This window comes from Xyrauchen texanus, chromosome 7 (assembly GCF_025860055.1).
Source record: "Xyrauchen texanus isolate HMW12.3.18 chromosome 7, RBS_HiC_50CHRs, whole genome shotgun sequence".
NCBI classification, from domain to species: domain Eukaryota; kingdom Metazoa; phylum Chordata; class Actinopteri; order Cypriniformes; family Catostomidae; genus Xyrauchen; species Xyrauchen texanus.
In genome coordinates this window covers 39455810-39744167 of record NC_068282.1, presented here as the reverse complement: position 1 = coordinate 39744167, position 288358 = coordinate 39455810, and the positions used below count along the sequence as shown (strand labels likewise).

The 288358-nt window shown below is 39.2% G+C and overlaps 5 protein-coding genes across 15 annotated transcripts; 3 read left to right on the top strand and 2 right to left on the bottom strand.

The window, feature by feature from the left end:
• Positions 1-23893: 23893 nt before the first annotated feature.
• Positions 23894-61843, top strand: LOC127646764 (calcitonin gene-related peptide type 1 receptor-like). Its single transcript, XM_052130628.1, has 13 exons — positions 23894-24191; positions 39673-39766; positions 39926-40091; positions 40446-40559; positions 41421-41533; positions 42886-42977; positions 43094-43220; positions 43743-43896; positions 44047-44107; positions 44332-44398; positions 57189-57407; positions 57527-57568; positions 57676-61843. The coding sequence occupies exons 2-13, from the start codon at positions 39719-39721 to the stop codon at positions 57892-57894; spliced, it is 1422 nt and encodes a 473-aa protein (XP_051986588.1). The 5' UTR covers positions 23894-24191; positions 39673-39718; the 3' UTR covers positions 57895-61843.
• A 32767-nt stretch (positions 61844-94610) lies between these two features.
• On the top strand, positions 94611-103973 carry zswim2 (zinc finger, SWIM-type containing 2). The gene is made up of 10 exons (XM_052130940.1): positions 94611-94873; positions 95479-95555; positions 95631-95671; positions 95851-96076; positions 96859-96997; positions 98107-98219; positions 98333-98417; positions 98618-98697; positions 98852-99023; positions 102587-103973. Exons 1-10 carry the CDS (start codon positions 94724-94726, stop codon positions 103241-103243), a joined length of 1740 nt encoding a protein of 579 aa, XP_051986900.1. The 5' UTR covers positions 94611-94723; the 3' UTR covers positions 103244-103973.
• A 170-nt stretch (positions 103974-104143) lies between these two features.
• LOC127646891 (protein FAM171B-like) lies at positions 104144-126099 on the bottom strand. The gene is made up of 8 exons (XM_052130837.1): positions 125773-126099; positions 119573-119806; positions 118482-118574; positions 118037-118189; positions 116137-116307; positions 107131-107244; positions 106817-106940; positions 104144-106587 (listed from the first exon to the last, which is right to left on the bottom strand). Exons 1-8 carry the CDS (start codon positions 125957-125959, stop codon positions 105363-105365), a joined length of 2301 nt encoding a protein of 766 aa, XP_051986797.1. The 5' UTR covers positions 125960-126099; the 3' UTR covers positions 104144-105362.
• A 5534-nt stretch (positions 126100-131633) lies between these two features.
• Positions 131634-169348, bottom strand: LOC127646163 (E3 ubiquitin-protein ligase MARCHF7-like). 3 transcript variants are annotated; one of them, XM_052129639.1, is made up of 12 exons: positions 169129-169348; positions 161830-161935; positions 151496-151692; positions 139972-140133; positions 138221-138386; positions 136371-136559; positions 135094-136192; positions 134012-134181; positions 133612-133715; positions 133278-133379; positions 133026-133074; positions 131634-132527 (listed from the first exon to the last, which is right to left on the bottom strand). In XM_052129639.1, the coding sequence occupies exons 3-12, from the start codon at positions 151676-151678 to the stop codon at positions 132433-132435; spliced, it is 2319 nt and encodes a 772-aa protein (XP_051985599.1). In that variant the 5' UTR covers positions 151679-151692; positions 161830-161935; positions 169129-169348; the 3' UTR covers positions 131634-132432. The 3 variants fall into 3 exon arrangements, with proteins under 3 accessions (XP_051985599.1, XP_051985596.1, XP_051985598.1); XM_052129636.1 differs by lacking the exons at positions 161830-161935; positions 169129-169348 and adding an exon at positions 154850-154966; XM_052129638.1 differs by lacking the exons at positions 161830-161935; positions 169129-169348 and adding an exon at positions 154806-154885.
• LOC127646161 (bromodomain adjacent to zinc finger domain protein 2B-like) lies at positions 168304-286883 on the top strand. Of its 9 annotated transcripts, none has more exons than XM_052129629.1 (38): positions 168304-168504; positions 185583-185626; positions 228916-229083; positions 243793-243993; positions 244474-244629; positions 245270-245469; positions 245630-245839; positions 248166-248753; positions 251648-252242; positions 253044-253331; positions 255442-255502; positions 256791-256899; positions 257144-257245; positions 257831-258047; positions 258836-258928; positions 259015-259076; positions 259299-259364; positions 260244-260309; positions 261063-261107; positions 261434-261460; positions 263114-263179; positions 263448-263588; positions 263981-264232; positions 267775-267998; positions 268451-268525; positions 268745-268973; positions 269129-269191; positions 269283-269427; positions 272492-273249; positions 273462-273729; positions 273945-274100; positions 279597-279757; positions 279856-280157; positions 280698-280833; positions 281335-281481; positions 282636-282925; positions 283008-283151; positions 285482-286883. In XM_052129629.1, the coding sequence occupies exons 3-38, from the start codon at positions 228918-228920 to the stop codon at positions 285636-285638; spliced, it is 6966 nt and encodes a 2321-aa protein (XP_051985589.1). In that variant the 5' UTR covers positions 168304-168504; positions 185583-185626; positions 228916-228917; the 3' UTR covers positions 285639-286883. The 9 variants fall into 9 exon arrangements, with proteins under 9 accessions (XP_051985589.1, XP_051985587.1, XP_051985594.1 ...); XM_052129627.1 differs by having other exon boundaries at positions 261434-261466; XM_052129628.1 differs by lacking the exon at positions 168304-168504 and adding an exon at positions 168581-168903 and having other exon boundaries at positions 261434-261466.
• Positions 286884-288358: the final 1475 nt, after the last annotated feature.

Sequence of the window (288358 nt, the reverse complement as noted above, 5' to 3'; positions counted from 1 at the left end):
ATTTTGGTCGGCCATTGGTCACAGGGTGCACCAAAACTCCCAAATGGATTAACCTGGTCTAAGAGAGGTTTTAAATATTTGGGTGTTTTTCTTGGAGATGACTCTGTTGTAAAAAGAAATTGGGATGATGTTCTTGAAAAAGTAAAAGGAAGACTGAAAAATGGAAGTGGTTGATTCCAAAGATGTCATACAGGGAACGCACTCTAATTATTAACAACCTTGTGGCATCCTCTTTGTGGCATCGTTTAGCATGTGTGGATCCTCCTCTGTGTTTACTCTCAGATATTCAGAAGGTTTTAATAGATTTCTTTTGGGAAAAGTTACACTGGGTATCCCAAAGTGTGTTATTTTTATCCAAAGATGAAGGAGGACAAGGTCTTATAGATGTGCAAAGTAGAGTTGCAGCTTTTCGCATGCGCTTTATACATGGACTGTTATACGGATCAAACAAGTCAAACTGGAATGTTGTTGCTTGTGAGATTTTGAAGAGCTTGGGAGGCTTAGGTCTTGATAAGTCTGTATTTTTGATGGACCCCCAAAACATAGATTCATTGAATGTACCTATTTTTTACAAGAACATTTTCAAAGTCTGGAATTTGTTTGAGGTTACTATCAGACAAAATTCAAGATCACTCTTTTGGTTACTTCAAGAACCACTGATTCATGGAACCCATTTTGAAAGGGTTGTAAACAGTGCTTATTTTCCTGCAAACATTGGTCAATTGATAAGAGCAGGATTTATAACACTGGGACACCTGGTAAATACTGCAGGACCGGACTTTAAGAACATTGAGGAGACGGCAGTAAAGTTTGGTTTAAATCTTTAAGAGTGGTTCGTCAACTTGTAATGTTGTGGAGGTCAGTTCTTGAAGATGAAGGGATGAAAACCATTGTAGACTTTTGTCAAGGTTTTTTTAAACCAGATGATGAGGACCCTTTCCATTTTTTAATCTTGTCACCTAAAATGGATGAGTGTCAAGGTCCATTTTTAGAAAAGAAAGATATATGTTTTAGTGCTGATTCTTTTAATGGGAAAGTTTTGTATATAAATTGTGTGAAAGTTTTTAATAGGAAAGTTTTACATAAAAGGAGTGATACACCATGGTGTAATGTCCTTGGGTTAAGTGATGATTTTAGACCACAATGGAAAGCACTATATAAGCCACCGTTACCAAAGAGAGGGGGTGACATACAGTGGAGAATTTTACATGGGGTTATAGCTGTCAATGCTTTTATTTCTGTATTAAACCCAGATATTAGCCCTGACTGTCCTTATTGTTCTCAGAGAGAAACAGTTTTTCATGCTTTTATGCATTGTGATAGATTGAGACCATTATTCATTGTTTTAGAGTCTTTTTTTTAAATGAAGAATTTTCTCTGCAAATGTTTATTTGCGGGTTTAAATATGTAAGAAAAAAAGCTTCTGAGTGTCAACTGTTAAATTTTGTTCTAAGTCAATCAAAAATGGCAATTTATGTGAGTAGGAAAAATAAGATTGAAAACATTTCTGGACAAGTGTCACAATTCCCTTGTTGTCTGCCCTGTGTTTCACTTGTCTTTGTCTAAAACTACACTTCCCATGATCCCCGCCCCTCATCACTGCCAGCCCTGTGTCATTGTGCTCACCTGATTGTCGTTTGTCATCATCATGTCTCCTGTGTATATAAACCCTGTTTGTTCTCCATTCCCTTGTTGATCGTTGATGTTTTGTGGATGCTTGTCTGTCATTATTATCTGTGCTCTACGTTATGTTATCCTGCCTGTTAACCCTTTGAATGTCTTCCGTGTTTTTGTTTGATTTTTCCCATTGTGGATCTTTCCTTTGTTCCTGTTTTGTCTGTTTTCACGTTTTCTCTTCAATAAACCGCTGCAAGTAGATCGATTTCGGTCGATCGTTCTGTTATGATGAGCAAGTGAAGGCAGACACGGGGCGAGGATCTACTTGCAGCGGGACAAAGACAAGTGAAACACAGGGCAGACAACAAGGGAATCTTGACAACAAGATGTACTAATGGTTTTTTCTAATGTAATTAAATCAAGAGTAATTACAGATTTAAATTTTTTCAAAGCTATGAATGATTTGTTATCATTTGAAATTATATGGTGTAGTCGTGAGTTATTATGTTCTGTTCATGAAGGGACAGTAATTTTTTTAATTGTTTGCAGTAAAGGAGTATTGTATGGTTTTGTTTATGAATAGCAGTATATAAAGTGTGTTTGTGTAATGAAAACGTGTGTTTTATGAAAAATGATGTAATGGAAAGTTTTTTCGTTTGACTGTATTAAAAGGTGATTTAAAATTCAATTCTCTCTCGCTCTCTCTCTCTCTCTCTCTCTCTCTATATATATATATATATACTTTGTAGTTATAAACACACTGTTACGCCCCCGTGGCTCAAAAGGGACGCAACAAAATTGGGACACATGAGAAAACCGAACTTTTAAAGAAAGTTATTTATTAACACAAGGAAAATTATACAGAAACTGTGTAATGTAGCAGTCAGGAGTCAGTAGTGTCATGCTAGGTGACTGTGTGGAAATGTAATGTGCTGTAGTGTCGTGATGCATGCAAAAGAAACATCACCAAACGAAAATCAAATCAAATAGGTCGCCCCTGTCTGCCATCCGTCTTGCTTCTCTTAAAAGGGGAAAAGGGAAGTTGGCAACAGGTGTCACCGATGCAATCAGGTAGAGGGTGGAAAAATCCATCCAATACTGGGGAAAACCCCCATTAAAGACACAGGTCGTCACACTCCTCCCCTTAAAACAGGGGTCTGTCAAGAATCCCTGCAAACAGACAAGACAATTGAGCCAAAAAGTAAGCCCCGTAACTTCCAAGAAGCTAAGGACCAAGAACAGCAGCCAGGGCAAGACAAAGAAAATAAATAAGTTACACTACACATTAAACATCAATCATAGGGCACGTGACAGGGCATCTGCCACAACATTTTCAGACCCTCTGATGTGCCGAATGTCAAGGCAATAGACCTGGAGAAACAAGGACCAACGTATGAGCCTTTGGTTCGGGCAGTGAAGAGAATTCAAAAACGTCAGTTGTTATGGTCGGTATAAATGACAACGGGTTGACTTGATCCAACATAGATGTCAAAATGCTGTAATGCCCAAATCAAAGCCAAAGCCTCTTTTTCCACCACAGAATAATTCAGTTGGTATGAATTAAACTTGCGCGAAAAGAAACTGACAGGCCGAACCACCCCCTGCTCATCAGCCTGTTGGAGGACAGCTCCAGCTCCAACCTGACTCGCATCAACCTGCAAAGAGAATGACCTTTCAAAGCAAGGAGCAGCAAGGACAGAAGATGAACACAACAGAGATTTAAAATTTTCAAAAGCTAGCACACAATTTGAAGACCATATGAACTTTGTCTTGGCTTTTAAAAGATCGGTAAGTGGTGCGACAACTGATGAAAAGTTACGACAAAAAGAACGGTAGTAACCCACTAAACCCAAAAAGCGCATAAGCTCTTTTTTGCTAATAGGCGCAGGATACTCTTGAACAGCTTGGATTTTTGCATTCAACGGTCGGACTTCACCATTTCCGACCACTTTACCAAGGTATGTCACAGTGGCCTGAGCAAAGTTACACTTTGCCAAATTCACAGTCAAGCTGGCTTCCGACAGACGACTCAAAACTGCATGCAAACGTTTTAACTGCAAGTCCCAACTGTCACTGAACACAACAAGATCGTCCAAATATACAGCACACCCGTCAAGGCCTGATACCACACGGTTCATCAGACGTGGAAAGGTGGCAGGCGCGTTTCGCAGTCCAAAACTCATGACTTTGTAAGAATAAAGGCCTGATGGAGTGACAAAGGAGGAAATTTCTTGAGCTCGCCGTGTCAAAGGCACTTGCCAGTAACCTCTTAGCAAGTCAAGTTTAGTCACATACTTAGCCGAACCTACCTGGTCAACACAGTCTTCCACCCGAGGGAGTGGAAAACAATCAGGTCTTGTCACAGTATTGACTTTTCGAAAATCTGTACAAAACCTTACTGACCCATCAGGTTTTCCGACTAACAAACAAGGAGATGCCCATTCTGAACATGAAGGAACAGCAATCTCATTTTCCTGCATATAGTTAATTTCTGCTTCCATCAACTTTCGTTTTTCTGGTGACACACGATAATAACGCTGCTTGATAGGGGAAGCATTACCCACATCAATATCGTGCTCAGTCCAGTCCGTTCGAGACGGCGTATCTCCAAATAACTCAGGGAAACTCTGCAAAAGGGTACTCAACTCTGCTATCTGCAAAGGATACAAATGGGCAAGAGTAACATTTAGTTTTTCCAGAGATTCAGAATTATTTAAACGTCCACGTAAAATACCATCATCTGGTTCTTTACCCTCACTCTCCCTTTGCCCGGAACAAAGGCCTTCTTTAACATCTGAACCCGCAAAGAGAGCAGAATGAACAGAGTTGATCTCTGCACTAGACTTCTCATAATATGGTTTCAGTAAGTTCACATGATATAACTGGGTTGACTTTCTCCGATGTGGAGTTGCAACCTCATAATTTTCGTCACTCAGTTTACGTTTTACGACATACAGGCCTTCAAATTTAGCTTCGAAAGGAGAAGAAAGCAAAAGATGCGACACAAGAACCTGGTCTCCTGGCTCAAAAATACGACGTTCCACTTTGCAGTCATACAACCGTTTCATGCCTTCCTGTTGTTTTTCAAGTTTATTTCTGGCCAGTGTTCTAGCCTGAATCAACCTCTGTCTAAATCCATAGACGTACGACAACAAATTTTTCAGCGAGTCAGAAACTTTGACCTCATTTTGTAGCACAGCCAAAAGCCCACAAACTTTGTGACCAAAAACTAAATCATTAGGACTAAATCCAGTGCTTTCTTGCACAACCTCACGTGCAGCCAGTAGTAACCAGGGCAAACCCTCCTCCCAATCTCTATCCAACTGTACACAATAAGCACGAAGGAGAGACTTCAAAGTTTGATGAAATCTCTCTAATGCTCCTTGGCTTTGTGGATGATACACACTAGCAAGATTATGCTTGATTTTTAGCTGTTTTAGAACTTGTTGGAAGAGATGAGAGGTAAGATTAGTACCCTGATCACTCTGAACGATTTTTGGAATGCCGAAAAGTGACATAAATTGTGACAAAGCTCTTACAATTGATCGTGACGTAATTGTACGCAACGGATAGGCCTAAGGGAAACGTGTAGCCAGACACATGACAGTAAGCAAGTATTTGCTTCCCGACTTTGAACATGGCAGAGGACCCACGCAATCCACAATAATGTGTTCAAAGCATTGACAAGCAACAGTACATTCTATTTGATCGCTTGTTTTCTATTTTCGGCATAGCTCGAGTAACTCCATCTGCTGTGAATTGGCACTGGTCCAAAATCTTAAAAAAAAATTAAAATAAGGCTGGACATAGAAATGCATAAATTATTCAACAACAAACTCTTCAGACATGTTTAGTAAGTTCTGTTCTCTGTTTTGTGTGCAGCTGTGTTGTATTCAGTTGTCGCTATCGCTGTGGAGGACCTGTTTTTAGATAAACAAAACAAGTTTTCGCTTGAACGTCACAATGTCATGAGGGTGCTGAATGAATTGTTGCTGTAGATCAACGGTCAGTGAACATTTTCAATAAATAATACATTCGGTTTCAGTTTGTTTCTCACCAAACCTCATCGTATGCTTTCATAACAATCATGAGTCTCATGGAATAATTGATTCAACTTCTGAATTATACTTTTGGGTTCTTTTGAAGCTTGAAGAGGTAGTCACCATAAACCTCCATTGTTTGAATCTGTAATGACTTGTGAGGAACAGGAGGAGGCAGACAAGTGGTTAGGATCCAAGAGCGGTTTTATTGAATAAGCACAAAAACAAACAAACTCAGGAACAAAGTAAAAGGTCCACGATGGGAAAACACCAACTAAGAATACCGGATTAAACACAGGAGGGGTGCAGGAGGGGCTGAGCAGCGCACATCCACGGAGGGTAGGTTAAACCTGAAACGACAGGAGGGTAACCTCGAAAGAACAGACAGACTGGCAGGGAACACGAACGGAGAGAGCGAGTCATAACAGACATGAGCAAAAACATGGAACGTCAACGCACGACAATAGGAAGGGAAAACAGCGGGGTTTAAATAAAGAGACACGGTGATGACAAAATGACAGACAGGTGCGGACAATAACACACTGACAGGGCCGGAAACGACGGGAAGAAGGGAAGTGTAGTTCACACACGGACAGTGAGACTCAGGCGGGCAACAAGGAAGACATGACAGGGAGCGTGAACGGTAAAACCGAAAACACGGGCGGACAAAAAGGGAGCGTGACATGGAAAGTGACTAGTGACGGGTGAAACAGAAAACACGGGGCAGACAACACGAAACACGGGGCAGACGACGCAAAACACAGTGCAGGTGACACGAAACATGGTGCGGGTGACACGAAACCGTGACAGAATCACAGAGAACTAACATTTTTCACAATTTCACCCTTTGTGTTAAGAAAAAGAACAAAAGTAAGTCATATAGGGTTATAACAACACCGTAAACAATGACTGAATTTAAATTTTTGGGTGAACATTAAACCCTTCCAAATCACAGTTCTTATCCTTCACATTATACAATTCAATAAAACAACTATTTGCTGCTTGATAGATGGGCAGTGTTGATTTAGTGTTTGTGGAGGCCTGACATGCTTTAATGATTCCGTTTGTGAGAGAGTGACAACTGCTGCATGTCCTGTGGTTAAGACAGCAATGGAGCATCAACAAGCAACTGGGACCATGTAATATGGTGAGAGGTGGCCCATGTTCTTCCCAGCCCAAACATGCACACAGTCTTGCACAACACAAAACAAACACACATACATAAGACCCAAGGAAGCAATAAACATGTTCCCTGTTCAAACAGTTCCTTATGATAAAATATAATTTTGTCTGTTGAGTCCCTATAATTTTAAAGAGACGTTTAGTCAGTTATTAGTCAGAGTAGACGTTAATTTTACTTGATTGAAAATGAGGGAGGGAGGGATAGACGTACAGTCCTATCAAAATATTCAAAGTCCAATTATCACAACTTGTGTGTTTTTTTCTTCTCAACTGGATTTCTATTGAAGTGACGTAATGTTTCATCAAATAAACCATCATCATGAAGATACTATTCAGTACAGGTCCATTAATATCTTGTTGGTTTTGGCTGCATATTTGTCTCAAGAGTGAGAATTTTTCTATTTGTTATTCAAAATATGTTATCTGTATAGACTTTGTGCTTCTAAATTACCTGCCAAGCACTATAAAGCAAGGTCATCTTCTATTCTATCTGCTGAAATGTGGATGGACTGGGAGAAAATGTTAAACGTAAAATGTTAACACCGCACTGAATTTAAAGTGTTAACTTCAGCTAAATCTTTACAATGATCACTCAGTGACAAATCTCTCCTCTGATCGACCAGGACCCTAAGAATAAACATCTTACATGTGGTTTTGGACCTATTTCCAGCTTTGAGGTTTTGTCAGCTCTAAGTGGAATAGAAATAATTTGAGTTCTGTTTCAGAGTTTCTGTTTCTAATCATTCTTGATTCATCACATGATTGAAACAACTAGCTTGAATCTTACCCCCTAAACACAAAACCAAATAAGGCTAAATCAATAGAAAGGATCTATCTCTTGTTCTGCTTTTCATGAGTGGTTTCTGAACAAATTTCAGAAATGAAATTATTTTATAGAGCATTTCATTTTTCTCAGAATCTTCTCTTGACAATCCCTGTTTCCTCATGTAAGTGCTGTATTAATAACAGCTTCAAAGGTTTTCACATACCATGTACAAAAGCCTTTGCACACCTTCAAAAAAAGGTAGGGCATTAATATAAGACTACAATAAGTTAGTGATTGATACAGAATGGAAAGACAAAAAGCAAACCACATTAGAGTAACCCAGTTGAATCTATTAAAATATACAAATGTGGTCTTTGTAAAAAATTAAAAAAAGAGTAAGGAAGACTTTAAAGCTTGAATTCACATAATAATATTAACATTAACAAAAAATAAATGCTGATTTGATTACAGTGGTGCTTTATCAATGGGTATCAACTGCTTTTGCTTCATGTCCCACATTTTGCATTGGACATCAAGTACAAATGGAGACCCAACACAGTAATACATAATTTTTTGTACAAATGTAAACAAAAAATAACCTTAGAATCAAACTTCCAAATTGACATGGCATTGGCTGAATGGGACTACTGACAATTTTTGAAGTGCATGAACAACAACAGAAGTGTAATTAACCAGCTTAACACATGAAATGAACACTGGATCAAGTATTTCATTACCAGCAGGGGATTGGGTCGGCAAGTTCCTCCGCTGAACTGCGGACCCATGAGGGCTAGGGAGGAATCGACCAGTGATTCGAGATGTGGAATCTCCTTGGTAAAAAAGACGCACAATTTTACCTCAACCGAGGGAAAGGGCGCTATATGCAAGCGATTCACCCGACCAGCCCATCAGCGTGTTACCGAGTTCTACTGGCTCGGACCTGAGAAAACAAGGGATGAAACTGACTCAACCCTGAGACTGTAATATCTCGGACCTGCAGGGGGGCACGACCTGGGTGTGATAGGCCAATGAAATGGTGTCTACTACCCAGTGGGAAAGCCTCTGTTTGGAGACAGCGTTTCCTTTCCGCTGTCCCCCAAAGCATACAAAGAGCTGCTCAGAACGTCTAAAGCTCATGCATGCGGTCCAGATAGGTACGCAAAGCACGTACCGGACACAGCAACGAAGGGGCTGGGTCTGCCTCCTCCCGGGGCAGCGCTTGCAGGTTCACTACCTGTTCTCTGAAGGGCATGGTAGGAACCTTGGGCACGTAACCCGGTCGCGGTCTTAGGATCACATGAGTGTCTGCCGGACCGAACTCCAGGCAAGTGTCGCTGACATAGAACGATTGCAGGTCCCCGACCCTCTTGATGGAAGCGAGCACTATCAGCAGGGAAGTCTTAAGAGAGAGGGCCCTGAGTCCAACTCACTCTAGCGGCTCGAAGGGAGGTCTCTGGAGGACCGCGAGGACTACCGAGAGATCCCAGGAGGGGAACAGGCTTGGCCGGGAGGGATTTAACCTCCGGGCGCCTCTTAGGAACCTGATGATTAAGTCGTGCTTGCCGTCTACTGCGTTGTGCTGAGCCGTGATAGCAACGGCATACACCTTTAGGGTGGAAGGGGACAGCCTCCCCTCCAGCCTCTCTTGCAGGCATAAGAGCACTGACATAACTGCGCACCTCTGTGGGTCTTCAGCTCGGGAAGAACACCAATCTGTGAACAAGCACCACTTCTGGGCGTAGAGCTGACTGGTAGAAGGGGCTATGGCTTGGTTGATTGTGTCTTTGACGGTAGGTGGTAGACCAGCTATATCTTCCGCATCCCATCCAGGGACCAGTCATGAAGTTTCCAGAGGTCTGGATGCGGATGCCAGAGTGTGCCCTGCCCCTGAGAAAGAAGGTCCTTCCTCAGGGGAATTTGCCATTGAGGGGCTGTCGCGAGGAGCACGAGGTCCGAGAACCAGGCCCGGTTAGGCTAATAGGGAGCCACTAGTGTGACTTGTTCCTCGTCCTCCCTGACCTTGCACAGCACCTGTGCAAGAAGGCTCACTGGGGGAAATGCATACTTGCATAGCCCTGCGGGCCAGCTGTGTGCCAGTGCGTCTGCCCCAAGAGGAGACTCTGTTTGGGTGTACCAGAGCAGGCAATGGGAGGTCTCTTGGTAGGCAAACAGGTCTACCTGGGCTCTGCCGAATCGTTCCCAAATCAGCTGGACCGACTGGGGGTGAAGCCTCCACTCTCTGCTAGGCAAGCGTTGTCGTGACAGTGTGTCCGCTATCACATTGAGTTTGCCGGGGATGTGAGTGGCACACAGCGACCTGGCTCCAAAGGAGGAGATGACGGGCGAGTCGTGACATGTGGCGGGAGCGTACGCCGCCGTGGCGATTTATGTACGCTACTGCAGTGGTGCTGTCTGACCTGATTAGGACATGTTTGTCTCGAATTAACTGGAGAAAATTCTGCAGGGCAAAGAAAACAGTCATTAACTCTCAGGTGCGCCCTCAATCCAACAGCATGCAGTAGCGTCAGAGGAATACAGGAACGGGTGTGTCTTTACGCGGACAGCATGCACAACCATCGGCTCCGAAGACATTTTCTGAATGAACTCTAGTATTTCCTCATTGGCCTTTTTTCATAGATCAGAGGTATATTCGGTGCTCAAGAGAGACCCCTAGTGTCACTTCTCCGACACAACGTCGAAGAGAGCGACAGACGGGGAAACCATAGTTTGATTGGAATGCACAACATTTTATCTCAACAAAATAAAAATACAATTCTCACCCCTTTTGGGCCAACATTTCTTTTTTTTCAAACCTCTTGTTGACCCAAACAGCTACTGGCCAATCAGCCTCCTCTGCATCAGCTTCAAGCTTATGGAAAGGCTAATATACAACAGAATAAGCTCTATCGTAGACCCACAGCTCTGAACAAGCATGTTTCAAAAAGATCAACAACTGGCGAGGTCTGTTGTATGGCTGATGATATCAAAGAATGCTTCCAAGAAAAAAATAAAGCGGGTGCTGATTTTGTGGACTTAACAGCAGCTTATGACATGGTCTGGCATAAAGGACTCATACTAATCTCTAACAGATCATTTACCTTAACAATGGGCAACGACACCTCCAGGAAATTCTACCATATGAATGGCGTACCGCAAGGCTCGGTTCTGGCGCCAACACTGTTTAACATCTACACAGCAGACCTACCATGTACAACTGCCAAACAGTACATATATGCAGATGACATCGCTATTATGCATTGCTCTACATACATCAAAGCAATAGAAACTACATTATCGATTGACCAGAACTGAACTGCTACTTCAAAGATGGGTGAGCAGCATTTTCCAATCGCCTTGCTAACATAACAATCAACATCAAGTGCAAAAACACAAAAATACAATTTGAGAAAAGCCAGAAATATCGAGGAGTTGTCCTTGACCGCTCACTGACCTTCAAACAACATCTTGAACAAACAGCAGCAAAAATCCAAGCAAGGAACAACCTCATGCGAAGAGTTGCTGGCATTAACTGTGGAGCAAAATTCACCGCATTACGCACCTCTGTACTTTCTCTAGCCTTCTCGGTAGCTGAGTACTGCTCTCCTGCCTGGCACAACAGCAGCCACACAAAGAAGGTAGACACAGGTCTGAACAACATCATGCACATTATCACTGGGTGCATTAGATCTACTTCCACTGAGCTGCTACCAATTCTCAGTGGCATCTCGCCACCAAATCTTTGCAGAGGAGCAAGTTGCATCAACCTTGCACTGTAAGCCTTGGATGACCCCAACCACCTGCTGCACGATGCCATCTGCAACCGGAACACCACGATCCTCCACCTAGAAAACCGGCACCCATCTTCTAACACAATGAGGCGCCTTATGAAAGAAGCAAATAATGACAGTGGCACCAATTGGTCAAGCAAAAAGTGGCAAGACACGTGGAATAATAACAACCACAGACTGAAACAGTTTATCGACAAAGTATCTAACAAACCCTCTAGTAATGACCCATTTAGACAAGCCTGGGTCAAGCTGAACCAACAAAGAACTGGACATGCCATTTCCGGGCCACCCTACACAAGTAGGGTCTCACTGGTGACCCAATCTGCGAATGCAGTGATGACAAGGATCAGACGGCCGACCACAATATATGTTCCTGCTCCTGCTTCAGGTGCCCCGGCAACTTCACAGATTTGGATGATGCCAGCCGCGACTGGATGAGGAACCTGACTGTGACAATATAACTATGTAATTTCTGCATATTAAGCTCAAATGACCCAATGTTTGAGAACCACTTATATTTGTGACAATGTTTTGAGGAAAAGTGCGAGGATAAGAGAACAGAGAAAGACAGTTTTAATTCTCTACATTTAGGTAATTTTGCTTGATAATCCTAAGTAGCTATTCACTTTAATGCAAAGTCCAGGCTGGCACTAGCTTTAGGCAGAATAGGCAATTGCCTATGGCCGCCGCATTGCCAAGGTGACTTCAAAAGAAAAGTTTTTTAGATATTTTGACCCATTCCTATGGCCCAGTTTGTTCTATTTCTAGTGCGATTGCAAAATCCACAATTGATGCCTAGTATCAGCATTGCAACAAAGAATATGTCAAATATGTCTGATGTCTACTTTGCTTTTGCAAAATCTTAAATGCTAAAATTCATGGACGTGTTTTTTATGTTGAGGTAATGTTCCCTCTGCACTGCTGTTTAGAGCCAGTATGCAACATGTGGAGTACTTGCTATTCTTTCTGACTGAACTGGTCAGCCCGTTCCCTTATATTATCAGTATAAGGCTGAGGCTGAGGTTATTGTGAAGATATGGGCCAAAATTAAAACAAGTAAACATCTACAGTTTTTACTCCAAATCCAAATAGCCTATCATGTTGGCAAAAGCTATTTTGACTAGCTCCAAAATAGTATGTTACATAATATTATAATTTCTTTAATAATAACATAATAATATAATAATTATAAAACTTGATTAAATTATAATTATTTACATTATAATATAAAGAATACATTACTCCAAAATAACATAGGTGTTACTCCTATTTACACTTTCTGTGAATAGCTTTTATCACTATTTGTATGTAAACAAAATACTGTTTTTTACTAATTACAGTTGCAAACAGTATAACTTTTTTTACTTACTATAAATAGTATCTACCTTCTAATACAATTAATGTAAATAGCTTAAAAAAAAAAAAATCATACTTGACTGTTAGCTCCCCCTAGTGATTTTCATGTTACAGTTTTAGAAAAAGAATCGAATGCTAAAAATGAATATAGAGAAAAATTAAAATGTAAATAGGGAGTCCATTTTTGTAAGTTTCTCTCACATACACTCTCCCTCCTTCTTTTACTGACACCCACATATCTTTTTGTTCCTCTTTATCAAGCAAACTATGATCTCAGTTGGATATAGGCATGAACTTACTCTGTATTTTATAACAACTCTTTAATCACCAAAAGTATAAGAAATCTGATGATGTCTTTCTCATTAACGTGTGACAACAGCCATGCTCACATTTTTCACCAGAAGGTTGATTTGCATATGCTGTCCTATTGGGAAATGAAAGCAGGTGTGGAAGTTCCCACCTGTCTGTCAAGATGACTGTGTAAAACAGTTAAAGGATGGGCAAGGAGGAGGCGAGAACCGGCTTGTCAACATAAATAATAATTTTAATGTAAACTTAAACCAAAAGCACAAACATAAACACACATGACGGACATGCCCGTAATTCTCTCTCTCTCGAACAATCGTCACCGGCCGCCTTTATCCCTCACACGCCTCATCAGGCCGATTGGGGAACGGGCGCGCGATATTCCGACCTGGCCCCGCCCCCCTCTGCTCCACATTCCTCCCGGCGTTATCTCAGGCCGGGGTGCCACCGGCATGACGTACACCCCCCCATCCCTGGGGTGGGGTGTATCTCGCGTCCCGCGTGGTCATCCCTGCCTTCCTCGCCCTGGGAGGAGACAGGAGGGGAAAAACAACAACAAAATAGGCGAGGGAAAAGGCCAACACGGTGCGAAAGGGAGAGAGAGGAGAGAGAGAGAAAAAGCTCACTCACCGGTTCTCTGATGTACCGTCGTGTGGTCCTCGAACACTCCTCCACACTCAGGCAGACGACAGCCGCTCCACCCCCGGGCGAACCGGAGTGAACCGTCGACCCCCAGCGGGCAGAACGCACCTCCGCTTTTCTGGTGGCAAATGGGGACACTCCTCCGCCCCTGGCAGCGGCTCTACCGCTCCGGGCGGTCGGAGAGTTTCTTCCCCCCTCCCCTCGCGGACGGCGGTCTTCCCTCGACCCCTCCGCGTCTCTGGGGATGGCAGGGCACTCCTCCGCCCCCGGCAGCGGCTCCCTCGGGTATCCAGTCCCCACTTGCCCCGCGAACGACGGCCGTACCCCGCATCCGGGCGGTCGGGCTACTCCGTCACCCGGCAGATGGCAGCGGCGCTCCCCTGGGTGGACGGCAGTGTCGAGGACTCTGCGACGGCCATCCCTCCTCCTTCCTGGGTTTCGGCACAAATGTAAAACAGTTAAAGGATGGGCAAGGAGGAGACGAGAACCGGCTTGTTAATAAATAATAATTTTAATGTAAACTTAAACCAAAAGCACAAACAAAACACACATGACGGACATGCCCGTAATTCTCTCTCTCTCGAACAATCGTCACCAGCCGCCTTTATCCCTCGCGCGCCTCATCAGGCCGATTGGGGACCAGGCGCGCGATATTCCGACCTGGCCCCGCCCCCCTCCGCTCCACAGACTGACATTTTCTCAACAAGCTTTTTATGATGCATGGATTGAATAATTCCACATCTCACCAGAGACTAAGCAGAAAGAACGAGGGTAGTCTCACCACCTCACCCAGCCACCTATGAACCAACCCCCTCTGCCCCACGCACCCAAGAATACAGTGTTATATTTTTTACTATACATGATGAAATGCATCAGAAAGGAGTGAAATAATTACTCTTACATTTACTTTTTATTTTGATTCCTCTGGATCACTGTCCCTAAAACTGTGGGTGTCTGATTCAGGGCTCCTAGTTTTGTGTGATTATGCCCATAATGGAGGCACGTGCCAATACATGTTAAAAGAAAGAAAAATTATTTGAATGCAGTCATACTCTATAGTCCTTTCTGACCCATATTTGAATATTTTCTGAATATTTAATTCAGTTAAATGAGAAGTACTTGTTATTTTCATACTTGACATCTCAACAGTTCCCACAACTTAATTCTAATTCCTCAATGTTCTACAGCCACTCATTAAAACACTGACATCCATTTCCTATTTAAGACTGAAAGAAAGAACAACAGTGACAGTAACATGTAGCAACACTGGGCTATATCTGTTCTCTCATTGGTCTGTTCTCATTAAACTTGCCACCTACTACATGCTCATGTCTCGGCTCCTTATTATCTTATTACTTAATTAAGCGGTCGGTTGACACTTAAGCCCATTAATACAACTTAGTTGTGTAATACCGATCCTCATGACAGCGCAAAGTTCCCTTGCAGCTTGCAGAATCGGACGGATATTGCAATGGCGGCTACTCATGGTGCACCGAAACAGTGGTGCCTCTCTAAAACGTAGAGTATCAATAGTTTAGAAAACTGGAAGAGAAACTTGCTGTATACATTGTTGTTAGATGAGAAATTCAACCCATAATCTTACTGAGGACATAACATGGCTGAAAAGCCCAGCCCATGAGAGGATTTAGTGATGAAGACGACACTGTGCCTGAGGCCAGACATCTCAGCGTTATGCAGAAAGTCAACTCTCTGGATCTTATGCTGGGACATATTGCAAACTATTGTCCAGCCATTTCGAGAAATATATAAGTAAAAAATTCAACATATTTGGAATATATGGCGGGACATTAGGCAACACTTCGGCTTACAGGTTACTCAGTTCATTGACTTTTCTGATATTCATATGTAGGGTGATGAGTGCCCAGAGCTTCGGCTTTACACTTTAGCCTCCATCAAGACTGAACTATCACAGGCTCTGAGCAACCTGTTATCTGCTCAACTGACAATGAAAAATCATTCATACAGCTTTGAGTACGGAGCCCCATCAGTCCTCTCGTTGTGGTAAGAATAGTTTCAGTGCCACTCATGGAAGACCCCGTCACATTGAGGTCTGTTCTCTTTGCAAACAGGCTGGCTGCTCAGATGTAAGCCATTTGAGTGAGTGTAGTTATCTCCCAGACAGTGATCGGCATTACATTTTAAATGCTAGACAAGTAGTGGATGTATTGGAAAGAGAGTCAGATGGAGATGATGGACAGGATGATCAACACCCATGCGAAAATACCACCAAAGCAGCTACCTAGCATGCTGGAGCATGCAGGGATCAGACAAGTCAGTCCCCATGTTTCTCGGATCTCCTTCACACAGGGCGATAAGGTGCTCAGCTTTAAAGGTCTCGTCATGGAGGACCTTGATGTTGATGTACTCGCTGGCACACCATTTATGGAAGCTTAAGATGTCGCTGTTTGCCCTGCCAGCCGTGATTTGATCCTCGGAGATGGCACAACATGCAAGTATGGGTGCTCAGCTGCTGCGCTGCCCTGCACAGCTGCACGACATACCTGTGTGTTTCATGCTCCAACTCCCTCAAAAGTAATCTGGCTTGGGGTGTTCCTTGAAGTACAACTCCCTGATAACATGCTGTCTGATGCAGATTATGCCATTGAGCCTCGCTCTGAATCATCAAGTATGCAGAAATTTAAGTCATCACAAGTATGGCCTCAGCCAAGTATCATCTCTAGTCTACCAGGCATATTACATATACCTAACTTGTCTACCAAACCTCTCAAGCTAAAGTGTCATGAGCACCTCTGTCAGGTTACTCTGGTTTTTGAGCCTCAGGTAGAGCACAGAGAGAAGTTTATATTGTGCCAGACTGTGGAGCAGTTAAGTAAGAATCTTCTCCCTTCGGATATAGTGACTCAGATTTGGTCTCTGCTGCCGAAGTATGATAGTGTCTTTGACCCTCGCTTTAAGGGTTACAATGATGCCACTGGTCCCTTCAAAGCCAAAGTCAATATGGGGCCTGTAGAACCTCCGCAGAGCAAAGGCCATCTCCCTTTTTATGCAAGAGGCAAACTTGTGGAACTCCAATCCAAGTTTGATCAGTTGAAGGAACTTGGTGTATTTAAATGCTCGGAAGTGGTGGATGTTGTATTAGAGTACCTTAACCCATCCTTCTTGGTTAAAAAGCCCAATGGAGGGTCACGCTTGGTCACTGCATTTGCCGATGTTGGTCATTATATCAAGCCCCAGCCCACATTACTGCTCGGCGTTGATGCTACATTATGTCTCATTGCACAGTGGAAACATAGTATTATCACTGACCTAACTATGCATTCTATCAGATGCCCCTTGCTTATGAGTCTATAAAGTATTGTGGAGTTGTGTCCACCTTCATAGGGGTGCAGGTTTACACAAGATCTGCCATGGGTATGCAGGGTTCAGAAATGGCTCTCGAGGTGCTCATGGGCCGTGTCTTAGGTCAGATTCTGCAGGAAGGCCTTGTGGCTAAGCTTGCTGATGATGTCTACTGTGGGGGCAATACACCACGCAAATTATTACACAACTGGAAGAAAGACCTCCAGGCTCTGTATAAGTGTGTCCTTCATCTGTCTGCTCAAAAAATTATCATCAACATCCATTCTTGGCTGAATTTGGTGTGCTGGAACTATCACAGTCAGTCCCCACCATATCAATACACTGGCCTCTTGTCATTCCCCAGACAGAGTCAGTCCCCTCCGATCTTTCATTAGGGCATACAAGGTTCTATCACGAGATATTCCACAATGTTCAAAACACATTGCTCCATTGAAGGACATCACTGCTTGGTGTCAATCTCTGGAGGTCGTTATGTGGACTGATGAATTGCTGGAATCATTTCCGAATGCACAATGTGCTCTCTCATCTGCACATGTCTTCACTCTTCCTAGGCCAAGTGATCAGCTGTGGATTGTGACAGATGGTGCAGTCAGGCAGCCAGGTATTGGTGCAACCCTTTATGTGACACGAAGTGGTAAATTGCAGCTGGCAGGTTTCTTTAGCACTACATTGCAAGGATCACAGACAATGCGGTTGCTGTGTGAGGCGGAGGCCCTTTCTATTGCTGCAGCCATTAAGCACTTTATTCCATACATCATCCAGTCAGATAAAAATGCTTGTGTGCTCACTGACAGCAAGCCATGTGTACTTTGCCAGTCAAAATACTCCTCCAGGACAATGGCTGCCAGGTTTGCTCCTTCATTTCATGTACTGCTGACTCTGTTGTTCGCTTTACCTCTGTGCAGTAGGTGTTGGGTGGATCTGTGTGTCTGCCCTTTACAAGCCATCCTGCTTGGTTGGCCATACAGTCGGTGTGCCCTGATCTTCGTCGCACACATGCCCACCTCAGTCAGAGCACTAGACCTTCAAATAAACTGACCAATGTAAAAGAGGTTAAAAGATACCTTAATGCAGCCTTTTGGCTGACAGCCTACTTGTTGTTAAACGTAGTGTACCATATTCTCCATTTTAGGAGTGCATAGTAGTGCTGCATCAGGTATTAGACAGCCTCTTAACTGCTCTTCACATCCAGCAAGGCCACCCCAGAAGCCACCAGCTTAAGATGGTGGTCAAACATTATCTCAATACCCTAAAATTTGAACACGGCCGTGGAGCGTGTTATGAATAGTTGCCACCCCTGTGCCATGCTGCATCATGCATCAAGTACAAGGATTGAGCAGACCCCCCAAACATGCCCATAAAGTCATACTTATTCTCCGACAGTGACATAATTCACCTCAACCCTACTTCTTATGAATGAGCGGCATGTTACCTTGCTTTGATACAGCTCTGCATTCAGATGCGCCCCATGAATGTCCTTCTGGCAGTCATCTGCACTTACTCTGCTCCTGAATTTAAGCCTCTTGTAAATGATGACTTCCAGCACCAGCACATACTCACAATGGAACTGGGACACGCAAAGAAGTGTTAGAAAAACACTGTTGCAGAAAGGGCTATTCAAGAGCTGGAGGGAGAGTTGTTACGTAAAGATCCTTTGGGTGGTGCTGTCTCTCCTCTCAGTCTGTTGGTCACTACAGCTGTATTGAACTCTCCTCTCTGCTCACGTGGTTTGTTAGCCGGGGAAATGTGGACTCAATGAGTTCAGTTTTCCAATGCCCAAATACTCTTCGGTGATGACACTCTTATTTCGGTTCAGCAACAGCAGCACCTTACAAATCACTTATACACTCTCCTAAAGGATTATTAGGAACACCTGTTCAATTTCTCATTAATGCAATTATCTAATCAACCAATCACATGGCAGTTGCTTCAATGCATTTAGGGGTGTGGTCCTGGTCAAGACAATCTCCTGAACTCCAAACTGAATGTCAGAATGGGAAAGAAAGGTGATTTAAGCAATTTTGAGCGTGGCATGGTTGTTGGTGCCAGACGGGCCGGTCTGAGTATTTCACAATCTGCTCAGTTACTGGGATTTTCATGCACAACCATTTCTAGGGTTTACAAAGAATGGTGTGAAAAGGGAAAAACATCCAGTATGCGGCAGTCCTGTGGGCGAAAATGCCTTGTTGATGCTAGAGGTCAGAGGAGAATGGGCCGACTGATTCAAGCTGATAGAAGAGCAACTTTGCCTGAAATAACCACTCGTTACAACCGAGGTATGCAGCAAAGCATTTGTGAAGCCACAACACGCACAACCTTGAGGCGGATGGGCTACAACAGCAGAAGACCCCACCGGGTACCACTCATCTCCACTACAAATAGGAAAAAGAGGCTACAATTTGCAAGAGCTCACCAAAATTGGACAGTTGAAGACTGGTGAGACATTCAGATGGTAGAGTCAGAATTTGGCGTAAACAGAATGAGAACATGGATCCATCATGCCTTGTTACCACTGTGCAGGCTGCTGGTGGTGGTGTAATGGTGTGGGGGATGTTTTCTTGGCACACTTTAGGCCCCTTAGTGCCAATTGGGCATCGTTTAAATGCCACGGCCTTCCTGAGCATTGTTTCTGACCTTGTCCATCCCTTTATGGCCACCATGTACCCATCCTCTGATGGCTACTTCCAGCAGGATAATGCACCATGTCACAAAGCTCGAATCATTTCAAATTGGTTTCTTGAACATGACAATGAGTTCACTGTACTAAAATGGCCCCCACAGTCACCAGATCTCAACCCAATAGAGCATCTTTGGGATGTGGTGGAACGGGAGCTTCGTGCCCTGGATGTGCATCCCACAAATCTCCATCAACTGCAAGATGCTATCCTATCAATATGGGCCAACATTTCTAAAGAATGCTTTCAGCACCTTGTTGAATCAATGCCATGTAGAATTAAGGCAGTTCTGAAGGCAAAAGGGGGTCAAACACAGTATTAGTATGGTGTTCCTAATAATCCTTTAGGTGAGTGTATAGTGATCATTCTAAAGTCCCCTTTGCACAGAGACATCTTAACTCTTTACTTAACGTGGGTGACATGGTCTATCTTCACTCTGTCGGAAACAGGTCACGGGCATGGCATCGGTAACTTGTCATCTATGTGGACCCCCAATTTTGTAACATCAGAAAGTGTGTTGGGTCCCAGTTACGTAGCTCATCGTGTGAGACAGTCTGATGCTTCAAGGTTCCTTGTCAGGCTCACCCCCACCTACCCGACTGATGGGGAGCTCTCCACTGGCCCATCCCCCATGCAGCATGGACCCCTTGTGCAACCTGAACTTGCTAAGTGGGATTTTGATAGCCCACGCCGGTCGTCACGTTCCAGATGCCCACCTGTTCACCTCATAAACTATGTTCTTGACCCTTAAGAGGCCTTACTGTGTTCATGTTTGTGTTATTTCTAAAGTTATGCTTAATTCAGTTCCTTGAAGAAAAAAAAGATAAAGGTTGCGCCTGTACCGAGTAGCAGCACTGGGTTATATCTGTTCTCTCATTGGTTATTGGGCACTCATTCTGTTATATGTGTGCCTGAGTGACGCACATGCTCTCTCTGTTCTCAGTAAACTTGCAACCTTCTATGTGCTTGTGTTTCGGCTCCTTATTATCTTTACTGGCACAGATCACAGCATCAGCAAAGCAGCATATATAGTAGAGGGAAAGTGAAGGTGTAGACTGAGTTATGACATCATAAAAGATGGATCATATTTTTTGAAAAGCAGCATCGCTTTGCAGGGGTTTTACCTTTTTGATGTAATATGAATTATTATTTATGAAGTTATACTTTATGACGTTTATCCCACTGGATTACAATTGTGTCACAGACAACCACTTCAGCATTTGATGAGGTCCTAAACAAACAATTTGTCCTCTTCATTTTCACTAGCAAAGTAATTATGTAAGAACTGGATTGGACTGAAATAATTTACCTAGGCAAATTACATAAAATGCATTTTATTGTAGGTAACCTGCTCCCTGAAATGTGTTTGCCAAAGCATGAAATTAATTTCATTGAGGGAACTTATGAGTATTTAAGAAATAGGTCATTTTAGTCTTTCGTATCTGAGCCACTATACAAGCTGTAGGCCTACAAATGGGTCACCAATTGAAGCACTGAAGAAAACACAATTGTTTTCTAAAAATCTGTTGCAAACTCATAATTAAATGTTGTTAAGGTCTGTATGATATGGCAAACACTAGCTTAGATGATCAATGTAAAGAAAGGACATTTCTGTCTCATTATTATTTATTTTCTTATGTTACTTGATATAATATTTATAGGACTATACACTGAAAACCTTGACACATTTTGACATCTTGCCAGTCCCTTGTTTTTCCAAGAAGAGAGGAAGTGTGTGGAAGTGATGCCCCCTTTTTGGAGTTGGCACAACCGCCTTTTGGACTAACAATGCCCCCATCTGGAGATCTCCGGCCTGCCTTTTTGTAGGTTGAAGGTTCCTTATATCTTTGCTGGCGGTTTGGAGCTCCCACCCCTTTTTAGAGCTATGACTGCAAAAAAGCTCTGAAGCTCTGCCTTCCATCTCTTCCCTTCTCAACTGCCCTTCAAGTCAAGTAGGTGTAGCTGCAGGCCGGAGACCTCCAAATGGGGGCTGAATCACCAAAAGAGGGAAGGGTTACTCCAGAATCTGCGTTACTCCAGAACTGGCGTGGTTACATGTACTCCAAAAGGGGGTTGCGCCAACTCCAAAAGGGGGCGCCACTTCCATTCACGGTTAAGGTAAAGGACAGGGTTAGGTAAGGGGCTCCCTATATCCCAAATGATGGTTTGTAGCTCCTGCCCCTTTTTAAAGATATAGGGAGACTTAACCTTACCCTTTCCCTAACCTTAACTATAACTGCATTCAAAACAGAATAAATCTGCCTCGGAAGGGCACTTCGAAGGGGGAACAATTGTGGCTGCCATGTTGAAGGATTGTTCCAAACTGAAGGGCTCATAAATAGCTGTTTCAAAGGGCCCTTTGAAATAGGCATTTCCGTAGGGTCCAACAGATCGATACTTCGCTGCCAAGCGGATCAGAACTGGAGCATACTTCACAAATATGGATGGTTTGCAAAGTTTAATTTAGTGTGCGTTCCATTCTGTTGGGCTCATCCCTATGCCCTAATCCCTTTGGAGGATCGGCCCTCCAGAGTGAGAGCTTCAGATGCTTGAAGGGTGTTGGGCTCAAAAATATCTGTAATTCAGACAGCAATTTAACATAATCTATTCAAGCCAAAGGAGCCGCCATTGCACATAGTCTGATGCTATTTAATATCACCTGCACCTTATCAGAAATATTAACACATTATTTTGCCTCACTAACTGCTTTCAAAATGCAAACAGAACAGGAATTATTTAAATCTTTATGATTTTATGAAGAAAAGTAAGCTTCATGTTGGAAAAAGTTGTGTTTATCTATTTTAATAAAAAAATAAACAAATGTACAGGGCATTTATTAAATAAATAAAATGCCACTAATAATATAATTATTTTATTTAAAATGCTCTAGAATAGCAGATCCAAATAATTTATATTTTTCTTATAATAACTAGCCAGTATCAAAGAAAATCATTTTAAAATTATTTTAAAAAGTTAATTTTGATCATTAAAAGCTATAATAGATGAAGAGATGAAGGGATGTCACATGTTTTTAGAACCAGATTGTAGTTGTATCTGTTTAATTTACACCAAATTACACTTGGCAAACCTTGGTTTTTGTGACATATTCGCTGGCTCAGGTCGCCTGGCATCAAAGTGTCTATCTGTTGAAAGAATAGGTCTCTGCAGTAATGGGTGTTTTCAAATCTGTGGGCGTTTTCAAACCGGGATGGGTGTTTCTAAACTAACCAATGAAAGTAGGCAATCTCAATGGTTTGTAAACACCCACTTATTGGGAAAAGCCCATTTTTCTTCTGCAGATATATATAGTCTATGGAAATGTCCATTTTGAAGGGCCCTTTGAAGCAGCTATTTATGAGCCCTTTGGTTTGGAACTTCAACATTGCGGCCACGATAGTTCCCACTTCTAAGTGCCCTTCGGAGGCAGATGTATCCCGTTTGGAACACTGTGTTAGCGTAAATTAAATCAGCAGCAATTGCAGTCTATTTCTATAAACAAAAATATGTGACATCCTTTCATCTCCATAGTCTATAAAAGCTTTTAATTATTACAATGGACTTTCAAAAATGATTTTAAACCCCTGGCTTTTTGTTTGAAACTGGTAATGCTTGTGCTATTTTGATGTAAATTCGCTGGTTCAGTCTTATTTTAAATGAGTTTAAATAAAATAATAATACAAAATGGCATTTTATTTATGTAATAAATGCAGTCTATATTTGTTTATTGATTTCTTTTTTATTAAAATAAATAAAACACAAATGTTTAAACATGAAGCTTAGATTTTTCATAAAGTCATAAAGATTTAAATAATTTATTTTCTGTTTTGTATTCTGAAAACAGTTAGTGATGCAAAATCATGTGTAAATATTTCTGTTCAGTGTCAGCCTTTGTACAAAGCGGCTCCTTTGGCTTGAATAGATGATGTTAAAGTGCTTTAAGAGATAATGATATTTTTTAGCCCTATACCCTTCAACACCCCGTAAGCGATTAGGGCATAGGGATGAGCTCGGAACGAAACGCACCCCGTAAGTCAAAGTTACACCCACATTTGGAGTAGGCGCAACCACCGTTTGGAGTAACCCCGCCCTTTAGGAAGTAATCCCGCCCTATTTTGGAGATCCGCCCCCATTTGGATATCTCCGGTCTGCAGCTATACCTATTTGCTGCCTGCCTATCCTTCTCCTTCAAGAGCTCAAAAATGCTGTTGGAATTTCGACCTTCGTCAGAAATATCACTAGGGGGCGAAATGCGACAGTCGTTTGAGACAGAAAAAACGCGGATTTTGCGGGACTTTATACTCTCCCTTGCAGCGTACACGGGTTGTGACGGGATGCTCAGATGAGCTGTGTGATGACACAGGGAGCCTGTTACACACACTCCTTTGCTGCTCCAGGAGCCCCCATCTCATCAAACAACACATCTCTCAGGACACACTACGCACTGCCACTGCGGAGAACGGAGGACCGAGCAAACAAGGTATGAAAGAGGATTTACTATTCACATGACAACACGATCGGATGAACAAGGTTTTCTTTTTTTGCTACGCGTATTTCTTGCTCACGATTTCTTTAAGGAATCAGATCATTGCTCTCTTAATTAAAAGGTTAGAGCAAACTTTACTTTGCTGCTGTGTCATTGCTCAGAATGGAAACAGAAAACATAAATTTCTGTTTAAACTTTTTATTACTTGCAGTAAGCTTGATAAGTATACTAAATCACATTATTGCCGTCATGGTGTTTGTTTAATTATTTCAATTTCACTTTCATGGATAAATAGGCTTGTTTGTTATACTCGTCTTTGTTCAGATTAGTCAAATACGATTTAAATATCACATGGAAATAAAATGGTAATGGTAGATAATCACTTGTACAATTTTTGTTGTTTCTTTAACTTCAGGCACTTTTATGTCCCAGGTTGATTTTTTATTAAAACTAACAGATTTCACCTTGTATATTATTGTTATGAAGGTATAGCAAATGTCTTAATCATGAATATTTGCTATGTTTTTATGTATAGTTTTTTATCGTTTTACCCTCATACAGACTTTCAAACTTACGAAAATCCACCACAAAAGCACAAATTATTTTTTTAAACCTATGATGATCTAAAGAAAGTGTGAAATAGGCTAAACATAATAAACCATAAATAAACAATTAATAAATTATTATACAAATCTGTCCCACATTTTTGGCATCATTAAAAGTTAGTATACTTTCTTCACCAAGGAGACAACAGTGTAACTAAAAAGAATGCTTGATATAATATACAACATTGATGTGTGATGTAAGAAGAAAACAAATGACAGTTTTAATTATTATGTCATTTCCAATCAAACTGTAATTTTGTCTCTAAACTTGAAAAACATAAGCTTATTTAATTGTTAGTAGCTATTTAAGATTCATAAATGCTAGCTATTAAATAGACCTTTTTTACAGTCTGTGATGTTGTGGTTCCGCCTTATTTAGCAGCGTAAATCTAGCAAACGTTTTTCTATTTTTTATAATTATTTTTTAAATATTGAGTGTAAGTTTATAACTTTATTCTGTGTGTTATATTACCCTGGAATAAGTTTTAAAAAATGAATTACGACAGCATCAAGTGCTTTCTATTATAGCTGCTGAGAGAGTGAAAGTAAATTTGGCATCTTCACCCATTTTACTGTCTTAATATTTATTCCTCTTCTGGAAAGTCATTCAAACATAAGAGCGATTTTTTTTCTTTTGGTCTTGGACCAAATGGGTAAGTGAAAATAATATTTGTTGTGATCTCCCATTCACCGCTGTCCAAGTTTACCCTGCAAACTTTTACTTCTGTGTTCCAAAACCTGGTGTGTGAAAAAGGTCTATTAGCTGTAGGAAGACAAAGGAGAAATGTTATTCCAAAAATGTCATTTCCACAACAGAATGCTATTAAACATAATGCATAAACAGAATGACAGCCTCAGTCACCATTCAGTTTCATTTGTAGAGAGAAAAAAAAGATGTGATAATTGTTAATGGTGACTGAGACTAATGTTCTGTCTAACATCTCCTTTTGTGTTCCACAGAGGAAAGAAAGTCATATGGGTGTGGAACAACATAAATGATGAGAAAATTAGGGCAGTATGTATTTAATTTTTTTGGGTGAACTATTCCTCTACAGGATAGTTTGTAAATGTTTTTTCTTTTACCAGAATGCCGGCAAGTGGTTTTAAATCTCATATATTAATATGCATTTCAAATTAATAATAATAATAAAAAAATATTTTAGGTGCATTACCAAAAAAATCTCTTTGGGTTCAGCTTTCTTCCTTTGTGCCATGTCTCTTTAAGATAAATCTTTATGAGTGAAGAGAGGAAAAATCTGGTGTGATATCCATGGGTGTTTCCTAAACGGACATAAGTTAAACTAACTGTCAGGAACTGATTTAAGGCTTCCTGATTTAAGGTCTGGAGTGTGGCTTTTTGCGACCAGGCCCAGAGGATAGATAGAAAGAGAGTGACAGGAGAGAAGGACAATGAGAGAGAGAGAGGGTGGGAGGATTTAGCTATGAGAGAAAGGGGTCCCTGGGAATGTCACATCTATAAACCACTCCTTTAGCTTTACAGGAAGGGCAAAAAGTTATCATGTTTTGGCCCTCTGTTTTTCAAGGAAAAACACTTTTAAATTCGCATTACTGTAAGAATCTTGTCTATCAAATGATTTATGCCAGCCATCAACATGTGGTTGGCACTGCATTTATCACTGTTTTTCCATCTCTTAAAGTATCATTATGTAGTTTTATGTTCTGCTTTTAAAATTCTTTCACCATGTTGTTCTAATTAAGATGAAGATCCTTTAATTGTACATATAATCATCAAGAGAATCTTAAAGGGGTTATTCTCCCAAACATGAAAATGTTATTTAATTTCTTACTCACCCTTGTGTTGCTATGCTGCTAGTTTGATATCTTGTTATATGGGTAGTTGACAAATAACATGGGCATTAAAACCGCATGTATAATGATTATAAAAGAATTACAACAGTTTATTAGATTATCTTCCCATGTTTCTCATTTTAGAATGAAGGACTAGGGCTGAGGACATAATGGATCTCTCAGCGTTTGGGTTGTGGTTGTGGCTTATGAGCACTTGTAGTAGTTAAAGACTAATGTATAGTAGACTCTTGTAGTAGTCAATTCATGTAATTTGCATTTACGGCTATGTGACTATCAAATATTCACATAACGATAATTGCTGAAGCTTTTATCACTGCAAACAGTATTATCACTGAATTTAATTACATTACAAAAATGGGTAGAAAGATACACAAACTTATTTGTTGTTGTTCTGTTAATAACAAGTTTAATTAGTTTTTTTCAATACCAAACTGGCCTTTTAAATTAAAAGATAACAAAGAACCAGAACATTTAAAAAACTAATTGATAACTAATTAGCTACAACAATAGTATGCATGTTTTTCTGGAAAGCAAGCCAGTTGCTAATATAAAGAAAGGCACTAGCTAAAAAAATGACTGAATGGCAATGTGCGATTGCATTGCATTCCAACTTGAACTTAATATTGAAATCATCATTGTGCCACATTGCCATTATTAATTACAGGATTAGCTGAGTATTAGTTGCTATTACAAGATGCAAAATTTACAGTGTAGAGGAGTTTTAGCGAACAACTCTTCAGCCACTTGAAAGCAAGTGACACATTATCTGCAAATGGCAACAACAGTTCACTTTCTTTGTCGTCTTAGTTGTCACTTAGCAAGTTGTCTCTTAGAGTGTGTTCTCTTACGAGAGGTTCTCTCGTACTGCGTAAGCTAGCTTACGCTACGGGAAAGATTCATCTTTTCTGAGATATTGAAGCCAAAAAATTATCCTTAATTTTTGTATCCATTGTCAACGCAGTGCGGCAGCTGCAGACCTTGAGCGGGCTAGCTAGCGAGCTCATAGGTTGCTCTGTGGCAACTGCTGCAGCCTATAGACGAGCTTGGGCTGAACTCGCGATCCAATGAGAGGCGCCCGCTCACTGCATCAAAGCCCGCCAAAATGGGCGTGACTAGAGTGCATATAAGCGTAGTTCGTAGGCTGGAACCCTGATTTTCATCTCTTCAGCGAAGCTCTCCGCGATCGCTGACCTGGAAGCCACGTCGCCGCTCGAGGGGCATCTAGCAAGCGTGGACAGCGCTAGAAGAAGCCGGCCGCCTCAGCCACCTTCAGCCATCCTGCGAAGCTACGCCATCCGACGACGTATCCTTTTATTCAGCAAGCTAGTTCTCACGTAACTATTCACAAAAGAGTACGAAGCGTCTTTTCAAGATGCCTCGCTCCACTTGCGCCTCATGTCGCGCTCTTCTCAGCACAGGAGACCGCCACATCATCTGGCGCCTCTGCCTGGGACTGGGGCACGCAGAGCTCGCCCTCACTGAGGGCGGATGCGATTTCTGCGAGGAGCTACCGATGTCGACCCTGCGGCTCGACTCAAGCCGTCAAAGCAGAAACCGCCACGCTTTACCCTCAGTCACGCAGGAAGAAGCGCCACAAAGGCTGCCGAAACTGTGGTTGAAGCGACTGCCTCGCCGAGCCTCTCCTCGAAAGCATCGCTTCACCCTCCCCGCCTCGGACGCCGCAGTTGCCGCCGAGCGCCGCGACTGCTGCCATCTCGGATGACGAGGCGGAGGATAAGGGCCGCTGTTCCATCATGGCTTCGACAGCGAGGAGTGGACAGGCTCCCAAGCCTCCTCCTCGCCCAGGAATCCAGCAGGACCCGCCCGAGTCGGCGGGAGTTAACACGCCTCTCGCACAGGCCGTCGACCGCCTTGGGCTCGAGTGGTCACCGCCCCTGAGCAGGCACCCAACAGACTCGACGGCTGCTTTCTTCAAAGCCATCGGCGCTTACACCAGCTGCCCGGCCGCTCCCTTCCTGCCGGAATTACATACGGAGCTTGCAAAGTCGTGGAACGCCCTTTTTCAGCCAGGACCCGTTCCCACGTCTCCACCTCTCGCGTCGGTGGACGGCGCCACTGAGAGAGGCTACTCCGCGGTAGCAGCACACCTTTGTCCGCCCTCGCGAGATGGCGTTCCAAGCCTGTGCTCCCGTCTAAGGCCTGCAGAGCGACTTCGCCTATGTTGGCCGCGCCTATTCCGCCGCCGCCAAGCCGCATCTGCTCTGCACTCAATGGCCGCTTTACAGATCCTACAAGCAGACCTTCTTCGGAGTGGGATGAGAAAGGCAGGCACCCAGAGGCTGTTACTGATCTACTGGCGCGACAGACCTCGCCCTTCAGGCTACCAAAGCTGCAGCCCAAGCTCTAGGGAAGTGCATGGCCTCGCTGACTGTGACCGAGAGACACTTATGGCTAACACTAGCCGACATGGGAGAAGCAGAGCGCTCCACGTTCCTCAACGCACCGCTCTCTCCGACCGGTCTCTTCGGCTCCGCGGTGAGTGGCATTGTTGACCGCTTCTCAGAAGTCCAGAAAGCCACCCAAGCCATGAACCTCTTCCTGCTGCGTCGCGCTAGCTCCTCTGCAGGCCGCTCACATGATCAGCCTCCTGCACGAGCCTCTTCACAGCCTCAGTTCAACAAACTCAGACTTCTCAGCGTCGACAGGGCTGCCGCCTCGATCAGGCTCAGACAGCCGCCGCGAGACCGCCGCCCCGCTGGCCTCGATTTAAGGTAACGCTGAAACCAGAGCAACCGAAGTCTTCCTAACTTTGTTGAACAAACGACGGCTCAGTCCCGCCGTGCCGGACCACCGTCAAAGCTTTGCCCCTGTCAGTCCCCTTCTCTCAGGCTACTACAGTGGTGAATTTAGCAACCAACAAGCCGGTGACACTGCCCGCTTGCTCTGCACTCAAACGCCGCTTTCACGGCGACCCAAATAAATCTTGTAAAGAGCAAACATGTCTTATGTGTAGAAAAAGTGCCCACAACCCAGTGTTCGCCCCTACACACAAGCATAACACATCCCGTGCCCCTATCAGAGCACGCTCTCATAAAGCGGTTACGAACCGCTCGAAGCGCCAGAGTCAATGAAGGCGCTCACAAATGCGCTGCGCGTGCCCATTCTCTGCCCGCTCTGTCACACGCACCAGCCCTATGTGTAGAAAATGTGCCCACAATCCAGTGTTCACTTCTGCACACAAGCACTACATGTCTCGTGTCCCCACCAGAGCACGCTCACATAAAGCGGTTACTGAACCGCTCGAGCGCTAGAGTCAATAAATGCGCCCACAAATGCGTAGGCGCCCATTCTCTGCCCGCTCTGTTACACGGCCAGCAACCATTCCTCTGTGTGTAAGTCCCGTGCCCATGACTATGCTTGCGCATCACGTAACAGATGTGACTCTTTCCCCATTCATTCCAATCGGAAGTCACTCACAAAACAGCCTGTTCATGCTGTCTGCGAGCAATCATGCATGAACACACTAAACGCTCACACATTTTGTTCAGCTCTGTGTGCGGCAATCAGAGCTGAATTGGCCATTCACCCTCTAGCGTTACGCTTCAAAGCGTGGGAAGCTATTCCAGGGATATCCAAGTGGGTGTTAAGCACAATACAACAGGGCTATTTGCTACAGTTCGATCGCCGCCCTCGCTTCAGAGCGCGCTCGAAACCACTGTGAACACGGAAGCAGCGTGCATGCTTCGCTCAGAAATAGCAAGCCTTCTGTGCAAAAGGGCCATAGAAAAGTGCCACCCTCTCTGAGCGAAGTCGGGCTTTACAGCCGTTATTTTCTTGTTCCCAAGAAAGACGGCGGCCTCAGACCCATATTAGATCTCAGGGTTTTGAACAAGGTGCTTGCAAAAAGACCGTTCAAAATGCTTACAATCAGGAAACTCCTCGCGCATGATGCGCCAGGGGACTGGTTTATTTCTCTAGATCTGAAAGATGCATACTTTCAGATTCAGATAAATCCCGTCACAGGCCATTCTTGAGATTCGCCGACGGCCAGGTTTATCAATACACCGTCCTTCCGCTCGGCCTGTCCTTAGCACCCGTACTTTCACGAAGTGCATGGATGCGGCGCTCGCACTCCCTGCGGAGTCAGGGTTTGCGAATTCTGAACTATTTGGACGACTGGCTGATTATGGCTCAGTCACATATGGAGCTTCTGTCTCACAGAGCAGTTCTCCTCAGCCATCTGAACAGTTTGGGTCTTGCAGTCAATTGGACCAAGAGCTCACTACAGCCCAGTCAGACCATTTCCTTCCTGGGAATAGAACTAGACTCCGTGGCAATGACGGCTCGCTTATCTACACAGCGCCAGACGCCGTGTTCAGCGACTAGCCGCATCTTTTCAGATGAACAGCCTCACGCCTCTGAAGAAATTCCAGAGAGTGCTAGGTTACATGGCCTCAGCCGCAGCAGTACTTCAGCTGGGTTTACTGCACATCGCCCGCTTCAGCATTGGCTAAACACCGCGCGTCTCGCCGGGCTTGGGTCACAGGCCGCCAGCCCATCAAGGTGACTCAGACCTGCATATCAGCTCTGCAGCCCTGGACAGTGGCCGAATGGTATCAGCGGGGAGTGACAATGGGAGCTGTATCTCGCCGAAAAGTCATCTCGACAGACGCGTCCAACACGGGTTGGGGCGCGGTCTCGCGAGGGCTCTCCGGTTTCGGCCTATGGTCAGTTCAGGAAAAGCTCCTTCACATAAATTGTCTGGAAATGATAGCGGTCGAGTACGCTGCAGGCGCTTTCTCCACGGTCATTCAGGGTCACCACGCCCTGGTCCGTTCGGACAACAGATCTGTGGTATCCTACCTAAACCGTCAGGGCGGTGTCAGATCCAGGAACCTCTTCCATCTGACAAAACGCATACTGAGTTGGTCCCAGTGCCACCTGCGCTCGCTGAGGGCGACGCGACGTGCCAGGCCACCTGAACGACGGCCCGGACAGACTGTCCAGAGACAATATTCCCCAGGGGAATGGTCCCTGCACGCTCAAACAGTCCAGACGTTATGGCACCTATTCGGCAGAGCAGAGATAGACCTCTTTGCGCCCAAAGAGAACTCTCACTGCCCAATATTTTTCTCGAAGCGAGGACGCCGCTGGCCCAGGACTGGCCCAGACGCCCGCTTTACGCCTTCCCTCCCGCCTCGCTATTGCCACAGGTAATGCAGAGGATCAGGAAACGGCGTCACTCGGTGCTCCTCATAGCCCCGCTGGGAGAATCAGACATGGTTCCCGGAGCTTATGCAGCTGTCACTGACAGCGCCGTGGCCCATCCCAGTGAGAGCAGATCTCCTCTCTCAAGCTCAGCGGCACAATCTGGCATCCCCACCCAGAGCTGGCGCTGCATGCGTGGTGATCAACGACTACCCGTCGCTCTGCCAGAAGGAGTAATAAACACCATCATACACGCTAGAGCCCCTTCCACGAGAAGACTCTATGCGTCAAAATGGTCTGTGTTCTCAAAATGGTGCACCGACAGAGACCTGGACCCACGGACATGTGGGGTGTCGTCGCTGCTCGTATTTCTACAAGAGCTGCTGGATAAGGGCAGATCCCCATCCACGCTCAAAGTGTATGTGGCGGCCGTTGCGGCGTTCAGCTGAACCCCTGCACGGCCAGTCATGGGGTAAAAACGAGCTGGTCATCCGCTTCCTCAGGGGAGCTAGAAGGATGAACCCCGCGCCTCCATCGGTTCCTATCTGGGATCTTTCTATAGTTCTCGAAACTATGAAAGCCCCCTTTCGAACCACTTCAATCCGTGGATTTGAAATACCTTTCACTCAAAACCGCTTTTCTGACTGCCCTGTCATCAGTCAAACGTGTGGGAGACCTTCACGCTGTCTGTCAGCTGCGTGTCTTGAGTTTGGACCAAGTGACTCCAAGGTCATTTTAAAGCCTAGACACGGCTATGTTCCCAAGGTGATCGGTACTCCTTTCAGAGCACAGGTCATTTCCCTATCGCCGCTGCCAGCACCGGATAGCGACGCGACGCCAATCTCCTTTGCCCGGTCAGAGCACTGAGATTGTATACTGCGCGCTCCGCTGCTTTCAGACGCTCGAGCAGCTTTTCGTTTCGATCGGGCGCACCAAAGGTCTCGCCGCCTCGAAACAGACACTATCTAGATGGGTAGTGGACGCTATTGCTGCTGCATATGCGTCAAAAGACCTGCCATGCCCGTTGGGCATTAGGGCTCACTCCACTAGAGGCATGGCATCCTCGTGGGCATGGTCCAGCGGGATTTCCATTCACGACATATGTGTGGCAGCGGGATGGACTTCCCCTCCACCTTTGTCAGATTTTACAATATGGAAGTGCCCGCTCTGCAGGCAAAACTACTAGCGGTTTAATACGCTACAGCTCCCCTGGTGAGCTGCACTGATGGGACACATTCCACACAGACCGGCACCGCCGCTCTGTCGCTCCCTTCCCACTATGTGCTTATGTATTACACAATCAATGACCCGCATTCTTGCCGGCCAAATATTATTTCCCCACTCATAAGGGCTCCCCGGGTCCCCCTTAATTCCCTGGGGCTCATACAGTGGATGCTAGCTTACGCAATACGAGAGAACCTCTCGTAAGAGAACGTATCGGTTACCTAACGTAACCTCGGTTCTCTCTAGATGAGGGAACGAGTATTGCGTAGCCGGCCGTGCTTCAGCGCCACGGCGACTTTTCGCTTCAGTCAATGAAAACCAGGGTTCCAGCCTACTGAACTACGCTTATATGCACTCTAGTCACACCCATTTTGGCGGGCTTTGATGCAGTGAGCGCACGGACGCCTCTCATTGGATGCGAGTTCGCCCAAGCTCGTCTATAGGCTGCAGCAGTTGCCACAGAGCAACCTATGAGCTCGCTAGCTAGCCCGCTCAAGGTCTGCAGCTGCCGCACTGCGTTGACAATGGATACAAAAATTAAGGATAATTTTTCAATATCTCAGAAAAGATGAATCTTTCCCGTAGCGTAAGCTAGCTTACGCAATACTCGTTCCCTCATCTAGAGAGAACCGAGGTTACGTTAGGTAACCGATACGGTCTCTCAGATTTCCAAAACAGTTTGGAAAAATGAGCAGAACTGTCACAGCTTACGTTTATCTCACTGAATTGCTCTGGATGATTATCCCGCAGATGAGCGAACATGTTGGATGTGTTCCCATGTTTCTCTGCCACTTTTCTGCTACATATTTTACACAAAGGGAAAACATCTTCGACCAACAATACCTCTGCATATTTATAGAACCCAAAATACTTCAACACTTTTGAGTTATCCCTATTAGAGGGTAGATAAAGGGTCTGCTGTGTTCCTTTTTTTGCCATGCTTCTCATCCACGTTTGTTTTGTATACATCACTGTGTGCATGTGTCATTTATGCCGCATTCACACAGTCTTGTGAATCTTGATTCACTGATGGATAAAAACTACTGAGCAATAAGACTTTTTTTGACTAAATGGTTATCTAAAACTATTTACGGTGTTTGAAAGTGCTCATGATAACAATATCGTGCATGTTAATTACGGTGATATACCGTATTATAGAATACACTTACATGCCTACTTATGGCTTTTAGGTCATTATTTATCAAGCCCTGCTTAAAACCTCTTAAAGGTGCACTCAGTAACATTTTTCTTTGTGTCATTTTGAACTTACACTGATACCTAGCTGCTTGGATGCAACATCATTAAAAATCAATAGTTTTCAGTTTCGGATGCCGTTATACAAATGTAGTATTCACAGTCAGCTTTGATTTAATCAATGAGTGAATGTGTCAAATAACATTAAACATCATGTTTATATGACTGGAGTCTTTATTTTAATGTGAGGTGGTTTTCTACATATATTGCAAAATTATAATTCATGTCTTTAGGAGTTGATCATTTTAAATAAGGAAAAAATTACTGAGTGCACCTTTAAGTTATTCTTTATATTAGAAAATGACCCCTGCAGATTCTTTCAGCTATGCATAATTTCATTTAAGATTTGGTTAATTAAGTACATGCATTTTATCCAAAATACATTTTAGGCAAAATCCACACTAATCCGTTTTCATGTCAAAATGTCATTTTAGTTCCCTAACATCAAAATTTTCCAAAGTATATGGCATTGGAGAGAGCGTTGAAAGTAAAACATCTCAGTGCAACACTGTTCTAGTATAGATGAGAGGTATACATGTGATGAACTCAATCAATACGTTTTCAAATGAAAGCTTTTCTGCTGGACAGAAATCTAGGTATACAGTAGCGCCCAAAAATATTTGGACACCTCTTGGCCACACTTAAAAAAAAAATGACGAATGTCATTGCAATTGATAACAAAAGATCTATTCAAGTGGCATTTATTTTAAATAAATAAAGCACATGCAAACAAAACATTTCACAAAGCACGTCTGTTAGGTTTTAAATGATTAAACAACAAATTGTTCAAAAGTTTGGACACTCTCTGGTTGTCAAACTTCAGTGGAACGTGTCCATAGTTCATGTGATGAACTACTCCTATGGTTATTCAAGGAATTGTGATTGCTTGCTCCTCTTTGATGATTCAGACAGGGCTGGAGAGTCTTTATATGTCATTAAAGGGGTAGTTCATCCAAAAATGAAATTTCTGAATGTTAGCCTTGGTCTCCTTTTGTGTTTTTCCACTAAAGAATAAAGTTATACAGGTTTGGAACACTATGATGGTGAGTAAATGATGACATCAAACTCTTTAAATCAGAAATGTAAGCAAGTTTAACCACTCTTTTTGTATTACTGTTACTTTACACAGAAATGTCTTTAAAGAATATGGCTATTTAAGAGAAAATTATTCAGATCCTAATGGAAGTCCTCCAAATGTACATTCATTCTCTTTGTCCAGACTTCTGGGAAGCATGTTCATTTTCAAGACTAAAGAAAAAACAAAAGGATAATTTTCCACATATGAGTCTTGTCATGTGGTTTCGGTCCCCATCCAAGCAGGAAATGTTTGGAAGCCAAACAAAAGAATCACATGACGTTTCAGCCCCTTGGCCATGGCCATACCATATTAATTTAAAAAGGAAATAACAACAGAATCAAGGCAGATGTTAAAGATGTTTCAGAACGCTCTGATGGTTCCACATGGAACACCATAACAAGAATAGTCTCGGCTTGTGTATAATCAGTCTGCACGTCATGAAACATGTAAAAATGGTGAATATTTGTTGCACAGTTTAAAACTGATTTGTAATGTTATTTGTATAGAAACATGGGCGTAGATTTGGCTTGAAAATCGGAGGAGTTGATGCATGAAGCATTAACAAGTGTCCATTGATCATGATATAATTATTGTGTGTGTGTGTGGGGGGGGCTGTCCCCTGTAATCTACGCCCCTGTATTGAATGAACCAAAACAGAAACAGAGAACTCTATAATGCATTTTTAATGATGGTATTTCAAGAAAGCTTTGATTCCCTCCTATTCTTTCCAACTTAACAACAGTTCTGTTACCACACTCCTGGTAACAACACTAGGTTCACAGTTTACCTGGCACTAGCTGTTTGTTTACTGTCAGTTGCTTGACAAAAATAACCACTAGAAGGTCATTAGGAAAAGCACACTTCCCCCAAAATGTGTTTATTAGTGGTGCTTGCAAAGCATCACTATTGTAATCTCACATACTTATTATTATATTTTTATTTTTATTTTTATTTATTTTATATCTCTTAACAAAACTTCGGCACCTAACTCGTCCCCAAGACCGCTTGGCGTAGACCCACCTAATGAGGTGTCAAATCGAACGGCCTATTGAGGACACATGTGCTATGACTTTTATAAGTTTATCGGGTACGGTATTTGCCCCAGGGGCAAAAAAGCGCCTAAAAATCCCATAGACTTAACATTGCGACAAACTTTGACGCTCACAGCTCCAAGCTGAGGATTTCAGAGAAACGCAGTGATTTGCCACATTTGAAGAGGCTGGCAGGCTCTGTAAGAGCATACCTCAATATGGGGTAAAAGTTGCACCCCTGGGGGCAGGAGCTGCCCAAAAATGCCCCAATTGACTTATAATGGTGTAGGACGGCCCATGAAATGAAAAGGCATAGGGATTTGTATTGAACATAGCTCTGGATCACAGTGTCATAGAGACGATGGGGTGGGCTCATTTTACTCAGACAACCAATCAGTCTCTCAGGATCATTGTGAAGCTATCAAGCCACGCCCTAGCAACCATTAAGAGCACCTTAGCAACAAGTCCCATAGACTTCTATTGAAAGAGATCAAAGGGATATCTCCGGATAGAAGTGTCATAGAAACACAAGGGTGGTCTCTGCTTGACTCGGACAGCAAACAGCCAATCATGCATCACTTCAACACTTCCTAGCCCCTCCCTAGCAACCATTGTCGAAAGCACCTTAACAACCAAAATCCATAGAGGGATATCTTCCATTCTGAATGTCACAGAGGCATGGGAGTTGGTTTATATCATTCATACTGACAAGCAGCCTTTGGAGATTCATGATTGGCAGCTGCCAAGCCACTCCCTAGCAACTACACAGAGTACCCTAGCAACCGCTTAGCAGTAACTATATCTCTGCACCAGAAAATCAGAGAGACTTCTGGGTTGATTTATTTCAATCAGGATGGCAAGGAGACTTCATAAGTATCACTATGTTAACTGCCTAGCAACCAGATGGGGTTACCCTAGCAACCGAGTAACAAATCACATATCTCTGCATCAGAAAAACGTAGAGACTTCCGGGTTGACTTATTTCAATCAGGATGGCAAGGAGACTTCATTAGTATCACTATGGTAACTGCCTAGCAACCAGATGGGCTTACCCTAGCAACCGAGTAACAAATCACATATCTCTGCATCACAAAAACATAGAGACTTCCGGGTTGACTTATTTCTATCAGGATGGCAAGGAGACTTCATTAGTATCACTATGGTAACTGCCTAGCAACCAGATGGGGTTACCCTAGCAACCGAGTAACAAATCACATATCTCTGCATCAGAAAACGTAGAGACTTCCGGGTTTGACTTATTTCAATCAGGATGGCAAGGAGACTTGATTAGTATCACTATGGTAACTGCCTAGCAACCAGATGGGGTTACCCTAGCAACCGAAGTAACAAATCACATATCTCGGCATCACAAAAACGTAAAGACTTCCGGGTTGACTTATTTCAATCAGGATGGCAAGGAGACTTCATTAGTATCACTATGGTAACTGCCTAGCAACCAGATGGGGTTACCCTAGCAACCCACTAACAAATCACATATCTCTGCATCACAAAAACGTAGAGACTTCCTGGTTGACTTATTTCAATCAGGATGGCAAGGACACTTCATTAGTATCACTATGGTAACTGCCTAGCAACCAGATGGGGTTACCCTAGCAACCCGACTAACAAATCACATATCTCTGCATCACAAAAACGTAAAGACTTCCGGATTGACTTATTTCAATCAGGATGGCAAGGACACTTCATTAGTATCACTATGGTAACTGCCTAGCAACCAGATGGGGTTACCCTAGCAACCCACTAACAAATCACATATCTCTGCATCACAAAAACGTAGAGACTTCCGGGTTGACTTATTTCAATCAGGATGGCAAGGAGACTTCATTAGTATCACTATGGTAACTGCCTAGCAACCACATGGGGTTACCCTAGCAACCGAGTAACAAATCACATATCTCTGCATCAGAAAAACGTAGCTGACTTCTGGGTTGGTTTATTTCAATCAGGATGGCAAGGACACTTCATTAGTATCACTATGGTAACTGCCTAGCAACCAGATGGGGTTACCCTAGCAACCCACTAACAAATCACATATCTCTGCATCACAAAAACGTAAAGACTTCCGGATTGACTTATTTCAATCAGGATGGCAAGGACACTTCATTAGTATCACTATGGTAACTGCCTAGCAACCAGATGGGGTTACCCTAGCAACCGACTAACAAATCACATATCTCTGCATCACAAAAACGTAGAGACTTCCGGGTTGACTTATTTCAATCAGGATGGCAAGGAGACTTCATTAGTATCACTATGGTAACTGCCTAGCAACCACATGGGGTTACCCTAGCAACCGAGTAACAAATCACATATCTCTGCATCAGAAAAACGTAGCTGACTTCTGGGTTGGTTTATTTCAATCAGGATGGCAAGGACACTTCATTAGTATCACTATGGTAACTGCCTAGCAACCAGATGGTGTTACCCTAGCAACCGAGTAACAAATCACATATCTCTAAATCACAAAAACGCATAGACTTCTGGGTTGACTTATTTCAATCAGGATGGCAAGGACACTTCATTAGTATCACTATGGTCACTGCCTAGCAACCACATGGGGTTACCCTAGCAACCGACTAACAAATCACATATCTCTGCATCACAAAAACGTAGAGACTTCCGGGTTGACTTATTTCAATCAGGATGGCAAAGAGACTTCATTAGTATCACTATGGTAACTGCCTAGCAACCACATGGGGTTACCCTAGCAACCGAGTAACAAATCACATATCTATGCACCAGAAAATCGAAGAGACTTCTGGGTTGATTTATTTCAATCAGGATGGCAAGAAGACTTCATAAGTATCACTATGGTAACTGCCTAGCAACCAGATGGGGTTACCCTAGCAACCGAGTAACATATCACATATCTCTGGATCAGAACATCGTAGAGACTTCCGGGTTGACTGATTTTACTCAGGATAGCAAGGAGACTTCATAAATATCACTATGGTAACTGCCTAGCAACCAGATGGGGGTACCCTAGCAACCGAAGTAAAAAACACATATCTCAGCAGTTATAAAATGCTATTTGACGAGTTTTGCCACGGCAAGCACCACTCACATTTTCTTCAGGAAATGTACCTATCTAGTTTAAATTTTTAGTTCCTTAAAGACTCTTTTGGGTTAATACACTTACCTAAACCAAAAACTGTAACCAAGCATCCTTATTTTGTCTATTGATCAGTCTGTCTGTTCATCTCTCATCCATCTCTTTATTTAAATATGTAATAATTCTTCATATTTTCTGTGCTTGTTTTCAGCTGAAACATTCAGATCATTTGGACACAGAAAAAAAAAAAAGCAACAATGTTTGGATGCTGGATTATCTTTCTTTTACTGTCTGCAACATCTGAGGTACTATATTTGTAATTTGGACTCTTATATAGGAATTATACATGTGCCACATCATGCATAACAATTATACAATTCAAAAATAAAAATAACTGAAAAACAATCATACATTTTTTCAAAGGTTTATGTATGTTCAATTTTAATTCTCATTCCTTTGAACAGTTTTTTGTGGTGATCCGCTCAGAGAACAACACTGGAGGTACGGCCCAAAAAAATGCTCATGAAATGGACTTTACTCGCCACAACATTTTGACCGCGCAGTTTGAATGTTACCAGAAGATTATGAAAGACAACAAGATTATGAAAGACACTAATCACAATAAAACAGGTGAACATTTCTTATTTCTACAGAAAATGTATTTCCATTCTAATTTTTGGTAAGCCAGGACTATAAACTTTTACCACACATGATTGATTTTATTGTTGATTCTAAGTTGAAAACTGAAAACGTTTAGTCGGCTGTGATCTGACTAGTCACTGAGAAAAACAATTACCTCTAATAATGAAATTTTGTACTGTATGAGAACAATTACATGACAGTCTGAGCATCAGGAGCAAATATACATGTTAGTTTATTGAAAACAGGTGTTGGGGTGGTCTAGCATAGTAATTATAAAAAAGCAGTTGTATTGTTCAACAAAGCCCTTGTTTTAAATAACACATTTAAATGACTGTATTACAGATGGTTCTATGTGTAAACGGACCTGGGATGGATGGCTGTGCTGGGACGATTTGGAAGCAGGTGTCACCTCGGCCCAGCACTGTCCGGACTACTACGATGACTTTGACACCTCAGGTGATTCCCACATAAGATTTGTTTGAATTACTTTGTATCCATAAGACATCAGGCCCTATTTTAAGAGCATTAGTGCTAAGTGCACCGCTGATGAGTGATTGTATCAGCACTCACTTCACTTCTACCAGTCGATTTAGAAACATTTTATTCATTTAAAAATAAAACCAAAATATTTATAAATTCAAATTACACTTCAAACTAAACAAAAATCTAATCAAAATAATGAAGTGGTAAAAAAGAATACCAAATCCAAACATTTTACCCTCTCCAACTTCTTCCTTCCACTTTTGCAGTGACTTAAAAATCACTCTACATCAACAAGTGGAAAATACCAATACAAATTAGATCATAAATATAATTGTAATTATAAGCATAATAAAATTTTTAAAATAAACCTTGATAGATAGTTTGACATAAATCTCATACATTTTTGTTTCAGAAAATAACAGTGATCATCATGGACATATTTTGATGTTCTACTATATTTTCAGAGTTTGGACATGAACATTATTACCACATTTTATTGGTGAAATCTCCAAATTGCAAGTGTAGAAATTAAATTTAAACAGACAGACATTACAGGTATTGAAACGTTTTAGCGCAATGACCTATTTCTCAGGAAAATAGCAAATTGTGTTTTTGCGACACTTCATTAACATGCAATACACCCACAGTTTGTGCGCATACACCCATAGAAAGCGCAAACACTCCCACCCGTGCTCAGAATTTGCGCACTCACGAAAATTGGATAAGAAGTAGCGCACAGTGCTGCACTTTACGCGCTTACGAAAATAGAGCCCTTCATAATAAAGCCTCAATTACTGTATATTAATAACTGATTATTGAATCATGTTTTATCAGAAATGGCGACGAAGATTTGCACTGATTCAGGCCAGTGGTTTGTCCACCCGGAGAGTAACAGAACATGGACAAATTACACAGGCTGTCAGCATATGTCTACTGATCACAAAAGGGTGAGCTCTAATTTAGGATTTCCCAAGGTCCTGGAAACCCCACACTGGAAAAATTGAAAGATTCCTGAGGCACCATTTGAGGTTCTTCAGATATCACACTGAAGGAGCCCTCTGAAGAATCAATTTAGATCTCTGAGAAAATAATTATTGGTTCCTGAAAAAACTCTAAAGACTGCTAATGGTTCCTCCAGTAACCTGGAAGAATATATATCTGGAATATATAAATAGGATATTTGAGACTCATTTAAAGGATCTTTTAAGTTTTATAGTAGCGGTCCATTTTATTCTAATAATTCATACGTTTCTTGTACACAAAACAATTTTTGTTAACTCTTTCTATGAAGCCCATATTTATAATACATTGTAAAGGCATTATAATGCATAAGTAATGTCTCATAAAACACCTTATAATATATTATAACTTCTCATAAATAAATGTAACCAAAATTATAATTCATTATAATACTTACCTTTTCATAGTTATACCAAAGACTGTAATGCATTATAACACAAGCAACATCCAATTTTATCTGCAGATGTTATAAAGTACTGTGTTATATATATTTGTAATGTACTGTATATAAAAGTTAAGTACAGTGACAAAGCAATGTCTTAAGATATTTTATCTGGCCATAAGACATTATAAGTCATGCTGGAAGTTATATACTGTACATTACAGATCCACAAATACAAAATAACACACATTCAATGTAGATATTGAAGAAAGGCACTTGAAAATCATATAACCAACCTTCTTGGGTGTAAACACAAAAATCAAACTGAACTACTGGACTCTATTCAATAAACTTTAATGTTTGTACATCAAAGAACACTTATAATATGATCACGTCTTAAAGCCTTTTGACTGTTTACACTATGCTGTTTTTGCATGAGAGCACAAATACAGTTAACTTTATTAACTTCTGCTGTGTTAAAATTGGATGTTTCTTGTGTTATAATGCATTATACACTTAAGTATAACTATGAATAGGGGAAGTCTTATAATGTATTATAACTGTAGGTACAATTATTTATTAGAAGTTATAACTTATTATAAGCTGTTTAATGAGACAATATGAATGCAGTATAATAGAATGTATAATGCCTTTACATTGCATTATAAATATGGGCTTTGTGGAAAATGTTACCCAATTTTCTTGTCATATGTTGTTACAGTTTACTTAAGCATTAAAAATGTAAATGCTAAAATGTATGAACAAAAAAATTATTAACAACTGACACAGCCCTTTAACAGCTCTACAAATCATTCATTTTCCTTGCAAATATATAGAATAGTAAACTATGGTTGTCATGTTAAATTAAGGGTTTAACCCTTAATTTTTTTTTTTCAGACAGCACTTAATCTCTACTACTTGACTTTGATTGGTCATGGATTGTCGCTTATATCTTTGTTGACTTCTCTAGGGATATTTTTCTATTTCAAGTAAGTCATGTGGAAAAATTGTGTATTGCACAAAAATACTGACTAAGATATCATAGAAACTTGCCTCCCTTGTCATTTAATCTAACATATCTTTCTGGGGGGGGTTTCTCACTCAGGAGCCTAAGTTGCCAAAGGATAACTCTACACAAGAATCTCTTCTTTTCCTTCGTACTAAACTCTGTTATAACCATCATCTTTTTCACTTGTGTTGCAAACAACCAAGAAGTAGCCCAAGCCAATCTAGTAAGTATGCAAAACTTACAAGGAATCTGTTACCTGTTGTTAAATTACAAAGGAGAAATTAAAGAATTCATGTATATTTTTACTTTAAAACAATAATGTGATCGTTCCATTTTTGCGAATTCCCATTGAAAGTGATCATGCATATGCTCTACTCCCTTCGAAGAACTCACTAATAGTCTTGTAAAATGACTCTTGTTTTGCGCCCTTTCTTTCGAAAAAGTAAGAAAATATGTTTTCACGTTATTTACATAGTCTTGTAAAAGGGCTCTTCGTGAAATTTTTTTTTCTCTTTTGTTTGGAACTAAATTTCGAGTGCTGTCCCCTTCCCACAGTGCCCTTCAAAGGCGCCAAACTGCCATTTGGAAAACACCCAGTAGTACTTGGTGCATCACCAGATTGAATTTATGTTTGTTTTATTATTTATTATTTGCTATGGTAGTTTGGATGTAACATCACAAAAATGGTTAAAAATGGCGTTTAAAGATCCACTGCATCAGAGGGTTAAAACGTGTTTTCTTCCAGGTGAGCTGTAAGGTGTCTGTGTTTATTCACCATTATCTCCTGGGCTGTAACTATTTCTGGATGTTGTGTGAGGGAATCTACCTGCACACACTTATTGTGGTGGCCGTCTTTGCTGAGAAACAGCACCTCATGTGGTATTACCTTCTAGGATGGGGTATGTTTTCACCTCATCAAAATGCCCAGGGTGACGCTGCTACGTTGTCCTTACTGTATGAACTTTGTTACCTTTGCTTCCAACTGTATGTTATCTCTTTACTACAACTACAAAAAATAAAAAATAAAAATATTTTCAAATGTTTTGCAGGCTTCCCATTAATACCTGCATTTATCCACGCAATAGCCAGGAGTTATTACTACAATGACAAGTAAGTTCATTGTTTGTTATTGTGTGTCAATAAAACTTTGTTAAAACTTATAATAGAATAAACAATCCAGCTTCTGTCAGGACACAGAAATACATTGACCAGGCAGAGGCTCTGTTGAACATCTTGTAAAATCATAGCAGTAATGTCACAGAACATATTATGTATTGTTTACCCATTCATTGTTTTGTTTTGTTTTTCCTAATTTTGTTTTTCTTTGTCCACAGCTGCTGGATAAGTTCAAACACTTCTCTTCTCTACATTATCCATGGACCCATCTGTGCAGCCCTGTTGGTAAGTCATTTAATTTCTATCTCTGTTTCTCAATCTCACACTTTATCTCTGTAGTCTATCTTTCACCCTTCCTTTGCAATGAGTGTGTAACTGCATACTCTGGTTCCAAACAATCACTTCAAGCTACAGCAATCAATGCTTTTTAATCAAAGTTCCGTTTTTGTGTTTTCCTTTGTTGTGGTATCAGAATATGATCAGGAGCTATTCTAGCTATGCTTCCCCGAAATTGAAGGAAGAGGAAACTGAAGGAAAACATCTCTTGAACTGTTTATGTAGAGCTGCAACTTCCAATTTAGAAGTTGAAAGGCTGCAATATATAAGTGACATACTCTTTAATCTTTTCAGTAAGCAGCTTTCTCCACAGCAACGTAATATCCTAGTGACTCTTGTGTAAAATCAAACATGGCTTCCGAGGAAGACTTTGCTATTTTATACTCTGTTGCTTAGCTTTATTTCCAGATATTCCAGAGTTGTTGCTGTGTTTGTTTCCTTAACCTTCTATGGTGACCTGCAGTGGAATTGCGCTGCAATAGTGGGGTTTCCCTCTTATGTAAAACTCAGGGATTCCCCCAATGTACAAGCGCATATACGTGAATGTGAGGGACAGTTTATATTTTACATTGGTGTGTATAAATGGGTATAGTTTATAGTGTATGTGTTTTTCCCACTGTACTCAAAGAAGTGTTGAATTTTTTCCACTGTGTTGACTTGATGTTGTGCTCCATTCTATAATGTTTGATATCAGGTCTGTTCACGCACATACGCACTCTTCAAACCCCCATCAAAACACTGCTTATGTGTTTACATGGCCAAATTAACGTGAAACTGAGGTGTATTATACCACTTTCTCTTAATCCCTTTAGCGGTGTATGGAAAATGCCGTTCTCATTTATATGACGCATCAGAATGCCGCGTTCTGCAAAAAACACTGGTCACTGTTGTTGTGTCTCATGAGACGGCTCGCTCAAAACGAACAGAGCAATTTTTTATAGAGACAGTGTTTTTATATATTTTTAAGAAAATTAACCTGTTACTTAGAGCTGTCTCTGCATATTAAGATGGGTTAGGAGAAAGTATTTTAACACTGAAAAATGTACACACTTTTGCTTTTAGTAAAGCCTGAATGTTGTTATCATCTTCTAGTGATGCCAGTAGTACCAGTTTTTCAGTAATTATTTGATTGTGTAAATATTAATATATTTTTATATTAGGTAAGTTATTGAGACCGGTCTTTCTACAGTATCAATAATGTCGAATACCAACTAAATTCTTTACCCACATTTTTCTCATTATGGTCTATTTTAGCCTATTAACTGCCTGCTATCTTCTAAACGAACTTAAAACACCCGACGAATCAACAAAAGGCCTTTCAACTCTCAACTGTACACAATGTGCACTGAATAATGTAAAGCCACAAGGGACAAAAATAGTTTTTTAACTTTTTTGAAGTACATAACGTTAAAAGCACGCAAATTCTTATCTTTCAGCGTTTCTGAGGCTGCGACAAAAGTTTTAGGTTTAGTAAAATCTTTAGATTTATTAGATAATGACACCCCCACAGATGTAACATTTAAACTTGTATTACAAAGTGTAGTATATTCCAATATGTCTAGGCTAAGCCCTGAAAATACGGTGGCCCTAGAACCACCTTTGCCTAAACCTAACCATATCGGTTAACCCTTTGCCACAAAACCCTAAACCTAAGCATGATTTTAATAGGAACTTAATTATTAACTTAACTGTATTCATTAAAAGTTAATAACTATTGTTTACCACAGAAGAAAGAAACACATTGGGGTTTGGAACGAGATGAGGAAAGCATAAAATTGACATTCAACAATCATTTGTATTGCATAGATATAAATATGTAATGAGTAACCAAATTTGTTCACTGAGGTTTCAGCAAAAATATAATGCCTGTATTTTATTGATTTGAAATTCATATTTTGTTGATTAGTTGGTCTCTATCGGAATAAAAGTCATACTTTTTATACAAGCCATGTTGTACGATATTGCACGAATTTGCTATCTCGTACAAATTTTTACATATGAGTTGTCATGAGACTACTGTATGTTGGTTTAAATAGGAATATACAATAATAGCCTTTGATAAAAATACTTAAACCTAATTGATTTAGCTGTTAACCAATATCACTTCATATACCCATAGCACTTCATATATTCATTCAAAGTATGAAGAATGCTGATGGATACAAAGCTGAACAGTAGGATTCTAGAAGTAAAAATACAATTTATTTTCTCCATAAAGACATTTTCAGCAATATTTATGTATCTTTAAAAGCCACAATTCAGTATGATTTCAAATAAAACTAGAAAAAGTTCGTCGAGACAAACTTTAAGTTGGCTTGTGAAAGTTTGGACCAGAAAGTTTGAAGTTTAAAGTAGTTTGAAGTTTAAATTAGTTTGAATTTTAAAGTAGTTTGAAGTTTAAATTAGTTTATAGTTTAAATTAGTTTAAAGTTTAAATTAGTCTAAAGTTTAAATTAGTTTGAATTTTAAAGTAGTTTATAGTTTAAAGTAGTTTGAAGTTTAAAGTAGTTTATAGTTTAAATGAGTTTAAAGTTTAAAGTAGTTTGTAGTTTAAAGTAGTTAAAAGTTTAACTTAGTTGCTAGATAGATAGATAGATAGATAGATAGATAGATAGATAGATAGATAGATAGATAGATAGATAGATAGATAGACACTCAGATAGATAGATAGAGAGATAGATAGATATTTACCCTCAGATAGATAGATAGATATAGATAGATAGGGGCAGTGGTGGCTCAGTTGTTGAGGCTCAGGTTTACTGACCAGAAGGACGGGGGTTCAAGCCCCAGCACCACAAAGATGACACTGTTGGGCCCTTGAGCAAGGCCCTTAACCCTATCTGCTCCAGGGGCGCCGTATCATGGCTGACCCTGCACTCTGACCCCAGCTTAGCTGGGATATGTGAAAACCAATACATTTCACTGTATATATGCAAAAAAACTGTGTATAATATGTGACCAAAATAAAGGATTCTTCTAAGGATTCTTCTAGATAGATATTTACCTTTAGATAGATAGATAGATATTTACCCTCAAATAGATAGATATATAGATAGATAGATATTGACCCTCAGATAGATAGATAGATAGACAGACAGATAGATGCTAGCACGTTTTTAGCATCTTTTAGCACTTCGCTAGGCGATGCTAGCATGTGTTAGCATGATGCTAGCACGTTTTTAGCATGTTTTAGCACTTCGCTAGGTGATGCTAGCATGTGTTAGCATGATGCTAGCACGTTTGTAGCATGTTTTAGCACTTCGCTAGGCGATGCTAGCATGTGTTAGCATGATGCTAGCATGTTTTAGCATGTTTTAGCACTTCGCTAGGCGATGCTAGCATGTGTTAAGCATGATGCTAAGACGTTTTAAGCATGTTTTAACGACTTCGCTAGGCGATGCTAACATGTGTTAGCATGATGCTAGCGACGCTTTTAGCATTTTTTAGCACTTCGCTAGGCGATACTAAGCATGTGTTAGCATGATGCTAGACGCTTTTAGCATGTTTTAAGCACTTCGCTAGGCGATGCTAGCATGTGTTAGCATGATGCTAGCACATTTTTAGCATGTTTTAGCACTTCGCTAGGCGATGCTAGCATGTGTTAGCATGATGCTAGCACATTTTTAGCATGTTTTAGCACTTCGCTAGGCGATGCTAGCATGTGTTACCAGTGTAGACTGATTCCCAAACAAATGACTCTAATGAGCCGGTTCTTTTGAATCTACAGTGTGAAACATACAGTTTGACCAGTGTAGTCTGATTCCCAAATTAATGGCTCTAATGAGCCGGTTCTTTTGAATCTAGTGTGAAACATACAGTGTGACCAGAGTAGTCTGATTCCCAAATTAATGACTCTAATGAGCCAGTTCTTTTGAATCTACAATGTGAAACATACAGTGTGACCAGTGTAGTCTGATTACAACATTAATGACTCTAATGAGCCAGTTCTTTTGAATCTACAATGTGAAACATACAGTGTGACCAGTGTAGTCTGATTCCCAAATTAATGACTCTAATGAGCCAGTTCTTTTGAATCTACAATGTGAAACTTACAGTGTGAGCAGTGTAATCTGATTACAATATTAATGACTCTAATGAGCCGGTTCTTTTGAATCTACAATGTGAAACATACAGCGTGACCAGTGTAGTCTGATTCCCAAATGAAAGTGTCACTGGCCTCACTGTTTTAATCAATCCAGCTATCCAGTCGCTAAACACTTCCACAGTAAACTCCACGAAGGTGCAATTTATGTAGTTTAATCATGAAAAGTGTGAAACTACAAAGAAGAGAAAATACACAAACATGCATTTCACAAATTAGATAAATCATCAAAATGAGCACACTCAAACACACAAGGCAAATAACCAACAACAATACAGTTGTAAACAGCAATACTTTGTAAACTTGAGTAGAAAAAAGTAACAAACATGCTGAATTAAATGCTACATTACATAGCACAACAATAAAAGTACACATAATGCTCACTAAACAAAATCAAACAGTCACTTACAGATATTGCATTGCAAAGGGCTTTGATAGGCAAGATGAAGCTGGATGTCTGCAACCACATGGAGCACCTTGCACAACTCAAGCACAGAAGAAATATGGCCTACTTCCTCTTTTAAACAGGAAGCCATAGGAAAACTAAGGAAACTCAAAAATAAGTATCAAAATAAAAGTCCTTGTTTAAACCGAAGTTTAAAGTCCAGCACACTCCCCGCCTGGGGTATGTAAATACCTCACTTTAGCTTTTTTACTCCTAATATCTTAGGGGAGTAAAGCAGAACCACTTCTGATATAGGGCTGAATAAAGTTTTTCTGCACACCTTCTCTGATGAATTTCAACTCCACTTTCCTCACAAGACCATCTTTACTAGGCAGTGTTTTTGCAATGATAGCCATAGGCCACTGATTTCTCTTGACTTGGCTATCCTTCATCAACACAATGTCTCCTTCCTTGAGACAAGGCTTCTTGTCTTGCCACTTCTGCCTACTCTGTAGAGTGGCAAGATACTCATGGCCCATCTTGTCCAAAATGTTTCTGCAAGATTTTGAACTCTTTTCCACTCAGCCTTGAAAAGATCTTTATCTGTAAACTTGCCAAGTGGCGGAGGGATCGAACAGGTTTTCTGGGTCAACAGAATAGCAGGGGTGAGTATTAAAGGAACTTCAGGATCTGAAGATACTGGCACGAGAGGGCGTGCATTAATGATAGCAGACACTTCAGCCATGAGGGTTACCAGAACGTCGTGTGTGAGATGCAGGGACTTTCCTTCAAGCAACATACAGTCAAGAATACGTCGGGCTATACCCACCATCCTTTCCCAAGCACCTCCCATATGTGACGCATGGGGAGCGTTGAATATCCATGTACAAGCATGTTCTTGTAGATACTTCTGAAGATCAGAGCCTGAAGTTTCTTTATTCATCTTAAGCTCCTGCACTGCTCCAATAAAGTTTGTGCCACAATCAGAGCGTGATCTGCTTAGCGGGTCCCCTTATTGCAAAAAAACGTCTCAGAGCATTAATGAATCCGCTTGAGCTCAATGTCTCTACAACTTCAATGTGCACTGCTCTTGTGCACATACATGAGAAAATGATTGCCCATCTTTTGGAATTGGAGCAGCCTCCTCTGGTGCGGCGAGAAACAACCTGCCATGGTCCAAATACATCGACTCCTACATATGTGAAAGGTGGAGCCACTTGAAGTCTTTCTGCTGGCAAATCTGCCATCAGTTGGAGCTCTGTAGGATGGCGAAGCTTTCTACATGTCACACACTTGTTAAGTAGACTTCCAATGCATCTTTTGGCACTCATCAGCCAATACCCTGCTGCTCGTATTGCTCCCTCAGTAAAATGCCTTCCTTGATGTTTGACTGCTTGATGGTAATGTCGAACAAGCAAGGTTGCTACGTGATGTTTACCAGGAATGATCACAGGATTGGATTCTTCCTTCTCAAGACCTGCCTGAGCAATACGGCCTCCAACGCGCAGAAGACCTTTGTCATCCAGAATAGGATGAAGTTTCCGTGATACTACTTTTAGGTGAGAGATTGCATCCTGCTTTTATATCACTTAGCTCTTCAGGAAAGGCTACATTTTGAACGCTCTTTAGGATAACAATCCTGGCTTTTTCCAACTCCTCATTTGTGGGACTGTTACTACAAAGATGCCATCCACTACATCTTGGCTCTTTCGTTAAATGGGAGAATGACTGGGAGATGTGGCTTAAATGAGCGATCGCTCTGATTAGCTTATTCAAGCTGGAGAAGCGTTCAAAACGCTCAGGAGTCAGGAACTGAGTAGGCACTGCAGTTAAACATGAAATCACTTGTGGTCGGATTTCTGGATCTACTTCAAGATCAACAAGGTCATAGTTCTCTTGAAGCAAGGCATTTAAGGATGGAGTGTTCTGAAAGAAATCTGGCCCTGTAAGCCAAGTTGTACTACTGAGATAATCAGCTGATACAGATCTAGACCCATGATCTGCAGGATTGGCATCTGATGGAACATAGCTCCATTGACTAGGAGTAGATGACTGAAGAATTCGTTGGATTCTGTTGTGCACATACACATAAAAGCGTTTTGTTCGATTATGAATATACCCAAGAACAACTTTACTATCTGTGTAGAACTGGATATTATTGAACTGCAAGCCTATTTCTTCTACAACCATGTCTGCGATCTCAACTGCCAGAACTGCTGCACAGAGTTCTAATCTTGGAACAGTCAGATCTGGCTGTGGTGCCAACTTTGTCTTTCCAAACACAAAACCAGTATCTGCTTGGCCATTTTGAGATGTGGATCGCAGATAAGCTACAGCTGCAACAGCTTTCACGGATGCATCTGCAAATATACACAATTCCCTTGTCTGAACCTCTGAAGTAGGGAAAGATGAGTAAGTTCGTTGTATCTTTAGATCTTGCAGGTTTTGTAAGGAATTCCTCCATCTGATCCATTCTGGCTTTATTTCATCAGGTAATGGAGAATCCCAGTCTTCAGTCTGCTTTGAGAGTTCCCGAAGCAACAGCCTGCCTTTGATGGTAACAGGAGCAATGAAACCATAAGGATCATATAAGCTGTTTACAGTTGACAGTACACCTCGCCGGGTGAATGGCTTCTTATCGTCAATAGCTTGGAAAGTAAATGTGTCTGATGCTAAATTCCATGACACTCCTAGGCTACGCTGGACTGGAGTATCTTCAAAGAAGAGGTCAACATCCTTGATATCCACAGCCCGATCTTCAGAGTGAAATGCCTCAATCACTGCAGGTCGATTGGAGATTATTTTATGTAGCCTAAGGTTTGCTACTGCAAGCATGTCTTGAGTTTGCTTCAGAGCACTAATTGCTGCGGTTTCATTTGGGAAGGATTTCAGAGCATCATCAACATAGAAATCATGTTCAACAAACTCTTTAACTTCACTGTCGAAGTTCTTTTCTCCCTCCTTGGCCACTCTATGCAAACCATATATGGCAACAGCAGGAGAAGGACGATTGCCAAACACATGTACACACATTCTGTATTCCACTATTTCTTTACCAGGATCATTGTCTTGATACCAGAGAAAGCGCAGGAAATCTCTGTGATCCTTTCTGACTAAAAAACAGTGGAACATATGCTGAATGTCAGCGGTGATCGCCACTGGCTCCCTACGAAATCTTAGCAACACTCCCAGGAGGGTATTGTTGAGATCTGGCCCCTTAAGTAGGATATCATTCAATGAGACTCCATCATAAGGTGCACTAGAATCGAAGACCACACGGATCTTGCTTGGCTTCTTCGGATGATAAACACCAAACAATGGCAGATACCAGCATTCTTGGTCTTTCTTGAGTGGGGAGCAATTTCTGCATGTCCTTTAGAGAACATGTTCTCCATAAACTCAAGAAAATGAGCTTTCATTTGAGGACGTTTGTCCAAAGTATGACGAAGTGAGGAAAGACGGCTGTAAGCATACTTTCTATTATTTGGAAGCCTTCTTCTGGGAACTTGAAATGGCAAAGGAGCCACCCAGCCATTGGATTCATCTTGGTAGAACTCTTTGTCCATTATGCGTAGAAACCTGTCATCATCCACTGACAGTGCAAGCTTGTGATCTCTGGATGTACTGAACAAAGATTGATTGGCCTAGCTTCTCGCTTGCACATGTTGCTAAAGCACTTACACTTTTTGATGCAAGATGATCTTGAAACTGAAATTTTGTGCCATACTGCTCTTTTACATGGAACTGACTTTCACAAGGCCAGAGTAAACTGGGGCGACCACTTTCAAGTATGGAGGTCTTAAAAACATCTACATGAGCAGGTCGATGAGCACCTCCAAGACATACGCCTCCTATAACTACCCATCCAAGATCTAACTTTTGAGCAAATGAAGCGTTGGGTGGACCATCAATCTGTTGACGGACCTTGTGGACCCTAATGAGGTCCCTACCAAGGAGGAGAAGGATGTTAGCATCTGGGTCTAGGGACGGTATTTCATGAGCAATATCCCTCAGGTGACTGAAATGACGTGCTGCATCTGGGGTAGGAATTTCAGAACGAATGTTAGGAATCTGATTGCACTCTAGCAGTGTAGGAAGATGAAGGCTTACACTCTTATCCAATGATTCCACAATGTAGCCACTTGCTCTCCTTCCAGTTGTCTCTTTTAATCCAGCACATGTCTTAAGTGAATACGGAAAAGAAGATCCTTTGATTTGAAACTCTTCAAAGAATTCTGTTCTTGCTAATGAGCGGTTGCTCTGTTCATCAAGAATTGCATACATTCTTCTGGATTCGGTTTTGTTACCGACAGGATAGACATTAACCAAACAAATCTTGGAACATGCTCTGGCACTCTTTCCAGCTCCACACACTTCAGTACACTTTGAGGTTACCTCTTGGTTGGTTAATTCATCTTCCTCCCCGCCATCTTCTAAGACAGGAGAGATGGTTTTCCTCCAAGGTGCTGGACCAGGATGTAGAGCTGACACATGACGATCACTATCACATTCAGTGCAATGGATTTCAGCTTTGCAGTTTTTTGCCATGTGATCTACAGAAGAGCAGCACCTGAAGCATACTGAATGTTCTTTAAGAAACTGTTTGCGATCCTCCAGACTTTTTGCTCTAAAGCCTCTGCATCTTATTAGTGGATGAGGCTTATCATGAATGAGACAATATCGTTGAGGATCAACAATCTGTATCCTGTCTGTAGCATCTCTTATTTCAGACATGTTAACTTGGGTTTTATGAACAGCTATAGAAGCTTGCCAGAATTTATCTGATCTTTCTCTTTTTTCTTGTAGCGGCACTGAAGAAAAAATGGCAAAGCTGGGATCTGTTCTTGTTTTAGCTTCTGAACGAATAAAGTCAGCAAACACAGAAAATGGTGGGAAGGCCACATAATGTTCTCTCTTGTACTTCGATCCATACGATATCCATTTTTCTTGGATACCATAAGGAAGTTTTCCTACAATCGGGCTCACACCATGAGCAGTGTCAAGGTAAGACAACCCAGGAAGATAGCCATCCAGCTTGGCTGCCTCTAGCTCTGCAAGCAGGTCTCCAAGATCACGCAGCCTATAGAGATCTTTACCTGATATTTTAGGGAAGCTTTCCAATTTGGAGAAGAGAGCCCTTTCAATTGTCTCTGCTGAACCATACATTTCCTCTAGCCTCTCCCAAGCCATTTGTAGACCTTCAAAAGGGTGCCTAATATTAACTGATTTTATTCTTCGTACATGTTCAGATGATTCTCTTCCGAGATATTTGATGAGCAAATCCATCTCTTCCTCTGGCTTAAGGTCAAGGTCTGCAATGGTACTTTTAAAAGATGATCGCTAAGCCCAATAATTTACAGGTTTATCATCAAAAGAATTCAGTCCAGAAGTTACCAACTGACTGCGTGCAATGTATTTGGCCAGGCTGTAAGTGTCTGACATACGCTCAGGACTATATTGTAAATTACGGCTAGAAGCTTGCTGTCTTGCATAGTCTGCAGTGCGTTGGAGACTGATCTCTTTGGAAAACTCTGATGCTGATACATGGTCTACTTCTGTGAAGGCTGCTGCTAGAATCTCTGCTTCTGCTATGGCTGCATCTCTCTCTTTCTCTTCCTGCAGTGCCTCTAGTATTGCTTGAAGTCGGGCTTGTTCCACTTTAATCTCAATTTCTTCCTTTGCATGAGCCGCTCTTGCTTTGGCTGCCTCTGCTCTTGCACGAGCTTTCGTGACGGCTAAACTGGCCGTAGAACTTCTTGATGAGGTAGAAAATTGAGAACTTGAGCAAGCATCATCACTTTCTTTGTGCATGCGATGGCGCAGTGATGATTTAGATTCTCTTGAAGACATAATCTTTGTGCAGGCTTACAAATAGAGATATTCTTTTATCTCTCTGATAGATGCAGTTGTTAGACAGGCAATCCATCCATCTTTCCAATTCGCTGCTTATCTTTTCACTGTCACTGGCCTCACTGTTTTAATCAATCCAGCTATCCAGTCGCTAAACACTTCCACAGTAAACTCCACGAAGGTGCAATTTATGTAGTTTAATCATGAAAAGTGTGAAACTACAAAGAAGAGAAAATACACAAACATGCATTTCACAAATTAGATAAATCATCAAAATGAGCACACTCAAACACACAAGGCAAATAACCAACAACAATACAGTTGTAAACAGCAATACTTTGTAAACTTGAGTAGAAAAAAGTAACAAACATGCTGAATTAAATGCTACATTACATAGCACAACAATAAAAGTACACATAATGCTCACTAAACAAAATCAAACAGTCACTTACAGATATTGCATTGCAAAGGGCTTTGATAGGCAAGATGAAGCTGGATGTCTGCAACCACATGGAGCACCTTGCACAACTCAAGCACAGAAGAAATATGGCCTACTTCCTCTTTTAAACAGGAAGCCATAGGAAAACTAAGGAAACTCAAAAATAAGTATCAAAATAAAAGTCCTTGTTTAAACCGAAGTTTAAAGTCCAGCACAGAAAGACTCTAATGAGCCAGTTCATTTGAATCTACAGTGTGAAACATACAGTGTGACCAGTGTAGTCTGATTCCCAAATGAATGACTCTAATGAGCCGGTTCTTTTGAATCTACAATGTGAAACATACAGTGTGACCAGTTTAGTCTGATTCCCAAATTAATGACTCTAATGAGCCAGTTCTTTTGAATCTAAAATGTGAAACATACAGTGTGACCAGTGTAATCTGATTCCCAAATTAATGACTCTAATGAGCCAGTTCTTTTGAATCTACAGTGTGAAACATACAGTGTGACCAGTGTAGTCTGATTCCCAAATTAATGACTCTAATGAGCCAGTTCTTTTGAATCTACAATGTGAAACACAGTGTGACCAGTTTAGTCTGATTCCCAAATTAATGACTCTAACGAGCCAGTTCTACAGTGTAGTGTTAAAAAAGTTTAACTTAGTTGCTAGATAGATAGATAGATAGATAGATAGATAGATAGATAGATAGATAGATAGATAGATAGATAGATATTTACCCTTAGATATATAGAGAGATAGATATAGATAGATAGAGAGAGATAGATATTTACCCTCAGATAGATAGATAGATAGATAGATAGATAGATAGATAGATAGATAGATAGATAGATAGATAGATAGATAGATAGATAGATAGATATTGACCCTCAGATAGATGCTAGCACGTTTTTAGCATGTTTTAGCGTGTGGCTATGAAGATTTTAGGTCATTACTTTTTGGCTGCTTGATAAAATAAATCCTCTGAGGGAGAGAGAGAGGGAGAGATGCAGGGCTGACAGGCCCTTTTTGTCTGTGTGTGTGAAAATGTCAGTTGGGATTTAAATTTCTGAACATTCCGCAATGTTAAGTCAATGGGAGTTTTTTCCGAGTTTGATCGTCATTTTTAGGAAAACCGTAAGTCCGATCAGTTAGAAAAGATATAGCACACTATTCGGGATTAGTCTGAAGGTCTGTGCCGAGTTTGGTGCCTGTAGCTTAAAAGCTCTAGGAGGAGTTAGATACCGAAATTTCACCGCTAAGAAGAATAAGAAGAAGAATCGGTATAATAATAAGTTTAAGTAGGATTTCAGTAAGTTGGCTCTCACAAGCCAACTTAAATATTTTTTAAATGTTGCCACCAGATCAGTGTACTATCGACTTGAGAGCTTTTGCTACCAGATCGTAGAGTCCAATTTGCGAACTAGTTGTTGAACTAGTAGGAGTGGCTCATTGCAAAGAAAAAGCAAAAGCAGACATCGCTAGCTCTGAGATAATCTCAGATAGCACACGTACACTTCAGAGATGTCTGTTTTAGATCTTTTCACCTGGAAAGAATCAAAATCGAATTAACATCTGCTGAACATCTTAAAATAAATGATTTACGAACATTCTAAATCATAAATGTCTCAAAGATATCTGATGAATGTCTTATTGAAATCCGAGACATACTAGACGTATTGCAGATGAGCACAGCACACAACATAAAAATCTGTCATAAAAGCACTCAACAAATAGACGTCTGGGTGATATACGTGTGCTATCAGGTCAGTTATCGGGTCATTGGGTCACATCCGAAAGACAGGTTCACTGATTAAGTAACTTGACTTGATCATTACTTTTTTTTTTTTAATTTCAAATCAATGTTGTGATTTACTGTATCTCAGAGCTGGTTGGTTTAGTTCATTGCTTAAATCAAAATTTTCTCTCTCTTCATGTTTCCTCTTTTCTGTTTGGTGTCCTTAGGTTAATCTCTTTTTCCTTTTAAACATTGTGAGAGTGCTGATCACCAAGCTGAAGGTGACCCACCAGGCAGAGTCCAGTCTTTACATGAGAACTGTTAGGGCCACCCTAATTCTGGTACCTCTGCTGGGCATTCAGTATTTACTGCTGCCTTACAAACCTGATGGACGGCTTGCCTCTGAGATATTTATACACACAATGAACATACTGCTGCATTACCAGGTAGTTATTGTTGAAGACAGTTTGGGCATGGTGCTGTATAAACAAATGTGTAATATGTAAATGGTGTAACAAACTTTTAATTTATTTGTGAAGTGAAAATTATAATTTTTATTCCATAGGGCCTCTTGGTTGCCACAATATTTTGCTTCTTCAACAGCGAGGTAAGCAACCATTTTAGTGCTAATATAAATGTGTTCTTTTTCCTTTCATATGACCTGAAATGTTAATCAATACAAGCTGAAATTTCTATTTTGAATTTGCTAATCAGGTGCAGGGTGTTTTGCGAAGGCACTGGAACCAGTATCGCATCCAGTTTGGCAGTACATTCGCTAACACAGAGGCTCTGCGTTCTGCATCCTACACAGCCTCCTCGATGACAGAGGTCCATCGATGTTACAGCATTGACAGCCACATGGAGACACTAAACGGCAAGAGTTTTCACAGTCTGGAGACCACCATTCTCCGATCAGACAATCTATACATGTGAGAGACTTGCAAGCAGCCTCACTGGGAATACCACTGACCAAATATGTATGAGTAGAGGCTTAATAGACATACATATGGACAAGAAACTTTGTACTACAGACACAAATAAGCCTTCTCTCAAAACCTGGCCATAATATTTGCCTCTTTATGGATGGGATTAGCCATTTTTGACTGGAGAAAATACTGTATTTTACATGGAATATTAAATTCAATGCAGTTGGAACACTATGGGAACATCATGTATTGTCAGTCTGTCTGATTTATTTCATTTAATGGACCTGAAGTAAGATTTTATGTGGGTATGAACTGAGGAGCTGTTCGCTGTTGCCTTTATGCATTGGTTGATGGCTTCTATGACACTGTTTAAACAAAAAGGCTTCTGGCTTGAACAAAGATGAAGAAGGCACCACAGAAACTGTGAATTCACATCTATGGATCTATGTATGCATTGTGCTGGCTCTAAAAACCTTTTATAAATCAAAGGAACATACAATGAATGACACAATGATGTGATTCCAGAAGAAATTGGTGATCATGTCTGTCCTGCATTTCACGTGGTTCTCGCTCTCGGTGGGGCACATGTGCAAGGTCTCCCCGGTAACGCGCTCAACAAGCCATGTGATAAGAAAGATTGAAGGTCTCAGATGCGGAGGCAACTGATATTCAACCTCCGCCACCCGGATTGAGGCGAGTCACTACACCACCACAAGGACTTAGAGCGCATTGGGGATTGGGCATTCCAAATTGGGGAGAAAAGGGAAGAAAATCAAAAAAAATATATAAAACAAAAATATGTATGTATACTTTGATTAAAGAAACCGAAACAGAATAGAGTGATTGTCACTAAAAACTATTCAAAATACATTTCCCTGCTGAAAAAACTAGCATATGTTGTGTTTTGGGGCATGTCTCCAGAATTGGAGGCTGGTGTTCCCACAAGACTGTTTAACTAGTTTCAGCAGCAACACTAACTTGGTCAATGAGCTTCACCAGCAGCAACTAGGATAACCAGTCTGGACATGTTATAATCTTCAAGGACAAGTTCGATTTTCTCCACGTGGGTTCAGAGTTTCTGGGGAACTGTCTCTCAACAGTGTCTCTATGGCTGGAACATACAGATGCTTTTGCCACTTTTTCACTATCGTGTTTCTCATCTGCACATGCTGGATAAATAAACAATCATATGTTGAAATGTAAATATAATTCTACATCTAAGTGTGTTATGGAAGTTGGTTTGGTGTATATAAATATATTTATAAAAGTATTCTTGTGTTTTTGAACATGAACATGATTAATTCGGTATAGGGCTTCAGATTTGAGATGATGGATAAATAAATATATATAAATATGTCTCTTTTTTTCTTTTTTAATCCCTTTTTTTATCCAAATTGTCATGTCCAATTCCCACTGCTTACTAGGTCCTCGTAGAGGCACGGTTACTCACCTCAATCTGGGTGGCGGAGGACAAGTCTCAGTTGCCTCCGCTTCTGAGATAATCAAACCGTGCATCTTATCACGTGGCTCGCTGTGCATGAAACCGCAGAGACTCACAGCATGTGGAGGCTCATGCCATTCTCTGTGATCCACGCACAACTTACCACGTGCCCCATTGAGAGCGAGAATCACTAATCGCAACCACAAGGTTACCCCATGTGACTCTACCCTCCATAGCAACCGGGCCAATTTGGTTGCTTATGAGACCTGGCTGGAGTCACTCAGCACACCCTGGATTTGAACTTGTGACTCCAGGGGTGGTAGTCAGCGTCAATACTCGCTGAGCTACCCAGGCCCCCCTTATATCTCCTTTTTTTTCCTTTTTTTTATCTATTTTAAAATCCAGTTAATTCCAGATCGGTTTATTGTCTCCTAATTTGAATTGTTGTTACATTTGTTAAAAACTACTATGATTATTATTATAAATATGAGTCACAACTGAAACAGCTCATCTCATTAGATGTAGCACCTTAAAATTATTTTAAAATGTTCAGAAGATCTTTGTTAATTGTATTGTAAAGTACTGTATTTTAAAAACATTGTTTCACTGTGGATGGTTGAAATATAAGAATTTAAAAGTAAAATATCATTTTTTAAATACTAACCATGTTGTGTTTGTTAACTGAAGTAATGAAGCAGAACAGTGCATTTATTTAATATAACAATTAGCCATAACATATTTTAGAGTATAAGTCCAGTATAATTGACGACTTGTTGCTGTTGTCACTGCATATATCTGCCGACATAGCTTCAGATTATTGTTATTCTCTTACATGTTTTTCTTTTTTTGTCAGCTCTGTTGATTCTGTAAGGCCCTGTTGATTCTCCAACTGCCAATATAAATAAATTTAGAAAATGTATATTTATATAATATTAAATTAAATACATTGTTATAAATATATAATATAAATTATATATTTTATATTATTATAAATATATGTTTATAATATGAATAACTTATATTTACATAAGTTTACATTGTGTTAAAAGCATTTAAATGCTTTAATTGAAATGTAGATTTTGGAGAACCGGGCTACCACACTTTTTACTGTAGTGAAAATTTCTTAGAGTTTATGTACGTTTTTTTACAGACACATACCTTAAATTCTTGGGTACAAAAAGCTATTCCCACAGTTATTGAAAAAAAGATTGGCCCTATAATGGGGCGTGTTGTCACATATTGGGACCCTGCCATTTAATACTCCATCATAAGCTTTTAAGCTAAATTAATGATGAATTTGAAGAAATACCCTTGTCCTAGGAACACAGTTCAACCTTTAAAATAAATTGTACCTTAATTATATACTTGACCCTTGCCTGATTGTATGCCAGTGTGATTTTATTTTGATTTTTTAACTCGAGAGCTATTACAAAACATGACGATATTGGAAATTTAATCTAAACAGTTTTAACCTAGGTGTTTTTAATTAACATACAAAACCACCTTGGACTGAAATTAACTACAATTATTTTCGTTGGTGTAACCTGATGTTTTCAGGTTAATTTAGTCATGTTAACCTCGTGCGACTCCACGGACACATGCGTGTATGTTGTATTTGGCTTTGCTATACGTAACACACAAAGTGCTTCTGGTAAGAAACCTCTTTATGTTTTTTCACTGAAACCTATTTGGGTGTAAAGAGTAGCGTTTCTAGTTTCATTTGATATGACGCTTTAAAACATGAATTAATTTTTCGCATGATAAACAATAATAAACATGATGTACACAGATGTGTATACTGTGGGGCATTATTCCCACAAAAGTAAAAAAAATAATACAAATGTTTGTTATTTTGAATAACTTTCCACATTAGCAAATCTGTGGGTCATTTTGCTTCATTTTAATAAAAATGTTGGTGTATTTTATTTTATCAATGTACAATACGGTTATATTCATTAACATCTGTACATGCATTCCTTTATTCAATGTGCATTTTCATGTTGCGAATCAGTGGGTTTATCCAAAAGCTTTCAAGGACTTTATATGGAGTTTAACTATTATGAGACCATTGCAGACAGGCAGCACACTGGAGATTAAGTCGTTCACTAAATAGCGAGAAAGGGGCCATCCAATAGCTCTCTATGTAGTGAAGTGCATTTACTCCAAAAATCCGACCAAAAGTTCAGTTTCACCCTGCTGATTATGTTTGACCACTCAACATGTTTCTCAGACATTGGAAAATAGAAATTAGTACATAGATTCATAATTTATAATGCTTAATTTTTTTCAACATGGTAGTGATTGGATGATGCTGATCATAATTTTGAATCTGAATTATTTATTCAGCTTTTCTGAAAATCAGCTGTGATATCTGTAACGTCTCAAAAACATTAATAACCCAAACTCCTGGAAACATAATAAAAATTTAATGAAAGGATTTGACTTTTTATAGCTTGGTTAACATTTCACATATGTGGACAACACATTTTAGGAAAAACTATTTGCTCTAACTTTTGTTTTATTTATTTATTGCTTTTTTTTTATTTGGTGCTACTAGTCACAAGTCAAAAAGGAAAAAGAAAATACAAACAACAGTCATGTTTGGTCTCTGGAGATTAAATTATCATTTGTACTTAAATAAAACCTGTTCATTTAGATGTTGCTGTACCATTCAATGTGGCTGATGATAGTGATAACAACAAAGATGGCTGTGTTCCCGTATTTTGTACTTTGGTCTGTGTTGCATTTCCCAGCTTGTGTTTTAAAAAATGTGTTCTGTTAAAGACACCACATTACTAAAGATACTGTTGGAGGTCACTTCACAAAGGGATATGTGACTGGTCCAACAGGATGTCTCACATCCTCACAAATAACACACATACAAGCATACACACACACACACACACACACACACACACACACACACACACAGTGGAAAAAATTGCAGCAGCAAACAGTATTCAGCTGACATGTGTTCATGTGAACATGTAAGAGCAGCACAGGAAAAAGCCTCAGATTTGGTGCTGCCACACATGTGGCAGACACTATGGTGTCTTTCTTTTCTCTCTCTTTCTTTGTGTGTGTAACACATGTTGTACTGTAAAACTGCAGTTCATATCAAAGTTTGCTGCAGTCTGGACATCTACATTCTGTGATTGCGTGCATTGGTTCCATATGCTGTAATGTAGAGGCCCCTGGGGAAGGACCCTCCCTTATCATCTGCTCTCATCTCAACAGATGAATAACATGCTGTCAGGATTTTGGGTGAGGTCTTCAGAAAGGATCAAGCCTCTCTTTGCCACATCATCCTTATGACTGCTCGGCAGATCTTCTGCCTGGAGCCCCTTTGCTCACCAGTCGTTTGTATAACCTCTCCCGACCTGAATGGGATGCCATGGAGAAGTATATACACGATTCCCTAGCTGCTGGCATTATCCACTCTTTCTCTTCACCCTTGGTGCAGGCTTCTTTTTGTCTAAGAAAGATGGCACCCTCCACCCTTGCATTGACTTATCAACATCATCACCATTAAGAACAAGTATCCTCTTCCTCTATTTAGCTCTGATTTCGAATCACTTCACTGGGCCACTATCTTCACTATATTGGATTTGCGTAATGCCACTTGGTGAGAATTCGAGAAGAGGATGAAAGGAAGACTGCTTTCAACACACCCCTAGGCACTTTATATATCTGGTGATGCCTTTTGGACTCACTAACGCCACTTGGATTGCTTGGATTGAGTATGCTCACAACTTCCTCCTAAGCTCAGCCATGGGCATGTCTCCTTTTGAGTGTTCCTTGGGATATCATTCTCTGTTGTTTCCAGCCCAGGAGAAAGACATTGCTGTTCCATATGTCCAAGCTCACCTCAATCGCTGCTGTAAGATCTGGATAGATGTTCGCTCTGCCCTCCTCCTTTCGGCTGACAACAACCATCGCCTTGCTGACCACCATCGAACTCCTGCACTCAATTACCAGCCAGGTCAGAAAGTATGGTTGTCATCTAGGAACATCCCATTAAGGAAGACATCTCCCGGTTACCTTGGCCCCTTCATCATTGAAAAAATCATCAACAACTCTGCCATTAAGCTCAAACTGCCCAGGTGTATATCCACCTCACATTCTATATCTCCCAGTTAAAACCTGTTTGTGACAGTCATTATCTAAAAACTAGAAAATGATCTATCTGGTGAGAAATAATGAGCTGTTTGTAATCTGTTCAGAGCAGTAAGACGTGATGATTAAAAAAAAAAATAGAAATGTTTTACTACGACAATGTTGACATGCATCGTAATGATTTTCTGCATATTTAATTTCCCTGATAGCACATGTACATCACCCAGACGCCTATTTTATGAGTGTGGAAGATGCATTTTTTAGGTTGTTTGCTCATCAGCAATACGTCTATTAGACATTTCCTTTCGGATGTCAATAAGACATTCAGAAGATGTCTTTGAGACGTTTATGATTTAGAATGTTTGTAAATCTGATCTTTTTAAGATGTTTAGCAGATGTTAATTAGACTGTGATGCTTTCCAGATGAAAAGATCTAAAACAGACATCTCGGAATGTATGTGTGCTATGTATGCTCATGCAGCAATGTAAGTCTTTGGCATTTAGAAGCTGCTAGTTTAGGACCTGTGAGGAGTCTGTTTCTCAAAATTGAGGCTGTGATTTATTTGTTTTTTGTTGCTATCCACTTCCCTCTCTATCCTGGTTAGAGATTTTTTTTTTTTCAAAACAGTAATGCATGGAATAGCCTTTATCTCTCTAAAACAATAGACTTTATGAGAAAATAGAATTTCAGGAGAAATGTGTTTCTTATTACCTATTTAAAAAAAAAAAATTTGACTTACAAGTGTAAAGCAACTTGGAAGAACTCAATACCTCAACAAATGGGGAAAAACCCCCACTGTATTTCTGCATGGTAGCGCAACCATTTTCAATTGTTCTAATAATAAGACAATTTTATTGAGTGCCAAATTAGCACTTTAGATAGCTTGCCCAATTAGATGCAGCAGAGTTAGACTCAAAATGTGGCTGACATTCCACTGGTGGCATTAATTTGCAAATACCCTCAGTCTCACACAAAATTGCAGTTAGCAAACTTTCCACTGTCAACTTAAAAAAGTTACTTAAAAAAAATTATTAAAAAAGAGCAACAAACATGTGGAAAGCTCTTGTGCCCCACAGACATGTGGTGTGCAAAGCTTGCAATCAGTACGTAGACTGAGCACTCAACTGAAAAGGAAACATTAAAGAGTGCGCTGCTTTTAAAGAAACAGTACCAAATTCGATGTGTTACAAACACAAAGAATAATTCAGCTGGGACCTAAAGATGAGCTGTGAGAACATCTTAAAACAGAATTTGGTCATATTTGTATAATTTCTGTGTCAAGTAAACAAGGAGGAGGCCTGAAATGAAATACTAAAAACCTTAAATTCTGTTTTGATAAAGAAAGAATCTCAGATACATCTTGGATGGCCCGACGGTGAGTAAATTATCAGCAAATTTTCAGTTTTGGGTGAACTATTCCTTTAACCTGATTTCTGTAATCCCATTATTTGGAATATGGTGAGTGTGTTCACATACATGTTCTTACATGATACATGAGTGCGCCTCTCCTCGGGGAGCTCCATCTGGGATTTCCATGTCTGCACACATCGGCATACTTGCAGGTCCAGGAGCAGAGCATGGAGGTTACCAGCAAAAATAATTGCATGGCTGACCCACTACCTCGAACCCCGTTGTGGGTTAGATGAGTCGCCGGAGGGCATGTGTATAGCAGCTACATACACTTTCAAGATGGAGGGAGACAGCCGTTCCTCAAACCTCTCCTGCAGGAAGGAAAGCACCGATCCGACTGCACATCTCTTGGGGTCTTCGTGTCGGGTAGAACACCACTTAGCGAACAGATGCCACTTCAAGTCTTACAGGCACCTCGTAGAGGGAGCCCTAGCCTGAGTGATCGTGTCTACCACGGCGGGTGGTAGGCCACTTAGGTCTTCTGCGTCCCATCCAGGGGCCAGAAATGGAGATTCCCGAGGTCTGGTCGCAGGTGCCAGATGGTGCCCCGTCCCTGAGAAAGAAGGTCCGCTGGAGTGCCGGACCTGCCAAAATGGAATGGTGGACGGTGGTCGTAGTGCACAGGTCGGTCACTGGGCGCAGTTCCTGCATCAATCCCGGGGCGGAACTACCCTGGTGCAGTTCTTTTAGCGCTTTTAGACTTGCAGGAGAGCTATGCATGCAGGGCAGAGGCAGCTTGACCAGTGGCACCATAGGCTTTGCACACCAGATATGTGAATCCTAGTCCACACTCCTTCCTCCAATACCAATTTCAAATCTTTCTCCCATAATCTCTTGATAGAAGTTAAAGCTCTGTCCCCGAAACTCTGAATAAGTAGGGAGTAATACACTGATGCCTCGGGGGTAGCTACTCCCAAAAAAAAAATACAGAGCAGGTGGCGCAGCTGTAAATACCTATAAAACTGAGATCTGGAAATCCCAAAATGATTAACCAAATTCTCAAAAGTTCTCAACAATCCACTCTCATATAGGTCACTGAGTGTAACTCCCCTTACAATCCACTCTGACCAACGGAAAGGGGACATATTCATATTTAATTTAGGGTTCAGCCATATGATTTAGGCATCATTTAAATAAATGTCTGAATTAAACACTCTGGACACTTTTGTCCAAAACACGTGCAAATGAGAAATAACAGGGTAGGATTAACTTATTTTATTAGTTTGATACAAAGGCTTTGCAATGGCAAAATAGGGGCAGTGATCAATGAGCCAGATATCTGATACAGAATGCATAATAATAAAACAAAATCTTGGGTAGGCCTAGCCCATCTATGTCAATTGGCCTATGTAACTTGTTGAAATGTAATCTGGGACGTTTACCATTCCAAATAAAGGACTTCACTATGCTAACAAATTGCTTGAAATGAGAGAGGGGGACATCAACATGGAGAGACTGAAGCAGGCAGTTTAATTTTGGAATACAATTAATTCTAATAACATTAACCTTCTCAATCATAAATGTAATGAAGCCCACCTACTCACATCACTCGAAAACCTTTTTATTAAAGGGTCGAAATTAACTCTAACTAAATCAAACAAATTTGCTGGGAATAAAATGGCCAAATACTTATTGACCTGTTTGGGCCACTGGAAGGTGCCTGGTTGAAAATCTGTTACTGGGCAGTACGCTGTAAGAGCCAAAGCTTCGGATTTAGACCAGTTGAACCAATAATCCTGTGGAGGCAAGGCATAGATCTAATGGGGTCTGAGACGAATAATAAAATATCATCCACGTAAAGCGAAAGCTTATGCTCCACACCTCCAGCCATCACCCCTGGAAAATCATCCTCCTTTCTTATCATGGCTGTTAATGGTTCCAAGGCAAGACAGAACAATAATGGGGAAAGAGGGCAACCCTGCCAGGTGCCCCTATCCAGAAATCTGAAATTAATCAATTTGTTTGTACCGCCACTACCGGGTGTCTATAAATTAACGTAATACATTCAATAAAAATATTTTTGAACCCATACCTTTCCAAAAGCTTAAAAAGATAATACCATTCTACCATATCCAATGTCTTATTGGTGTCAAGTGAGATGGCAGCGACCAGAGTCTGATAATTCACCACTGACCACATGATATTGATGAAACCCAGCCTAATGTTATCAGAAGAGCTACGGCCCTGAATAAACCCCATCTGATCCATAAGAGATGTCATAACTTTACATAATCGGTTAGCCAAAATTTATGATAACATTTTTATGTCTTGCTGAATCAGGGAAATTGGACGGTAACACTTACACTCACTTGGATCTTTGTTCTTCAGACTGATCCGGGCTTGTGTCATGGTTGGTGGAAGATTTCCATTCTTTAATGATTCCGTATAAACTTCAAACAAAAGTGGAGCCAGTTCTGTAGCATACGATCTAAAACATTCAGTGACAAAACCGTCTGGCTCCGAATCCTTGCCTTTAGGCAGGGCCTTAATTACCTTGTCAAGCTCCTCCAAGTTTATCTCAGAATCAAGAGAATTGTTTTGCTCAGTCGTCAGTTTATGGAGTTCTAATAAGTTTCTAAATCTTCATCAATAGATGAAGATGTGTAACTATAGAGATCAAGATAGAATACTTTAAAAGCATTATTAATATCAGTGGCCAAGGGAAAATATCACCACCAGCAGATTTCACTGAGGGAATGGTACAAAAAGATTCTCTCTGCTTTATATATCTAACCAAAAGCTCCCCTGCTTTGTCCCCTGTCTCAAAATATGAGTCTTGCCCTAAATAAGCAAAACTCCACCTTCGGTGACAAAATAGTATTATATCTTTATTTCAACCGGGTCACTTCTCTGAGGCCATCAGATGACATTCAGCACTTTAGTTCTTTCTTGGTACTTTTATATTCTCTTCCAATTCCACCAGTTCTCATGCTTTGGATTTTTTGATGAATGAGGCAAACTGTGTGATCCGGCCCAAAAAGACCAGTTGATTTCCATATAAACATTGATTTCAGCCAATAGAGAGGAATACCCCTGCTTGGACATCTATTTTCCAATGAGAAAGCTGACAGCATCTCTGATTGGGTGTAGCAACAGGTGATTGCACATGCTCCATCTCTCTCTCTCTCTCTCTCTCTCTCTCACACACACACACACACACACACACACACACACACACACACACACACACACACACACACACACACACACACACACACACATCCAGCCATCTCTCCTTGTTTATAATAACTTGTTAGAAACAGCCCAAGCCGTGATACTATTTTTGAAGTGACATTTTTGAATTGCTAATGGATGCTTGGATGCATCATTTGTTAAAAACAGCAGATTCTGATTCGTCGTGTAAGAAAGTAGTTCCATGCACAAATACGTTTTTATGACCGTACTCGGTTTTCCTAATTTTTTAAAATGTACTCATTCATTGAACTGTTGTATATAAGCAATATCACACTCGTAATCGTGCAATATGGCCCTAAATCAGCACTGCTGAAATTACCTACATCACTTGGCCTGCGGCCTCGTGTCTGTGGCCGAATCACAGCAGTGCTAATGTAGGGCCATATCACACTCTTGCTTGAATTATATTGCTTAAATATATATATATTCTACTGTAAAATAAATCTTATGGAATAATTACAAAAATGTGTAGTCCCTAACAGATGGTTCAAAAGTCTCCAAATATCTGTAAGACCAAGATTATTACACAACCTGTGAAGCTTCAATGTTGATCTAGGGGGCTTACACACTTCTGCTTCATTATGATCGGGACTGAGTCCATCAATAGATTAAAGTCTCCTCCCAATATTATATCATGAGGGGTGCCAGCGGCTTGCAAAATTCCTTCAAGATCTATAAAAAAGCCCTGATCATCAACATTAGGTGCGTAAATATTAGCCAAAATCAACCTTTGCCCTGAATTTCAGCTAAAACAAAACTGACACTTCCTAATTTATCTTTAATCTGTTTTAGACATTTGAAGTGTAGATGCTTACTTATCAATGTAATGACTCCCCTGCTCTTAATTGAGCCAGCACTAAAGAAAACATGTCCACCCAATATCGTCACAAATTTTTCTGCTTCCTTTTCTTGAAGAAACACAAAATCATATTTCTGACATTTAAGAAAATAAATAACCTTCCTTCTTTTTATGGGCTGCCCCAACCCATTCACATTCCACATGAAGAGAAACAATCCACTTATTTTAACATTTGACATTTTGACATATTAGAAAAAATGTGTCAAAAACAAAAGTATAAAGACCACATTCCCCATTAGTGCAACAATAAAACCCTGAACTTACCCCAGAACCAAATAAACAGAAAATAGAAAAAGATGCGCATTAACCCCAAGCACAACAGCGCCAATGCTACGTCCATCCCTCTAAACTCAAAAAGTCCATGTACACCTACGAGAGCCCCCACGACAACTTTGCCTGGGATTGCTCAAGTCCAGTGCTTCTATACCAATTTTGGGAGACAAAATTACATAACAGAATATACTCTGTAAAACACACCCCAGCCAATATCCAGAATAAACACAAAGAACGTGTAGATTAATTCACAGAACTGTCTCAAAAGTGTGTTCCACCACAAAACATACTCCAGCCACAAGCATAACCAGCACAAAAAAAAGCTGTTCAGTTGCCTCGGACAGTCAAACGAATTGTTCAGTGAGCCGGCTGTTTCATAAGTGCAGCAGATGACAGAATCCTTCCAATGTCCAAAAACAAACTCAAGCTAATAGGAGGCACAAGAACAAAGAATGAGCAGATTCATCCACAACTGTCCCAAAGGAGTGTTATTCCACAAAACAAACTCCAGCTGCTAGGCGGAACCAGCACAAAAAAAACAAATAAGGCACTCAGCTTCCTCGGACAACCAAGTGTATGTACGGCGAGACGAGCTCACTCGGGGGCCACATAAGAAACATCAAATGTTTACTCACCCATTGCCTCGATGAAAGACAGTGCTTGTTGTGGGCATGTAAATATACTGTGGCCATCTTTAGTATCTATTCTCAATTTGGCCAGTATCATCAGAGCAAAAGCGATCTTCCATTGATGTAAGAGTTTCATTCATTCCTTGAATCAATCACGTTTCTCTCGTCGAATTCACAAAGTCCGGGAACAAGAAAATGTTGTGATTCTTCCAAAAAAGCTTTCCTTTGCTCCTCGCCTCACGTTACACAAGATCTTTATCAGATGATCTCAGAAATTTGATGTTTGCTGGATTTCTCCTGCCGCAACATCCAAACCGAGTCCCTGGCCGTAGGCCCATCAGAGGTTTCAGCTTGAGCATGTAAGTGTCTTTTAATATCTCCAGAGCCTGAGGATTTTGACTTCTTTGCCATGTTGACTTCAAAGAACAGATATGTAGCAGGATGTGTGGAATCTCATTGGTTTATTAAAAATAATAAAAATCTAGCAATGTGCGCAGAGCTCACCGTTTACACATCTGCTCCTCGCATGTCGTCACATGACTCTGAGACAGGTTTTTAACAGTTGATGTTCTTTTTAACTTGACAAAAGAACTTAAAAAAAATGGTGGAGATCCTGCACGAGATGCCAAAAACAGTGATGACTCAGCGATGAATGTAATGTTCAAAGGCATCCATTTAGCATGTTTAAATAGCATGGATGGACACAACAACATGTTGTGAACAGCTCCTTATTAATGAGACAGCACCACTGGAAGTTCTCAAAGTTACCTCTAAAAAAAAGCAGTCTTTTGTTGACTGTAGGTAAACATCTACTTTATCTAACAATTTGTTTGTTTTCTATTTTCTAAAATATTCAGATGCTGTTTTAATGAGTGAGAAACTGCTGCAAAGTATTCAGTGAGATAGCAGTCTAAACTAATCAGACTGAATAGCCAATTGATTCAGACCTTTTTGCTAACATGCTTGGCCAATTTGCTGAAAAGAACCGACTTAATAGAATTATTTATTTGTGAATGGGGCATTACTAGTTCTGATTCTACACAGCAGACTGAAATGCGCAACAAACGTCAAGATCTCTGATATTGTCAGTCAAAAATTTTTGTCAGATAAGTCAAAGCTTTACACTCGACTGAACTCGGGGTTAAGACAGAGTACAATTGCTCACGAATGACAATGACAAGACCAAAAACATGAAAATATAGTCTTGGACTCACTGTTGTTGACAGTGGAGAGTTTGCTAATTGCAATTCCATGTGAGACCGAGGGTATCTGCAAATAAACGCCACATGTGGAATGCCAGCCACGTTGTGAGTCTCTGTCTAACTCTGCTGCAAATAATTGGGCAAGCTATCCCCATTTAAAAGCGCGTTACATGTTTATCACATGTTTAGTTTTTTCAGGTGTTATTTTGTATTTGTTTATGGAGTGCTTGCAAAAAAGATGTATTACTTTACTACAATGTTCTCATTCTGAGAACAATTCAGCACAGTCTCTGGGTAAGTTATCCAATACCATTACATTTGCTTGTTTCCTCTAAAATCTGAGATGTCCTTAGTTCCATTTCATAGGAATATTTCAAATATTTGTGGTGTCATTTGTTTTGGACCAACTCTGTGTGAGTTAACTGAGGTCTGAACCCATTCAGAACTTAAAAGGAAAATGTACAACTTTAGCAGTATCAAATGTGGGATGTCATTGATCAACACAATCACATGGGAAATCGACATGCTGCTTCCGAATGTGCATGTACTGAATTTGACCCCATTCTGCCGAAGTGCCATTCCCCATCTTCTGAATTACTGACAAGTGTCATCCTCATCAGTATTTTTTTCCATCAATTCCAACAAAACAAAATCTTTCTCTGTGGTGCTACTATTGTACATTGTACAAAAAAATAATCATTATATGAGTCCTGGCCCCATGTAAAACAGTTAAGTAACTGTGTTCATGTAAATGATGGTGAACATGCTTTCAGGGGTTGTATTTTCACCCTAAAATTACATTTTGACTGATGGTTAAGTTCAGGATTGTGGTTTGAGATAGGAGGTAGAGTTAATAAAATAAATATGCATTCCTGATGGCTATATGTTACATAATTTACAACTAAAAATACAACTCACTTTTTATGCGCCCTCTGGACATTTCACCTCAATAAAACTTCCAGCTTCGGCTACTGGGGGCAGTTGTTCGAATTTTGTAATCACAGAACAATTTCAGCCGCAGAACTTTCAACTTCCTGTTGCCAAATTCGGTGTAATCAGTCTGTGACGATTACTACAGAACATTTTGGTTTTTCCCCTAGCGAGTGAGCATCAGCAGGAAAAAGGTAAACATGTGTTTGTATTACTCAGTGCTCAAAATTACTGATTAAGTAATAGGATAAAGGTGATATCTGAGGCACAGCAAAAATATATCACATCACACAGGTAAGCTAAGCCAAAAAAGGTTAGAGAAGTGATCTTCCTCTGATTGTGTTTGCTTGCTGGCAGTCTCCTATGTTTTCAAAGAATACTGATTACTAAGCACCCAACTCATTGTTCAGTAAACTTTGTTTAAAAGTGGTCGAACTTCCTGCTGAATTCTGAGTATTGATTAATTAATTTGTGGTCTGTGCACTGAACATTTCCCATGACCCCTTATAGAAAGGCTCACTCACTGCAATCTCACTGCTTTTGATCTTTCATAGCCTTGCTGATGTAAAACAGCTGTACAACAAATGTTTACTATTTTACAGCCTCTTTCTGTCCTGAGTCCAAAAAAAACAACAAAAAAACAAAGAAAAGATTTCGATAAAAATTGGATTATATCCAATTATACAACACAAAGGAATATATGGATAGGTGTAAAAAGGGATTTAAATTTGATCTTCTATATTTCCAGGGTAAACATATCTTATGACTTGTAAATCATGTGTATAACAAAAACTTTGAACATTATGAAAAGTAATCATAGTCAACATACTGTGATGCCACTGGACTGTACCAACCGCACATCTGGAAAAGCCAGTGACAGAAATGGGATTCCAACACAAGAGAACAATGGATGGAATCAAATTCCACGGCCAGGGATGGGCAACATCTGACTCAAAGACAGCTCAAAACCCCAGTGAGTGAGGTGACTCAAGGAAGCTCTGGGCTGGTCAGTTCCTGATGGAGGTTTTTTAATCCTTGATGGGGTTTCTTTCCAGGAACATTCCTCCATTTACCCAAAATTAGTAGGAGAATCCCTGGAAAAATGTACAGCTTTTACATTTGGCTTGCAATGCTGCTTTAAAAAAAAAAAAAGAAGAAGAAGAATGACAGAAGGTTCACTGAGAGCAAAATCAGTTTATTTAAAAGAAAATGATAAAGCAAGAAATCCATGTTTACATGCGATTTGAAATAATCAAATTATTCACTGTTTTTGGCATCAAACTATGAGGAGGCATGCGCACAACACTTGTGTACATAGGTTAAGCCAGTAAGAATGCCATTAAAGGTGTTTACATGCAACATGAAATTGGGGTTGTGGGCAAAAATCTACCCATTTTGATTGTTTTATTCTTAAGCGATTTATGGCCTTACACCGATAAAAGAAAGCCATTAAATGCATTTACATGACCACACCCCTTGTCAGCTTATTAGGCATAATCGGTGTAAGAAGATGCATGTAAACATGCTCACTGATGATACTGATGTATCTAAATAAAAAAATACACTACATGGCCAAAAGTACAGTATGTTGAAACTAGCTTTCTAATAAACATGTTTGGCTGGTCTCCTTAATTCCAGTGAGGCCAAATCATAATGAATTTTGTGCTTCTAACTTGGTGGTAACAGTTTAGAGAAGGTCCTTTTTGTTCCAGTATGACACTGACCCTGCATCCATGAAGAAATGGTAATTAAATGGAGTTTGGTGTCAAAAACTTGACAGGCCCATCACAAAGCATTTGCACGCATGTTCACTTGAGATCTTGAGTTGTTTTAAGCACAGGTTTTGATGTGAACACACAAGATTCTCATACAGCGTCTATAAATTCACAAAGGACAACAAGATTTTTGCTGGAAAATTACTTGAAATGAAATGCTCAACAATCAAATATGTTGTCTGGTGTTTGGGTGTCCATATGCTTTTGGCCATACAGTGTATGTTAAGACAATGAAAATCTGTGAACTAATTAGGAGTGAATTAATGAACTAACTAATAACAATCTTTACAAACTGCTGAAATCCTGTACACATCTGAGAGCAGTGTACATGGGTTAGTTTGTTTATTGGAGATTCTGTCTTAAAAAAATATAACAATTGTAGTGCTCATAAAAGCATAGATTCATTGACTCAGTTGTCAGCCTCTGAGAAGAACTGTACACTTGTTCTGCTATCCAGCACCACAGGAAATGGAATCTTCAGTGCAGGAAGTCCTTATCCCAGCGTTTGAACAGGCCAGTTTAAGCACATGCTGTCATAGGCCCATAGTGCACCTCCCTTCAGCTCTGATGAGATCGTCTGTTTTCCTCTCTGTTTTGTTCTCATTTTATCCTCTCACTCCTTTTTTGTACTGGTCATTCTCTCCCTCTCTCTTTGCTCTTCTCTCTGTCCCTTCCTCTCATGCTCTCTCATAGGTACGCCTGCAATGTATTCTAGAGAGAGCACGTTTTCATCATTTGCAGTTTCCTGCAATTGTTCTTTACTGAGCAAGCAGAACCCCACCAGGGCCATGGCGTTATCTGGGAAAAAGGTGGAATGTCAAATCACAGCCTTTTCTGTCTGTCAGCTGGAACCCAGGCCAAACACTACAGCCAAAGACAGGGCCGCCCATGAACTTAGACCTTCATAATGAAGCTCTGAAGTCTCAGGTGAAGAGGTTGGTACATTACAGACAGCAAAAATCCATAGCTCTTAATAATTCTTACATTACAATGGCAGTTCAAAGAGACTCACTTTAATGCTTAATAAAGCACCCAACAGTGTCAAAAAAGTGTGATTTGTGTGTCATATTCCAAGTCTTCTGAAGACATACATGACTTTGCATGATTAGTAGACTGTAATATAGGAACATAACATTGTTATTCACTTTCAAATTAAATCAGACCATTATAAATTCCATAAACAGTGCTGAAATCCAATGTGTATGTTGATAACATTAAACCTTATCTCATGACCAATGACACAAGAAACAACAAGGTTTGATGCTGGATCGCCATATGGATTTGTGCACTGTTTACATAAGTTGATCAATAAATAAATTGTATTCAAAAGGGAATATCAGCTTAAAATGCAGTCTGTTCACCATGTAAATTGATTGTATGCCTTCAGAAGACTTGGAATATGATGTACGAGTCTCATGGACTACTTTTATGACGCTTTATTTAGCGATTAAGTGAGTCTCTGTGTACTGTCATTGTACTGAAATCAGCAAACAGGTCTCTCATTAAATTACTTCCTTTTGTGTTCTGCAGAAGCAAGAAAGTCACACGGGTTTGGAACGACATGAAGGTCTGTAAATTATGACAGAATCTGGTTATGTTTCTTAGCTCTTTTGGCAAACATTATGGTCATAAATAAAATTAATTCTGTCACTTTTCAAAATTGCATATACAAACGCCATCTGGTCAGTTGAGAAATTCTTCAGCGCTGTGTACAGCTGCAGAAATGGAGAGAGAGACAGTAACATGAGAGTGATTCTCTCTTTTTATCTCTTCTTGGTAAAAGGGTGATTTCTCATGAAATCAAGAAAATGTCAAGAAAAAGTCCTGGTCATTGTTAACGCCAAATCACTTTATCTACATATTTATGTAATCAATATATAATATAAAGAAGAATAAAAGCTCTTAGTTTACAAATCCATCTTGACATCAAGACATTACAAAATATATGAAAATATATTTTAATGTGAGGCCTACATTTAGGACCATTAAATTTTTTATTGCATTGTGACATAATTTTCAGGACAATTAAGCACATTTTACCCCAATCCTCATTAACATAACATGCCCGGACACTACTTTTACTATTCCCATTTTTTTCAATGATGATTCTAATTGTCGTATCAGTATTTCTTTGTTTCACTGTATTACTGTGTAACTGAAAATACATGAAAATAATGTTGCAATGTAAAAATATTAATTATATTTTAATTATATAGAGAAAAAAAAATCTTTTGATTTTGGATTAGAATAGGAACAGGCAATTTTCTTGAGAATCACCCAAAAGTTATACAATTTACATCTGAGGTCTGTTCATTTACTTTGCATCTGCTGTATGTAGCATTGTCACTTTCTAGCTCCTTCAATACAATGAGTGGTTATAAGTCACCAAATCGTTGCTTTTATGGGTTGAGAGAAGACAGATGTTTAAAACTGACTTGTTTTCAGAGTCTAATAACATATAATATATTGTACAACTCCACGGCATGGCTCAAAAGGGCAGAGAGACAGGACCACGTCAAAACACAGGGTGTGAGGTGAACTCCTTGAAAGGGTGGGAAATAATCCTTCTCAGAGTTCTTCGGGGCATTGAGAGACAGGAAGGATAAGGAGGGTAGCTGGGAAAGGTTGAGAAGCTACAGAAACACACACACTTGCACGCTGACACACACACACACACACACACACACACACACACACACAAACACACGCAGTGGCATGATGAAGGAGCCCCCTGCCAGCATGTTGCCATCACTATAGGCAAAGCTTGAGGAAGGTCACAGGCCTGGTTGCATTGCACAAGCGGCGGTGGATGGCCTGTAAAATCTGCCCTGGGAATTGGGCGGAGATTGAACAGATTTAGTCACTGCTATATTCACTTCCCCAGGAAACGAGAAATATTTACCTCCCTGAAGGGCAGTTGAGGGTGGAGAGGGGTATGGGTGGGGTTGAGCTGGACTTACTGACCCAGAACCTTACAACCTCATATAGCATGTCTGGAGGGGCCTTCTGCTCAAGTCTTAAGGCTCATTTATACTTAATGGGCAAACAGGCTTATTTTAGGTCGCACAAAAATTAATGAGAAATGCAAAGATTTGCAAAGACATTTTTGTTTTGCTAAGGTGTTTATTTGGTGATCTTTCTCGTGTTTTGTGAACACCCCTAAAATTCTTGACCTGTGATTGGAGAACCCTGCTATAATAGAATGAATGATCTGGATAAATGGTTAAAACTAGGGCTAATTACGTTAATTACAATGAATTACAATACATTATAAATATTAGAATTCAGATAAATTACATTTTATATATATATATATATATATATATATATATATAGTATATATATATATATATATATATATATATATATAGTGGCAGCAGACAAGTAAACCTATACAATACAAAAATGTTGCTTTAAAAGTCAAAATATTGTTTGTTTATTTCCATATCATTTAACATAACCCTTTTATTGTTTTCATTTCACCTGCACTATTTTTAATTGTTAGTCTATGTACTCATGCATCAGATGGTCACTTTTGGAGAGTTTCACTTTGGTTGCATTATGTCTCACTGGTTTTCAGTATCTCTAGTCATAAGCGCTGTGTTTTTAAAATATTGTGTCAAGTTAAATGTAGTTTGAAACTTTAAAAAAACACATCTCAAGAACTCTGCTGTCACAGTTATTCACCATTCTGTTCTGTGGACTCTAATTCTGATATGGTTTTTGTGCCATCCTTCCTTAGTTCCCCTGGACTACACTTTCCATAATGCACTACCCTCATCACTGCCATCTGTTCCCAATACTCCTCACCTGTTCTCCATTCCCTCATCAGCACCTTTGTGTATAAATACCCTCCAGTTTTCCCCCATCCCCAGTCTCTACCCATGCTCTCGAATGCAGAGGGTGATCCCCAGTCTCTCCCTGTACTTTCTATCATGGTTGTCACTTCCCAGTCATCCATGGCTCTAAGCCCCTAGCCTTCCATGGCTCTTAACCCCCTAGCCTTCCACAGACTCTTCCCTCAATCCTCCCAAGACTCTGCCTTCCACAGACTCATCCTTCAAACCTTCCACGGCCTTGTCCCTCGAACCTTCCACGGCCTCATCCCACAAGCCCTCCACAGCCTCATCCCTCGATCCTCCCATGACTCTGCCTTCCATGGCTTCACCCCTCGAGCCTTCCATGGCTCCACCCTCATGGCTCCGCCTCCATGGTTCCGCCCTCGAGCCTTCCTAGGCTTTGCCAACCTTGGCCCCGCCTCCCATGGCTCCACCCATGGCTCAGCATTTTCTGGCTCCACACCTCGAACTTTCCATGGCTCTGCCTCCCTTGGCTACTCCTCCCATGGCTCCGTCTTCCATATCCTCGCCCCTCAAGCCTCTCATGGCTCCTCCTTCCATGGCTTTGCCCCTCGATCCTTTCATGTTTCCGCCTTCCACGGCTTTGCCCCTTGAGCATCTCCCGGCTCTCAGGGACCCTGTCCCTGTCCTGCGGCCACCTCCCAGGCCCCTGGATTGGTTTGTGGCGGTAGACCTGAAGGACACATACTTTCACTTCTCGATTTTCCCTCGACACAGACCCTTCCTACAGTTCGACGGGCAGGTGTATCAGTACAAGGTCCTCCCCTTCGGCTTGTCTCTGTCCCCCACGTCTTCACAAAGGTCACAGAGGCTGCCATTTCCCAGCTAAAGGAAGTGGGCATATGCATACTGAACTTCCTCGATTACTGAATGATTCTAGCACACTCTTGAGAGTTACTGTGTGCACACAGGGACCTGGTGCTCATGCACCTCAGCCGTTTAGGGCTTCGGGTCAACTGCGAAAAGAGCAAGCTCTCCTAAGTTCAGAGCTTCTCTTTTCTTGAAATCGAGTTAGACTCTGTGTCAATGGTAGCGCGCCTCAAGAACAAGCGCTCGCAGTCAGTGCTGAACTGCCTGAACTTATCCAGGTGGCAAATGTCAGTCCCACTGAAGTACTTTCAGAGGCTCCTGGGTCAGTCAAGTCACTCAGGTTGATGCATATGAGACCTCTACAGCACTGGCTCCAGACCCAAGGCACGCATGGCGCCCAGCACACATCGCATGGCTTTAATGGACACTCATCTCATGTTCTTTCAGGTGTGAACAGGTGAAGTAAGTTTAATTACATGGACCCCTCCAAGAAGGTGAAGCCGCGTGCTCTGTTCACAACTGGTGAACCCTGGATGTTCTTCCTCCTAGCCCTCTGGCTCACGAATTCTGCGGAGGAATTCATGGTCAGACCCAGTACTTGTGCTACATGCCCTGTACTGGGGTAAGTGCTCCACAGGTTTTCGGTTTCCTTGTTAACCTCCTGTGATGTATCTTCCGCAGCACATTCTCCCCCATCCTTGTGGTAGACCCGCGCCTCCATTGGCAGAGCCCTCTCTGCCCCGGTCGCTGTGTTTGTAGAATCTCCCCCCTACAAAGGGCAGGACTTACCACCGCTCCTCTCCCATGTCCAGCCATTCGGCCCATATGGTGTATTTGCAACTTTTTACCCTCCCCTTTTCTCCAGGGCAGGGTGTGGCCTCCGCGGAGCCTTTTCCCCCTGAAAGAATAGGAATGGAGAAGGACACCTTCCCTGACGCGTTTTATGAGCATTTTTAGGCCCCAGCTGGATAATTTTTCTATGGAGAGAAAAACTTAGAGAGAAAAGGCAGTGGCTGGAGTGGCCTGATCCCAAATATGATACGCCCCCCCCCTCAGGGTTATGGGGAAGCACATGACATCTTGGGGCATCTGGGGAGGCTCCGTGCAGCCCGAGTGCATCTGTTCATAGTAACTTGCCTACACCTGCATCGGCAGTTCATTTGAACAGTTCAGTCATTGTGACGTTTCGTTTATGGGACCCCTAGAGTCCCATATACACAACGTCGAGTGAATGACAGAAGGGGAACGTCTCGGTTACTGTCGTAACCTCCATTCCCTGATGGAGGAAAGGAGATGTTGTGTCCCTCTTGCCACAGACAGAACTTTACAGTAACGGCCGAGACCTTGTCTCGGCTCCTCAGTGCAAAACCTGAATGAACTTGCCTGCTGGCCTCCCTTTATACCCATATGTCGGGGGGAGTGGCATGCAAATTCAACTCACCAATTCTCATTGTCCTTGTCTCAAAGATCTGAAGGTGAATCTGGCTCCCAAGAGCGACCCCTAGTGTCACTTCATCGACACAACATCTCGTTCCCTCCATCAGGGAATGGAGGTTACGATTCACCACTACCAGCAAAGAGCTGCAAACTTCTGGCAAACATTTGCGGCGAATCAAAAGCTCATTTGCATGTGAAAATAATGAGCAGCAAATCTGCGGCAAGTTTGCATCTAGTTTAGATTTTTTGTAAGGGTATTCTATCAATATGTCATACCCACATTAACATGCTAAATCTTTCCGAGAGTTGCCATGACTGAACTATTCATTAGCATTCCCATTCATTTCAAAGGCATCTGCTTGGATACCAAAGGGTTTTCCCTGAATTATGCAATCTTGAGGCTGACATCTTTGCTCATGGACACTCTGTTACATTTCATGCTTTTAAGAGCCCTTCAAAAACAATCTATCACTGGAAAAAGTATCTTTTAAAATCTCCACAATGGTTGGTCCAGATTATGATATTATAACATTTAAAATCAGCAGTAAAATTTTACAATCCATGCTGAAAAGACCAGCATTGCTTGTCACCAGCTTATGTTGTGGTTTGGGTGCTGGTCCCCCAGAATGTGATGCTTGTGTGCTGGTGTCCCCACCAGGCCTTTAAAGTAGCATAACTAGCTAGGTTTTGCTGGTAAAAGCATGGCTATGATAGTCCACCAGCTAGACCAGCACCAAACCAGCATTAGCTAGCACCAAAGCAGCCTAGACCAGCATGGGTCTTAACTGACAGGCAATGTCTCTATTAAAAGGAGATTGGCTCTTTTTCTGAACATTTTTCTGTAATCTGTTTGTGCAATTCCATTTGGTGACACTAGTGGCGCAGAAATTACACACTTTAGCTTTAAAACACTTTACATAGCAATGTTGTGTGATAAAAGCCACACACAGTCAATGAGTCAGTCTGGGAGCTGGCTCACTAGCTGTCTGTGTCACTGGGTGGTTGTGTGGGCGTGTGGCTGCTGGATTTACGTGACCTGAGCAGCGTCTGTGCTCTGCTCTGGGACCTGAGAGGATGGAAGGGGGCCAGATGACTTGGAGTGTCTGAGCCAGATGTCCAGATGTTCCTGCTTGTCTCTGGTCCTTGACTCTCACCTCCTCAGATAAGAAATGCCATCTGAATTCAAAGGCATTATAGGCACTTTTTCTCTGTGAATGGAGATTTCATTTCTGAGTAAAGTGGGTGATATGAATATGAAATAAAAATGAAATTGTTCAGTCAGTATATTTATTTATCTTTTTTTACATTTATTCTGTTATAGCTTTTGTACTGCTCTAGCTTGCCCTTGGCAGTGTGATACTTCAGATATTGTTGGCTCCTGTATGCCAAACTACTTGTCATGTTCCTCATTTGTTTGAATAAAATTGTCTGCTACAAAAAAATATAAACATGTTAAAAAATATATTGTATCAGAGAAGGACATCACTAAATATGTTATTATGAATAGCATAAACTGGGGAAGGAAGTCAATTTTAGCAGAAACTTTTGAGACCAGAAACAACAATTGGAACAGGCAAAAATATATAATAATTAGATGAGCTGATAGTCCACCCAGAGAAAGTTCAAGAAGAGTTTAGCTAGAGAGTGAGCAGTGGAAATTTCCATTAAAATTAATTAAAACTGCAAGTGACATATTGAGTTGCAGTCAAAATGCTCACTTCATAGTCACAGAACAATAATTTGGGGATGATAGGTATACTTAAGACTACAGAGAATAAGACATGAACTTACATTTCTTTATTCCTTTGCTTAAAGAAAACAAATTATTAGGAAATAATCATTTGTTCCCTGCCACATTCCCTGATATTAATACCCTGCCTCATGCTTCTAGAGTCTGTGGTGTTGAACTGTCCCTAAATCTTGTCCCTGTACTGGTACTTTGGATGCTCTGTTAGTTTTTGTATAGCATCCCAGTCCGTGTGATCAAAACAGTCTCAAAGCATAGAATCTAATTGGTCCGACCAGCACTGGATCGTTCTGAGGGCAGGTGCTTCCTGTTTCAGTAGAATACTAAATGTTTACATTTTCTAAAGAAGGTGTGAGTGGTGCTTGCTCATGCAGATCTTATTGCCATGATGATAGGCTGTTGTCATTGGTTGCCACTGCTAGGGCATTACTATACGGTTGCTAGGGTGTCTGGGTGATTGCTTGGGCATTGCTAGTGTACTCTCATTGGTGCCTACTTAAATGCCCCTGCATAGTTCCTACAAAATCAAAGAACGAACATGTGTGACATTATTTAAAAGAAAATCTGTCCAAACTCAGGTGTTTTTGCGATCGTTTCGTTTATTCGTAACAGCTCGTCAGGGCAAAATTCTTACCTGCTGTTAAACACCTTACTGCAATTTTTTCATGTCATCCACCTACCTTGATGTCAACAACATATTTTTGTTCAGTCAGTTAAAATCAGTCAACATGAACTATGGAGTTATTAGCGAGCTGGTGCAAATTGACCTACATCTGTACAATCGTTCGTATAGAGACATCTTCCAACACCATGGTCATATGATTTTTTTGGTTTAATTAGTCTACAAAAGGAATTACTACTCAAATACTCTTAAGTGCCTATTCACTCTATTGTTTTACAGTATATGCTGCTTTACTCATGTGCTGTCTGCCCAAAGTAAGATATGATCATAATTATTTTGTCTATATTCTGCCCATAAACACTCTATTATACACCAGTCTTTGCAGTAGTATCAGTGTCATCATAAATTACAATAACAGAGTATAAACGGTGCATATTTAGGGTTGGGAGTAACAGAATACATATTAATGGATAATGTATTCAGCATACTAAATATGAGTAACTGAATTCCACTACAATTTGAATTTAAATAGTTGGTGATCAGAATACAATTTCTTTCAAAAGTATTTTGGTAACTGAAGAGATTACTTTGCATTTTATTGTCATTTGTTTTATTCAATATTTTGTCTATTTAGTTGGAAAACATTTGCGTTCCAAGTAGCATTTAAACAGCTGTGAAACACTTTCTTAACATGTGTTACATTAATAGAAGCAGACAGATATTTACATTTAAAGTAAGTTTGGAGCAGCAGAAATACAAACATAATGTAAGTTGTCATGGAAACATTTAGCTTTATGTTAAGCTAAAATGCTATTTATAACCATTACATGTACCTGTAACCAGGTACGTTTTTTTTTTTTTTATAATGAAAATTCACCTTATCTATATATATATATATATATATGTGTGTGTGTGTGTGTGTGTGTGTGTGTGTGTGTGTGTGTGTGTGTGTGTGAGCGTGTATTTATCACTTTGTGGGGACCAAATGTCCCCATAAGGATAGTAAAACCCGAAATGTTTGACCTTGTGGGGACATTTTGTCGGTCCCCATGAGGAAAACAGCTTATAAATCATACTAAATTATGTTTTTTGAAAATGTAAAAATGCAGAAAGTTTTCTGTGAGGGTTAGGTTTAGGGGTAGGGTTAGGTTTAGGGGATAGAATATAAAGTTTGTACAGTATAAAAACCATTATGTCTATGGAAAGTCCCCATAAAACATGGAAACACAACATGTGTGTGTGTGTGTGTGTGTGTGTGTGTATTGTCTTACTGTACTGGCAGATTTTTTTCACTTGTTTTCACTATAAACAAGTGAAAAAATCTACCAGTGTTGAAATAATCTAAAGTATTTAGATTAGTTACTGACCTTGAGTAATTTAACAGAATATGTTACAAATTACATTTTACAGCATGTATTCCGTTAGCTGTAGTGGAATAAATTTTAAAAGTAACCCTCCTAACCCTGTGCATATTATGGCAATGTATAGAGTGTTAGTGCATTAGCACCATGAATTCAAATTATAAACAAGACACATTATGCATTTTGTACTTCATACATTTTACTTTAAATCATCATCAAGTAGTTAAAACAGCTTCTTTTATTGACCTTATGTTAATTCATAGAATGAGGCATGTTGGCACTGATAACACATTTCAGTGTCAAATTAATTAAGGTTTTACATGTAGTCTTGTGCACCTTCATATTTACATGATCCTCTAAAAGCCTCTCAAAATCAAATCAAATAACTCTATTGTCACTCAACCATATAAAGTCTTGGGAGCAGTTCCAAGCAACATAGCAGTATGACAATTACAATAAACATCTAATTTACACCCCTGCGATGGACTGGCGACCTGTCCAGGGTGTCCCCCGCCTTTCGCCCAATGTTAGCTGGGATAGGCTCCAGCCCCCCGCGACCCTGTACACAGGATAAGCGGTTGACGATGGATGGATGGATGGATGGATGGATCTAATTTACACATAACACAGTTTACACATCTGTTACACAACAGAATATACACCTAATAATATACAACAGGTAGTTCTGGTCCTCAAATCTAATTGGACGAGAGACGTTCCATGAGCACTGATGGTCTGACAGCATCAGCACTCTGACGCTTCACTGTATGTATTATTCCACTTCTGATCAATGCCGTTCTAAACTAATGTGTAAGAGCAGTGCAGATCTGTTAGGAGGTACTGTCTTTATTTTTGAAATGACATATATTAGCCAGCAGGTGGTGGCAAAAGATCATTTTTGTGTGTAATATGAGCCAGTATGTGACGTAAATTGAATCCGTTGTCATTGTTTACATAGAACAGCGCTCTGTGATCTCTCATATTACCACTACATTACTTAAACTAGGACATTGTTATAAAAGGCTTTAAATGAACAATTTCAGGATTAAGGTTTATCATAGCTGAGAGACACACCAGACTGTTTGATTACAGAACTCGAGGCGCTTACCGAGTTTCCACATTGACTCCTGGCTACCACGAAATAGGGAGAATTACCCCTGCTTGGACACTATTTTTCCATTGAGAATGCTTACCTTCAGAACGCTTACAGCATTTCTGCTTGGGAGTGGCAACAGGTGATCGCACACTCTCTCTCTCTCTCTCTCTCTCTCTCTCACTCACACACACACACACACACAAACACACGCACACACCCATCCTTGTTTATCCAATAACTTGTTAGAATCAGAACAAGCCGTAATACTATTTCTGAAGTGAACTTTTTAAATTACTTATGAAGGCTTGGACACATCATTTGTTTTGAACATGCAACAGCAGATTCTGATCCGTTGCGTAAGAAAGTAGTTCCATACACAAATGCGTTTTTAAGAATGTTCTCGGTTTTTCATTGAACTGTTGTATATAAGCAATATCACACGCAATCGTGCTACATGGCCCTATATCAGCACTGCTGTAATTACCTATGGCACTCCGCCTGCGGCCGAATCACAGCAGTGCTGATGTAGGGCCATATCGCACTCTTGCTCGTGTGATATTACTTAAATATACAGTATACATAAAATAAGAAGACTATATACAATAAAAATATACTCTGAGCTTTTTCTCACACAGCCTGATATAGATGTCCTGGAGGGAGGGAAGCTCACCTCCGATGATGGCAGTTTGCACCACCAATTGCCAAGCTTTGCGGTTGAGGGTGGTGCTGTTGCCATACCAGGCAGTGATGAAGCCAGTCAGGATGCTCTCTACAGTGCTGGTGTAGAACCGTGTGAGGATGTGGTGGTTCATTCCAAACGTCCTCACCTGTCTCAGGAAGAAGAGGCGCCGGTGAGACTTCTTCACAACGGCCTCAGTGTGGACGGACTATGTGAGTTCCCCTGTGATGTGGCAGTGGTGGTGGCGTAGTGGGCTAAAGCACTGAACTGGTAAGCAGAAGGTTGTAGGTTCAATCCCCACAGCCACCACCATTGTGTCCTTGAGCAAGGCACTTAACTCCAGGTTGCTCCAGGGGGATTGTCCCTGTAATTAGGGCACTGTAAGTCGCTTTGGATAAAAGCGTCTGCCAAATGCATAAATGTAAATGTAAATGTAAATGTGGACACCGAGGAACTTGAAGCTGCTGACTTGCTCCACCGGTGCAATATTGATGATGGGGCTGTGTTTTCTGTCTTTCTTCCTGAAGTCCACCACAAGCTCCTTGGTCTTACTGACGTTGAGGGAGAGGTTGTGCTCCTAACACCAGCGTGTCAGAGTGTGCACCTGCTCTCTGTAGGCAGTTTCATCATTGTCAGTTATCAGACTTGTCACCATCGTATTCATAAGTAAACTTAATGATGGCATTGGAGCTATGTGTTGCCACACAGTCATGTGTGCACAGGGAATACAGGAGTGGGCTGCGGGGCTCCAGTGTTGAGGGTCAGTGGTGAGGAGATGTTGCTGCCCATTCTAAACACCTGGCGTCTGCATGACAGGAAGTCCAGGATCCTGCTGCACAGCGAGCTGTTTAAGCCCAGAGCCCGGAGTTTCTCATCAAGCTTCGAGGGCACTATGGTGTTGAATGCTGAGCTGTAGTCTACAAACAGCATTCTCACATATGTGTTCCTTTTTCCAGGTGGGAGTGAGCAGTGTGTATTGTAGATGCAATAGCATCATTAGTGGAGCAGTTGTTGCGGTAAGCAAACTGCAGTGAGTCCAGTCAGGCAGGCAGCACAGAGCAGATGTAATCTCTGATTAGCCTCTCAAAGCATTTGCTGATGATGGGGGTCAGAGCAACAGGATACCAGTCATTTAAGCAAGTGGATTGCTTTGGTACAGGCACAATGGTGGACATTTTAAAGCATGTGGGGACCACAGACAAGGAGAGGGAAATGTTGAAAATGTTCGTAAAAACACCATTCAGTTGGTTCGCACACGCTCTGATGACGTGGCCCGGAATGCCACCTGGAACCAGCTTTATGGATATTGACCCTTTGGAAGGATCGGGTTACATCCTCTACAGAGACGGAGAGTGAACGAACCTCTGTAGCTTCGGCTGCGAAAGCTCTCTCCGCGAGGGCGGGGTTATTTCCCTCGAAACGAGCATAAAAAGTATTAAGCTCATCCGGGAGAGAGTTTTTATTCCCTTTGAAGTCCATGATGATATTAATTCCCTGACACATACTTCTAGAGTCTGTGGTGTTGAACTGTCCTTCAATCTTGTCCCTGTACTGACGTTTGGCTGCTCTCATAGTTTTGCGGAGGGCATAACTGGCTTGTTTATGCTCCTCTGCGTTCCCGGAATTAAAAGCATTAAGTACAGCATGACCATTACTATTAATCCATGGTTTCTGGTTAGAATAGATCTGTACTGTTTTGGTTGTCAAAACATCATCTGTGCACTTCCTGATGAAACACGTTACGCTATCAGCATAGACCTCGTTGTTGTCATCAGAGGCATCAAAACAGTGATCAAAACGTAGCATGCTACGTCTCATAGCATAGAATCTAATTGGTCCGACAAGCACTGGATCGTTCTGAGGGCAGGTGCTTCCTGTTTCAGTAGAATGCTCACATTTAGTATTGGCTCGGCTCGGTTGGAACCTCGACTGAGGTGGTACTAAAAAAGTGTCAGGTACCAGGTACTATCCACAGTGGAAACCCCCAAAAAACCAATTACAGCAGAGTCGAGTTGAGTCGAGTTGTACCGTATAGTGGAAAAGCCCCATTATACTCCCATACAGTTCCTTGAGTGACATGTCTCTGTCGGCTTGTGGCAGGATGTACACAGCTGTGATAATGACCACTGTGAATTCCCTCGGTAGCCAGAATGGCCGACACAGAAGCATGAGAAATTCCAGATCAGGCGAGCAGAAAGACGTACATTCCTCTAATCAGGATTTGTTGATGATAAAACATACACCACCACCTCTGCTTTTACCTGAAAGGTCTTTCACTCTATCTGCTCAGTGCACAGTAAACTCCACAGGTTTGAAGGCTGAGTCTGGAATCTCCACAGACATCCAAGTTTCTGTAATGTAGCAGTCCCCCAGTTTTCGGTGTGCTATTGCAGAACCAATGTCCAAAAGTGTTTGTCTATCGTAGACAATAAGGCAGACAACATCCAAGACAGAAAACATACGAATTGTAGACAAAACAAACAAAAAAACTGCAACATTGGATCGGAGCTTGCAACGCAGCAGCCTTAATCCGCTCCATCACAAGCATACAAGATGTTTTATTTTGGTGCCTAGATTTGACTTTTTTACCTGTTTAATCGTCCACTAGGCAAAGCACCCCCTCTTTAAGTTTAATACTTCATGGTTAGAGTTTTAATTGATTTTATTCCCAACCCTAAGTATGACCAATATAATGGTGATGCCTACATTTGCAAGCACTGCAAAGTACAAATCTGTAATTTCCAGAAAATCTGTCACCAGAAGGCCAACAGCACTCACTCACTGTATCTGCTTGGGGGTTTCTGTCTCCAATTGTTAATAATGTACTGTCCCTCTATGCAACTTTGCCAAAATTTTAAATAGACTAGGATTCTAAAAATTAGTGTGTGTGTGTGTGTGTGTGTGTGTGTGTGTGTGTGTGTGTGTGTGTATGTGAACACAGGAGAAAGCAAGCAGAAACTGTGGGTTTTTGTTTGTGTTGAATGAGGTGGTGACCTCGCAACATGTGCTGAATGAACCCTTAACCCTTTTTCTTCCTGTGATGGTCCTTCTTTTAAAATATCATGGATCATACAATATAAGAAACGAAAGGTGAGGAGAAGAAAATAAATAAACAAAGCCCTCAAAAGGTCACTTTTCTGGGTGTAACCACCAGCTAGTGTCAAAACAAAATTGTTTTGTGGGATAAACTGGAACCTCTTTTGTATGGGTGTTGCATTTTGTAACTATCAGAAGTATTAGTAATATACTTTATCACTTGAGTATATTAAAAGAATTAACAATAAAGAATTTATTTGTCCTAATTATTGAAGGCTGGCCAGCTTCTCTGTCTCACACTAAGCACTTTGCATTCCATGTACTGATTGAAAGAGTTTAGTATAAGGACCGAAATGCACTGCAGACTTGATGCTTATGTATGTGTGTTGGGAGGCGGTGAAATGGCTGTGTTGGGATGAAAGCTCCATTACATCTGTATGATTTAGAGTCATTGATTTAGTGTGTCCACTTACAGCACGGCTGACATAAACAGGAATCGGATCACAGCTCTCTTCCTGACCCACCTACCTTAACTCTTTCAGTACACTTCAGTGTCTGCTCTCTCTCTCTCTCTCTCTCTCTCTCTCTCTCTCTCTCTCTCTCTTTCTCAATGTACCACTCTCGTTTTTTTATCCTTATTTTTCCTGCTCATATCCTCCCTCTATTTATGTGGTGGGGTGATGCAGTAGATATTTTGCAAGGTTATTCTGGTCTATCATTGGATGCACTTAACAGTTCTGTGTTTCAAACTTTAGAAAGCTCTGCCACTTTGTAGGATTGAGATCCTTCAGGTGAAAACCTTACTGGATGCAGTAAGTCACAATTAAAGGCTTTAAACACTACACTTAACCCTACTGTGGGGTTTCCATTGAAAATGCAGTATTGCTGTTACTGGGTCAATATGACCCTCCAGTACGTGATAAATCACAGTATAACACAATTTGAGCAATTTGATATGTCATTATAACAAATGTATTTCTGTTTTCAGTGACTCTGTTTACTGTCAGCAGTATTTCTACAAGTTACATGGATCAGCACGCACATTCCAACTCATAATTAATAAATCATAAATAATAATAATCAATGCAAATAGAGACAGCATCAATAAGGACAGTGTCATGTCTGGAATGTCTGTTTGTCATCTAAATTTAGTTTTATGTGGAGAATCCATATGCAAACACTCAATGAGCACTGTTTAGTAAGACTCCAGTGGAAGCAAAAGTATATGGCCTGGTGCTGAAATTGTTTTTTTTGCTTATATATTAAAAACTCTATTTTGTACATTAGTGTTACTTCTGGATATTTTTTTTATATTTATGGTTAATGATAAATGATTTAATGTTTACAAATTTAACTTGATAAAATGATATTACTTGTTAGTCATGAATCTTAATGTTAAGAGAAACGTGAATTTATTCATTCTTATAACTTTTGCACTTTGGATTACTGTGCTGTGTGAATTTCTGTATTTATCACTGGAAAAAAAACTGTGTGATTGTAAATACTGATTAAGAGATTCAATTATATGAAATAATACTTGAATGTGTTATGCCTATTGTTATTCAAATGAAAATCCATCAAATGCTCTATATATAACCTTTTCACCTGGCTACAGAGAGCCCTATACAGTGAAAAATGTTAACCCCAAAAAGTTGACCTAGTTAGTTGACCTTCTTCATGAGGTACATCTAAATTAACTGTTTAAAGGAATAGTTCACCCAAAAATAAAAATTCTCTCATCATTTACTCACTCCCATAACAGATGTTTATGACTTACTTTCTTCTGCTGAACATAAACAACGATTTTAAGAAGAATATCTCAGCTCTTTAGGTTCATACAATGCAAGTGAATGATGACCAGTCTTTTCAAGTTCCAAACAATCATATAAAGGCTGCATAAAGGTAATCCATATGACCAGAACCACTGCTCTATATAAGCAGACTACGCAGTCTGCGTAGGGCACCAACTCCCTGGGGGGGCACCATCTTACCCTAGGAGGGCACCAGAAAGTCCACCGGCTGCTCTTACTCGCACGTTATATGTTATTCAAGGACCCGAAAGCAGTTGTGGAACACAGACTATGCTTCACGCCATATCCGTGAATATTTTTTGCAGGTGGCAATATGGAAACAAAACAAAGCCACGCGCCCTCACAGACACAAACACACTAATGTCATGAGCGCATATCGTGGCAAAGGCAACATGCGGCCCTGCCAAAGGACAGACAAGACGGGACATTTGTGCGGGGCAACCAAGACCATATAAACCATATAAACAGGCAACCAAGACCGAAGCAGCCGAACCCCAGCACAACATGACAACGGATCACAAGCACCACACGAAGCACGTCCGAGGTTGCGAGAGACAAACACATAACAATTGTTTCGAGCAAGAATGACATAAGAGCAATGCACTCGTTTCAATAACCAACAAGACAAGGGAATGCATGGCAGTGTAAAATGGACAAGCCATGCACTCTCACAAAGACTAGACAAGACACTAAACAAGAATGTCAGACCTCAGCCACAAAGACAACAAAATGATCAACATAAGTGGCTGGGTCCCCCTTGTGCCACCAAAACAGCGCCAACCTGCAACATAGCGTTCTGAGATGCAGAGAGGTTATCTGAGTTACCATAGACTTTGTCAGTTCAAACCAGTCTTGCATTCTCTGTTGACCTCTCTCATCAACAAGGAGTTTCCATCCGCAGAACTGCTGCTCACTGGATGTTTATTGTTTTTGGCAGCATTCTGAGTAAATTTTAGAGACTGTTGTGTGTGAAAATGACAGGAGATCAGCAGTTATAGAAATACTCAAACCAGCCCATCTGGCACCAACAAACATCCCTGCAATTATCTAATCAGCCAATCATGTGGCAGCAGTGCAGTGCAGAGTATTTCTGTAACTGCTGATCTCCTGGGATTTTCACGCACAACAGTCTCTAGAATTTATTCAGAATGGTGCCAAAAACAAAAAAAAAACATCCAGTGAGCAGCAGTTCTGCAGATGGAAACGCCTTGTTGATGAGAGAGGTCAATAGAGAATGCAAGACTGGTTAGTACTGACAAAGTCTACAGTAACTCAGATAACCACTCTGTACAATTGTGGTGAGAAGAATAGCATCTCAGAATGCTATTCTGAGATGCAGGTTGGCGCTGTTTTGGCAGCATGAGGGGGATCTACAAATGGGCAGGTGGTTTTAAAGCTGTGGCTGATTGGTGTATGTCGCCTGAAGCTATGTCATCGCTTTGTGTGAGAAAAAGATCAATAATTTAATCCTTTTTCACTATAAATCTCAACTTTCACTTTCAGAATGTGAATGTGAAAGTGGATCTTTATAGTAAAAAAGGACTTAAATATTGATCTTTTTCTCACACACGCCTATCAAATCACTTCTGAAGACATGGATTTAGCAACTGGAGTCATATGGATTACTTTTATCCTGCCTTTATATGATTTTTGGGGCTTGAAAGGTCTGATCACCATTCACTTGCATTGTATGGACCTACAGAGACTGCACGACAACTGCAATTATAAGCGTCATATCTTCTTTGTCAAAAGGCAACCTCCAACCCATTCTATCAGACTAATTATGTTTTAGTGATATAAAAGGGATTTAGTTTACAGCAATTTCTCTGTTCTTGTGAGAGAGTCGTGTCTTGCTAAAGGGCTGCCAATGTGTCCTTTAGAGCTATGTTTATATAGTTAGATTGATTGTATAAATGACCGACTCATTTTAGCAGATCTGGTTCCCATATGTAATGTATCAACTCTCAGTACAAATTAGTCCAATGAGTTTTCTCACAGACTCAGCTAGAACAGCCCATTTGCAGACCAGTTTGTCAGTGATTGAAAGATCAAAGCAGATACATCCACACATGCCAACAAAACAAAAACTCTGTCCTGTAGCCACTGGGGTTTTACAATAAATTACTAGCTTTTGACATCTCTATCTTTCTCTCACACACACAAATTCAGTCATCCCACATTGAATTGCATTTATAATAGCCATATACATAGTAAATGTCATGTTGTATGAAACATAAATGTAAACATATGAAAACAGTGGACAGCCATGCTGGGGGAAAAAAACACACATCTTACACCAGCATAAGCTGGTTGAATGCCCAGCCTGCTTAGGCTTATCAGTAGGCTTGTTTTAGATTTTAGGTTTTGGGCCCTTTCTTAGCTGGTCAGAATGGGGTTGGCCTTCCAGCTAAACCAGCTAAGCACCAGCTTGGTCAGGCTGGAAGATTAGCAAAGCAGCTTTAGCTGGTTTGAGTTTTTTTTTTTTTTTTTTTTTAGCAGTGAGATAAAAGACAAGGGTATATCGACTGAAACGGACAGGAATCCTTACACGGGTAATAAAAATAGGCGTGGTTACACAATAATTCCTGAAGTGATCTGTGAATTATGAAGCACGATTGGGTCAACAGATGTTTTGATGATGTAATCCATTACAAACTACTTCATGTAGGCGCGGGAATCAGCAGAGTGATCGGACAGCAGTTTGTCATTCTCCAACACAATGATGCATCAGCACTGTGGGGTTTGTTTTGCAGGATTTACTCTATGACTGTATACAGAGATTGCAAAACATAAGCATTTGTTGAATATGGTTTAAGCCCTGGAAGAACATGTTGTAAACAAAATCACATGCAACATCTGTTTGGGTAAACTGTGTGGTGCAGCTATTGAGTTGATTAACTCATTACTGTGGTTGGCCAGAATCTGTCGACACAACTTTTGTATAATATCATCACACATTTGCACATGTTGTCATGTCAATGCTGTCTGTGAAACAGTGCACATTAAAAGCTGAATGTTCTGGTCATGCATCACAACCTCCCACGTAAGAATCTAATATAAACCAGTAGTGATACACGGTGTTGGGCAAGAGAAGGCGATACAGCTCTTCAAAATCTGGAACTTATTCAGGCTTCATTCTCACTAGATAGAGGCCGAACCCAAAGCCACATGGTGTGTGTTATGGCTCTCAGAGGGCTGTTAGATTTAGATACGAGTGATATTTTAAAGCGCTAGAGACAGTAGAATTTATTTAATAATTGTTATCTAGTGTGTGCCACATAGTGTGTAATGACTCTCAGAGAACTGGTAGATGGCAGAGTTGTTTGCAGTCAAATTTAAATGATCTGTTCACTCTTGAAGAAGGCATAAACTGGAGCTCACCTTATGATACTAATAAAATTTATGTTAAATTATACACATCCAAAGCAAGACTAATAAACACCATTTTACCATATAATTTAACATTGTCCCCAGGCAATGAATATTAAATAAATATTTCATTTATTGGTTTATTTGGTAAGTAGCCATGTAATAAGCGGGACTATTTGCATTATTCCTTGCTTAACAGCAGAGGTGAGTTATTCTTTTAATGTTGTGCTTAACAATATACTCTTGAAGCAGTATTCCAGGTTCAGTACAAGACAAGTTAAGCTTAATAGACAGAATTTGTGCCATACTGTTGAATAAAATTATTTCAACTAGTCCCTCCTTTTCAATAAAAAAACAAAAGCAGAAATGTAAGTTATAGTGAGGCACTTACAATGGAAGTGAATGGGGTCCATTTTTGAAGTGTTTAAAGGCACAAATGTGAAGCTTATAATTTTTTTAAAGCATTACATTGATTCTTCAGTTAAAATTCATGTATTATTTGAGCTTCTACACTATTTAAATAGTAATTTCAGGGTTTATGGTTTGTTGGCATTACATCATCATGGCAACAAGGTTGTAAAATTGGCTATAACTTTACACAGAAATGGTTAGTAAGCGATGTTATCACACTAGAATCATGTTAAAATGCATAGTGTTAATATTTTGTGGTTATACTATACTAAAATATGGAGTATTATAATGTTTATGGATTGGCCTCATTCACTTCCATTGTTAGTGCCTCACTGAAACCTATAAATGGATGGTCCCCAGGTCACTAAAAACTGGAAGAATGCGTTAAACGGTTAAACAGCATATTAGTCTTTAAAAATGTATTTGTTACAGAGGAACTGGTTGGGAACACTAAATAAGCTCTATTGTTCCTATATGGAAAAAAGGTTTAAATAGTGTTTTTGGAGATGACCACAGAGACTAATATCGCCATCTTGCGGCGGTATGCAGACGTGACTATTTATTGGGCGTGGCTTGTTGCTATAGATACAGTGTAGCAACATCTGATTCAGGCTCACTCTGACAGAAAGTTTTCGAATGCTGATATTGTTTAAGAGCCATGAACGTTTAATGGATGTAATTGAGTAAATGTATTCATTTCTAGAGAGGTAAATTAACAATGGAACTAGCCTGACAACATTCGCCAAGAATCTGTATTGAATTCATAATGTTCCGGAAAACAGTTTGGAGGAAAACAGGGAGTGATGTTGTAAATTTACATCAAGATCGAGCGCTGAATACCACCATTTTCATTCTCAAAGAGTTTGGACCGATTGGATTTCTCCTAAAAGAGGATGGGGAGTCCAAAAATTACAAAGTAAGCTTACATGTTTTTTTAAAGGATCTCATTACTGTGTACAAGTTACATTTATGAAGTTTTATTTCAACCCATTGCAATGTTAGACTTGTTGAAAATGTTAAATAATTGAAATAATTTTTAATTATTGCACTAGTGTCATTTTCACATGTTATATGTCCTCTTTGAAATAACGTTTCTGTTGTATCTATGTTTTCCTTTATTTTGTGATGTATCATGTGGTCATTAAAATGTCACTATATTTATGTTCACAGAAATTAAATCCTCTCAAAGTTTACCATATTTTAGCTAGAATTCATTCATTTACAGGTCGTGTATTGGCTCATTTTATCCACTAAATGTCTGTCTACGCTGTCATTGTTCACCCTGACCAGACCTACCCAACAGGATGCTTATCTGATTATTTTTTTTAAACACTGAGCTTGACCTGTATGACTTATAAAATCTTTAACATGTCCCTTTAATGATGAAACATAAAGATATCTATAAAAGTACATTTCTTTTTTCAAAAGTTTTAAAACTGAAAGGCACTACATTGTAGGAATGACCCATTAATGTAACTAATGCAGTTGAAATAATGTTTAATTTAATATTTCATATTCAAGGTCTGTTTGGGAGATCCACATTCGTGCACCTGTCCTACCTTTCAGAAAGAGAAGGATCTCTGCGTACACATTTGCTGGTAAGTACACACTTTGGGTTGAACAGTTTGCAGTTTTGATGCTTGATATCTTATTGTCTTACTTTTTCATTTTAGGGTTTTAATACGTAAATTTCGACTTCCAAGAGATCATGAATGTAAGCGGTCTAATATAATTTTTCTCTCTCTTATATTTTACTAGAAATATACTTTTAACTACAATCCCTTTCTTTTAGATGATGCAACAGATGTATATAATGTCATACTTGATATGTGAACTGTTCTTAAATTGAGTACATTTAAGGAAGTGTCCTTCTGGTGATTTGTTCTGTTTTAGACTGTTTTCAGTATGGTCTTGTGGAGAGACAGATCTTAGAGCTGTTACAAGGGCTTCATGTCAACAAAACTGTGCCTCCTAATGACAGGGGCAGCTTGGGCTCATCATACCCTGAGGCAATTGAAGAAGACGGAAGTGTCAGACAGAAAGTCATTGAGAAAGATGATATATGTCCAATCTGTCAAGAAGAACTTTTGCTAAAAAAGTTGCCTGTGACCTTTTGCAAGTATGTGAATTTGCTTTTGCAGGAAATTAAATGGAAATCTAAATGGAAAGTTAATTTACAGAAACAGTTGAGCTATTTGTAATTAAAAAGTAAGCACAACCAAGGTTCGGTGAGTACATTCAAGATATGGATATCATATATCATGAGGAGCTAAAATTAGACCCTAAATATTGTTCCACTTAAAAGGTTTGTTCACCCAAAAATTTAAATTATCTCAATGTTTACTCACTCTTATGCCATCCCAGATGTGACTTTTTACTTCTGCAGAATGCAAACAAAGATTTATATAAAAATATCTCAGCTCTGTAGGTACATACAATGCAACTGAATGGTGACCAAAATGTTTGAAGCTCCAAAAGGACATAAAAGCTGCATAAAATTAATCCATATGACTCCAGTGGTTAAATCCATGTCTCCAGAAGCTATATGATAGGTATGGATGAGAAACAGATCAATATGTTTTTTACTATAAATTCTCCTCCCTGCCCAATAGGTAGCTGCACAAAGAATGTGAATCATCAAAAACAAAAGAAGAAGAAAGTGAAAGTGGAGATTGATAGTAAAAATTGGCTTATATTTCTTCTGAGATATTCTTCAGAAACTCTTAGTTTCATGTTCAGCAGAAGAAAGAAAGTCATACACATCTGGGATGGCATGAGGGTGAGTAATTATTGATGAGAGAGTTAAAATTTTTTGGTGAACTGTCCCTTTAAACCCAACGAGCTAATAGTAAAACTCACTGACATTGACCTTTACATAGTAATTACGTAACATTCTTTTAGGTTCAGCTGTGGAAACAGTATCCACATTTCCTGTATGAAGGTGTGGGCTGATCACCAGACAAAGAAAGACTTGCATACCATGCTGAAGTGTCCACTCTGTAGGGAGGACTTTAGCACTTTTAAGGAACTATTTGAACAGGTAAAGTCACTTGTCAAAATTTGTCTGATCTTTTACCTATAATTCAGAAGGTTTAACTGTTTCAAAGATGAATTTTCCATACCTCATATCCATTGTTAAAGGAATAGTTCACCCACAAATTTAAATTCTGTCATCCTCATGTTGTTCCAAACCCATATATTTTATAGAACAAAAAGGGAGATATTAGGCAGAATGTTAGTCTCAGTCACTATTCACTTTCACTGTTTGGAAAAAAGATGCAATTAAAGTGAATGGTGGCTGAGGCTATCAGTTCCTAACAATCTGCCTAACATCATCTTTTGGGGTGTAACAATCCATGCAACTCATTTGAATTTTACATGAGAATTTGCTATTTTAAAGTACCATGGAGAAGTTCAAACATGTGAAACATCTTGACAACAGCAACATTCTGAACAGCACTAACGAGGGAAAGAGAAACACCTGCTCAGCTCCAGCATCAGTTATAAGACTTCACACATCTACACATCAACATCTTTACTAACATTTATCCCAGTTAACTGTAACAGAATTTTTCATTACAACTGTGGAAGTTGTAGCCAAGAAAACCACAGATAGTTAGAAACAAGTCATGGGTATGTAAGTATTTTAAATTGGACTAAACTGAAAAATTAGCTGTCATCAAACGAGTGATGGTCACTTGTGTGTGACTTTATATTTTATATTAAATTATATTTGTGTATATATTATTTATCTGTAGTAACATATTTGTGTATACAGGGTGCTGAATAAAACCATCAAATTATTTTTGTTGGTTGCATTTAAGGGCAAAAAATAAATTTAATTGATTGTGTAAAATAGGCACATCATATCGGAATATCGATCACAGGCCCCTGAATCGAATCATATCACGACAGATTTTTAAGAATCTGCAAATATCAGATCGCAGGCCAAGAGAATCGATTCAAGATCGTATCGTGATGAAACGTCCAATTTACTCCCATAATCTCCTTTTGTTTTTCACAGAAAAAAAAGAAAGTCATGCAGGTTTGGAACAACATGACAGTAAATAAAAGTGAGACTTTTCAATTTTGCACAACTATCCCTTAAAAGCATTAAACAACTTGGTTTTCATGTATTATCTTTGGCAGGTGAAAAATGCCAGTGATGTGTGTACCAGCTGTGAAAAGGAGCGTTTCGACAAACACCTTGGAGTTGTGTGTAACAATTGCAGGTTCTGTCCTATTGTTGGGAAATGTTTCAAGTAGGCAACCATCAAATAACACAGACAAATCAATGATGACAATTCATTCTGATGCTGACTTAAAATGCTAGATTTTGTTTCAGTTACAAATGCCTTATGTCTGATGTTCACAGGTGCACAGAGTGCAGTTTTTTCCACCTGTGTGAGGAATGCTTTAAAAGGACCTTCCATCCACAGCATTGCTTCATTGTTCAAATGGTGAGTATGGGTGTTTACACTGAAGGAGATGTTAGGTATGTCACTTTCATTGTATGGGGAAAAAGATACAATTAAAATGAGTGGCTAAGGCTAACATTCTGATTTAAATTTTTGAGTGAACTATTATGTGAACTTTAATGTATTATGCGATTATTGATAATGTCCCAAAAGCTTCTTCTATTACATTCATATTTGCACAGAAAAGGGGTCAGCCATGGCAGACAGTTCCTCGCACAATGGAGGAAACACAGAAGATGACACAACACGTCATGGGTAGTAGGTTAGTCTGCCACTACCATGTACAGCACAGATTATTAGCAACTTGATTCTTGAAATTTTAATTCCTAATCCAATTTCTATTTATAAGCATATTGGAACAATTTGAGGAAGGCTTTTAGGCATTTATCCTGTCACTTTGCCCTGTTTATGTCCAGCAGCATGTCTGGTGGGATATGTGATATAGTCCCAAGCCATGTAATAAAGAGTTTGCCAGTGATGAAGGTTCGAAAAGAGTCCAGACTGCTTTATCCAGGTGTTCAGTGCAGAATCTGCCTTTCAAGCTTTAAATTGGACCAGAATGTCAGAACCCTACCCTGCAAACACAAGGTAACACATCCCATATGCAGAATGCTCAACATGCAGTCATATAAACTGTGGTATAATGGCCAGGATGCACACTACCTGAAACATCAAAGGATGGGATGGGTCACTCATTTATGGTAGCAATCGCATTGCTGAATTTTCATAAAAAAAATTAAATTCTCTCACCATTTACTCACCCTCATGTCATCCCAGATGTGTATAACTTTCTTTCTTCTGCTAAACACACTGATTCTTGAGATAAGGTACAAAACATGTTTAAAATCTAGAGTTTTTATTTTTTAATACTAAATTAATTTGAAATGGAGATATTTGTAGACAAAGGTCTCAGCTAATGAACGATGTAAGTGAACAGATCTTTATAAAAAACCTTTTTTTTCCTGAAAATTGACATTTATTCACTTCATAACTTGCATCTTACTGTCATTTGTATCAACTCCGTCAGACACACCAAAAAGCATGCTATTTTAATATGATTCATTCAACAAGTGTAAAGTCTTTAATAATCTAATAATATTGTTAAGTGATCAAATACATACATATTTTTTCTGTTTTCATATCATTCACAAAATTCTGACAGTTGACAAAATTGAATATTTTTCCATCTTAACCATGTGTTGTACACCTGAGCCATTTTTTCCCCCTCAGTTGAAGATGCCTCTTTAAACTAAACTAAAATTCCAAAATGTATCCCACAATTTTAACAGAAATTAAAATAATGAGAATGATTGAGTTGACAAGTTGAAGCTGTGACCGCAGAGACTTGTGCATTGTTTAAAATATGGAAAAATATCAAACATACAAGACTACGTGTCCTAATGTTGCATCCACCATGAGCAGGAAGTGGAAAAGGGGTACTCTGAGTTAAAGCTGATCAGGACATTTTCCAATTTATTCAGGATAAAAAAAAAATGACGGAATTGACACAAAGTGAGGACAGGACAGGCAGTTGTTTGATAGGCAAACTTATTTTCCAGACATGGAAAATAAGTTTTCTTAATAAATTGTTTGATATCTTACAGATCCCTACCTTTCATTTGATATTTATATTTATGAATGTGTTGCATTTTTAAACAATTTGTTTAGAAGTTTAACATTGTGACCTCTTGCTGAGGACAAGTTACATGTGCTTCCATGTATAGAGCATGCATTTAAAAAAAGTCTAATGAAATTATTTAAAAATATAAGTACAAAATGCCCTGAGTATACACATTTCCTTTAGATTTAACTTTTCCAGTATTTTTATTTTTATGAATTTCTTGATTTTTTAAATAAAGATGACTTTTGTATGTTGTTTTGTCCCTTATCTCAAGAATCAGTGTTTTAGAAGAATATCTCTGCTCTGTTGGTACATGCAATGTAATTGAATGGTAGCCAGAACTTTGGAGCTCCAAAAAGCACCAGTTGTTTAATCTATGTCTTAAGTGATGTGATAAGTGTAGGTGAGGAACAGCTCAATATTTAAGTCCTTTTTACTATAAATTCTCCTCCCTGCCCAGTAAGTTGCAATATGCACGAAGAATAAGAAATCAACAAAAACAAAAGAAGAATAGGAAAGTTAATATTAAAGTGGAGATTTATAGTAAAAAAAAAAAAAAAAGTACTAAATATTTATCTGTTTCTGAACCTCAATTATCATATCGCTTCTAATGACATGGATTTAACCACAGGAGTCGTATAGATTACTTTTATTCTGCCTTTACATGCTTTTTGGACCTTTAAAGTTCTGGCCACCATTCACTTGCATTGAATGAACCTACAGAGATGAGATATTCTTCTAAAAATCTTTGTTTGTGTTCAGCAGAAGAAAGAAAGTCATATACATCTGGGACGGCATGAGGGTGAGTAAATAAATCAACAATTTCCATTTTTGAGTGAACTTGAAAGCGCTAGTGCATTAACTTGACTAGACTGTGTTTTTTTTTCTGAAGAAGCAAAATTTATTACAGCATTGTTGTAATATTTTATTGCCGATTTGGTATGTTATGATTTTATATGTCGTTGATGGCTGACAGAGTTTACGCGACAATGCACCAGTGCATTAGCTTGACCAGCCTGAATTTTTTTTGTGTGATTTGATCTGAAGAAGCACAATTTGTGACAGCACTGTTGTATTAAAGTATTTTATTGTCGATTTGATGTTATTTTCCCCTTATCATGACCAACAGCTTTGGAGATTTTAATCTTTCACCATTTAAGTAGATAGAAGTTGGACCTGTATGACTATTAAATAGTAAAGTCTTTTTAGCAAGTGTGGCTATTATTGGAACACTCCAATAATATCTGAGCAGCAAATTTTCTATGTAAATAAGCAGCATACAAGTGCAGCTCCTACCTACTTGAATGGGGAAAGAGATAAATCTCCAAAATGGTTGGTCAAGATTATGATCAAAGTACATATTTCAAAACAGCAGTAAAATCTGACAACACTGGTATTATGTGTTAAATTGTGCTTCTTTTTTTAAGATTACACTAAAAAAGAAACATTTTCCTGGCTTATATAGCTAATGTGCATGTGTGTCCTTGAGTTGATTGACAGGCGATGTCCTTATTTAAAGGTGATTGGCTCTTTTACCTTTAAGGAGGGACTTCTTTCCTACATCTGTTGACCGTTGGGCATTCCAATTTCTCCCATTAATTTTTGTAGAAGTGGCCCATCTCTCCCAAATAGTCTCATGAAATAGCTACCTGAAGGTGTTTTGAATATGAGTGACCTGACTTGCTTTAAAGGGACCTTGACACTAACAATTAAATGGGAGAAATGAAGATAGGGGTTTACTTTTGTTTTTATAAATGTCTCTGCATAGACCTGTATGGTAAATTACATTATTACATGGCTTTCTGGTATACTTGATTCTGATTTGTAAATCGTGCCATCCAATATTGCCAGTCATCTTTCAGACTTCTTGTCACTATGCAATCTCTACAAGCAAGCTAAAAAAAAAACATATCTAAACTCTCCATTTATGAATTTATCTGGCAAATTGTCTTGGAGTAAGCTGTATAACGAGAAGTCAGATGGTAATTTTATATGCTACATAAACACCAAAAGAAACCAGAGGTGGATTTGTTTCTTGAGACTACACAATTTCTTTCTTCTCATATAATAACATAATTTCAATGAAAATAACTATTTCCTGTCTGTTTATTTATTTAGTAGGTAGCAGTGTAACAAGCGGGATAAGGTACAGTCAGTACTCTTATTACAAAATAAACCCCTTCAGGGTGATGCAAGACCCCTCTGCGTCAACTGTACATTATCCTTTACATATGGCTCTGTCCTAAATCTTAATGAATTGCCATGCTAGGCAGCTATTAACACATTAAGGGCATCTCAGGTCCCTCATTAACAAGGTTCTGTTTCTGTTGGAATGTTCTCTTATGTAGATCAGCTCATTAGGTTTTGAAACAAATCATTTGTATCTGAGATACTTTTAATGTCACTGACTTTTTTTGACAAGATGAAAAAAGAATCATTTGCATCATTTCATGGTTATAACTAATCTAACACAATGCAAAATATTGCATACATCTAATTCTCCTTCTTTCACTATCTCCTGACATTGTAGTTCCATACGGGGTGCATTGATCCATTACTCCACAAGTCTAACTGCTGCCCACTAGACTGGCATGTCATCTACAATCCTCTAACATGGAATGCCAGAGGTAGCTGGATGCAAAACGGTTTGGCTCCACCAAGTGTTGTTCAGAGCAAGCAGTTTTCAGAGTTCTTTCTCCCAGGTATTGGTTTACAGGTTCATAAGGATAGTGCTTCATCTCAGCTGAGAAAAGTGAGATCTATGCCATCAGTGGAAGATCCCAGTCCCTCCTGTGTGGGACCACTCTCACAGGGCTTTCGGGATCTCTGCATCAATAGTTCCCACATAGAACCACACTCAAGAATTATGAAACGGAGGTCTCTTCATAAGGGCTTGTCTCTGGGAAAGGCCATGCCTACAACAGCTAAGAGGAGAGGATTAATCTCAAGTGGGCCCTCAACATTTCAATTAACTTGTTTGAATGTCCAGTCAGCATTGGCCAGCACAAAGGCGGATAGAAACCAGCAGAGACTCATTAGGGTCATAAATGAGTCAAGCAGCAAAAGCCCAGCTTGTGGCAGGATCAGACCACTAAAGGATGATCCATTAGGACAGAGAGCAAGGCCAGAAGGGGTGGATGTAAAGGATCTTCATCTCTGGATGAGGAACAGCCCTATCAACTTGTGAGAAATCAAGAGTAAAGTGAAGGATATTCTGATCAGTTGTCAGCTTTTTGACATTACCAACATAGTCTCAAAGACTCACGTTACTATATCTACATTTTTTTGCTAAATTGTGTTCGTTGTTCGTATCGTGGCAGTTTCCTGGTGAAATTAACACTAGAGGCGATATAACGTATAACTTTTATTCCCTTTTACACTAATCAAATGGCAGATTATCAGTTAATAAAAGCGCGTTTTTCGCCTTGTTTCTTAGATAATGCTATCTGATGACATCAAAACCTTTTTACTATAGTGTAAGGTGATACATTTGAACATTTGCATGACATAATCATCTTAATAAAAATCAATGGGGACCAACACTTCCAAGCTCCAAAGTGGACATAAAGGTAATCCATAGGATTTAAATGGTTTAATCCATGTCTTCTGAAGCTATACGATCAGTTTAGGGTGAGAAATAGACCAAAATGTAACTCCGTTTTCACTATTAATCTTGACATCTTTACACTGAGCCTGATGCATGCGCAGAGCATTTTATGCACACTCTGCCCATGTACATGCGCTGTACAGTAACACAGGATTACAAGTACAGATGTGATTCTGTAAAGCCTGCCTGAATGACAGATTTTAAAAGTTTAATCCTTAATCCCCAAATAAAAACAAAAAATGTGTCCTTCACTAAATGCAAATAATTTTAAATTTCAGATCAATCCTGAATTCATTAACACATCCTTGAAAAATTGACCATAAGTTACTTTTATATTTGTATAATAGACAACAATATTTAAATAATTTAAGCATTTGTTTACATGTTTATTTATAATGTAAAAAAAAAAATTGATTTTTGTTTTATCAAGTTTATTATGTTCTGAACAGTTTTGGGTAAATAAAACTCAGTATTTTTGGGTTAGTACCTTTATTAAATGTGCACAAATATGCAGATTACAAGCTGTATTGTAAAGCATTCATGAAACGGCTCATGAGCCATTTAAACTATTGTGTTGAAGTCATTAAACATATTACAAATAATTAAATAATAATTGCTACAATATAACAAATTGTTTTAAAAACTTTGACACAAATAATCTCTATCAGTCATCCATAATTTTAAAATGTGAAACTCAGTTTCTCCTCCTAAATTCTATTTATTTTAATTTGCTGCCTGACAACAAACTAGCATCTCATTGTAGCTCTCAATTATACATAGTCAATTACAATAAATGGTCAAAAAATAACAAAGCTACAAAAGATCCAACACATTCAGTACATGAGTTTATAATGATTTGTTGTAAATTTGTGAAGAAATATTTCACACAAAACACATGTGCACATATGCTAGGTTCATGGCCTTGTAATACAAGGCATAACCTGAGACATATCTTCAATGTTTATAGGTACTGCATTCTGACACATGAAAACATTGAATGGTAAAAGTATCACAATGGAAGGCATGCAAACATGACTAATAATAATAATATATTAAATTAGCACAGTGCATCAAAAAAAGCATATGACCTGAAAGGCCCTCCAAAAACCCAGAAAACACTGTGTCTATGTAACACTGGTGCATTGGAGCATATAGAGTGCTTAGGTTTGTTTTATGATGACAGTGCTCAGTTTTTCACAATTTTATTCTATTATCATATTATATTCATGGCACTCTGTGGCAGTTCCTTGTGTATTACATTGAATACATGAAGATCTGAGCAGAAGAACAGAAACTGATTTCCAACAAGTCAAGCGATCCAAACTAATCACATTTAAACTGCTGTTTAAAATGCAGACTCATCACGAGCACTGGAGTAGTATAGTGGGTACAAGCATTGTGCTCATGGGGCAACAGATGTTTAAAAATATGTACTTGTATACATACTTTTACAATGTACTTCTGAAGGTAAACAAATATGTTCTTTCAAAGTAGTTTGTAAAAACACATTGTATAGTATGGTTGTGAAATTGTGTTCAATTGAACAGCAAAAATGCTGGATACAGCCAACTTAGAGTTAACTTGGAGCTACGGCAGGCATTTTTAATTTAACCATTCTTCCTGGTGTTTATATAATAAGGCAATTTGTTTAAAACCAATTTTCAGACACCAAAAGCTACAGTTACACCAGGTTATTCAGCTAGTGTTTCAGTTGTGGTCCCTCGTCCCTCATATGTCGAGATGTCTTCTTTTCTGGCTTCTTGTCTCGAACCTTCCGCAGCCTCCTTGGCGGAGGGGTAGATTTGGATTCACTAGAGGTGTCTCCTGCATCCCTGTCCTCTGGGATGTTGGGAATGGCTGCACTGCTGCCCTCCAGGGTATTCCTCCGGGACACATCCTCAGGACTCCCAATTTCACTGCTGCTCAAGTCCTGCTCCTGATGTCCACTTATTTTAGCCATGCTAGCACTCGAGGGCTGCTCACTTTTCCGTGGAGGCTGCTGCAGCTCGTTCATGTCCACTCCAGAATCCAAGCTTGTGTCATTGCTGCTGCCTGGACGATGTCTGCCCTGAAGCTCGATCACAGAGTGACGAACTTGGCCCACAGGTTTACCATCTAGAGATACAAACCAGGCCCGGGCTGGGTGAATAGAGGGCTTGCCTTTGGAAAGGTCCAACAATGTTTGCTCCGATATTCCCTGGAGTTCCCCTCGAAAAGGCCCCATTCCAGCTGCTTCATTCAAAGTTCCCGGGACAGACACGGATTCCAGGAGATGACTGTAGCGGCCCCATAGGCCTGGGTTAATGGCTGCTGCCTGCGCTCCTTCCAGAACCTGCTGCTCATCGCTGTCTTGCTGGGGGACTTTAGGAAGCGTCTGTGTGAAACTGTCTTTTAAGTTCTGCTCTGTCTGAGCTCCATGCTCCATGCCATTCCGTGGGAAAGTGGCAGATCTGCTTCCAGAAGCATCAGGCTGTCCCTGGGAATTAAAGAGCTCTGGGGCCTGTACAATAGCCACTGGCTGGTTATAGATATGGAACAGCTTATCTTTGAAAATTACATTCTCTGTAACGTCCTGACGTGAGGAATTCTGTTCCAGTTTCTCTCGAAGCTTTGCCACTTCATTACTATTAACATAGAGATTTGTCACTGGGGTTCTAAGGCTTTCTAATCCCACAGCTCCAATGTTCTCATACAGATTGCCTACTGGCCGACCAACATTTTCCACATAAATGTTGTAGCTTGCTTGGTGTCGTGGGGAGTCTGATGATTCATGGCCTCTTGCAGCCAGTGAGTAAGACCGGTCACCATTACGAAAGAAAATTTCTTGAGCCTCATCGGAGTTGGTTGAGGTGGTCTGGTCTTTCTTAAGTACTGTGAGCCTGGTGGAATTCCATCGCCTTCTTCCAGCCTCATGGTTTAAATATCTGTCAAATGACAATTTTAAGGATTGCTACATACTTTGATGATCACTGGGGATTTTTAACTGCCCCATGAAATTAAAGAGTGAGATGAATCAGAGAACAACTTTGATTCTCTGGCTACCATGAAACAAACATATTTGTTCAATTGAGATTAGTCATGCAATTGTGTAACTCAGTTAATATTTATAAGATACTGATACAATGATGTTTGCATGGTTAAATGAAGTCTTACCTGCAGTGTAATACAATCACAGATAAAAATCCAATGACTATCACAAAAGTTCCTCCCAAGATACCCACAAGAAGGTATGTGTGGTAGGAAATGAAATCCATTGAGCTTGCATGTCCCATATAACCTAGATTTACACAAACAGAAATCTGGTTACAGGGCTGCAAATTAATAGAAGAAAAAGACACCCATTTGGATTTCACCATAGACACCATAAATTAAAATGAAATGCATTCTGATGCTTAGTTTAAACAGTAATTGCAGAGTTTTTACTGTACTTATTTTAATTACAAACGCTACATTTCCCCGACTCTTACCTGAGGATGGTGATGGGGCAGCAATCCAGTTGCCAAGATGAGGTGCTATGTAAGTCCAGACCAGGCCATTTTTGTCCATCCGAACTGTGCCTACACCTTTATTCACCCAGGTGCCTGTAGTAAAATAACTTATTTATGGATTTTTTTTGGACACCGTGTTAAATTTAAAGACTCTTTACCCTGATAAACTTATATAAAAGCATAAATCTCGAAATTATGCATAAGAATTGCAGAAACGAATTAATCAACTAATTTGTCATTCAGCAAATAGTGTATTATCCAAAGTGACTTCAAACTAGAACATTTGGTATGGATTCAAAAATGACATGAGTTTGTTTAATTGGTGTGAAAGCTGTTTTCTAAATTTGGGTGGGCACCAGCACACCCCACAGGGGGTTCACTTGAAACGGTTGTTTGGTGTATGGTTCATATGGACTTTATTATGGTTTGTAATCTGGTTGGGCAGCAATCTGGAGCAACCTGCAGAAGTGAACCTCTACTGATGTGGTAAAATTTGACTATTTAAGAAATATCACACAAGCAAGAGCGCTGTTCCGTATATCAGCATCTATTTTTACTTTCATGAAACCCGCCCAGTAAAAGACAATGCAGATGCTCTGTAGTGGTATTTCGTGTGCGAAAGAATCAGTGTTTTTAAAAAAAACATTGTAAGTGAACAAAGTTTTTGTTCACTTCCATTGAGTCCAGTGATTCAAAAACTAATGTATAACACATTAGAGCTCTGCAATCCAACCCAGCCCAACAGGATCCGAGAAACCACAGAGTTTCGGGCCAGGTTCGGGTCCATTTTTCAAGTATGATTTCAGTTTCTGGTGGGGTTTGGGTTTGTAAATAATGAAAAAAAATAAACAGGCCTACCAACCTTGTTTCGCCCACATGCGAGTTAGTGGCCATTCACACCGAACATGTTTTTGTATGCATTTGCTCAGAGTTTTTTTTTTATTGTTTTTCTATGTTAAAACATGCTGGACAGATGTATTTGAATGTTGCACTGTGTCTCTCTGTTTCTTTAGTGTCTCACAGAGGTCCAGCACATTTGTAGACACCGTGTCAAGTTGAAATGAACTTAGTTTTAAAAATGCTAAAATTAATGTTGAGAAACCTGTGTTCTGTTTTATTAATTGTGCTGTGTCTAGCTTGTTTTTAGTGGAGGTGTCACAAAGATTCAATGTTCTGAACATGTTCAGGCTGCAAAGATGACTTTATGTAACTATATACATTGTTTCACATTATTCCAAATTGTGCAGCACCAAGCAAGGTTTAGCGCTTGTTAAACGGTAAGCCAATGTTTTTTTCCCCTTCTGCTCTAGTGTGATAAGGGGCTGCTGTGCCTTGTTAAAACTGTATATTTTTACTGGAAGAATACGGTTACGAATGTTGCCTATGATGCTTACATAAATTACAGCCTATTGCAACAATACTTGCTAGGAAAATAAATGATAAAGAGAGTAGGCGATTTCAGGTTGAGTTCAGGCTTAAATCTGACAGTACCGTTTGGGCTGGGTAGGGTTGGGCCACACAGTCTCTGGTACGGATAGGGTTCGGGTTTCATTTGCAGGCGCGTGCAGACTGCTATCACACGCAAAAGAGGCTTTTTTATCGCCACCTACTTGTGTAAGTATGTAATGTCACAGGTCTGAGTCAAAATCCCCATATCTAGCTCTCTGTACTTCTTTCTAGGTTTGGAAAGTCACGAACACAAGCGACTCAAAACAAACAATAAAGTGTCCCAGGGCTGTTGGACTGTATATTGACACTCTTGGACTGTCTCTCATCCAATCACATTCGAGGAGCAGAACTCACTGGCCAAAAAATAAAAAGTCACATACTCAAATATTTTGTTGAATCGCCTTTAGCTTTTATTACAGCATGCATTTGTCATGGCATTGTTTCAACAACATTATGCAACGTCACAACATTTATTTCCGTCCAGTGTTGCATTCATTTTTGGACGAGATCTTGTTATGATGATGTGAGAGACAAACCAGTCCATAAAGTCTTCTTCAGCACATCCCAAAGACTTTCAATGGGGTTAAGGTCAGGACTATGTGGTTGCCAATTAATGTGTGAAAATGATTCCTCATTCTCCTTATACCACTGTTTCACAATTTGAGCCCGATGAATCTTGGCATTGTCATCCTGGAATATGCCTGTGCCGTCAAAGAAGAAAAAATCCATTGATTGGATAACCGGGTCATTCAGTACATTCAGGTAGTCAGCTGACTTCATTTTATTGCTGCATAACATTGCTGAGCCTAGACCTGACCAGTTGAAGCAAGCCCAGATCATAGCACTGCCTCCAGAGGCTTGTACAGTGGGCACTATGCATGACGGGTGCATTGCTCCATGCACTTCCCTTCTTTCCCTGATGCACCCATCGCTTTGGAATAGGGTAAATCTGGACTCATCAGGCCACATTACCTTTTCCATTGTTCCACAGTCCAATGTTTATGCTCCCTAGTAAATCGAAGTTGTTTTTTCCGATTAGCCTCACTAACAAGTGGCAATATTTTGGCCACACAGCTGTTTAGTACCAATCCTGTAAGTTCTCGTTGCATTGTGTATGTGGAAATGCTCTCTTTCACTATTAAACATAGCCGTGAGTTCAACTGTCAATTTTGTATGATGTGACTTGAAGCATTTTAGTGATCTCCGATCGCGATCATTCAAGATCTTTTTTCCAACCACAATTCTTCTGCAAAGCTGACGGTTCACAACTATCCTTCCAGGTTTTAATAATGTATTGGAAACGTTCTTAACCCATTTCCAGTGATTTCAGCAATCTCCTTAGTAGTTTTCTTTCCTTGATGCAGGCCAGTAATTTGCCCCTTCTGAAACACAGTAACATCTTTTCCACGACCACGGGACATGTCTTCTAACATGTTTAAGAAATGAGAAGCCACACACTGCATCACTTAATGTTAAAAGAACTGTTGCCAGCTGAAACATATTAACCACTGCAATAATGATCCAATCATAGGCTGTTAAGGAACTGCTTATGTAAATCCAAACTGCAAATTATTTGGCCAGGCAGTGTAGTATAATGCATTTATCATTGTTACTGAAATCGCCTTCGGTGAGCAGCTCATATTTTTTACATTCCTCGCAAAGCCCACACAGCAGACAGATGCAAGTGTCGTTCAGTGTGCATTGCATTTTGGCAGTAAAAAGACAGGGACACAACCATAAATAAAACATAGATGGGGTTGTTAACATGCAGCGGTGCCTGTTTACAGTGGTAAACAGCTGCTGCTAGTAATCACAGTGGCACTAATTTTCCCAGGATTCATACAGACATCACTGAATGAAAATCATGGACTTACACAGCAAGTACATTTTCCAGCATCCATTTTTTATTTTCAAGGACTTCACAGAAATCTGAGCTTTCATATAATTCGAAGTTCCCTACTTGTATTTCAAGTGATGTGAACAACATTTACAAGTCATAAAATTGTTGTTACATTCATCCGACATGGCATGGTATAACGCATTATTCGTGCGATTATCTAATCAACCAATTGTGTGGGCCAGCAGTGCATAAAATCAAGCAGATATGGGTCAGGAGCTTCAATTAATGTTCACATCAACCATCAGAATGGGGGTAAAATTTTTATCTCATTAATTTATAATGTGGCATGATTGTTGGTGACAGACGGGCTGGTTTGAGTATTTTTGTAACTGCTGATCTCCTGGGATTAACACACACAACAGTCTCTAGAGTTTACTCAGACTGGTGCCAAGAACAAAAAACATCCAGTGAGTGGCAGTTCTGTGTACGGAAATGCTGTGTTAAGAAAGGTCAAGAGAGAATGGCCATATTGGTTCGAGCTGATAGAAAGGCTACGGTAAATCAGATAATCAATATGTACCATTATAGTGAGCAGAATAGCGTCTCAGAATGTACAACACAACCTTGAGCCAGACGGCCTACAACAGAAGACGAACATGCAGGGCACTTTATTAGGACTGTATGACATTGATGAGCCAAAACATTATGACCATTCACAGGTGAAGTGAATAAAGTTGTAAATCTCCTAACAAGGCCACATATCAAGGTCTGGGTAGATTAGATGGTAAGCGAACATTCAGTTCTCGTAGTCGAATGCAGGAGAAATGGGCAGGAGCAGAGGCGTTTCCAGCATTGAAGGACATCCGAGGCTTAGCCCAGACAATTTTATTTTCACACTAGCAACCACTTCTCTGTAGTTCAAAGCTGGTGAGAGGGTATTATTTGAGTTTTGCTCTTGCTGGGCCTGTTTCTACAGTTCCTAAATCTTCCACTCTAGTACTATCCTCAACATCCTCTCTCCTCCCTGAATCATCTGTGATGCAAAAGAACAGATACTGCACATAACTTATTGCAAATCAGCTTCAAACAACTAATTCATCAAGTGCTACATATGTCAAAGTGTGGACCAATACCATTGAAGGAAATGTATTGGGAAGAGCAGATCAGTGGGATTGCCCAAAGATCTATCATGATTCTTGAATTTTCATGTACATTACAATAAAGTCATCACAAAAGAGTTATATTATAGTGAGTAAAGTGAAGTAAAAAAATGTTTTATATAAATAATTTTTTTTTTTTTTACATAAATAGTCAAAATGATGTATAAGATCCTAAGTTAAAGCAATACATGAATGACTTTAGTCTAAGTTCATTGACACACCATGGTATCGAATTGTATATAATTCTCCATGTTCATCTGTCAAAATCCTTTCATTAGGATCATTGGGATAAGAAATGTTTCACTTTTAACTTTCTCTAAAGTAAAGTGACTGATTAATTGTTACCAGTTTCCATGCCTGATTCTGGCACATCTTTGCTACCCTTAAAGTGTATATTTACAACAAACTAATATCACAAAACAAGTCACACATACATTTTATGCTAATGCTCATTGGTTATCCTTAGAGAAAATAACACCTGATAAAAAAGAAAATTACGCTCCAAACTGGACTCAAAGCGCTGTCTCCAGCGTGAGAAGCAGATGCACTAACCGCGAGGCTAGAGGTTACAACATGTGACATCATTCAGTAGCAGACGTCTTGAGGTTTAGCCTACTGTGGGTAAAAGCCAGCCAGATGATGATCTTTAAACTTTAAGGACAAAAACAAATGCGAATTCTTACCCACTGACTTCTTTCGGAAATTTTAGAAGCCTCATTTGCTTCATTTTTGCTGTCTTTCCTGCTAACTGCTGTTAACTCGCCACTAAGTAAAGTAAGTTGATGTCAGCTCCTCCCTACCTGCTGCATATTCAACAGAGAGGAAGAAACGGAGTCGCCCATAGGCTACCGACAGCAAAGGAACTTATTCTATAGGCTAGATTATGCCTATGTCTATTTTTACAGGCTGTATGCAGTATGTGCAAAGCCAAAGCACAATGAAATAAGGCAGCTTATGATTTCGGAGGTTTACATAGGCTATTGTCCGGTTTCATATTTGTCAGTCAGCTTTTCAAAATACATTCGGGGCTACACTCAAAACATTCGGGGCTGAAGCCCCGGCAAAATCGGCTGCCGCCGCCTCTGCGCAGGAGTAAAGACCTGAGCGACTTTGAAATGGGCCAAATTGTAATGGCCAGACAACTGGGTCAGAGCAACTCTCTGAAAAGGCAAGGCTTGTAGGGTGCTCCCGGTCAGCAGTACCAACAAACAGAGGTCTAAGGAGGGACAAACCACAAACAGGTGACAGGGTGTTGGGTGCCCAAGACTCATCGATGCGCAAGGGCAATGAATGCTATCCCGTCTGGTCTGAACCGACAGAAGGTCTACTGTGGCACAGAAATTGAAAATGATGGTTATGGGAGGAATGTGTCACAACACACAGTGCTTCGCACTCTGCTGCATATGGGGCTGCGAAGCCACAGACTGATCAGAGTGCCAATTATGACCCCTTTCCACCATTGAAAGCGTCTACAATGGGCACGCGAGCATCAGAACCACACCTTGGAGCAGTGGAATGATGCCTGGTCCAATGAGTCCCGTTTTCTTTTACATTATGTGGATGGCTGTGAACGCCACACTGCACACATTGTTCAGGAATGGTTTAATGAAAATTATGAAGAGTTCAGGGTGTTACCCTGGCCTCCAAATTCCCCAGATCTCAATCTGAGCGGTGTCAGATGCCACACTACACCTTCAGGGATCTTGTAGAGTTCCATGCCTCGGCGGGTCTGCGCTATTTTGCCGGCAAATGGAGGATAACAGCATAATAGCCAGGGGGTCATAATGTTTTGGCTCATTGGTGTGTGTATATGTATATATACACACACACACACACACACACACACACACACACACACACACACACACACAAAACAGGTAGTTCTGGTGTCCTGAAAATATATGCTACCTATCAGGACCAACACTATATTTGCATACTTTTAGCGTTGGGGGTAGGTTTAGGGCTTAGTATATCCTCACGCCATATCACACTACATGATACTTATGCTGGTAGAACACCCTGATAGGTATTATCTGCCTGACAAGATGTGCAACCTAGGTTAACACATTTCATGATGTTGTAGTACATACTGACAGGTTCTCGCGTGTCTCCCGGCATGTGCTACCAATGTTTTAACTTTACATATCACTGCTTGTAGCACATCCTGAGCAGGTAGAACAGATTGTCAGAATATCGGTCCTCGAATCTGATTGGATGAGAGATGTTCCATGAGTACCGATGGCTTCACTGTGTGTATCACTCTGCCTGTGTTTGTGCCATTCTAAACTTGTGTAAGAGCATTGCTGATGTGTTAAGCGCTATCTGTTTCTTTACATTTAATTTTGTGACATTATTTATTCAAAAGACCATTTTTGTGTGTAATACGAACCAGTTGGTGATGTGAAGTGAGTCACTCCGTGATCGCTGGTATTACTACTACACTACTAAAGCTAGGAAATAACTTTAAACGGCTTATACTAACAAATTCAGCATTAAGTCTAATCACAGCAGAGACACAACAGACTGATTAATTACACAAACTCAAGGCGCTTACCTCTTACTGGAGTTTCCACATTCAACATGTGAAATTAAGAGGAATACCCCCACTTGGAGGACTATTTTCCACTGAGAAAATAGGATGAATGTCACCAAAATGACATTATCTTCAGAAAGCTGACTAACAGACTACAGCATCATCAACAGGTGATCGCACCCGCTCCATCTCTCTACCAATGGCCTGCGGCTGAATCACAGCAGTGCTGATGTAGGGCCATACATCACTCTTGCTCGTGTGATATTGCTTATATATATATATATATATATATATAAAGTTGAAGTCAGAAGTTTGCATAAACCTTAGCCAAATACATTTAAACTCCGTTTTTCACAATTCCTGTCATTTAATTGTAGAAAACATTCCCTATCTTAGGTCAGTTAGGATCACTATATTTTAAGAATGTGAAATGTCAGAATAATAGTAGAGAGAATTATTTATTTCAGCTTTTATTTCTTTCATCACATTCCCAGTGGGTCAGAAGCAGTGGCGGCTGCTGGTCTTTCAAAGAGGGGAAGCTCATTTTCGGCCTACATTATAAACTTATTTACCCTATTTTTTGCACTAAATCAATCTTAGGTGTTGATCTGCCCTGCTGTTTAATTCTAATTTTTTCCTCGTAAGGAAGACTTTCAAATGGCTTCGCCAAAATCAGGTCGACAATATTAGCACCGTCTGCCATCGTGCGCAGTTTCACCCGTACGACGCTAGCCTAGCCTACTGTATGAATGAATGAACGAACGAACGAACGAACGAACGCTCTAAAACAAAATATATTAAACTTGGTAAAACTGAAACAAGGAATGTGGTGTATAATTGTGTGAAATGTATTATGCAAATTGACTAGCAATTTCGCCAAACAAATATAAAGAAATAGGTTGCAGCAGTTTGTCATTCGACTACACTTGAGAAATCCGCGATGGGACTGAGCGCGAAATAGCTTCAGTGACTTCATATAGTACAGATTCGCTGTCAATCAAAAGGAGATGCAGTCTTTCGACAGATCCTCCAATCATCACGCGGAAGCCCGGAATCCGGGCCAGCCCACTCCTCATTCACCCCCAGAGACGCTGAGCGTCCGTGGGCGGGACATAATCGCAGCATTTATCCAATGACCGTCTATTTTCGGAGCACTGAAAAAAACTGTTCATAGCAGGGAAATGCTCGGCTTCAACAGGGAAATGCACTGACGCTACGGGAATGTATGAGAAGTAAATCGAGTCAGCCGACCTGCTATATGTAATGTAGCTGATTCTGAACGAACTCGTCTTCGAGATGAACGTGTTCTAACGCATTTTCAGTCAATAAATTGTTTACACAATAGTACATATTTGACCATTATTTTTTTGACATTATAGGGGAAGCTGAGCTTCCCTTGCAGACTTAAAGAAATCCCCACTGGTCAGAAGTTTACATACACTTTGTTATTATTTGATATCATTGCCTTTAAATTGTTTAACTTGGGTCAAACTTTTTGGGTAGCGTTCCACAAGCTTCTCACAATAAGTTGCTGGAATTTTGCCACATTCCTCCAGACAGCTGCTGTAGCGGAGTCGGGTTTGTAGGCCTATTCGCACATGCTTTTTCAGTTCTGTCCACAAATCAAATTGAGGTCAGGGCTTTGTGATGGCTACTCCAATACCTTGACTTTGTTGTCCTTAAGTAATCTTTCCACAACTATGAAGATATGTTTGGGTCATTGTCCATTTGGAAGACCCATTTGTGAATGAGCTTTAACTTCCTGGCTGATGTCTTGAGATGTTGCTTCAATATATCCACATAATTTTCCTTCCTCATGATGCCATCTATTTTTTTGCTTACGCTTGTCAGTAATATTGTAGAATTGGGATTGATTTCAGGGTACATGAACATTTGAAGGCTACTGTACATGTTGATTTCCTGTGTGATTATGTTGCAGTGAAAGAGTTGAAACACAGCTTTAGAATTTGCAAGCTTGCTGTCTTTCAATGCTAAGACTTTACCTGTGGTCATGTTGAAGGTCCACGCAGGAAGTGAGTTCGAGGGCCGTAGGTAGGTGTGGTAAGGAAGTGGTACTGTGAGCTGAATGGGTCCTCTGATGTCAACCTCATATCCATTAGACACTAGTTGGGCAGTGATCATAACCAAGGGGCTCAACTTGACATTCCTGTAACCTGTAGAGGGGATACAAAAAACAAAAACAACAGAGATTTAGTTTAGAATCTTCTAAATAAATGTATTGTAAAAAGATATTTTGTGGCCGTGTTGTTTAAAGAATCAATATTACGTCTGCAATGTGGCATCACATTAGACCTTATTTAAGTCTGGGTGACCAAGCGGCCTGATATTGCCAAATCAATAGCATGTTGTAAACCATAGCATTAGCTAAATCAATAACAATTCTTGTAGCCTTATTGACTAAAGATGCCCTTCTATACACTCTGTAGCAACTCAATGTAATAAAGTATAATGTAATAAATTCACATAATATAATTATAAGTTTTTCATTACTGATATAATAACATTTTCTCAAAATGTAATAAAATATTGAACTCATTGTGTAATAATGTTTTCGCATAATGTAATAGGTTATTGTATCAGAAATGTATTACATTATGAACACACTGTAGCAACTTATAATGTAATCAGTTCATAATGTAATAGCAATGTATAAGTGATTTTTCTTTACAATATAATCATTTTCTCTAAACGCAAAGTTATGAGCATAATTTTGTGATTATGACCTACTCCGTCATGTTGAGTCGCTTTGACCCAGAAATACATTTTAAGTTTTATAAACCAAATTTAAAAAAAAAGTAACATTTCCGCTTTCTAATTGTGTAATTATTACGTTTCTAATCATTGTAGATTGATAATCATTTACAGTATATATTTAGTGGGAGGTGTGAATGCTCGTGTTCTTTGGATGGTTTACCATAAAGGACATCCACTGGTTGAAATAAACTGCACACCATGCAACATTCTATAATATTTTAATTAATTAATTAATTGACTCTGACTACCACCCCTAGAGTCGCGAGTTTGAATCCAGGGTGTGCTGAGTGACTCCAGCCAGGTCTCCTAAGCAACCAAATTAGCCTGGTTGCTAGGGCGGGTAGAGTCACATGGGGTAATCTCCTGTTTGACTGGTTCAAACTGACAAAGTCTACAGTAACTGCTCTGTACAATTGTGGTGAGAAGAATAGTATTTTAAGTTGCTGCTGTTTTGGTGGCACGTGGGGGACCTACACATTTTTTGGCAGGTAATGTTGTGGTTAATCGGTGTATATTAGAAGTTATTTACAGTAATAATAATAACAAATATAATAAATGCATGAATATTTAAATTGGTGCATTTCATGGGTAGTTTAAGACTAGATTTAGATTTTTTAAAATGTACTGTAAAGGAATACCAATTTTATTTATGCTTTAAAAAGGATCCTATTGTTTTGTTTGGAAATTATTACAATATGATACAATTATTACATTTTAAAATTGGTGAGTTCATGATGTAATACATTTCTCATAATGTAAAAACTGTTATTACATTATGAGCTCAAGATTTTATTACGTTTTGAAAAAATCATTACATTATGAACATTTTATTACATCAATAATGTAATGCTTATTACAAGCCAAATTACTTCTCCAACAATTCTGATATAGAGGATATCCGGAAGCTTGGTAAAGTAATGCTTTAGAAAAAATCAATTAGACAGAAATACTTGCTACACACTCCATTCCCTTTTACAGATAATTAACATCTGAATGAAAGGTATAGTGTCAGCATTTACTCAAGAAATGTACTATGAAATGACAAGACTTACTGTTAGATTATCTTGCACCACAGGGTTAGGTACAACAAATGTAATGCAATTCATTCTTATGAATTTGTCAACTTACCTCCTTTACCGCTCAGGCTTAGAGTAAAGAAATTGGCTTTTTCTGTAGGCAGGGCTGGAGCTGTCAGATATGCTGACAGCATTGAGATGGTGGTGTTCTCAGACAGTTTGAGGAGGCTTTTGGAAAACTGGACACTTGGTTGAAACGCAATATCTGTAATACATGTGAAAATAAATACAGAAAATCACACAGCAGAAATACAACAGAATTGCATTATGTCACGTAGAACAGTTAAGCTATATGCACTAAATATCAAACAAAAGAAAAAGGTTTGATCTTCAATCCTGATCTGTGCTTAAGTGCTATATATTTAAATTACATTCATGTTTTGAAGGTAATTTTTATTTCACTTTGTTAAACTCTTTCAATTTCAAAATAGTAAAAACAGTTAGTAGGATAAAATAATAGCTAAGATTACAAATGTGTTCTATTTTAACTGACATACCAGATGTTTTTCGCGTTATCAGCACAGTATCCTCAAAGAGCCAGATGTTCCCTTGTGTTTGAGGATGCAGAGACATCGTAATGACGGAAAAAACTAGAAAACAACATGAAAACACTCAAAGCTCAAATTAGCAACAAATTGCCTCTCATTATAAAGGTTATAGTTTAATTTCTCCAAATATTTAGAGGTAATTTATGTTGGTTAGGGCTCAAGCTGGGTGTTAAAAGGAATAGTTCAACCAAAAATGGAAATTCTCTCATCATTTACTCACCCTCATGCCATTCCAGATGTGTATGACTTTCTTTCTTCTGCAGAACACAAACTAAGATTTTTGGAAGAATATTTAAGCTCTGTAGGTTCATACAATGCAAGTGAATGGTGACCAGACCTTTAAAGCTCTAAAAATCACATAAAGGCAGCATAAAAGTAATCAATTTGACTGCAGAGGTTTAATATATGTCATCTGAAGCAATATAATAGGTGTGGGTAAAAAACAGATTTAACTTTTCGTCCTATTTACAATAAATCTCCACATTCACTTTCACAATCTTCTGAAAGTGAAAGTGGGGATTTCTAATCATAAAGGATTTAAATATTAATCTTTTTCTTACCCAAAGTAATTGCATCACTTCAGAAGACATATTAAACCACTGGAGTCGCATGGATTACTTTTATGCTCAATTTATGTGATTTTTGGAGCTTCAAGAGTCCGGTCACCAAAATATTTTTTTGTGTTCGGTAGAAGAAAAGTCAGTCATACACATCTGGAGTGGTATGAAAGTGAGTAAATGATGAGAGAATTTGCTATATTGACATCACTGTGGTTCACAGATTGCTGCCTCGCTGTTTTTCTCTCCCTGTTTATTTTTGAATTGTTAAATCCATATTACTGAGGCATATATCAACTACAGAACATATCTTGCTACAACAGGGAAGAAGAGTATTTGAAGAGGATCAAACATACATTCTTATGGCAAAAGTTTCATTTGAATTTCAAAAAAAGTAACATGATATTGTCTGTGCATAGCAAAATTGCATAACCTGAATAACCTAATAAAATAATACACACTGCATTTGAAAGATTAACTCACTGGGCATCTTAGTGGTTTTCCAAGGCAACTGGGTGAGTACATAACCCTCCATGCTGGCCACCAAAGTGAGGGTCATGCCAAGGTGGTACGGGACAGTGACAGTGACATCTCCGTTTTCCAGAGTCTGGCTGGAGTGAATGTGAGATCCGTTTACAAATACACCCACCAGAGCTCCTTTCAGGAACCTCTGGGTGGATGCATCCTTCACCCAAACCTTCAGACTCAGGAGTGACTCTAGAGACCAAGATACGGTTCCATATTACTTTAGAAAAATATCATTGCATAAAAATGTATATGGTGCATACATTTTATTTGAAGCTCCAGTTATATGATTCAGATATTAGTATATCATTCAGATTCAACAAATTAAAAGAAGTTTAAGGCTAACCCACTTTGTGAAAGATCATAACTGAGGTCATTTAGATGAACAGTCTGAATGCATAAACAGATAATTTAAATCACTCATTTAATGATCTCATGCACCACTGATAATGGTTTGATGTGAATGCCTGGGAAAACAAGTTGTTGACAGTAAAATCTTGTGGCAATTGCCAAGCGTTGAAATAGAAATAACCATCTGCTCAATCAGAGTGAATTAAAAATAGATCAAAGTGCCAAATGTCTGATGAGCACTTCACTTTGGAATGCTGTTGAGACCATGAAAACACTTGAAATGCCCCTTTGAAATATCTTTGAATACTGAAAAAGGAATGAGTGAATTCCCTATTGTTTGTAAAATGTCTTTTTAGATGTTTACTATATGACAAGGATGCAGCAATGGCAGACATTGAGAACCAGACTATTCAGCTCATAACAGCAAGCACATTTGTAAGCACTGGTAAAAGGCGGCCATGTTACTTGCTTAATAACATTTAAATGCTTTGTGCCATATTAAAGGTCACATTATATTAGGGATTATAAACATTTGGGTAATTCGGGGCTAAAGGCACACATTAAAGGAAAATTAGTTTTTCTTTCTTGTCACAAAATATATCAAGAGAAAAACAATTTATTTGTATTGAAAATTGATGGAGCAACACAATTTGTGTGAAAAGAAATAAAATGGAAGGCTGTTTTGATTTTTAAAAATAACTTTCTTTTTTTTAAAGGTGGCGAGGCACATTTGGGGTATGCCCCCAGGGAGTTTAAACTGATCTAGTGTAAATATAGGGACAGTAGTTATAGGGCAAAATTTGGCAATTTAGGCAAATACTTATGAGACTGAAAAATGCTTTTTTTTGAGTAACACATTAAGATAAAAAATAACCACTTCAGAAAAGGGTTAATCATTTTCTGTTAATTTCCATTACATTTGGCATTTTATAACATCTCAAGTATTCTATAAACAAATTAATCTCCAGTGTGCTTGAATCAGTCAATTTCAGATTCACAAATCTATTCACCCCACTTAAGAAAAACAATGTTTTTAAGGGGCCATTTACCTCAAATACCTGTCAGAGCGAGAGTGAGACAGAGACCCAATAGCAGAAGAACAGTTCAAAGGATTTATAAGCAACAAATGTTAACATAAACTGTGCTTGCAAAGTATTAGAATCTCAGCAGCGGCTGCAGTAGCAGGAAATGAAGAACAAGTCTGTGTGTGCGCAGTGGCCGTGCAATGGGCAAAGGAGGAGTGTGTTCATAGACAGGTGTATGTGTTGTGGAAGTCAGGAGCAGATCCATATGAAGTGTCCACTGAAGCATGGTGCGGTGCCGAGAACAAAGCCTGGACAAAGAGGGCAGTCATATTCCCGACACGCGGGCAGAGACAAAGAATCCTCCACTGGTGATTTGTGGGCAGTGAGGACAGGCATACAGCAGACTAGAAGGTAACCACACTTCCCAAGACGTGGGCAGAGACAGGCAACCAACAGATACACAAGACAGCACTAACTAGACAAAGAGGGAAAGGTTAGCCGCTTGACAGAACAAACAATAATCTAGGATTAAGGATTAAGCAGGGAGTACAATCAGAGTGGAACAGGTGTGGAACAGTATGTTAGTTGGCCAATTGGAGATGGCTTTGACTTTAGCAGGGTCCATACACACTGCCTTGGACAAAACGATGAACCCCAGGAACGGACCAACAGCCGATTCTCTAGCAGTCGCTGAAGCACCTATCTGACACACTGTTCATGGTCCTTGAAATTCTGGGAGAAAATCAGAATATCGTCAAGATAAACAAACACAAAATGATCAGCCATGTCTCTTAGCATGTCATTAATGAGCCCCTGGAAGACAGCAGGGGCATTGACCAATCCGAACGGCATTCGTAACCAAATATTCTAAGTGCCCCCTATGAGTGTTAAAGTCCGTTTTACACTCTTTTGGACCAGGTGATATGCATTGTGTATATCCAACTTCATAAAGATGGATATCCCCTGCAAGAGTTTGAAGGCTGAGGACATCAATGGCAAAGGATACTGATATTTACAGTGATGTCATTCAGCCCCAGATGCATAATCTATGCAGGGTCTAAGCGAGCCATCCAGCTTCTCAACGAAGAAGAACCCCGCCCCTGCCGGTGATGAGGAAGGGTGGATGAGACTGGCTGCTAGAGAATCATTGATGTACCTATTCATGGCCTCCCTCTCGGAAGCCGAGAGCGAATACAGCCATCCCCGAGGAGGAGAGGTGCCAGGAAGCACATTAATGGCACAGTCGTATGGGCGATGGGGAGGGAGGGTCGCGGCACGGGACCGGCTGAACACCACCCTCAAGTCATGGTATGTCAACGGCACTCTGGACAAATCCATCAGTTCATCCTGCAACCAAACACAACACTGGACAGGGAAGACAGCAGAATTAAGACAGTGTGAAGAACAATAAGCGCTCCAAGCAAGAAGAGTGTTAGTCTTTCAATCAATGTGTGGGTTGTATGTTACCAACCATGGATGCCCCAACACTACCAGGGTTAATGGGGATCAGATAAGATAAAAGGACAGTTGTTCTGAATAATTACCAGAAACTAAGATAACTGGCTTGGTAGGCTGGGTGATGACTGACAGGGGCATGCCACTGAGGGTGTGGGTGGTGATGGGTTCGTTCAACTGGATCCTGGGAAGCCACCATTTGGAAGACAAGTTGATGACAATGAAGTTCCCTTGGGCTCCGGAATCCACCAGAGCCGAGACCTTGTGATTGTCAGAGCCATACTGCAGCTGGGCCAGGAGAAGTGTACAAAGTCCAGGAGCTTTGTTCAACAGTGTTGCGCTCGCCAGTAACCCCCTCCCAACTGACGAGCATTGTCTTAAAAGGGCAGGCAGAAGAGAAATAGCACTGCCAAGCACAAGAAAAGCATAGTCCCTTAACTAGGCATCACTGCTTCTCTGTAGCAAACGTAGAGGGCTGTAGGGAGAAGAACAGTGAACACTTAGACAGAAAGGTGCTAACGGAACTCGCCTCACCTGAGAACAGAGCTGGAGGGAGGATGTGAGCTTCTGGGTGCCAAGGGGCATGATGAACCGTCGAGGCCGATGGGTGTCTCTCTGGAGAGGGACTGGGATTGGGAGAAGGGTGGAGTTGTTGGACCACCACAGTGATTTCAGCAAGCAGCGATGTAATCATCTGCAATGCACGATTAGAAGCAGATATTTGGTCTTGTTGACGCCCTAGCAGAACTCCTTTCTGCGAGAGGGCAGAGTGAAGAGTAGATTCCTCTGCTGGGTCCATGTTTGGCTAGATTATTCTGTCAGAGCAAGAGTGAGACAGAGACCCAATAGCAGATAACAGTTCAAAGGATTTATTAGCAACATATGTCAGCATAAACTGAGCTGGTGAAGTATTAGAATCCCAGCAGTGGCTGCAGTGGCAGGAGATAAAGAAGGCATCTGTGGGCGCGTAGAGTCCGCGCAGTGGGCAAAGGAGGAGTCTGTTCGTAGACAGGTGTAAGCATTGTGGAAGTCAGGAGTAGATCTGTAGGAAGTGTCCATTGAAGCGTGGTGTGGTGCAGACAACAAAGACCATAAGAAGGAGGGCAGTCATATTCCCAATACATGGGCAGAGACGAGGAATCCTCCACTGGCGATTCGTGGGCAGTAAGGACAGGTGTACAGCAAACTGGAAGGTAACCACACTTCCCGACAAGCGGGCAGAGACAGGTAACCAACAGATACACGAGACAGTACCAACTAGACAAAGAGAGCAAGGTTAGCCTCATGACAGCACAAACAATAATCTATTGAAGACAGTGAAGGCACACAAGTATTAAGTAGGGAGTGTAATCTGAGTGGAACAGGTGTAGCTAGCACATTAATCAGCAGCATGATCAGCGCCTTCCTGGGAAATTACCTCAAAATTAAACTTTACACATTGCATGCAATGACCTCATGGATCAGGAATATTTTTAAGTGTATAGTTTACCCTATAACTTTTAAACTAACCCACTTTTTTATTTTTTTTAAATGGCTTTTACACTGGTACTTAAAATCGGCACTGTGTGACATGGTAAATTTACAGAGTGTCTATTTACACATGCAAATAGCCCATCTTGTTGGCAGAGGCTATTTACACTAACTCCGCCCACCAATGCTCAGACCAAACTCTAGAAAGACATGACAGATTTATATATGGTTAACTGCTGATCAAATGAAAGTGGACATATTTGAATTTTTGAATAGTGATTTGGTCACAGTGAAGGTCGGGGAGTTGAGGGAAGGATTTGATCCAGAAAAAAATCAACCATGGTTTTACTGTAGTAATATTGTAGTAACCATGTGTTTTGGTGGAAACTACATAGTTCTGATGTACTAACCATGGTGTTACTACAGTAACATGTTGTTGATAGTAGTTAATATTAACCATGAATAATTAAGTTGTTACTATGATTTTATTAGAAAAATACAATGGTGATACTATGGTTACTGTAGTAAAGCCATGGTTCATTTTGTAAGGTAGGGCTAGGGGTTGGTGTATGGTGTCCGTAGGACTCCAAATAAACAATAAAAATGCTGTAGTAATGGCACTATACTGTATGTTAATATTTAAACTGCAAATTGTGGCAGATACTCTTACACCCCTGTAAGGGTATCTGCCACAATTTGCACTAGAGTGCAAATAGCAAGTCTTTTTACACAGTGAAAATACAGTAGCATCTATCGATTAAGGTGTACTATTTGTGTGATACCTGATCCATAATATCTGTAAATAATACAATATTTAACACAGTGGTTTGATTCAGAATCTGGTGATGTTGAAATGATGGTTCTGAGTACAGGATAAAACAGAGCAAATTTTATTTTACCTTCTTAAACAGACTGGAATCACGTTTTTCTTTATTTTGTATAATGGCACGTAAATGTCTTGGATAATTCTGGGAGTAAAATAATCTTACTTTAAAGGAATATTCTGGGTTCAATACAAGTTAAACTCAATCGACAACATTTGAGGCATAATGTTGATTAACACAAAAAAATTATTTCAACTAAATCAAAATTATAAAAAAGCAAAAATCTGGGTCACAGTGAGAGACTTACAATGGAAGTGAATGGGGCCAATTCATAAACATTAAAATACGGTTTCAAAAATATAGCCATAAATGATGAGAATGCCATAAACCCTGTAAATTTCGATTTAAACAATTTTACAGTTAAATTAATACATGAGTCTTAACAGAAAAACGAATGCAAGTGCTTTTATATAAGCTTCACATTTCTGCTTTTAAACCCTCCAACAATTGTCCCCATTCACTTCCATTGTAAGTTCTTCAATTGTTGTTTTTTAAAAGAAAAATAGAGCTAGTGGAAATACATTTTTGTGGTAATCAAAATTATGCTACAAATGCTGTTAATTGTGCTTAACCTGTATTGATCCCGGAATATTTATGTAATTCTCTCTCAGTACAGCCAAGACAAGGATGTTGCTCAACCATATCACTATTCACCTTTAAGTAATGATGTAATGCACAGTGTGAACATGGCTAGTCTGAATAATCATAATCAAATATGGGAGAATTCAAATAGGAATGCATTGCATAAGAGCTCAAGATGGTTGCAAATAATGGATACATCAAATAAATGCTGTATACCTACGTTATAAAACAACAATCACAGAACAGTCCTTTGTTGTTATGTACCCATTCATGAAAACCTTTCTATTATTTATAAGCACGGCCCATTTAATTGCAGAGCTGGATGGTGGTGCTGATTACTTGGGATGCAGATGACGCTGAAAATGAAACGTAGTGATGCTGTGACCGATACCTGATGGAGGAACCGTCGCATCCTTCTGTCCCTTGAGCGGGGACGTCTGTGTGTCGTTGGCATTGTCCTCCGACGACAGCGAGGCGAGGCCGTGGGAGAGCATCCCACCCTCCGCTCTCCTCACGCACCCATCCTCGAAGAAAATCAGCACCGCGGCGAGAAGCAGGCACCCCGAAAGATCTGGCATGGCGAGAGGAGGCAGCGCGTCTCAGACATAACGGCACGAAATGACACGGTGAAGGATAATATTATTGTCTTTTCTGTCTTCAGGTAGCTGTGTGTGTTTGTGTGTCATGGGCACATAATGGTTCACGGGTGGATCGATGAATAAGGAGCTGGTGGAGTCAGACGTGTGAGCGCGTGTTGCGTCATAGCAGGCGAGCTATGCCATCTGCTGGCTCAGTGATTTTCTCTTTGTTAAAGCTTATGCAATTTTTTATTTTTATGGTTAATATTTGTATATAAAAGATACATATATTAAAATGTGTTTGTACACTAATTAAAACTATTTGTAAAATAACTAAATATGTAAAAATATATTTTTCCCTGTAGGTAAATATTTAAGCAATAGATAATAAAAGTTCATTGAAGTGGTCAGAGCTGTGCTTTATCATGAATAAAGCACTGCTGTTGACCAATCAGCATCCCGGACCGAAACTATCAATTTTCTAATGGTAAATAGGCCTATATTTAGAATGATAGGTATGTTAAAGTTTTACTTGTATTTGTGTAAATTATATATGGTATTGTATTTATACGTATAGGCATATATGTGTTTATATAGGTAAAACACAAAAAGTAAAATGGAGTTTGTATATAAAATTAAAAAGCATCTAGAATGTCCTCGAATTTGATTGGTGAAGAAGTATCCTGAGAGTAAACACAGGGTTGCATAATGCTTCACTCTGTTCGTGGCTTTCCTAAATTTGTGGTTGGGTTATTTTACCGATTCATTCAATGACCATTCTGAAGATTATATTTAGGCCAGCAGGTGTTGACAAATAAACGTCGTCCATGTTATACACGAGTGGTTTAATCATGGGATACGTTTAAATGTTGCCAGGAGACTGAATATTGAGGTAGGATTAAAATGTGCTTTTCGAACACCTTAAGAGGTCCATTCATTACAAAACTCTGTCAATTAAGCAGTTATCTGATTAGGCAGCATGGGCTGATCAATCCTAAAAGTATCGATACTTCCGATACTGAAGTTGTAGGCTACCGAAAATATTGATTCTTTCTCACACAAAAATGTCGATTCTAAATATTAGCCTATAATTTTTTTTTAACTAGGGGTAGCCTATTATTATTTGGTTACCACGAACAATAATCATAAGCTTCAAATTTAAATAAAATGTATTAGGCTATATTAGCAAATACTTGTGGAGGATGGGAACGGTTTCTTCTTCCGCTCATCTAAACAATCATAAATGCTGAAAGATACAAGCAGACAAGCGCGTGCGCCGTCACGTGACTCATTCAAACAAGAGGGATCAGTGCCGTGTAGAGATAATGAAAGAAAATCAGAGAAACAGCTTCTGGTGTGTAGTCTAGTGCATATATAAGTCGTATGTCCTCCTACAGAGATTCTCTCCAAACGCGCTCGTAGATACACCTGGGAGCACTGGCAAGACAGACAGTCGGACTGAGCTGATCCACCAATCAGAACGTTCATTTCAGACGCGATTAGATCATTGCAAACCAATCATATTTTCCGTTTCAAGAAGGGGCGGGACATTTCCAACGTCTAATACACAAGTATCCCTCCTGGAGAAACTATCATTTGCACTGCATAGGCCTATTTCTTTCGCTGCTAAACGTAAATATATGTAGCCTATATATTTATTTAAATGTAACTGATGCAATTAAACTTTGTGAAAATACTGCATGTTATTGCACCCCTTTTTCCGCCTTCACTGCTGTCCGTGGCAGGGGTGAAAATTTCATCAAAATGTTGGGAGGCGGACAATAAACATAACAATTCTCAAGAGCAATTTTTGAAGGGGACACCATGGGTTTTTTTGTATATTATTTCACATAATATTCCACAAATAAATACAAAAAAAAAAACATACATTTTTATGTAGGCTATATATGGTAATACAAGATAGGCTAAAGTGTTAACATGAACATTAGGCTACTACACTCATATTAATGCTTAACAGTTTATTACATATTATGAATTAGTTTAGTAGTTAGAATAATAATCAAGTATTAACAATTTTCATAGTAGCATAATAAACAGGAACAATGACACCTATTTATTTAAATACATTTTTAACATGAAGTTACTATACCATTGAACCTATTGATTTACTACAGTAATATTGTAGGCTAACCACGTTAATGTGGTAACTATGGTTTAACTAAATACCATGGTTAAACTATACTGTATTACTTTAGTGAAATTGTTAATTTTTGTAAGGGTAAACAAAACAGAAGTCTAATAATTTTCTGTTTAGGAATAATAATAATGACTTGAATAATGACTAAAAATATTATGCAAAATAAATAAATAAATACATTTAACAGAAGTATCGGTATCGACGATAATTGACTTGAAAATATTGGTGTCAATTTGAAAAGAAAATAAGTGGTATCGCCCATCCCTAGCAGCAAGTCAGCTGCCTATGCTTTCGGGGCAACCGTCAACTAACTCACACACTCACGTCCATCATCGAAACAATGAAAGTGAATGAGAACTCTTCGTTCTTAAATGTTTCGTTCAAAAACACAAATGAAACACCACTAGACTAGTTCTAACCCACTCGCAGAGCGTTCTGCTTGAATCTTCGTGATTTCTTTAAGAACTATGTACAAACGAAATGGCTATTTTTAGTCTGAACGCAAGTTTAGTATAATTTGTTTGTTGAACGGTTGAAAAACAATTTAACACTCGCAATTAATTATTTATTAAACATATTAGAATGGCCTCATGACCAAAACCGAATCACAGAACAACAACTGAGAACTAAGATGGCGTTTTGGTGTCACGTTAAAAAATACATTACAAATAATCTTAGATTTCGAGAATAAAGTGTTGAAAATCCTTGCAGATGTAAATTAGCTCAAGATAGATTTAAATGACACAATAAAATATAACATTGGGCTTCTTTGATAAGCATAAATGTAATGGCAATAGGGTTAAGGTATATGTTCTTATTGAACAGATTTGCTTAGAAGACAAATGTGAGTAATGTGACTGCAGTTAAAACTTAAATAGTCTAAAATAAATAATAATTCAAATATGGTTAACAACAGGAGAGTGAGTGTGTGCAATGAGCGATTCACTCGCACTCTCTTCCTCCTCCTCCTCTTCTTCCTCCCTCCCTCCAATGGATGATTTAAATAGCCCTAGTCAGATTACATGGCAGTCACAAATTGCATGCTGCATAATGGCAGCCATATGAAAGAAATATATTTATTAAAAAACGAATAGACATATCTGATTACATCATTTATTTGTGGCAACAGCACACTCTAAACTGCGTCACATGAGATTAATAAAAGTGACAACAAAAAAAAAATGCACGTAACATGAATGTACGTGATGTGCATCATAAGGGGCTCTCACATAGCGTTTTGTTTCTTTGGCTAGGACCTGAACAGACACACAAAGAACAGGATTAAAATGGGCATCAGTAGGCAAACTATAGAAAGAAAAGGACACACGCTTGATGAAACACACTATTATATTTTGAAGAACAGACGATGATAGAATGATGTAATCGGATATGGCAATATTTTTTCTGAAAAATAGCATTAATATAATTCTTTATATCACCCAGCCCTACTGCACCCTTGTAGCCTGACTGCCATTATAGCATGCAATTTGTGACCACCATGTTATCTGACTAGGTCTATTTGAATCACCCATTGGAGGGAGTAAGAAGAGGAGGGAGGAAGAATGAATCAATCATTGCAAACTCTCACCCTCCATTGTTAACCATATTTTTTATGATTTATTTTGGCCCATTTAAGTTTTAAACTGTAGAGTAACATTACTCACATAGGTCTTCTAAGCAAATCTGTTCAATAAGAACATATCTTTCTGTTTCCATTAAAATTATGCTTGTCAAAGAAGACCAATAAAACTGTAAAACAGAACACAAAAAAGCTGTAGGCTAATTGGTGCCAATGTTGCTTCAACAAAGTATTGAGCAAAGGCTGATGTTATGTGATGTCAACTTATGTACATGTGATTTTTCTTTTCGTTTTTTATTTTTAATAAATTTGCAAAGATTTCAAACAAACTTCTTTCACTTTGTCATTATGGGGCATTGTTTGTAGAATTTTGAGGACAATAATTACTTAAATCAAATTTGGAATAAGGCTGTGACATAACAAAATGTGGAAAAAGTGAAGCGCTGTGAATACTTTCTGGATGCACTGTATCTTTAGACCTAATTTACACCCATCACATGGCGTGCACAGACTGCCTATTGATTTCAATGCGATTTTTTCATCCCCTGAAACCATGTATAGCTAATGGCTTTCCAAATGATCAAAATGTTGGCTATTCATATAATTTATTAATTGTCCCTTTGTATCTGGTAAACTGTGAAAGATGCGGGAACAATGTGTAGTTGCACTTAAGGGGTTTAAGAGAGGTTCATAACTGTAGTTAATTTACAAGCGCTTTTATGTGCCATTTAGATAACTACGCTTTTAGGAAACTTGCTGTCTTAAGTACAAATTAAGTGCTACTAATGTTCATCTTAGAGCCTTGGGAAACCCAGCCCAAGCATCACCCACATCTGCGCAAACGTCTGTCTGGTTGTTACATTCAACCACTGCAGTGTCCGGATCCCAATAATAACTGTGTGCTGTGCCAAAAGATGAAAAATAATTTATTTGTTGCTAAATCCTACACTACAGTATGATTTAATAAATCATTGTAAATGATCTTAGTTTGTGGGCAATGGATTAGTCAGGAGACAACGAAGCTGGTTCAAGGTCAGTCCTTTTAATAATCAGTTTCAACGCAAAAACAGTGTACATAAATTACTATTTATAATTAAAAAAAAAAAGCACCTCTCAGGGGTTGGACTCGCTTGTCACTCCTCTCCCTGACGCCTTTTCAGGTCTCCTACTGCCATCAGTATAGTGAGAGATAATTACGGCCCAGGTGACCAGCCTTACCGCTCTCCCTCTCCCGCAGACTGCCACACGACCACGCCTCCCATGCCACAAACATCTACTACATCCATATCTTGCATTGATGCAACTGCTGGCTCAGCATTCTATCGTTATGATAATGACGTGCTGTTTCTGGACATTTTTACTTTATCAAATTATTACGACTTTATTCTCAATCTTTTTTTCCCGTGGCACTAAAACGCCATCACAGAGAACAGTGTTCTTTGTCATGCGATATAGTGTCATTTCAATAAATTGTGTACAAAGCGTTTAAATGGATAGTTCACCCCAAAATCTAAACCCATTTACTCACCCTCATGCATCCCAGATGTGCATGACTGACTAGCTTCAGCAGAATCCAAACGAAGATTTTTAGAAGAATATCTCAGCTCTGTAGGGCGACAGACATTCAAGCTCCAAAAATCACATAGGCTAAAGGCCACACAAAAGTTATACATAAAACTCAAGTGGTTAAATCAATATCTTCAGAAACAATATAAGTGTGGGTGAGAAACATATCAATATTTAAGTCACCCTTTTTTTTTTTTTACACCATAAATCTCCACATTTTGAAAGTGGAAATTCATGGTTAAAAAAAGGGACTAAAGACTATTATAGAATTAGGGGAATCAAGAAATTAAACAATTTAATGCCGTTGCCTGATTCATTTGTAATCATGAAATCCATCAAAGTATTTTATAATTGTAATTTAATCTTACAAGTGCTTTCAATTATGTAATACTGATTACATATAATCCATTCCTACCCGTATGTACATCAAGTAAAGTTGTGCAAAAACTAACAGAATCAGTCAACCAGCTATAAGTCTAAAGGAGCATATAGATTTTTTTTTTAGGTATCTCCATACCTCTGTTTTATTGTTATAATCCATTCAAGCAAATTACACTGATATCATAAAACAATGTACAACATATAAACTGACTGTTGAAAAGGTCCACTGTAAATAGAAAGTCTGGAAAGCAAAGTAATCACATTTTCTCACTCACCCATTCTCTGAAATCAAACAAAAACGCAAAAATTATTGATCACATAAAAAAAATTAAGGTTTATTTATTTTTCTTAAATCATTTAAATTACCAAACATCATCCCATTTTCAAGCAGCCCTATAAAAATAGGACAAGCTTTGCTACTGCACCAGTGCAAGTCTGATGCAAGAATGAATCTTTCCCAAACCCAGCTGTCTCAGCATTATCATTTAAAGCACTCATGGTGGTCGACAGTTCACCGGACATTTGTTTTTGTAAGTGAATAAAGCTGAAAGAGTGCTCACCGACCTCTTATGCAAAATTGAAAGAAAAAAAAAAGAAAGAAAATAAGAATGGGATCACACTGGCTCCTTTAGACAACATTTATCTGCATATTATGAAAGCCTTGTTATAGGCTAGGGACAGTTATGTGCCAATCAGACGTTGGCTAAAGTCACATCAAATAGGAAGACACAGGTGGAGAACAGGAAGTGGAAGACTGCTAAGCCACACCCCTTCCTCCCCATCACCCGATTAAACCTCCTCCCATTCATCGTCATCCTCCAAGTCACCAAAGTCGATGAACGGCCTGCTGTCCTCCACCTCATCATCAGATTCTGCATATGAACCTGTGAACAGGAGGACAAATTGAAAGGAGTAAAAACAACCTTAAAAACATTAGAAATAAAACAGACACAAGCATTTTAACAAACACAAGGGACTGGTAGCCTACTTCTGTGCTTTCAACAGAACTTTAAACTCACACAGAAAAAAAATCATTTTAATAGATTTTTTTATATTATATCTTTAACCTTCATTTTTTGTATATATGCAATTGAAAAACACATATGTATTAAATGCCATGCAAACAATCTTAAAGCAAGTTTAGTTGGACTTTAAACTGACATTTTCATAAATTTGGTTTACACATTCTATTTCGACATTTCACATCCACAGAATGTTTATTATAATTTAGACTTACCAAAGCATTTAGAGAAATAGATTTTTTTTACAGACATGTAAAGCTTCATAAAAAATTAAGAGGCATCCACATGATAAACTGACATGGCTTAGAGATTTTGCAATGCAGCACCAAAATAAATATAAAAGTAAATCAAAATTCATACTTTCGAGATTGTCCATGTGTTCGTGTAGAGTTCTCGCCAGGTTGAAAAACTGAGCGAGAGAGGAGAATGTTTTGGTTTTCAAACTCACAACATTAGCTTGTAACAATGCACACTTCCATAATATAATGTGCAACAGATCACAAAACAGAACCAATGTACTGTACTTGGACATGAATGAATGAATCAGATTAAGAGCAATAGCAAATAAGGAAGAATGTGGATGGACAAGGGATGTAAAACAGTGCTGCTTACCCCGGCATCATTGACTGCCCCAAGTACATCGGAGAACCTTTGCTCACACAGGTGCAGGAGCACCACCAGATACAGCCCACAACTGATGAACTCATACTCTGACTGAGGAATCACACACACACACACACGATTCAGTAGTGGTGCAGGATACATGTCAGAGTATATTAGTGTAAAGTTCAATCTGTACTGGCAAAAGAATCCAGAGGCTCAAGTGCCATTTAATTGTGTTTTAATTTTTTTAATTTAACTGGTTCGGTCAAGATTCCTTGATTACCAAACCTACTAATAAATGTCTGTTTGAGTTCAATGACTAAATTATTTTTGCTCCACTCACCCTCTCATGAGACCTGTAGAGCTCATTAATGTCAAAGTTCTCAATGTTCAGGTGCAGTTTTTCCTTACAAAGCTCACAGGTAGTGATGGCCTCCAAGTTAGAGCCTACATAACATAGCAGATACATTAACTGAATGAGAACATTATAGATTTACAGCAGGCAATAAAAACAACAGCGTTAACCAGATATTAGTACATTTGTTTAGCCCAAAATTAAATAGACCGCTTTCACAATCTGTGATGATTTCCCGATCCATGGTATGCTTGCAGTTCACAGGAACTGAATCCTAGATCCTCCTTGTCAGACTAATGAGTGCAGATGGCATAAAATCACTTAAAAAAATATCCAATATAGAAATGTCTAATTTATTGACACTCTCAGGAAAAGATGACAACCATACCAGAGCTGATTTTAGAGTGAAGCCATTTCTTAATGCAGTCCTGGTGCACATACTGCAGGCTGCCAGTGCACTTGCAAGGCTCAATAAGAGGGTTGGAACTAGTCTGCTCCCCCATCTGACAGATTCTGCAAAGATCACCTTCCTCCTCATCAGAATCCTCCAATAGCAAACTACAAATAGGGAAGGGGATGTGTTAAAATCAGCAAATTAAATTGTGAAAAATGGCTCCTATTTGTTCTCATTCATCAAATATTTTCATGAAATCCTGATTCTGCAGCAAGAACACACTTAAATGTGTTCTAAATTTAGGCTAACATTAGAACAAGCTGTAACGCGTACGCATTTTTTTTTTGTATGCACACTTGTAAATCTGGCAGAAACCAATTGTTATTGAACGAGACCCAATAAGCCCAAGGTATGCTTAGTTTTTCTGCCTGGTGTTACGTCTTGTGCAAGGTCGAGTGTTCTAGCATTTCTATTATCCACAAGCCCTTATGGTCGTGTTCGTTTAAACCCTTCGACTGCTTTGCGATGCTCATCCGAACAGGATTAGTGCAGTGAATTCCAGGCCTATGTGCGGACAGTGCACACCGGTTAAATGGAAAACCAAAGCATATTTTTGGCTTTAACATAGTCTGTAAATTTTGTTGTTGTAAAAAAAAATACTACATACAAAAAGCATGTATTTGCTGGTGATGGGAAGGTCCAAACTTTTGAGTAGTATAGGAGTAGTCCCATAGTACTAGGACATACTATCAGGTTATAATTTTACACCTTGATAACACAGACCCCCATCTTAAATTGTTGTGTTTGTATCAAGCTGAATTAATTACCTTAAAATGAATTATTACCCAAAGTCATACATTTAAAAACTGCTGTAGAAGCTTTCATCTCAAGTTCCTTGCCACTTTTCCCTCTTCCATTGTGCAAAGGTTTACAGGCAATACAAGAAAAGCATGCATGTATGCACACTTTGAAAATTCTATCTTGCATTCTATTTATGATGCAGGGTATATGTCCTCTTAAATTCATTTAATTATGTCTAGAGATCATCAATAGTGATTCGGTAGGTGTTGTCAGACCTCTCCTGAATCTTTCGTAGTCTCTCTGGATCTCTGGATGGGGCGGGCTTTTCTTTCACAGGTTCATCAATTGGACTCCTTCCTTCTGCTCCAACTCCCACACCAATTATTACATTCTCAGGCATACGTAAGAGGGTGCTGGATACCACCCTGCCAATCCCATGGCTCCGTTCTGCATGGCGGGCTTCATCCTGCAGAAGAGATGATGAGAGACCCAAGGCTCCAACAGAGGGTGCTGCTGTGGCACCCTCTGATGACTCTTCTGCATGATAGTCATCATCTTCACAATGAGAGCCACGGTTGGGTGTTTTGCCCCCATCTCGGTCACCAAGAGGGAACTGGGGTGAACAGCGAGGTTCCATGCGGGCACTCTCATCCCGCCCTTCTCTTCGCTGACGAGAAAACAGAGGAGTACAGCGGTTCCAATTTAGCCAAGCTAAGCCTCCTGAAGCCCTGAGCGATTCCTGTTCGGGTTCCACATCAGCACTCTCCTGGACAGGAGCGAGAGAGGGCCCACGCCTGCGCAGAAACGAAAATGCCTGAACTGGGTCTGAGCTCCTCAGCTCTGCTTCCAAATTCTCTCTACTGACTGGAGTAGGAGCTTCACAAGGTGGGGCTTCATCTGGGCTAGAGTCATATGACCTTGAATCAGACACTGAGCTGGAAGTGGAGCTTGACTCCTGACTGGAACGTCGGGAGAAAAGTCGGGATAGCAGACGCCTGGTTGTTCGCCTACCATCTGATTCACCACTATTTTGAGTAGGGAGTGGAGTAGGTGCGGGGCTAGAGGGAGGTGGGCTGGAGCTTCGTACAGTAAGTGGCGTGTAAGGGGTGGAGCTCCAGGATGAGAGGTGTGAGGGGTCTGAGACAGAGGAGGTGGTTCTGGTGGTGCTAGGGGTGGAAGTGAAGCGTGGTGTTTCACGAGAGAAAGGGGCAGAAGTGTACTCTGAGGTCATCCTGTGGGAGCTGCGTTCCAGAGGGGGGAAGTACTCAGTCGGGATCCGGTGACTGGATGAACCGCTTTCTCTGTGGGATGAGTACCGAATCTCTTTGGGTCGAGCACCCTGTGCATATGTGGAGGTAACATGCTCGGAGCGATCTGAAGCATAAAAAGAAACAGTTACCATGATGAGCTACATTATTTATTTAATTTAGCTAAAGTGTAGTATGCCAGCATGGCACATTTTCTTATCTCGCACACCCACTTCAGTCAATTTATCACCCTACTAATGAGCTGAATCAGGTCCCAGGAAGAGTTCATCAAAACATTTACATACACATTGAAGATGTAAGCCCTCTGGGTTGGTAACTTGACTCTCCCAGTGAGGTCATTCCCAAATCTGGCCTCTTCTCCAAATCTCTGCGGCACCACAGGCTCTCTGATTGAGTGGATGCAGAAGAGGAGGATGATGACGATGAAGACGACGATCTAGACAAAGGACTAATGGTAGACTTCCATGATGAATCTAGACACAAGATCAATTTGTTAATCTACCATATATCATGGAGACACACCAAATGGGCTTTTCCACTGCACGGAACAGCTCGACTCATCTCTGCTCACTTTTGGGGGTTTTCCACTGTTGATAGTACCTGGTAATTTTTTTTTGTACCACCTCAGTTGAGGTTCCAAGCGAGCAGAGCCGATACTATATGCGACGTCAAAACACTGCAGATCACGGATTGATCAGAGAGAATAGTCACTACCAGCGTCACTGGATTTGTGACATGGGACATCAACCCGCTAGTTTTAAAGTTAGCAACAGTGATAGCAGTATCATTTGTTCACGTGACATTCAAATTGCAATTGAGATGGCTGTGCGCAAAACCACGCTGTGGTCAATAAACGAGGTACAGACGTTCCTCTCGTTAGTGACTAACGAAACCAAAAAGTATTTCAGGAAGTGTCTCTTTTCAGGAAGAGCTGTTGCCAGTACATGTCTACCACCGGACCTAACAACAGTGTAGGGAAAAGTAAAAAAAAAAACATAAGTGACTACAGAACCACCAAGGAGCACAACAGCCGGAGTGGTCCAAACAGAAGAAAGTGGTTCGACCAAATGGACGCCATCTATGGCAATATACCATGGGAGGGAGAGTGCCCTGGCCACGGCATCCACGATGGAGGTTGATACGTTTTGTTACGTTAACTCAATATTCTGCTTGAAAGCTTCACTTAATTTAGTTTACCAGCTACTGGAAAGCTTGCTTCTAAAACAACCAGGCCAATGTAACTAACACTTGAGTAAAATCACCATGCAACAACTGCTTTAGGCAACACAATGAGCTAGTAGCTAACAGCTAGCGGTCATGTTATCGTTTATGGTCAGTAATGTTTGTGTCGCGGTTAAGATGATGTTATGGCAGTAGAGGTGGCGCAACTATGACGATCAGCCTATAATCCCACCCATGTTGAGGTGGCACTAAACTGCAGTGGAAAAGTGCGCTCAGAAAAGTAACGCAAGCAGAGTAGAGTCAAACCGTAACGTGCAGTGGAAAAGTGCCATATATTGTCAAAAGTGGCACCCAAAGTCAGTCAGGTTTATTGTCATTTTTAACACTGCAGGGCAATGGAGAAAAAAAAAAGCTGAGAACTACAGTGCAGACATTCAAGACATTAGGCAAACATAAAGTAAACAAACATTGAATGCTTCAGAAAACAAAATACGGACAATAAGTAGGACAGTGCAACAGGACATCATTCATGATAATAGCACACAGTAGTATTGCACATATTACGGCAGTTGTGCGCATGATAATATTGATAGAATTGACAAGTGACACTTATTGCACATGTTGTGTGTGTGTGTGTCTTGACAGTCTCTGGTAGTGGGAAGAGTTTGTGACAATAGAGCTTACGCATTGCTTCTTAATGCTATGCTACATAATGAAATTATAGTGGACATACAATGAATTCAGAATCGAATTCACAGTATTGTGTAGCATTAAGATTTATTATTACTAAAATTACTGGAATGGCCAAACCAGTTAATTAGAAGGGGGTGTCCAAATACATTTGGATTTGGCCTTATAAAAATTAACATTCATTGGGTGCCTATGTTTACCAAACAAAGTGCCTATGTTTAAATTAAATATTTTACAGTGGTAATTCCTAATGTGCAATCACCTGACATCCTTCCTAAAGTAGAGTAAGAGCTGGCAGGTGTAGAGGTTGATGGGGTTCTGGAATACGCTGCTCTATTTGTGTAGGAAAGTTTTGCTCTTTTAGACTCGCTGTCTTGGGATGTGCCCAAAAGTCCACAGTAGCTTCCCAATCTCCTCTCAGAGTCCATCTGAAATACATGCAGCCATGCAAAAAAAAAAAAAAAAATTGTCTGATCATAAATTTTTTTTGTTTGTTGACTCAACAGTCTTCAGGATACTTGGAGACTACAAGTGGCATAATGACTGAGTTTAGTGGCCAGGAGTGTCAAAGACAGCCATTAGGTCAAATGTATTCTGTGGTGGAGTACAATATGGCTGGCAGAATGATTTTAGGAAAATAAAAAAAATTAAATCTAAACTAAATTAAAGTAAAATATGCTTACAAAAACACCCACTTCCATTTATTCCACTGCATGATATACTCTTGATTTTCTATTTTTAGCTACAGCTATGGCTGTTGTGGTTCAATTTTTGCCTCATCGAACCATAAAACCTTTTGCCACATGGTGTCAGAATCCTCCAAGTGTTTCAAATGAGAATTAGTGTGGCACTTTTTCATAAGAGGCTTCTTTTTTGCCACCCTGCTATACAGGCCAGCTTTGTGTACATTTTGGGAGATTGTGGTCACACGCACAGACCCATCGATCTCAGCCATAAAGGCTTGTGAATATTTCAAAGTTGCCTTTAGCCTCTTAATATCTTCCCTGATAAATATCCTCCTATGGCACAGTCATCCAGTTTGGAGGGATGGCCCAATCTAGCAATGCAATTTCCACTTTAATGAATGTTACTCAGAGGGATAGTTAAAGTCTTAGACTTTTTTTTTTGTACCCTTCTAACCTGTACCTTTCCACAAATTTATCCCAGATCCCTTTTGAAAGCACTTTTCCAACCATGGTGAATGTAATGGAATCCCATGAAGTACTCTAAACCATTACAATTGATTTCAGGTGGGGGTCAGTTAGCCAGATATGTGATCTGAAAGGTGATTAGCTGCACTTGAGCAAGTTTGTAATGGTTACACTTAGAAGGCTGATCACTAATCAAAACCAGGTATTTTTCGAATTTTTAATAATAGTTTTTCACATGTTATTTTCACATTGATGTTGAAGGTTGTGTAAATACAGCTGGAAAAGTTTAGACTGAATATTTCAATTTCCAGGGTGTAATGTGACAAGGATTTTGACAAGGTATGTTGACTTTCTATAGTCGCTGTATGCTCTCATAAAAGGTTAAAGTGCTTACAGAACCTTTAAAATTAGCTGTACAGTTTAAGCCTCACTTTGTGTTATGTTAATGACTTGTGTTCTTATTAAATCTAGTTATCCAGTCAAGAGTAGGAGTTGTTCTCCCCCTCTCTCCCCAATAATTGTTATTCATATTTTCTAAATACCATTATCATATACATGCATACGTACTCTAAAGGCCTCTGGTGCATAATATCCCAAGTCCCATGTGCTATATTAGTCATTAAGCATAATTTGATTCTCGACTTTGAGCTTCAGAAGAGCATGTGTTGTTCAAGCACTCTGCATGTTTACACTATTGTCTCAAAAAAAAAAAAAGCATAAAAAGGTGGCATATTTTCCAAAATGACAAAACTGAGTTTTAGACCCCAGTTACTGGCAAAAAAATAAAAATTCAAAATGTTGGCAACCTGATCAAGCAAGGAGTTAGGTTTATCACTAAAAAATTATTTATGAACATACTTACAAGTCTGCCTCTGTCTCCATTGGAGGATTCTGTCCTGGATCGATCACAGGAAGATGAAGAGGGTGAGGAAGAGGAGAGGGAACTAGGTGTAGAGAGTTTCCAGCTTGAGTGGCGGCTCTCAGATGAGCTATAACCTTTCGGTGAGCTGAGCAAACGAGAGGTCTGTAACACAAAATAAAATTGACAAATGAACAACACATGGCTACATCACAACACAAAATCATTGACTCATTTAACTACTGTTTGTTCAATATCATTCTGGGGGTTTTTCTCTCCAAAACCATTAATGCTGAAGTTCCGTTTCCAAGACTATTTTATTGGCTCAAACATAATTGGCATAGGATTATCAGATTGATATTTCATGACCTTACCCAATTTTTATAACCGATTATAAAAAGTATTTTAAAAATTACATTAAAAATCTTCCAGAAAAAGTTTTACATGTGATTGGTGTCTTAGAGGCATGTCTAAATGCAATGAATGTTCACAAGCCAAGACTCTCAAGACTTGTGTACACAGTGTAGAGGTAACTGCTGACAGTTCTTTTCTTTTCTTTCTCTGACCAAAAATGGAAACAACGTACTACGCAGAATGAACCAGATAATGGTCATATTTCTAAACATCTGACTTGGTGATAAAACAGAGGGATAAAACTTCAATAAACTTCCTGCTGTCTTTTTGATTATACATTACATTTAGCAGACGCTTTTATCCAAAGCGACTTACAGAGCCCTTATTACAGGGACAATCCCCCTGGAGCAACCTGGAGTTAAGTGCCTTGCGCAAGGACACAATGGTGGTGGCTGTGCGGATCGAACCAGCGACCTTCTGATTACCAGTTTACCAGTTATGTGGTTAAGACCACTACACCACCACCACCACCACTCCATTATCACAAAACAGATTTGTTTAAAAATGACGTTGAACTGATAAACTGAAGTTAATCTCATCAGAACATAAGATTTAAACAGAGAATCAAAAAGCAACTGGAAACTCCTTCCTAAAGGCCTTTGCATGACAGATGCAAATTTTCTCTGCAATTTCTCACCAAGATTAACATTTTGAACAGAAACAAATGGAATCCTAAGACGCCATTCACACCTGGAGGGAACATTCACGTGCCGACAAAGGTTTTTTATATATATATATATATATATATGAGTGCAGAATCATTGTCTATGCATCAATTTTAAATAAATATCTTTAAAAGGGTCTAAATTGCTTTTCTTCACCAAATATTAATAATTCAATTGCTGTGACTTGCAGTGTACTCTGTGAGCCTTTGTAAACCAAAATTGTGGTGGTTTCTCCACAAACTGTAGTCATTATTAGTGTGCTATCATTGCCATTCGTTAACAGCTGTGCTGTCATTAGCAGTATTATAGTCTCTTTGAGCAAATTTATTACAAGTCGATATACATGGCAATAAGATAACAATCAGTATTGTTCCAAAAAACAACATTTGTTTTAACGGTCATTGAGTACATTATGCAATTCGACCGTTAATATTGGTTTTTTTCACTCGATTATTTAAAATCACCCCTCAGACTGTATACCTGATAATACTGCCAAACAACTTGTCCAACAGGTGAACTGAAATGGTTTGTGAAAGTGTCTCAGTTCTTTCTCATTGAGCAAATCACCTTATAGAGAAATTGGGTTCCTTTTTTTGATCAGCTCATTAGAGAAATCGCTTGTCTCTTCTATTGTGATTCCATGGTTGTTTCTTTTTGAATTTGTCAAGTAGTAATTCATCCATGATGGGCAAAGGCAGACCAGCTGAAAGGTGCGTTACGCCACCTACCATACCGTGGTAAAATTGTTGATTAGCGCCACCAATTATAAAGGCATAAATGTGTTAATGCGATCATTTGCCTCGCTTTTAATGTAAAAGGTCCATTCGCTGGTGATTGGTTTTGCAACATTGTGTTGCCTCTGGTTTGCAAAGGCCTTAAAACATATGGGAGTTCTGCTGTATGGGGGTAGCAATCTCCTGTGTCAAGCCATTTATAGATGAGCTAATGGTAGCAAACCTTACATTGTTGAAAACATTTACAGCACTCATTTGGTTTGTTACAACAAGCAACAAACAAAATGCAGTTAACTACAGATGAAGGTAGCGTTAAAGAAGTCTCTTTTGTACTTTTGCTCTGTTTTCCATCTCTTACAAATCCGACCAGATCTAGTCCACGTGAAGTTTTCCCACAACAAAATAGGATGATAATCAAAATTAAATCTTTCATGGAGTCATCCATCGTTTATGATTTGAAACGAGTTGGCTTGATTGATGTTACACCAAGTTCCTGCATCACTGCCACAACAGTGCTACATGCTTATGTCAAAGCTTATTAATTCCCGCTTGTGTGTCCCGGTGGAAAAACAACACTTGGAATTTAATCGGAATGGCTTTTGTTCCCCAACAATCTGATTTTAGTTCAGGTACTAGGTCCACAATTTAGTGGAAAAACACAATCACCGAGATCGGCCTCAAATACTGAATATACCAAAAAAGTTCATAAGAACTTAATGTAGTCACAGAAAATATGAATACGGTCTTAGCACTCTAGATAATGTTGTCCCCTTTGACTAAAGTTAAAGCACATCTCAGAAAACAATGAAAACGGGAGTACAAAATTAGGGGGGTTTCGCTGTTCATGGACGGACAGTGTCTAACTACAGACAGGCACTAAAAGCCACCACGTCTGCATATTTTAGCAAACTCATAGAAAATAAAACACAATCCTAAGTATTCGTCAGTACTCTGGCTAATTTGACAAGGAACAAAGCTTCGACTGAACCAGATATTCCATCGCAGCACAATACAAATTTGAATTACTTTACAAATAATACTGAGACCATCAGAAAGAAAATTGGAATTATGCAACAGCACCTCAAAAGACATAAAAGAAGTGTTATACATAAGTGTATAACAATGCCTTCGCTGTTATAGGTCAAGAAAAGCTAACAAAACTTGTTAATGCATCGAAACCAACAACATGTATGCTAGACCACATACCCACTAAGCTGTTTTCTGTAATCTCGGAACCTTTCGTCAATACTACAATATATTTAGGACCTGTATCCAGAATTTTAAAGCTGCCAGTTATCAAACTGCTTATCAAGAAACCACAGCTTGATCCTGGAAAGTTAGCCAATTATAGACCAATCTCACATCTCCCATTAATATCTAAAATACTAGAAGGTTGTGTCCTCTCAACTATGTTAATTTTAACAAGGAAATGGTATCAAGTATTTCAGTCAGGATTTAGGCCTCATCATAATACAGAGACTATACTTACCATACTTACAAATGACTTGCTCTTCTCATCGGACTGTAGCTGCATCTCTCAAGTGCCTTTAAATGGTAAATGGTCTGCACTTATATAGCGCCTTTTTAACCTTAACGGTATTCAAAGTGCTTTACACTGACTCATTCACACACTCATTCATACACCACATGCAAGGCCCTAGCCCGCCACTGGGAGCAACTTGGGGTTCAGTGTCTTGCCCAAGGACACTGGCATATGGAGTCGGCATGTGGAGTGATTCGAACCACCAACCCTGCGATTAGTGGCAGACAGGCTCTACCAACTGAGCCACAGCTGCCCGATTTAGATCTTAGTGCTGCCTTTGACTCCATTGATCAAAACATGCTCTTTAGTAGGGCTGGGCGATCGATCGATAGGGGCACAATATAAAGTGTCAATCAATAGAGATTTTGCTATATTGTGTATATCACGATACGTAAATATCCATGTGCAGCATGTGCTTCTCTCTCTGTGGGCAGAGGTTCACGTGAGACAGAGAATTCAAGAAATGGACAGGGTTTTCCAGCATTTAAACATTTTCTGCCGCCACCTAAGCAAATTTAATGGCCTTCATCTCACATTTGCCGCTTCAAAAGCACCAAATATTCTTCTTATCTGACACACGAATGTTTTATGTGACTCTGGCGCGCAGTGTCTCTGGAGCTCCAAAGTGCGTGCGAGTCCAGCAGGCTTTCCGATATTTGCGCTCCAGACAGGAGAGCTCAGAGCGGGATCACTCATGCACCTCAAATCATTACTGACCCAGGAAAACCCCAAATGGAGAAAGAAATCTCCACAGAATAGGACGACTACCAAGCTGGTCAAGAAAATGAAGAGGAGCTTGTTATAAAACCAGGTGACATCTGTGGTGTGGGTTCACAAAAGCCAGCAAAGAGCAGGAAAACATAATCTGCAAACTGTCGCACTACGATATAATCACTCAAAATACAAGCTATCTGTTTTTAAAATGAAGCATGCAAAAAACTATTATAAATTCAAAAAGATTATTTATTTTGCAAGACATTTATTTTATATTTATTTTCTTCAAGAAGTGTTTCTTTTCTGGATATTTTTTACTTGTTTTCTTTTCTTTGTGACATTGCTTTAAGATATTAAGATTCTTGAGGAAAGTTTAGAATTACAATAATAATATATTGGTCAAACTGAAATGTGGCATACTGTGAAATTGAGCATTTTGGTAAGGTTGATTTTTAAAACAAGTTTATTTTTTTATTTATTATTTAATTACTTTGACATTGTTTGTCTTGTTGCAAATAAAGAGGAAGTAGTTTTCATTTAGAAATTATTTAATACACTGACTGAAGTTCCAAAAATAGGCATTACAATAAAGGTTATTTAATATACCAAACCTCAAAAAAAAAATCTTTGGACATTTTCACTTAGGGGTGTACTCACTTTTGTTTCCAGCGGTTTATACATTAATGGCTGTGTGTAGAGATATTTTGAGGGGACAGCAAATTTACACTGTTATACAAGCTGTACACTCACTACTTTACATTGTAGCAAAGTGTCATTTCTTCAGTATTGTCACATGAAAAGATATAATCGAATATTTACAAAAATGTGAGGGGTGTCCTCACTTTTGTGAGATACTGTATTAACCCCTTTTATTGATTTTACAGAAAACATTTACTATTTCGTGATATATCGTCAGGGCTGCAGTTAGGAATTCTTGGGCCTGGTACAAAATGTTCTCAGCAGGCCGACCTCCAGCCACTGTCAGGGCCAGTTCTAGGCATTAAGTCGCCCTCAAAATTGTCTTTTTTTTTTTCTTTTCTCATTATTTAGTGTGGTATGACATGCAACAAAGTGGTAACTTATTCAAATAATAACTTAATCACCAGGGGTGTAAAGTAACAAATTCTCACATTACTGTAACTACTTTTTCTCAAGAATTGTACTTTAAGTAGTTTAAAAATTGCATTTTTTACTTGAACATTTTAAGTGCTGTAACTGTACTTTTACTGCACTTTTTATCCACCGTCTGTGTTCGCTACTTCCCTATAATGATTTTATTTTTATCTCTAAATATGATTGGCTAGGGAGTCAAATCAAATTGCAGTTAACTTGAACGGCAGCTGCAGATCTGGCTACAAACGTGGAGAATGCATCAAGCACAGTTCAACACCTGAACATCACAGCCATGAAAGGGCTTTTCACAGTGAAAAGGCCAATTGCTTGATCGTGCCAACTTGCTTAAGCCATATATCAGCATTTATCCTGCCTCTAATTTGAAGAAACAGAGGTAAATTTTATATTTCTGCTTACTAGATTCTATGTGTCTATAATGTAGCCTGTAAATTAATTATCTATCATTGAGATTATTGGGTTGATGTGAGAGATTAATGCAATGTTATCAATAGGGCAATAAAATGATCTAGATGTTTATCAGAAAAAGAGATGTCTTCGATCAAACTTGAGTAGTTTTCTATATTTAGCCTATGTTATACATCTAGAACAGGGGTATTCATTACATCAATTGCGAGAGCACCACTGGTTGGTTAATCTAGATGAAATATAAAAGATTGACTCTTTATTTCCTAAAGCTGCACACTGTTTGATTGACAGGCGGCTAATATTTGAGCGCCAATGTGGGTTTGCACCTAAATTACCAAATACACAATTCTGCCAATGCCCGTCTTGATGAGGCATTAATGTAAATGCAGTCATTTAAGTCTAAAGTGAATTTAAAAAGTGGGGAGAAAAAAAAAAAAGCATATTTGCATCAAAATGTTGGACTTTAAGTGTACATGTAACCGAATTGAGCATCGTCTAGTAGGCACAGTCATAAAAAGGCCATTAATCAAACAACATTAACTAGGAAATGAGAAAACCACTTGCTAGTTTTGGACGAATATCTAGAGTAGCTTTAAAAGTATTAATGTAATAGAATAAAAGTGGCATTTTTAATAATAATATTTTTTCAAATATGGTTCGTTTTTTAACTATACTAACCCCTGATGTAGAGTGTTAATTGGTATAATAAATTACCAGGAAAGTAGAAATAATAAAATGATTTATACTTATGCTTAGCATTTATAAAAATAGAAAAGTATCAATGTTTGTAGAGCAATACTTCAGCAGAACATTCCACCAGTCACAAACTTCAGAAAATTGTGCCTCATGCATGAGATTACAACTATTTCTTGGCCTAAAAGGAACATGTTTTATGCACAACAATAATGCTCGGTAGGCATTGAAGGGAAATTTAGACCCTACACAAACTGATTTTAATGTAATGGTTTCATAGATTACGATTTAAAATGGTGATCAGTGTATTGGAGTAAAGTTATTTTCATTAATTTCTGTTATTATGTCTCCCTTTTATTTTGTGGAATCACATTCATGTAGTGTTAATCATAGATAAGTGATGTATTTTAAAAGTTGGCATACAGTATTCATTATAATTAGGCATAGGTTTTGCAACTTGGTACTCAACTCATTACTCATGAGTACTTTTAAATGAGCTACTCTTTTACTCTTACTTTTTGTTAGGACAGCTACTTTTACTCTACGCACTATATTTTGGGGAAGTAACAGCACTTCTACTTGAGTGTGATTTCTGTACTCTTTCCACCCCTGTTAATCACTTAATCTGCTTCTAGCAGTACTCTCTACATTTTATAAACAGATTCAAATGGGGAAAAAAAAAATCTCATAAGAGTTGCCTAAAGCCAATCAGAAAGGATTTTCTGCCAGCTTTTGCCATTTTTGTTGCAATATGCATCATGCATGCAGTGAATGATCTGTGGCTTCATGCTGTCTGAGACTAACCTTCAAAATTCCTTGAAACGTAATCTCAATGGTTTAGTGTTTTACAAGAACAGAAACATTTTGATACAATGACATACTTTTATTAATATTCAGAATTTACAACCGGAGCCTGGGTAGCTCAGAGAGTAAAGACGCTGACTACCACCCCTGGAGTAGAAATCAAATCCAGGGCATGCTGAGTGACTCCAGGTCTTCTAAGCAACCAAATTGGCCCGGTTGATATGGAGGGTAGAGTCACACGGGGTAACGTCCTCGTGGTTGCTACAATGTGGTTCACACTCTCGGTGGGGCACGTGGCGAGTTGTGCATGGATGCCGCGGAGAATAGCGTGAAGCCACAACATGCGCCAACAAGCCAAGTGATAAGATGTGCAGATTGACTGTCTCAGACATGGAGGCAACTGAGTTTCATCCTCTGCCACAGAGTCACTACACCACCATGGAGGACTTAAGAGCACATTGTGAGTTCCAAATTGGGCAGAAAATGGGAGGAAACATTTTTTAAATAAATTTACAGCCATTTCTGAAGCTCCAACACACAAAGAACATGCATTTTCTTATTCTCTATACTTTGTAATAAACAGTGTTGGATAAGTTACTCTAAAAATGTTAATTAATAACTAATTATTATTATCATCAGTGTAAATGCTGTAATAATTACTCTCTGAAAATTAAGTATAAAGTATTGCATTACTTATTACTTTCTAAAACCCTTATCAACCTCAATCAGATGAAAAATACTAGGATAGACATGAAACTGTCCTTTTAATTCTTTCAAATAAATCATATAAAAATCGAATAAATTATTCATAAAGTGGCCAAAGAATTTAAGGAGGCAGCATTAAATTAGAAAACATTAACATTAAATTCAGATTTTAAATTCACCGTTTTATATGGAATTGTTCTATAGTCTATACAGTATTTAACGCAATTACATCAGAAGTAATTGTAGCCTGGGTAGCTCAGAGAGTATTGACGCCGACTACCACCCCTGGAGTTGCGAGTTCGAATCCAGGGTGTGCCGAGTGACTCCAGCCAGGTCTCCTAAGCAACCAAATTGGCCCGGTTGCTAGGGAGGGTAGAGTCACATGGGTTAACCTCCTCGTGGTCGCGATTAGTGATTCTCGCTCTCAATGGGGCATGTGGCAAGTTGTGCGGTGTCACGCACAACAAGCCACATGATAAGATGCGCAGATTGACTGTCTCAGAAGCGGAGGCAACTGAGACTTGTCCTCCGCCACCCAGATTGAGGTGAGCAACCATGCCAAAATGAGGACCAACTAAGTAGTGGGAATTGGGCATTCCAAATTGGAAAGGATAAAAAATAATAATTGAAGAGTAACCCCTTTTTTTTATGAAAACTAATTTACAGTAATTACCTAGTAATGCATTACACCCAACACTGGTGATAAACACTAATAATAAATAGAACCATTTAAGTTTTTATTAACATTTAACTAGTTTAAGAACAGACCACTGAAAACCCCTTATCTGTCGACCACAACCACAGTATGAATAGCCTATTAGGAATGAATCGCATGTTCTCTAAGAAACATGCTGAATTCAGTAATTCTGAATTAAAGCTCACCATATTTAAGCTCATTCTCTGTAAGTCAAGAATCTAGATACAGTACACACTTGACTCATTTTCTGTTACCCTTTTTGCATTCAGCACATAAAATTGAGGTTCAAAGATTTTGAGTGCAGCCGTGCGAGTAGCACGCAGCTCAGAGGGAACATCACAGTTATACATCAACGTGCGATACAGGACGGTGTTCGCACAGTCATCGCGTTTATATCAGACCGCTACCAATTTATGTAAATGAGGAGTTTAAGATTACAAGCATGGAGTGCCACAGGGCTCTGTATTAGGTCATCTTTTCTCCCTGTATATCCATACCCTGGGAGACATTACCAAGAACCACATAATTAGTTTTCACTGTTATGCCAACAAACTTGGCTTTATATTTCCTTGAGACCTAATGAAATTTTCCAAGTTAGCATAGTGTATCAGTAATTAAGACTGGATGGCTAGAAATTTCCTTCTGCTTAATTCTGACAGAGGTACTAATTATGAATGGCCTTGCCCTTTAGTACTCAAGCAACCCTTCATGTTTACTTCGATCGCAAAAAGTCTGGCCTGTTGATAGTACCGGTACCTAGAAAGGACACAATATAATTTTCCTATTTGGCTCCTAAACTATGGAATAGCCTTCCTAGCATTGTTGGGACTCAGATATACACTCAGATTGTCCCACTCTGACTGTTGTGTCGCTGAGCGATGACTACTAACTGCAGTCTGTGCCGCTGAGCGATGACTACTAACTGCAGTCTGTGCCAACCAGACAGTTAGGGGAGCTTCGATAATCACTTTCTGCCTCACTTCACTCTACAACGATTGACTTCAGAGGATGAACTGCTGCCTACTTCACTGGCCACTGCCTAGACCACAGATAGGGATGGACTTCACCGGAAATGAACTACCTCAAACTTCCAGCCAGGATGCAAGGTAGGTCTCTTTTAGGTATCCTTTACATTGTGCGAAAGTTACCAGTATTTAGGCCAACAGGATTTACCAGTATTATGTCATCATGACAGTGAAGTTGAAATACTGAATAACTTTACACAGACAAGATTAGCAAGCAATTTTAACATCATGTCAATAATAAGTCATGTTTACACTTGTGACTATACTTTTGAAACCATGTGCATTTTAATATTTTGTCTATTGGACCCTTTTACTTTCATTTGTGCCTTACAGAATGTCATTTTTTACTTTCACACTAACACTGACTAAACTAATGTAGCAAAGTTTTCACTTGCTTTTACACATGATCTTGAGTGTTTCCAAGAGACAAAAACAATCTGGGAGCTTCAGTTACCTTATCTAGCGAGACAGACCTTGACAGGCTGATGATAGACCAGGTCCAGGAATACAGCATGGCCTATAAAAAGCCCAATGGACCAAGCCAGTGAAACCTGAAGACCTTCCCATAGACCCAGAAGTGCAGCAGAACTTGAGATGCTTACAGCACTCAAAGACTGACAGTCATACTTCTAGAAACCTTGTGAAGCTTTACTGACTAAAAAGGTAGACACAACAAACTGTACTCAAACTTCACATAGTGTTCTCTCACAGATTTTGTGACGTCACCACCAGCTTCAAAGAATAACTGACTACTTTTAGTTATCCTCTTTTTATACTTACCATAATTGGTAATTATGGACACCAGGGTTTACCATTACACGTATCTTTGTAAATTGTACGGTTGTGCTATACTGGATGTGGGCTATGGGAGGGTACAAATAGAGCCAAACTGACAAATATGGACACTTGCGCACCTTTACATTTACATTTATGCATTTGGCAGACACTTTTATCCAAAGCGACTTACAGTGCACTTATTACATGGGCAATCCCCACGGAGCAACCTGGAGTTAAGTGCCTTGCTCAAGGACACAATGTTGGTCCTTTTAATGGTCCAGTCCTTTTAAAACCTTTGAAAACACAAGGAGATCTTCAGTGTGAAATGTAAATGCTACAAAAGTATGTAGGATGGTTTTTTAAAGGGGTAATTCACCAAAAATCAAAATTTATATTATTTCCTCACCCACATGTTATTTCAAACCGTTATGACTTTCTTCTATGGAACACAAAAGATGTTAGGCAGAATAACAGGCTCACTAGTTGCATTCCTAGTTTGGAAGAAACAAATATATACAATGACGGTCTATGTAATGCTTAACCGTTCAGTTCAGACCATGCCAAAAGCACAAAATGGAAAAATTATTCTAAACTTTAATTATTCATTTTTTCCAGATACTTCATTAATGGACCATTTCGAAAGTAAAATTTAAGGAGAAAAGGCCAATTATCCATTCATGAAAAATTAAAGTTGACCTTTTTCTCTATTTTTGCACTGGTATGATAAAATCAAAATGCCGATGTGAAAGTGCGGTTATTAAAATGCAAAGGCAGCTATTTAAAGTCTGCGTGAGTTGCTGCTGTGAAAGGGCATGGTCAAATCTACTACCTTCAATGTATCACCAAAACAAATGCTTCTGCCAAAATAAAGGCAGCATAGCTATGCCACATGCAGGATAAGAAAATATGGGACTGCTTTAAAAAAAAAAAAAACATTTGTTAATATTACACAAATATTTTCATATTTCCTTGGAACCCATTAGGTTATTATGAAATGTGGGCACAACATGTGTTCCACAGATGAAAGTAAGTCATACAGGTTTGGAACATGAGCGTGCCATGAGGAAATCTTATTTTTGGATTAAATCTCCCTTAAGGTTTGTAGGCGACTGTTACAGCAGATGCTCTACTCTGGAAGAGCTGATTATTCAGAGAAAGTGAAACTGAGGAGCAGCATATTAACACACACGCTGCAGAAATGAGTGTCACTGTAATACCTGATACTCGGAGTCTAGTTTGACAGAAGCTTCTCTGCTAAAGTGATCTCTCCCCAGGACGCTCCCTCGGCCATAGAGACGACTAGCACTGAGCGCTGAAGAGGAGGAGGACAGGGAGGAGGGCGATGACAGCATGGAAGAGCTGGAGACAGCGAATGGAAACCGACGAGACTTTGAATCCATCTCTGAACTGCACCCTGAGAGACAGAGATAGAAAATGTTTGAAAGAATGCATTACAGCTGCATACCCATGACAGCAGTTAAAGATACATTCCATAAATAAAAAAGGATGTGTAAGGAAATGCTTCAGGTGTTTCTTCAATCGTGGACTACCACCACCTGTCAAGTATTAAAAGACGCCTCCAGCAGTATGCCGGTTGAGTTCTAAAAGTGTGAGTGACAACAGCAAAAATGTGTGTTTGTAGGGGACAAAAACATTACCATTCACCATATCCCCATTCAGCAATGCCTAACCTACTTTTGAGAGCTTAAAAATGTATTGCACCCACAAATTAAATTCGATCATAATTTAAATACCCGTATGTCATTCCATATGACACAAACGGAGATACTTTATAGAATGTCACTGCAGATTACCATACAATGACAGTTGACAGGGACTCACTTTAAAGCTTAAAAAAAAAAAAAAGAAAGTGTCCTAAAAGCAGTCCATGTGACTCGTGCGTCATTTTCAGTCTTCTGAAGGCATCCAGTCACTTTGAGTGAAAAAGATTGAAATTTCAGCCCAAATCAAATATGGTGGCACATCAATAAAAACAAACCTCATTGGTTCTTGCGAGTCTTGAGGCCAAAGGTCATGACATCATTATACAACAATTAAGTTTGATGTTATTGATATGTCGCCATATTTAATTTGGTCCCTGCATTCATGAGGTGAACAATGATTTTATTTGATTTTAGAGTGAACAACAACTTACATTTTGGTCTATTCATCACATAAAGTGGTTGAATCGCTTAAGAGGACTTGAGACTTAAGAGGAAGTTGTATCAAGTACTTTCACAGTGTTTTTTCCTTTATGGGGCTTGCCACCCCATGGAAGTACATGAGGGTGAATAAATAATGACAGATTGTTTTACTTTTGGGTGATTTATTCCTTTAACACAAAGATGCACCACCTTAGTCTGTTGTTTTCATGTAGTCATGCTTTTTTTTTTTCCTTCTTCTGTAAACCCCCCCTGCTTGTGTTCCTTCTGCACACTTCATCAAGCGGTCTATAAATACCCATGCTCTACAGTACAGCATGAAAATAACACTTGCATTGGAGGATTATGCTGTCTTAAGAGCTTTTTTTTCAACTCACATTTGCCAAGTGAGAACTCTAATCTTAACCTGTGGGCACTACAACTGTCATGCAGAAAAAGAGCAAGTGAAACCGGGGCAGGGGTGGTAAGACCACCTGAAAAATCATGCTAAAGTAAAAGTACTGGTACTTCCCCAAAAAATGTAGTGTGAGTAGAACGTTATTGTTCTGAATAAAACCTGTTCAAATAATGCAAGGAATGCAAAAAAAATGCTAAATAAGCAGGATCTTTTGGCACGTCATGTCCTGCACAATAAAGGTGGTAGAGCAGGCATGGGAAAAGTTGTTTGGTACAGGGGCAAAATAATGCTCAAGTAATAATTCACACAAAAATGAAAATTCTCGCATCATTTTCTCACCCTCAAGCCATCCTGGATGTGTATGACTATCTTCTGCAGAACACAAATTAAGATTTTTAGAAGATCTCAGCTCTTTTGGTGCATATAATGAAAAGTGAATCTGTGCTAAAATATTAAAGCTCCACAAATCACATAAATCAGCATAAAAGTAGTATAATCCATGTGCCTCCAGTGGTTTAATCCATGTCTTCAGAAGCGATATGATAGATGTAGTGAGAAACCTAAATATTTTATTCCTTTTTTACTATTAATTCTCCACCCTGCTCAGTCAATCTCCACTTTAACTTTCTTCATGTGTTTTTGGTGATTCACATATTTAATGCCACCTACTGGGCAGAGAGAAGAATTTCTAGCAACAATTGACTTAAATATTTAACTGTTTCTCACCCACACCTGTCATATCAATTCTGAAGTCATGGATGAAACCACTGGAGTTGTTTGTATTACTTCTCAGCTGCTTTTATGTGCTTTTTGGAGCATCAACATTTTGGCACCCCTTCACTTACATTGAAGGGACCTACAGAGCTGAAATAGTCTTCTAAAAATCTTAATTTGTGTTCTGAAGAAATCAAGTCATAGACAGATGGCATGAGCACTTTAAATAATTGCAGAATTGTCTTTTACGACAAGATTTAGGTGAAAGAAGCAGTTTCAATGTTGCCCACTACAGGCAAAAACAAAGAAAATCAAATTGCACTATTCAAGTAGTGTTTTTACTAGTCAAATAATTAAATATGAACAAGTACTCGATTAATCGATTACTTGTGCACATCCCTAGTGCACACCCAACAGAAAGCACCCCAAACTGTTCAATATGAACGCAGTCATTAGACGATAATGCTTACATGCAATTTCCTTCCCTTTTGTTTGGTAAACGCATGCATTCCATGCAAAATTTCATGTTTTGTTAGTTTGGTTTTTGTTCCTGAATCTGTAGTACACTACATAATTCTCTTCATCTTCCCTGTTTTAAAGGCTGTGTACTGAACTTAAGTGCCAACCTTCTGTGCTGACTGACAATCTGTATCAGATTTGGGTTGAGATTCTAAACCAAAATGGTGATTTCTAACACTGATATTTCAAACGCTGTCTTTCTTTTACTACGGCCTCTAAATCGCAATGTTCCTGCCATGTTTGGTGCTGAACTTGACAGCACAACACCATGATCTTGGTTTTAGCACAGCTGACATGTATCAAGCTGGTGACGGTGCTCAGGCTGTTCTGATTTGAATTAGCTCAGCTCTCGGATTACAAGCACAGTAAAACACAAATGGGTCGCAGAGGAGATAAACGCGGATTCTTTTCCATGTACGAAAGCCTTTGTTCCAATAAATCAAGGCTGATTTAACTCAATACCTTCAAAAAAGCACATACACATGACATGCAACACTGATGCGTTAAACCAGAAGCTTTTAATCGCGTTGTATGTGAATCCCGGAGCAATTCACATTAATACACCAGTACACTACCAGATGTCTAGGCCTTGTTTTTGTTAGTCAGGCCACTTCCTGGCTAAAACAACAATAAAGCAGCTACATTTCGAAAAGACCGTCGAGCTAACGAATGCAAACTCTTAAGAGTTTGTAACGACTTCCACAAACAATGTCCGTCACAGCGCGCCAGTCTCACCGTGTTAGAAGGCTCCGATTGGCATCACTTCCGTATGAACTCACCTCTGATTTTCCGACTGTCTGCCTTTAGCATTAATGGCGTCCTTGTGTTGATATAGAGAAGGTCACGTGCTTTAAAGTGTAACGCGGACACCCGCAGGAAACGCTTAACGTTCAACATGGGAGGAGACTGACAGAATTGTCTGCCAATGAATTGCAGAATAGCGAAATACGCCCGCCCATTTGGCATTGACATAAAGTAAACACATTATTAAGCATATGTTAGGTTGTAAAACCTCAAACTGTAGGTGGCATACAAAAGCAAATCTGAGATCTGTGAAAATACAGGGTATTGACCCAGGTCATTGACATATAAGCAGGGTTGGGAGGGTTACTTTTACAGATTACACTACAGATTACAGAATACATGCTGTAAAATGTAAATTGTAACGTATTTCGTCAGATTAGTCAAGGTCAGTAACGTATTTAAATACTTTGGATTACTTCTTCAGCACTGGTAGATTTTTTTCACTTGTTTTGACTATAAAAACCCTGCCAGTACAGTAAGACAAAATACACACATTAAAAATACATTCTCTGAAAAAAACAAAATATCTTATGCAGTGTTGTTTCTAAAACAAGATCAATCAAATTGATCTTGTTATAAGGAGTTTTCGATATTTTTACAGGAAAACAATACAAAAAATATTAACATGAATATGATTGTTGCCCTAATATCAAACTTCTTACTAGATTATGATCCAACGTGAATTTTCTTGATAAAAAAAATATTATTGTGTCAGGTAACGTGCTCCAGACTTACTTCAAACGTACTTCTCTGTCTGCCCATATGAATGTAACACATAAGAAAGTGATTCACCGCTGTTCAAATGCACTTTGCATCGCATCATTTATATGTATAAATGTTTTCAATCTGAAAAGACTAAATATTAATTGAAACAAATGACAATAAAATGCAAAGTAATCTCTTCAGTAATCAAAATACTTTTTGAATGGAACTGTATTCTAAATACAGATTATTTAAATTGTAACTGTAGTGGAATATAGTTACTTATATTTTGTATTTTAAAATACGTGTTCCAGGTACTTCTGTTTCGTAACTCCACAACCCTGCATATTAGGTTGTTCGTTGTGATACGAACATGACACTAGTTTAAAAACAGGTGTCATGTTCGTAGAAATGTGGTATTTGTGTCTATGTTGGTTTCATCCATTTTTGAAAAGCTTAAATAGCAAAAAAAAAAAAAAAAAAAGATTTAATGACTTAAAAATTGTTAAGTCATGTAACTATCAAGTAAAAGGTTTTAAAATACTTTCCAAACATCTTAAATACACATAAGTGCACACAACTTCAAAAAAGTTTTCTATGTGTTTATATATATATATATATATATATATAGTTTTATTCAATTATCATGAATTTTTGAGCTATGAATACCAATGTTTTCTTAGGGTTACTCCATTTGACCGGAACAAAATGTGCCTTTTCATGAAAATGTCTTTTTTTTTTTAAACTTAAAGCGATAGTTAACCCAAAAATGAAAATTCTCTCATAATTTACTCGCCCTCATGCCATTCCAGATGTGTATGACTTTCTTTCTTCTGCTGAACACAAATTAAGATTTTTAGAAGAATATTTCTGCTCTGTTGGTCCTTTCAATGCAAGTGTATGGGTGCCAAAATTCTTAAGCTCTAAAAAAACATTAAGGCAGCATAAAAGTAATCCATACCACACCAGTGGTTAAATCTATATAGTCAGAAACAATATTATCATTGTGGGTGAAAAACAGATCAATAATTAAGTCTTTTTTTCCCCTATCAATTTCCACTTTCACTTTCTTTTTCTTTTGTTTTTGGCAATTCACATGTTTTGTGCATATTACCACCTACTGGGCAGGGAGGAAAATGATTAGTAAAATTTTTAATATTGATCTGTTTCTCACCAACATCTATCATATCGTTTCGGAAGATATAGATTTAACCACTGGAGTCGTTTGACCTTTATTTTGTTGCCTTTATATAATTTTTGGAGCTTCAAAATTTTGGTACCCATTCACTTGCATTGTGAGGACCTACAGAGTTGAAATATTCTTATAAAAATGTTATCAACAATCTTATATAAATAATCGTTTGTAAAAATTATAAAAAAATCTTCGTTTGTGTTTAGCAGAAGAAAGAACATCATACACATCTAGGATGGCATGAGGGTAAGTAAATGGTAAGAGAATTTTCATTTTTGGGTGAACTATATCTTTAAGGGGTCTTCTTTATTTTATTTATTTATTTATGTAATGGCTTCCAGCATGTTGTTCACTCCACTCCACTTGACTTGAATTAATAATATAAGATTACTTCAACTACTTGTGCCAACATTTATTTTTTTCAAGAATTTCAGTTTTTAATGAGACTTTCATTTTTCTCCATCCAGTAACTCCAGTTTTACATTTTGTACTTTAAGCCCCAGAAAGAAAAAAAAACAATTACTTTGAAACAGTAATTATAAACAGGTCCATCGTAGCTGAGGTGTATTCAAGTAATTGTTTTATGTGAGTTGCATTTCTAATGTATTTTAAAACAATTTAATAGAATTGAGCGTCACGTCACTGACACACATTTCACTACACAAATTTAGCCAATCAAAGGCGACATTTATTGTTGTATACGTCCATATTTGGATATTTGTCTTCTTGACCGGTAGAGGGCGGTATAATGCATCTGTTATAGTAATAATTGCTCTTTCGTTTGTATTTGCTCAGAGCCACATGGTATTTCTCATGTCACTGTGGTAATTAAAAATACTGTGAAGTGTGATAAGACAATAACGAGAACTGCAAAAAAAAAAAAAAAAAAAACCTTTTAGAAGTCAAGTTACAATATCTATAAATACACCAAATATATTCATACATAGGATTAACTGTGGAAAATATATTGTCATTAGGGTGTAATATGCACACAAGATTAGAAGAATTCAATTTCATTGTCTAGGAAGACTGATAAGGTCTCGCTGATATGAAATGCCAGTCATGTTTAATGGCACAAGGTTTTTTGATTGAAAAGTTTTAAACAGCAGGCATGTTTTGACCATGTTATTTTTTTTGAATATTAAATTATTATTTTAACTGGGTCAGTGATCAAAGTATTAGAAAGGAAATGTTAGTTAATAGATATTTAATAAATGTTTTACAGTAGTCACCCAATACATGCTTATATGCATAAAATAAATGCCAAATTTTACATTGCTTAAAATATTGTCACACTGCAGAATTGCCTTCATGTATATTCATATGGACGAACATTTTATAAAAAAATTTTCATTTTAGGAGCCAGCTTTTTTTATTCTCTATGACTAACAGAGGTATAGCTCTCTTTCACTTGTAATCCTTACATTGTGACAAAGGCCCTATAATGAAGAGGTCACCGTCCAAACAAAGGCGGAACACAAGCACCACCCCCACTAGTGTTTGCTCTCCGTCTGCTGTCATGTTTGGCCTCCCACCAATGGATGACTGGATTAAGAAAAGGTTCTGAAGTTTATGTTTGTAAAAGAGGAAGGAAGTTCTAAACATAGGTGCCCCACCACTGAAGTTTCAACTTAATGTCCAAGGAAGGGTGATAAACATTGTCTAATCTCTGCTGGCAAATGGTTGACTTTTGTACTTTTCAGGATCTAAAGATGTTAAAACAAAGTGCAAATTGAAACATGTGAGGACTGATTCAGAGTCATACATCTGTATATGGAAACACAGTCTCCAGGTACCAAATAAAAAAAAATCACAGCAGAGTTTCTTTTTTTACAGAGAAAAAAACAACAACGGCAGGATCAAGGGGAGAAGTCAGCAGCTTCAGACATGGCTGAAAGAATGTCTGGCCTCCTCCACAAATGTGTAATCACAAAGGAATGCCTGCAGACCGCTCGGCTTTTCCACCGTCCTTCGTTCACTAGCGCTTTCCCACGCCTTCCCATGGTCTCAAGCCCCCTGCTTTTTTTCCCTGGCCGAGGTTCACGGCACATGAGCGCACCTCAGAGGGTCATGCTTTCACAAAAGACACAATGCCACTTCAGTCAGCCAAACAGCACACAAAACTTAAAATAGAATTCTTGGTAAGAATTAGCTTTTCTGTCCACCCATTCATGTGATTGTTGTTACTCACAAGCACTTCCACAATGTTTGACAAATCACCAGAGAAGAAGCTGTCTTCTAAGCATCTGAAATGGCAGTTGATGTGAATTTAGCATGAGTTTTCGAACATTTTTGTTTGATCTACGTGATTGTGACTGATAATCAAGAAGTACCGCAATTCAAACAAGCTGAAACACATGGTTTAGTTTACTTTCGTTTCAAAGATCTCTTCCTCTAATCCACAAATGACTGTGAAAGTGCATATTGTACATGGAAATGGTTAATTCTAACCAATTTTCTTGTGATTAATGTAATACTGCTGTGTAAACATTACATTTTTCTTTTCTCTCTCTCTCTCTCTCTCTCTCTCTCTATCAAGTACTTAGAAAAGAACAGAGATCAGACGGGAAAAGCTACCTGTTTTTTGTTTATTATTTTCCAGTCCTCCAGGTGTATAGTGACTGCTGTGATTATCCGTGCTCCACCCAAAACCATCCTGCTGAGTGGAGATGGATGGCTCATGGGGGATATAAACACACTTGAACACACACTGGCAGACAAGACATGGCTATTATCACAGTGTTGCTGATGGCCTAGTTTTGATCATACGACATGGAGTCTCCTCCGAATGCCTGACCCTGCTTGCTGCCTAGAGCACAGCCAGCATTGAGCTGAAATGACTAATTAAAGCAGACGTTGTCTTTGCATAAATCAAGATTTGATGCGGACTGACAGTTGGCGTGAAAATTTAAATAGATTTCCTGAGATGGGCAAAGGAGAACAAATGTGAACTTTTGGTTGACATTATGCAATTTAGCGTCTTGCTAGACAGAAAGTGGAAGTCCGCAGAAAGGTGTTCTGGGTCAGTGTTTTGAAATGAGGTTGATCCAAAAGAGGTTACACTTATAAATAAATACAGCACATAAAAAGCGTGAGAGTTTAGAAGATTTTAAAACCTTTGTCTTTCTCTCACACTCTTTCTTCCCCTTTTGTAGCCAAACATGAAGCGACTGTTTCACATTTTCAGATGTCTATCTTCGTAGAAGTATAACAAAAGCCAAGATATCATTTTTCAGGGAGATAATCTCCTCTTGCAGTTGCCCTTACTTTACTTTGATCTATAATTATATAATTCCTTTGCACATTTTGAAGTGATTCACTAACACCCTTATTTGTCTATGCCCTTGGCTCTGATGCTAGAGACCATGAATAGCATCTATATGTGACATTCATTAACAGTACATAATATACAGTATATACACGATAAAGCATCAGTCCATTGTTCCACTTGAGCAGAATGTAATTGAGGACAGCATGCCAAGGCCAGGGAAAATCCTTTATGCACATCCCTTTAATTCCACAATAATTCTCACAACTGTAGTTTAAGGCATCGTTTTTAAAAGAAAAATGTATGTTAAATATTTCCATTAGTGCTTTGCACTGTAGGCAGTACAATAATATAAATAGTCATTCAAAAGGTTATTAAATAATATTATCTTTACAAATGGAAGCAGGCACAGCAGCTGAAAGCTAATCTGGGGAATTGATCGGCAGCGCAGCCTCTCCTCGGTTTTTCCTTCATTTCACCCATGAAAATTTACATCCGTCTCTTTTTTTCCCCCTAAAGGATGAAAATTGGAGGGTTGCTTGACAGATCCTATTTTACTGATCGTGGAGAATGCTCAATCTATTTTCTTCAACCCTCCACCCCCCTCCCTTTATTAATCCTCCTAATGTTTTCTCTTCTCCGGCTGCTGATGCACTCTTTGATATATCATTGCTGAAGGGAGTGAGGGAAAATGTCAATTACAACTGTTAAACGTGAACATTTAACTACTGTAATGGTGTTTTATAAGAGAGCTGATTTGTTGTCGACAGTGAGGAGAGGATGGTTTACTCAGTTAAGTGATCAGGTTATCATGAACTTGACACCACTGGGTCAAGGGTTAATTTACCCAAAAATTCAAATTCTCTCATCATTTACTCACCCTCATGCCATTCCAGATGTGTATGACATTATTTATTCTGCTGAACACAAGCAAAGATTTATCTCTAAAGAATATCTCAGCTCTGTAGGTCCTCACAATGCAAGTGAATGGGTACAACAATTTCGAAGCTCCAAAATGCACATAAAGGCAGCAAAAAATTAATCAAGAAGACTCCAGTGGTTAAATCTATATCTTAAGTAGAGATGTGATAGGTGTGGGTGAGAAATGATCAATATTTATGTCCTTTATTAATGTAAATTCCCTCCCTGCCCAGTAGGTGGCGATATGCACAAATAATGATTTGTTTCTCAAACACATCTATCATATCACTTCTGAAGACATGGATTTAACCACTGGAGTATTATGGATTACTTGTATGCTTCCTTCATGTGCTTTTGGAGCTTAACATTTTTGGTCACCATTAATTTGCATTGTAAGGACCTACAGAGCTCAAATATTCTTCTAAAAATCTTCATTTGTGTTCAGCAGAAAAAAGAAAGTCAAACACATCTGGGATGTCATGAGGGTGAGTAAATGATGAGAGAATTTACATTTTTGGGTAAACTATCCCTTTATGATAGCTGCTCTGATAATGTGCCAATAAAATCTAACATTTACTTTTTTCCAAATGTACTGCATGGGATAAAATTATATATTTGGTCTCTTAAAAGAAGGAATTAAAAGCACAAGTATGCTGTATAAATATATTTCCTTTGACAAGTGCATTCTGACTCAGAAAAGTTGGCAATGCTTGCATCTCAATGAGAAGATACTCGTTTTTAAAGCCATGACTGTATTCCTTTTCCCCCTTACATTAATGTCCTCTTCCTGCAAATGAGTACATGTGGGGGGGAGAGAGACTGAGCAAGAGAGTGAGCAGAGAACAGGGGCTGATGTCAGTGGTCTGTCACACCTCATGTGGTTATCCCCTTGGGTCTGCCACTCCATCACTTCCCATCTGTTTACCTCATCGCCGCCATGTTAAGACTTTTCCCACATCTAGGGATGATTAAATGCATCTACAGTAAGCAGAAGGGAAAAAAATGTTTAGCATGTGCTCTCACGTCTCTCTGTAAACATTACATCCATAGGTCAAAGGTCAGCTTATGTTCAGTCATCATAAACATTATGACTACACACTCTTATGATGATGTTATAATTTGTGAGCGTCCTGCTGAGCTACACTGTAATATAATGTTCATTTTAAAAGTCAAAATAACATTTTTAATCTTTTCTGATGCTATACAGATGTTTAATCATTGAGTCAGCAGAGGAGACAACCCCTGCCCCAGTCAAATGTAAAAATGGTTTTCATTGCTGACCGGTGTATATCACACCCGACAGCCTGTATTTGAACTCCGCTATGAACCATAATCAAACGTCTCGCTCTCTCATTTGCAGTTAGATATATTAAGAATTTATGGCTGTATAAATTATGTAAACATTTAAAGGTCATTTTTTATTTATGCATACAAACAGCAGCGCTGACAGAGGAACAAACAGCTTGAATAACTTACAGATATATTTCTTGTCATATCTGTGTTTGGAAGGGGGCTTCTCTAATCGTCCGTTAGGTGCAATTGGAGGAAAACTGTGAGAGTTTCCAATGAGAGCATCATTGCTCTTAAGTCAGTCGGGAGAAAAACGCTTTTTGCTCTTTTAAAACAGGCTAATAAGGCAAACTGGGCAAACTATTGTGTCTTTTACACTGATTAGCAGTTTGTCTAGTGATTTTATTCAAGACTAAGTGAGAGGCTCGCAATTCAATTATTCCAGGAAGCAAAACCTTAGGCCAGCAAATTGCGTAAAGACACTATTTGAGTCTCTTGGAGAGAAATTTGTGTCATTGGAAATTAAACACTTTTGTGGTGATGGAAGGTTAGTGTTGTTAATGGTATTAGGGAATATAGTGTTCTGAGATTATTAAAATCTGTGTAAGAGAGAGAGGGTAAGAGAGTATGAGAGAGGGGTGAGAAAAGAAAAGAGAAAAAAAATCAATAGCTGCAAGCAAAGCTCCCGCTCTTGATGGACATCTTCTATCTTTATGCACACTAATAGAAAAATAACAATTAAATCCAAATCGCCACATTAATTTGGTTTCCATCAGTCTCGAGGGAGATCATCTTTAGCAGTTATTATTCTGTGGGTTATTATATCTTCTAATCAAGCCTCTTTAAAAAAACAACAACATCCCAACAGAAGAGACGGACTGTGCTCCCTCCACTTACCCCTCCCCCAGCAGGCTTGCATTGCATTCATTGTACTTGTGCTTATTATGTTTCAAATGACCGAGGTACGGATGACATTCTGGCTGCATGCAGAAAGGCCCTGCCTCTGTTAATGACGCAGCTCATAGTCCTAAGAGCCTGAGCCCCCCCCCAAAAACACACACACACACACACACACACACGCTCTAATGAAGAAGCACCAACACAATTACAAACCCCGGTGTGCCTCTGTTGGATGAGGGGAGGAGGTTATACACATAGTCACTCAAAGGGAGAAATATTGCCATCATGTCTGCGCACACACACGCATACAAACAACTACAGCTTTCTTACTGTGGTTAGGGTGGTCTGATGATCACAGATAAACATAAGCACATGCAACATACATGCATTCACACATGTTCAGACACAAGAGTGCACACATGTGTAATTTGAATCATCCTATCTATTCCTCCCATTCTCTAGTGCACTGATCCCCGGTGGTCTGCCTGCCTCTCCGTGCCCCTCCATAAGCATCTTTTTTCACCCACATTCATCTTCACAGGTGAGGAGGGGGGAGACAAAGACGATCAATGAACGAATGCATAAATTGGTGAACAAGTCAGTCTGCATGCCCTCTATATGTTCTGGTCCCCCACTCTGTATATCCAGTTCTCCTCTTAATAATTTTCAATTGTATATTTAGTTTCATTATCCAGAAAATAAAAATGACCTCAGCAGTAGATAGTTACAAATTGTCTCTCCAATCCCAACTGCAATTACCTCACCAGTTGGACATACCAGTGTAATTAAATGACAATAACACTAGTACTTTTTAACTACAGTGCAAACGTACATTATTAAAATGTACAAAATCTTACAAGAGAGTTGTTATATGTGCAAAAGTGCAATATTTATTTACACATTGGTTACCTTATGGTTATCTCTGTAGCTATTATGTTAAAGGGAAAGTTCACCCCAAAATGAAAATTCTCTCATAATTTCTCTCAATCATGCCACTCCAGATGTGTATGACTTTCTTTCTTCAGCTGAACACAAACAAAGATATTAAAAAGAATATCTAAGCTCTGCTGGTCCTTATAATGCAAGTGAATGGTGAACAGACCTTTGAAGCTCCAAAAGTCACATAAAGGCAGCATAAAAGTAATCCATACAACTCCAGTGGTTTAATCCATGTCTTATGAAGCGATATGTGTGTGATAAATAGATACATTTTTCAGTTCTTTTGTCCTATCAATCTCCACTTTCATATTCACAGCTGGAAATGTTATATTTTCATGTATATCACCACCTGCTGGGCAGGGAGGAGAATTTATAGTAAAAAAAGTACTTAAATTCCCATACACATCATATTGCTTCTAAAGACATGGATTTAACCACTGAAGTCATATGGATTACCTTTATGCTTCCTTTATGTGCATTTTGGAGCTTTATAGTTTTGATAAAAATTAACTTGCATTGTATGGACCTAACAAGATGAAATATTCTTCTAAAAATATTTGTGTTCAGCAGAAGAAAGAAACTCATACACATCTGGTGTGGCATGAGAGTGAGTAAATGATGATTTTTGGGTGAACTATGCCTATAATAGACCTTGTTATTAGTGATGCCTACTTTAAAGAGAGATATACAAATAAAAATAAAATACCAAAGTAAATAAATACATTTAAAAAAGACTCAGAACTCTAATTCTGGAGATAAAAAACTCAGTATCCCTATTTCTCCTTTTAACAGCTTTGAGAAGGCATCTTAAGTTTCATTATAATCATATAAAAATGATCTCAGCTGTAATTAATGATAGCATCACAAATTTCTCTGATTACAATTGGAATTAGCTCACCAGTCAAAAATAGCTGCACAGTTACATTATAACACTATAATATGTAACTACTGCAGAAGTGTATATTATTAAAACCTGCCTGACTCTTGAAAAACTTCCATGAGCCTTGTTACACATGGGAAATTTTATTCACACATTGGTTACCAAATGCTTTTCTCTGTTACTATTATTAGTGATGACTACTATAAAGTGAGATCAAAAATTACCAAAATAAATAAATACAAATAATGACATCACAAAGAGCGAAACCACAATGCACGCAAGTGTCTAGTCCCATAATCTGAACCGTGAAGCTAAACTCTGTGTTGCCCTCTCTATTTTTTCTCCCTCTTGCTTCCCCTCTACCCCTCTCTCACTAAGGAGTGGCAGCGTGTCCCTCCTACCCCCCCTTGTTGTTGTTTTCTTGCTCAATGAAATAGTCTTCCTCCCCCTTCATCCCTCACCCCCTGACACCCCCTGGCCCAGTCTAGGTCAGAGGGCCCCCCTCAGCCTGTTGCTAAATTGTGAGTGCAGCGGCAGGGAGAAAAAGCACACAATTAGGCACAGATGGCTGTCTGACTCGTGGTGCCCAGCTCGGCTCCTGCTGCAAAGGGCCATTCTGCCGCCTCTCACTTTGCCTGCATGTGTGATTCAAATAAGAGATCAATGAGTGTCATACTAAGAGTAACAGTTCCATTTATTCTGCCTTTTATTTGCTATTCCTCTTGTGTGTGTGTGTGTGGTGAGAGCAGATCCTCTTTTTTTTCTCTTTCCAAAGCAAGATGACATCAGCTCATATGATGCCACTATCTTTAGGATTATGGAAATTCTGTTATCAAATAGGAACGTTGTCACCTTGTCTCACTCACCTGATGATTTGAGGGGAAACAGGGTCAGATTAGCTGGGTTAATCCATTATCCCTGAATATAGCCATTGAGGTAACGGGAGACAAATGCAATCAAGTCTGATCACGCATCACTGTCTTGTGGTATTTATAAACAAACTTGCCATGATGGGTAAAAATGCGGATCTTCCCTCAGCATCAGTCTGGATATTCAGACATGTTATTAGCAGACACATTATTAGCAGCATCTTGAGCCAGATCCTCTTGTTTTGTTTATTTGTTTACATTGATTTTGGTGTTCAAATGTGAATTGATCTGAGCTTTGAATGACAAGTAACCATGTAAAAATTCAATTTCACTGTATGCCATATTATCAAATTCCCTTTGCTAGTGTATAGATGTACAGCTACGCTGTAATCTCATACTGACAAATGCCTTTTAAACACCACTTTATATATATATATATATATATATATATATATATATATATATATGTGTGTGTGTGTGTGTGTGTGTGTGACACTAATCAGCCACAACATTTAAAAAACCTGCCTGATATTGTGTAGGTCCCCATCGTGCCACCAAATCAGCACCAACTCACGTCTCAGAATAGCAATCTGAGATACTATTCATCTCTGGTTATCTGAGTTACCGTAGACTTTGTTTGTTCAATCCAGTCTGGTCATTCTCTGTTGATCTTTCTCATCAACAAGGTATTTCTGTTCACACAACTGCCACTCACTGGATGTTTTTTGTTTCTGGCACCATTCAGAGTAAATTCTAAAAACTGTTGTGTGTGAATCCCAGGAGATCAGTAGTTACAGAAATACTCAAACCAGTCCATCTGGCACCAACAATCATGCATGCGATTATCTAATCAGCCAATCATGTGGCAGCAGAACAGTGCATAAAATCATGCAGATATGGGTAAGGAGCTTCAGTGAATTTTCATATCAACCATCAGAATGGGGAAAAATGTGATCTCCGTGATTTGGACCATGGCATGATTGTTGGTGCCAAACTGGTTTGAGTATTTCTGTAACTGCTGATCTCCTGGGATTTATGCACAATGGTCTTTAGAATTTACACTGAATGGTGCCATAAACAAAAAACATCCAGTGAGCGGCAGTTCTGCGGATGGAAACGCCTTGTTGATGAGAGAGGTCAACAGAGAATGACAAGACTGGTTCGAACTGACAAAGTCTACAGTATCTCCGATAACCACTCTGTACAATTGTGGTGAGAAGAATAGTATCTCAGAATGTTATTCTGAGATGCGGGTGGGCGCTGTTTTGGCGGCACGAGGGGGACCTATACAATATTAGGCAGGTGGTTTTAATCTAGTGGCTGATCACACCGATCAGTGTGTGTGTGTTATTTATATATATATATATATATATATATATATATAAACAGAACAACACAAACATGCGCTACATTCTTGCGTTCAAAACACTCGAAGGAGCACAAATGCGATCTAAGGGATCTCAAGATGTGTTTAAAGATTGAGTATTAAACTATATTTAACTTGACACAGTGACCTAAACATTTTATGTTTATGACGCAACACACCCGAGACGTCTGACATAGGTGTAAATTCACGGGCCCTTAAACAAGCCCTCATAATAAATCTCCAACTGAGTCACAAATTCACTTGTGAAATGGATTGCTGATAACTGTATGCCAATGATTGACTTATGATCAATAATATGGTAGTAAACAATACATTGTATTCTAAAGCCGCTTTTTGTATTTTCTTATCAATGATGAATCCTTCTGCTACAAGAATGCATTTTAATTATCTGAATATTTTGTATTTTATATATATATAATTTTGTAATATTTGAAGATAACTATGTAGATCAATATATATTGATATAAATATGTATAATCATTATATATTGAGTTATTGTTAGCCTATATGAGGGGCTTTCTCAGCAAATATTTGTATATGCGATTAATTAATCGGGACACCATGTAATTTAATCAATTGACAGCCCTAATATATATATATATATATATATATATATATATATATATATATATATATATATATATTAGGGCTGTCAATTGATAAAATATATAGCTAGCTACATATATATATATATATATATATATATATATATGTAGCTAGCTATATATTTTTTCTTTTTCAGGCAGTTTCATGTCATTTAACTATTGTCAATCAAAAATACCAATAATGACATCGAAAAATTATCTTTAAAAAAGATGACATAACATGTAACATTTTTGTGTCACATATTTTAAATTAAATAAACAACAGCCCCACAAGCTGTTTTATTTTTTTCTTTGCAACCGACATATTTTGTAAATGGTAAACGATGCTGAAAATAAAGATTGCGGTTGACATAATCCGGACACTTACACACGGCGAATAAAAGTTTTATCTGTATTGTACGCTGACGTCACTTTGATTCCTTGAAGAGAGGCAGAATAAACCTTGAAAGGACTCTCCAATCTGCTGTTCGTAACTAACACACAAACACACTCATACACACGCAGTCACTCACTCACTCACACCGAGACTCAATTACTGCCCAATTCCCTTTTTCATCATCTCTGCTACACCGGCCTCTTACAAAACCAAATCGAAAAGGAAAACAAAGAGAAACGTTACCTGAAGTGATACTTCGAACCCGACCGAAGCGGAATTACACCAAGTGTCAAAGCTAAGGGTAAGTTTCTAATTTATTGAGAGCTGGATCGGTTGTTTCATTGGAGAATCAATGTTGTGTCGCTGGTTGGCTTGATTTCTTAGCGAGGGCAGCTAACTCGATAGTTTCTTTCGGTTGGCTTCGCGTGTCCCTCTAACGTAAAAAAAGCGCAAAACTTGTCAAAACCATTTAAAGGGTTCTGACCGGAAAACCCAATCGAGAGCAATTTTTCAAACACGACTGCGAATATCGCAAAACTTTACGAGTGGACACAATGTTGCGCGCGGGGTTGGAATCTGCCTTTGTGCCCTCTCGCGAGCGCTTTAACTGTTACGTTTTATATGTAAACTGTTTGTAAACATTCCCGAATGTATCCAAACATGTTTCAAAAGAGGAAGCGCTGCCCTGCCGTTGATTTGGGTAGGTAAAAACATGTAATTTGTGATTTATTAGAGAGGTTATTTGCAAAAGGCGATGTGGGAGAGTCACTTGGAGGTAGAGGAGCAGAAGCTACCTTTGGTCTGTTTAATGTCCGTCTCTCAGATGATGGCAAAAGCGAACAGCGCTTCATTTAGAAACAAGATAAAACCATTTACTTTACAATTCCTTTTGATAGAAACTGTTAATTGTTTAAAGCCCACATACTTGTATATTCGATGGGAAATCGCCTGGTTTGTCGGAGTGGGTCGCTAGTGTTGAGTTTGAGCTTCGCGTCTCTCTTATCTTTGCTGCTTCCTTAAAGAGCAGCAGCTGCCGCCTGGCCGAGTTGTTGAAATTTATCCCTTTGTGTATATTACAATATCCTCCATTTTTTTCTGCCCTCTAAACAACAAGCCTCACGCCATCTTGGTTAATTTTAACTGGCGGATCCGTGTATTCTTAGGACTCGACCTGCACATGTCGTTACAGGCAGAAAGTTTAGAAATGTCTTATATGGGAGCTGTGACGTCATGTGAAGTTTAAGTCAAATGTGATGTTTTTCCAAAAATGCGTCGATTATGTTATCTTACTTGACGTGGCTGTGAAACTGTTTTTCGTGTTGTTTTGATTTCACAATAACGCTGAATGAATAAACACGGGCATTTTGTACGATCTTGAGGATTTTATTTTTTTTTAATGATGTTTAGTGATACAGTGTTTACAGGTGGAATGAATGACATCACCACGTTTTTTGAGCTGCTAATGTTACAATAATGTAATTTAATGATTTAGACCGTTTTATTCAGTTTTCATCGTTTCAAATCGAGATGTAGCCTATTACAGATACATCTAATAGTTTTTGAAATGTCATCATTATGAGTTATTTAAGAATATGATGTAGCCTAATTATGAATCAGTGGACCGATTTTGTTTTTATTATTATTATTAGCTGCAGCATTTTGTGATCAAATGAATATTTTGATAATTGTTAAATTTTATTATTAGAATATTAGCTTCAAAGTCATGAGGTTTGTACATATGACCTGACTATATTAATTTCCTCATTTAGACAACCATATGACTTCAAATTTCCACTAGTGATTTGATTACCAGATGATTTTATGTACTTCTATATAATGAATAGCCAATATATTTGTTATGCGTTTATATGTATATATACAGTTTACACAATTTTGTTTTACTTTACAGTTAACCTCCTATACTGTAAGAAGTAACTAAAAATGGTTCTAAATAAATTTGTAGTGTGTTGTGAAGTCCACTTTCACCTAAAATAAAAAGCAAGTGTTACATATTTGAAAGTTTCTGTTATGCATGTCATGAACTTTTTACAATTAGTGGCCAGTGATGCAAACTTCAGAGGCTCACCAAAGGCTGGTTAAATGCCACTATGGGATGGTTTAATGGTCAGACTGTGTCTGTCTCATCTAGTCCAATGCCCTAGTCATTATGCATGGAGGATGCTGTTGTTTTTACAGAATGCCTCAGATTGAGAAGTCAGTGTTTCTGCCTCCCGTCTCTTTGTGTGGGTATGTGCTGCTGCTCAAGCCATGAGAGCAGAGGAGCAGATGTTTAGCCAAACATCCTGACACAATGCTTTTCTCCCTGTTCTTGATGCATTGCTTTGACAGCTGCATGATTTCATGGAACCGCTAAGAAGCCATTAGCGGTATCAGTGAATTGAAACGGAACAGTCTCACCCACTCTCTTCCATTAGAAATTACTATCGTTGGGTGTGTTTTTTTTTTCCTTTCTTCATGCGAGTGTGCGTGCATGCTTTCTGTGAGCACACGGAAGATCTCTTATATACTTGTGCTGTTTTTCTTACCCCGAATTAGGGAGAGCAAATCTGTCAGGGCCTGTTTGTGCTGTTGGGGTTTGAAGGGATCTCACACTGTGCTCTCTCAAGCACACCCAGACCTCTGAATGTCTGTAGCTGTGAAGAAAAAAGGAAAAAGAACTTTGCTCAGGGTTAGAGTGCCAGCCACACGTTTCTTCTCAGGATGTTTGTTGTTTTCCCGACAGGATATGGGTTAGGCCTGCGAGAAGATGTTCGCATATAGGAATTAGCTTTAATTTGGGATGTTTAGATGGATCTCATTTAAGCTCCATTTGCATGTCTTGGTTGTTTGCACATCCTTCATAACATAAATGATTTGAGTGTAAAAAGCTGATTAGGAGAAATGTAGGCTGTAGGAAATGGGTCTCGAGATGCAGAAACTGACAAATCTTGCACAAGATTAGCACCCACAATCCCACATGTGCGCAGGGTCGGGTTTATAATCACACTTCCTTCAAAACAGGGCAATGATCAGTGCGGTTCATTTAAAGATGATTTGAATTTATTGTGCGCTCCAATGACACTGATACATATGAATGACTGGAGAGTCGTTAACTCGCACAGCCCTGCCCACGTCTCATAGTCTAAATGGCTCTATGAGGTTTCATTCTACATTTTATTGGATTAGACAATATTATAATCTACTGTGCAGTATAACACTGTGCCTATCACTTTAACAACTTACTTTACACCCTTTAAGGGTTTGGTAAATGAACACCTTTTTTTCATAGTTTTTTCAGTTTCATGGTAGAACCTCTTTCTGATGATTTATTTTAAATATTTACTAAGGGTTAAAGGGATAGTTGACCAAATAAGAAAATTCTCTCATCATTTTCTCACCCTCATGCAATCCCTAATGTGTATGACTTTCTTTCTTCTGCTGAGCACAAATTTGTAGCTCCAAAAATCACAAAGGAAGCAAAAAAGTAATCCATATGACTTCAGGGGTTAAATCCATGTCCTCAGAAACAATATGATCGGTGTGGGTGAGAAACAGATAAAATTGAGTCCAATCCAAGTTGAGCTCAATTGACAGCATTTGTGGCATAATGTTTATTACCTCAAAAAAAGAAATTGGGACTCGTCCCACCTTTTCTTAAAAAAAAATAAAACAAAAGAGCAAAAATCTGGGTTACAGTAAAGCACTTAAAATGGAAGTGAATGGGGACCATTTTTATGAGGGTGTAAAGGCAGAAATGCGAAGCTTATACTTTTATAAAAGCATTTACATTAATTCTTCTGGTAAATCTCATTATTTATTACAGTATTATTTGAGCAGTAAAGTTATTTAAATCGTAATTTTACAGTAATTTCAGGGTTTGTTGACAAGTTGTAAAATTGGCTATAACTTTACACAGAAAAGGTTAGTAAGTGATTTTATCACACTAAAATCATGTTAACATGCATATTGTTTACTTTTATGACTATACTTTTGAAATTGTGAGTGTTTTAATGTTTACAGATTAGCCCCCATTCACTTCAATTTGTAAGTGACTCCCTGGAACCCAGATGTTGTCAAAATTAATATTTAATATTATTAATAATTAATATTATGCCACAAATGCTGTCAATTGAGCTTAAATTCTATTGAACCTGAAAAATTCCTTTAAGTCCTTTTTACTTTAAATCTCCATAATCCTCCATTACAGGAAAAAAGGACTTATCTGAAGACATTGATTTAACCACTGCAGTCAAATGGATTACTTTTATGTTCCTATGTGTGATTTTTGGAGCTACAAAGGTCTGATAACCAGTCACTTACATTGTAAGGACCTAAATAACTGAGATATAAGTCTAAAAATCTTAGTTTGTGTTTAGTAGAAGGAAGTCATGCACATTTGGAATGGCATGAAGGTGAGTTTACAAGTTTATATGCTCACCCAGGGGTGTAGATTCTGGGGGGGCTGGAGGGGAGGTCACCTCCCCAATAATCAAAACAAGTATTTACAACCCCCACCCCCTCATAATATTTATGCCATAATTAATAGAAACATATAAATGCTGCAACCCCCTAATGTTCAAGACAAATCTACGCCCTTGTTTGCACTGTAAATGGTGACATTGATAGTAGTGAACTTGGGAAAGCTTAGCATAGAGTTTCCTTGTGTGTTGTTTGATTTAAACATCCTATAAACGTCTAAGGTAGAGAGAAGTTCTCACCTGATCATAACATCTGTCATTTAAAGAACTCAAACGCAAGCGTGGACTTGATTATACAAGCTATGGTGTGCCACGTGTTTGGCCTGTAACTGCCAAATTAATCAGCCCCAAATAGATTCTGGAAGGTCAGTGGTGCATTTGTTTTCTGAGCAGGTTGCGTCCTTGCACTCATAACAACTTGGCAAATCATCTTGTAAATACTGACAAATACTCTTCCCCGTGCTGCTTCCTAGGACGACAGTTGGCATGATGCTAAATGGTATCATGGTTAAGTGTATCTCTTTCTTGCCTTTCTTGGCTAATGATTTATTTTGTCGTTAACAAACAGCTTTGATTGTAGAATTTCCTCATGACAGTTGGTTCTTACATAATAGCAGGTTATGTGGGTTGCAGTTTAGCATGAACATTAGCGCTTTGGCAACAACTGTTTGTGTCTGCAGAGGAGCAAATCCTGATACAACATGATCTTCTTTACCTTTAGTCTGCTGCTCTGTGGTAATGAGACAGAGAAGCTGGATATTCACAGTTCTGCGGACAGTTAAATGAATGGGCTTTCCTACCAGCAGCTCAAGCAGGTCACACCGAACTGACTGTGTTTTCTGATAAACAGAGGACATGGGGGCTGAATTTCAGAAGCAGGCAATTAGCTGCTTTTTGGTTCAGAGTCCCTCAGGCCTATGTTTATCATTCAATGTGAGAATATCCCTGATGAAACTCAAGGTTATTTTTTTGGGATTGTCTGAGAGCTTGTTTTTCACAGACAAGGTGAAAGGGTTGAGTTTTCCCTGAAGAAATGCTTAATATAAGACTTAAAGAAAAATCGCATTTGCTGGAAATTCACAATAAGGGATTGAGCCGAGGGAAGTGTATTTTAAAAGAACAGAAGGACGGTCATAAAACAATAGTAATCCGTATGACTTTACTTAGTCTGTGGAACACAAAAGGAGATCAGTAGAAAGATAGCCTCAGTCACTGTTCACTTTCATTGCATTTTTTTTCTCCATTCAATGACAGAATGGTGACTGAGGCAGTTCAGACAGTGAGATCAGTTTCATACATTCTATTTAACGTCTCCAATGTGTTCCGAGGGCGAGTAAACAATGACTGAATGTAATTTTTTTTTGGGTGAACTATGAACTATGTTTTTCTGCTTGTGTTTCAGGCTGTCTCAGTGTTCTGTTGTTAATCAGTGAGGCCGATCTCGTGCTCGAAACCTGAAGGTCGTCATTCTAAAACCCTTCTGTGTTCTGCTTTCCATCTTCTCATCCTCCCTCCCTCCCTCCCTCCCTCCCTCTCTCTCTCTCTCTCTCTCTCTCTCTCTCTCTCTCTCTCTCATATATATCAGAACTCTTGAATGAGGGTTTGAGTGCATTAGTGATTACGAGCAGTGGAATATTCTGGAGAGATGAGGGCTGATTTTTCTCCCCCTGTGTCAGTTGTGTCTCCGGTGTTGTTTGCCCTCCAGGAGACTGTCATGTTGCCTGTGTCGTGGGCTGCCGCTGCTGGGCTCCAGTCCCCCTGCTGAGATAATGTAGCCCATGTTTGAAATGCCAGTAGTTTGGCCTATTTGTTCTAGCGCTTATCGCAATATTTGCATCCCGAACAGAAATAGCCAAGATTTCAGGAATGGCAGGAATTATGCTCCTCTTGTGGGAGAGGGCAGAGAGGGAGAGGAAGAAAAAGAATGTCCGGGTGGAATTTGGCGAGAGCTATGGGATGGGAGAGAATCTAATGCTCTGAGGCAACTTACTGCAGGACATGCATTATTTGACCCCCCGCACACACACACACACACACACACACACACACACACACACACACACACACATTGAAAGACACACTGAGATTGTGCTCATGCAGCCCCCTCTTATTTATTGATCTCACTGCATTTAAAATCTGGTCACTGCCACCACAAAGCCTTTTCATTTTAGCTGTGCTGGCAATGAGCACCTCTGCACAGCAAGAATTTCTAAATTTTTAATTTGCACGGAAAGACACACAAAATGACAGGGATTAGATGGAGAAACAGAAAAAGGTTGTTTGCCTTAACATGTACCTTAACTTAAAACACAAATAGATGCAGAGGGTTTTATCTGCATACATTTGGTTAATAGAGTAGTTTAGTCCACAGTTCAGTACATCTGTCTGTGTTTTAGAGAATACAAGCTATTTAACCCTGACATGACTCATTGAGTTAAGGTGGTTTTTAGTAAAATATAATCTAGGCAGGGTTAAACTGGGTCTTGAAAGAGTAAACAAAACTCTGTTGGATTAGTGGTGAGGTTTTAAAAAAAGATCTCCAGATTGAGAGGGCTGGATTAAGGGTTCTAATCTGTGTTTGAGTAAAGGTGCATCATGGTGTGTTCCTGTAGTCTACAAACGCAGGATTAGGCGCTTCAGCAGGCCTCATGCTCACTGACCCGCAACAAATGTGCATGCGTGTGTGTTGTGAGGTGTGGGAGGGGAGGGGTCTGTCTCAGTCATTAGAAATTATTGAACACACACATATGCACACTGACAACGGCTTGATGAGGCTGCTTTGTTTAAGGTTCGAACAGACGGGTGATTCTTTGTTTAAATTTAATCAGTTAATAGAGGAGAATTGATAACAACACAGATTGTAGCTTGTTTTGGGCCTCAAAGATAGTGTGTGTGATTGTGTCATCGGTTGGTTCAGTAAATCAGACTGCGGCGGTGGTGGTTATTACATATGACCCTCAAAATCTCAGGAAAAACGCTGTATGGTCTCTTTCTTTCTCTCAGTTAGTATCACTGTAATCACCATTACTCTTTTAGATGTGTAGAAAGCTATGAAACCCGTCTGTAATATGAGCTGTCTGTAAACTTAGCAAAAGCACTAAAAGAAGCCTGATCCTGAGGCCATGAAAGTGTCTCTCATTGAGTCGTTTGAGCATGAGTGTGTGTATGATTGTGTTGGAGCACATGTGAGTGCGTTTCTTCCGATGACATAGGATCATATGGACATGTACACGTACGAGTGAGGGATGAAATGAATTGTAGAGTGAGCAGTGCATTCTTAATTGACCACAATGTTTGTGAGTGCCACTGTAACCAAAAGGCTTGTTTGTGCTCTTAGGGTTTTATCTGAGTGTTGTTTCTTTGTGTTTGTGTGTGTTTGTGTGTGTGTGTGTTTGTATAGAGATGGAAATATACTTTGCTCCTGCAGGCTAGAATAAATCCTGTGTTAGTGCTCCCTGGTGTAATCCAAACACTGCCAGCTAATTTAAGAATGCAGCAGGAGCAACAGCATCTTTCATGAAAACAACGTATTCAGTCGAGAGCTCATCTTCACCTCTTTCAGTCATCTATTTATCACCTTGGATTCAAAATCTCAATACAATACAACAGCTCAAGACACCAACATAACCAACACTATGGTTCAACACACTAGCACATGACTCAACAGTACTACTTAAAGGCCAAAATATATGTCGGGTGCGCACGTTGCGGATCGCTTCACGCACAGTATGTGTGACACAAATTGCATCATCAGCACAGCTGTGCGCCGCCTAGATTTTCTTGACTCATGCACGCAGTCCTCAGCTGTGCGCTTTGCCTGCGCATGCATTGGCCATTGACTGTAGGGCTGCAACTAATGATTATTTTGATAATTGATTAATTGAACAATTATTAGAATGATTATTCAACTATTCTTCGATTATTGCAAAGATGAATCATTAGTCAACTCTTAACCATTTATTCAGCTTGTGCCCCAACTTAAAAGGTTGTAATAAATGTGCTTACAATAAAGAGGGAAAAAAAATCTTCTTTCAAAAATACCTCTAAATGACATTCACTGAATTAAAGGAAAATATACTTTTTATTAAGTTTAATTCAGTTAAGAAGTTCACTGCAAAAAATCCTATTGTTATCAAGTGTTTTTGTCTTGTTTTCCATTTATAATAATCTAAAAATCCTTAAAACAAGATGCATTTACTTAAGAAGGTTCCTCGAGAACACATAAGATATTTAGACTTGCTTTAAGAGAGTGTATCTTAAATATAAGTTTATTTTGTATATACATGTATTTTCTTTACTCTGTTATACTTCTGCGAGTGCTGTAAAGACAAAATATACTTATATTCATGATCTATTCTCTAAAAGCAAGTCTAAATATCTTATATGATGCTGCTCGGGTGATTGCATTTTTTGTTAAAGGATTTTTTGATATTTTAAAATGATTTGTATTTTTTTTTATTATATTCAACATTCTCAGATAACAATTCTCAGATAAAAATGTATGTTGTTTTAAAGGAGTTTTAGATATTTATGTTTGAAAACATGCCCAAACAAATCAAAAACCTATTTTGTTTTAGTGTGTAATAGGGTGAAAACCTATCGGTTCACTTCAGTCCATCTTTAACTCAGAAAAAAACAAACTCTCTCTTATTAATAAAGCTGCGCATTGCGCCAGTTTTCTTCACGATAATAAATGCACAGTGATATATTTTGATTCAATAAGTCACAAGCCATCACGTTATAATTTAGCTGCATGAAGCGTGCGCATTCGAGGGACGAGCGTACCCATGACAATAGTGTGCCTCAGCCGGGTGTACTTTCAATCTCTCCCCCTTAGATTGGGACATTCACGCAACTCATAGAAGCGGTACTGACCGTACAGAGAAATGCCAGTTTTGGAGTTTGTGGTTATTTACATGATCTGCTTCCATACTCTTTGAACTTTATCAAGCAATAACACATTAAATAATATAGCTGCAAGCAGCAATACCGGGGTCAAGCCAGTTATCGGCAGCATGAGCAGCGAAAGAAGTATCATGACACATTTTGAGTTAGAATTCTGATGAATGCTGTAGGAGTTAAAGATAAAAAAACAAACATCTATGACCATGTTTCTCAAGATACACTACTGTTCTATTTGCGTGAACTAGTTGCACAATAAAATCTCTATCATTGGTAGAACAAAAATGCTTGCTCTTTTGGCTATTAGTACATTGATAAAGAGCCGTGCAGAGGGTGTTAAGTGCAACATTGCACACTATACATTGTTTTGTGTACTCTCAAGAACTTTGTAGGATTTTTTGGAAAAGTCTGTTTTTACATCCATAGATTTATATGCAATACATTTATCGATATCTATGCAATATTATTTGAAATTGGCCACCAAATGGCCAAACCCTGCACGCAACCTTTTCTGTGTTCTCAGGTTGAACCCTAATATAAGTGTGTCAAGTTTGGTGAAAATATCTCATTTCAATTAAGAGTTATATAAATTTACGTAAAAGCAGGGAAAAAATTAACAGGCTATATTTGTGATAGCCTAGGCCTGTGACACTTGTTAGAACGTTAATTTTCTTATTCTGCTGTTGAAAGTAATCCAGAGCACGTAAGATCCACCCAGTTTGATTGACAGGTGGCGTATGTGTGTGTGTGCTGAAAATGCCTGAATGGTCAAATAAAATACATTTCAATATTCTGCCAAAATGCCCATCTTGGTGAGGTATTCATGTAAATAGAGAGGGATGTCTGAAGAGAACATAAACAGCAGAGATAAAAGTGAATTTGTATTAAAATGTCAGACTTGTAAGTGTAAATTTAAGCTAAAAGACCTGATGCCTTCTAGTCTAGTGTGTATATAATAACAAACAACCATAACAAGAAAACGAAAAAACACTCATTGCTCTTGACTGGGTAAATTTAGTAGCTTTAAAAAGTATCAATGTATTATAATCATACAGTGAAGACAAGTATTATTTTTATGTTGCATTTCATTCTGAATATTTACTTGAATACTTGATAGCCTACTGCTTTTAATCTTTTTTAAACTTAAAAAAAAAAAACAAGAGTATTTTTTGTTAAATTATGTTTTATCTATTTCTATTAATTGCAGTGTTTGATTGTTATTTTTTTACTGACTGTTTACTAGTCTTCAGTAATTACTTAAGAACTTGAAATCATTCTTCCATAATTAACATATTAGTTAGTGTTATTATTTGTTGTGGTTTTGATGATGGTATTGAGAATCATCACATTTCACTACCGACTACTGAAATTTTGGTATTGTGATAATGTATAGCCTTTATTGTACATGGTAGATTTGCTGCAATAACATGATGAAAAAATAGATCTCATTCCATAGATGTGTGAGCACCCCTGCTGTAAATGATGGTGATTGAGGCTTTCCTTTATTTGACTACCATTTGCCTCCTCCCCTACCTAGTGCAGTTTACATTTCAAGTTCAAGGAAATCCACTGTTAAAAAGAGACTTTTTTTTTTTAATTCAATAAATGCTTGATGTTTCCAAATTGAATGAGTAATCATGTTAAATAATTGTGATCTCAGTATTTACCAAAATAATTGTGATTATGATTTTTGCCTTGATTGAGCAGACCTATTTCAACACACCATCTCGACCCAACACTACAGCTCAACACACTACCACGTTACCACATGACCCACCACCACAGCTCAAAACACCACCATGACCCAATGCTACAACTCAACAGATCACAATCACCTAATACTACTACACAATACACCACCACAACTGAACAACAGCTCAACACACCATTACAATCTAACAAATCTAAACCTCAAATCAACACCATGACCCAAAACTACAGCTCAATACACCACCATGACCCAAAACTACAGCTCAACACACCACCATGACCCAAAACTACAGCTCAACACACCACCATGACCCAAAACTACAGCTCAACACACCACCATGACCCAAAACTACAGCTCAACACACCTCTTTGACCCAACACTACAGCTCAGCACACCACCATGACCCAAAACTACAGCTCAACACACCACCATGACCCAAAACTACAGCTCAACACACCTCTTTGACCCAAAACTACAGCTCAACACACCACCATGACCCAACACTACCTGGTGTTGCACGAAGCCGGTTTTAGTTGCTTTAGGGAAGATTGAGTTTAGTTTGAGCAAACAGTGTTTTTTTTGGTCTCAAGAATGTGTGTCAGTTTTTATGCTATTTCTAATGATTTAAATTCATATATTAAGATTTAATATTTTAGACTTACGTATTTAGATGTTATATATGATTTTCACACTTTTAAGACAAAGTCTTTCCACCTGAACAAATTATATTGTATATAAATTGACACAGCTTGCACTTCATTAAATTATATTAGGCTTTTAATTATTAGTATATTAAAAGGAATTCATTAATATTAAATCTTTTGCATTTTAGTTAAATATATGGATTTTTATGCTTTTGCAATTAATCCTGCTTGTTCTTATTGTGAACTTATATAAATTATATTACACATTATATTTAGTTATTTTTTCTTCTGTGGCAGCAGTGGTGTTTCTTGTGTAAATAATCAAATTATTCATATTCTTCATAATGATCTCTTCATCTTGAGTGAAGATGTAAATCACGAAGAAGTAAATTATGCAGGCTCTCTCTAAGGTTCACTCATTGGCTGTATGTGGAAAACGTCATTCATTCATGTGCATGCACTTTGTATTAAATCATTAACTCAGTGAGCGTCTTGAAATTGCTGAATCTGATCTTAACCGATTTGGCTCTATCTGGATTTGTCAACTTGAAACTTACTCTAAAACTCTGAGTTTGTTCAACTAGCTTTGTGTAACAGCCCTCAGCATGACCCAAAACAACAGCTCAATAAACCAACAAGACCCAAAACTACAGCTCATCACACCACAATGACCCAAAACTACAGTTTAATAAACCAACATGAACCAACACTATAGCTCAACACACCAGCTTGACTTGACCCAAAAGACCCCAAAAACAGCTCAACAAACCACCATGACCCAACACTCTACAACATGCCACCATGACCAAAATTACAGCTTAATAAACCAACCAAAACCAATGCTACAGCTCAATACATCAACATGACCCAAAACAACAACTCAACACACCACTTCGACCCAACACAACAGCACAACATGGCAACATGACCCAACACCAAGAACAGCACACCATTACGACCTAGCACCAGAGCTCAACACACAACCCAGCACCACAGCTCAATACCGCACACCTAAATACCACAGCACAATACCTCACCTCATCTCATAACCCAACACTACAGCTCAATGCACCAGATCACCACACAGCTTAACACCACAAGTCAAAACACTAGCTCTCCAGTGCAATCAATGCTGCCATTCACTATGCCTCAAAACTTCACAAACTGAACCTATCTCATCTCAGTAATTGGAACCCCATTCAGCTTACAAACATAACCATTTATTGGGCTTCTCCACCACCGTACAGTCATCAGCCAACCTGTTTTTAACACCACTCACCAGCATCAGACCACATGGCATCATGCTTGTGTTCTTAAAATGTGTCAGATTTGATGGAGACATGCTATAATCATTTAATCAGGCAAGAATATTTTGTCATGGCTGTTGCTTGACTGGATTTATGTCAGTTGGTTGCAAGAGCTTTCTCAATGGGTGTGTTGAGCTCAGGGATGATAGATGACTATGTCGTTCGTTTGTGTAATTGTGTTTGTTCATATGTGTGTATCTGTTTTGAGAGGAAGGTGTGACGGCTGCATAGGCAGCGGGATTGACCTTCACACAGGAAATTCTCAAGGCCTGTTTGATTACACGGTATTCTGCAGCTTTGCGTTTTTCAGTGCTTAACTTAATTCTCTGATAGAGCTTACTCCATGATCGGCTACTTTTGACTGACAGCATTATAGTCATGGACCCTCAGTAAGGTTATATGTTGTTCAAATAACATGGGTACATATAAGCCTGTTATCTATGTTTAGGTGATATGCCAGTAGTATGATATATTACACTTTATACACTGCGGCCATGAAGTCGAAATGTTTATTGAAATGTTTGTACACCGTTAAGATTTAGGGCTGTCAAAATGGCTGAAAAACTAAATTTGAATTTCTAACTCCGATAATAGTAAAATTCTAATTATATTCTAATTCTAAAGACATTACTTTGAAAAAGTACTAGGAAAAAGTACTGTATTGTCTCCTAAGCCCACAAGAGCAAGCACAATGAAATTACATGATTTTGTTTAAAAAGTGCATGACATTTTAAACCATTGTTCATAAATCAAATAAAAGTTCCTAAATGTGCACACAAGGAAATTGAGGTAAAAAAAGTGCATATAAGTGGAAGTGCATCAGTAATATGAGAAAACACGCTTCAACAGACAGCGTAATGTATTATGTTAACAAAAAATGGCAAACTGTCATTCCAAAACCATCCACTCACTCATACATCTACATATTGTTTGTCAAAAACACCAGACGGTCAACTTGATATGCGGCAAGCGCTGAGTGTTTTTTTTATTTTTTTTTATTTTGGGACAATGTTTCCAGCTGATGAAAACACATCCTCAGCTCTGACCGATGTGCCAGTAATACTCTGGACTGTTTTAATGCTGTCCCTTCATCATGACATTCTTCAGAAAACTCTTCGGGATGAGAAGACTGCATGTGTGTTCTCAAGTTAGATGTTGTGGAGTGATATAGCTGCGGTTTTCTTACACAACTTACACATAGAGTGGTGGTGGTGTAGTGGGCTAAAGCACTAAACTGTTAACCAGAAGTTTGTCAGTTCGATCCCCACAGCCACCACCATTGTGTCCTTGAGCAAGGCATTTAACTCCGGGGGGATTGTCCCTGTAATAAGTGCACTGTAAGTCGCTTTGGATAAAGGTGTCTGCCAAATGCATAAATGTAAATGTACAAATAACGTTGGTTTTGTAAACCATTTCGCCATTGATACTCCAGAAACAGAAGAAGCGCTTACACAGCACTTTTAAGATGTTTTGGTGTAAGTAAGATCCTCTGTGACTCAGAGTCCTCACTCTATTTTTCAGCCATTTGTCAAATCGTCGTCATGTCTCGTGCCTCCTGACACACCTAAAATTTGAATGCATTGTTTTTGCATTCGAATGTGCAATTTATTTTTTAAAGTCCACGAATATTAAAAATTCACATTTTAATTTGACAGCCCTATTAAGATTAAAGGGTCTCACTTTCTCTTTGTGGCTTATCATGGACAGGTTTTAAATTGGCTAGTATAACTGTAAAGGTCTACTGGTAAATTTATAAATGTTTCAAAACATGGAATGCACCGTCTTTAGATTCCTTTGGCTGATTGGTGAACAAACTTTTTCTTTTTCAAGACCGGTTTCTCAAGAGCACTTGTACAGTATTTTTACAGCATTTCTTCACTTCTAATCTAAAGTAAAGCCTTGATGATCATTTCCCAAAAGTTTTTTTTTTTTTTTCATATCTTGGAATGCATTAAAACCCTTCTTCAGTTTCTGGCTTGTCTGGTGATCATTGCAGAGCCCCAGAAGCTTTCCCACATGTTCTACCTTTGTTTAAAAACTGCTCCATTTCATGTGGAGACACATGAGTGTTTTTCTCTCTCTCTCTTTCTCTCACTCTCTTGTTCTTCCTTTGTTTCCATCTGGTCTTGGTTTCCACCAGACTTCAAAGGTGAAAGAAAACGAGGATAGGAAATGGGTTGAATATTAATTTGACCGTATTGTCACGAGTTGCCGTGCTCTGTGCTGTACTGCGTAAATGAACTTTTACCACAAGCGTAAAGCAAAATTAGTGCAGTGTATAGCAATTAGTTCAAAGAGGATTGGTGTGTGTGTGTGTGTGTGTAGCATGGTCCTTGCATTAGCGCAGAAGTGATGACCTCCAGTGTGGGCAGTATTAGTTCTAGCCCTCCCCCCTTCTCACTTTCTCTCTGATGGAGCTAATTGTCTGGTGGCTGTTTTTGAGGAAGTGTTTCCAGGTATGAGAATGTTTTTCCCTCTGGATGGCTGTATCATCTTAAGGCCTTTTTTCCTCTATTTATCTTTTTCCCCGTCTCTCCTTTTCTCAATACAGTCTCTTGGAGAAACCACAGTTGGTCTAATGATGAAAGAATAAGATTACAGGTTTTGGAATCAACAAGAGAGAAAGAAATATCTGGTCCTAGGCTGTTTTTTCCCTCAGTCACAGAACTCACACACAGATTCCATTTTGTCAGCTTTCAGCTGGGCATAATACAGCAATAAAAGACTCTGCCCTGCAGCCACACTGAATCATACGGAGCACACAGAGAGAGAGAGGGAGTAAGAAAGAGATGAGAAAGCGAGAAAAAAGGAAAGAGAAGTCTCTTTGTGCTGTGTGTGCTCATATTGTATGAAAAAAGATGAATCACTTCTATTTAGGGATCAGTTTCCTGAAACTGGACGGGTGAGACGATTCTATGGGAGATATATTGTCTGGACTTGCCTGTGTTTCTCTGAAGGGTTGAGCTAGACAACTGCAGTCGTGGCAAGGTGCTCCCTAAAGGACTGGCTCCTCTGACAGGAAGTATCAACCTGGAGCAGAAAGAATAAAAAAGAAAAAAACCTCCTCCCTCTCTCTTTTCTCCTTGCACACCATCCTCACAGCTGTCCACAGTTTGCAGTCTATCTGAAGGGGGTGCGTTATCATTTCATCTTAATTCCTCCCCCTAGGCAAGTCAATAAAAAAATGTAGCATCAAGACGTTTTTGATTAGCTGGTCCTCAGGATGGATGAAGATGTTTTGGGAGAGATCAGCACTCGCAGAGCGAGCTTTTCTCCGCCAGAACCACTTATAACATAGTGTGGCCTCGGATAGGGGCAGAGTCATTTGTGGCAGTGCTGTTATTTTGGTAATGATTAGGCCTGTGTGCGTTCAAATGGGGTGTCGTATGTATCCTGTAGAAAATGATCAGCCCCACAGGCGTGTTCACCATTATCTCAGTCTTGATCTCTCTGAGCTGTCATTACGACTGACTCTGCTTTAGCTCCCCCCGGTGACATCAGCTCTAGCGCTGCATGTGTCCTTGGCCACTGCGGCGATGGAGGGCCTCCACCTTGGATAGATGGGTTGGAATTTGATTGACACGTGGGTGCTGTCACTCACAACCCGGCACATTTTTTGTGTAGCAAACAGTGGTAAACCGTTCCAGACTTCTAAATCTGCTCAGATGGAAATGTTTGAGCTAAAAAGAGGAACTATCTACACGGCCACAGTTTACTCAGAGTGTGTCTGCTGTTCGTTTGTAGTGGCAATTTGTTTTTGTTTTTCTTTGTGCATGTGGTTTTTGTTTATGAACTGTGTGTCTGTGTATGCTATTTGAGAAGATTGGAAACCTATCTGATGTGTGTCTGTTTCACCCTTGAGTCTCACTGCTGTGATGTTCCTGAGACCGCATGTGTTTGGAAAAATCATCCTACGCACCCTGAGTTTTAAAGCCTTAGTGTAATTTCAACAGGTTTAGCAGGAAAAAAGATGGAACCGGGAGCGTGAATGAGTGTTTACACGTTTATGTGTTTGTGCTTTACTTGTGTGGGCATGTGAAAAGTGGTTGTCAGTGTCTTTTGTTTGATTGTGTGTATTTTTCTCAGTAAAACCATTGGCAGCCACAGGTTGGGTGTAAACAGTGCACACACTATATTTCTCTAGCCACAGTGCTAAATATGTATTAAAACCTGTTGCCGTTGACTTGTCTCTTTTGGTTCGAAGCTTGAAATTAAACTTTTGTCTTATTTGGGGTGGTTTAACTTTATTTTGCCTCACATCTCTTTGTTATAAAACATTTTTTGTGATTAGATGTGCCATTAAAATGCTTTCCTCCCATTTTTTTCTTTTTTTACAGTTGGACAAGCAGTGATGTCACACAGCTGAGGACTCTTCCACTCAGTGAGTATTCGTCCAACAATGCTGAGCCTGTTGTCATTGTTGTTGGTTTTTTTCTTATTATTTCCTGTGATTTTTGCATTGCTGCAAGACCTGTTTCCCAGTTTTAAGGTATTTCATGTCATGGTTATGCACCTCTGTATTTGTTTTCAAGTAAATGGAAGCTGAAACCGAAAAGGGTGAACACTTATTCAACTGATTTAAACCTCATTTAATTTTGTTTGTAGGATGTGTAATTCTCTATTTACCCCTCTCCAACCAAAAATGTTGAAAGAAAAGCTCTCCAAATGCAATTGTTGTCTTAAACACTCTCTAGGTTTTTTCTGTTGGTAAAGATCTTTAATTTGGCAATTCATTTTCACAGCCGAGTCCTTTGAACGAACTGTTGAGGTGGAGAGCGTTTGTGCTTTGGAACAAACAAATCAGCCGGTTTCTCTCAGTGGCTATGTTTACATGTACACCAATACTCTGATTATTGCAATAATCAGAATAAAAGGAATTACTAGATTAAGTTGTTTACATGATTTGTGCAAACCTCTTCAATTCTGTTTACATCCTTCTTACCTATACTCTGATTATTGCTGAGAAATGTGATGTTTTAATGCTCTTTTATAAAATAATATTACAAAAAACATTGTTGCAAGTATGTATCTATAAATACAGCTTGGCATAAGGAAAATTAGTCAGTTTGTGAGTCTTTTTGAACGATTTATTAAAAGAACTGGTTAACCGCTTGAGTCATTTTTGACTACACTGGATACGTTTGTCTCATTTGATCCACTAAAAAGAATCCGTTCATAAGAGTCATTTGTTTATTGGATTACACTGGTTGCTCTGTCTGTTTTGATTCACTAAAGAGAATAGTGTCTCTTGTTTGTGAATCAGAATACACACGCTGGATGTTGATGTGTTCCGGCCACGAAGGACAAACTCAATTGAAATACGTTCTTGCCATTTTATTTGCAGAATACTGTCTTTTTTTTTTATCTCCCCAACATTGAATTAAGACTTCAAATGGACATTCACAACTTAGAAAAATATGTTTTCATTTGCCATGGGGCTGTCGATTCTGCAGTTGGGGAGCATCGTTGCTGGAACAGTTCAAGAAACTGCCATTTCACATGAAGCCGAGAAGTGAAGCTTCTTCTGTTTCACAATGTTTTGAACCTATACTTGAGATTAACATCATCTGGCACAGGAGCTCTTTGTTCAGACTGGTTGAAATTAGTCTTTACATGCCAGTATAAAACAATAATATAAAAAAAGTACTCCATATATCTTTGATTATCATTACTCTGATTATTAGCATAATCACTATATCAGAAACGCAATTTACATGAGCAACAGTTTAAGCGCAGTATTTCCTTAAACGCATCGTAATCGCTATACGAGGGTGCATGTAAACGTAGTCAGTGTGGATTCATGCTAATCGGTAGTGCTGATGCTGGTTGCGGTGTTAGCAGAGATGCTAGGCAGGCAGCAGCCTCTCAGGGCTCTCTGCTCTGCTGCACTCCTGCATTCACCAGCTCCCTGGTGGTTCCAGAGTGTGACAGAAATACAAGGACATTTCTTTCCTCTCTCATGCAGTCTCCTTCTCACTCTCATTCTCTCTGTCTATTCCACTAACAAGTGACAATGTAGAGTTTGAGTTCTAGAGTATTTAAAAGTGAAAACCGGACTGGAGCTGCCTCAGGTGAACATGCAGCTGTGTGTAGACCAAGTGCTTACTCCGAGACAGGTGTGTGTGTGTGTGTGTGTGTGTGTGGTGGCTTATAGAGGGCTTTTATCATGAAAGTGCTCCATTCACATGACAGAGGTATATATTTGTATATAAATAGTAATATAAAGTATGACTTTTCTCTTGCTCTCTATTGTTATATATAAATAGAGAGCAAGAGAAAGGTCATACTTTATATTACTGTTTGTATACTAGTATGTACTTGCATTAAATTTAAATCCATTTGATACAATGTGCTTAAACTATCACAAGATTCACATTTGCTCTATATGTACGTACATATGTAATTGTATGTATGTCATGCCATGGGCTCCCCGGCCTGAGAGAATGAGGGAGGAATGTGATAGGGCGGAGGGCGGGGCCGGGTCGTGATGCTACACACCCGGCCCCTAATCAGGCTAATCAAGCCTCAGAGAGGGATAAAGGCTGACTGGAGACTGCTGTGGGACAGAGAGACAGAGATCTAAGGGCAGCTGTCTGTCATCTTTGTGTGTTTTGTCTTTCTTAGTTCTTTATTAATCTATTATTTATATTGTCAAGTCGGTTCTCGCCTCCTCCTTTCCATTAATTCCTTTTATATGTATTATTTAAACACTCATTCTTTATTATAATTTTGTTTCACATTTTAGAATAATAGTAAAGTCATCAAAACTATGGAATAACATAAATGGAACTATGGGAATTATGTTGTGACTAAACAAAATTAAATCATAACTGTGTCATATTTTAAAGTAGTCCCCCTTTGCCTAGAATTTGCAGACATATAGGCCTACTCTTGACATTTTCTCAACCAACCTCTTGAGGTATCACCCTGGGATGCTTTTTAAACTGTATTGAAGTAGTTCCCATCTATTGGGCACGTATTGGCTGCTTTTCTTTATCATTTGGTCCCAAGTCATCGATTTCAAGACATTTTTGTTTTTATAAAATGTTTGTTTTATAATGAAATAAATTAATATGGTGGCACAAATATATTTTTGTCTACAAAACTAATTTCAAACATTGAAGCATACGCCTTCAGATCGAAACATTTCAGTCAAGTGTTTCAAAACTTTTGTGTGTGTGTGTTTGTGTGTGTCTTCTCCCCATTTGGAATTCCAGTCCTCGTGGTGGTGTAGTGATGTATGTGTGTTGTGGTGACTATTTATATTGTAATACATTTTAAGGTAACTACATAGTAGTTAAAGACACCTAATATAAAGTGGGACTGAGATAAATATATAGATGGAAAGACAGGGAGTGTATGATAAGGAAAAACGGACATGGGCAAAGACAGAAAATAGTCAGACAAAGACGGCAACGAGCTCTCAGCTACACATCATTGCAGCCTCTCGCATTGGCAGCAGTCACCGCTATCCTCTCAACCATCAATAATGGTAATGGAAGCTCCATCCGAGCATTGATTTCTGGGAATTGTAGGAAGGCATGAAGGGTCAGCCGTGCTCAACGGCTCTGCTCATTTTGTGAAGGCGAGACATGGCAAGGATTTCAGGATTAGTCACACTAACATTCCTCTATATCTAATTTACAAGGCAACCATGCATTAAAGGTGGCATAATGCTTGTTCTTGTATTTGTGTTTTAATTGATGTGAAATGGCATGCACAACCTATTTTACTTCTGTAATGTGACCCATTTCAAATTGAAACAGGATAGTAAACAAGAAATATTTAGGAATTTATTGGATTGTGAAAAGTGGGGATTACATATCAGAATGCTTGTTTATGGATATTTGTGAAGTATTTCCCTCAAAGTATTTGGCTATTGGTTAACAAGCTGGAAGGGAAAGTTGTTTCAAACTCAGAGGTGGAGCAAGTTGCACTATTTTTATAAAAGATAATGAAGATGACAATTTTGTTTTTCTTTGGAAAATCGTGCACTGATTATTTGTGTAAAATAAGATGTGTATTTATTAAGAAAGGAAATAGGGTCAGATTTGACTTTAGGCATAACTGAAAGAAAGATTATTTTTTTAATGTTCAGAATATTAAGGTTAATTAAATGGCATCATACCAGCCGTGCCAAGTAAAAATATAGAGTTAAATGATATTAGAAACTAAACAAAAGCATGCCGAAGCATTGCAAGAGTATTGCTTAAAGGGATGAACTTTCCTGTCTCATGAAAAAAAGGAAGGAACAAGAACAAAATACTGCCTGGACACCCAAAGGGAATTTCAAAATTTTATGGCTAGGGAGAATATCCACCAGTCTCTTTGGGGAGCCAAAATTGGAAAGTACATCATGTCTGTCAGGACATAAGGAGAAAAGACACATTCCTCTTTCATTTAGCTTTCTTAACTGGAGCTTATAGATTGTAGTCAGTGAAAATGCTGGTGACTATATGGAAGAGAGAGAATGGAGGTCTTTTACTCTTGCCCAGGAGCAAACTGCTATTTATTAGCGCACATGTTAAACCCTCTTTCTTCAAAGCAAACTTTCCTCCCAGCCTGCCACAGAGAGAGAGAGAGAGAATAATATAGCAGAGGAAACAGTATTTCTCTGAGCAGAGTGGATATGAGCGTGTTCAGTGTAACCAACAAATCTGGCATTTCTTTTCCAGTAAAGGAAGAAGGGAAAACAAAACAGAGGAAGACAAAAGAGGGTGGCAAAAGGCAAAAAAGAGAGAAGAGAGTGTATCTGAGCACACATCTTGGCCTGGCAGTTCCTGGCCTCTCTCATTTTCTCTCCCTGGGGATGGCTCTTAGCTCATACATCCTGCTGTAGAGATCTTGAGCAGAAATCATGGTAAAGGGGTCTGTTTTCATTGCTAGTGTTGTGCAGAGGGAGTGTGTGTTTTGTGTGTCAGGCAAAACATACCGGGTGTTTGATACAAATAATGCTGGACTGCTGGATTCTGTGTATGTTTGTGTACGTGTGTGTGTATGTGTGTGAAAAGTATAATGGACCCCTGTCTGAACTCTGTTGGGTCCTTCAAGATCCCTGGTAATATTAGTTTCCTCAGTAATGCTGGACACATACACACAGTGAGAAAGAGAGTTTGAAATGGGGTGCCACAGGTGTCTGTCATTGGGCCTTTTTCATTTTCTCTCTTTGTCCCTCAGCCTGTCCTTTGCCATTTTTACCTTTGCAGGATTTTTCTTGTCTTATATATTTATGTTCTGGTCAGGGGACAGGGCCATGCTCATGCTCATTCTCATTCTGAACGTACTGGAGGATGCAGTAATAAATATTGAATCTTCGCAGAGAGAAAAACGGAGTCGGTTGATGAGGCGGTTAATATTCAGAATACATGTCATAAAAATAATCTTCTATCATCATGCCTTAGCCAGGCCCCCCACTTGCAGAAGTGCATGTCCTCATCTATGGCTGTATACACACACACACACTCATTTGTAGATTACATGCAGTGGATAGATGCTATTCATTTGCTGGTTTCATTGTGCTTTAAAGTCGCAGCACTATGACAACACAAGCCAAAAATAACAGTAAAGAAACATTTGTGCTCTCCATTACCTTTCTGAATCCATCACAACAAGAAATATATAAATTAAATCACAAAAAAGAAGCGTGAAAAGACAGGCTGAAAGAGGAAGCGAGAGAAAAGGATTGGTAGAAAAAACATCCAGAAGGTCAGGATCAGCGGGTGGCCATCTAAGGGAGCGACATGGAGAGACTCCGATTGAGTTTCACACACCCTGTTACCGTGGAGATCCATCCAATAATACCACCCTATCCACAACAGAATCACTATAATACACTACCTACAACTGGCTGGCAAATAGTGCTCTGGCTAAAGTGAGCCAGACACAGCAGGCAGCACTCAAATCTACAGCATTATCCCGCTAATGCTCTGTATGAATCCACATGTTTTGCTTCAACAAGCCCAGCCCTGAGACAGGTGTCCTTTTGCAATAAAAATATTATGTATTTGGTGCTTGTTGTGCAGCAAATACTGTGAAACTATTTTTGACCAATACGCCAACACTGAAAATAGATGTAACTTGTAATCCAAACTTTCTGAATTTGATTTGATTTTAAGTCATTTTCTTATTTTTCAAATGACCGCTGCCACCACTGTCTTCTTGAAAACTGCTTTTTCCTTAGACGAAGATGAACCATGAAATGCCTTAAGTTTTCAGGCCATTCAGCCTTAAAACGACAAGTTGAAATTCTGAACAGATTCTTGTCTCCTCTACATGCCACTTACACACCATTGATTGTCCCTCCACTTTATAGATATCAACTAAATCTCTGCACAAACAATACACAATTAAAAGCATCTGACATACTGTATTTAATGTAAAATGTCTTTTTTAAATGAACAAGGGACAAGTCAAAATCATTTTTTAGTTGTTATCAACATTATGCCACATACTGACAATTGAACATTGTACCAGGTTCAACTTGTATTGTAAACCCAGACCCCTTGATGCCCAAATCCTGAACAAGACTTAATCCTAATACCCATATTAAGACCTGACATTCCAAGAACCAGGCTGTCCATTTTAATTAACTGAATGAGAAGAAATGCTGAATTTTTTTCTACACTGTTTACAGTTGCTTAACAGCCGTTCAAAGCCATGGTTAAGGTAATTATCACCTTAAGCTTTAGAAAAGCAGAGACCTAGACCTAAATCAATGCCACGTTTAGGTGGTCTTGTGAGGTTTCCAAGTCCACACGATTAAGACCCCAACTCTGATGCCTTCCCACTTTAATGTAGTTCCAAAGCCAGACACATAAAATCATCATCCATCAAAACGTCTCCACTAGAAGATATTATGTTGCATAATTATTAGTCTCTGCAAAAGTTATTTCCATAATCAGCATGTAGAGTTGATCTTGTTGTGATTGGAAAGCATTTACATTGTGTTTGGAGTGATGAGAGGTTGAGATTCTGTAGGAGATGGGTGAAACGCACCGAACACAGCCACTCTCTTCTGGTGCTGTTGTGCATGTGTGTTTATGTATGTGTGTCTGTAAGTGTGTGTTTTCCCGTGCTGACGCTAAAAGCAGTGTGAGGATGGATCTGAAGGAGTGAGCGCCAGAATACTAATGAACAAATGACAGAAGAAGAGGTTATGTGCTCCTCTCTACCTCTCTGCAGTGGGCTTGCTCGGTCCTCTCTCTCTCCCTCTCTCATCTGTACCTCTCGCTCACACAGAGGATAAACTGTGTACATGATGACATTTACACCGCAGTTGCACGCAGAGGAAGTGTGTGGGTGTGTGAGCGATCTTATTCCTCTCCCCAGCTCTGTTTTTTCTCCTTTATTTTGCTCTGTGCTCATCTTCTCTCCATCTTTCCTTCTCTCTCACTGTGTGTGTCCAGCACAGGATGTGCACCTCAGGAGAGCACACACACAACACAGGCCGTTTTTATTTTATTTTTTGAAGGGCAAATTGAAAAAGGAGTGGCTTTGCTTTACTGCCACAAATTTGACTTGTAGGCTGTGGATTTACACACACGTATTAGTCATACTTAACAGTAGCCATTGTTTATGTGTGTTGTGTGGTGTGTTTGTGCTTTCTTAATGTAAGGGGGTTAAGATGGGCAAGCAGGAGGCGAGAACCGGCTTGTCAATATAAATAATAATTTAATTAAAACTTAAACCAAAACACACAAACATAAACACACACATGACGGACATGCCTGTAATTCTCTATCTCTTGAACCGTCGTCACCGGCCGCCTTTTATCCCTCGCCTGCCCCATCAGGCCGATTGGGGACCGGGCGTGCGACATTCCAGCCCGGCCCCCTCCACTCCACACTTGGGTATAGTTTATTGATAAAACTGTTCCCAAAAGTTGCAAAATCTGGAAAAGAAAAAACACTCCCTTTTGGGGACATCTGGGGACATTTTCATAAAAAATGATTTTTTATATTTTTTTTTATCTAAAAAAAAAAATTAATAAAAAATATATATATATATTTATTATTATTATTATAATTATTATTATTTTCTAATTAAGTTTTTCTAAAAAGATTCCTTTTAGGGGTAGGGATCGGGTTAGTAATTATAAATGGCTTTTATATAAAACGTTTGTCGAATATGATATTTTATAAGATTGCTAGGTAAACAGATTAAATTAGTTTGTGTGAGTGTGCATGTGTTAGTGAGTTTGTATGTGTAAGGAAAGCCAGCGTAACAGCTAGTGTTTACTTTAGCAGGTTTCCATTTACAGTATAAAGATGTGTGTGCGAGGTGCGATGAGTGAGTGTGTGTTTTTGCGGTCGGGTGTGGGGCATCTCTCTGAGGGATCGGGTGTTTAAGGCCAGTTAGAAGGGCTCTTGGGGAGGTTCGGGGCCCTCAAAAAAGGTTAAAGAGATTCCATTGAATCTAACTGTCCCCTCTCTCTCACCGAGATTTGACCCCTTACACACACACACACACGCGCACACACACACATACATGCACACACAGAAATAAACATCCCTTTCACTCCAATATGTGGACTTACTCATTCACACTTCCAGACATAAACACATACACACACAACCCCGACCCTGGAATAGCAAGCCACCCAGGGGTCTCCCTCCCTTGGCCCGGGGTATTAAGAGAGAACCCAACTGCAGGTCCCATACCTAGAGCTGGAGAGAGTGGCAGCCAAGCCGACCTGGATCCAGAGTGGTCCGGAGAGATTCTTTGAGCATATCAGGGGCTTTTTGTGTTGCGGGTGTCCAGGGAGTGCTCATTACGTTGGGTGTACATTCGCAAGAACCTCCCTTTCCTCTTGGAAATAGAGAGAGAGCTGCGATACTGGACCTAAGGGAGGTCATTACAGAAAGAGGCTGAGTGAAAAAAAACAGAGAAAGAGAGATGGGTGTGGAGTCAATACAAATGCAGTAAAAGTGATGAAGTTTGCTGTTTTGTGTGTTGGGGTGGGGAAGGAATCTCTGAGTAAGTATTTTTTTGTTGTTTCACCTTTTGCCACAATTCTTTAGAGATGGTAGAGAAAGGATGATAAAATTAGAAGATGGGGAACAGGATAGAACTTTTACCGCCCATATTAGCACCACAGCGTGTCACATCATGTTGGATGAAACACAGTTCCAACTTCGGTTTTAATATTCCGGGTTACATACAAGTTAAGCTTTATCGACAGCATTTGTGGCATAAACAATTAGTTAAGCTGGCCCCTTTTTCAATTAAAAAAGGGGGTTACAGTAAGGCACTTACAATGGAAGTGAATGGGGCTAGTCCATTAAAATGCACATTTTCTTAAGTGCATATAAATGTGCATTATTCATTGATTAGATTGTCTGAGGATTTTTGAACTAACACAAGGAGAACTACTTCTGTTAATCGGCCAAGCAGGCACAGTTTTTGGTATATGCCGATTAATAATCTCAAAGTGGCCAAATATCAGCAGCTTGGCTGACCTGGACAATGGATCAGGAGGTACATGAAGAAAGTTTTTTTTTTTTTCCTTCAAATCTGCCTATTGTTTATAGCTCACAGGGGTCTTGCATGTCAGGGGGGAGGGATGGATGGTTTGGCGTGCAGATGGTCCAGGAAAAAGGGGGGAATTGTGACTGTGTGTGGGTGATGTGCAGGGAGATATTTAGAATTTTATTGGTCTGTTCCAGAGGACCCAGCTGCTAGGTCATTCCCTGCTGGCACACAGAGAGAGAGAGGGCATTAATGTAGATGTCGATTTATAGAGCACATGAAGGCAAATAAAAAGAGAGAAGAAAAGTGAAAAAATTAGAGGGAGAGGAAAAGAGTGGTAGAGAAAGGAAGATGGGCAGGAGAGAAAAGGAGGGAGGGAAAGAGAGGCAAGCAGTGAGTGAGTGAAATGTGTCCGCCGTGATCCATCAGCCCTGCAGCCACACTAATCACAGGTGGAATTCAGCGAGCTCTTTAAAATGCTGCCTCTCATTTCAAACCCTGCCCTCAAGCTCTCATGTGTATGTGTGTGTGTTTAGAAGTGTGTCAAAAATCTCTCCGCTTGCCCTATTTCATGTATCTGTTTGTGTGTGAATTCCAGAGTAGTGTGTGTATGAGTGAGTTGGTTTTTGTGGTTTACGAGGACATTGTTTTAGGTTACACACTGGTAATTATGAGGTTATTATGCTATAAATGTGGTTTATGAGGACACTCCTAGTGTCCCTGTAGTTCAAATGTCTTAAACAATGACAACAATGTTTTTTTTTGAAAATCTAAAAATGCCAAAAGTTTTCTATGAGGGTTAGGTTTAGGGGTAGAGGTAGGGTTAGGGGATAGAATATATAGTTTGTGCAGTATAAAACTCATTATTTCTATGTGTCGTAATGAAAGGTGTACCAACGTGTGTGTGTGTGTGTGTGTGTGTGTGTGTGTGTGTGTGTGTGTGTGTGTGTGTGTGTGTGTGTGTGTTTTAAATAGAGAGAAAGACAGGAATCTCACGAGATGGCGTTTGTAGGTTTGTGTACATGCAATGCATATTTCTGTGTGTGTGTGTCGCACACCTGTTTGTATGTACAAATCCCCCAGAGACAATATCTGGCTCAAAAGGCTCCAGTGATCACAGATTGTTCCGTTACTCTCAATGTGTGAGAGAGTGTGTGTGAGAGAAAGCAGAAGAGTTGGAGTGCAGAGGAGAGTGTGTGTGTGTGTGTGTGTGTGTGTGTGTGTGTGTGTGTGTGTGTGTGTGTGTGTGTGTGTGTGTGTGTGGGAAAGAGGGCAGAGCGTCTTTGTGTCTCTACCTATCCCATCATCCTGCTCAGCTCAGCAGAGGTGACACCAAGGTGAGCGTGAGCGCTCTCTCTCCTTCTCCATCACACCATTACTGCCTCTTGCCCTCCCTTCCTCCTCTCCTTTACTCTCTCTCTCTCTCTCGCTCTCTCTAGCTCTCTGCATGGCTCAGTGGCAGATGGAGGCTGTGTCAGCAGGGAGAAGTGGCCATTCACACACTCCTCTCTCTCTCTCTCTCTCTCTCTCTCTCTCTCTCTCTCTCTCTCTCTCTCTCTCTCAGGATACTTACATTTTCTCTTATATGGATAGCTCATAATTAACTTATACCAATAAGTTAAAAAACACAAATTATTCATTTGCCTCTTTGTTTGTCTCTGTCAGGATGCACAGATTGAAACATTTTGGCTGATTCTTAAAACGAATAATATGTATGCTGATAATTGTTTAATGCTGTGGCAGACAATGGATGATAAGTGAAATCAGGCATCACAACATTCTAACATACAGTTGAAAAGATGAAAACAGGTTAGATAAGAAATCCGGCATGGAATCGATCTATCATTAGTGCGTTTTTTTTTTTTTTTTTCTTACCATTTGCTTATGTGTTCTATCTATTCTTTCTATATATCATTCTATCTATCTTTATTTTGTTCATTAGTTGTATCTAGTGTTTGTTCTGTCATTTGTTCATTCTATCTATCATTCTTTCTACAGTATATAATTCGTTTAAACTATCGTTTGTTAACTCTAGCTATCTTTTGTTTGTTCTAACCATTGGTTGTTCATTTTATCTATCATTTGTTTGTACTCGTTTATTGATTTTATGTGTTATTAGTTAATTCTTTCTAGCTTTTGTCAGTTAATTTACTTTATCATTTTTCATTCTATCTATTATTTGTTCATTTTATCTGTTTTGGTTGTTTTAACTATCATTTGTTTATTCTATCTATCCGTCGTTCTATATTGTTTGTTCGTTCATTCGTTTTAACTCCTTTGTTCATTCTGTCTATCATTCGTTCTATCATTCGTTCTATCTATTGCTTTTTCATGATTATCTACCATTTCGTTCTATCTATTGCTTGTTCGTTCTATCTATCATTTGTTTGTTCTAACTATTATTTGTTCATCCTATCTATCTGACTCCCTCCCTGTCTGTCTGTCGTTCTAACGTTCTATCTATCGTTCTATTCATCTATTGTATTGGATGTATCATTCTGTCTGTCATTCTATGTATCATTTTGTATCTTTCAATCTGTCATTCTATGTATCATTCTGTCTGTCTCTCTGTTATAAGCAGTTGGTCCTTGGATGACTGGTTGGCTTCTTCTGGTTCAGCAACCATTAGTAGATAGTGATAGATCTTTCTCAGTTATGTCACATTGGTCACAGTTTATCTGGGTTTAATCCACAACTTTGCACAGGTGTGTGAGTGTGAGAAATGTGCGATCATCATTTCGTGTTAATACAGCTATTAAAACTCAAGGTGAGCGCAAGATAGAAAGGTCGGAAAGAGAGAGGGAGAGCGAGAGACTGAGGAGACGGCAGGAGGAACAAACGATGCACAAAGCGGGTGACAGCACAAGCTGCTTTAATATGTATGTATTGCAGGTTGATGGTTGATTTCATTAGCAAATCTCATTGTTATGCATGGATTGTTCTCCTGCAGCAAAATGAATATTGCATTCACACCACCCGTAGGTTTGGACAAAACAGTTTGGATTTTTAACAGCAGCCTTAAGGAAAAACAAAACTTGCTTTATGTGGTTTTTCCTGTTTCTCTCTGGATCCAATTGATGGCAATTAAAAGCATTTAGCGTGTTGTCATTCACTAAATATGAGGCCTTACGTAGAGAGAGAGGATTTAATATGTTTGCCCCTGGTTTTGTGTCTCTGACATGTTTAATTGTTACCAAATGCCTGTGTTTTGGATTGATCTCTGTGTGTGTTTGGCTCTTTCAGCTTGGACTGAGTGTGTGTGAAATAAGGAATTGATGTTACTATGTGTGTTTTGTGTGTGATTTATTAGAGTGTGTAAGTGTCTTGTGTTAATGACAAGTCTGTATGACCATTCTCAGGTTGGGAGTGTGTGTGTGTGTGTGTGTGTGTGTGTGTGTGTGTGAGAGAGGTATTAATAGCCTGGCCAGACTCATGTTTTTCCATCTGTTTTCACAGGAAACAGTCAGGACGGATTATCTCTCTCTCTTTTTGTTCTTTCTTCCTCTCTATCTGTCTTTCTTTGGGCTAATGATCTTATGGCTATTGCAGCACATCTCTGTTATTTAATGTGGATTATAGAAACATTTGAAATATGGATGTTATGCTTTCCATACAGATATTCTGGTTCCTCTGCCATATTCATCAAGTGATTCAGAGAGACATAAAATAATTTCTGGACTTTGATATGCTGTGAATCTCAATGATTAAAAGCCCATCCACACACACACACACACACACACACACACACACACACACACACATTCAAAACCACTGTGTTATTTATTTTGAGAAATAACAGAGTGCTGAGACTCTGACTAAAGGTTAGTCACACACACAAGTCACAAGAAACAAATTGTAGAAATGGATCTATGCTGGGTTATTGCAGGAAAACTCAAAGTAAGCACATGCAAACAAGAACAAGCTAAATGTGCAAACACACGAATGTAGACACCCACACATACAAACAGCCTATATTCACTGTAGGTCAAAAATCTTCGACCACTAGTGAGAATGCTTTTGCCTTGTTTTCTAATTTAATACAACAATTTACATTTGAATTTAGATTTGTATAATTTCTTTGTATTTGGTATTTCCAGTTTGCGTTAATGACCGCATGCTCTAGAGCTGGCATGGACTGCACAAGTTGGTGCAAAACCCGATGGTCCATGTCATCCCAGCATGATTTGATAGTGTTCCAAAGAGCACCTTATGAGCTTCAATGGAAGCAAGGAAATCTGACCTTTTGTACTACCTTTGGTCACAAATGTTCTTATTTGATTAGTGACAGAAATTGTACAGAATATTAAATATTTATTCTTAATTTTACGTCATAACTTATTCATTTTTTTTTTATTTTAATTCAAAATTTACAGGTTTATATTGGGGTGACAGATTTTCAATGTGGTCTCAGACATTTGGCTGTTGATATCTTTTGCAGTAGAGGCACAGATTGTGTCCAGCCATCTGCTATTGAAAGAGCACATGCTAGAGTGTCTGTCATTGCATGCGTTTTAGTGCTGAGGGAGACGGAGAGAGTAATGAAGAAAGAGGGATAGACCTGTCACATGCAGCCACATTCTACAAACTGAAACACTTTTACTTCGTAACTGTAGAGCTGAGACTTTAACGTTTAGTCTGATGTTTAAGTGATTGCATGTTGCTTCATATAGCTGAAGTACTTGAATGTGTGCGTGTTTGCAGATAACGGACTGCCATTAGTGTGTACACACATATTCTCAGTTTTTCTCAGTGATGTGCAGCATTGTAGCAGTACAGGATGTGCAGAATCGACTTGTGGTCACAAGTGAAAGTTCCACAAGTGTTGGAATGTGTGAGTGTGGGTTTACTTCACTATACTTTAGGAACAAATGAATAGAGAGATGTCCTGAGAATAGACAGATGCCTTGAAGCTTGATAAATCTGACAAAAACTCCCTGTTCTCAAAGGAGAAAATATAAATTGAAGTAAATAACATTTATTTTATATTCAAAAAAGTTTTCTTTTTGGATTATAGTTTGGGATTTGCATTAAGAATGTTTCTGTAGTAACTATAATTAGCTTTATTTAAAAACAATAGAAGTCTATGGTAATAAAATCTATTTGGATAGCTAGGTAAACGAGCATATGTGCATGTGTGCGTGCATGTGTGTGCGTGCATGCATATAAAAGTCATCTGTACAGAGACTAAACACTATTTTACAATCAAAGCAGAAGTCATGAAAACCATTGTAAGATCTCTCTCTCTCACACACACACACTCTCTCTCATTGTGTGTGAGAGGGAGAGAGATAGTCGTGTGTCATGTTCTCTGATAACGTCTTGAAAGGATCAACATGAGTGGAATGTTTAAACATTGAGAGAATATTTACACACACACACACACACAGCTGTAACGTGTGTGTGTGTGTGATCTGATTCCATGCCTCATGCAGGTGATTTAGGAGACAATTAAGGGCTGAAACCATCAGCTAATTTTACCTCCACAGTCTATTACAGTCATTAAACTACATTAGGATGATTCAGTCAAATGCATCATACAGGTTTATCTTTGAAGATGAGCATGTTTGTGTGTGATTTCTCTGTCGATGCTGTGGTTTTGTGTGAGGGTATCGGGTAATATTAGACTCTAAACAAACAGCGACCTGTGCTCTTCCCTTGATCTGATCGTCTGTAATGGCAGACACTCACAGCTCTCAAAGATGGCTGCCTTGCAAGGATGACAGTGCGTTTGTCGTTCTCGCTCTGAGGAGATTGGAATGTCAGGATACGTGAGCCGAGCGAGAAAGAGAGAGAGAGACGGCTGTGTTTTCTTTCTCTCTGTATCTCTGCAGGCAGTCTTCCTGGTTGTGAGTGAGGCGTGAAGGATGTGTGCCGCCCTTCCCCCTCCTGTTCCTCCCGCCCCTCTTTCATCTGATTGGCCGAGGGGACAGAAATGGAAACTTCATTCGATTCCGTCTCCTCAGAGGTCAGCGACCTCTCTGAAAGCTCTAAAGACTGAGCACAGCATTTGGCTGTGGGACTGCTCAATGTCAATGAATGTTTAAAGAATATCTAAAAAGCTCAGAGAGAGGGAGAAAGTGTAAGAGACAACAGAGAGTCCATGTCAAGTAAATTCTGAGGAACCCTGGCTGTGTTCAGAATTAAATACTAGTCTACTGCTTACTGAATGCTTTGCAGTACACGGGGAACAGACATGTCTTGCGTTGTGACATGTTATTATCCCTAACAATTTTAAAAAGCATTTTGCTCATCTTTTAATTATAATTGTACATGCAGTGGTCCCTTATCTGGCTTCATACTAGAGAGAATACATGGAATATTATTATTTTTTTAATAAATTGATCACATCGCAGGACCAATTAAAATGTAAAACTACCGGCAAAAAAGTTACAGGACCATTAATAGATTTATATTCTAATATATATATATATATTTATATATATATATATATATATATATATATATATATATATAAGTCCAAGTGGGATCCAGTTATCATCTCGGAAATAAACATGGTTATTTTGCTTATATTTAAGTTTGTGTAAAAATGTATTGCCTTTCTAATCATATTAAAAAATTGTGTCTGATATTACTTCTGGTTCATTCATGACACAGGTGAGTGCATTAACCAGCGCAGTATGCATTGCTGCATATTTTTGAAAATGAAGGTCATCCTATTCCATGTATACAGAAAATGTGCATACTATGCCCTGTATACATGATTTAATCAGCTGAAATAGGAAGAGAAGTATCACACACAAGATGTTACATTTATGAAGCAGTTGAATTCCTACTACATAACAGAAAAGCCACAGTCCTGCTCTGTGGCCGTTTTACCTTTCAGCAAGTATCTTAACCTCTGGTTGCTCCAGTGGGACTGCCTCTGTAATTAGGGTACTGTAAGTCACTTTGGATAAAATGTTTCTACTAAATACTTCAATGTGGTGTTTTACACATGCCATTTAGGTTTATTTACATTCTACATTGGGGTGGTGTGGTGTAGTGGTTAAAAATCTGCACTACCTTGTAGGAAAACTGCCAGGAGATAATTCATGAAGTATTACCAGTGTACCCTTGGGCTAAGCTTTTAACCTCAAGTAGCTCCAAGGGGACAGTCGCTGACCTGTAATAAAGCATATTGTAAGTCATTTTGATAAAAAGTGTGTGCTTTTGGCTACTTGCTTACTCTAGCTTTATTCTAAAGGTACCATGCCATCTTCTGTCTACATAGGCAGCAACCTAATAGCATCCTGGTGTATAACCTCACAACTGACTGATTTGGAACGTTCTACATATGCAGCAACACAAAATAGCACTCCTCAAATGAAGCACATGCGAGACACGACAGTTGTTTGAAGTTAGCATCTTGCTCTGCTAATTATGCTAAATATTTGGCCAAAACAAGATATCTTAGTAGGGAACATATTTTTGCTACTGCCTTCCTTTTGTAAAAGCCTGTCTAAAGTGCATCTGTGATGGATAAATGCTGCCTAGGTTTAGGACAGAAATACTGTGTCATATGTTAAGCACATAAGTAGGCTTTTTCAAATGTGGGGGTTAGAAGAGGGCTTTTTTTGGGGAAGGGCTGCTCCTTTAATGCTCCTTACAGTCACCTGACAACACCCTGGATTGATTCAGTGCTGGATATGTTTGGGAAAGGATTTGCTTTAGATTGGATTCTTTTTTTTGGAAAGAGATAAAACAGGCCAGTAGAAAGTGCTTATGGTGTGGTACACAGCAGAGAATGTCTGCTGTTGCTGAAACTGAATTCTATAGGGGCTTTTCCACTGCACGGTACAACTTGACTCAACTCGACTCTGCTCGCTTTTTTGGGGTATTCCACTGTGAATAGTACCTGGTACCTGATACTTTTTTAGTACCACCTCGGTCGAGGTTCCAAGCGAGCCGAACCAATACTTCACGTGTCATAAAAATCCTACAGATCACTGATTGTTCAGGGAGAATCGTCACTACCAGGGTCACTGGATTTCCGACACGCAACATCAACCCGCTAGTTTTAAAAGTTAGCAACATTAGATAATAGTATCATTTGTTCACGATAATTGTGAAATTTGTGAAACAAGAAATGGCTGTTGGAAAAACCACGCCGTGGTCAATAAACGAGGTGCAGATGGTCCACTCGTTAGCGATGAGCGATACGATAATGTCTCATGAAGTGTATCAGCTGTTGGCCGCACACCTAATGGTAGGGAGAGTGCACTGGATTGATCCACGATGGAGGATAGTATGTTTTGTTAACTCTATACTCTGCTTGAAAGCTTCACTTATTTTAGTTGACCAGCTTCTGGAAGCTTGCTTCTAAAACAACCAGGCCAATTTAACTGTTACACTTGTGTAAAATTACCATGCAACAATTGCTTTATGCAGCACAATGAGTTAGTAGCTAACAGCTAGCGTCGTTTTATTGTTTTGGTCAGTTTGTGTCATGTTTAAGATGATTTCAAGGCAGTAGAAGCGGTTCAACTATGACGATCAGCCTATAATCCCACCCACGTTGAGGTGGCACTAAACTGCAGTGGAAATGCAAGCTCAGAAAAGTAAAGCGAGTAGAGTTGAGGTGAGTCGAACTGTAACATGCAGTGGAAAAAGGCCGTAAGTGTCGCGCTGTCTCCTAGAGTGGAACTTATCTAAACTGTGTGGATGGACACATTGAACGAATTCTTATTTTTCCACGTACTTGGTGTGTGCGACATTGTGTGTTGGTGCGTTTTAATGTGTGTGAGCATTTCATTTGTTGTGTCCATTATCACACTCAGCTGCTTCAAGGTTTATTCTCATTTTCTTTCTCTCTCTTAAGCTTGAATTGGGTTCAGCTTTCACATCTGTGTGTGGCAGGTGTAAGGCCCCTTGATTGGATGAAGCGATCAGATGAGAGGGAGAGGACAGAAATGCATATGTTGAAGAAAGTATGAGGAGTAATCAGATAGAAAATATTTCTTTTGATTTGTCTGTCTCACACTCTCACTTTTTTCTCCCTTTCTGTGCTTCACATAAAGCTAAGTGTAAAATAATTTCTGAATTATATTGACCTCAGTCTGATTTTTCCTTGCTGGTTTGTATTTGCCACTAAAGGCGATTTGAGTGATTTATTGAAAGTCTTCGTGGTACTCATTTGGGCAGCGTGAGTTCAAATCTGTGGGGTTTTTCAATCTGTTTATTCCCCCATTTTGTATATCTCCCATTTCTGACACACCCAATTCTGGTCTTGGAACCTCCACTGATGAGTTGAATCAGGTGTGTTTGATTATGGAGATATACAATATTGTGTAGCATTGGGGGGCCTCCAGTAACAGAGTTGGGAGCCACTGCTGTAGAGGGTTTGGTAAGGGACTGTCTGAAAAGTCCACACGTTGTGCTGTAACATCAGCCACTATCGCACCCAACTCGACTCCAAAAATGTCAACCCTAAGTATGGCACTCACAATGGAAGTGAATCGGGCCAGTTCATAAACTCTAAAATGCACACTCTTTCATAAATATAACCACAACATGTAAATATTATACATGTTAACATGATTTTAGTGAGATAAAACTGCATAGTAATGCTATCTTTTTTATAATAAAACACTACGTTATATCCAATATTAAACTTTGTTGTCATGACCGTGGGTAAACCTGCAATCTGGTAAATGCTGTAACGCCAGAAAATCCCAGATTTTATCAAACTAAAATCATGTTAAAATGTTTACGTTTTGTGACTATACATTTTAACTGGTGTATTTCAATGTTTATAGACTGGCCCCATTCACACCATTGAAAGTGTCTTACTTAAACTGTGATTTTTGCTGCTACTGTTTTTTTCTTTTTAAATAAATTAGTCTGTTTACTTTTTGAGATAATCAACATTATGCCACAAATGCTATTGGATATATTGAACCTGGGCTTTTTATTGAACCTGGAACATTACTTTAACTTTAATAAAAGAGTGTGTTCCTTTACTGTGTTATCGGAATTGTTATTGAGAACTGTGAAATTTAACCTGCATTAGTATTGACTTCTGAATGTTTGGTATCATGACAACCCTACTCCCCATCATTTTTCTGTCCTCTTCTCCTCTCCTCCTCTCAATAAACATGGAAAAATGTTAAAAATATAAAGAGAACATGTTCTGTAAATCAGCAATGGCTGATGAATCTTATTGATTTGATTGACATGTATGTAGGGTGAAGGTTACAAGTTACAGTGTCACTCCTTCAGAGTTTGGTGGTTTTATAACACAATACATGCAATAAGCTTCACAACCAATGTGGCCTGCTGTTTGAGCAAGAGCTCCCCGAGGACAATCACTCTCCCGAGAGAGATAGTTGGACGGATTTCCACTTGAGTTTGTTCAGATGCGATCCTTCACTCATTAACTCTCTTGTATATGAGCAGAAACTGCTTTAATGTCATCATGTGATGTGGTTTTTAGTTCTCACAGGAGGATGAGGTGGATTGGGCAATGTGTTGTCAAAATGAGCAGCCTAAATGTAGCGTATTTGCCTGTATTTGTGTGTTTGTTTTGTCCTACCTCTTTGTGTTATTGTGGGGGGCTGTGAGTCACTGGATGTTAATCATTTTCTACATGGGCAAAGTACACACACACACTCGCACAAGCAAACTGCCAGGATCAGCCGTGATTACTCAGTTTTATTAAGAGCGTGTTTACAGCCTGACTTTTAGTCATTAGTCTCTGCCTGTAAACACTTCAAAATCTCATAAACAAACAAAGAGTGATTCAATGGCAGTAAATTGTGTTAAAGTAGAAAATCTTTTTATCACAAGATTTGAAATCGGTTCAGGATTATTTATAGCTACCATTAAACAAATCAAACAACGTTACGGTAATACTGTTTTTTGCGTTTACATTTTAGACACAAATGTGCAATGACAGAGAACAGGTGCAGGAGAACTGGTGGTGAGGGGGGTGCCCAGAGATCTCTCTCCTTCTGGGTCCTCCGAGGGTTTCACACCGGATTAGCTCCTGGTAATTAAAAGACAATTTTGTGAAATTGATTAGATTATGCTAATCAGGAGTGATAATATCTAGAGAAGTGTGTGTGTGTGTGTGTGTGTGTGTGTGTGTGTGTGTGTGAGTGAGTGGGTTTGAATGATTGTTGAAGTGATGGCAGTCCAGTCGCCATTTCAAACCCCTGAATTCAGCATGTGTGTGTTGGGAGATCACACTCATGCCGCCATTTCACACAGCTCCGCTCGGCTGTCTCTTCTGCTCCTGAAATGTCAGAGCGATGTTCCCTGGACAAGGTGTGGAGATATGACAGCTGGCTGCTCACCTGCTGCGTCTGTGTGTGCATGTGTGCCCACATGCTGTGGTGCTTTTAACTGATCGTGTGCCTTAAAGCATCATGTCGCTGATAGATTTCCTCTGTCTTAAATAAAAAAAATAACCAGAATCTTTATCCAGGACAAAACGCTCTAGATGAAGCTGGTTTTGAGGCAGCAGGTCATAGATACAGACTGACGATGAGACAGCCAATCAGATTCAGGCTCTCCCCCTCGGCACTATGACAGGCTGGCTGTCAGTGACCTTTGACCTACTGGAAAAGTAATAGGGAAAGCCATCGTTGACTGTAGAGACCTTGATGAAAACATATTTACACCAAGCTCGAAAATAATTCTGTCCATTTTCCTCTGAACTGAATAAAAGTAAACATAAAAAAGTATTTAACTCATTAGATGCACCATGGGTTTTTTTGTGACTTGTTACACACATCTGCCCACACACTTACATTATGACTTCATGTTATCATCTGAGATGCACGGTCTTGCCTGTATTTGGCTGGCAAAGCCACAAACTTCACTTTTGGGGAGAAACGAATCGTGTGGAAGGCGCTCAAAGAAACAGAGAATACATAAAGTGAAATGAAGTCTGTCTCTTTAAATGAACACCTTATTATGCCATTAAGTTAACTAAAGAAAGAAGCACTGTTCTAAAAAGAACAAGGAAAAACGAAGACAGCATTTTAGATGGAAGGGAGAAGTGGATGTAAAAGTCAGAGACAGAGTGGGAGAGAGAGAGAGAATGGTGCCTGCAGGCTTGATTTAGCAAGGACAACAATACATGAGCTTGTTACACACAAATACACTATGAGGGTGCTACACCTCCAGCTCACAACTACACATTTAATATGGTCTCTCTATCTGGGCTCTTAGACCCACTTGTTTACAGTAATCTCTTTGTTAGATGGAACGCAGCAGTAACAGGAAACAGTTGCTCTGTTCGAAAACCTGTGTGCCTTGTTGTTTACATAGGCAGCAGCTACCTTCTAATTGTCTATTCACTCTAGGGCTGAAACGATAAGTCGACGTTATCGACAACGTCGACAATAAAAAAAATTTGCATGAGAGCAGCACTGCAGTTCTTGCCTGACTGAGGAGAGGAAGAATTACACATCTCACAGTCCAGATGCACTCTAAACTTTACAAACAGCTTCAGGTGATGTAGATCACGAAGCATGAGGGAATTATAATGCAGTTATATTTAATGCGTTATAGTTGTATTGAAGTTCAAATAAAGCGGAAGCAGATTATGTAAATAACTACAAACTTAGAAACTGGCATTTCTCTGTGTCAACGGTCAGCACCTCTTCTATGAAGTGTCCTGATCTAAGGGGAGAGACTGCACCCAGCTGAAGCATGCTCATCCCTCGAGCGCACACGCTAAATTTTAACATGATTGCTCACGACTTATTGCATCATAATATATGTGTCACTGTGTGTTTTATTATCGTGAAGAAAATTGGTAATACGCAGCTTTATTAATACAAGAGGTTTTTTTGGTGAGTTAAGGATGGATTGAAGTGAACAGAAAGGTGAGAGTAGGTAGTCTTCCCCCATTATACACTGCAACAAAATAAGTTTTTGTTTTGGGTTGTTTTCCAATATAAATATCTTAAACACCTTTAAAACAACATAGATTTTCTTTAGCAGCTATACTGCAGAATATATCTGAGAATGTTGAATATAATATTAAATATACAAATATTTTAAAAATACTTTAAAGAAAAGATGCATTCACCTGAGAAGCAGCATATTTAGACTTGATTTTAGAGAATAGATCTTAAATATAGGTATATTTTGTCTTTACTGCACTCGCATGATAAATACACTTATTTAAGATACATTCTCTTAAAGCAAGTCTAAATATTTTTTATGTTGCTTCTCAAGTAAATGTATTTTGTTTTAAGGTTAAGACAATTTTAAATGGAAAACAAGACAAAAACATTTGATACGATTTTTTGCAGTTAATTTCTTTACTGAATTAAACTTAATAAAAAGTATAATCTTTTTCCTTTAATTCAGTGAATGTCATTTAGAGGTCATTTTAAAAGATGATTTTGTCCTCTTTATTTTTAGTGAGCAATCTTTATATACAATCTTTTAAGTTGGGGCACAAGCTGACTAATCAGTTAAGAGCTAATGATTAATCATTGCAATAATCCCAGAATAGTCGAATAATCATTCTAATAATCATTAGATTAATTATCAAAATAATTGTTAGTTGCTGCCCTAGTTCACAGCAAACACATTGGTGGATCCGTCTGAGCTGTCTTTTTATTGATTTACTATTTAAACATACATTAGATGGACGTCTTTGTCTGGTGCACTGCATCTTGTGCATGAGCGTCATGTTTTTAAGACACTGTGTTTCATTGAAAGAACTACAGCAATCTGTAGTTAGATAATAGAGATACCTGCATTCTGTTTCATTCGTTGAGCTGCGGCAAGCTTTTTTTAACGCAAGAACGCATTTGGTTTGAACGGCCCCTAAGGCAGAATCCAGATTAAAATGGAATCTCATAAGTGACTAATTTGGAATGCTCCACAAATGCAGCAAATCTGCACACCACACAAATTCCACCTGTCGCATGAATCGCACAGGTGACCCGATTAACAATTGATTCCAATAGAGTTTGCAGTTAGCATGTTGCTAAGCTAACAATTTGATGCTCTGATAAACATAAAAAACGTAGAACACTATTATTGGGTGAACGTTTTTAAATCTGAACTTTTCTGTGTTTAGTGTAGTATTCATAAACTTTAACTTTGAGTTGGTCCCATAATGGAGTAAGTTTGTTCTTCACAAAGGATACATTTGATACTGCCTGAGAGAATGGCAAAAGCAAAATAACTTGGCATCATAATTATGCTGCCTACATGCCTATGGCATTTGATGCCTTAAAATGCTGTCTAGGTAGATAGCTTATTAGGTGTCAGAATTGACCTGGAGTGAAGGATTTGGGCCTGTCTCATCTTTACCTTCACCTCTCTTCTCCTGTCCCACTTGAACCTTTTCAGTAACTCTGCAGGTGCCTGAAAAATCACGCAAGTGGCTATTCTCATCTGCTCTATCAGTGTTTCTCGCCATTCCGTCGCCTCTTGCTCCTCTTTGCACTTTCTTTCCAGTCAGCTTCTCTCTATTTCTCGGGAGGGAAGGAAGATGATGCAAACAGGTGGGCTGCAGTGTAATCCAGGGCCTGGGAAGGTCTTTGGATCAGACTCAGTGTTCCGTATCTTCTGTCCCTCGGCCTTGACGACCCCTGGTCCACCCGCCTGCCTGCAGTCCTTGGCAATGTCATCATTCCCTCGTAAAGCTCCACCAACACTACGGGTGATTGACAACTCACTGTAGACCCACTGATTCCAGTTAGTCCTCCCAGATTAATTGTAGGGTCCCCTTATGTGTATATCCGTGTGTGTGTGTGTGTGTGTGTGTGTGTGTGCGTGTGTGTGTGTGTTTCCATACATGTGTATGGGATTCCACATGGTTTCCATGGCTTAACCCACTTTATGTGTATATCCGTGTGTGTGTGTGTGTGTGTGTGTGTTTCCATACATGTGTGTGGGATTCCACACGGTTTCCATGGCTTAACCCACCTTATGTGTATATCCGTGTGTGTGTGTGTGTGTGTGTGTTTCCATACGTGTGTGGGATTCCACACGGTTTCCATGGCTTAACCCACCTTATGTGTATATCCGTGTGTGTGTGTGTGTGTTTCCATACATGTGTGTGGGATTCCACACGGTTTCCATGGCTTAACCCACCTTTGTTTTAAAGAACAGGATCAAGAGTGCAACAGTAACGGTGTAATCCGATGCCTGTTTGCCGCCAGAGCACTGGGTAATCATAATCGCCTTGAAATATTGTTACAGTTTTGCCATGTGTTTGTCCTGCCACTTAGAGAATTCTCTGGAAGGCTGCCGGCACAGTAGAGGAGGCACAGACTCAGAGATGGGTGGCAGGGAGGGCTGGATTGGGTACGCAGATGTGGGCTGTTTTTTTAGACTGGTCTGTCTGAGGAGGTCATGGCTGAATTAGAGGATCATATTACAGGGGTGTGATGCACAGAGCCGAGGAGGAAATATTAGTGTGTGTTTTAAGCTAAAATTAGGCAGATGGTTAGACAGGTCTGGATGTAAGCCTGGAGGACAGAGAGAGGGTAGAAGAAACAGTGTGAGAACAAGACTGAGGACAACATTTAAAACAAAAATTGTTCAAGTAATTTTTAGTTCTCATTTAATTTCAAGTCAGAAACTAAAGTCCTTCATCCAAACATATACACAAACAAACACAACCTAGACACCAACTGCTTGATCGGTTTTTATGTGATATTATGTTTTATGTGTAATTATGTGAAATGTCACTTAAAATGTTTGTGTCTGTTTTGGTAATATTTTGCTTGATATTTATCTCTAGACTAGGGGTTTCACAGACTAGTTGGCCAGTTGATTACGTAAAACACCAGTTGACGCTTTGTGCCTGTGCCAACTAGTCCTCACATGACCTCAGTTGCACTTGTTCTATAGATTAAGTTACTGTTGACAAAAAAAAGCACCGCCACTTCCGGGTTCTTTTGGCAGGCAGAAAAGAGCTGCGTTCAATGGGTGCCTCTCACAAATTGAGCTGAAAGTACCCCAAAAATTTTGTTTGTGGGGTTGAAACACCCTATTTCCTACAGATTATGGAGATGTGGGCTTTCCATCAGGATATAAAAAACTCAGGTTGACATAAATCATGACATTTCATTGATCACCATTATAGTTATCGAGTCTGCTCAATTGACCAGCAGCAACTTTTCATGAAGAAATTCCAAAGCAGTCCGAAGCCCCATTTTTAAAGGGCCCAGAGATTCCCGATCCAAGTGTAAGCGATAAATCAATTTGGGACGGAGCAATTAATCTTGAGTGCAGTGAGGACACCCTTACATTATATTTACTTTTAGTCAATTAGCAGATGCTTTTATCCAAAATGACTTTCAAATGATGAACATGGTAAGCAATTTGTCATACAAACTTCAACAACATCTACCTGGGTAGCTCAGGACGTATTGATGTTGACTACCACACCTGGAGTTACGAGTTCGAGTTCGCCAGGTCTTCTAAGCAACCAAATTGGCCTGGTTGCTAGGGAGGGTAGAGTCACATGGGGTAACCTCCTCGTGGTCGCTATAATGTGTGGTTCTCACACTTGGTGGGGTGCGTGGTGAGTTGTGTGTGTGTGTGGTGTCTCTGCAGTATGGCGCTGTAATAAGATACGCAGATTTACGGTCTCGGAGGCAACTGAGATTCGTCCTCCACCATCCTGATTGAATCACTATGCCACCGCGAGGACTTAAGAAGAGTCCATTGAGGATTGGGCATTCCAAATTGGGGAGAATATTATTTTTAAATAAATAAAAAACAACATCTACAGTGTGTACTGCCAAGCTCTCAAGGTGGCTGGAGTATTATAGGTGCTAGCACAGAAGAAAGAGACAATTATTTTTATTTATCTATTTTGTGTAATGCAAGTTATGTTCATTATTAAGTGCAGTTAGTGTGGATTGGTTAAGTGCTCGCAGAACAGATATGTTTTTAGCTGATTCTTGGATGTTGAGATGGTATCAGCAAATACATTTTTTTTGATTGGACTGTTATTTCCTTTTCAAAACTGCATATAAATCCAAAGTAAAAAAAAATTGCCTTAGCACAGTGGTTGATTATCAGGTGAGTAGACAGTGATTCGTATTGATAAGCCTTTACACTAAAAGCCTGGTGTGGTCACATACGCTGCTGTGGTCACAAACGGGCGGCTGTGGGCTGCTGTGGCTCAGTTGGTAGAACGGGTCGGCCACTAATCGCAGGGTTAGTGGTTCAAATCCCGGCCCACACGACTCCACATGCTGAAGTGTCCTTGGGCGAGACACTGAACTCCAAGTTGTTCCCAAAGTGTGTGTGTGTGTGTGTGTGTGTGTGTGTGTGTGTGTGTGTGTGTGTGTGTGTGTGTGTGTGTGTGTGTGTGTGGGTCAGTGTAAAGCGCTTTGAATACAGTTAAGATTAAAAAGGTGCTATATAAGTGCAGACCATTTACCATTGTTTTAGCGTTGTAATATCAGGTGTAAAAGAGGCCTAATTTTAGTGGGACTGACACCATCAACACATCACGCCAAACACTCGCTCTCTCTCTCTGTGTGTCTTTCTCACTGTCTCTTTAGCTGAAAATGAATATCTAATTTCAGTTATCATCATAACCTCACAATGAATAATGTACAGTTATTCAAAGAGCCAATCTTTAACTTATTAATTGCTGCCTTTTCTCATTCACTTCTCTCTCTAACCTCTCCCTGTTTCTTTTTACTCTCTCCTCGCACACATTTATTTGAAACGCAACTTCTATCACCCTTTCCATGTAGAAATATGATGACTCTTGTGTTACTGCACTGACACGCTGATTTTACTCCCTTTTGAATGTTTAAATCATCCCTTGAGCTAGACACTGTCAAACACACACTCTGTCTCACACTACACACACGTTACGGAGTCTATGGGGAGAGTGGTGCGGAACCGCACGCCTGTCTCGCCAATCATGGTTGTTTTCTTAGCTGATGTTTTTTTATTTTTTTTCAGTGATCAATAGAAAGTATTTCTGCTCTGTCCAGTCTGAAACAGGAGATGGATTTTCTCATCAGGTTTATGCTTTTGTCAATGTAAACACACACACACACACACACACACACACACACAGGAGGACAGGATGTGTGTTCCTCTTTTTTGCTTGGCTGTAAATCATGTTTATGATGGTAATACAGCTATAGATCAGTGTGTGTTGATGGAAGGAAAACTGAAGTGATGAATTTGTATGTAGGGTAATTATGTATCTGTTTTGTGTGTATGTAATGTGAAAGTATGTCTGTGTGTGTATGCTTGCAAGTATGTTTGAGTGCATCTCTTCAGTCACAAAATTTTGTTGGAAGTTGAAACGTGTAACATGCTGTGTGTGTGTGTGTGTGTGTGTGTGTGTGAGCGTGTATTTATCACTTTGTGGGGACCAAATGTCCCCATAAGGATAGTAAAACCCGAAATTTTTGACCTTGTGGGGACATTTTGTCGGTCCCCATGAGGAAAAACAGCTTATAAATCATACTAAATTATGTTTTTTGAAAATGTAAAAATGCAGAATGTTTTCTGTGAGGGTTAGGTTTAGGGGTAGGGTTAGGTTTAGGGGATAGAATATAAAGTTTGTACAGTATAAAAACCATTATGTCTATGGAAAGTCCCCATAAAACATGGAAACACAACATGTGTGTGTGTGTGTGTGTGTGTGTGTGTGTGTGTGTGTGTGTGTGTGTGAGCATGAGTGAAAGAGAGAGAGTATTTGTGTGGATTTGCACAATGTGTTTGTGTGGATGTTAATGGAGATGGCACAGGGACATTGAGCATGTCACACACACACACACACACTTAAACACACACAGCTCCCTCTGTAATGGAGTGTCTAAATATATCCGGTTTTTGCCGGATCCGCTGCCTCCGGAGTGAATAAGAAATGGGCTTTAGTGAAGGACAGAATATCTTTCTCACATGCACACACACAAATTCACACCCCTTTCTTGTCTTTCAATCTAACATTGTGTCTACACTGCAAGCAAGCGGCAAGATGTGACAAAATTAGATTAGTAGTTATAAAAACTAGTGTTGTCACGCTGCATTGCTTGCTCTTAGTGTAAACGGGGTGTAAGACACCTGCACACACACTTATTAAAGCACAAACATACTCTCACTGTCTCATACACACACTCACACTGAGACTGCTGTAGCATGCTAAACATCTAATGATCCACAATGGTCCCACTGGGATATTATGGAGGTCAGGGAACGGCGATGAATCTGGTGAGACTCTTTACTCTCCTGGACGAACAAATCGGCTTGCACGTCTCATTGACGGTCAGCCTGCCTATTATCTTTGTGTCAAACTCATGTTTTGCTACTTCGGTCACGCAGTTATGAAATAAAGAGGAAAACGGCTCAAAATTAACATTGATCTTTCATTTCTTTGCAGATTTCTTATATTTATATAGATGATTTACACACTCTCTCTCCCTGTCAAAATTAACATGTTAATAACATGCAATATTCCTTTAACGCCGCTATTTTCTTTAACGCATGTCCTTAATATGACATTTTTAATAAACCATGCATTGACCTTCGTGAAAGCAGATGGTGGGAGACATTATGCTGAGACCTGTGCCAAGCATTTTATCAGTGTAGCAAAGCTGGGGAACATTTAGAATGAAGTATGCACACAAAAAACACAGTTAGATAGTGCTCATAACATAACTGCAGCAGACATTTGAACACATGCCTTGCTCTGCGCACCAGAGTTTAAGTGCTGGCCAACGTGTCCAGGAATGATAAAGTTTTCCGGATAAAAACCATGCACATTTGAAGCTCTAAATTATTTCGAATTCTGCTCGTAATATCATTTTTGTGCTTAGATTAAATGCAAGAATAATTAAGAACTTTCTTTTTCTTCTTGTACGTTTTGCGCTATAATGCACTGACATAGGCTTAACGATTAATGTGCCATTTATACCAGAGTCTCTCCCACAAAATCCAAACACAAGTGGTAAAAAAAGAAGCATAATATGACCAGTTGTAACGGTGATATGTCTTGCTTGTCCCCTTGTGATTGAATCACCCCAACGGGTGCGAGCCGTTATTTTATGTTGTTTGTTTACATGTTATCATGAATTAGTTTGAGCATGAATTTCGGAATCTACTCTCCTGTTACTCAACCGATGCGCTAAAGGAAGATTTTTAAACTGGCACGCGAGATCACGCAGGCTGCTTTTGAACTTCGCAAACTGTAGGAAAAGTCCTCCATGGCAGCGCAAATAACTTTTTAATTTGTCAGACATTTCCAGCTAACGGAAACCTTGCTGCGCACAATCTCCACGGTTCTGTCACAGTGTATCTGCATAATGGTGCGTTTGATAGTGCACTAGCTGCTGTAGAACAGCAGAAGATGCTGGAACCCTGCAGGTAATCTACACTCTCATTAGGCCATTTAATCCCACCGAATGGGGTGAAAGGGGTCTAAAAGTAGTTGTTGATGTATTTTACATAGAGTTGTCAATTGTAAATGACAGTGCAGACTTTTTTTTTTTTCCCTGCATGAGTGGTGCAAATAGTCTCATAACCAGAGCTATTTAATTCCACTGTGCTCCTCTAAACATTATGTCTGTTAAAACACCATAAAAGGAAGCAAATATTTCCTGTCATTAGGGCTGGGTATAATTTTTCGATATCAATACTGATACCGATATCTTGACTTCGATACCGGTTCCTAAATGTAACTTTTTTGATACTTTGGTCGGAAAAAAAACAACAACTCTGTATTACCGCTGGTTATACGCTAGGTGGGACTATGGGATAATTTTCGGTAAACATGGTTAGGGTTAAGTTTACACAATAAAGCAAGACACCTTGATTTCAAAATTTGAACTTCATTTTTTATATATTTTATAACTAAAAGTTCAAATGAAACTGGAAAAAAATAAGTGCATTTAAAATGTGTTGTTTAAATTTTTGAAAGATGCCTTTACAACAGTTGCGAACATCTCTCTGGCAAAGAAGCTTCATCCGTGCATTCTCTACCAGTCATGTATTTTTTTTATCCAGGAAAATATGTGTGAACAAAGTAGTTTTGTTCCCTCCTTCACGATATATATATATATATATATATATATATATATATATATATCAATTATATCGGAAACATCGGGGCTGAGGGATTACTGAATATTCTTGCTTGATTGATTTTGCATTCAAAATGTAATAATTTATTTAAAAAATGAAAAAATTCATACATTTCTAAATTCAAATTGCACTCCAATTGAAATGAAAAAGCAAATAAATAAATAATAAAGTGATATATATAACACCACCTTTCCATTTACCGTCAGGCAAGAATCCATCTAAACATGCAGGTGGAAAATTACTTACACAAATGTAGACATAAAAACAATTATACATGTAAAAATAATAATTATAATGATGATAATCACTGAAATATAAATCATAGTTCGAGGTGTTTTTGTATTATTTTACATGCTGCAGAGTTGCATTCTCAATAATCTGCTCTGTGGAAATAAAGTGAACTGAACTAAAAGCACCTCCTCAACTGAGATGTCTGAGGTCATTTGCAGCACTCATAAAAAATAAAAATCAGAAGGCAGAAACAAAACGTTGAGATCCTTAGATGCGCTCGACTGCACGCCTTTGTATCAGCGCGTCATATATGCCCATATACGGCTTTTCTGTCATCCGTACTTAATAATATAATAAAGAGTGTTTCTAGAATGTGTGTCTTTGTGTCTACGAGCAAATTATTTTAATATTAATTTGATAATAATAATAATAGTCTAATAATAATTTAATACTTGGGAAAACGAGCAAAATATCGTCATGACATGTTCAAAGGCATCAGATCACTCTGACCATCATTGATCCCGAGATCATCGTCTGTTTGCTCAACCTGAATGTGCATTTCTCTCTAGAAATTAACACAATGGTCAGACAGACTCTTGATGTTTTTTTTTCGACACATTCAGGATCATTACCGCTTTTCCCGGTGTCTCTGTGGCTCGCTTCATGTGTGCGCTTGTAAAAATGACATTTTTTAAGACTCATTATTACAGTTTAGTATTTCTCTGTAATGTAGAACAATGTTCGCAATGTTACTGCTTCATAATGCTCCACACATTCTCAACTGGAGATGGTCAGGACTGCAGGCAGGCCAGTCTAGCACCCACACTCTCTGCTTCACAGCCATGCACTTGTAATACGGGCAGTAAGTGGTTTGAAGTTGTTCTTCTGGAAAATGCAGTAATGTCCCTGGAAAAGACAGTGCTGGATGGCAGTATATGTTGCTCCAAAATTTGTACATAACTGTCTGCATTCATGGTGTTTTCACAGATGTATGAGTTACCCATGCCATGGGCACTGACAGACTCCTGACCTATACAGACACTGGCTTTTGGACCTGACGCTAATAACAGCTGGATGGTACTTTTTCCTCTTTGGCCCAGATATCACAACAGATTTATTTTTCAAAAACTTTTTAAAATGTGGACTCTTTAGACCAAAACACACAGTTTCACTGTAATACTTTCCATCTAAGATGAGACTGAGCCCAGAGAAGTCGGCAGCGCTTCTGGACAGTGTTGATGTGTAGGGTTTCTGCTTTGCACAGTAAAATCTTAACTTGCATCTGTGTATGCAGCACCAAATAGTGTTGACTAACAGAGGTTTACTAAAGTAATCCCAAGCCCATGTTCATGATATCCTTTACAGATGAATGCCGTTTATTAAGACAGTGATGTCTGAGGGATCAGAGGTCATGCGCATTCAGAAATGGTTTTCGTCTTGCCCTTTATGCACCGAGATTTGACCATATTCCTTGAATCTTTTAACTATATTGTGCACCATAGAGGGTGAAATGCCCAAAATCCTTCCAATTTGTCTTTGGGGAACATTTGTTTCCCAAAGACAAATTGGTCTGTCTAAGTGCTAGATTATTTGCTGAAGCATCTGTTGGCAAATTGCTCTTGAAGGACTAGGCTGTTTTTGGAAGCTCTTTATATACTATGACACAATTTTTCCATGCATGTTTATCTCCTGTTTCACATCACATAATTGTTATTAGCCTTAAATTGCCCCAGTCTCAACTTTTTTGAAGCTTGTTGCAATCATCTGTTTTGAAATTACTATACATTTTCAAAAAACAAGCAAATTCACAAGGAAAAACTTCATATAATGTTTAGTTGAAGTGTTTTCAATAGAGCAAAGGGTGAAATATAATTCACAAATCACTCCTTTTTATTTTTATTAGACTTTTTCATACTGTCCCAACTTTTTGGGAATTGTGTGTGTGTGTGTGTGTGTGTGTGTGTGTGTGTGTGTGTGTGTGTGTGTGTGTGTGTGTGTGTGTGTGTGTGTGTGTGCGTGTATACACAAAAATATTCTATTTTTCTCCAATAAATCTAAACAGTAGGATTTAAAAAAAAAATTAATCAGCCATGTCATAATTATGCAACCCCTATTGCATGTAGCTGTTTCTTAAATATGTAAGGCTACACAAGTAATTGTTTTAAAACAAAATTAAGCCATCACTACAATGGCACTTAATTTTTTAACATATAAGTGTAGTGTCATAAGCAAAAATGTATTTCTATGCCAAAAATACAATAAAAAATAAGCTGTCACAAAGTCTAATAGAGGGTATTATTTCATTACACAAGAAATCATTTTGAATGCAAATATTTAGAAAGTATTCAGACCCCTTTATTTTTTATGTTGCAGCCTTATGCTAAAATGCTTTAAGTAATTTTTTTTTCCCACATCAATCTACATTCCATACCCCATAATGACAAAGCAAAAACCAGATTTTTGATAACTTTGCAAATGTATTAAAAAGAAAATGTGAAATACATAAGGCTGCAACATAACAAAATGTGAAAAACATTAAGAGGTCTGAATACTTTCTAAATGCAGTGTGTGTGTGTGTGTGTGTGTGTGTGTGTGTGTGTGTGTGTGTGTGTGTGTGTGTGTGTGTGTGTGTGTGTGTGTGTGTGTGTGTGTGTGTGTGTGTGTGTGTATATTAAACTGTCATGTGTCAAATAAATCTAAACTTTTTGTCAATTTTTGACACTTGGAAAAAAACATGGAAGCTGGATAGGGAATTGGAGCCTGATTTGCCCTACTCTTATAAGCGGGCTCTTTGAATCTACATCGTGAAACATACAGCTTAGTAAGTGTAACCTGATAACTGAACAAATTACTTTTATGAGGCAGTTCTTATGAATATACCTAAATTATCTGTGCAAAACATACAGCGGTTCTTATCAAACAATTAACATTAATCATCCCATTCTTTTTAGTAAATCAAAAACTTTCTGAATCACAAGTCATTCATTTCATCATTAAATTAAGCAAGAGTTCAGAGTAATTATTGGATGGATGTTGATATGAAAATGACTAAGTTTACAAGGACACCAGAAAGCGGCTTATTGCTAGAAAGCAGCGTTTCCATTTACATACTCTGTATAAGCTTTCTCCATAGCAACTTCATTTACCCGTAATGCTTGAGTAAATAACAAACATGGCATTGGAGGAAAACTTTGCTGTTTTATTCTGCTGCTTTGCTTTGTTTCCAGATATTCCAGAGTTGTTAATGTGTTTGTTTAAATTTGTATGGCAACCTGCAGTGGAATTGTGCTTCAACTGTGGGGTTTCCCTTTTACTTAAAACTCCAGGATTCCTCCAGTGTACAAGCACATATGCGCAAACGTGAGGGACAGTCGATATGTTACATTGGTGTGTATAAATGGCTATAGGTTATAGTGTGTGCTTTTCCCACTGTAGTCTGAGAAATTAATTATTTCCGCTTTGTTGACTTGTTGGGTCCCATCTTATGACATTTGTTAGGTGTGTTAAACCGCTTTCTCTTTATCCCATAAAGTAATCAGCATGCTCGTTTACATGACGTTTCAGAGTGTCGCTTTCTGCAAAAACCCTGGAATAAACCATTTTCACAAGTATATGTAAACTTGGTTATTGTGTAGTACATGATGATTTTATTATTAATTAATGGTATTTATAAAAATGGATGAAAGAATACAATATCTTTTAATTAATTGCAATTTAATAAATTTCTTATTTGCTAGAATCTGTTCTTTTAAAACATACAGACTTTTGAGGGAAAACTACTTTCTGTGTGTTGAATGGATCTATCCTGGGTGGGTGTGTGGGCATGGCCAGCAGATCCTTGTGTGTGTGTGTGTGTGTGTGTGTGTGTGTGTGTGTGTGTGTGTGTGTCTGCACCAGCCGGCCTAAAGGAATGTGTGTGTGATACTCTCCAGTTGACTTTAAGTGTGGAGATCATGAGATCAGGACAAAAGCATTCACATGGAGCCTCCATCCGCCATTTCATGCGTCAAGAAAAAGCTGTGCTCACGAAGTTGCAAAACAGACACACACTTAAAGTTTGGGATGAGAAGAGGACATGACGTGCCCTTGTTGGACAGAGAAACTTTCATGTGCTTGTGTCTATCAGGTCGCACTTTGCATTGTTTGTGTGTCATTGTTGGGGCAGATGATCCGCTCTGTATATCTGCTGATCTGTGTTGCTGTGGAAGCAGATCTTGTAACTTCTCATTGGACCACAGAACAGCTCATGGACGAGAGGCCGATGTATCCCAGCATGCAGCTTTCTACCATCTGTCACAAGCCCTTTGTTTGGGTGTGGGTTAAGTTGCTGGTCTCTGGTTACTCATAACACGCAAAGACATACACCCATACAAATTACGACTTTCATCACATTCACGTCCATGACTTTTATTACTTTGCAGTTTTGCAACTTTGTCACGTGGAATGGGGTATTGACATGATCAGTGATACTGGTCGGTTTGACTCACATTTGGAGAAACATGGCACAGAGCCATGGAGAAAAATGTGCAGCTTTTAGCTCTCAGAAATAAATTTTATCAGTTCGATCCTTCCACCCTGCTTTTCTTAAAAAGCTCTAGATTATTCATCCCTGTTGCAGGGCGCGCACACACATGCACACATAAAATAGAATACCCTCTCATGGATGAGATGTCGGAAGAAAGCAAGGTGAATCCCACACCTCTTTATAAAGGCCACCGCCCACATATCATATCTCCTCGCCAGCTACTATCTGACCCTCCCCTCCCTGATTTAAAGTCTGGTGTTTCTAACACGGCGCAGCACAAGCTCTCTTTCTCTCTCTTTCCGTGCAACCTGGGACACTGACGGTGGTGTGAATGCCAGTGTCACCAAGCAACCGTGTCTTGCGACAGGCAAAGCCATCTCACGCTTCAGGAGAGCTGCTCCAGCCAATAGCATAGTCGGTCACAATCAATGAGTCACAAGGGCTGGGGCAGATGGATGTATTTGGACAATTGTTAACTTGAATCTCACACTCTGCATTTATTACTTTCAGATCATTTGTGTATGCTTGTAAAATAGAATTCTGCATCTTGATGCTGGTGTTCATGTGTTCTTACCTTAAGCTACCTGTAAGAATGAGCATGTATGCCACTGCTGCCTGATATAACATGGAATTGGCTGCAATATAAGGTCAAAGTTCGCTGTTCCCCTGTCGCAGGTCACCGGGAAGGTGGCAGGCCTGCGGGCACATCAGTGGGTGTGCGTTGAGTGTGTGCTGGTTGTAGAAAATTGAGTCTTCATGTCGCTGTGGTTGCTGGTGCGCTCTGATTAGCACTGATCCATGCTGGCGACTCTGTTGGCAGATTAGCATGGCTAGCATTGGCCATCTGTTACCACTGGCTATAAGAAGTGAGACGTTTGGGTCACGTGCACACACACACACACACACACACACACACACACATGTTGTGTTTCCATGTTTTATGGGGACTTTCCATAGACATAATGGTTTTTATACTGTACAAACTTTATATTCTATCCCCTAAACCTAACCCTACCCCTAAACCTAACCCTCACAGAAAACTTTCTGCATTTTTACATTTTCAAAAAACATAATTTAGTATGATTTATAAGCTGTTTTCCTCATGGGGACTGACAAAATGTCCCCACAAGGTCAAAGATTTCGGGTTTTACTATCCTTATGGGGACATTTGGTCCCCACAAAGTGATAAATACACGCTCACACACACACACACACACACACACACACACACACACACACACACACACACACACACACACATAGTTACTTAGCTATATAAATGGGGACATACCAGAGACTTCTATTGATTTTATATAAAGCTAATTATAATTAATATAGGCTATCCCTAATCTAATCCCTAAACTTAAGGAAAACTTGTAAATAACTTTAAAAAAGTTATGTATAGGGCTGTTGTTCATCATGCCCCCTGACCCGTACATAAAGCCATGCTGTTTTTGCGTTCTGCAGTCAGAAGGGGGCAGTCATCGCAGCCTCAGCTTAGGGCTATATCATAGACACTGAAATGGTGTGCCTCGTTAAATCATAGAGAGCAGGGAGCACAACATTTTCACAGAAGACTCCTTTTCTGTTCAAAGACAGAGCACGATAGAATGCAGGGATCTTTAGAAATGTGTTTTTCAAAGTTTGAACCTACTTTTAACTTGACACAGCACCATGAAATACAGTGTTTATTGTGTGAGGCGCTGAAACGTGATACAACCAACAAGAGACGCTCCAAAAGCCCTCGTCTAACGCAGTTGTACATAGACAAACCTTTAAATGGTGCACATGGAATGCATCCTGTGAGTGATTAGCTAACTTAATTGAAAATGGATTGCTGTTTTGAGTAGGAGTAATACATGAAATGAAATGGATACAATATATTGACTTCTAAAGCCACTTTTTGTTTTGTCGAATAAATGCTTTACTCATCTGCCACAATAATGTAGTGTATTTGAACTATTATATTTATTTTATTGTATTTTTTTATTATTTTGGGGGCCTTTCTCTACAAGTATTGATATTTGCGATTTAATTCAATTAATTAATTAATAAGCACATCATGTAAATAATTTGATTAAAAACTTAAATCGATTGATAGCCCTAGTTATTTACTTTGTTTGAATTGCTTTTACAAACGAATATGTCCCTGGATGTCCCCAAAGGAAGTATTTGTCAAATTTAGCTCGCCTTTGTCTCACACTATAGCCAAGTATGATACACACAGATGAGCCAAAATATTACGACCACTCACAGGTGAAGAGAATAATGTTGATCATCTTCTAAAAAGTCCACATGTCAAGGTCTGGGTAGATTAGATAAATGAACAATCAGTTCTCGTAGTCATCGTGTTGAATGCTGGAGTAAAGACTTGAGCAACTTTGACAAGCCAAATTGTTATGGCCAGATGTTTGGGTCAGAGCATCTCTGAAACGGCAAGGCTTGTGGGGTTCTCCCGGTCAGCAGTGGTGAGTACAAACCGACAGTGGTCCGAGGAGGGACAAACCGGTAACTGGATGTTGGATGCTCAAGGCTCATCAGTGTGTGGGCAATGAAGGCTATCCTGTCTGGTCCGATCTGACAAAGTTTTTAATGAAGGTTACGGGCAGAATGTGTCACAAGTGTGATGCTCTGGGCGATGTTCTGCTTGGAAACACTGGGTCTGGCCATTCATGTGGATGTCAATTTGACATGTACCCCCTACATAAACATCATTGCAGATCAGGTACACCCCTTCATGGCAATGGTATTCTGTGATGGCAGTGGCCTCTTTCAGCAGGATAATGTGCTCTGCCACATTGCACACATTGTTCGGGAATGGTTTGAGGAACATGATGAAGAGTTCAAGGTGTTGCCCTGGCCGCCAAATTCACCAGATCTTAATATTATGTCTGTGGTCATAATGTTTTGGCTCATATGTGTACATACACTCCACCCTATGCCCTGCCTCTCTCTATCTCTCTTTCTCTCTTTGTTTTTATTTTGCACACACTCAAAAACACACTCACACAATTACTTACACACTCTTCCAAACACAGCAACCTCAGCAGTATATTTCACTGCCTCAGGAGTGATTGATTTTGAGGTTAAATTAAATAACACACAGCTCTATGTAGTGTCTCTCTCTGGAAGGACTTCACTTTCATGAGAATCAAGTCTGTTATTTTTGGCTGATGAGAGAGCCAGAGGTGTCGTCCATATTGCACGGACTAAATGTATCCCACAAAGCATTAGCATATGATTCACTCATTCGCGGGATCTGGGACCTGCTGGTTTTCCCGCGATCTCATTGGCTGCATGCACGAAGGCAAATTAATTACGCAGCTCACGGAGATTACGATGCCTGCCTTCCAGTGCCACAGTGGAAGATGGCTAATTAGCAATAAAATCAGACTAATTCTGATGCCAAATCTATTTTAATTTCTGATAATTAAGTCAGGATTGGATCCTTTAATACTCTAGCATACCATTATTGTGGTAGTCACGGTTGTTGTTATGAATTATTTTGAGGCCCTCGCCTGTTACTGTTGATGTTTAAGGTAATCAGGCTAAGTGACTAGCTGAAGAGAGGTAGACAACTGCAATAACACCCTCTCTCTCTCTCTCTCTCTCTCTCTCTTCTCTCTCTCATGTGAAATGCATGGTTTTACATTCTAGAAAATAAAATCTTTCCTCAGCATCTTTGTGCCATTAGACCTTTATCACAGTGGAGTATGTATGTCTGTGGAAGAAGAGGTTGGACAGACCATAATATTTTCACAAACCTTATTTCCTGTTTGTGTCTTTAGGTACTTGGCTATAATTTGGGAAAATATTTAATAACCTCCATTTGGGGACATTTGGAAAAACGATTCAAATCAAATTAATCATGTTTTTATTTTTATTTTTTGTATAAATGTTTTTAAGGTACTGTATGTCTTTAGTTAGATAGCTAAGTATACGTGTGTGTGTTTGTACATACTTAGCAATACTTCCTCAAAGGTAACAGTGATTCATAAAAAATTTAAAAACAATTCTGAAAATGCTATATGTTTTTTGAGGAGTAAAGGGTTTGGTTTTTGTGTTATAATTACAATAAGCTTTATATACTGATTGAGCAATAGTGGTCTATGGGATGTCCTCATTAAATAGCAACGTAAACATGAGTTTGTTTTGTATGTGTTAAAAGTAAAAAGGTAGCAACACTTAATTGGAGAATTTAAAGGGCACCTATTATGGCATTTGAAATGTTCCTAATATTGTTTTGGGAGTCCCCAACAACAGTTTTACATGCATGCAATGACAAAAAACACTTTTGTTGTCTTATAATATGCATTTATGTTTACCTGATTTGCTCACCGACTCCCAAATGATTCGTTCAATGACTCATTTTTCCAAACCCCTCCTTTGCGTGACTCTAATCTGCGGTGATTGGTCAGATGACCCAGTCAGTTGTGATTGGTATACTCTGTGCAGAGATTGTCGGAAACGGAATGCCCATCACCGCTTTGTAGTAAAAAAATCAAAATCAGAGAAGGAATTTGAGTTGATTTATGTTAGCGATCATAGCCCAAAGTTCGGTGGTAAACACACAATCAGTTATTGTTTGCGTTAGCTCAACGCATAAACATATTGATAAAGCACTGCATTACTACAAGTTATTGCTCTATTCCTTATGACAACTCCAATAACATCGACAAACATTTCACATATTTCAAAAAAATTGACTTAAACAACACACACAAATACTTATTAAGCATGCTAAAAAACACATAAAAGCAACAATTATTAATAATACTTACAGGTTGTGATTCGGAGGAGGAAGCTGATCCAAATAAACTTGGTACTGAACCTTCCTTCAGTATCAACCGGCTCGCGAATCCACACTTGAAAGCATTCATGTTCGTAAAGCAATCATTAAAATGACGCGAACACAGCACAAGGTTCGGGCTATACTTGTGTGGTATAGTTGTAAATATAAACTCTAGCCACTGATTCTTCACATGCTCGTCCCTGGGCAGTGGAAAAAAGGTCGCTTTTGATATGCACTTCAGAACACAGCGTCTTGTTGTAGACATGATGTTTTCAAGTTTTCCCTGGTGTCTGCGCGCGCAATGAGTAGGCGTGGCCAATTTGATAATTTTTCGTCTTGACGTCACAACGAAAAGGAAAATGACTCATTGGAAATATGATTCATTAAATTGACTCAGAGTCGACTCCTACTTTTGAGAGACAATAACTTTTTTTACGGTGAACTTTCATATATAAAACTTTGCAGGATGTTTTTGTTCACTTAAATCTATGTTACACACTACATGAAAGGTAATTTTCAAAATTCCATAATAGGTGCCCTTTAATTGAACCAGCATGTTTCAGCATACAGGCCTTTATCAAGTGTCTGTGTGTTTGTGTTAGCAAGAACTTCACCGAGAACATGACATGTGCCGTTTCTAACTTGAATTGTGAAATATATGTGTAAAAACTTTTGTTTTTTAAGAATGAGATTATACAGCTCTGGAATAAATTAAGAGACCACTGCAAAATTATCAGTTTCTCTGGATTTACTATTTTTAGGTATGTGTTTGAGTAAAATTAATATTTTTGTTTTATTCTATAAACTACTGCCAACATTTCTCCCAAATTCCAAATAAGAATATTGTCATTAAGAGCATTTATTTGCAGAAAATGACAACTGGTCAAAATATCAAAAAAGATGCTGTGTATTCAGACCTCGAATAATGCAAAGAAAACATGTTCATGTTAATTTTTATACAACACAATACTAATGTTTTAACTTAGGAATAACCCTGATTTCCAATCACAGCTTTCATGTGTCTTGGCATGCTCTCCACCAGTCTTTCACATTGTTGTTGGGTGACTTTATGCCACTCCTGGTGCAAAAATTCAAGCAGCTCGGCTTTGTTTTGATGGCTTGTGTCCATTTTTTTCTTGATCACATTCCAGAGGTTTTCAATGGGGTTCATGTCTGGAGATTGGGCTGGCCATGACAGGGTCTTGATCTGGTGCTCCTCCATCCACACCTTGATTGTCCTAGCTGTGTGGCATGGAGCATTGTCCTGATGGAAAATCCAGTCATCAGAGTTGGGTAACATTGTCAGAGCAGAAGGAAGCAAGATATCTTTCAGGATATCCTTGTATGTGGCTTGATTCATGCATCCATCACAAAGACGAATCTGCCAGGTTCCAAGCTTGCTGAATCACCACCACATCATCACTGACCCTCCACCAAATTTCACAGTGGGTACAAGACACTGTGTCTTGTTGGCCTCTTCAGGTCACCGTCTAACCATTAGATGACAATGTTTTTGGGCAAAGCTGAAAATTTGCCTCATCAGAGTAGATGACCTTACTCCAGTCCTCTACGGTCCAATCCTTATGGTCTTTTGGAAACCTCAGCCTGGCTCTTCTTTGCTTCTCATTGATGAAGGGCATCATTTTTTTTAACTTTGCACAAATTCAGCCCTACCCTTAGGAGCCTGTTTCGAACCAACCTCACCGTGCAGTTCACCCCAGCTGCCTTTTGCCATTCTTTTTGTAGGTCACTTGATATCATCCTATGGTTGTTGAATGACATTTGAATGAGCTGGCGGTCATCCTGGTCAGTGGAGAGTCATTTTTGCCCTCTGCTGGTCTGTAGCTTTGTTGTCCCCAATGTCTGCTGCTTGACCTTTTTCTTATGAACTGCCGTCTTTGAAATTTTAAGGATGGAAGCAATCTGACACTCACTGTATCCCTCTGCCAGTAAAGCCAGAATTGAACCCTTCTTTTGGCTAGTACTACTAGCACTGTTTTTGCCATCCAACTTGTACTATTGCGAAAGGACAGTGATGACCACAGCAGTGGTTTTTAAACTTTACCCCATTAAATAAAATTAGGTTCAGGTGATCACCTAATCAGCACCTAATTAAGTAGAAATAAAGTGTGCTTGTGTTCGAATTCAACAGTCACTGGAATGGAATGACTGCCGTACATGTTGAGATGCTGATATAAGAACATTTTTGGAGTGGTCTCTTAATTATTTCCAGAGCTGTATAATTCATCCTTTGTTTTCTGTGAAGCAGTGCTTTGCAGGTTATTTAGGGTAGAATTTCAAACTTGCACTCATTATGCCATGAACTTGAGCTGGCAGGGTTATGACCTGGTGACCTCTGACCTTTTGGAAGGCAGGGTACAAGAGAGGAGAAAATAGTTCGAAATCTGAGATGGAGGGATGATCTTAAAGACGAGGGAGAGAATGGCAGTTGAAGAGAAAGAAGGGAGGGGTATAACAATCACATTGGCAGATTGTGGCACCTGCCACTGTTTACACCAAAATGCAGACACTTGAGTGAAAGTGAAAGAGTGTGTGTTGTACTATTGGCCCCTCAGCATTGCTCTTGGGCAAGGTGTGTGTGATTTGTGTGTGTGTAGCAAAGAGACACACGAAAGAGAGCAGCTCAGGAGACAGGCCACAAGTGTTTATTTATCTATCTATCTATCTATCTATATATATATATATATATATATATATATATATATATATATATATATATATATATATATATATATATATATATTGACAGAATAACAATCTGTGTGTTTCACCACGCTTTCATCAGAATCTCGCAATAAGATTTGTATTCGAGCCAAGCTGAATATTTCCAAACTTTAAATATGCCCATCATAAACAGTTGATGAGTTGGATTCTTTTCATATAGATTTTTATACTCAAATCACATGCAGACAGCAGCTAATCGTATTTTCATGTGGAAGTATGTGTGGAATTGTATTTGGTGAGAGAATAAGAAACTCAGGAACGCTTGTGGGTTTGTGTGTACTGTATATGTTGGCTGCATGCTCGCAAGTTCATGCGTCTGTATTCAGTATGTGTCTCTCCAAACTGTGAAATCTCCACAGAAACAGTTAAAGGCATAATTTGCCTGTTAAGCACATCAAGTGTGAGAAGGCTTGTTTTACGCTGTGTAAATATGGCTGTGAATAGTCTTGTAAATCAGCACACTACTCACTTTGTGTGTGCATGGAAGTGTGTGAATGTGTTTAAGCCTGTGTCAGTCTGTTGTCTGTACTCTTGAAGGGGGTCTCAACAGTGAATGAATGGTTAACGTGACATGCCGAAAAACCCTCTGCCCAAACGGGACTTTAATGTGTAGTCTTGTAGAAATATGCTTGCAGGTTTGTTACGTGTTGTGAGCAGACGTGTGTGTGTGTGAAGGAAACTGACTGGTGTTAAATAGAAATATTGTTCATGGCAAGTGAGATGTGAAAGGAAGAATGGCAGGCCGCATGCGTGTGTGTGTGTGTGGTGTGTGTGTGTGTGTGTGTGTGTGTGTGTGTGTGTGTGTGTGTGTGTGTGGAAATTTGTGTGTTTTTGAGCATGCTCTAATTATCGATTGGATTGTGGTTGACAGATATGGAGTCTGTAGAAAGGCTGACCTCGCCTTCCTCCAACCCGGCCTCCGTCCACGCCACCACCTCTGCATCGTCAACTTCCTCTTCGTCCTCTTCCTCATCCACAGCAGCCTCCAATGCCAAGAGCAGCTTAAACCACGGAGCCACAGCGTCACTCAGCACATGCGGTAAGAAAACATATACACACACACATACAATCTTTCATACCCTGATGCAAGGGTTGCTTATTGTTGCAGACTGAAAAGTGCTCAGTCAAAACTGAAGCACAATCATACACACTAGCACGTTGTATGCTTTGAACACATCTCCCAGTTTAGTCTGTGGGGTTGGCAATAGATTGGAGACCTATGTCATCAGGGACCTCTGTTCCTGTCTGATGACGAATACATTTTTTCCTCTCTGAGTGACCTGTGATTAAGCACATTTATTTTCTACTGTTTTAGACTTGTCTGATAAGGCACACATGTTTGGTGTCTCTCTAAAGTCTAGATTTTTAAAGGAATAGTTCAAATAGTTCAATAAAATTCTGTCATCATTTACTCACCCTTATGTCGATGCAAATCCGTACTAAAGGAACATTCCGGGTTCAATACAAGTTAAGCTCAATTGAGGAACTCACAGTGGAAGTGAATTGGGCCAATCCGTAAACATTAAAATACTCACTGTTTCAAAAGTATAGCCACAAGACGTAAATTGCTTACTAGCATTTTCTGTGTAAAGTTACAGCCAATTTTACAACTTTTTATGTAATGTCAACAACTAAAAATGATGATTTAGACAACTTTACAGCTCAAATAATAACTTGAGTTTTAACAGAAAAATGAATATATGTTCTTTTATGAATTAGAAGCTTCACATCTCACTGTAACTTTGATTTTTGATTTTTTTGAAAGAAAAGGAGGGATGAGTTGAAATTATTTTTGTAGTATCTTTTGGTTAACCTGGAATATTCCTTCAACACAAAAGGAGCAGAATGCTCTGGCTGCTATTTTACACACAATGAAAGTGAATAGGGAATGATCCTCTCACATTCCAAAAGGACAAAAAGAACCATAAGAGTATTATAAAAATAGTCCATGCGACTTGTGTGCTACATTTAAAGTCTTCTGAAACCATTGGATAGCTTTGTGTGAGGAACATGCCGAAATATAACTGACTATTTGCTTAATTTCCCCTAGAACAAAATGATATAATATATAATAAAGAACAAAGTATACTCCGGTTTTGATGCGAATGCTTGGCGTCTGTGTACAGTCGAATGCTAGGCTGTCAAAGTATACTTTATTTAACTTACACAGGCGTTTGGCGCTCTACAATCAAAGTTATTTTAGTTTTGCATTTTCAAAGTCGTTTTTAAAACCATTTTCAGATTTGCTATAATTTTTCATTGTAGTTTTAGTTAGTTTCATTACTTTATTTCATTAATTGGTTTCATTTAGTTAGTTACAGTTTAGTTACTTTGAGGAAACATTTCTATTTAGTTTTTATTTACACTTCCAGAGTTACCCAAAAATTAAGCAGTCAATCGGGTGTTTCGAAGTGTGGTGCGAGCTGCAAGGCGATCGGTCAGTTCCTTGAATAACACATAACGTGCGAGGAAGTGCAGCCATTGGATTTTCTGGTAACCCCTAGGGTAAGATGGTGCCTCCCTAGGGAGCTGGTGCCTTACGCCGGCTGTATAATATGCATAAAGGGAGTGGCATCTCTGGTGCACGATGATTACAAACGATGATTTATTTTGTATCATTATTTTTCGATTTCAGTTAATTTTTCAAAACTTTTATTAGTTTTGTTAAGTTTTAGTCTAGTTTTACTTTGCAATATTTATTTTATTTCAGTTTATGAAAATGTTTTTAAATCATTTGTTTTCATCTTTATGTTAGTTTACGAAAATGAGAGACTGGACAATTTATCTTCAATCATAGTGGGCTTAACTATCAAATATCTTTTAGTTGTGATGTGATGCATCAAGATGTGTCATAACAGGTTTGGGTTCTGGCAGGACGCATCTCGATGCACCATATTTGAATGAAATGAGATTTGATAGTTGCGTCAGAGGGGAAGATTTTTAGCAAATTTGAAGTAGAATTTGTCCAGTTTCTCACACAGGTGATCGTATGGCTTCATAAGACTTAAAATATAGCACAAAAGCCATTTTTGAAGCTAAACCACCCCCAGTCCCTATCATGAAAAAGAGAACTCTGTACTATCTAAAATACCTTATTTTGTGTTCCACGGAAATAAGTCATACAGGTTTGAAATGACACAATAACATTTTTTGGGTGACTATTCCTTTAAAATATTAATTGTTTTTCCAATCGTCCATACCCTTGGAATGGACCTGTCTGATAAAACTTGATTTTAACAGTCTTGTTTTTTTGTTCTTTCTGTGGCACAGTCAGGGCTGAAGAAAGCCAGTGACTTGCTCCTGTCATAATTACTGTCTTATTGTTCGGCATGTGAAAACACCATCCAGGATTTAGCACTCACAGTTTTGGCTGCAGATTGAAAAACTGCAGCATTAATGAATCTCAACCAATTAACCGGGCCTTTTGTTAATACCGTTGTCGTCTTACTCTCCACCCCCTTTACGTAAAGACACACATGTGAACGCACATGCACAATAACACTGCTTTCCTTCCATCTTTCCTGACACTCGGAAATATCCTTTTCTCTTATATAAACTGTAAAGTTTTTAATGCTCCACTGACTCTTTCCTGTTTGTAATTATCTCTGCCTGCTTTTGTTTCTTTTTTGGCCCTTTGTTGTCTTCTGACAAGTCTCCTTGTTAAGGGTTGATATTCCACACGTTGTTAATGGTTGATATTCCACACGGCTCTCCACCCCTGTAGCTCAGGTGCCACTTTTTTTTGGCAGAGAGACTGCTGTTTATCAAGTCAGAGTTTTGCATTTTTTTACATGTAACTCCAGCATCTTTTCCTCTGTCCTGAAATTCAAATACCCACCAAAATTAGGGTTCAAGTAATGACACATATAGCTGTGGTGTTCATGAGGGTTATACAGGTTTGAGTCCTACATGCAGCATTTCCCAAACCCATTTTATTTGAGAAAATTCCCTGTAATTGTGTAAATATAAAATAATAAATCTAGAAAACACCCCATTTTTTTTTTTTTTTATATATTTGAGCGGAAATATATTTATAAACAGCAGCAATTAACTAAATATTTCACATAATTTCTTAAAGGTGCAGTATGTAAGATACAGACACCCTTGTTATTAATGACACCTGTGGCCGTTAAGTGAACTGCAGCGAGCTACCTGTTGCTCTTGCTCGCACTCGTGCACACACTCCATAGGGACATTTACATTTATGCGTTTGGCAGACACTTTTATCCAAAGTGACTTACAGAGCAACCTGGAGTTAAGTGCCTTGCTCAAAGACACAATGGTGGTGGCTGTGGGGATCAAACCGGCAACCTTCTGCTTAACAGTTTAGTGCTTTAGCCCACTACACCACCACCACTCCACACGAGCGGGACATGAGCGAGCATCGACCAAAACAATGACGTAACGTACAAAGAGTCTGAACGTGATTCACCGGCATCATGCTGATAGATGAGGTAGCATAATTAAAATTACACTGTTATGATTGTTTTACCACAAACTTTGAGACTAAACTAAAACTACTTTTCAGCTAACATAGCATACTGATACACACATACAGCTACATACTACCAAACTATACCAGACAGTTTACTGTTGCACTGCACTGTTATGTTGCACTATTGTATGTTTTGTATGTCATATGTTGTACTACGACTAAGAAAACAGCGTATTTGCTTAAATTTATCCTGTATACCTGACTTTTAGTATAAAGGGAATATCGTTGAAATTATATGAAAGTTATGAAGCAAGCTAGCTTGCAATTTGTTAGCGTTAGTAGGCAAGATCAAGTTAGCTAAAATTACACAGAACAATCTTTATGGCACTATATTTCACACGCTTTGCAGTTATGTAAGCTTACCTGTCCAATAAGGAGAACACCAATCCAGAGTCTTTTTTGATACCCAAAACCAAAAGAAGATCCCTCCAGGAATCAACTGCCCTGCCAATGTTCAATCTAGTTTTTGCTCGACCACGATCACATTCCCGCTTGGCCAGATTCAGTAGATATATGTTTTTTTTTTTTGGAGTCTGTGTTTTTCTGGGAGCCAGATGTTGGAGTTACGATAATGTTACCAAGTGTTGCAGTTTGTTGTCGCTGTTGAATAGTGGAAGCACTGAGGCAAGGCTCTCGGGAGCGCGCATAAACGTCCATCGCAAAAGCGACCCGCTTCCTTCACATGAAAATCAGTCTACAGGCCTTAAAAGTCCCTTTAAGGCTGCATAGGGGCTCATGTGAATTAGTTCATCATTTATGTGAATCGTCAAAAAACTGATTCACTAAAATGAATTCGAGTTCCCAAGGGATTATATGTGAATCGTTTATTTTAACCAGTTAATTTACAGAAACTTTCTGAAAGAATTCAGACAAAACTCATGTTTTGCAGTAACTGCAAAATCCCTCTAAAAGCTGTTTCAGTGTTGGTGTTATAAACTCATTTCACAGACTGTGGTGATGATTATTTCCACCTTATTTAGTAGTGTATATATAGCAAATTTATTGTTGATTTATAACAGTATTCTTTGTGTTATATTACTTTTGGCATTAAAGGGATAGTTCACCCAAAATGTTAAATTCTCTCATTTACTCACCCTAATGGCATCCCAGATGTGCATCACTTTCTTTCTTCTGCAGAACACAAACAAACATTTTTAGAAGAATATTTCAGCTCTGTAGGTCCTTACAATACAAGTGAATGGGTACCAGCATTTTGAAGTTAATGCATCAAATGCACAAAGACAACATAACAGTAATCCACAGTAATTCTACGGCACACCACAATCCCCACAAAAATAGGTTAACCATAAACCATTAAAAAATTAGACCTTCTCGTCGTCTGTCATATTGACGGACAGGGTCGTAAAAAAATCGGTCATAATCTATTACCTGTCAATGTAATTTTCATATTTGAATGATAATAAGATATTTAATAGCTTTTATTTTCATCTTTAATCTGAATTTACAGGACGAGCATATAACAGGTTACGCATTTATTTATTTATGAAGAGAACAGATGAACAGACACACCACACAAAGCATTGCCCTCCACATGACAAGAGTTGCAGAAAGCTTCACCAGAGGGGCGATTTTACGAGTTTTCACGTGTGCACAATAAACATTGAAAACATGTATTTGGAAGAGAGAAAAAAGCTTGCAGTTGCTTTGATGGCAGAAAGTAATAAAATTACTCATTTATGTTTAGGTTTAGTTCAATAACTGGGGTCTCTGATATTCGTAAAGGATGAGGTAATATGTAATTAAAAGAAATTATGAGACATTCAATGTCTCTTCACAAATGTGGACAGTATTTTAAATATTTCTTGTTGATTAGTACTCTCAAAAACATTATTGGTGAAGCAAAAACATGTGTGTGAAAAGCACTTTGGTGTAAAGTCACCTCATAGACTTCAATGTATTCTGCAGCACTGACGCGAGTCATATGAAAGACCCTTAACGCGTATAAATATCTGTCACTTTTGCACATTAAAGGGTAACTAAACCCTAAACCAACTTTTTTTAGTTAATGATCTGTAAGAATGGGGCTTTATTAGTACTGGTCATTGATTCAAGTAATTTTTTTGACATTTGTGTATAAAGTGTTTTAATTCTACAATATATGGTGTAAAAACGTCTGAGTGCTGCCCTCTTCAGGTTGAACGGTGGCTACTGCAGTTGAATTTTCCTATTGGCTGTTTGCAGTACTTCGTGACGTAAGCGGTGACAGCTGACGTAAGCAGGTTCCAGCTCACCACGCCCTTGGTACGAGCTACCACGCCCATGGCAGTATAAAAACCATCTCGTTTCGTCAACCACTGTAGCGAGTCAGGAGTTGGAATTGCGAGTATTGAAAACGATCAGGATAGAGTATTTTAGCATCTATTTAGCATAGCATTTATATAGTTATTTAGATTATTTCGTGTAGCCTAGGTAGTTAATTAGCATATTTGTTCGTGTAGTATTGTTAGAAGCATAGTTAGTTAGTAGCATAGTATTGCGTCAGTTAGGATAGCTTCAAGTTAGCATAGATTATCTGTATTTAGTACAGTGGTCAGGATGGTACATAGGTGTAATTTTGCTGGTTGCAACAGCACTGCTGGACTGTATTGCTTTCCATATAGACTTGGAAATTAGGTGCCAGGGGTTGCACGTCCTTGTTCTGGAAGACCGCGAGTTCCCGCCTAGAGCTGTAGGAGTGTGCAAACTGCATTTTATGCGGGATTGCTTCTCCAACGCAATGGAGGTGGAAATGGGCTTCTCCAAACAGCTCGCACTGAAAAGCGACGCAGTGCCAAACGCTGCTCCTCCTGCATGGACTCCACCACCTCAGCAGCGTCTTGAGGTGAGTGATCATATATATTTGAATCACAATTTATGGTTAGGCTAAAGTTAAGTGAAGGTGAATGCGCACTCGGATCCTCAACAGGGAGTTAAAACCGCAGTTTGAGCCAGCGGCTCGAATTGATATGGCTCCGGCCCTGTGTCCACAGACAATTCACCCTCCTCCACTTCAGGTGAAGGTGGGGGAGAAAGGTCCTCGACTTCAAAAGACCGCTCCGTGGCAAAGCTACTTGCGTCACTCCATTTTAGAGTCTGACAGCAGCTGTCAATTAATCTGTCACTACGGGTCTCAGGTGCACGCCCCCGCTCATCCCCGCCCTCGGTTCGTCCCCTCTATCCCCGCTGGGGTCTGCCCACTTTTCGAGCATTTTTCAAATATTGCTAGTGGGTGGAGTCAGACTCTGAGCAGGGGTTTAGTTACCCTTTAATCATTGCTCTTAACAATCACAAAAGTGACCGATTATGGTTTCAAAACAGCGAATTTCTCTGAAATATGAGGATTTTGGATCCCTGAATTATTATTATTATTTTTTTCATGCATTTATTTATTTTGTGGAATTTGATAATTTTCCACGGCACACCTGACAACATTTCATCGCACACTACTGTGTCGGCACTGTGGTTGGGAAGCACTGGTTTAATCCATATCTTCAGAAGCGATATAAGTGTGGGTGAGAAACAATCAATATTTCATTCTTTTCATCAGTCTCCACTTTCACATTCTTCTTTTGTTTTTGCCGATTTGCATTCTTCGTACATATCGCCACCTATTGGGCAGGGAGAATTTATGATAAAATGGATTTAAATATTGATCTGTTTCTCAGTCACACTTCTCAAACTGCTTCTAAAGATATAGATTTAACCACTGGAGTCTTTTATGCTGCCTTTTATGTACATGTTGAAGGTTCAAAATGTTAGTACCCATTCACTTACATTGTATGGACCTACAGAGGAGATATTCACTTTCAAACAAAAAATCTTTGTTTGTGTTCAGCAGAAGAAAAGAGTCATACACATCTGGGATGGCATGAGGTTGAGTAAATGATTTTCATTTTTGGATGAACTATCCCTTTAATGGACAAAATGAAAACTCAAAAGAATAGTCAACATTGTTGCAATGGGGTTTCAAATGCAGCTTCTGAGGTCGTGACCGTAAGCTTGGCATCTTTCCTCTTCTGACTGCCGTAATCCACCTCTCTATTTTTTATTCACTCTCTATTTTGGAAAGTTGGTGATACGTAAAAGTGGATTTTTTTCCTGTGATGGAGCAAATGGGAACGCAAAAATAATATAGAAGCTATAGAAGCTCACCCCGCTGTTGTTTACTTTTGTGGTCCATTAGCGTTTTGCTTTTGAAGTGTTCAATAAATTATAAAGTGATTTTACCTAGTCAGTTTAGTTAACAGAATGAGAACCCTAGTAATTCAGTCCGGGTTGAACTGATTATTGCTCAGAATGAGAGCCTTTTTCGACAGGTTCTCATAGTACTATCATTACCACTTTAAATGCAATTAACACTTTGTCCCACTCATTCTTAACCAGAGAATGTTTTAACCTCTCTCAGAACAAGTGCCAGCCACATATGCATACTTTATTCTCGCCGTCCCCCTCAGACATGCAGACAATTAAGTTGGCTGTCAGATCTATCTGTAGAAATGTGATTGATGCAAACGGGGGGCACATTAATCGGCTTCCACCGCATCCCACATAAGAGAGCGAACAAGAAGACAGGTGGGGGAGGACAGTGCCAGTTTTCAAGATGGCTCGGTTTGTCAGAAGATGGAGAACACGGGAAGGTATGGGGTGGCAGGAAAAAAATCAAGAGACACTGATAGAGAAGGAAGGAGAAAGATAAAATAAGAAGAATATCAGGTAATCCGGTAATTCTGCTCTGCTCCTCTCAGAAGCTGATTTAATTATTGCCGACTGAAAGCGCATTAATATGAAACTGGCATTTCTGCAACAGTGTGTGTTTGTGTGTGTGCCTGCATGTGTGTGCCAGCGGATGACGGTCTTTGGGGGAATATTTTGTCTCATTTATCTTCACATCCGCCTCTCCTTCTCTCTCTCCTTATCGGTCTCCTTTTCGTCCTTCTTGCTTCTTTCATCATCACTGTCTATATCAGAACAAACCCCAAAACATGCTGCATGTATGCCTGTGGATTTGTACTTCTCTTTGTGTAAGAGTGATAAAGAAACACGGGCCTTAAGCTAGGGAACTGAAAGAAGTCTTCTCCACTCTCTTGTCTTTTTCTCATATTAGAGTTTTAATTAAAAGAGAACATATGTTGTTTTATATATAAAATGTATATATAATATATATATACACACACACACACATTGCATTCAGAAAGTATTCAGACCCCTTCATTTTGTTTTCATATTTTTTATGTTACAGCCTTATGCTAAAATGCTTTAAATATTTTTTTTTCACATCAATCTACGCTTTATACCCTAATGAAAAGCAAAAACCAGAGATTCCATAACTGCAAATTTATTACAAAGAAAAACTGAAATATCACATTGACATAAGTTTTCAGACCTTTAAATTAGTACTTAGTTGAAGAACCTTTGGCAGCAAATTCAGCCTCAAGTCTTTTAGAGTATGATGCGACAAGCTTTTCACACCTGGATTTGGGGATTTTTTTGCCATTTTTATCTGCAGATCTTCTCAAGCTCAGTCAGGTTAGATGGGGACCATCGGTGGATAGCCATTTTTAGGTCTGTCCTGAAATGTTCGATTGGATTCAAGTCCGGGCTCTGGCTAAGCCACTCAAGGACAATCACAGAGTTGTCCCTAAGTCACTTTTGTGTTGTCCTTGTTGAGTGCTTAGGGTCATTGTCCTGTTGGAATGTGACCCTTTGGCCCAGTCTGAGGTCCTGAGCTCTCTGGGCCAGGTTTTCTTTGAGGATATCCCTGTATTTTGTTGTGTTCAGCTTTCCTTCAACTCTGACAAGTCCCCCAGTCCCTGCTGCTGAAAAACACCCCCCACAGCATGATGCTGCCACCACCACGCTTCACTGTTGGGATGGTATTGTGCAGGAATGAGCGGTGCCTGGTTTCCTCCAGACTTGATGCTTGGAATTGATGCCAAACAGTTCAATCATCTTCGTATCTTCAGTCCAGTGAATTTTCTTTCTTAAAGTCTGAGAGTCCTTTAGGTGCTTTTTTGTGTGTCTTGTACTGAGGAGAGGCTTGCATCTGGCCACTTTGCCATAAAGCCCAGATCGGTGGAGTGTTTCATTGATGGTTGTCCTTCTGCAAGTTTCTCCCATCTCCACACATGATCTCTGGAGCTCAACCATATTGACGATCGGGTTCTTGGTCACATCTCGTATCAAGGCCCTTCTCCCCCGATTGCTCAGTTTGGCCATGCAACCAGCTTTAGGAAGAGTCCTTGTTGTTTCAAACATCTTCCATTTAAGAATTATGGAGTCCACTGTGCTCATGGGAACCTTCAATGCAACCCAAAAAAATTGTAGCCTTCCCCAGCTCCACAGGCAGTTTCTTTTGAACTCATGGCTTGGTTTTTGCTCTGATTTGCATTTTCAGCTGTGAGACCTTATATAGACAGGTGTGTGCCTTTCCACAATTATGTCCAATCAGTTGAATTTGCCACAAGTGGACTCCATTGAACGTGTAGAAACATCTCAAAGATGATCCAGAGGAATGGGATGCACCTGAGCTAAATTTCAAGTATTATTGCAAAGGACCTAAATACTTGTGTTAATTTGATATATCAGTTTTTTCTTTAATAAATTTGCAAAGTTATCAAAATTCTGGTTTTGATTTGTCATTATGGGGTATGGAGTGTAGATTAATTAGCATAAGGCTGCAGCATATAAATGGCAGTAGAATTCTGTAGGAAACACTGCACCAAAACCATTAGCACATTAACATACCATCACTGATGTTTGTATATTAACACCTATTCAGTATTCAGCAACTCCATCCTACACCAGGATGTCAGCCAATCATAACAGAAATTATTTGCATGTAGAAGTCTTCTGCTTAAACCTAAGGGTTAGAGAGAGGGTCATGTAAAACTAAATTACAATTGTTTTTGATGCAAGGAACCATAACTAACATTATAAATTGTCTACAGGGGGAAATAAATAATACATAAAAGTACATGCGGCAGAGAGAAGACAGCAGCTACACTCTTCCGTCTTTACACATAAATGACAGTGGAGTAAACTTAAGGCATTCTTCTCTGTCCATCCTGCAAAAATCCTGCATTTCCCATCATCACTTTTATTTCTGTGTCTATGTGAGCTGGCACAGTGCTGTGCTGGCATAACGGTGTTCTCAAGCCTTTCTTTCCTGCACTCCCTGATGGAAATTGAATTTGCATGAAATATGCGGTTTAGAAATTACATCTGACTCCTGAACGAGACAATGCCCAGCATCAGTGCTGCCAGAACAAATCGATCTCAGAGAGGATGCAATCTGGATGATGATGATGATGATGATGATGACGATAATGATTATTATGAAGAACACGGTGTTTACATGTATACCGAGAGCTGGACAATGTCAAACAAAGGGTTGAAGGGATTTATCGAACTCTGAGAGGGTGTTGTGACCAGTGCTGAGTAGTAACATATTACACATAGTCTGGATTATGTGATCAGATTACAAAAACCAAGTACATGTAATTGGATTAAATTACATTTTAAAATACTCATAACCAGACTACAGTTACTTCATTATGGATTACATCGGCAATGGCAGTAAATTGTTAATAATTTATTGATCATTTTCATATCAATATCATCATATTCTTACCCTGAAGCGCAATAGTCTCACAGATGAACATTTTCAGCATGTGCTCCTTTTACTTTACAACAGTAAGATATGCACCTCAGTTAAGGACTAGATGATGGACTATTACAAAGCAGTAAGGGTTAAAAGTAAGTGTGTCAGATTTTTGAGTTGTTAGCTTTTACCTAGCAATGTCATTGCTGTTGATATCAGGTTCATTACTGTTTGTTCATGTAATGTTTCTATTGTTTTATGCACTTAAAATGAACTAGATATGTTTTTTTTAATTATTATTATTTCTTGCTACCTCACCAATGGTTGAACTTAATTGCTTCCAAGTGTCTAATAGATTCAATCTCTAAAGGTGCTGCTCACAGGGTACACAATAGTTCAATACCAAAAATGTGCAGCAATATGGAATAAAGCCCATTGCTATACTGCATGAAACTTGACATAAAACCTGACACAATTGTTCCTTGTGTGACTTGGTGGAACTGTGCTGTTTTAAAATATTCTGCTTTTTTAGAATATTCTTGCTATTCAAAAGTCAATAACTTGCACCTCCGCTTTGGAATAGGTGAAGGACTATCAGTAAGCAGTAAGGGTTAAAAGTGTTTAAAGTTTTTTTTAGATGAAAGTTTTGACCTAGGCAACGTCGTTGATTTTAAGGTAATTAATGTTCGTAATGCTGCTATTGTTTTTTTGCACTTTAAATTAACTTGATGTCACCATGTTTTTAATTTCTAAACTTTGGTTATGCATTGACATTGCTGTTAGATTTAATGTTTATTTCATTCATGTAATGTGTAAATCACTTTTTAAAAATGTCTAAATGAGCTCTTTTTTTAGGCTCTTTTTATTAGTAATAAAGAATGGAATACATTTTCTACCTGTGTACTTCTATTTTAAAATGATCATCCTACTGAAATTCATGTGACAAAATAAAATAGAATTTGGTTGAAAGTAATCCAAAATTAATCCAAAAATAATCTGATTAGATTACCCCAAAAGTGTAATCTATGAGATTACATTACTTATTGAAATTTTTTATCATGTAATTTGTTATTACAATTCACAAGTAATCCACCCAGCACTGGTTGTGACCGGATATTGAGGAAGATACAGGAGAAGTTTGGGCATCTTCTCTCATCTTCCTCCATTCTGTCTCTCACATCAGGAGACTTTCAATTGATCTGATCATAGTTATTAATCAAATACTGTCAGAAAGCCTGTGATTACATTAACATTAACAGCCATCAAACTGTCTCATCCAGGCATTCATGAAACTCCCCTCTTTCACTAGTGCTTTTTCTCTCTTACACATATACACACATACACACACACACACACACACTCACACAGTACTTGCATGCTCTCTTGTACACTTAAACACACACATAGAGGCTGAGACAGCACTTTGAGAGAGAGAGAGAGAGAGAGAGAGAGAGAGAGAGAGAGAGAGAGAGAGAGACGTCCACACCAGTCCTGTGCTTTTGGATCTAATCACAGCAATTTTCTGTCTATGCTGGGAGAATAGTGTGTTTACAGGGTTTTTGTTTGGCCTGTTTTGACATGTAGCCTCAGTCAATGTAATGTGGGTGTCTCTAGCCTCCGGATCATTCTGTATCTTGAGGAATCTGTTCTTCTGTGTGCAGGAATCCCATTATTGATAAAACACACTGGCAGTGCCCACAATCGGGAGGGATGTGTAAAGATATTAGGTTTTCACACAAAGAGAGGATGAATAATTCAAATGGGGCATTAAAATGCTGTGAGTTGTGGTGTGTGCGTTTTGTAGTAGAGTGATTCTGAACTCAAGAAAATATCCAGGGGGCAGATTCCTGAAAATGGTACTAAGGAAAAAATTAAGAAAGTTCTTAGGATACATTATAAGAAGTTCGTAAGAATGTCCCTAAGTGCAATTCTTGAAAACTTCTGAAGAACATCTACATTTTTGTTTGAAGAATAAAATGACAGGCTTTGACATTGATCAAACTAGCCTGCTCATGGGGTTACCTTGTCTAATACACCAAATTCAATACTGCTGTGTCCAATAACACTGGTAAATCATAACAATAAATTAATCCATCTTTTAGCCTTTTTTTAAGTAGCAAGCACCTTCCAATTTTTTTTAGTGTAAAATACATGAGATGTGTTCGTTTGAACCATTGAAAACAATTTGATAGCTTTTGACATGGAGGAAAAGAAAAGAAACAAAATCATCAGTTGAAAAATTAAGCATGACAATTGGATCACATTGGAAAGTAAGAGGCAGGTAAATGGGAAAGGGTGGCGGAGGCTGTCTCCGCTGTGGCCAACACCGTTAGGGATGTGGATGGGGTAAAAAATAAATTCTCTAATGATAGAATTATAATTTTTCTATGGACTCTAAAGATCACGGAGAGAGAGAGAGAGAGAGAGAGAGCACTATGCAGAGTTTGAAATACCTAGCATTAAAATTAAAAAGCTTCAAAACAACATTTATTGGAGTTGGTGATAAAATTTACATTGGTCTAAAATTACATTTCTACATAAAGAGCCCATTGCGACTTCCGACTCAACATACAACATTCATAATTCTTCAAACATCTTACATTTTGGGATTTAAGACAATTGTGAGGTTATCATAGCTTGATATTATGACGATTTTTAAGAACACTGTTTTCGTGAATTTGAATTCTTCTGAATTTTTTACAATATTAAGGAAAAAGATAAGAACTTTCTTAAGAATTTTTTTCTTGAGTAAGAAAATGGTAACTAAGAATTGTCTTAAGAAAGATTTGTTAATCTGGCCCCTGGTCGTATTTGACTCCAACATCAAAATAAAATTATTTTTACCTATTTTAGGGCCATTTAAGATTTTTTACATTACATCATTTTTTTAATGACAGTTATGCACATTTTACCCCCATTTCTCATTACCACAATTATTATAATTATTAAATTCTCTTTACCCCGTGAAAAATCACAATATTTCAATTGTAAAGTATTTATACATCATAGTAGTGCTGCCTTTTAAGTGTTCACTGATTTAATAATTTTTTTTAATACAAACAGCATATTTTTACTGTAATACAGTAAGGACTGTGTTACAGTAAAGAGAATCACAAAAAAAAAAGGGAATAGCAAAAGGATGTCTAGGCATCATGAGAATTGGGGTGTAAAATGTGCTTAAAAGGTGCTGTAAATCATTTCTTTATTAAATGACATGCAGAAAACCTCCTCATTACATGTCAAATAGGATAGAAATGGGTGCCATGAAATATCACACATATCTTTAACAGCCCCGGGCTTGTTAAATAGCGGCAAAAAAGATGTCCGCGGTCAGATCGTTTGTTTAGACAATCAGAAGACTTTGGAGTGCAGAGTTATGGAAAGAGGAGGACCTTTTTGTGTCCTAAAAATAGTTACAATGCAAAATCGTAATGGTCCTTAATGTATTGTAGGCTTAATTTTCTTTATGTAAAACATAATTTCATTATTTATTTTTTTGGTATTGATTTTTGGATTAAATGATTAAATATGACCATGACATTTTCTTGACAGAATTCATGAGAATCACCCAATAGTGGTCTTAACAGCGTGTGATTATGTATTGATAAATGTGTAATTGTGTCTGGTTTGTGTGTGTGTGTTTGATGGGGCAGGTCCTCTCTTTGGGTTGACGGGCAGTGACCAGCCCTTCAGTGTCAGCTCAGTGACCTCTGTGCCCAGCGCTTACCCTCTCATGGCTCACCCAGCCTTTGGCCTGCTCTCCCCAGCAACAGCCCGCCCGGAGTTCGGGGGTCTAGGAGGACTTGGTGTCTCTGCGGCCCTTGCGGCTCACCCTCAACTAGGAGCCTTCTCAGGTATGGGTGTGTGTGCAATGTTTGTCGACAGATCCAAAAAGAACTTCATCAAAGGCCTGTACCTGTACTGTCACTTGAAGTCATATGAGACTAAATGACACCAAACTATATATCAATTATTATAACATAGTATAAAAACTATATTAATTATATAGTGCTGAAATATAATCAATTAACATTTTGGATGGAATAAATTGTTTGCAATCCAAGCAATTTAAAAATCAACTTAGCCTGCTCTGTAAAAAAATGACAGGCATTCACAGCACAATATTTCTAACTTGTGAGAAGAAGTCATATAGTTGCATTGTTTCCTTTTTAAAATCTTGTCTCGCAAGTGTTGTTTTAGCTGAATATTCGGACATGGTGTGAATTGGCCTTAAATTGTTTAACATCTTGCCTTGCTAATTCATATTTCATTCCTGTCGCATTTTGATTGTTTGACCTAAGGTGTAATTTTACTGTCTCTGCCTCTCTCTTCAGAATGGTGGAGGGCAGCAGAAGCTCATGGACGGAGTCCTCCAGCCTTCTTCTCACCTTTTCTGGGCCTACCCCCCATGTTTGCCCCACCATTTCACAACCATGAGGCCAATCTGTACACATCTAAAACCCCCAACAAGAGCAGCCAGGCCTCCAAAGGTATTATTCTGTAAAACCCCAGTTATATGTTAGTGCACCTCTACCAGCCTCCTGGAAATAGATGAGATGCCTTGGAGGCAGATATAAAGTTAAAGAAAAGTAATGCAGCAGTAATGTAGCCTTAAGGCTAGTGTACTCACAGTACTCGTTGCCTTGAGCAGTCGCCTCCAGTGTGGAGTCGATCAGGTGGCTGAGATTATCTGCAGTGTTCACATGTACTTTTGTCCCAGAAATGCCTGATGAATGTATTAAACCATATGAAGTGATTAATGGGTTATTTCACCAAAAATGTGCAATACTGTCATAATTTATTCACTGGTGTTTCTTTGTCCTTTTTGGAGTTTTACAGCCGGTTGTCATAGTATACTTTTGTTCATTCTTAACAGTTTCTCTTTTCTTCAAAGGACGAAATATAGTCATACAGATTTGGAATGACATGAGGATGAATAAATGATGACATAAATAAAATTTGTTGGTGAACCATGCTTTTTATCCTTGATAAAACAACTGTGTGCTTGGTACTTTGGTAACCATAAAAGTAAACATAAGCGTGTTGTTTAGGTACAAACTACAGATATATTTTTTCACATTGTTCACTTAAAATCATCTGATTGGTTTATGTCAACTCCCTTAAACGCAGGTGTGAACGGAGCCATGAATGGCCGTTCTCTCTCTCCCTCTGTGGCTAAAGGAACCGTTTCTGCTGCCCCCTCCCCCGCACTCCGGCCCCCTGAGCACAGCCGGACCCCCAATGCCAAAGCCCGCGACCGCAAGGCCAGTCACCATAGCAACAGCGTAGGGGAGCTTCAGGAAGAACCCGTGCAGAAAACTAAAGAGAAGGTACATCACAACACGGGAAGAGCCAGACATGCAGTGTGTAATCTAAACTTTAAAAAAACAACACTACAAATACATGACCATAATCAGTTTATTTGGCGAATTTATGGAAATAATTGTTTTATGAGATGCTCATAATTATTAATTGTGTTGACCAAAACAGAAAGTCCGTAAGAAGCAGGCGGAGGGATCTTGTTTAAGTGAGAGCGAATCTGGCTCGTCATTGGATACTGACAGTGATGGAGTGAGCAGCAGTGATATTGATGACTTTGGAGAAGACGAAGATGATGATGACGAAGATGAAGATGACCAGAGTAAAGACAGCGAGGAGTCGGACCTCGAAAAGGAGCAGCAGAAGAAAAAGAAAATGAAAGTAAGATGTGTTCACATTAGCTTATTACTGTTTAAGGTGATGTGGCCTACAGGATACATCTGAGCTGGTATCCAGAAGGTTGCAGGTTTAAATCCTACACAGAGCAATCCATGAACTATCACCATTTTGCTCTGGAGTAAGAAAAGTAACCTCACATTGCTCCAGGAGGACTGTCCCTTTAATGCATGTACTGGAAGTCACTTTGGACAAAACGTCTACTAAATGATATAACAAAGTTAATTTACATGTAAAAAATATATTTTTTAAAAGGCCAGGAACATTCTTTACCCAAGTACGTGTACGAGATGTGAGCACTTTGCTAACACGTTGCTAATGTGTGGTCTGGTTGAACATGCATAACATGCATTCTCGGGCTGGTAACAAGTAATCAAGGGAGCGATAGAGTAACCTTCAAAATTCTGCACCATTACACTGGATGGACTATAAATATAATGACTTTACCTTACTCAAACTGTTGCTCCTCCATGACAGTAGCTGAAACGTAAAGTTCACACTAATGTCTGCTATAGCACCCCTTGTGGCAACGTTGAGAATGCGATGCATATTTGCATTGTAGCGGTATAACGATTTGCGATTAGATTACATTATAATTCTTTAACTATTATAATGCATAATTAAATCAGAAATTTGGTCACAATTTGATTTAATTGTTTTAGAAGGATTATTCATTATTATTTAAGAAAAAATTATAAAAATGTTCTACTGAATATTATTACTTTAGATAGCACAGAAATGCACCAGACTTGAGCAGTAGAGTCACAGATGCATTTAGGACCATGGAGGTTTTATTTGTGGCTGCATATATTAACCAAAAATTACATGATATGCAATGCATTATAGATATGATTATTTAACATGTAGATATGTTACAACCATAATAGATATCCAAAATTAATAAAGGATAAAATAATGTCTGATGCAACATAATGACTTGATGCAAATGCACACAAACAGATGGTAAACCGTGAAATAAGCGTAATAGATTTGCATATCATGTACTGTTAAGATTTATTGCACCAATAATTAAAGATGAAATGTCATGTGCAGGCAGATAAGATCCATCTTTAAATCGAGCTGGGTCATAGAATGATAAACTATCTATAAGTAGCGTGTTTAGGCGGTCATACATGGTATATGGTAAACGTGAGGTTCTTATTCATTTTGGGATAAGGAAAGAGGCGCCAGGCGGCTAAATGGAGGCACATCTGCCTGTTCACGGCTGCTGCATGTCATTGACCTATCACAGGTGACTGTAATCATTGGTTGGTTCCCTTCAGAAGAGTCTGAAATTACACCCTATTCACTGTGGCATTTTAGCATCCATGCATTTTATCTTGTGAAAGTTCACGGGGTGAACTCTGCTGCACAGACTTTCTTAATTTCAAAGTGCACTTTCTTTCCCTTCAATCTCGCATACTCCGCTCCGTGTCTGTTGCGAGAAGGTTCGTGTAATATGAGACGGTCACATTGGGTATTAATAAAGTATTGATTATTTATTCTTACGTTTCGTAATTGATGCATTGTAATTTCTTTGAAAGATCAATAAATGCATCGATGCATTTTTACACCCCTATTGCGTTGTGCTTGGACTTGTAGACACATTTTGTAAAGTAATTACGTACAAAACCAAGCTTGCTTTGCTAGAAGGTTCTGCCTTCACATAATTGCGTAGAGTATTTTTCAGCCATAAGGGTCAGAAAATGATTGTGTAAAACAAATTTATTTTAAAACTGTTGACATAAAACAGTATAAATGGACTTCTGGAAAAAAAAATGGTACAACGTCATGATTTAAAAGTGCTGTAAGTGATTCTAGCCATTCTGGAACTTCCACCAGACTAGCCGTTAAATAAGCCACTCCTTCTTTTTCTAAAACCCTGCACTTCGAAGACATGCGCGCGCGCGCGCACACACGCAAACACTAGAGAATGTCGTGTTGGAGCCGATGGAGTTGGGAGGGTCACACTGACCATTTTGCCATCTGACCCCGAGCGTTTCACTGAAGCAGGACAACGTACCGGCACTTATATGAGCATATGTGTTGCCCTGTGAATGCGCACAGAGCCCAGGTGTGATATTTCATGGAACCTATTTCAGTGAAATCTGACAGGTAATGGAGGCATTTTCTGCATATCATTTCATAAAAATATCACTTAAATTACCTTTAACTATTGTGAACAGCTGTGTAATATTGTACTTCGTTTTTTGCTCTGTCTGCTCATCACATGTGCATATTGCATATCTTGCTACTTGGTTGTCTTTTTGTGTGTTTTTGACCAAGTCATCTCTCTTTTTCATTTGCTCAGATTGTGACTCCAAACTCTGGACCCAATAAGAAGGAAAAGACCAGGCCAGCAGAGGTTAAGGACTTACATGAAGGCCTGCAGTACAGTGTATCTCACGAACCCTCTGTTCCAGTGCAACTGCATCGCTCTCCACCCCTTTCAGCCCTGTCTCAGTCCTCTCTGCTCTCTCTGTCGGGCAGCAGAGCCAAGGAGAGACCCCTCCACACCAGCGTCATCCAGTCCACCGGCCTGGCAGCATGTGCTAAACCGTTAGCACTGATCTCACAGTCGCGACGAGACTCTTCGCCTAAACATTCACCACAGCATCGTACCTCCTCTCCCAAAACCCCCTCAACCAAGCCACTTGCCTCTTTCCCTCAGCCACTCCCACTCTCATTATGCTCCTCCCCCAAGCCACTATCAGTCCCCTCCCCTCCAAAGCCCCTCCCCCTATCTTCTTCTCCCAAACCGCCCCCTCTTACCTCCTCTCTCAAGGCGCAATCTCAAGCTTCCTCCCGCAAGCCCCAAGCTCTGGCACTGGATGCTCTGACCAGCAGGAAGATTCTGGAAAGTTCTCTGGCACATGTCAGTGACCGCAGATTGAAACAGGTCAGTGGACGGTCTTTCCACGGTCTGGCGGGAGCCGAATCTGTGGTCAGAGAGAAAAAGAGAGTAAGAAATCTAAGAATGTTAAGCCTTCAAGTCCATATATTAATCTCCCTTTTCCCTCAAGGGCAGTGTGCACATTTTCATTTTCCAGAAAAGCAAACCAGCTAAAGCAAATTCTCCACAGTTTGTGTCCATATCTTTTAAGCCAATTTAAGATTATTGCTTTTAGGGTGTTGTTGGTATTCAGGACGTGTCTCTCCTTATTGACCAGCCTTTTTGAAAAGGTCAGAGTAACAGAGAGAGAGAAAGATTGTGAGGGGGAGAGAGAGAATTATTTGTGTCCGCATTTGTGTGTTTGTGGGTGTGTTTAAGAAGGAAGGACAGAAAGGAGAGTTCCATTCTTTTATCAGTATGACTGGCTTTCCCTACTGTGTGCTTTTATTTGGTAAATTAAATTGACAATGTACATTGCTTTATTAGAATTACTGAAGCAAAACCAACAGGCAATTAACCATGATTTCTTGAGGGTCCATATTTCAGCAAATGAGTGTAATAAATGTGCCTTTCCAATCACCTCTCCTTTTGTTGCCATGAAATTACTGTTAAAGAGGTTAACATAGTTTATTTGTTCCCTTTTTATAATTAACCAGATTGCTTTGTTAAAGTTACGCTAGGGAACAGTTTCATATTGGCCTAATATTTTGATTATATTAGTTGTGCTTGCTAAGACAAGCATAACTATTAAAAAAAAATGTTGTTAGGGTTTGGGGTGTAAGCTCTGTTTGTGCTACAGATATGAATGGTACATCAACTATGCTTTATCTTTTCTAAGTGATAAGATGTGTGTTTTTTGCCTGGAGGTTGATAAAACAGGCAAAAAAAGAAAAAAACCTATTGACTTGCATTGATTAAGAGACCCAAGCCTTATCCTGTGACAAGAATATCATAGAGATTTGGTAGTGGACTCTTTTTACTTCGGTAATACCCTAGAAGCAAGTGTTGAGTTTTGCATGGGCAAGCACTGTTCAAATTTTCTTGTAAATGTCAAATCTAGTTTCGTTTTATTACCGTCCTAACGTGTTTACATATTTGAGTCAGGAAGATATAATGGTGCCATAAAGATTTCAAGCCGTTGATCTTAGCAGTTGAAGGTAGGGCAGAGTTTGAGCATTTCTCCTTTCTCTCAGTTTGAATGAATGTTGAGGATCTGATAGAGTCATGGCCACACTGTTGTTCTCCGTTTCAGTGAGTCACTCTTTCTACACCAGCTCTTAAGCCACATGACAACCAGCGCAATTACCACATCTCCACCTCACCCGCTCTGCCATTTTTCTTTTTCTTCTCACTCTCTCTCTTGTCTTCTCTTTGTTTACCAGTCAATTTGTTTTTTCTTCAAAAAAAATATCAGTCATTATTTACTTACTCTACAAAGCCATACTTTCTCCCATGGAATACAAAAGGTGAAGAATTCACTTGGTTTATTTGCCATAATTTAAGTGAATAGTGACTCTGCTCTGTCAAGTTTGGAAAAGGACAGAAAAACACACAAATGCATGCACACACACACAAATCACAATTAAAGTAATCGATGCAACTCATACACTCTATTCCTAGTCTTCTGAAACATTGCAGTCACTTAGTGTGTTGAACATAATTAAATAATTAAGTGCTTGAATCAAATATGGATGTCGAGAACGTCAAAGCTCATTGGTTCTCATCACACATTGTGACCAAACGTGCAACATGATGCCATGGCACTTGGTCACGAGATGCAACAAGAACCAACAAGGTTTGATGTTATCGACGCTTTCACAATATTTGTTTTAAGCACTTTATTAATATGATTTGATTTGAGAGTGAATAACAAATTAAACTTGACTTTGCATTTACATGTTCTATTGACTGTTGATCATAGCCCCAACTCTAACCCTAACCCTACACATGACCCCAGCCTCTGTTTTGGTAAATGTAAATGCTGCGAGTTTCACAGACAACATGTGTATATGTACAATAAGTACAAAGTATCAAATGCTTACTTTTTTAATGTAATTACATAGTAGTTAAGGACACCTAATATACAGTGGAACTGAATAAATTGTTGACCCAAAATGTAGCATTGTTTTGGAGAAGATATCAGAATCAGAAAGTATGCTTGCTTACACAGATGTACTTTTACATGAAGGGGCTAAATTTGCCCCTGGATTTGATTTTCAGGTTATTTTCTAGTCTCGTCTGGTTATGTCAAATACTTCAATTAATCCATTTATTAATCCAAATTCTCAATATTAATAATTTATTACTTCTTACCCTCAATATCAACTCATATTTACCATAATGCGATAATATGTAACTAAGTAAAATATTATGTAATAAAAGAATATTAAGAACTATATGTAAAAGAATATAAAAGAAAATGTCTTTTCTTTTTTGGCACTTTCGGTGGCATTTTTGCCCTGAGCCATTATTTTCTGACACCTCACACACAGAATTTGGCTTCAGTGACAGAAGCTACCAGTACACACATGACAGTAAGAGACAGAATAATGAAATAAACTAATAATATTATATTAAATATGCATAGAAATACACAATAAGACATAGGACATTAACTAATTTACAGATGATTACAGACAGTTAGGCACAGGTAGAATAAAGTACAAATATTAATTTAATTTACATATTGCACATATTATTACATTGCACAGTGGAAATATTGCACCATAGTGAGACCCTTGTATTGCATTTTAACTGTTCAGGTGGGAGATGGCTTGTGGGACAAAAAGAAAGTGATAACTACATATAAAAATGTTATTATAACCTTCAAAAACAATGTGAGGATATTGACATATTTTACTTAATTTCTGTCCTCTCGTTCTTTGTTTATCCTTCTGTAGTCTTTCCTGTCAAAGGACCAGACATTTGCACTCCAGTTAAAGAAACGGCAGGACCCTTTTAAGATAAACAAGAGGACGGGGCTGATTACATCCTCTTCTTCGTCTTCATCCTCTTCCTCAGTGCGCCCACCTAAGCTGAGCTCTGAAACGTCAGGTCGGACCAAACCCCCTGTGTCGCAGGGCACTGCCTCCTCAAGCCTACCTTTCCCTCACGGCCTGCTGGGTTTGGGCCAGCCCAATGGCATCATCCAAAGCACCCAGGATGCACCCTTGGCCCTCACCACCAAACCTCGCACTGACCTGCCTGTCAACCTCAGCACAGGAGGCCGTAAGAACCCAACCTCTGCATCACCAACTCCCAACTGCCCCCATGAGCCACAAAAGAGCAAGACGCCCAAGGTGTTAGATGCTTGGAAGGGTCTGTCCCAGAATCACCTAGTGCAGTCGCTGGTAGACCTGTTCCAACACAGCGGAGCTGAGCCAGAGCTGCCCAGCAGTAAAGAGTCTGATGACTCTGCTGATGATGAAGATGATGATGATGACATTGAGGATGAAGAGGATGATGACGAAGAGGATTCAGATGACAGTCTCTCAGGTGAGATGCACTCTCTTCTAGTACAGTGAGAGAGACACAAATGTAGAAGAAAGATTTTGAAATTGCTGAACTTCTGTCGTCATTTACTCACCCTCATTTTGTGCCAAACCCTTATGACTTTTTATTTCTTACATGGAACACAAATAGAGATGTTAAGCTGAATGGTGACTGAGGCTAACATTCTGCCTAACATTTCTTTTTGTGTTCCATGAAAGAAAGAAAGGCTTGGATCAACTTAAGAGTGAGTAAATGATGACAAAATGTTGCTTCAAGACATCCTTGTAATCAAGAATGCATGGCTGGGGAAAAAGTAATATTCACCAATAAAATCAGTCTTTTCAGCAGGCCAATATATCACATTACTAGGAAATACATCACAAACATCTTATCATAAGCAAATTCCATCTCTGCTTGTCTTTAAATCGATAGTTCACCAAAAAATCAAACTTCTGTCATTTACTCACCTTATGTTGTACCAAACCCTTTATTTTTTACATGGAACACAAAATTAGATGTTTGGCAGAATGTTAGCTGCATTGTATGATATTCTCAGTTAACATTCACTTTTATTGCATATTTTCTTCATACAATAAAATAGAGAGGCTTTTGTGTTCTTCAGAAGAAAGTCATACAGGTTTTGGAATGACATAAGAGTGAGTAAATTATGACAGAATTTTCATATTTTGTGTGAACCATCCATTTAAGTTGGTTCATTAATGCAATCAGTGACAAGCACGTTATAATGCTAAATTCCTAAAACATCCTGTCTCATGATCCTTCCTCTCACCTTATCTATTTCAGAGTCAGACAGTAATTCTGACAGCGAGATGAATGGCTCTGAGGGTGGTAAAAAGCGCAAGGGTGGAGTCATGGACATGGACACAGATGGAGAGAAGACCTCTCATAAACTCAGCAAGGGGTTTCACCATCTCAACTCTTCCACCAATCACAGCCTGTCTGACTGTCTGCCACTCAACCTCCAAGTCGTTAAGCCCTCCAGTGCGGCCACACCCACCATTGTGAGCAGCTCCAGTGCCTTGACCTATCACAGCTCTCCCTCCTCATCATACTCTGTTGGCACATCTCCAGGTATCCAAAAGCAAAATCAAACAGCACTAAATTCACTTCATGACCACACTGGATAAGCTCGATACCTTCCTTTCAGGCTCTGTCAATTACTACGTTTACATGGACACCAGAAAGCGACTTATTGTGAGAATGCGGCTGATCGTGAGAGAGTGCACTGTATAAAGCGGCTTACTCTTTACTCCTGTAGGCATGCAGCTCAGTCAGTAAGCAACATTTGCCACAGCAACATAATTTTCTCATGACGCTTGTGTAAATAACAAACATGGCATCCGAGGAAGACTTCGCTATTTTATTTTCTGTTGCTTCACTTTATTCCCAGGTATTCCAGAGCTGTTGCTGTGTTTGTTTTCTTAAAATTTTTTATTGCGACCTGCAGTGGAGTTGCACTGCATTAGTGGGGTTTCCCTCTAATGTAAAACTCTGGGATTCCCCCATTGTATCAGTGCATATACACGATCATGAGGGACAGTCAGTATTTTACATGGGTGTGTATAAATGGGTAGCTTATAGTGTATGTGCTTTTCCCACTGTACTCGCAAAAATGTTGAATTCTTTACACTGTGTATGAAGTTTGTTATTCGTTCTGTTCTCTTCAAAAAGAATGGCGCTTATGCATTTACATGGCCACATAAGCCGCGTTCTGTGGGAGAAAGCCATGTGTGTTAAATCGTTTTCTCTCAATACCTTTAACGGAGTAAGGAAATGGCTTTCTTGTTTACATGATGTTTCAGAATGCAGCTTTCTGCTAAAACCCTGGAATAAACCGTTTTCTTAAGTGTAGGTAAATGTGGTTAATGTCAAAAGTATGTATGGGATTGGATGTGTGTGTTTATGTGCCGGCTGTCAAACTCAGATGACTGAGTGTCTATTTTTAGAAAGATAAAGGTGGCAGCTGGTATCATTCAGCTCTCTTTGTGCATGTCTGTTTGGGTGTATGTCCTTGGACCTAATAGTTCTATCTGAGCTCGGCAGCTTCTGTGTCCTGTATTTCAGGAAAAAACAAAACAGAATTAATATTAAACCTTTTCCATTATTTGTGTTTTCCTCTTGTGTTTGGTGTATATATAGGGTCAGGTTTAGGGTTAGATAAATGTAGCCAGTAACAAGAGCTCTCTGTGTTGTGGCGGGGTTAACCCTGGAAGCATGTTTGGCTTAACCTGTAAGCTGAGGCGTATCTAGTCACTACCTCTGTTTGGCTGACTTCATAATTTTTTTTAGTTCTGAAGCTAACAGAGACATTTGTTAAACAAAGCACTCACAAATCCAGCAAACATGGCACAGAAGTGCATCTGCTCTTGGACGCCGTTCAGCATTCCTCACCGCTATTGAATGAAACACTTTTTCTAGTGAAGCTGAAGTGTGTCCGTTGAAAAGCATGAGGGGTCTGTAATAAACTGAGGAGAATTACTGTGGTTATTTGCATTTTGAGGTGTATTTGAGCTGCTTAGAGCTTCAGTCAAAGCCTGTTTTGTTTTCAAAACACTTCTCTAAAGGAGAGTTATGAGAGATTATTGTTGTGCGTAATTATGTTTTATGAGTCTGTTCGTTTCTTCTTGTGTGGTTAGATGGTGTAATGAGGGTTTTTGTTAGTGGTGCTTGCTAAGGAAAGTATCACTGTTACTATTGCTCATACTTAAGTACCCTCTTATCCTAAGTAACTTCAGTTACTTCAGCAACTCATCCTGCACGTTTTATGCTACGGATATGAATGATACCTGAAATCATGCATATTTATTGAGGTATGCTATTACTTTTCTACTAAGCAACCTGACCAGTTTATAGTTCTTTCCTGGTGGTTGATAAAATGGGTGAATAAAATCCCATAGACGTACAGTACATTGATGGAGTGGTCAGTATTAAGCGACCAGAATAAAAAGACTTGGGCCAGTAAGCAACCACCTAACAACACCCTAGCATCTTGTTGGCTAGTTTTGCATGGACCAACACCACTAATTTTCTTAACAAATCTTGTTGTATTTGAGGTTGTCTGTTCAGTACGGGGGATTGTAATTTTCATGAATAGACTGAACTGTTTGTTTGAATTTTTTTGTGTTCAGTAATCCTCCAAGTGTGTTGTAATATATTTTGTCTGGCTGTTGTTTTGTCTCAGGCTCTGCGAAGAGAAAGAGAGTGATGAATGAAGATGATTTACGGATTCCGCTGGAAATGGGGTATGTTTAAATATGACACAAGCTGGTGGCAGCATGACTCAACACCTGTTAACTCGATTCAGTGCTTCTAAAGCAACACATCACACTCTCATAAACCTCACATTAAAACAGCAGATGTTAAAGGAATATTCCGGGTTCAATACAAATTAACAGCATTTGTGGCATATTGCTTATCGCAAAAATTAATTTTGACTTCTCCTTTTCTTTAAAAAAACAAAAAATGTCAGATATATCACCCTGTAGCGCCACACTGGTTGCCCACTGAAGCTAAGCTGGGTTGGGACTGGTCAGTACTTGGATGGGAGATCTCGTGGGGGAAAACTAAGGTTGCTGCTGAAAGAGGTGTTAGTGAGGCCTGCAGGGGGTGCTCACCATGCGGTCAGTGTGGGTTTTACAGTAAAGTGAAGGGAACACTATACTGTAAAAAGGCACCGCCTTTCAGATGAGACATTAAACCGAGGTCCTGACTCTCTGGGGTCATTAAAAATCCCACATCTCATAAAGAGTGTCCTGGCCAAATTCCCCCCCCCCCATGACCCTTATTGATAAACACTCCACTCTGTCCTCTCTGAGCATCCACGTACTGGATGCGTGAAAAAATTTAGTCATCAGAAGAGTGCGCGAGCACTAGACGCGAACAGCCCGATTTTTCTAACCGTATGGCTTTGAACATGCAAAACGTGCATGCTCTTGGAGTTATTTGCACTAATTAATGGGTCCACAAGATGGCAACACTCACATTTGAGCCGTTGCTGTCACAAAGAAGCACTACGAAGAATATGTAATCGCTAAACATCAGGAGATGAAGGTAAATAAAAAAAACATCAGATGTACAAGAGTGCGTGTGTGAGGAGGTCTGGAGATACCTGCATTTGTATACCTCGAAGTCCGGTGTCTAATAGCAGTCGCAGTGCGCATGCGCCAACCACCTGTGTATGTGCGCACAGTTATATGATGTATACTTTGACAGGCTTGTGTCCGACTGTACGCAGACACTGAGCATTTGCGGCAAAATGGACCTAGGGCTTAACTTTGTAGTGAACCTGGAATATATCTTTAAAATGCTCTCCTTAGATTCAAAATTCCACTATACCATTACGAATAGGGGTGTAAAAATGCATCAATGCAACATACATTTCAATACATCAATCACACCAAAGTACAAAGTACTTCGAAGCATACCATGGTACTGCTATAGTACCGATGTCACTGTCACTGTCAAAAGATAAAACTTAATTCAATATTATAATATTGTATTTATGTTCTCTTATGTATGTCATTATTGTAGTTGGCAACGAGAGACCAGGATCAAAACAGCGGGCGGTCGCATACAGGGTGACGTTGCTTATTACACCCCATGCGGCAAGCGACTACGACAGTACCCGGATGTTGTGAAGGTAACCTTTGCCCATTGTCCCCACTGCCAACTCACTTAGACCCACCCCCATCCTAAAGCTCAGGAATCCTGTCACCCCTCCAATTAAACCCCTTTCCTCACCCAGTGTGCAGTTAGCATTTACCAGTGTAAGATCCAGCGTCACCTTAGTTAGCTGTGCTGCTTCCTTTTTGGTACCAATATAGTGCTAATGGCTCTCTGGATAATCCTGTCTGACGAAATCACTATTATTTTCTCTTCTGTAGTATCTGTCCAGATACGGAATAAGTGACATCACACGTGATAATTTTAGCTTCAGTGCAAAAATAAGGGTTGGTGACTTCTATGAAGCCAGAGAAGGACCCCAGGTGAATGTTTTTCATCTCCTCTATTTTATGTATATTTTTTGGTTCTTTATGTTCTTTTTTTCTTTCTGTCTCTCTTGCGCTGGTATTCTTCCACTCTCTCATATCTCTCTTTCATCTTGCATAGGGCAGGGATTGTGATTGAACCCAGATAGCCTGAATTTCCCTTTTTAAACTGTAGGGAGCCGGTGCAATAATCAGCGCTCATTGTTTCCACAGGGTGTTACTATATGTTTTGTCTGTCATGTGTGTCGAAAGAGATTCTTTAGATTAAAAACGCAGATAGTTTCAGATTTCTCTGTTTTGTAAATATTTATTAATTTATCTCTATTGTTTGTTTGTAAATGTATCTAATTTCATGCTTTTAATTCTTTGAAATAATTTTCTAATGAACCTCTACAACAAAAATGTGAAAATATTAAACTTTTATAATTAAATTTTTTAGTGATTGTTACACATGAACATTAATGATGTAGCAACACTCAAGTGACTGGATACCGTTTCATATATTCTAAAATAGGACATTTTCAGTGTTTCCACTGTCATTTTTATGAGTCTGACCTGTCTCTATCTCCTGCCTCCCCATAGGGCCTGCAGTGGACTTTGCTGAAAGAGGAGGAGGTCATCCCCCGTATCCTGGCCATGGAGGGTCGACGAGGTCGTCCCCCCAACACAGAGCGGCAGCCGAGGGGAGGCAGTGTGGTTTCAGGAAGCCGGCGCCGTAAGGGCCGTCCCCCGAATCTAGGCGAGAATGAATTCCCAACGCCTTCTGAGGCCAAACTACTGCGCAAGTTAGAGGCTCAGGGTAAAGTGCTTTTATTGTGCTCATATAACTCCTTTTTTACTAATAACGCTGGAGTCATTGGCTGGATCGATTTTCCTACAGATTTATGTTTTTGCAGCAGGAGCGCCCTCCCATACTTGGTTAATTGAAAAAAAGATACATCAAACTTACAATTGTGGTAATATGTTTGAAAGATTTAATTTATATTCAATATTTTTTTTTTATTATTTGTTTTAAAATACCATTTATATAAAAAACAAAAACTTGCCAAAATGTGAAATCCCTTGTTGATGAGAGAGTTCAACAGACAATGGCCAGACTAGTTGGAACTGGCAAAGCCTACGGTAACTCAGATAACCGCTCTGTACAATTGTGGTGAGAAGAATAGTATCTCAGAATGCTATTTTGGATGAGCTATTCCTTTAACAAGTCTTTGTCAACAACCAGTAATTTTTTGTGAAAGAAAGTTTTATAGATTCATTGGGTTTATTTAGTGAAGGATTCAGTGAGTATATAACCTGCACGTTTTTGAATTATTTTGAGCGATTTATTAAAAATGATAATTTGTTCACAAATCGATTTACATTAGTCACACTGTACATTTGGTTTTGCATGCAAGCAGCAAAGACTATTGTCTTCGCATTATTTTACAATACTCAGTCTTTTTATCTCATCAAATCTCTTCGATTCAGACTGTATTCCCGGGTAAATTATACATTATTGGATCATAGTGCTGTTGATTCAGTACAGATGCTACAGTGGTGCAGGTCACACTGGGCTACATATTGATGGAGATGTTTGTCTTTCAGAAATCGCCCGACAGGCTGCCCAGATGAAGCTCATGAGGAAACTAGAGAAACAGGCACTTGCGCGGGCGGCCAAAGAGGCCCGCAAACAGCAAGGTACCACACACATTCACACTTAGCTCTTAATCACTCACATAGATGTTCAAAAACATTGCTGAAACTTCTTTTTCTCTCTCGTACAGCCATCATGGCTGCAGAGGAGAGGCGAAAACAAAAGGAACGGATGAAGATTATCAAACACCAGGTGGGTCACTCATACAACCTTTACGCTCTGAATAACACATCTTGCATTGTGGGAAAACTTAAGTATTCGGTCTATCTAAGGGTCATGTCACATCAGATTATAAGCGTTTATTCATAACAGAGGGTGATTGGGCTTCTACGGCTACAGCTCAACTGCTAGTGGACTTTTTTAAATGCACAGCAGCACTTTCAATTAACAGACTTCCTCCTCCTCTTCTACCAGGAAAAGATAAAGCGTATTCAGCAAATCCGTATGGAGAAGGAACTCCGCGCACAGCAGATTCTTGAGGTACGGAGTGACTGCAGAAAAAATAAAGCTTAACATTCTTAAAATACATGCCACCCCACTTCGGTTTAACATGGAGCCCGGACCACAGCAGAATCACTCACCAGCATTTTGGGGCTGTGAATTCTGCATAATTGGTGGACAGTTTTTGAATATTAAATTTGCTGCCTCCTGCATTTCAAACAGAGGTAAATTAGACATAAAAGATTTTTTTTTCCGTAAGACAATGGCAGTTCTTGCATAAGTAGTAGGAGGAAGACACTGTTTACTTTACTCACCCAATTATAGAGGCTTCAAAAGTGTTTTAGCTGGGCAAAATCAAATTGGAGCTGACATGCTTGGCAAGCCATTCTGAACAGGATTTCTTGTTGTTTGTAATTACGTATTTAAATTTTCAACTAATTCGCCTTTGCTTTCTTTTTATATTACCGGTGTCAGAACCAGAGAGGAATATTGAATAATTTTGAAGATCCCACAGTTGATTTTGACACAAGCTCTAGTAAAACAAGTTTTCAATCACTGACGCAGTGATCTGTCACTAGAGTAACCTCAAAAATGCCAAATTGGTTCCTGGACCTTAACGGCAAGGTAATGGGTTCGATTCCCAGGCAACATAATACTGCGCATGCACTGTGAGGATAAAAGCATCCGCCACATGCATAAATGAAAGAATTGTGAACAGCAAGACTTGAGACAGAAGGGCTTTTCTGTGTGTGTTTGTGAATGTTTGGATGCAAGCTCCAGCTTTTCCTCTCACAGACGCATCAATCAACGTTTTAGAATAAGTAATAAATAAAACAGATGCTGGTTTAGCGTGTTTAATTTAGGTTTATACCCAGCACGGCAGCACTGATCTGACCCAGACCTGTTTTGCATTGGCAGGCAAAGCGGAAAAAGAGAGAGGAGGCTGCCAATGCCAAAATGTTGGAGGCGGAAAAGCGAATAAAGGTCAGTTTTTGAGTGAGAAGAGACACTACACCTACTCAACGCGCTACGACTCATCACCGTGAAACCCCACGCCCCCTTCACCTCAGAACTTCTCTCTCACCTACCTGGCTAACCATTCACATTCCTCAGCCACAAATAAGGAGCAGAGCCTCTGTTTGACTGATGTTTGCCTGCCTGTGGGGGAAATTAGTTTGACATCTTGATTTTTTTTTTTTGCTGTTTGAGTCTGTGGTTTAGTATTAAAGATGCACCGAGCATCTTTTCATGTCTTGTGTACATGGGGCCCTCACTGGAATACAGAACCTGATATAAGTGGGCTCCCCTATTGAGTAAAGTTTAAAGACCCCATGAAATCAAAATTGGAGTTTTGTGGCTATTAGTACATGTCTGTTATCTTCCAGGCAAAGTTGCCTCATGCAGATTTATGCGTAAAAGTTTCAGTGTTTCACTTCCGGGACAATGAAACAAAAAAATGTATGATTAATTTTATTCACAGTGGCTTATATGGTTGTCTAGATGGTAAACCTCATTCACCGAAAGTCTTGAGAAACTCTTCACATTTGTATTCACCAACCTCTTTCATTGGGTCTTCAAATACATAAAGATTTATGTTGTATTAAACTTTTGCATTCATAAGCTGCATGGTTAGGACTGAAGGCCCAGACGTGTCTGGGATTGGTGGTTTCTTCTTAGATGGTGTCATAATGAGTGTTTTGGTGCAACACATTGGTTTTTTATGTTTTGTGTTTGTAGGAGAAGGAGATGAGACGTCAACAGGCTGTTATTCTCAAGCACCAGGTAGGTGTCAGTCACCACTCTCATAAATAATAGGTCTTATAATGACCATTTATACAGTAATAGTGAATTTTGGTACAAAACATAGGGAGGGAGTGAAAGAGGGAGGGATAGTGCATTATGGGATCAGTCTATTCACAAATGTAAAGTGGTGAGTTTCATGTGGTTCTTAACTATCTCTTGTTTCTCTCTGGGTAATTATTCATGCTTTTGGGAGTGGGGTCTGTCTCTTTGGGCTTACGGGCTAGTTTTATTTATTTATTTTTCATTTTAAATGACGCTGTGATTTTTTTTCTGTCTCATAATTCTTTGCCAACTCTCTCTCTCAGGAGATGGAGAGGCATAGACTAGATATGGTATGGGTATGTTTCATCTTCTGTACATCTAACACTCGCATTGTGAATCCTGGTTGTGATATGATGTCATAGCAGCACTTGTTTAAATGTAGCACTGGCTGCTGTCAAAACTACATTTTCCTTCTGCATGGCTTTTTAAGCAACAAAAAAGCGAACAAAAGAAAAAAACTGCATCGCCTACATCTGCTATGTGTGTCAATGAGAGAGAACTGGCTTTGATGCAGCAGGCCTGTGCCTTGTTTGTGTGTGATTTATTTATGCGTGAGTGTGTGTGTCTGTTGAGTAAACAGTCTCATTTGTGGAAAATGCCACACACCCTCATTCCATATGTGCAGTCAACCCAATATTGTGAATTATCATTATTGCTGTGAAAATGTGAGTGTTAGTGTGTCTGTTGTTGTGGCAAAGTTCTTGTCCAGATGTTGCATTTGCACTGTGCTGATTGTTCTGCCTGTGAGGCCATCAGTACAGGTCAAAGGTCGTAGTACAAGACCAATGAGAGAAGCAGAGGAAACTCAAGCTTCTCTCTGTCATACATTTCATGCCATCTGTGGGTCAGAAATGAAGATATCTCACTGATTGGCCTTGCCCTTAAAGTCAACATGAAACAGCATCCGCAAACCTCTTTGCTTCAGTAATGTGATATTTTTGAGTAAAAAACAGGATATTCAATATCAAACCTGAATACGAGTTTGCTGAAACAGTGCCTAAATAGGATAAATGTCTATTGGATAAAGGAATACCCCCCACACCCCATGTCGTTCCAATCACATATGACTTTCTTATGCAGAACACAAAAAGGAGAACTTTGTCCATCTTTTTAATATAATTACAGTGGATCATGCCTCACTTAAAAGATTTAAAAGGATACCAAAGTATCACAGAATTAGTCCATGTGACTTGTCTATGCGTCTTATTCCAAGTCTTCTGAATGCTGATGATAGTTTTTGGTGAGAACCAGCCCAACATTTAAGCCATTTTTCAGTGATTTTTCAGACATGAGGGTGAGGAAATTAAGACAGAAATTTTACATTTATCCAATAGCTCTTCTGGCCAAGGATACATCAGCTGAAATTAAAAGTTATATCAGATGCAGAGTAAGTTATTACAATTTGATGAAAGATAACAAAGACAAACTTTTTTTATAATAAAATGCACTGATGAAACACGCATCTTTAATGTTTAGTAAATAAGTAAATAGGGTGAATTTTTATTTCACGTTGACTTAAAAATTTTAATAAAAGTGGCGGGACAATGTAAGGAAGGGGAGGCTGAGATTGAGGAAAATCTCTTGTATTTTCCCTTGTTTGGCTCATTATTGTGAGCACTTGTAACAGTAGCTGCACTAATCTAACTCAAGACACAGCTTACCTTCTCTGACCTGCCCATTACATCTGTGGCTTTTCTTTTTCGCGCTCTTGTTTCCGTCCGATCAGCTATAACACATTTATGTGGCTGCTTCATCTTGGCCATAGCAATGTGTCTGTTCAACACTCACGCTCTCTCTCTGTCTCTCTCTTTCTGTGCAACATGCTAAACCATGCTGATCAGTTTAATCGTCTGTCTCTGGCCTTTATATTTGCTTTATTTTCTCTGTGTGGTTATCTGCTCTGCTCTCCTCCACTGAACGATGGAATCCTTCTGTCTTTTCAGGAGAGGGAGAGGAGGAGACAGCACATTATGCTTATGAAAGCTGTGGAGGCTCGCAAAAAAGCTGAGGTGTGCAAAACAAAATAAATAAGTGAACACTGTCCTTCACCACTCCACTCTCTTCTCTGCACCTAAAGGCTTCCTCACATGTCATGTCTACCTGCTCTGCTGCGCTCCCTGAATGTGTTTCAGCAAATAATTTTGATGTACTTCAATAAAGTACCCTCAACATTACATAATCTGGAAAAATACCCTAATGTCAGACATGCCTAATGTGCTTGTTGAATTAATATTGCGGTGTCCAGCTGGTTAGTAAAGCTTCTCTTTCGTCCCGCAGGAGCGCGAACGCCTCAGGCAAGAGAAACGTGATGAGAAACGACTCAACAAGGAGCGTAAAATGGAGCTCCGGAGGTTGGAGTTGGAGATGATCCGTGAGATGAAGAAACCCAATGAGGACATGTGTTTGACAGATCACAAGGTAATGGGAATGGATTTCAGAGCAAACGAGAAGGAAGTTCTACATTGCTTAAATAGCAACTTAAATAGTCATTCAAAAACCTTTGATATAAAAGCCTGTCTTGAGAATCTTCTGTAGAACTTCATTTAAAGATTATGTGTTTGAGTGTCATTTATCAATAAATGACCCATTAACAGAAATGGTCATCCAATCAAAACTTTCATGAGTATGATGCCATAAACAGAACCTTACAAAAGCACTTTGGTGTGAATTCACTTGAGACAGAATGCTGCCACACAGTGGTTATAAGAAAGACAGCGCACTCATGAAAGTTGTGATTTTGATTTTAATGAACTGTTTGTCTCTCTCGCTCTCGCTCTCTCGCTCTCGCTCTCTCTCTCTCTCTTTCAAAGCCTCTTCCAGAGATCCCTCGTATCCCTGGTCTGGTGCTGCCTGGCAATGTGTTTGCAGACTGCCTTATGGTGGTGCAGTTCCTGCGGAGCTTTGGGAAGGTTCTGGGCATGGAGCCCTCCGAGATGCCAACTCTCGGTATACTGCAGGAGGGATTGCTCAACCTGGGAAACAGCATGGGGCAAGTGCAGGACCTGTTGGTTCGGCTACTCTCGTCTGCTGTGTCTGACCCAGGGTTGCCTCCAGGACACAGGGTGAGAGGGAGATGCCCACTTACACAAATACACAAACTCTCAAAGATTGGTCTCACCTCTGTTGATCTATTTCTGTCCCATCTGGGATGCTGTAGCCTAATGATTAAACATCGAAGCTAAACCAAAAGGTTGTAGCTACAAAACCCATAAAAGTACAATCAGATAACTTTTACCATCATGCCCTCGGGCAAAGCATGTAACCCCATGGTGCCTCAGGGGGATTTTGCCATTAATATGTGTATTGTAAGTATAGATTGATCGATATTGTCTTTTTACAACCAATATCAAATCAAATCAAATCACTTTATTGTCACACTACCATGTACACAAGTGCAACAGTAGGTGAAATTCTTGTGTGCAGTTCCGAGCAACATAGCAGTCATGACAGTGACGAGACATATACCAATTACAATAAACAACATACTTACACAACACAATTTACAAATCAAATGTACACATACTTACACAACACAATAATTATATACAATGTACTGTAAACAATACACTACACAATATACAATACAATACAATACAATAAGCAATATCGATACAGATTATTTGTCATTTTAACCAATATGCAAACCTGTAATTTTTAACCAATATGCAAACCTGCTTTTTTGAATTATTGTTTTATTTGTGCTTTTTGACACAATAATATCTAATCATTACACTACAACAAAAAAATGTATAGGCATTATAAATGACATAATCACTAATGATGATGATTTATGACATTATACAAATGAACTTTAATGGTACGCATGTCTCACATGAATGTCTTCTCTATTGAGTAATTATGCAAACAATGCACAATGATGGGTTTATTAGTTCTGTAATCTTCTACTGATTATAAATTACATTTAAAATTGTAATTGGTAACATCATTTTTATATTATGCTTTTTAGGTGTTTGGGTAACGTATTGCATTTTTTGATGAAAATTGGTTTTAAGAGTACCAATTTACACTCCTTAACATTGGTAGATGTAGTACAGGCATGACTGATAGGTAATACAATTGATATATAATCATGTAATCCATAAAAGTAAAAATTTTAAAAGATGTGTAATCTAATTACATGGAGATAACATGGAGTCTATTAATACTCAACATTGACAATAAATTAAATACATTGATTACCTGTGTTGTTTCCTGTTGAATGCCCAGTGGTGTGATGCCATTGTTGGGTACTGCTCTGTAGAGACCTAAAAAATTACCATTTATCGGTAGACCTAATATTAAAGGGATAGTTTGCCTAAAAATGACAATTCTCTCATAATTTACTCACACTCATGCAATCCCAGATATGTTTGACTTACTTTCTTCTGCAGAACACAAATGAAGATTTTTAGAAGTATATCTCAACTCTGTTAGTCTTTGCAGTACAGGTGAATGGTGAACAGACCTTTTTGAAGTTCCAAAAATCTCATAAGGGCCACATACAGTTGAATTCAAAAGTTTGCATACACCTTAGCCTAATACATTTAAACTCAGTTTTTCACAATTCCTGTCATTTAATCATAGAAAACATTCCCTGTCTTAGGTCAGTTAGGATCACTATATTTTAAGAATGTGAAATGTCAGAATAATAGTAGAGAGAATGATTAATTTCATCTTTTAATCACATTCCCAGTGGGTCAGAAGTTTACATACACTTTGTTATTTGGTATTTGGTATCATTGCCTTTAAATTTAAATGTTTTGGGTTGCCTTCCACAAGCTTCTCACAATAAGTTGCTGGAATTTTGACTCATTCCTCCAGACAGAACTGATGTAACAGAGTCAGGTTTGTAGGCCTCCTTGCTCACGCACACTTTTTCAGTTCTGCCCACACATTTTCTATCCAATTGAGGTCAGGACTTTGTGATGGCCACTTCAGTACCTTGACTTTGTTGTCGTGTAGCCATTTTGCCACAAATTTGGAGGTATGCTTGTGGTCATTGTCCATTTGGAATACCCATATGCGAGAGATGTTGCTTCAATATATCCACATAATTTTCCTTCCTCATGATGCCATCTATTTTGTGAAGTGCACCAGTCCCTCCTGCAGCAAAACACCCCCACAACATGACGCTTCCACCCCCAAGTTTCACCCTTTTTCCTCCAAACATAACTATGGTCATTATGGCCAAACAATTACATTTTTGTTTCATCAGACCAGAGGACATTTCTCCAAGATCTTTGTCCCCATGTGCACTTGCAAACTGTAGTCTGGCTTTTTTATGGCAGTTTTGGAGCAATTGCTTCTTCCTTGCTGAGCAGCCTTTCAGGTTATATCGATATAGGACTCGTTTTACTGTGGATATAGATACTTGTCTACCTGTTTCCTCCAGCATCTTCACAAGGTTCTTTGCTGTTGTTCTGGGATTGATTTGCACTTTTAGCACCAAACTACGTTCATCTCTAGGAGACCACTTCCTGAGTGGTATGATGGCTGCGTGGTCCCATGGTGTATATACTTGCGTACTATTGTTTGTACAGATGAATGTGGTACCTTCAGGTGTTTGGAACTTACTCCCAAGGATGAACAAGACTTGTGGTGGTCCACAATTTTTTTTTCCTGAGGTCTTGGCTGATTTCTTTTTTTCCCATGATGTCAAGCAAAGAGGAACGGAGTTTGAAGTTAGGCCTTAAAATACATCCACAGGTACACCTCCAATATACTCCAATTAGCCTATCAGGAGCTAATTGTCTAAAGGCTCGACAACTTTTTCTGGAATTTCCAAGCTGCTTAAAGGCACAGTTAACTTATTGTATGTAAACTTATGACGCACTGGAATTGTGATAGTCAACTAAAAGTGAAACAATCTGTCTGTAAACAATTGTTGGAATAATGGCTTTTGTCATGCACAAAGTAGATATCCTAAACGACTTGCCAAAACTATAGTTTGCTAATATGAAATCTGTGGAGTGGTTAAAATTTGTTTTAATGACTTCAACTGTAAGAGTATAAAAGATTCCAGAGGTTAAATTCATGTCTTCAGAAGCAATATGATAAGTGTGAGTGAGAAATAGATCAATATTCAAGTACTTTTTTACAATATTCAAAATGTGAAAGTAGAGATTTATAGTAAAAAAAAAAAAAAGGATCTGCTTCTCTCCCACACCCATCATATCACTTCTGAAGACATTAATTTAACATCTGGAGTCTTATGGATTACTTTTATGTGGGCTTTATGTGATTTTTGGAGCTTCATAGGTCTGATTACCATTCACTTGCATTGCAAGAACCAACAGAGCTGACACATTCTTCTAAAAATATTTGTTTGTGTTCTGCAGAAGATAGAAAGTCATATACTTCTGGGATGACATGAGGGTGAGTAAATGGGTGAACTATCTCTGTAAAGAACCGATAACTGATTAAGTAGAGAAGTGTGAATATCGGTAACAAATATTGGCCAAACCGATCTGTTTAGATCAAATTGTAAGTGACTGTTTAAAAGCAACTAAATCTTTGGTTCTCAACCTTTTTTAGTCCAAGGCCCTGTCCAAGACATTTTGAAATTAATGAAGTTAAATGAAAATTTTTCCCCTCTCTCCACCAGTCTAAGTCTATATTGGGTGACCACCTGACCAATGTGGGTCTGAACCGGGACAATGTGTCTGAGGTTTTGCAGCAGTTCATGGAGGCTCACTGTTCTCAGACAGAGCTAGCTGATCTCACTTTGAGTCTGAGGACCAAAGCATTCCAGGCCCACACACCTACTCAGAAAGCCTCTATCCTGGCCTTCCTGATCAATGAGTTGTCCTGCAGTAAAAGTGTGATCAGGTAAGGACCGTTAGATGCTCAAATGTCCTTAACTTTCTGTTATGTTTATAAGTTGGCATTATTGATGATTTTCCATTGGTACAGAGCAGAATGGTTTATTTTAGTTATCACAATACAGTGTAATACATTACAACACAACTTGATATGATTCAGTAATAAATCATCAACCGATTTACCTATAATAATGGCATGTTTCCAATACCAGTTCGGCCTGGAGATGTCACAATAAAAGTGATATGTTGTTTGTCTTTCAGCCCTGCTTTGGCACTATAAATATTAATCTATGACATAAATGTGCATAAAGATGCAGGAGAAAGCTCACAGGGTGTGACAGTCACAGAGATTTGAATACTTAATGCATTGAACACTGAAACCTCAACATATGACAAATCACACATGTACAATATGTATCTAGTACAGTATAAACCAAGGGTTTTTTGTTTACTTTTCAGTGAGATCGACAAGAGCCTTGAGCACATGAATGTGTTGCGGAAGGATGAGTGTATCGTGGAAGGCAAACTGAAGAAGTGAGTGCACATGTACACATACACCTAAGTGTTATATAAGCAATAAGATACAACACCCACAAGTGCCCTTAGCCCCTTGAGCATGGCCTTGAGTTCTTTATTGCTTTTATAAAACAGTTTCTACATGATAAAAATATTAAGGATACAAATATTCAGTAAACCATTATTTAATCAAACAAATTAACTAAAAATTAATATATATTTTTTATGTGCGTGCAGACTGAAAACAATCTATGCTAAACGGACTGGGAAACGTGAATCAGCCGCTGGAGGGGAGGAGCTGCAGGCTGCAGGCAGCTCTGCCATTGGTCACAAGCGCAAGAGGAAGGCTGGGGACAGTGATGATGATGATGAAGATGATGAGGACAGTGATGAACCAGGAGATGAGGATGATGATGAGGAGGAGGAAGAGAATAAAAAGGGAAAGAAGGCGGAGACGTGTGATGAGGTAAAAGCAATTCATTACATATCACTTTGACCAGTTTTATCAGACATTGGTTTGATTTTGCATTTACGTCTTGTGTGTGTGTGTGTGTGTGTGTGTGTGTGTGTGTGTGTGTGTGTGTGTGTGTGTGTGTGTGTGTGTGTGTGTGTGTGTTTCAGGATGAGGGAGACCCTGCCACTAGTGTTGAAGAGCTGGAGAAACAGATCGACAAGCTATCAAAGGTGAACAAAGGCATCAATTAAATATGCAGCCTTGCACATAAATACACCCTCAAACACACTCATATGTGTATCTTTCTTTGTATGAGTACAGCAGCAAAACCTGATCCGCAGGAAACTCTTCGAATCCTCTCACGCTCTGCGGTCCATGTCATATGGGCAGGACCGGTACCGGCGCAGATACTGGGTTCTCCCACAATGTGGAGGGGTTTACATAGAAGGGTTAGAGAGCAGAGAAGGTGGGTACATCTATCTACCCAAAAAGGTATTTGTGTCCCCAAAAAGTGTTTGGAAACTTAAGCAACACATATGAATGTCAATAAATTATATAACAAAATATCAAAGCAAGAGGCATCTGCAGCCAAATGATACTAGAGCTCTGCAATTTATTTTAGCCAACTGCTGATGTTTAGTGGATGTATGAAGTCAGTTCCCCTCAAGGACACACAGGTGTCACAGCAGTGTATCAATAGGTGTTGTTCATCACATTAACAATGGACATTTTCCTTTAATGTTTGACAACCAAAATGTCTCCATAATTTTTGTCTTGATTTTAAACAGTATACAGTGGCAAGAAAAAAGTATGTGAACCCTTTGGAATAATCTGCATTTATATATAAATTTGTCTCAAAATCTGGTTTGATCTTCATCTAAGTTACAATAATAAACAAACACAATCTGTTTTAACTAGTAACACTAATTATTGTATTGTTCTTGTACATACTGAGTACATATTTCAAACCTTTACTGTGTAGGTTGGAAAAAGTATGTGAATCCCTAGGCTAATGATGTTAACAAAAGCTAATTATAGCCAGGAGTTGGCAAACCTGACATCCAATTAATGAAATGAGATTTTAGGTATGGGTTAGAGCTACTTTGCCTTAGAAAAAGCACTTAAAAATATTGAGTTTATGTATACACTCTCCTAAAGGATTATTAGGAACACCTGTTCAATTTCTCATTAATGCAATTATCTAATCAACCAATCATATAGCAGTTGCTTCAATTCATTTAGGGGTGTGGTCCTGGTCAAGACAATCTCCTGAACTCCAAACTGAATGTCAGAATGGGAAAGAAAGGTGATTTAAGCAATTTTGAGCATGGCATGGTTGTTGGTGCCAGACGGGCCGGTCTGAGTATTTCACAATCTGCTCAGTTACTGGGATTTTCACGCACAACCATTTCTAGGGTTTACAAAGAATGGTGTGAAAAGGGAAAAACATCCAGTATGCGGCAGTCCTGTGGGCGAAAATGCCTTGTTGATGCTAGAGGTCAGAGGAGAATGGGCCGACTGATTCAAGCTGATAGAACAGCAACTTTGCCTGAAATAACCACTCGTTACAACCGAGGTATACAGCAAAGCATTTGTGAAGCCACAACACGCACAACCTTGAGGCGGATGGGCTACAACAGCAGAAGACCCCACCGGGTACCACTCATCTCCACTACAAATAGGAAAAAGAGGCTACAGTTTGCAAGAGCTCACCAAAATTGGACAGTTGAAGACTGGAAAAATGTTGCCTGGTCTGATGAGTCTCGATTTCTGTTGAGACATTCAGATGGTAGAGTCAGAATTTGGCGTAAACAGAATGAGAACATGGATCCATCATGCCTTGTTACCACTGTGCAGGCTGGTGGTGGTGGCGTAATGGTGTGGGGGATGTTTTCTTGGCACACTTTAGGCCCCTTAGTGCCAATTGGGCATCGTTTAAATGCCATGGCCTACCTGGGCATTGTTTCTGACCATGTCCATCCCTTTATGGCCACCATGTACCCATCCTCTGATGGCTACTTCCAGCAGGATAATGCACCATGTCACAAAGTTCGAATCATTTCAAATTGGTTTCTTGAACATGACAATGAGTTCACTGTACTAAAATGGCCCCCACAGTCACCAGATCTCAACCCAATAGAGCATCTTTGGGATGTGGTGGAACGGGAGCTTCGTGCCCTGGATGTGCAGCCCACAAATCTCCATCAACTGCAAGATGCTATCCTATCAATATGGGCCAACATTTCTAAAGAATGCTTTCAGCAATTTGTTGAATCAATGCCACGTAGAATTAAGGCAGTTCTGAAGGCGAAAGGGGGTCAAACACAGTATTAGTATGGTGTTCCTAATAATCCTTTAGGTGAGTGTATATATGTATGTATGTATGTATGTATGTAAAATATACAATTACAAATACAAATCTGTTGTATACAGAAGTAAGGAAATGTAATTGCAGAAGAGGTATGGTATGTTGGATAAATATAAATAGACTAATTTGTGTATTGCACATAATTATTGCTCAATGGGGCAGTTTTAACTGTTCATGAGATGATTAACCTGAGTGATAAAACTGTTCTTGTGCCTGACGGTTCTGGTGCTCAGTGCTCTGTAGAGTCTGCCAAAAGGCAACAGTTCAAAAAGGTAATGGGCTGGGTGAGTGGGGTCCAGAGTGATTTTCCACACTCTGGAAGTGTACAGTTCTTGAAGGGAGGGCAGGGTGCAACCAATAATCCTCTCAGCAGTCCCAACTGTCCTTTGTAGTCTTCTGATATCCGATTTCGTAACTGCACCAAACCAGACAGTTACTGAAGTGCAGAGGACAGACTCAATGACTGCTGAGTAGAACTGTATCAGCAGTGCTTGTGGCAGGTTGAACTTCTTGACTGATTTCTTTTGATATTTTGAGCATAGAGGCACTGAGTTTGAACGTATGCCTTAAAATACATCCACAGGTACACCTCTAATTCAGTACATCTCATATCAGAAGCTAATTGTCTAAAGGCTTGACATCATTTTCTGGAATTTCCCAAGCTGCTTAAAGGCACAGTTAACTTTGTGTATGTAAACTTCTGACCCACTGGATTTGTGATATAGTCAATTAAAAGTGAAACAATTTGCCTGTAAATAACTGCTGGAAAAATTGTGTCATGCACAAATTAGATGTCCTAAACGACTTGCCAAAACTATAGTTTTCTAATATTAAGAAAACCTAATCTGTGGAGTGGTTAAAAAATGAGTTTTACTGACTTCAACCTAAGTGTATGTAAACTTCTGACTTCAACTGTACTTGGTCTTGCCACTGTATGTATTTCTCAATTTAAACCTACCAAACTCTTTGTTAAATGTTTTGCTTGTGAAATGTGCTTGTGTTATGCGTCTTTAAAATAAGTCACTTGTTATGATATTTCGTAATTTAATTCATACGATTTTATGTGTCTAAAGACTTTCTTGGGGCTCACAGACACGCACTTGCATACAGGTACACCATTAATTTTATTTTAATTATGCACATCTCTTTGTCTCCCTCGCAGGTCTGGAGGATCTAGAGAAAGAGCGAGAGAGGTTCAAAAACTTTCATGGTTTTCAGGTCAAAGAGGAGCCTCAGGAGGATGTTTCACAGCTTCATCAGCATGAGATGCCAGGGCTTGTGAAGGAGGAAGTGAAATTGGAAGACGAGAAACCCATTGATACTGAACAGGAGGTGAATAAAGAGTTGTGCTCCTTTCCACTCCAGTCTGTGGCTATGCCCCCTCAGCAGGCAGAGCTCCACCCCTCACTTAGCCCTTCATGCCAGGAACTGCCTCACACACCTGCAGGGACTAAGGGGCTCTGCCACACCCACAATGGTTGCCCGGCAACTGTTGCCTTGGCAACAACAACATCAATATCTCCAGCTCACTCTCCAACTACCTCCAAGCTGACAGAGGCCAGCAGCTCATGCGCAGACTCCACAATCCCTCCTCCCCTGGAGCTGGGCATCACTGCGCATGTCCTGCACCCGCAGCAACTTGCACAGACTCAGCTCATACCCAATGACCAGCTGCTCAGGGTCCTTAGCGAGCGCACCGGCCACTGGTTCAGCCTGCTGCCTCGCTCACCCTGTGACGAGACCTCCCTCATCCAGCCTTCAGCACATCCGCAGTCCTCACCCCAAAACACCCCCAGCACACGCCCCAAAACTCCTCCTCCAACTTTGACCTCCTCTCCGCACAATCACTTGCTTTCTCTCTCCACATCAGCAAGCCCTCTGAACCCTTCACCCTCTGGGTTCAGTAACCTCAACATGCAGGTAAATACCCAGCCTAATCTATACCTACTGTGAAATCTAATTGGTCCCACTTCACATACAGTAACTATATATTAGGGCTCCATGTCTAAGGTAAAAATCATAATTGTTAATTATTTCCATTGATATTGTAATTAACTTTGAAATAATTTATTACAAGACATCAAATGACAGAAAATGATCATTTCCCATGTATTTCCCTAATCTCTGTCCAGATGAAGCCAGGTGGAGCTCTTATGGGTTTGCCCTTGTGTGGTTGGTCTGTAGGGGTCATCAGCCCCAATCTACCCCTGTGCAGCAGCCCCTTGCACATGTACCCCTCAGTGGAGGGCAGTGCCAGCCCCCTTCTGGCACCCAGCGTCTCAACCAGCAAGAGTGGCTCTCCTGTTCCCACTGGGGAGAAGCTTGCATCTGCTTCCTCTCCCATGGCTCTGGACCTTCAAAGAAACCAGGACAACTCTGAACCCCTACCCATACCAGAAGGTGAGTGCAATACAGGGAGTTTAGACTCAGAATAACAGCATGAACTCCAACATATTCACATAAAAGGACTGAATATAACTTAAAAATAACACTGTACTTGTAGTCAGTATATTTTCCCATTATTAGGAACAACACATTGTTGTTTACGATTGGGAGTGTTATCGGCCCAGTGTTGTTTGAGGTTGTTAATGCTAATGGTTTTGGCTGAATGGCAGACAAGCTGCTGGGATGGTGGAAGGTGACAGACATGGAGAAGTTGAAAGCCCTAGTCAACGCTCTCCATAGTAGGGGTGTCCGGGAGAGAGCCCTGCAGAAACAGCTGCAGAAATCCATGGAGCTCATCGTACAGACCTGTAACAAGAATCGAGAGGGTGAGCACTGACGAAGTGAAATGGCAGAATGTATAGGTTTAATCTTACAGAATTGCAGTGAGATTAACAGTTTAACCCTTTAAGATCGAATTGGCCTGCTGGAGGGCCTACCGATAATTATTAAAAAAATATTAAATATTAAAAACTACAGTCTTGACCAACACAAAATAGGTATTGTTTTAAAGCTAAGAATGTGTACTTTTTCAATGCATGGAGGCATTATAACCAAAACTGGACAAGTGCTTTGAAATTTGCAGACAAATCAAAAGTGTTCCGTTTTGATAATTTTTAAAAAATAATTGCACTGTACATATTATTGCAATCTGTAATAACAGATCAAAAAGCCATGTGTCATATGTCATTGGAAAGCTCTCAAAGAATAGAATACAACCATTCTATTTGTTTTACTCAAAGACAAAAATATAGCGAGTAATAGCTAATTACGGGTATTTGACATACATGTTACATGTAAACAGGTGTTGCTTATAAGCATTCACGAAATGCTTATAACTTCACAAAAAATAAACAGAACATAAAATATCACATAGCATTACATTGAGGAGGGGATTCCTGTTAAAAGAAGCCCACACACAACATAGTCACAACATAGGATGCATAGAACATTAGATAATCCATACAAAGCATAATGTGCTCTAGGGGTGAAACAGTATGACATTTTCACAGTATGATAACCATCACAAAAATTACCATGGTATTACGGTATTGAGGTGCATTGAATATGTTATTAGCAGTTTAATATTTGGTTATGAATTATGTCTGATAAACACAGATAAATATATTTCTTCAAAGTTAATCCTTAAACTTTTGATCTTGAACATAAGGATACACGTGGACAAAAAAAATCACAAACGGGTAAAACAATAAAAGCTTTAAATATCTATATATATTTTGTTATTGTTATTTTATAATTTAGGAAATTGAATTTAAAAAATGTGTAATGATTAATGTTTAGGTTAACACTGCAGATATGCATTTGTATGCTTTCAGTGATTTGTTGCATTTGTGATTTAGTTCAATTCTACAATACCTACTGAAAATATATTATTCATGTGCAGTTTATTTATTGGCATTTTGTCCTATACTGTCTATTTTCTGCTACAGTTTCACCATCAATTTCCTGCATACATATTGTCAATGTCAATCTCCTGCACACCAAAAGCAATGCAGTTTCCCTATTTAGTACTGGGTTTTACAAGTAAAACATATTAGTAGTATCAGACACATTGTTGGCCTACTGTTTGCACTCAAGCAAATGAACAAACAGTTGGCACATTGTAATGTTGAACGAGTGCTTAAAATCTTTTGCTGCATTTGTGAATGTTACAAAGCAGAAACATAACTTTCGCCAGCCTAGTCATTGCATGTCATGTAAAACTAAACTGAATCTGGTGTTTTTATAAAACTGGGGCTATAATTTATTATCCTGTATACTGTATTTTCACTTACATTATCTCCACAAATTCCATGGGATGGTGCTCATGGAGATGGTGCTTAAGGTTTGATGCACTTCCCGTTTGACCCTTTCCTTTTTTGCGCCAAACTTTACAGACTGGGTAAACATCAATGCTGCTTTGGCGGCGGAAATAAAGGTTCATGCTTGGACATATCTGTATGATGCCGCACTTCTGATGAGGTCTTGATACGCTGCACTCGCATGCCCTGCATTTCACCTTTTAAAATTGTCACCTTTAAAATTGAATGAAGGTCAAATGTAACAAGAGGAAGGTGCAATTAAAATATTTATTTTTACTTGGCAAGTTTATATGATGCTGTAAATGTCACAGATTCCGTCTTAATTAAAAAATGAAAATTCTGTCTTTTATATTCATGCAATACAGTCAATGAGAATATTTAAATGGTATGATAACCGTCAGTTTTAAAACCAAGGTTTATTGTGAAACCTTGAAACCGTTACATCCCTAATGTGCACTGTGAGGGACCACGCAGTCAAGGAATGAGGGCCGTGACAAAAACTGTTTCCCAAAATAGTCTTTTAATTAATCAGACCAAAATAATTCAAATAGAAACAAAATAAAGTCCAAATAACCTAAATCCATGTTCAGGCCAATAAAAGAGGTCAACAGAACAAAACTAAACTCCAATAACAGAATATGAGAGAACTGATCTGACCTGCTGAATGAAACAACTGGGACACATTTATACAAACGGACTAGTCCACATTAACACACAAGGGGAAAACAGAAAACACAAACTTCAAATACAGTTACAAAATTCATAACCAGGCCAGTTAAAGAATCGAAATAAAATTAAATGCATATCTTGAAGAAATAAACTAATAACAATTAGAAAACCAACAACACAACCACCCCATTTCCCCACAGTCAATCTGCTTGTTGGTAGCGGCAAGCGGAACTAAAGCAGTGGTCGAAGCGCCATGCCGGTCCTTAAAACACTCGGACCACGAATGCGTAAACTCGCTGACCACTATTCACAGCCAACAGCTCCAGCCATCCACTCCTCAGCACCACAGTGGTAACTTAAACTCAGAAAATGCAATATTAATAAAAGTATAAGCCGTACACCATAAACTAGAATGTGTGCACTCCAACTAGTCAATGATGCACTAGAACTTAAATACCTAAATATGATTACCATAATACCTATGATATGAATACAGAGACCATTAAGAGAATGAAAATAAGAAGCTCAAACAATGTGCTGGATAAATTAAAGAAAGCATGTACATGTGTATGTGCGCGTGTCTGTAGTATGTATGTGTGCGTGTGTGGTATGTAACATTACCGCTCATTGATGTGTGGCTGCCTCGTGGGCCATCACATGCACACAGAACATAATGTTCCATTTGGCTAAAAACATGTTAGCTTTCCTGGATCAGATGACGTCATTGGAAATTATGTAGTATATTGTCCATCGTCTTAGAATGCTAAACGAATTGTATTAGGATGCAGATTGCTGCAACCAGAGGTGGAAGTCATCCAAATATGGGCAGAGAGGATCGTTCACTCTATTTACATATGGCCAACAGGAGATGGTGCCAAGTTCATAACACAGACTCGATGATGGCTCAAATGACACAGAACTGAATGAGATCTCATTACTCATGCCTGCATGCTTTGGAGAGAGAGCATACCTTTAATGATTGTTGTATTTGCATGTGTAGTTAGTTTTTATGTACAAATATTATATTATATTTGTTTGGAAAGACTTTTAGACTCTTGGAGACGTTTTTGTACACTGGGATAAATTATTTTTGTAATGCTATAACTTTTGATTACTTTGTCATATCAGCACATCATTTGACTCAGTTACAGTTTACATGATTGGGGACAAAACAGAAGCACTTTTTCGGCACTAATTTATTGGCACACTGAGATATAATGTCAAATCAGAAAGAAAAAGAAAAAAAGTAAAATTTTGGCTCAAGCTTTTATTTTGTTTTTGGCAGTTTCACAGGCTGAGAGTCTCTTAATTTATCATAAACTATATCATGAAAAATAAATCAAAAAGTTTTCTTTAAAATGTTACCAAATAATTATATTATTAGAGTTATAATCCTATAATGTTGGGCTTGCCACTGAAACAGGACATCTTTAAAAACATCTTCAGATTTTAAAGGATTAACAGTTAAAATACAAAAATACTATGATTGGCAAATGTAAAAATGTTAATAAATGTTTATTTAACACAGTTAACACATTTACCTAATTTGACATTCAAACAGTTTTATTTTGTTCTATCTGTCTACACAAACAACAATCCCACAGCTGAGCACTTCATCAGAAAATAATGGAGAAAGACCTTAACGGCTCATTTATTTCAATTATGGATGCATGATATATCGGCAGCTGATATATTATTGGCCAATAACCGGGAGAATCTAAATGTTATTATCGGACCGATAATGGAATTACCGCCAATATTTTTATATAACGATAATTTGTCACATTTTATTTGCCTGTAACTGAGAATCTCTGACTGCCTGTGGCTTCTTGCATTCAGGCAGAGACTCTGGCAGCTTCAAATGACGCACGCGTGTAAGAGCCAAGCTCATGTCGCTCTGTGCGGATTATTTCAACATCTTTGCACCTTGTTTGGGGTCTGGTTTAAATTCTGGATCATTTCCCATATTCTGTGTATGTTTCATGTGGCAATAAATGCAAACGTGACAAAAACATTTATGTTTGTTACTTGGAGGCGATCACGTTCGCATATTACTTAATGAAACATAAACAGATTGTTGGACATTGCACGCCATTACTTGCAGCCCCGCATTGATTAAAGCAAGCCCCAAAATAATCTAACATGGTCCATAGATCTTAAAACATTTCACAGAGTGACTTAAACACTAGTTTGTGAGTGAAAAGAATGTGCTCTTTGTATTATGCACATTGAGACTTTTAGAATGTTGTGACTCCTCACTATTAGATCTGTATATTCCCATTATGATTGTTGTATTCACATTTCATAAGTTATACAGTGGAACTGTCACAGATGAGCACTGTAACAAGTGCCTGAGAAACACACACAACCACCACTGAACACTGGCAGTCTGGCTGCTATCAAAAATATGACACCATGCATACAGAGTTTAGGTTTTGTATTGTGTGTTTTGTTGTTTTAATGTTTGTTGCATGCTGTTTATTGCCTCATTTTGGTTTTATGCATTATTACAGCTGTTTGAATTTCATTATTCTCTCTCTGTTTGCAAGTCATCAGGGTTACCGCAAACACTCCTATAAATGGGCACTATACAATTTAAGCAAGTGCATTGTAATTTATTTCTCATTCAAATCAGCATACATTTGTTTTATAGGTACATTTCTGGTTCATGTTACATCAGCGAAACCTTAAATACCAGCAAGTCCTAATTCCAATCTTTTTAATGACACAAATTTTTCAAATGAGAAGCTTTTAATGAATTAGCTAGCAGTTCCAGGTTAAAGGATTAAAAATTAAAACTTTTTTAAATAATGGTTATCGGTATCTATATGGGCCACAATGAGCTGTGAATTATCGGTATCGGCCCAGAAATGCCATATCGGTGCATCCCTAATTTCAATCAATCAAATCAGTGAAATCAAACCTTGATGGGACTTTTATGTATTAAACAACAATTAACAAAACATACGAAATAGATAAGAGTGAGAAAAAAAACAATAAATGGCACTAATGTTACTGAGAAAGCCACACAAACATTTGTTTGTTTCATATTATTTTATTCTCTAGTCTTTTCTTAAGAGGAACTGAATGCATTTAAGTTTAATGCAGTATGATCTAAAAGGGGAAAAAAGCAAATTTAACTACAATAAAATTAAAGATTAATCATGATTAATTATATAAAATAAATAAAATATTGAGAGCCTTTAAAAATATTTTTAAAAGCCCTTGGAAACTATGTAACATTCAGGCAAGCATACAGGATTATTGTTAAAATGAGCAGAATTCTGCTGTGCTGTGCTTTACTGATGCTGATCTCTCCTTTTTTGTTTGCAGTGGCAGTTATGGAGGTGTCAGAGCTCGACGAGGGACAGGTTTCCATGGATACGCTGCAGGAGTGGTGTGTGGACGAGCAGGCCATGGAGACTGACATCGCTCTACTGCAACAGGTGGAGGAACTGGAGCGCAAAGTCACCACTGCCAGCCTGCAGGTCAAGGTGAGTGTATGTGTATGCAGCTTTGATTAATTTTCCAGAAATAGACCAAATAATTTGAATTTCTCCTATTTAACATTTTCCACAATCCCTTTCTTCAGGGCTGGATGTATCCGGAGCCACAGTCTGAAAGAGAAGACCTGGTCTATTATGAGCATAAGCTCCTCCCCAGGCCTCGCCCAGGGGCGGAGTCACAGGAGGAGCGAAGCTCGGAGAAGGGCCTAATCCGTCGCCCCAGCAACCCGCTGGACATCGCAGTGACGCGATTGGCTGAGCTGGAGCGTCACATCGAGAGAAGGTACCTGCGGAGCCCCTTAGGGACCACCATCCAGATCAAACTGGATAATGTCGGTACAGTCACTGTCCCAGCACCTGCTCCATCCACTAGCACTGGAGGGGAAGGGTAGGTCATCCAGACTCCCAGCCTTCGTCTCTGCTTGTCCTCATACTCCCCCTTACCCCTCTTTCTGCTGGCTGGGGCTACTCTTTTCGTCCATCCGTTCTCACCCTGGCTCCAGTTTCGGGTTTTGGTCCTTGTGCTTTTATTTTGGTTTCCCTCTCGCTCCCTTGCCTGCACCCTTCCTGTTTTTGGCATGGTTGTAATCAGCAGTGCACAGAATTTATTTTCCTTCAAAAACTGAAGTGTTTTGTTTTCTCCCAAATGAGGGAAATCAAATCTTGATCTGTTTTCTAGTATTTAGTGCATGGTACACCACAGCAGCTTTCCATCCACATGTATGGCTGTGACATCATGCCGCAAAAGTTTACCACACAATATAAGCTGTATGCGTATGACTGATGTTCACATGGGTGCATGTGTGTGTGCGCTATCAGATCTCAGATACTCACCTCAGTCTGCTATAGACATTGTTTCCAGTCATCCAAACAGCTTTGAAATAATTTTTGCCATTGATCTGTGTGTTTGTGTATGTGTGTGTTGTAGGGGAGAAGAAGAGATTGCTCCAGGCATGAAGGTGTGGCGGAAGGCTCTGAGTGAGGTTCGCAGCTCCTCTCAGTTGGCCATGTGTCTCCAGCAGCTGCAGAAATCCATTGCCTGGGAGAGGTCCATAATGAAAGTTGTGAGTGATGTCATACACTATGGTTGCTAACACATGGAACAAACACTGCAGCAAATATTGTTTTAGGTTTGTCTTTGTAGTTTGAGTGTCTCTTGAATTTAAATGGTTTCATGCTCTTGGCAGCCCATAATTCTCTAAATAACACATTGTGAACATGTATTTAATGTAGTCTGGCTTTTTTTATCTTAGCATTGTTTTGTTTATGGTTTTCGTTTATGAGAGCATGTCAAGCAAACCCTTCATGTTGGCATCTACTTAATTTTGATTAGAAAAAAGATATGAGAAGCGTTTCCCTTTTGATAAGCCTATTTATTTTTCTATCCAAACTATGCCCGATTATATGGTTGGTTGCATTTAATTATTTGGATTTTACCATTGATGTCTCATTTTGGTTTTGTAACCAGTCACCAGTGTCATACACAAATCAGTTCTCCCAGTGTCACTTATATCCAGAATGCATGATTATGCAATTGTTATCCAATTGTGTATGTGTGTTTTCAGTACTGTCAGATGTGCCGAAAGGGTGATAATGAAGACCTGCTTTTGTTGTGTGATGGTTGTGATAAGGGGTGTCACACATATTGCCACAAACCCAAAATCACCAACATCCCCGAAGGAGACTGGTACTGTCCTGCATGCATTTCTAAGGTAATCACATGCAGCTCCCATCACCAGGGGCACAATTACTCATTTGTTAAGGGTTATGCAACATTAGTGTTTTATTGTTAGAATATTTAATAATTTATTAGCTTTCATGTTGTTTTCAGAGCTAAGCTACCATATGTGCCAGGCTTTATACCAATAATCAAAAGACTGGCATGTAAAATAATGACTGAGGTATAGAGCAGAATTGCATTTATTATTGATACAAATTGTTAAACATGAAAACTTAGTGGAAAGGCAAGGTTATAAAACATTTCAGGGCTTAACAAAAAACATTCAGGGCTTAAGCTGCAGAAGTCCATGCCTAGTGCCACCCATAGTCAGGGTAAAAAAAAAAAAAGGCATATGAACCCATTTACAAATGAACAAAATGTTTTTCATTCATTATTGTTAAAAAATGAAGCAATAAGCCATGAGAAGCCATTACCAACTGTAACACACATACTCGAGTGGCCTCATGTTTAATAAACATGTATGATAATAATCTGAATTTACAAATTCTCCACCAAGTAATGTAGTAGTTCTCACTGAGCACTTTATTAGGAACACTATGGTTCTATTAAAGTGACAGACGTGGTCTTCTGCTGTTGTAGCCCATCCACCTCAAGGTTCGACATGTGTATTCTGAGATGCTATTCTGCTCACTACAATTTTACAGAGTAGTTTTCTGAGTTACCGTAGCCTTTGTCAGCTCGAACCAGTATGGCCATTCTCCATTGACCTCTCTCATCAACAAGACATTTCTATACTCAGAACTGCCGCTCATTGGATGTTTTTTGTTTTTGTCACCATTTTGAGTAAACACTAGAGACTGATGTGTGAAAATCCCAGGAGATCAGCAGTTACAGAAATACTCAAACCAGCCTGTCTGTCACCAACAATCATGTCACGGTCAAAATCAGAGATCATATTTTTTCTCATTCTGATGGTTGATGTGAAAATTAATTGAAGCTCCTGGCCCATATCTGCATGATTTTATGCATTGCACTGCTGCCACATGATTGGCTGATTAGACAATTGCATGAATATATAGGTGTACAGGTGTTCCTAATAAAGTGCTCACTGAGTGTATGTTAATGTGCCATAAATGTGTAGCAATGTGAATATGCAATCTGAACTGGTACTGTATATAATTTCAGGCAAGTGGTCAGTCACCTAAACCTAAGAAGATGCAGAATCGTGTACCTCCAGCTAGTGGAGGAAAGAAAGCAACAGAAGCGGCCAAGAAAAGCAAGAAGCAACCTGAGATGTGTGAAGACGAGGAAGCAACCAGCAGCAACAGCACTCCAAAGAAAGCAGCCACCACCCCCACCCCCACCCAGACCAAGAAGAACACCTCTACATCCCCTGCAGCCAAACCAGACAGCCCCGCCTGCGTAAAGAGAGCCAAAACAGCCAGAGACAATAACCGGGACCTGGGCCTCTGCAGGTAACATCTGCTGTCTGTTTGCTTGTGTAAATATTTGTGACTGTAATATTTGTTTTAATCTGTCTCTATTGTGTCTCCTAAGAATTCTCTTGGCTGAACTAGAACGTCATCAGGACGCCTGGCCTTTCCTTACACCTGTCAACCTCAAATCTGTCCCTGGATACCGCAAAGTCATTAAAAAACCAATGGACTTCTCCACCATTCGTGAGAAACTCGTCAGCAGTCAGTAAGTATCTTTTTCTGCAACTTTAACCTCCTGAGACCCAAGCGTGACTTTTGTGTGCCTTTTCCATTTCCCTTTTTGATTTGTATCTAGTAGCATCTAAAAAGCATGCAAAAAAAAAAAGAGCAAGTCATTTTCCTAAAAAAGTTGTGAAATGTAAAATAATACAAAGCTATAGAAAGTCAGATTTTTTTCATCATATTTTGTATTATTGTTCATTGTGGGTGGTGGTTATTCATGTTTTTGCAACGTTACAGACATTACACCAGAAATTAGCATAAATAATTCTGATTCAAAGTAATGACCAGTATCATCCAACCATTTTATTTAATAAAATGATACATTATAAATTCTGAATCAATGTACTGATTACCATTGCCCCATGTCTGCCAAACATGTTGAGTGATCCAAACATCATCTGCAGCCTGAAACTGAACTTTTGATAGGAAGTTTGGATTGAATGCACATAGCTGCATTGAGAGGTATAAGATAATCACTTGCTCCATATTTAGTGACTGACTTACCCTCTAGTGTGCTGTCTGTCTGCACTGGTATCAGAATTATATTTGAAATGAAAACAAGCTGACAAATATGTATGTATATATATATATAAATGTATGTATATGTGTATATATATACAGTGGGTACGGAAAGTATTCAGACCCCCTTAAATTTTTCACTCTTTGTTATATTGCACCATTTGCTAAAATCATTTAAGTTCATTTTTTTTCCTCATTATTGTACACACAGCACCCCATATTGACAGAAAAACACAGAATTGTTGACATTTTTGCACATTTATTAAAAAAGAAAAACTGAAATATCACATGGTCCTAAGTATTCAGACCCTTTGTTCAGTATTTAGTAGAAGCACCCTTTTGATCTAATACAGCCATGAGTCTTTTTGGGAAAGATGCAACAAGTTTTTCACATCTGGATTTGGGTATCCTCTGCCATTCCTCCTTGCAGATCCTCTCCAGTTCTGTCAGGTTGGATGTAAACATTGGTGGACAGCCATTTTCAGGTCTCTCCAGAGATGCTCAATTGGGTTTAAGTCAGGGCTCTGGCTGGGCCATTCAAGAACAGTCACGGAGTTGTTGTGAAGCCACTCCTTCGTTATTTTAGTGGTGTGCTTAGGGTCATTGTCTTGTTGGAAGGTGAACCTTCAGCCCAGTCTGAGGTCCAGAGCACTCTGGAGAAGGTTTTCGTCCAGGATATCCCTGTACTTGGCCGCATTCATCTTTCCCTCGATTGCAACCAGTCGTCCTGTCCCTGCAGCTGAAAAACACCCCCACAGCATGATGCTGCCACCACCATGCTTCACTGTTGAGACTGTATTAGACAGGTGATGAGCAGTGCCTGGTTTTCTCCACACATACCGCTTAGAATTAAGGCCAAAAAGTTCTATCTTGGTCTCATCAGACCAGAGAATCTTATTTATCACCATCTTGGAGTCCTTCAGGTGTTTTTTAGCAAACTCCATGCAGGCTTTCATGTGTCTTGCACCGAGGAGAGGCTTCCGTCGGGCCACTCTGCCATAAAGCCCCGACTGGTGGATGGCTGCAGTGATGGTTGACTTACTACAACTTTCTCCCATCTCCCGACTGCATCTCTGGAGCTCAGCCACAGTGATCTTTGGGCTCTTCTCCCCCGATAGCTCAGTTTGGCCAGACGGCCAGATCTAGGAAGGGTTCTGGTCGTCCCAAACGTCTTCCATTTAAGGATTATGGAGGCCACTGTGCTCTTATGAACCTTAAGGGCAGCAGAAATTTTTTTGTAACCTTGGCCAGATCTGTGCCTTGCCACAATTCTGTCTCTGAGCTCTTCAGGCAGTTCCTTTGACCTCATGATTCTCATTTGCTCTGACATGCACTGTGAGCTGTAAGGTCTTATATAGACAGGTGTGTGGCTTTCCTAATCAAGTCCAATCAGTATAATCAAACACAGCTGGACTCAATTGAAGGTGTAGAACCATCTCAAGGATGATCAGAAGAAATGGACAGCACCTGAGTTAAATATATGAGTGTCACAGCAAAGGGTCTGAATACTTAGGACCATGTGATATTTCAGTTTTTCTTTTTTAATAAATGTGCAAAATGTGTATATATGTGTATATGTATATTTAATCGTGATTAATTAATCGGGACACCATGTAATTAATTTGATTAAAAATGTGAATCGATTGACAGCCCTAATAATATATATATATATATATCTCAATTTAAGTAAATGGTGACTGGGGCTAACATTATGCCTAACATCTCCTTTTGTACTCCATGGCAGAATTCAGCCAGTTGCAAACACTCACTTAAAATGTTTGCACTTTACTTCAGGTATCAGAATTTGGAAACGTTCATCATTGATGTCAACCTGGTGTTCGACAACTGTGAGAAGTTCAATGAGGACAATTCAGACATCGGCCGGGCCGGGCACAACATGAGGAAATTCTTTGAGAAGAGGTGGACTGAGCTTCTCAAGCAGACTAACTGAGCTGCTCAGAGCTCCTTGGTTTTGGATCACTGCAGACTGTCATTTCAACCCTGTGACCAGGGCTCAAAACCAGAAGCAACCCAGGGCCCTTCTGGACCGACCAATCCCACATCCAACGCCCAAAAAGACACAAGACAGAGGGTGTCTTTGTGCAATACCAATTCCTTCTAGAAAAGAGAATTCGCACTGAAATTTCAACCATCAGAGCTGTACTAAGGAGAGAAATCCCTTTCCACTACTTGTAAATATCTTTTGTTTTTGTTTTTATTTGTACTTTATCGTTAATATTATAGTGAATGTATTTAATTTTTTAATGATTATTTATGACTAAATAAAAGAAAGGTCCACTCTTCATTTTCTATGAAAAGGAAGAAACAGCAAAACTGCTTTAATCTAATGGAATGTTCATTTGTTTTTTTGTTTTTCTCTCCAAATATGAAACAAAGCCAAGAAAAAAAAAATACTGTTTACACTGTTCTGTGCCATGTGGCATCAGAGTATTCAACCCTCTGAAAGTGAACTAACTGCATCACTGTACACACATACATGCAAGCAAGCAGGAGGCACCCATGTGTACATACTGTCTATTAATGTCAATATATTGAGTCTTGTTTGGAATGATGTGTACATATTGTTTCAGACATTGGATATTGTTTATGCCTTAGAACGATTGTAGCAATTAATTTTAGTCTTCAAGTGATTAATAATATACGTTTATTGTTTGTACAGTATATACATATCCTCTACAAAACACTGTGGTCTCCTTAATCTTAGTAGTGCCTGCCCTCCAGAACAGGGTATAGGGAAATCATTTTTTGTTTTGTTGTTTTTCTCCCGTTTTTGTAATGTTATTATTTTCTTATATAAAACACAACAAGGCCTCCACTCAAAGGCATACTGTATGAAACTCATATCTGAACCCATATGAAAACTGTTGGAGTATTCTTCAGTATCCCTGACCCCAGAGGCACTCGGAGATGGACAGCAGGCATTCTATAACCACATGTGTCCGAGTCTCCCACGTGAGTCATGGCCCACTGGAGGCAGCTAGAACAGAGTTTTTTTGTACCTGCGTACAAGTACTTGAAGTAATTCTATTTAAAGATATTGTGGGAAACAAATGGTAGCGTTTTTATTATTTTTTTTTTTTGTAGGAGCATTATTTTTCACTAGTGCGTTTGATTGTGCGTATGTGAGAGTGTATGTTTGTGTGAGTGTGTGGATGTTTGGCACGGACTTATTAAAAGGATGTTTTTAAATCCAGACATTGTGTGTTTTCTTTCTTTTCCCAATGGGCGTTGGTCAGGTTTTATCGAATTTTTTATTTTAAATAAAAATGCATTAACTTTGTATTCATTATTTTAGAAGTAATTAATATAATGAATCAGAACATAATTATTTATTAAAATAAAGTATGAATAAGTAAAACAAATACTAATTAGTTAATAAGTTTAATAGCATGAATAAGTGCATATCAATTTATGGCAGTACATTTAAAGCTGATGATTTTTTTTTTTTAGATGTTAAAATTATTTTTTATATCCCATCTTATTATGCTGTGACCATTATAATCAAGACATTCGTATGTTGATTTCACTGAAAAATGTAACACGGTGGCTCTGCAGCTATTAAATCATTGTTCTGTTTGCCTGAGCCAGTGTTTCCCAACCTGGTCCTGGAGTCTCCCCAACACTGGAAATCTTTCTGCTTATGGAGAGGAGAGAAGTGTAATTTTTTTAGTCAGACAGCAATCCATTTCCTGTGCTACATCTATCTGTCCTCATTGTTAGCTTGACAACAGAAACTCTTCTAAATCTCAACATAACAAAACATTAAACAAATATCCCCCTTTATATTTATCTTGCCAAAATCATGCTAGGAAATCCCCTGCTTTTTCATCAATGCTACATTAACACCACAAAAATTATTCACATAGTCTCAACTCAAATGGATGAAGTAAACTTCCATTTTACACATTTAAATGGACGGAATGGAATAAAATCAAGTTGTGACAAAATGTTATAGAGTTGCTTTAGTTCCTTTTAATTAAGTAAATTGAACAAGCAGCAAAAATCCTTTTTTACTATGTAAGTGAATGGGGCCAATTTTGGGGGGCGTTTAAAGACAAAAAAGTGAAGCTTATACATGTATAAAAGCATTTACATAAATTCTTCAGTTAAACCTACTATATTACTTGAGTTGTAAAGTTGCTTAAATCTTTTTTATGGGATTAAATGGTTTATGGCATAATGTTATCATGGCAACCAGGTTGTAACATTATAACTTCACACAAACAAATAAAACATTTTAAGCAATTTTATTAAAACAATTTGGTTAACACGCATACTGTTTACACTTTGTGGCTATACATTTGAAACAGTGAGTATTTCAACATTTATAGAAAAGCCCCATTCACTTCATTGTACAAGTGCCTCACTAACGTCTAGGTTACGGATGTAACCTCCATTCCCTGATGGATGGAACGAGACGTTGTGTCGAAGAAGTGACACTAGGGGTCTCTCTTGAGTGCCAAATATACCTCTGATCTATGAAAAAATGGCAATGATAAGTTGGCAGACAGAATTTGCATGTTCCACCCCAGGACATACTGGTATAAAGGCAGGGAAATACGTCTGTTTCATTCAGGATTTTTCTGAGGAGCCGGAAATGGTCCGGCCACAACAGTGGCTCGGCTCAGCGATTCCATTCCGTTCCATCAG

Bases quoted from the DNA above. Each gene is read 5' to 3' on its own strand.
- LOC127646764 (XM_052130628.1), top strand. From the start codon at position 39,719: ATGTTTGGATGCTGGATTATCTTTCTTTTACTGTCTGCAACATCTGAG. The intron at 40,092-40,445 runs GTGAACATTTCT...ACTGTATTACAG, and splicing joins CACTAATCACAATAAAACAG to ATGGTTCTATGTGTAAACGG. The intron at 40,560-41,420 runs GTGATTCCCACA...ATGTTTTATCAG, and splicing joins CGATGACTTTGACACCTCAG to AAATGGCGACGAAGATTTGC.
- zswim2 (XM_052130940.1), top strand. From the start codon at position 94,724: ATGTTCCGGAAAACAGTTTGGAGGAAAACAGGGAGTGATGTTGTAAAT. The intron at 95,556-95,630 runs GTAAGTACACAC...TTTTCATTTTAG, and splicing joins CTCTGCGTACACATTTGCTG to GGTTTTAATACGTAAATTTC. The intron at 99,024-102,586 runs GTAACACATCCC...CTGACATTGTAG, and splicing joins CCCTACCCTGCAAACACAAG to TTCCATACGGGGTGCATTGA.
- LOC127646891 (XM_052130837.1), bottom strand. From the start codon at position 125,959: ATGCCAGATCTTTCGGGGTGCCTGCTTCTCGCCGCGGTGCTGATTTTC. The intron at 118,190-118,481 runs GTATGTCAGTTA...CATGTATTACAG, and splicing joins GATAACGCGAAAAACATCTG to ATATTGCGTTTCAACCAAGT. The intron at 106,941-107,130 runs GTAAGAGTCGGG...GTGTAAATCTAG, and splicing joins TGCCCCATCACCATCCTCAG to GTTATATGGGACATGCAAGC.
- LOC127646163 (XM_052129636.1), bottom strand. From the start codon at position 154,880: ATGCTAAAGGCAGACAGTCGGAAAATCAGAG. The intron at 134,182-135,093 runs GTCTGACAACAC...CCCTATTTGTAG, and splicing joins CTACGAAAGATTCAGGAGAG to TTTGCTATTGGAGGATTCTG. The intron at 132,528-133,025 runs GTATGAATTTTG...TCCTGTTCACAG, and splicing joins ACACATGGACAATCTCGAAA to GTTCATATGCAGAATCTGAT.
- LOC127646161 (XM_052129627.1), top strand. From the start codon at position 228,918: ATGGAGTCTGTAGAAAGGCTGACCTCGCCTTCCTCCAACCCGGCCTCC. The intron at 260,310-261,062 runs GTCAGTTTTTGA...TTGTGTTTGTAG, and splicing joins AGGCGGAAAAGCGAATAAAG to GAGAAGGAGATGAGACGTCA. The intron at 282,926-283,007 runs GTAACATCTGCT...GTGTCTCCTAAG, and splicing joins CGGGACCTGGGCCTCTGCAG to AATTCTCTTGGCTGAACTAG.